A 241,604-nucleotide genomic window follows, 5' to 3' on the forward strand; every position below is an offset into this window, starting at 1 on the left:
CCCCCCCCGCCCCCCTCCCGAAGGAAAGTCCCTTTGAGAATCTAAATGCAAACCAGAGCTGGTTGGTGAATAAAGAGCTGGGGTGACTGGAGGTGAAGGGTCATAAAGGGTTGGTTGCATAAGTAAGCTGGGATGATCACGTGTGCATCTGCACCGCGTAGGGAATTGATTTCCTTGCCTATGAAATGGGGTATGGAGAGGCATCGAACTGGGTCAAGCGAAGTTGTCAGCAAACTCCACTATTTTTGAAGCCGGACCTAGGTGTTTTGCCAGCTACTATAGAGGGAAACATATGATCATTTCTAAGCGGGGAGGAAGGATGAAACCAACGAACAGACTTTTCTCACTTTCAAGGTTTTCTTGATTGTTTTGTTCTCAAACTGTTAACATTAGCAGATGACAACACGAGGGCTCAAAGGACAAACAAGTATTGACAGGGGGACCAGAGGTGGACTATCCTTGTCTTTGTGTTTCAGCGCATGTGTGAGGTTGGATCGTGGTTTCATGTTGCCGACATGTCAGACTGCCTCGCTCGGCAAGGATGCTGGCTCTTGCTGTGTGTCATGGCTTCTTCTACTGCTGAATCTAACAGCATACACTGAGTGCTCACCATGTGCTTGGCTTGTGTGATCCCATGTGACCTGTGAGGAGAGTGATGGTATCACATTACAGAAGAGCAAACCGGTGCTCAGAAGGAGGTTAAGAGTGTTTATAAGGTCACGTGGTGAGTGCAGCGACTGAGGTAACTCGCTTCCTTCTTTTGGTAAGAGGCGCTGGACGACAGGTCTGAGTGCACTGGGGAGGCCCGCTCCCAGGTTCCCGCAGGGTAGAGGTGGCGTGGGATTGAAGAAACACAAGAGACCGGGGTTAGGAGGACTGGCGCAAGGCCCCAGCAACTTTATTTTTTACACAGACTCTTTTATAGCTAAGCTGTGGCTGGTCATGCTTCAGAGATCACTGCTAGGGCTTGGCCTATCATGGGGAAGTAGCAGATCGTTACAGACTGGGTAAGCTTTGTCTACTAGTTCCATCGATGTTTGACAGTTGCTATGACAGAATGTCCGCTTGCCTAAATCACAAGAACTGGGGTGCAAGCCAAGTTCATGTCCTTTGCATGACCTGGAGTGGGGTCAGGCCATGCCTGCAGCCCCACGGCCTCTTACCTCTCCCCCTTCTTTGTGCTTTAGGCGCAGTTCGTGCACAGCGGTGTGCAAGGATTGGAGGCTTCCTCCAATGGCTCGGATGCAGACTGCAAGAAGACAAAGCAAAACAGTTATACATATTGAGAGCATAATGCCTGAGCCCAGCAGAGAAGTCCAACGAGTGGATGAGAACCAATTTTTAATTTCCTCAAATATTTTCCCCGCTGCCTCTGCAGGAGGCAGCACAGTTCCCTTTGCATTCATAATGGCCTGTATCTCCTCGTGCAGCGTTATAATGTCCAAGGAAGCATTTGAGGCTTTCCATATGCCCATAAGATGGGCCTTGACTCTATTCCATTTCCATGATGAGGCATTCTATGCCTGAGGGGTAACACATATGTTATCAAATTCCGCATGGCACCGGAGCCCAGCACGAAGCTTTAAGCTTTGTAGCTGGTCCCCCAAAAGCAGCACAGTTTGTTCCAGTACATCTATCTTCTGCTCTAACTTTCGATCTATCCTTTCCTGAGCTAAGGCTATGCTCATATTTCGTGCTAGATCCTCTACATAATGAGCAGTCTGTATCTCCTGAGTTAAAGCTATGGTTGCTGTGGTAGCAGTAGCCATTAAAGTTATTACAGCAACTAATCCTGCTATTAGCATGCCTATAAATCTTTTGGGCCTTACCAATAACTCATGCAATCGCTTTAAGACTTGAAGGCCTGAATGCTCATACCAAGTTCCATTAACTTGTACAGGTAGCATAACAAAAGAAGGCTGATGTAACACTATAACATCAAAACTACTGTCAATGACAGAAATGCAATTAGTAAGGTTGCATCCTTGACAACCAACAGAATACCCTTCTTTCTCTGGGTGAATGTGGATGATTCCCGTCAATAATGCGTAAGGTGGAGGAACACAGGTAAGTATGCTAAAATTCTTAGAATAATTTCCATGCCTCAAGATAATAGGGCCAGTGGCCGCCATAAGCCTCCAGAGCGTCTAGTCTAGCCGTAATCTGCTGATCAATGGCTACCTGTGTTTCCCAGTTAGAGGTGAGGTTGTGTAACCTACTATCCATCTGTTGGGCTGTAAGAATAGAGGTTTCTAAAGCAAACCCTGACACTACAGCAGAAGAGATAATTACCATAGTAGACACAATAAAAGCTATTAAGGTACATACAGAGAAACAGTGGGTACATTCCAGGTGAGGGTCTTATTAAACAATGCTTGAAAATGAGAGTCCCCTAAATGTCCATTATGCTTCACCCACGTGCCTTGAGTATAGTCTGAGTCGTTAGTAGTCAAAGGAGGATCAGGATCAGTCCAAGTCTGCAGAGTGAAGGTTGGTGGGTAGATCACATGAGCCCAGTGAACCTCAGCCGAAGTCACGGGCAAGAGTCCAGTCAAGGCGATCAAAGCCAAAATCAACCTCCAGGAAGAGTTCCGAGTGAATGCTTTGAGCTTCCGCATCTAGCCTCTTCAAAGAGCCCCAGGTGATAAGAGGAGCCATCTCGGTCTGCTGACGACCCCTCTGTTGGAGGTGTCCTGAAGGTTTATGGCTTCTATCTCTTCCTCAGAGATTCGATCGCAAACTTGGTCGTTGGGGGCTGCATCTGGAACTTAAACACAAGCATACCCTCTCCCCCAAGTTAGCAAGTCCCCCGGGCCTTTCCAAAAGGAGGACTCCTGATCCCGGTATATCACTTTAGGATTAGGCTTATGTTCTTGAGGAACAAAGTGTTTTTCAGCAGCCATTTCCCCATGCTGCTGATTTAAAAAATTTAAAGGATATAGTGCCCTATTTAGCCTATCTCTAGGGGTCATTCCTCTACTCCCCCCTTTTTGTTTTAACAACATAGCCTTTAGGGTAGAGTGGGTATGTTCTACAATACCCTGACTAGTGGGATTATAAGGGATGCCAGTAACATGAGTGAAGAATTGGGGAAATGTTGTAATGCTAAAATTAAAGCTGTTATCTCAGCTTGCTGGGTGCTGGAATATCCCTTAGCAGTAAATTTTTTCTAGCTTCTATGCTTATTTCAGCAAATCCTAGCTACTCCAATCTTACCGGAGCTATTAGTAAAATTAGTCATTGTATTCTCCAAAGGAATAAAACAAATAACTCTAAAAGGTTGGCATTGAACATGCTGAAAAAATTGTATTAACTTATTACTAGAATAGTAGTCTAAACTTGATTTCTCCCATAAAATCAGCTATAGCTACCTATGTATGCTATGAAGAAGATAAGTCTTAAAATCCTCCAGGCTGATGACTGAAACGTTGGCTCCAGTGTCTAATATGCCTTTAAATTTTTTCCCTTGAATGATTAAAACTTGTTCAGGTCTGGTTTGAGATATTTTCTTAACCCAATAGATAGGCAGCATCAGAGGAGCCAAGCCCTTCAGGAACAGATTGTGTGCGCCGCAGCTGTTCTGCGAGACGAGACGCTGGCTTTCTGGTGTAATGTCTAAACAATCCTTCACCAGCTGCCAAAGGGGAAATGCATCAACTGGTGTCTGAGTGGGAGTTGCAGAATGAAAATCATGTAACCTTTGTCCAACCTTCTGCCAAACTCCCATATTTGCCATCCCTTCCTCAGGGAACCACGGGCAGACTTCCTGCACAAAATTTAAAAAACGCTCTAGCTGTGAAGTTGTTACAGGAGCCCCTCTTGCCTGCAGCATGTTCTTTAACATCTGCGCACACAGAGAGCGCTCTTTGGTCTCTAATTGCCCCATTTTACTCCTAATTAACACAAATGCCCCAAAACTTACTATTACTTGATTGACTATGCCTGACTCCGGGGTCCTCACGAAGCCCACCTTCAGTACCTGTCCGGGCAGCGCCAAGCGTGGAGGCCCGCTCCCAAGTTCCTGCAGGGTAGAGGTGGCGTGGGATTGAAGAAACACAAGAGACCGGGGTTAGGAGGACTGGCACAAGGCCCCAGCAACTTTATTTTTATTTATTTATTTATTTTTTTTAATTAAATCTTTATTGTTCAGATTATTACATTAGTTACTCTTTTTTCCCACCATAACTCCCCTCCACCCAGTTCCCACCCCACCCTCTGCCCTCACTCCCCACCCACTGTACTCACCCATAGGTGCACGATTATTGTCCTATCTCTTCCCTCACCCCACTACCCTTCCCCCCGCCCCAAGAATAGTCAGTCCATTCCCTTTCTATGTCCCTGATTCTATTACAATCGCCAGTTCATACTGTTCATCAGATTATTTATTCACTTGATTTTTAGATTCACTTCTTGATAGATGTGTATTTGTTGTTCAGAATTTGTATCTTTACCTTTTTCTTCTTCTTCCTCTTCTTAAAGGATACCTTTCAGCATTTCATATAATACTGGTTTGTTGGTGATGAACTCCTTTAGCTTTTTCTTATCTGTGAAGCTCTTTATCTGGCCTTCACTTCTGAATGATAGCTTTGCTGGATAAAGTAGTCTAGGTTGTAGGTTCTTGGTATTCATCACTGAATATTTCTTGCCACTCCCTTCTGGCCTGCAAAGTTTCTGTTGAGAAATCAGCTGACAGTCGTATGGGTACTCCCTTGTAGGTAACTGATTTTCTTTCTTTTGTTGCTTTTAAGATTCTCTCTTTGTCTTTTGCTCTTGGCATTTTAATTATGATGTGTCTTGGTGTGGTCCTCTTTGGATTCCTTTTGTTTGGGGTTCTCTGCGCTTCCTGGACTTGGAAGTCTATTTCTTTCACCAGGTAGGGGAAGTTTTCTGTCATTATTTCTTCAAAGAGGTTTTCAATATCTTGCTCTCTCTCATCTTCTGGCACCCCTATAATTCTGATGTTGGTACGCTTGAAGCTATCCCAGAGGCTCCTTACACTATCTTCGTATTTTTGTATTCTTTTTTCATTTTGCTTTTCCGGTTGGGTGTTTTTTGCTTCTTCGTATTTCAAATCTTTGACTTGATTCTTGCGATCCACTGGTCTTCTGTTGGGAGTCTGTATAATGTTCTTTATTTCAGTCAGTGTATTCTTAATTTCTAGTTGGTCCTTTATCACAACATCGAGGGTCTCATTAGATTTCTTGAGGATCTCACTACATTTATCGGCGGTCTCACCAGTCTTCTTGAAGACCTCACTACATTTATCAGTGGTCTCACCAGTCTTTTCGAGGGCCTTATTAAGTTTATCGGCGGCTTCTAGACAGTTCTTTAAAGACCTTAAAAGTGTGGTTTTGAACTCTATATCCAGCAGTTTGCTTTCCTCCAATTCTGTCATTTGTGTCCTGTTTCTTTGTCTCGGCATTTTTTGTGCTTCGCTGTGTTGACAGAGTGCCTTTCTGTGCTAAGTGTCCCAATTACCTGAGGTGGACACTCTTGGTGCACCCCCTTGTGGGTTTTGTGCACAGTCTTGTTGTAATTAAGCCTTGATTGTTGTAGTTATCACTGTGAGGAATTGACCTCCAGGCCAATTGGCTGTGAGAATCAGCTGTGTCTGCAGTGGGAGAACTTCTGTGCTGGAGACACCCCTCTGGGGGTAGACTTCCTTCGATGGGGCTTTGGTGCTCACTGAGTCTGCCCCCTGAGTGTGTCTTTTATGGTTCCACAGAGCTGCAAACTGCATGCTAGGATAGTTTTAAAATATGAGAAATTATTGGCAATCATAGTGCTTCACACATCATTGTAATGTGTCCTGTACTTTTAAAACATCTGGAAACAAGTGTGCATTACCAGAAGCTAAAACTATACCCCACACAAGCCAGTGAAATTAATGCTTGTACAGAATGCAATACTGACAATGGGGAAAATATCTCACAATTAAACATTTGGGATAAGATAAAATTTTTTCTAACACTTTCCAAAGAACACTAGTTTTTCTGTGACTGATTAAATAATTTTACTGTGCATCTACTACAAAAGTTGTCATAAAGAGCAATTTAGAGAAAGGAGGCAAGCAATCTATAAAGGTTAGCAGGCAGAATGGTGGGACATATAAAATCTGAGAAAAAGAAAATAGTTTGGAAAGAACGGGAAAAAAACCCTGGTAAAATAGATTGTTACAAGGAATAAAAATGTTAATGTATGTTCATCACCTTTGTTGACATCTAAGATAAATTCTCATATTTTCAGTTAACAAAACTTTTCAAATGTATACCACAATATAAAACAAATTTAAAATCTCGATTTATTCATGTCCACTTTAAAAATGAGGCAAAGTAAATTGAAAAAGTACGAAACTATATTTTCAAAGGGGAATTCAGTGTAGTATGCCCACCTAAATTAGTTACTGAAGTAGCAAACTTAATGTATAATGAAGCCTTTTAATCTATCACTGTGGAACTTCCAGCACTGTCCACAGTATGAATGCAGTCTATACTAAGATACTAATAAAAAAAGTTACAATAAAAGATCTTACTATTTCCTTACTTTTTAATATAGAGACTGGCTTTAAGTACCTAATCATAAATTAAGCATAGGCTAAAAAAGATCCTCATCAGGTTAAAACCTTTCACTTATTCTTAAGAGGAAATACTAAACTTGCCAGAATAGGGAATCTTATATTTCAACAGTCCTTGTTTTGGTAGGTGAGAAACTCATTATGTCAATACCCGGCCGCCGCCCCCGTCTCCCTTAAAAGGAAATAACTTAGCTGGGATTGGAGCAGGAGCGGTGATTCTTCTCCAGTCCTTGCAGATGAGGGGCTCATCATGCCACAGCCCTCATTCCTCCTTAAGATAAGATGGCATGGCCATGCTGCACATCAGTAAGGTTAGCACAGCTGCCAGATTTTTTTATGGCCACCCTGCACAGGTTTTTGTTTTCACAATATCTGGAAATGGCCTCTAGGTTCAGTGCTCTTTCTTTTTGAAGAGGAGTAAATGCAATAGGCAACAATCCATGGTCACTTGCTAAGGACCGAAGGTCAAAATAGTATTGGGCATAGACACTGGTGGAAACATAAAAATGAAACCGCAGTAGACATATGTATTGCCTTTCCAACTCATTTCAATGTTGTTATGGCATATCCTCCTGTTGCCTTATAGGCAATGAAAAAAGGTCGAATAAATCTGTAAATTGATTCGGGATCAGGATTATGATGAAAGAATTCCTCAGGAACCTTTTCTTCTGTGACAGGATGGAGTCTCTCATCAAAAATGTCCTTGGATCTATTTGTATTTCTGTTCTTTATGTGGTAATATATTGCTAGTGCCAGGCACTGCAAGGTGACTTTCAAATCAGGCTGAGAAATAGTGCTGTCTACAAATAGTGTAGCACACGAGCTGTGCTTTTCCCTAAGGTGACCAGGAGACACCGGTCATTTGACATTTCTTCAGGAAAATTGTGCCAGCCCCAGGATGGTCAGAAGGGATTAAACCTGTGCTGAAGAGAGGGAGAGTGTGCGGAGGAGTGGAATCTGGGGAGAGACTGAGGAGAGAAGGGGGGCCGGGAGAGGTGGCAGCGAATTGAGTGCTGAGACACCCCTGAGCCCAGGACTGAGGCAGCCATTCTCTCCCAAGCAACTTTATTTTTTACACACATTCTTTTATAGCTAAGCTGTGGCTGGTCATGCTTCAGAGATCACCGCTAGGGCTTGGCCTATCATGGGGAAGTAGCAGATCATTACAGACTGGGCAAGCTTTGTCTACTAGTTCCATCGATGTTTGACAGTTGCTATGACAGAATGTCCGCTTGCCTAAATCACAAGAACTGGGGTGCAAGCCAAGTTCATGTCCTTTGCATGACCTGGAGTGGGGTCAGGCCATGCCTGCAGCCCCATGTCTTACAGTGCATGACCCACACGCTCAATCGTAGCACCCTGACTTCTTAGAATAAGGGACTGGTTCATGGCTGAGTGCACGAACCAAGCAGGGCCAGCCAAGGCTCCTCCCGGGACACATGCACACTGGGTTTATAAAGCTGGAGTAGCCTGTGACCCTGTTTCTCATTATATAGAGAGGTCCCGCCACAGTAGGAGGAAAGCCCACATGCAAAGGGAGACAGACAGTGATGAGAGAAGGATGGACAGATGGGAGGATGGAAGGATGGATGGTGTTGAGTTTCCTGTTCTAGCCACCCCAGGCTGTGGTTCACTGAACCTGCAAACCAGTGATGTAACAACGATACATCCCTTTTTTGCTACTTCAGTAGGCGTTCGTTGACCTTTTGTCTCTTATAGCTGAAAGGTCTTGATGAACATGGGAGAGTCAAGATTCAAACTCAGAACCCAACATCTTAACTTCTCTGCAGGAGCTATTTCCTAGCATCACTCATTGCTCTCTTCGAATGTCACCTTCAACCACTTCCTCAGGAGCAGCAGCCTATAATTCTTACAGTCACTGCTCACTCTCCCTTCCCCTTCCTTTCACGGAAGCTGGCCTGAGTCCTTTTCTGAGATTTGCACAATTCCCTGGGTTTGTCAGGACACATCAGAACATATTTCTCAAGGTGAGTGTTTCTGGGTGATGGTTAATCACGCTGATTTATGTTGATTCCTGTTAGCACTGGTTTCACCAAGTGACGCATTCCATCCTCGGCCCTCCATTTTAGCAAATGGCAGAGCCCAGCTTCCGACCCAAGTTTGCCTGACACCGAGGCCTGAGTGTTTGCTGGGACAGCAGCTGGCCTCCAGGCTGTGGGAGGCTGTGAGGAGTCTGCAGGCTGGGGTGGAAGTGTCCCGGGCTCCTGACTCAGGTGTCAGACCTCAGGAACCACCTACCTCTATACACGGAGTCTCTGTGAGGAGCTGTGGGTCGGGGAGACAAGTCCCCAAACTTGAGGTCCAGCGGTGCAGGGGATGGCCCAGAGTGGCCGTGCTCCCGTGAGCCTGCTCAGGTGAGACCACACAAATAGTGGTGAGGGTGGCCAGATGTTGGGGGCACAAGCAACGGCTTGTTCTTGACCAGATTCTCTGAGGGTGCTGATTGTTCACATCTCCTTCCCTTCTGAGTTCTGATAAAAATCTCCAAATCTCAGCCGTGGACCAGAGGATGTAATTTGGAGCTGAAGCCAAAAAGATCTTTATATTCTAATGTTGCTGCTTCCCGAACTGACCTACCCCCACCTCAACGCAGAAAGCAGCTGCCTTACTGTATCCTGCCCCGTGGGGGAGGCGGGTCACCTGGGAGGTAAGGAGGGGGAGCGGTAGGCTGGTTGAGAAAGTCTGCAGCCTAGAAGGGGCAGAGCCTCACCCCTCTCTTCCCTCAGAGGAGGGAGGGGGTGATGGAGAGAGGAGCCCTTCTGAGGAGGGAGGTGTTAAATTGCTCCCTCCCCCAAACACTGCCATTGGCGAGAAGGAAGTTTCTGGAGCCACTGGAGAGAGCTGGGTCCATAGGCTATAGCAAGTGAGCTTTTAGAAGGCTCAGGGGTGGGGGTAGAGAATTTAAGGCCATGCCTGGAAATGTGGTATTGAAGGGAGGAGAGAGGATGTTGGCCATCGGGACAGCACGGGTGCGCCCCCATCTGGTCATTCACCAAACATCTGCTCTGTGTCAGGCCAGTTTAGTGGGGGAGACACATACACTGTGTACAGCACAGTGGCCAGACATCCATGCAACGAAGCGATTCCCCCATGACTCCAGCACCCACCATATACCGTTAGTACAATACCATCGACTACATTTCCTAGCCGCCACTCCACACCCCCCGTGACCACACCGCAACTATCAATTTGTACCTCTCAATCCCCCCTGTCCACCCAGCGCCCTCCCCCCAAATCTGGCAACCTTCAGCCTGTTCTGCGTATCTATGAGTCTACAATTAACCGTAAAAGGTATTGTTATAGGGTGATGGGCAAGAGGCTGCAAAAGTACATAGGAGAAGCACTCAGCTGTGTGTGTGTGTGTGTGTGTGTGTGTGTGTGTATGCTTGTATGCACACTCATGTGTTCTGTGTTCTGGCATGTGGGAGGCTGGGAAGTAGATTCAGGGATGCTGTACAGAGGAGATGGTATATGAGCTGAGTTTAAAAGGTGGTTGGGAGATTGACAGGGGAGCAAACTGAGGAAGGGCTTTCTGAGAGAATGAATGGCGTAGGCAAGGCTTGCAGGCATGGAGGGCCTGGCATGTGCATTAGTGAAGCATCAGGCCTGGGAAGTGGTGCCATGTTCATCTTCTCCTGAAAGTTATGGGGATTCACTCAGTGTTTCCACGTGGAGAACAATGTGCTCAGGTTTGAATTTTGAGATCACCTTGGTGGCAGAGCTGAGAAGGGGTCAGAGTGGAGGCCAGGTCACCGGAGGGAGGAGAATCCAGATGTGCTTGCAGCTTCCAGGGGCAAGGGGGCGCTGCAGAGTCGCAGGCGGTGTGGAGGGAGCGGAGCCGTATGCAGCAGGCAGGCAGCCGGGTCTACTGACCAGATGTCTGGATGGCAATGAGGAGGAAGCAGGATGCTAGAGGACAGCCACATTTCTGGCTTAGGTCACTGGGTGGCTGGTGGTGTTAATTGTGGCACAGAGGAGGGCTAAGGGAGATGGGAGGTCTGAGGAAGGTTTCTTTTAAGCTTCTTTTTAATCCAGGCCAGAGTGCTTTTGGAAGCAAGAGGAAAGGGGACCCTTGAGGGTGACAGACCAGAGCAGGTGAGGAGATGGGCTCCTGGGCACCAGGGGAGGTTGAGAAATGAGGCTGAGTGGCTGGGTGGGGAGAGGATGGGCAGAGAGACCGAGGCTGGTCTGAGGAGGAATTGGAAAGTTAGGGATTCTCAATGATTAAGGCAATACAGGAGGTTTACCTGTGTTTAAGCCACAACTCATTCGTTGTGTGAACTTGGGCCAACTTCCCTGAGCCTCAGTTTCCTTCTCTGTAAAGTGGGTTGAAATTGTACCAACTTCCTGGGAGCGTTGTGTAAATTAAAGAGGAAAATATACGGAAACCACCCAGCATCCATAGGTGCTCCATAGAGTCACATGCACAAAGCCAGCACATACAGCAAGTCCAGAATGACCCAGATCCACTGTTCGAACACTCTCATGCTGATCATGCTATCAGGAGGTAGTTAGATAAATTATTTAAAAGAGGAAATGTTTCCAAGCATATTTCTGAGGGCAGAGGAATAATCAAAGAGATCCTTGTTTAAGCTCAGAGAGGTGTGGTGCAACTCATCTAAGGTAAGTCAGAGGGAACATCAGGACTTAAACCTGAGCCCCAACAGTAAGGGCACTTCCCTTTGCACCTAGCTGCCCCGGAGAAAGGGTGGGCGGGCAGTGTTTGGCCCCTGACTTCTTTCTTTTCTTTTTTTAAAATATATTTTTATTGACTTCAGAGAGGAAGGGTGAGGGAGAGAGAGGTAGAAACATCAATGATGATAGAGAATCCTTGATTGGCAGCTTCCTGTACGCCCCACACTGGGGATGGAACTGACAACCCGGGCATGTGCACCAACCAGGAATCGAACCGTGACCTCCTGGTTCATAGGTCCATTGAGCCACACCGGCCGGCCGGGCTGGCCCCTGACTTCTGCCACCTAGTTCCATCTGCCCCTATCCTAAGGCTTTTAAAATAGCTTCCAGGCATTTGGCTTACTCCCAGAAGCCCACCTGGGCTGCTCCGCGGGGGCTGTCCAGGGAACACCTTATATGTGAGGCAGATGTGAGGGCTGTGGGTGTGGGAAGGCTCCTTGGAGATGAATCAGCACTGCCTCCTCCAGTGTGAGTCAGGTGCCAGGCATGGCAAGGGCTGCTCTACAGGAATAAGAGGAAGGGAAAGAGAGCAGGGAGCAGCTTGTAATGACATATCTCAACCACCAGGGGGCATGAATCAGATGGGGAAAAAACCAGCAGCTGCTGGTGGAAAATCTCTGGGGTGTGTGTGTGTGTGTGTGTGTGTGTTGGACAGAATGTGAGGACCCGGCTTCTTAGGCTGGGCATGGGCAGACTCATTCCTGGGAATGTGCCCCCTGCCTGTCTGCCTTCATGGAGAAGTGAAAAATCAAAGGGGGATTGGATTTTAGGGTTGGTTCTATTCAACCTTCCTGTTCTGCTGAGCGGAGGGAGTGGCTCCAGATCACACAGCAAGTTAGTGGCAAATTAATGTGATCGTCACCAGTCTCAGCCACATGGCCACTTGATGGGCACCCTTTGGCTTCGGCTTCTAGGTTAGGGACAAGTCTCTAGATGGGGCCGTCGTAATCAGCGGCTCTGCTTCTGTCTGTCAGTGTGTCTGTCCATCTCTTTCATCTTATTTCCTTCTCCCTCACATTTTCTTTGTTTCTGTGACTATTTTTCTCCGGTCTTTTCTCGCAGTTCCCATCTGACTGCCTCCGTGTTTCTCCTTCCTGTCTCCCTCTCTCCCTGATGGGGAGTTTGCTCATTGGGTCCCTGGAGGGAAATGTTTCCTGCAGTCTCTCCTCAGGGATTTGGAGCTCTCTGAAGCTCTGGTTTCCACCCCAGTGTCTCAGTTCCACTCCTGGGAACCAGAAAAGAAGTTATGACGTGGTAGCATAACTTGGGGAGGTCAGAAGGCCTCCAGCCTCCTAAATACTATCGCTAGTGCCCCCTCCCCCACTGCCATTCAATAACCATAAACACTGGCTGCCACCTGGTGCGGGAGAAACCCTTTGCTCATGCAGAAATGAATAAGACCCAGTCCCCACCCAGTGAGCTCATCATGTGGGGGTGAAGGCAAGAGAAGACAAGTGATTCCATCTAGAGAAGAATGCTCTAAGTACACAAGGACAAAAGGAGTGCTTTGTATGAGGCAGGGCAGGTAGAGATGGAATCTGGTTGGGCCTGGGGAAGGCTCTATGAGGTAGTGGCATGTAACTGGCCTTTGAGAGATAGGTGGGATTCCAACAGGATCCCTCTGTACATTCTGAGCAGCGGGATCAGAAGAAGAAAAGGGTTGCAGCCACACCACGTGCAGCGCACATACGCTCAAGTCCCAGTGAGCCAGACAGATAGGGTATGTGCAGGGGGGGGCTGGAAAGCTGGTGAGGACGAGCACCTCACTGCTGGGCTTCATAGAAGAGCAAGGGGCACACAACTGCAATGTCTGAGCAGGAGAGGCATCTGCTAAAGCCCTCAGTTAAAATGGAAGAACTGCTGAGAAAAACAACGCATTGCACCTGTGGAGCACAAAAGGGTCAGGAGGCCTGGGGTAGAAATAAAGGACAAAGATTTATTCAAGGGTCTTAGGATTTGCAAGAAGAAAACACAACTAGGCAATCCCCCAAGTGTTCTGAAGAAGAAAGAAGCGCTGAGAGTTCCAGTGGGAGAACGTACATTCTTGAGAACAATCAGTCAGTCCTTCATTCTGAGCCTCGCGATTGGTCTGGGACAACAAGCTTCCAGATGTTCAGTGGTCTGGATGATGGCTGTCAGGTGGGCTGGATACATGGACATTCTTTCCTACGTTTTTTTTTTTTTTTTTTTTTTTTTTAAATATATTTTATTGATTTTTTACAGAGAGGAAGGGAGAGAGATAGAGAGTTAGAAACATCGATGAGAGAGGAACATCGATCAGCTGCCTCCTGCACATCTCCCACTGGGGATGTGCCCGCAACCCAGGTACATGCCCTTGACCGGAATCGAACCTGCAACCTTTCAGTCCGCAAGCCGACGCTCTATCCACTGAGCCAAACCGGTTTCGGCAGAAAGTACATTCTTGAGAACAATCAGTCCTTCATTCTGAGCCTCGGGATTGGTCTGGGACAACAAGCTTCCAGATGTTCAGTGGTCTGGATGATGGCTGTCAGGTGGGCTGGATACATGGACATTCTTTCCTACGTTTTTTATTCTTTCCTGAGTCCTCCAGAAGCCTATCTGTAGGAATGTATTTATCGCCAGGCATTGATGCACAGCTGGGAAGTTCAAAAGCTTAAGTCCTCAGGCCTTTTCATCTATCCCCCATGCTTCAGCCCATTTGGTCTGAGCCAGTTTTGTCAGCTTGACTATAAACAATCAATTTTAAGTCAGCTTCGCTGTACTGACTCCATGTTGTTTTCTTTTTTGGTTAATCCTCACCTGAGGGTATTTTCCATTGATTTTTAGAGAGCGGAAGAGAGAGGGAAAGACAGAGAAACATTGATGTGAGAGAGACACATCAATTGGTTGCCTCCTGCACACACCCTGACCAGGTCTGGGCCGAGGAGGAGCCTGCAACCACAGTACATGCCCTTGGCCAGAATCAAACCTGGGACCCTTCAGTCTGCAGGCCAACACTCTGTCCACTATGCCAAACTGGTTAGGGCTCCATGTTTTTTCTTCATTCCTCACCCCCATTACACTTAGGGTGAAGGATTTTTATTCCAAGCTCTATGTGAATAGGAAGGGCAGTAGCATGGGAGGTTCAAGTGTGTTGGGGAGGAGGGGACACTAGATGGTGTGCAGGGTGTAGAAGAGGACATTTGGCTCCAAGGCATGACGTTATCTGTGGTGCTCATATGGCCCCCAAGTACCAAGGTGACCCCAAGAAGAGACAAGTCTGGTTTCACATCTGATCCTAGTCAGTTTTCAGTCTGAACTTCTCCAAACTTCTCTGTGGTGTGGTAATCAGAGTTCCCCAGGGTTGGCCACTAAAGGGTCCCTGTACCACATTCTCCTTCCTGGTATGGAGTTTCCGCCTGCTGCCCTGGCCCTGGGGGAGGGGTGTGGTGAGGGTGCTGCTGAGTCACTGCCTGGGCATCTGGGCCTGCACCACAGGGTGAGTCACCTCGGACTGGGGGGAGTACTGGGAGGAGGTTGGGAGCTGGGGGGAGGGCAAGAAGCTGCTGGACATCTGTGGGGGGGGAGGGGAGCTGGGTCTGCAGGAAGGGCGGTGCCCAGACTGGCAGGAAGGGCGGTGCCCAGACTGGATTGGGGATAGACAAAGAGCAGCAGGTGAGGTGGGCCTGGGAGGGGGCAGCTTTCTAAGGGTGATCCTAGATTGCTTCAATCCCTCCCTCCCTCCCTCCCTCCCTCCCTCTCTCCCTCCCTCCCTCCCTCCCTCTCTCTCTCTCTCTCTTTCTCTCACACACACACACACACACACACACACACACACACACAGACACTTTCACACACACAAACACACACTTTCACATCTAGGCTTGTGAAGTCCCAGTGTGTGCCTGCAGCCGGTGACACGTGAGTGAGCTCTGACTCACAGGCCTGTCATGAGAACAAGGCCTGGTATGAGTCTCCACATCCCACAAACAGCGGCTCCCTCCCCTCGCCCTGGGCGTAGGCTGCCCCTTCCCAGTGACACTTCCCAACCCCCTTTGGCCTGGGTAGGCCCAGGGGTTGCCTTTGAGCCTAGAGCCCTCCTCCAGCTGATCTCACCTGGTCCCCTCCCCCTCTCTGAGAGGGAGGGGACCAGGTGAGAGGGGAAGGGGTTGGCTGGAGGCCAGGTTTGGCAGGATCAGGTTAGGGCAGGTTCGGTTTCCTGAAAACGCCACATCCCACGTTGAGGGCCAGTGAGGCCAGCGTATAAATCCCCACTCTGTGCACCTTGCTCTTTGCTTTCCTTCCGAGTCTCTCTCTGCAGTCTGGTCTGGTGAGTACCTCTGTGGTGCTGAGGGCTGGGTGGGGAGGACCCTTACAGGCCTCTGCCCCTGTCCCTTTGTCCTGATCTCTTTCCTATAGTTTTCTTTTTCTGGCTTCCTCAGTAGATCAGCCTGGGGCCTCTCTGAATCTCTCCCATTGTGGGGTGGTGGGGGGGTGGTTCTTCTGTGAAGTGTCAGTTTGATTTTTACTTCCCCAGTTCCTCTGTGAGGTCTGTTTAGGGGTGATTCTGAGGCCCTCTCTTGGATTTTAGTCTGGGGGTCCCCTGTGGGTCTCAGTCTAGATGTCTTAGTCTAGAGGCTGTTCTTGGAGGTCTAGGCCTAGGAGTATGAGGGGTGTGATATGTGGGTGTTTTAACAGGAATCCTGAATTTTGTTTGTCTTATTATTATTATTATTATTATTTGCAAAGTTCTGGATTCTAGCCGGAGTAAGGAGCAAGAGCCAGGAATCTCAAGTGTGTGGGCGCGCTGGGGTCTGCCCTGAATAGCAGCATAGCTCTGCCCACTACAGCTTCCTGTCTTTTCCTGCCCCGTTGCCTGCAGGCTGGCAGGATTGACCCCGGGGTTTTCTTGCCTCCCTTCCCAGCTCCCCTGGCCTCATCCTGGGATCTGCCTAAGCCTCGTGGGCTGGTCCGAGCATTTTCAGAGTCAGGGCCTTCGGAAAGGTGACCTCTGAGGTCTGTCCTGTGTCCCCAGATTCTACCCTTGTGTCTGCCCTGATCCCAGGGCAATGGACATTTAATTTCTTTAATTCCAAACCCAATAGTATCCTCCCTGATGGGGAGGGTGCTTATGCCCTGTCTGCAAAGAGCCAGCACCCCAATATGAAAGGAGACATATTCCCTGCCCTCTAAGAGCACCTAGTCTGAGGGAGACACCATTTCTGCCTAAGGGAGCTTCCACTTATTTATTTTTTTGCTTTCACTTATTTTAATTAAAAGAAAATTTAAAAATACGTTTTTTAAAAAAATTATTTCAGAGAGGAAGGGAGAGGGAGAGAGAGAGAAACATCCATGATGAGAGAGAGTCATTGATTGGCTGCCTCCTGCACACCCCCTACAGGGGATTGAGCCCACACCCTGGCATGTGCCCTTGACCGAGAGTTGAACCATCAACTCCTGGTTCATGGGAGCTGAGCCAGGCTAGATTTTTTAAAATTTTTTAAAGCATGTGTTTATTTAATTTATTTATCTTTTTATCTTTATTGTTGAGAGTATTACAGATATCCCTCTCTCCCCACTCCCATTACCCGCCTCCACCAGTTCCGCTCAGGCTCCAGGCCTTCCCCACCCTATCGTCTGTGTCCATGGGCAATGCATACATGCATGTAAATTCTTTGGTTAATCTCCTCCCGGCTGCTACCCCTCACCCCCTTCCCTCTGAGATTCATCAGTGTGTTCTATGTTTCCATGCCTCTGGTTCTATTTTATTCATCAGTTTATTTTGTTCATTAGATTCCAGGGAGAGCGACATCCTTCGGCCTTAGGAGCCCCATCTGGGGACAGAACCAACTCCTCAGGGAACCTTGTACCCCTAGGCTGTAGCCATGGTTACTGCCCTAGTCCAGTGAACCCCCATTAACTAGCTCACGGATACACCTGTCACCCCAGTGTTGGCACAGAGTCCGCTGGCCTGAGAAGGAGCCAAATGGAACTCTGGTCACTCTGTCATTTCCCTTTCCATAAACACTCAATGGGGGGACCCCTGCCCTCAGGGTATGTCCCAAGGGTGATCAGAGGAGACACGAGGCTCTGCCCTTGGTGACTTCCAAACACAGGGGAAGGTTTAGCATCTGCCCTCAGTGAGAGGTAGAGGTGTGGTCCCTGCCCAGGGAGCCACAGTCTGAGGGGGAGAGGCAGCCCCTGCCTTCCCATTCAGAGAGGGATTTGGAGAGGTAGTTTGGGGCACGAGGGCAGAAGTGGGTCCTGTAGGGTGGGCTGAGGCGTCTCCAACACCTGTCGCTCCTTTAGCCCCAGATCCAAGATGTCCAGTCCCCTGGAGCAGGCGTTGGCTGTGATGGTCGCTACCTTCCACAAGTACTCTGGCAAGGAGGGTGACAAGTTCAAGCTGAGTAAGGGGGAGATGAAGGAACTTCTGCACAAGGAGCTGCCCAGCTTTGTAGGGGTAAGTGGGGCTGGCCGAGGGCGGGAGGCTCCTGGTGTGTGAGGGTAGGGGCACCGGTTAAATCTATTCTCCCTTCCTCCGGGGTGCCTGCTGATGCAGACACCGGGGTGGGGCCAGGCCCTTCATGATCTCACTGAAGTGCAAGTGAGGCCAGGTGTGAGAGCCCTCTTATTGGCTGTTCCCTGCAGCTTTCCAGAGAATGGATGTGCTATCAGTGCCTTCAAAGTCCATCTGTTCAACCTCCTCATTGGCGAGTTGAACAAACCAGAGCCCAGAGAGGGAAAGTGCCTGGCCTAAGATCACACGGATCTTTCTCTCTCTCATTTATAATATTTATATGCCAAACTGAGGTGTGTTGAGGAGAAAGGTCCAGTTAAGACATGCACCCTGAGACATTTGCAGAGAAATGCAGTCAGCTTTCCATTTGCCCCTTGCCCTCCCCATACCAGCTACTAGATAGTCCCAAAGTCAGGCCTCAGGCTCTGAACCTATGAAGCAGGTCCTTCTTTCCTTTAAATATTTTTTGGGGTCAAACTTTTAAAATTTGATTTCATTTTGGCAGGCATTAAAAAGAGCTTGCCTTTTCTGAATTCACCTTGCTGGTGCTGGAGAGTGGTTCCTATAGCTCTAGTTTCTTCGTCAGCAAAACAGGGCTTATGATGCCCATCTCGCCTGGCTCCTGTGGGGAGTAGAGCTGATCCTGTACTTGGGGGGTGGGAGTGCCTGGCGTGCTCCCCGTTCCCAGCAGGGAGAGCTGAAGACTCCCACCAATGAGCATCCACCTGTTCTCCCTCATGGGCCTCTTAGTAGTTCCCAGGGACTCCATGCCCACCACTTACTGCTGCCCAGTTCGAAGGGACAAGCTGGGCTGTGAGTGTGTTTGGGGTGGAGGTGGGGTAGAGAGCGGCCTGGCGATGACTCCATTCTCTCTTGCTTTCAGGATAAGGTAGATGAGGAGGGCCTGAAGAAGCTGATGGGCTCCCTGGATGAGAACAGTGACCAGGAGGTGGACTTCCAGGAGTATGCTGTTTTTCTGGCCCTTGTCACTATCATGTGCAACGATTTCTTCCAGGACTTCGCAGCCAGGCCCTGAAGCAGAGCTCTCGGCTCCCAGCCATGGGTCTCCTGGGCCCAGGAGGACTTCCCATCCTTTGTAGTTTTGTACTCAATAAATCTGTGTTTGTTTGTTGATAATAGTTTAATTGCTCAGTGGTGCTCCGTAACCTGGCGGGCAATGTTGAAAACTGAGGGCCTCCTAGATCTCCTTTCTGGGCCCTGACTCTCCATCTAGAAGTGTCTCCAAGGTCAGAGCTGTGCCGTAGGTCCCACACTTTGGGGTTTCAAATACCAGTAAAAATTTGGAAATTGAGATAGTTTGCTAACATTAAAAAAAAATTGATTTTAGAGATAAAGAGGGGGGAGGCAGAGAGAGAGAGAAACATTAACATTGGTGTGAGAGAGAAACATTGATGGCTTGTTTCCGGTTTGGGAATCAAACCCACCACCTTTTGGTGCATGGAAGATGCTCCTACCAACTGAGCCATCTGGCTAGGGCCATTTGCTAATATATATATATATATATATATATATATATATATATATATATATATATATATATTTTCAAATAAAGATATTTAAAAAGGCAAATCCCATCCACCATCACTATCATTTCACAAAAAAATTCCAACAAAGAAAGATATAGCCCTAGCCGGTTTGGCTTAGTGGCTAGAGCATCAGTTCTCAACCTGTGGGTCGTGACCCCTTTGGCGGTCGAACGATCCTTTCACAGGGGTTGCCTAAGACCATTCTGCATATCAGATATTTACATTACAATTCATAACAGTAGCAACATTACAGTTATGAAGTAGCAACAAAAATAATTTTATGTTTGGGTCACAACATGAGGAACTGTATTTAAAGGGCCAGAAGGTTGAGAACCATTGGGCAGGGGTGGGCAAACTTTTTGATTCGAGGGCCACAATGGGTTCTTAAACTGGACCGGAGGGCCGGAACAAAAGCATGGATGGAGTGTTTGTGTGAACTAATATAAATTCAAAGTAAACATCATTACATAAAAGGGTATGGTCTTTTTTTATTTTAGTTTTATTCATTTCAAACGGGCCGAATCCGGCCCGCGGGCCGTAGTTTGCCCACGGCTGGGCTAGAGTGTCGGCCTGGGGACCAACGAGTCTCCGGTTTGATTTCAGTCAAGGGCATGCATGTACCTTGGTTGCAGGCTCCTCCCTGGCCTGGGCCCTGGTTTCTCTCACATTTAAGTTTCTGTCTGTCTTTCCTTCTCAATGAAAAATATCCTTGTGTGAGGATTAACAAAAAACCCAAACAAAAAACAAATAAACAAAAAAAGCTGTTCTGATGATCTATTTCTGCATAACAAACAACGTCAACTCTTGGTGAATTAAAAAGTAAATTCATTATCTCTCCAGGTTCTGTGAGTAGCCTGGGGTTAGTTGATGGGGTTTCTCCTTGGGGTCTCTCATGCAGTTGCAGATGAAAGTTGGGGCTGGAGTCATCTGAAAGTTCAAATGAGCCCAGCCAGAGTGGCAGTTGGTTGAGTGTCATCCTGTGCACTGAGAAGTTGCCAGTTTGAGTCCCTGTTAGGGCACATGCCTGGGTTGTAGGTCAATCCCTAAACAGGGTGCATACAGAAGGCAATTATTGTATCTCTCTCTCTCTCTCTCTCTCTCTCCTCTGTTGAAGCATGTCCTTGGGAGAGAATTGTAAAAAAAAAACATTAAAAAACAAAAGGAAGTTCAAATGAACTCAACTTCCAAGGTTGCTCACTCAGTATACCAGGCAATTGATGCTGGCTGTCAGCCAGGAGCTAAGCTAGGACTGTCATCTGGAATACCTTCCCATGACCCCTCTCCATGTGGCTTGGGCTTCTCAGAACTTGGCTCTGAGAGGGCGTGTCTCCAAAGTGAGCATCCCAAGAAGCCCAAATAGGAGCTGCCAGGCTTTTTAAGATTTAACGGAGAAATCCCAGAACATCACTTCTGCTGCATTCTATTGATCAAGGAAGTCATTAAGGTTGGCTCATATTCAAGGGAAGGAGAATTAGGCTCCATCTGTTAAGGTGAAATTGACAGCAACTCTCTTGGAGACTATATGTCATAGTCTGTCTTCTAGCAATCACAGTTCACAGTTCATTCCATATGCAAAATGAACTCAACAGCATCTCATCCCATTAAGGCAGCAACTTGAAGCCCAGGATCTTGTTATCTAAGTCAGGTTGAGATATGAATGAGGCTTCTCAGGGGCAGTTCCTCCAGTACAGCTTTTCAAGAATATTTCCCCTTGGCCCGAGAATCTGTGAACAGCACATTCAATGTACAAAGGAGAGACAGAGATAGGTAACTACAATAAACACTCCTATTCAAAAGGGGGTGGTGGTGGATTGGAGGCACAGAGTGTTTATTGGTCTATAGCAATTCTGAAGTTGAGTTAAACATATGTCACCAGATTCTTGATTATGGTTCAGCTCTTCTCCCTATAAATGGTTCTTGGGTCTACCTTAAGCTCTTGGTTTTATTTTCTGAGCTAACTCTTTTTCATCAGAAATGTCTGTTTGCTTCTTGCCCATAGAAAGTTTAAGACTCAAAGATTCTTTTTGTTTTGAGGGGTCTCTGTCTCTTTCAGTCCAAGATGGTACAATTCTTTTAAAAATGTTGTAGGCTTTCTATGTATTAACTTACTAAAGGCCTGGTGCATGAAATCCGTGCATGGGTGGGTTCCCTAGGCCTGGCCGGAGATCAGGACTGATCAGGTTCCTTGCCTCCCAGTCTCCCCGCCTCCCTGCCTCCTCCTTCCCTCACTGACCACCTGCGTTCGCCACCACCCATCCCCTGGTTCCCTGTTCCAACCCCCGGGGGGCCAGGGGGTAGGGAGGAGGAACAGGGAGGTTGGCTGGCAGGCCCCATCAGCAATCAGAGCCTGAGGGCTGGGGGTAGCTCCTGCATTGAGCGTCTGCCCCCTGGTGGTCAGTGTACATCATAGTGACCAGTTGTTCCATCATAATGGTTGCTTAGGCTTTTATATATGTATATGAATTGCAGAGAACCTGACTATTAATAGTGGCTTTACTTGTCCTACATCGTAAGAAGTCTGGGTAGGCAGTTCAGGATTGGTTCAGGGGCCCCAAGATCCCAGAGATCCTGTCTGACACCAAGTGTCTTTTTATTTTTTGCCCTAATCTATAGCATATATGCTTTCCCCCTCATGCTTGTTGCGTTATGATCACAATATGGCTGCTATACCTCCAGATCTCACCATCCATGTTCCAAGCTGGAAGACAGAGAAAAGGTTAGGTGCAAAAGGTTTTCTCCTTTGCCTTTTTATTATGCAAGAAGCACTCTCCCCAGGTATTTCCACCTACATCTCTTGGCCTCAACTATGTAATATGACTAGCCCTAGCTGCAACCAAGTATTTTTAGCTCAACATGTTCACACTTTGGAAAAATAAAAGAATTTTTAGAATAAGGAAAGAGGGGATGAAAAGTAGACAAGCATAGACAATATTTTCCCGAATTGTTTTCTTCCTTCCCTGGGAAACTCTGCTGCTTGGGAACCACTTACAAAGGAGCTCAGACTAGTGCTCCCCAGAGGTGGAGAGGAGCTGAGTGAGACAGTTCTGGGACAACTTGCTTGTCCTCGCTTACTGTTCTGCCTCAACTGCATGCCTGGGGCTGGTGAGGCAAGGCCAGGCAAGGCCAGGCAGACTCTAGCAATAAAAAGCGAGAAGCCCACTTTGCTAATATCCTGTAGGAAAGGGAGCCGGTGAATATAGGTCAGGGAATCATGATCATGGCCATTAACATTTTCACAGCCGTTCTCAAAGCTCTGTTGGAGCACATTGTCATTTCAGCTTCCTGGTAACCCCGGGAGGAGCTATCATTAGGCCCTTTCACAGATGCGGAAACCAAGAGGGAAGAGCACCTCCCACTCATGGAGCACTCCCTCTGGCCAGGTTTGTGCTGCGCCTGCTCCAACACCATCTCATTGACTCCTCAGCAATTGGCTGAGAGATGTGCCATGAGTTTCTGCACTTCAGAGAGGGGCTGGGAGAGGTTAAGTAAGGAGCAGGGCTGGAACTTGACCCGGGTCTCTAAGAAAAGGTCTCAAAAAACCCCACAAAAAGCCAACCCCCAAAACAGAAAAGGTCTCACTCCCATGTGACATGGGGGTGGCCATCTGGGCCTTTGTCCCCTCCCCACTGCCATCTTCAAAGCCTTGGCTTTGTGTCAGGTAAAGGGGACCCTGGGTGAGCCGAGTCCAGATGCTCTGGATCAATGGAGAACTAGGCCACTCGGTGGCATTATTACAGTCTAATCGTTTACCATGGGTCCCAGCCTCTGTTGGGGCTCAGATCCAGGTTCTGGGCTGTTTTGCTGGTGGAGACGGGCCTCAGCTGACTGCCTCTGGAGCTGCCCCCAGCTGCCTGGGGATGAATGGGGCTAATTTCTTTTCCTCCTGCACATGTGACAATCTAATACTTTCTTAGCTGATCTCAACAATCTCCCCTTGCCGTGTCCCTCCCTGCATATCTCTGTGCTGAGGCAGAAAGCACTCAGGGAGGGTCTGGAAAATGGCACTGCTCACAGGACCGTTGGCCAGGTTCTCTCTCACTTCCCACTGGGATTGTGATTGGGGGGAGAGCCTCAGGAATACATACCTCATCTCCCTTTGGGTCTGACTGTCACTTTGGCCTTTGGTCTTTTGGGTGAACCCCTGGTAGCCTATTGACCCTCCAAGAAAAGAGAGACAAGGCAAAGGTGGGTTCTGAGACAGGGGAATGACTGAAATAGGGCTTTCCATGCCTCTGTTTTCAGATCACTTATCTCCCCACCAAGTCACTGCTCCTATCTGGGAAATGGGCACAACTGGGCATTAACTGGCAGTCAAAATGGGTATTAGGTCTAAGCCCCACAGAACTAGACCTGACCTTCAGGGTGCAAGGCATTTTCCTGGGGGGCCTTTATAAGGCGATGGTGGTGATAATGGGGGACAGAGAGAGTGAGAAATGGGGAGAAGGTCAGTGCTTTAAGAAGCTCTGCTGGGCCAGATAGCATCTGCTCTCACCCCTCATACTCTCATGCTGCTTCTGTGGGGAGAGACCCTCCTCGGCCCCATGTGGTATATCTCTCAGCGGTCAGCTCCACATCTCACCCTGAGAGGTCTGGTGAGAAGCGAAGGGTAAGGCTCCCCCCAAGGGTAGAGAATCCAGTGGGCAGTGTGTACAGCAGGGGTGGGAAAGAAGGATTGGTCCCTGTCAGGTGCTCAGAGGGGCAGTTACTGGGATGTGCATTTGGAACCACTGCAGAAAGAGGGATTCAAGGTGGGCACTCGGCAGAACTTCCAGCAAGGCGAGAAGATTCCAATCTCTGCTGGACAAAATGACCTGGCGAAGAGGGCCTGGTTGTCTCCCTCCACCTCCCTTCTCCCTGTTGCCTCCATTGAGGGGACAGTGTGGGGCTGTTGAGTGAGACTCAGAGGCCTCTGCCTTGACATCGTCTGCGGTAACAGCAAGCAATACAAAGCACTTTCACACTGGAGTCCTGGCACAGGAGTCCTCCCAATGCATCTTGGAGAAAAGGAAAGGCCCAAACGAGGTAAAGGGTGTGCTGCTCCAAATCAGGTGACGAGAGGATGGTGGAGCTTGGAGTAAGTGTCTGACCAAGGGTTCTTTCCACGATGGTCCTCCAACCCCAACATGCCTCTGCTAAGAACCCCATCTTCATCCTCCACCTGCTCCTGCCTGCTCTGGAAGTCTCCGCCTCTCCCCGTGGGCAAACAGGTGGGACATCCAGGCTGAGAAACATGAAAGGCTGAGGGATAAGGATGTAGCTCAGGAGCCAGGGGACCCAGCTGTGCTCTGACCACACATATAAAGTTCCCTGCCCTACCCCCCGTCATTTTCTTTCCCTCAGCCCTTCTTATTGTTCTCCCTGACATTCAATCTGTTTACAGTCTAGCATTCATGTTTTTGTTATTGTCTGTTTTCTCCACTCAATTGTCATCACAGAGCGGGGACTTTTTCTGCTTTGTTTACAGCTATAGCCTCAATGCCTTGGACAGGTGTTTCTAAAGATTTAAATGAATAACAAATGGCTCTTAGTCCTACTACTGAGTAGCTATGTGACCTTGGGCAAGTTAACTACCTCTCAGCTCACATTTAGCCCTTACCATGTGCTAGGCTACTTATCTATGAACTTTGTGTATATTGACTCATTTAAGCCCCACGGCAATCCCATGAAATGGTTACCATTATTATCCTCCATCATTGACAGACGAGGAAAACGAGGCCGAGGGTAGGGTAAGGGGGTGACCTGCTTCTGGGAGGCGGCTGGTGGCAAAGCTAGGATATCATAGATGAGAATAAGTGCTTGACCCAGAACTGAGTTAATTGCTGGTGCACTCTGGCTTCCACGTCGATGCCCTAATCCCTATAATTTCTTGCCTATAAAACAGGGCTGCCCTGTCTGGTGTGGCTCAGTTGGTTGGAGGGTTGTTCTGTGTATCGAAGGGCTGAGGGTTTGATCCCCTGTCAGGATACATACCCAGGTTGTGGGTTCAATTCCCAGTCGGGGCATGTACTGGAGGCAACCTATTGATGTTTCTCACATCGAAGCTTCTCTCTCTCTAAAGTTAATAAAAACATATCCTTAGGTGAGGACTAAAAACACACACAGAAACAGGACCAGTCACAGCCCACCCTTTCCTTCCCATTGCTCACTCCCCTCACCCATAGGGGCTGAGTCTTCAAGGAGACGATAGCACAGGCAAGGTTTAGGTGCTGGGGGCCTAAGGTGAGCTCAGGATACGAGTGTTTCTCTGGCTACCACCAGGAGCACTAGGGCTTCTTCCGAGGCCTGGGAGATGACCACTCCCCGGCTCCCACACTCTTCTGGGCCTTGGGTTCTCTTTCTGTGAAATGGGAAGGGGTCTCTCAGGCTCAGGGATGAGGGAGGGAATGGGGAAGGGATATGAAGTGTGGGGAGGAAGAAACTTTACCTTCTAGGTTCTTCCAGCTGACATGGGACAGATGAGCACCAACAACAAAACTGGCCATGCACGGAAAAGTCATATACATGAGAAAGTCAGAGGCCCCACAGACACGAAAGGTTCAGAGACGGAAAGTTAAAACGAGGTGTGGATGACATTCTGAGCTAAGGATGAGGCCAGGAGCCTGGGGCTTCAGAAGGGAGGGCTATTGGCAGGATGATGAGCAGAGCAGGTGTTCAGTAATTAGATGTTTACCCTGCTATACAGGTAGGTCATACAAGTCATTTCTGGAGATAAAACTCTTATTATGGACAAAGCCCCTAATTTAAATTCTTTAAGGGAGAGGCAAACGTTTCTTGTGAACCCACAGGGTCTCGATTCAAAATATTTCGCATGCCCCAGTGGCACATGTTGGGGAGACCCGTTCTGACCCCCTTTGGGGGGGATTTCCATTTCTGGTGATATGGTAATCGGTGCCTGCTCCAGCTTAAAACAACAAAAAAGGGCTGCATAGAATAATAAAAAAAAAATCTTTTTCAAGTATTTAAGCGCTGACAAGGCAGTAAGGAATGAAGAAATAAAAATCTAAGTGAAAACAGACTCCAGGAAGCCGGCCGGGCACCAGGGCCTCTTGTTCCCTGAAGGCACTGGCCAAACTGCCAAAATAACCTTTGGTTTTGATGGTTTGTGGAGAGAAGGAGACAGAGATCAAGCACAGGCCTCCCTCTAGGAGGGGAGACAAGGGAGACATCTCTCCATCATGGTGGGACTCTAGCGAGCCAGGGGGCTACATGTTTCAGCTAAAAGCCAGAGGAGATCCACCCCACCCCATGGGTCTGGAGGAAAGGTGGTGCTGAATGGAGCTGGGGAAGACAGGAAATAGGCTTAAGGAGCTCTAGCCGCAGGCAGCCCACGCAGGAGTCTGCAGTCCACATTCACTCACAGCGCCCTGGCTCTGGACACGTGTGTGTGCGCGCGCACGCAGGCGCGAGAACTCAGCCTGCACTGCTGCAAGTGCCCCTGTGAGCAACACACCTTCCTCCTGTGCCTCATCTGTAGGGGTTCAGAATGAGTATCCCCACAATGGACCACCCTGGCATGTGGATTACTTGAGCTGAAGACAACCGAGGTTCAAAGTCTCAGGAAGAGCTTTCTCGTCCCTTTTAGCCTTAGCCGCCTAAAAGAACTTAGAGAAAGGGCCTGGCCAGGAAGAGCATTATCAGCAGAAGGATCTGCGAATACGGGCTAGATTGGGAGAGGAGACTCCGTGGGGCTGGGAGACAGAGTCCTCTCTGTGTCCCATTCTCTCTTTCTGACCCAGCAACTATTTGTTTTTCCATCTCCATGTGTATTGTCTTTCTCGCCTTTGAAGTCCGAGAGCCTAACCCCTTGTTCTTAGTTCATAATAGCACATGAGCCCCACTTGCCTGACCTCCTGTACAAAATTAAATTTTTTCTCCTGCTAATCTGTCTTATGTTAATTTGATTACCAGACCAGCCAAAGGGCCTAGAAGGGTAAAATAAGTAATTTTCCTCCCTGACACATCCTACAGATGTTCTTTCCAAACTCAAAACAATCTGGAGATCGGGGTTGGGGGGGGCGGGGGAGGAGAGACAGGGGGGGTGGGGGGGAGGGGTGTCCCATACCTTCATTTTCTCACCTATAAATGAAGGCGAGATGCTCCGAGATCTCCTCTGGCACAGGGGTCCCCTGGGGATACAAACTTACTCCAGGTTGGAGTGTCTTCCCACTTTGTATTCTGTGGTGCCCGTTCAGAGTGAAGAATAGGGGATGGATGTGCTGGACAAACCCAGCCTGTCTCCTCCAACAACAGGAGATGGGCTGGAGGCTGTCCCCAGTTCCCAGCTCTGGGGTAGGGCAGAGGGGGAATGAAGGTGGGTGGTGTCTGAGGCCCAGATGGGGCCTTTGATGTGTGCATGGATAGGTGGGTGGATGGGCTTGTAATAGGGGCTGCTAGGGAAGGAGGCAGGGGAGCCCCCAAGGGCACCCTCAGCTTGACCCAGTTGGGCTCCCCTATAATTGCTTCCTTCCTTGGCAGACTACAAATAGGGGTCTGCTGCCTATAGGCGCCTACAGTGGAAACACCAGCACCAGCGGTAAGTGCCAGCTGAGTCCTGCTCTGCATTGGGTGTGGGGTAGCTCAGGGTCTGTCTTCTGGCGCAGGGTCTTGGATTGGGGCTGGCAGGATAACCAGAGCAGGGTCTTATGAGGTGCGGGAAGTCAGGGTTAGTGGACTCGGGGTTTCCCTGTACAGGGAAGGGCTGTTGGGAAGTTTGGGTCAGGGGGTGTGCAGAGCTGAGGTCTGGCCTTGGGGTGGGGACATTCAGCTAAAAGCACGGTGCTACCCTCAGTGAGCTCCCTCCTCCTGCCTTCTTTCCTACCAATGGGTTGAGACAGGCCAGGCTGCGTGGGGAAGAGAGGATTCCCTCCAGTTTCCAGGCACCAAGCTTCTGGAAAAACAGGGTTGGCGCCAGGCAGGCTGGCTGAAGCCCAGAAGGGCAGCCCAGCACCCCTGAGGTTCCCTTTTCCCTGGGACCATAGCCTTTTCCTCTCCTGGGAACCCAGTCACTCCAATCCTGGGCTGTCTCAAAGAGTCGGACCTTTGGGGGTGCATAGCCCCATCACCCCCTTCCTCCCCCTCCCCCACAGCCACACATCATGTGCTGGCCATTGGCACCATAGGGCCCAGCAGAGGGGGAGTCATTAGGGGGAGAGGCTTGGCACTGGCTCTTTAGTGTTGCAAGACTCCTGTCCCCCAGGGGAACCAGGGGTGAGTCATTGGGCTCACATGAAAACAACACTTGCCTTCCTGGCTGCCTTATGGTTTCACCAGGCTGGAAGTGCACCCCAGAGGGCAGTGAAAGGGGCCAGTGGAATTGCGGGGCGGGGGGCGGGGGGGAGTGGGGGGGGAGGTGGCAGGCGGGGGGAATTCCAGGAAGGGCTTTCCTTTAAAAAAATTTATCTATCTATCTATCTATCTATCTATCTATCTATCTATCTATCATCTATCATCTATCTCAGAGAAAGGAAGGGAGAGGGAGGGAGAAACATTAATGATGAGAGATAATCATTGATTGGCTGCCTCCTGCATGCCCCACACTGGGGATTGAGCCCACCACCCAGGCATGTGCCCTTTACCCGGGCCCCTTCTGTCCATAGGTCGATGCTCTATCCACTGAGCCAAACCGGCTAGGGCTTCCCTTTTAACAGAACAAGGTACCCCTATGCAGAGCCTTCTGTCTCAAGACCCCTACGAGCCAGGGGGATGGCCTCAGATGGGGAAGATTAAAGATAGGTAAACACCTGAGCCGGCTTCCTGTTCAGGCCTGTGAGTAAGATTGACCCCACTTTACAGATTAGGCAACTGAGATCCAAACAGGTAAATGGCTCATCCAGGGTGAGAGGCAGAGAGAATCCCAGAAGCATTTCCTTTGGATGCAGCCTCCCTGAGTCAGGGGAGGAGGGATGGAGAGGGATGGTGAGGCGATGGGGGTCCCTCTCAGACTTGACTCTTCCTAAGAACGCCCAGCTTCTCCAAGGGCCAGAGGACAGGGAACATGGGCAAGGTCTCTTTGAGCAAGTTTCCACGGAAGCTCTGGGGTCTTGAAGGGGAGGAGGCTTCCAGGGCCAAGGGCTGTATGTCCTCGGGTGGAGCCAAGTGGGATGAGTCCTTCCTGGGTGTCCAGGAGGCGAATAGTTGAAGAGAATCAGGAAGTCCGTAGGGAGTTCCTGTGGGGTTTGATGAGATGTTGGAGAAATGAGACCTCTGTTGGGGGCACACAGTAGGTGGCACTGGTGTGGTCAGGAGGGCTGCTTAGAGAAGGAGGGCTTGTGGGGCGAGAAACCTGGCGGAGATGAAGACAGGTCTGGAAGCAGTCATGGAAGCCTGGAGGGCGAGTGCAGGGGGTGACGTAGGCCTCTGCTTCTTCTGTGACAGTGAGGATGGCTCGGCCTCTGGAGCAGGCGGTGGCTGCCATCGTGTGCACCTTCCAGGAATATGCGGGGCGCTGCGGGGACAAGCACAAGCTCTGCCAGGCAGAGCTCAAGGAGCTGCTGCAGAAGGAGCTGCCCACCTGGTTGCCGGTGAGCGCTTCGGGGAAGCACCGCCTGGACAAGCTCTGAGCATCGGACAGCAAGAGGGCGGGGAGGCTAGACCGGGGGAGGGGATGCTAGGGATGGGGTGCTGGGGAGGGAACTGACATGACAGGAATCTGTTTCCTCATCACACCTGCTGCTGGGAGGATGGGGTGAGCACTGTGAAGAATGCCTAACACACAGAGGCCCCCAGCAGCACTAGCGGGGGCTCAGTAAATGGCTGAGGAGGAGGATTTGGGAGGGGCATTGGGATGGTGAGTTATCAGGGCAGGTGGGCTGAGATCGGCTCTCAGAAGGGCTGTGGGTTGGAATGGGATCCTCCAAGAGTTGGGGGAGGGAAGCAGTGTGTGTGTGTAAGGTGTTTTGCCCTCTTGACCTGCCCCTATCAACCCCACCCATTGCCCCCACAGACGGAGTTGCGGGAGTGTGACTACAATAAGTTCATGAGTCTTCTGGACACCAACAAGGATTGCGAGGTGGACTTTGTGGAGTATGTGCGCTCCCTTGCCTGCCTCTGCACCTACTGCCATGACTACTTCAAGGATTGTCCCCCGGAGCCCCCCTGCTCCCAGTAGCCTCGGCTCCAGCGCTGCCCCCACAGGTCTGCTCTGATCTGCTCCATCTCTGCGCTGAGGTGGCCCTGGGCATGACCCCCACACACTCCTCCCCTCTCCTCTGCACCCTCTCCATCAGGAGACCCCTAGCGTTGCCCCTGATAGCTTAACCCATTTTGCTCACGGTGGGGGGCACATGAAGGGACCTGTTCCCAGGACCACAGCGGGTGGATGCAAGAGCAGCCATCCGCTGCCTCCCCACAGAGGCCCCAGATGGGTGGAGGTGGGGATCTGCTCTGAGGCTGCCCAGGCCCGGCAGAGTGTGCATGAATGAAACCACAACAGGAACAGGCCTGCTTAACTCCTAATAAAGAACTGGTGTCGCTTGGCTTGGTTTGGTTCTTTTAAGAGGACGGCGAGGGCCTTAGGGCAGAATCCATTGACGTCTTTGCTCCTCTCTGGCTTTTTCCATTGAACAGGAGGCCGAGGGCAGTTTCAGACCCTGCAGAAACAAAATGGTCTCCACCGTCCAGCAGGAGGGGGTGGGGATCTACACAAGGATGATGTTCAGGGAGGCTGGGGAGGGGGGGTCTCTCTCCCTCTTGGGCTATTGAAGAGGGCGAGAGGGCAGCTGAAGTCCCGATGGATCTCAGTCCTCGGGACAGGATGTTCTGAGAGAGGGTGGGGCTGGGGGGTGGGGCTGGTTTGTTCCCTGCCTGGGGCTGTGGGAGCCCAGAGAGCAGCACTAATAGGATTAGGGTGCCAGAGGTCCAATTAGGGTGTTGTCCAAGCCAGGGAGGGCTTCCTTGCATTGGAGGGGAAGGGGGACCTTGAGGCAGACCCCATCCCTGAAGCCACAGCCACCTGAGGGTCTTAACCCCCCACTAGTGACCCTCACTTAATCCCTGAATTCATACCTCACTCGGAGGGGCTAACCGTGATCCTTCACTCCATCCATTTGTGCCATTTCACCTCTTATTTTCCACCCCATTCTTCATTCCTGATGCCCACCCAACTCCAAACTCTCCTCCTGAGGCCCTCCCCGCCCCACCTGCTCTGGTGCCTTCAGTCCGTCCCTGAACTCCCAGGCCTGACGCCCACTCCCTAGTCCATCACTACCTCACCCAGGACACTTCTCCACGGAGAAGCTTGGGGGGTCCCAGCGCCTCCTTTGGGTGTTAGCCTGTCCCTTCTCCCAGACCTCTAGGTCCTGCCCGGGGTCTCACTCAGCTTGGCAGAGAGTCCTTTGGGGAGGGGAGAAAGACAGAGTGAGCTGTCCCAAGCTCTGAGCCTGGGGTCCCCTCCATGAGTTCCTGGGCAGTCACATATTCAGGGCAATTTCCCAGCCACCACCCACCACACCTGTATCCCCTTTCCTAGCTGCTGGATGGGACCACCTGCTCCCTGTCCCCCATGCCCCAGACATAGACTGCCCCTTCCTCCAGCTCCCTAACACTCAGGCCGTGTACACTGGGGGGTACCCACCTCACTGAGGTCCCTTGCCTGTGCTCACGAGGCTCTCGCATTGTCTATCTTTGGCTCTTCAGGGCAGGGAGTGGTGTTTCCAGGCTGGGCTATTGGAGGGGGCCCTGGCTCACACCACATTGGCCCAGGCAGGAGGGCTGACTCCCTCTCTCCCCTATCCTGCATGGGCAGGGCCTGGCCGGGGTATAAATAGGTCAGACCGCTGGGCTTTCCCCACTCTTCCTGTCTCCCCAAACTTCTCTCTTCAGTGCTTCCCCTCTCTTCAACTGGTGAGTTGTGGTTACCTGACTGGCATGCAAGGGATGTCAGGCTGAGGCTCGGGGCAGGAACCAGGGAGGCTGCTGGGGCCCAGATGTGCTAAATGGGTGCATAGATGAGATTCCAACGTGGAGGCTCCGGGGTGGGATGCGTGTGTGCGCGCCTGTGCATGTGCAAGAGAAGGAAAACAAAGGGAAAGGTGGCCGGGTTGGAGAGACAGTATGTTTTATTGCTGTGGTATGCTTGGTGTGCGTGTGACCTGTGGGTGTGCACATTGGCTTATGTTTGCTGGCTGGCACAAGCCTGTGTGTGCATGCTCTGGTGTGGGAAGCAAAGTGAAGGCAAAAGGCAACCGTGGGCTTTTGTCTGGCAGTGTCCCTGAGCCTCTGCCCAGCACCCAGCAGCCCAGCCCAAGGGAGCTTGGCCTCTCCTGCATCCCTGCCTCTGCCACTTCACTCGGCCCCTCCCTGTGCTAGACCGCTGGTGTTTTCCGCTACAGGCTCCTGGGCAGGCCGCCAGCAGCCTCGCCCAACACAGGGCGGGAGAAGAATGAGCTGGGCGGGCTGCTGTGGGCTGAGCTGTGGGACGGAATGGACGCAGTGAGGCCCTGGGAGCTTGCTGCCTAAAGTTCAGAGTCTGCGCAGTGGGCCCTGCAAGTGATTGCCGCCCAAGCTCACATTTCCCACTGTGCACACCCTCGGCACCAGGAGCTGAGCCCCACCTTTCTGGGCTTCCCTCGTGGAGGGCGTGGTGGGCGTGGTGGGCGCAGAATGTCACCCAGTGCTCCTTGAGTTGATGGGAGTGGGGTGGGGCATTCTAATCACATGGCTGGGGAAGGATGGGGAAAATAAGGGTGCCTCTGTGACCCCCGCCCCTAGATCTCGACCGCCACCATGACTTCCCCCCTGGAAAAGGCCCTGGATGCGATGGTGTCCACCTTCCACAAGTACTCCGGCAAGGAGGGTGACAAGTTCAAGCTCAACAAGTCTGAGCTAAAGGAGCTGCTGACCCGGGAGCTACCCAGCTTCTTGGGGGTGAGTGACTACTGCCTGGGAATGAGTCCCCCTCTGGGGCGTTCCCCACAGGGGAGGGATTAGGGCCCTGGGAGGCACCAGTCTTTCTGCAGAGCAGTGGCTCCGCACTGGCATCTGTTACCGGTTGGGGAAGCTCACTCTGGTTGCCTGTGTTGGAATTAGAGTGAGCACTCACCATTCACATCCGCGCCCAGCACAAAGGTGGCTGAGAATGAGCAGGTAGGTTACGGGCCAGGCAACTGGCCAGGGGCTTTACGCAACTTAATTGAAGTGAGGCAACTAAAACACTCAGAGAGGCTAAGGAACTCCCCAGGTAGTCAGTGTGCAAAGCTGAGATCGATGGACCAGGACGGCCCACCATCACTCCAGTAAAAAAACAATTTTTGGTTGCTTCTCGGCCTTTTGACTAAGATCAAGTGTAGTATCTGTTCTTATCAGTTTAATACCTGATACGTCCTCTATCCGAGGACAATATATTAAATGGATTTTTGGAGCAAGGAGTTGGAATAGGAGCTTGTTCCGTGCACTCCATGCGTTGACCCGGTATTGCAGTACTTCTAGTGCACCAAAAAACCCCCAAGAAAAACAAACAAACAAACAAACAAACAATTTCTGAGTTTCTATTAGGCTTTTAGATGTGAAGACACAGTTATGGAGACACTGACACACCTATTTCCCCTGATCAGTCACAGCTCCCATCCGTATCAAACTTGATGCAGTTTATCTATTGCGTTCATGACCATTGTCTACTTGGTTCTTAAAAAGTCCTTAGGGGAAGACATGGTCCTCTTTTCCAGTTGCATCCTGGCACTCAGCTTTCCTCACCTGCTGGTAACCCACCCCCCAGCCGAGCGTAGCCATGAGGGTTGGAGTTCCAAAGCTGGCCCCCAGGAGTGGTTGTGCCCTCCTAAGCCCCACCTGCAGGTGGAAACCTGGTCTAGTCATGGCTCTGTCCCCTGGACCGCTGGTGTCTACCTGTAGCCTCTTCCCCCTGCAGAAAAAGACAGATGAAGCAGCATTGCAGAAGCTGATGAGTAATTTGGACAACAACAAGGACAACGAGGTGGACTTCCAGGAGTACTCTGTCTTCCTCGCCTGCATCGCCATGATGTGCAACGACTTTTTCGAGGGCTTCCCCGACAAGCAACCACGGAAGAAATGAGGGCTCCTCAGATGCGGTGGGGGCCTGCCTGCTAGGGTCTTCCCTGTGGGCCGTGGGCACAAAGCCTCACCCTGGCTCCTCCAGACATGTGTAGGACGCTGAGCAAATTCAATAAAGATTATTGGAAACTATGAGGCTGATGTTCTGAAAGATGCTGGGGGCATGGGGTGGGGGCTGAGGAATATGGAGGGACATGGGGGGTGGGGAGCACTGGGAGTTGAGCTGCCATTTTATGGAGGGAAGACTAATGGAGGTGAGGGAGGTGAGGGAGGGATTTGGTGTGACTGTGTGTGTGTGTGTGTGTGTGTGTGTGTGTGTGAGACAGAATTGACTCTGATGGGACCAAAGGCAGATAAAGGGGCCCCCAGAGGCTTAGAATGTCTCAACTGTGGGATCTTAGCTAGGGCACTCACCCCTCCCGTCTCTCCAACAGTGTCTCTGTCAGGACCTCTAACTGAGGCTGGGTTGGGTTGAAGGTCACATCTGCTCCTGGTTGGTGTCTGGAATGGAATTTGTGTGCCGGGGATGGTGGGGGCGGGGGGGGGGGAGGGGGGGCAAGGGATGGTGGGGGAATGGGCTGAGTCATGGGGAGGCCAGTGGAGGAGGCTGGTGGGGGATGTGGAGAAGGGCTGAGTCCTGACAATACTTACAGCCCAGGCCCTGTCCTGCCACTTCCTTCTCGCACATGGCCCAAACCATTAGGGATGGATGAGTCCTTCCTGGACATGGTCAGATCAGAGAGGCAGTGTGGAGGGAAGCCAGGCCGTGGGCAACAGCCTGAAAATATTATTCTTTTCTAACCTCTGTCTCTGTCCCAAAGGCCCAGCAGCTTCTTCCTGCTTGCTCTGTACTCTGCACAGATTCACCTGTTGCCTCTTTCCTCTTGAAAGGGGAAGTGGTTTTCAAGTCTGAGTCACAGGAACTCCAGCTGCCCCTTTCCTTGGGTGGATGCCACTGTGCTGGTGGCCTAGAGGGCCCCATCCAATGCAACCTCTGGACCTAGCTCTCAGAATGATCCTGGATATTTTATTATTTATTTTTAAAAAATATTTTTATTGGTTTCAGGGACATGAGGAGCCCCAGGTCAGAGCCTCCTGGGACAGGCCTGGGAGAAATTCCCTCTGCCAATCTCACCTTTCTATTTCCAAACAAAGGGGACGCGACAGGCTCACCGAGCCCACGGTGGCATGCACATCTTCAGCCCCTAATAACATGAGATCCGTTATTAATAGGAATCATGTTCCTTCAGAGAAGGACAAAGGACTTCAGAAGGGATGTGTGGAGGACAGTGGCTGGAGTGGGAGCAAGGGAGACAGGGGGAAGTGACCATAATTTTGAAGACGAAATTCCAGACATATGATCTGATAAATAAAATTGAGGTTTACAATATCAGGCATGGTGTTGCTTTTCCTTAGGGTAAAGGCCCGTGGCTATAGCCTCCAGTGGGTGGGACTGAGTTTAGCTTTCCAGGTCACACCTGGGTGGGATGGGGACCTTTAAGAAACAGCTGAGTTAAAAAAAAAAGAAAAAGAAGAAAGAAACAGCTGAGTAGAGGGCAGGTCCAGAAGTAGGGAGGGTTTGGTCTCTTGATCTTTCAAGCTTTCCCCTTTTCTTCTCAGCACATTGTGTTTTTCTCTCAAGTTTCAGAAGAATGGGGTAGATGACTCAGACATTCCCTCAGAGGGTGACTATAGAGACTTTGGTAGAACTTTGGTCCACAAAAAAATTTGCCTCTTCCTCCTTCTCTCTCTGCCCTGCTCAAGTCCGCCCATCATCCTGCGGGGTGCCTGCCTCCCCAACCTCCTTCTGCTTCACTCTCCACTTCGGAAACTCCTGTTGCTAGGCAACCAGTCCCTACTGCCTCTCTAGCCTTGCCAGCTAGGGGTGGGGTGGGTGGGGTGGGTGGGGTGGAGTGGGGCCAGCAGGGAGGAGCCAGGCAAGTTAGGGTGGGGCTGCATCAACCATAGGTACTAAGCCCCTAACTTGGTTCTGTTCTCAGACTTGGACTGCTGATGGTAGAAAATCAAGGCCACTCTCCCTGACCCCCTACCCGATTCATTATTGCACCTGGAACCTGCTCCCCACCATTGAAACCTCTGCCTGATCACCAGGCCCTACCCTTCCCTGGGTCCCCTCCCCAATCCCTGATTCTCAGTCTATTCCAAGAGTCTCTGACAATTCTTTCCCTATGAAGTTGAGTGAGGGTTAGAAGAAAACATTCATTTGAAAGCCCTTCAAAAACCTCAGGCTCCATAGTAGCTAGGGACCTGGATCATGCTTTTGGCAAGAAACATCTTCCTCCACTAGTTCCCATATCCATATGCTCTTGGTGGGGGTGGGAGGGCCCAAGTGGACAGTGGCCTGGGCTTGGGAGATACCCTGCGTTTAGCCCACACCTCTTGGGTCTTCTTTCTAGGACAGCCTGGCTTCTCTTCTGCCCTGTTGACCCACTAGAATTCTGGGTTTTGGTTGGGAAAACCAAGTTTCTGGGGCTGAAGATGTGCATGCCTCCGTGGGCTCGGTGAGCCTGTCGCATCCCCTCTGTTTGGAAATAGGAAGGTGAGATTGGCAGAGGGAATTTCTCCCAGGCCTGTCCCAGGAGGCTCTGACCTGGGGCTCCTCATGTCCCTGGCCCCTTCTCATTGGCCCTGTCCCTCCCCTGATTTCCTGGGGACTGGAGAGAGGGAATAAAGGCAGAGAGCAGTGGGAGGGAGTCTGCTTCTGCCGTGTGGGTTTTCTGGATTGCTGCTTCCTCGGTGAGTCCTTCCTTCTGATCTCCCTGGTCATCTATGTGGTGAGGCAATGAGGCCAGAGAGTGACAAGCCGTGGTGACCTCCACCAAGGAAGGCCAGGCCCAATGAGGGGGCATGTGTTCAGGGCAGCTTTCAGCATTCCCTGAGAAGAGGCTCCGGGGGTGGAGGTGGGGATGGAACCAGGTAGGATGTTGCTGCCATTGTCCAGAGGCCCTTGTCTCCACTGCCATCCTGGCTGAGTCTCCTGGAGGTGGGGAGAAGCTGAGGATTTTGGGGAGGTGGGAGGTGACTGACAGGCCCAGTTCAAGAATCGCTGGGTGGTTTGGGGCTAAAGGTAAGAGCCAGCAGCTTTGTCCTGCTTGCTCTGTATCTGCACAGATTCACCTGCAGCCTCCGAGTTCCTTGGGTGTTGCCTCTTTCCTCTTGAAAGGGGAAGTGGTTTTCAAGTCTGAGTCACGGGAACCCCAGCTGCCCCTTTCCTTGGGTGGATGCCACTGTGCTGGTGGCCAGAGGGCCCCATCCAATGCCACCTCTGGACCTAGCTCTCAGAATGATCCTGGATATTTTATTATTTATTTTTTAAAAATATTTTTATTGGTTTCAGAGAGGAAGGGAGAGGGAGAGATAGAAACATCAACGATGAGAGAGAGTCATCCATAGGCTGCCTCCTGCACACCCCACACTGGGGACCCAGCCCGCAACTTGGGCATGTGCCGGACCAGAATTGAACCATGACCTCCTGGTTCATAGTTTGATGCTCAATAACTGAGCCACACCTGCTGGGCGATCCTGGAGATTTTAATAAGCCCATCCCCCTCACTGCCTTGTGGTCAGTCTGCATGTGCAGTCACTGGGCCAGAGGCTGGAGACCAGCTGGACAAGTCTAATCACCTCTGTTCCATTTCCTGTTGAGGCCTGTCGCCCAGTTCCAGCCCTAGCCCCCTCCAACCCCTGGACTCTCTCATTGTCTGGTTCCCCACTCCCATAATGGCACACTTCCCAATATCCAGAGATTCAGGCAGCCAGGCAAAGGAGGGGGACTGGGTGAGGATTATCTCTGAAAATGAATGCTCAGGCTGGATGGGGCAGGGAGAAAATCCTGACCCCTTATCTGCTCCATCATCTCTCACCACTTCTTCTGGGGAGGTCACCTTGTCATCCCTTTGCCTCTAGAACCCCTTTTCAACATCCCCCAAGCAGGTCAGTGTGCAGTCTCCTTTGGAGGCTGGTCAGTCTCCCCACTTTGGCTGTTCCAAGTGAGCTTTGGGTCTCACTAGAACCTGTCTTGACACATTTGGATCCATCTGTTGGTGGATTTTGGTCTCATCATGGAATCCAGTCTCTGGTTCTTGAGGGAGGTCTGGGAACTGGGCTACTGATAGGGGGCAGCAGAAGGTCTGACTTGCGATCTCGCTCCTCTCTTCTGTCTCCAGAGTTGCACACCATCATGGAGACCCCTCTTGAGAAGGCCCTGACCACTATGGTCACCACTTTCCACAAATATTCAGGGAGAGAGGGCAGCAAACTGACCCTGAGTCGGAGGGAACTGAAGGAGCTGATCAAGAAGGAGCTGTGTCTTGGTGAGGTAGGTGGCTGTTCCCTCCCCTCCTCCCCAAAGTTCAAGTGCTCCCAGTGGCTACTGTAGGAGGGGAGGGGGAAAAAGAGGAAGCACTGATACTACTATCAGGGTGTCCCAGTGGAGGTGGGAGACCCACCTGCCTCTACAGACCCAGAGTGAGGGGACACACACCTAGGCTCAGGGTACTCTAGCCTCAGCCAGGAGCAGGATGGCCAAAAGGGACAGAGACCAAAGGACATCTTGGGCCAACAGAACTCTAGACCTCTGTGCTGAGGATGAGTCAGGCTTCGCTGGTAAGAAGGAAGTTTGTGTGAGGGTTTAGAGAACAAAATCAAGGAGCCTTTGATGTTGAGGCCAGGCCCACACAGCTGTGGCAGAGCCTATGTGGGGCATCATTAGGGATGGGGGGGGGTCCAGGGGTCTAGGTGGGCTGTGCACAGCTCAAGGGCAGAGCCCCCACAGGCAGAGCTCTCAGCTGGTGCTGACATAGGAACCCAAAGGCTCATTCTCTTAGTTTGTGAACGAGACAGAACTGATTCTTACCAGACACAGATGGTGGAAGGGAGGTGACTGGTGGAGAGGAAGGCTTATGAGGTAGTTATAATATTATTTTACAGTAAAAGAAATAAAAATCGAGGCTTAGGTACATTATATGCCTTGTCTAGGAATACCCAGCTCATGAGAGGCTGAGCTGGAATCCCAGGCCTGGGTCTCACTCTCCCCTTTTCCTTTAAAATTCAGCCTGGGTGCATCTCCTGTCACACCCTGAACCCCGGCGGGCCTTCTCAGAGAGAAGCTCCCCTGAGTGTGCCCCTCTGGGCAGGGGACTGAAGCAGATGAGGGTGTCACAGGCCAGCTCTCTGGCCTTCCTGCCATTTTCTCTGCATCCTGGAGCTAATGAGGGTGGAGGGAGGGCCACCGGTCCAGCAGGGGCTCATTACAGGAGGACTCAGGCCCTGGGGAGGGCCTGGCTATAACAGGAGCCCAGACTGGGGACAAGAATTGCATCACAGAGAGGCTGTTTCCATCTGTGTATGTCCCAGTGTCCTGTCTCCCGCGGAAAAGTTGGAGCTGCGGGCAGAGGAGAGGAGAGGGCAGGATGTCTGTGTTCTTCCTATACCACTCGGAGGGTGTGGTTCCCCTTCTCTTGCTGGAGCGGGGCTGGGCGGGCAGGGGATCAGACAGAGATTATACTGGGCGCCGGGCACTCGTCTCCACACAGCTGTCCGCACGCTGTCCTAGCAGGGGAAGGACCCCGTGGCTTCTCAGCTCCAGCTCAGAGATGCGTAGTCTGGGCCAATCCTCAGCTCTCCCCCAGTCAGAGACTAGGGCCGTGCTCCACGCCACTCTGCCCCCAGTGTTACTACCGGGTGTTGTATAAAATCTAGGTTATTATTTGTTTGGACAGTGGAAAGTGGTGAGGGGAAGGGAGGCCGGCCTTGCCTTCCTATTGTATTAAGTTCAGGATTCAGGTCCCCACACCCCTGCTTGGTGCCAGGCCCCGTGCCAGGGGTGGGGGCGGGGGGGGGGGGGGAGACCGGGGGTTGAGATGCTCAGAGTGTGGCTGACGCAGCGGGGATCCTCCTGAGGCTGCCTTCCCAGGGGATGGGAGGCACCCTGCGGTGGGGTGGGGTGGGGGTGGGGCTCAGGGCGAGCGGGGTGCTGACCGGTCCCTCTCCCTGGGCCCCCCAAGAAGATGCAGGAGAGCAGCATTGATGACCTGATGAAGAGCCTGGACAAAAACAGCGACCAGGAGATCGACTTCAAGGAGTACTCGGTGTTCCTGACCACACTGTGCATGGCCTATAATGACTTCTTCCTGGAGGACCACAAATGACGGCTCAGCCCGCCCAGCCTCCGCAGCGCCTCTCACGGCGCCCTGTGCCCTCTCTCCCTCCCTCCCCGATGCACCCGGTCAGCTGTCCCGTTCAGCAGAGGAAATAAAGATTTTCCATGGCGGGTGCCCGCAGGCTGGTTTTGAGTGTTTTGTCCCCTGTGGCTGGGGGCGGGACAGGCAGAGCTCCTCCTTGAGTGGGTGGAGAGCCTCCGGGTGGTAGGGTCCCGGCTCCCACTGCGCTCCCTGGTCTTCTTCACCTTGGATATGACTTAGCTTGTATCAGGGCTTAGTGGTGCCCCGGTGGGAAGTGGGGAGGTGGGGCCAGGCTTCTGCTCGCCTTCCACTCGATGCTGCTCAGAGGCAGAGGAAGCTAAGGGGGGAAAGTGCTTTGGGAGTGAGGGCCGGGGTGGCTCCTGAGGGCAGTGCCGGACAAGCCAGTCTGACTGGTCACCAGCTCACAAGAAGCCACCCTGATAACACTGATACGAAGGGCAAACTGGGCAGCACCCTTCTCCCTCCTCCATTGCCCCCTGGGCGGCAGCCAGCCCCACCTCAGTCATCACCTTCCAGCGGAGGGTAAATCGCTAATGACGCTCACAGGCTGGGCTCATTCCCCGAAACTCCAGGTGGAATCCCAGGCAGGCGGGGAAGGGAGTTGGGTGGTGGTAGGAATTTATTTTTGCTGGCAGATAGGTGTTGTAGAAGTCCTTTAAATTGCATCCCATGGACCACTGGCTACTCCCCCACACCCCGCCCCCTTCATCTAGGTTTGAGTCTGAACACCCTCTGGGGGCACCCTTTTCCACCCTCTTTCCCCTACACGTGTACGCACACACTGCTCTGGCTACTCACCTCCTTCCCCCTGTGTTACACGGCTGGCAAACGGAGCAGGGGTCTCCCCTGGATCCCCCATCTTCCTGCTAGCCGCCCCACCCAGAACAGCCCCAGGAGAGGAGGCCTGAAAAGTTGAGTGAGCCGGGTGGGGTAAAGCCAAGTGAACCCAAGGTGGACTCATATCTTTGGTGACAAGTAAGCACCCCACCCCTCCCCGCCCCGTGAGCCACCATATGAGTGAGGGCTGACGAGGAGGGGGAAGGGAGAGAGCCCAGGTTCTCATAACCACAGTCTGGATTCCTCATTCTAACATGTTAGAAGTTGCAGAAGTCTGAAGCTGGAACGCTGATGGCCGACCTGGCCCAGAACAAGGACCAGATTGTGAGCTTCCAGGCATATGTCACTTTCCTGGGGGCCTTGGCTATGCTCTACCATGAGGGTCTCAGTGGTTAAAAATAAATCGGGCCCGGCTGGTATGGCCCATTGACCTATGAACCAGGAGGTCATGGTTGGATTCCCGGTGGGGCATAGGCCTGGGTTTTGGACTTGATCCCTAGTGTGGGGCATGCAGGAGGCAATCAATCAATCAATGATTCTCTCATCTTTGATGTTTCTATGTCTCTTTCTTCCCCCTTCCTCTCTGAAATCAATAAAAATATATTAAAAATAAACAAATCAGGCAAGTGTGTGTGTGTGTGTGTGTGTGTGTGTGTGTGTGTATGTGAAACCGACTCCTGTGTCCTGGCTTCCCAATGATTTCTCTTTCCTCCTCTGCTTGGTGCTGTAACAGCTGACTAAGGGTTTGTCCAGTCACTTCTGGGAGTGACTCAGTGACTCACCAGCCAGGGGACTTGGTGGGAAGGCCCATAGATGGACCCAGCTCTGCAAGGCTGCTGCTGGCTCCTCAGGTGCCTTTATGTGAATTAGAAAAGATGCCCCCTCTGGAGGAAGCCATCTCCCTGCCCCCCCCGCCCCCCCCAGAGTAAAGCAACATTTAATATTTTTTACAAGGTGGAATTTGTGACAAGTTCAAAAGGAAAAGTTGCTTTGTTTTTATGCAGCTGTGCTCCGAAGTCTCCCAGCTTCCCTCCTCTTAAGGAAGGGCTCAAGTGGTCTCCAGTAGAGAGAGTTCTGGCATGTGCTTGGGAATGGAAATGGTGCTTGAGCCAGGCTGTGATGGGTCCCGAGTGGGGTTCTTAAAGACGTGTTTTGTACTGGGTGTGGTGAGAGGGGAAGAGCCAGGAGGGCCCTGGGCTGGGGCAAGTCCAAGTCCACTTTCTCACCACAGTGAAGTGGGGGCCGAGGGGGTACATCTGGCCTGGCCCAGAGGTGTTCTGTCTGAGACCACTGAGGAGGGCTAAATTCACGGCAGCTGCCCATGCCCTGGTCTCAGGTGGGAGGCATGCGCTAGGAGTCTGTCCCTGCGTTCAGAGATAGGGTTCTGTGTGTTGGGGTGGTCTGAGGAGCTGGCAGCTGCATGAACACATGATTCATGGAGTACTCACCCCGCCCCCCCCCCCCCCCCCCCCGGGTCGGATTGGGGGTTCTTGGGGCTGGGCAAACTACAGCTTCAAGCCTTTCTGTCAATATTGAGCCTTGCCCATCCCTGCAGCCTCAGCAGAAGGAACCACCCCAGTTATTCCCTGGAGCCAAGACTCTGAGCCCCAGCAGGGAGGATGACTAATTGTCTGAGTCCATTGTTTGCATGAGTGTTTTCAGGCAGGGGGTGGAGGTGGGGAGCAGAAGGGTAAATTGTGTCTTGGGGCAGTGGAGCGTTTGTCCCAGTTCTGTCCCCTCCAGGTCCCTCTTACCCACCTCCCCACTTTCCTGGGGGCCCAACTTTGTGGAAGTGGATCTTTTTCCTCCATGGGGTGGCGGTGAGTGGACAGTCCTGACAAGGCTGGAAGCATCACCTTTTGTAGCCCCTTCCTCTCTAGTTGTCTCTGCCCCCAGGGAGGAGAAACTTGCAAGGTTGGACAACAGAAAGGGACCCTGGGCCTGAGCTCCTGGTCTGCCCAGCCATGGCCACGCCTTGGCTCCATTCAACTGCCTTTGGAAAAGTACCTCCTGGCCTGCAGTGGCCGGTTATTTGGGGTGTGAAGCGAGCGCCCTCCTGTGGGCAGAAAGCAGGACACTGTGGGGAGAGTTGGGGTTCGTTTTCTTGAACCCCTGAGGAGAGGCCAAAGCTGGTGGCACCACAACCCTGGCCATGAGGGAGACTTTCCTGTGAAGAGGAGGACAGGGCGTGGACGCCCAGGGAATGTCAGCAGGGGGATCTTTTGGCTTCTAGCAACCAACCCCCAAATAAAGCAACTCCCCTGCATGTAAGACACACCTCTGATGAACAAGTCCATGAAGGAAGGCGGTTTGCAAAGACAAATAAAGTCTGCATCCTGTCCCACCCCATCTTGCTTGCAGAGCCAAGAAGACCTTCGTACAAAGAGGGAGGAGGGGTTGTTTCTGTGGGCAAGGACCCGCGGCTGAGGGGAGGGCTCAGGGAAGGCCGCCACCTCTTCATTTTCACAGATCTGCTGGGTGAGCCAGCCAAGAGGTTGAAGAGATTCAACAAGTGTGCACAGCCCCCCTGCTGAACCAAGAACCAGGCACGTCCACAGCACTGAGGGGGGACAGGAGCATGAATTTAAACAATAAATCAACCCCCCGAACAAATAGCAAATCTTTTGTTGGCTTTGAGGTTATATTTAAGGGCATTTTGTAGGGGGTGTGGATGTGTGAGAGGAAGCACAGGTTAATAATGCAGATTTTTTCAATAGATGGAGTTACACATATGTTGATCTATATGCGATTTGATATGTATGCTATTTTGTTGTATTGCTCCTTCAGATGACCACTTGTTCCGATCGATGGCACACACACTTTCTGAGCAGCACTTCAAAACGTATGAAGAAGTGGAAAATTGGGTCTCTGAATGGTCTGCCTAAAACAAGAAAAGTTCTATTGGGACGGTATCCACAAATTACCTGACAGATGGGGGAAATGTGTGGCTAGCGATGGACATTACTTTGAATAAAGCACTTTTGATGTTTCCCTTGAAATTATCGTGTTTTCTTTGATTACAAAATCTGAATTATTAACCCTAATAATGCAGATTAATTATTAACTGGTTAATAGTGTGGATTAACTACTAACCGGTTAAAAATGAGGATTAACTGTTAATCGGTTAATAATTTGGATTTTGTAATCCAAAGAAAACACGATAATTTCAAGAGAAACATAAAAAATGCTTTATTCAAAGTAATGTCCATCGATAGCACTTTTCTTCAAAATAAAGTAATGAATTAAAACTTCCCGCAAATGCTCCTTTTTTGGCATGAAATTCGACATTTTTAAGCGTAAAAATATCTATGATATTAACACCTTCAGAAAATTTGACATCTGAAGTTTTGAAGCTGTTGTCAACACAACAAAATTGCATACATATCAAATCATATATATATATAATCAATCAACATATGTGTAACTCCATCTAGTGAAAAAAATCCGCATTATTAACCGATACACCTAGTATACACATTCTTAAGGACTGATGCTTTTATTTCATTAGTACAGAATCCCAGGAGTGAAACTGCTTGGTTGAAGGACATATACATATTTAATTTAAGTAGCTATTGCTATATTACTTTCCACCAAGGCATTAGCAATTCACACTTCCTATTAGCAGGAAGGGAGAGCAGCCTTTCCCGGCATGGACAGCCTTAGGCAGTGTCACTTGAAAAACTTTTAGCCAGTTTGATAGGATCTGAAGCATAGTAATCTCCATCTTGGGTAAAAACTGCTGTTTAAAATCTAACCCTGCTATTCTGGCTTCTGTAAATGTTTGTTTGCTTAAATAACAGGGAAAATATGATACTCCCCATTCCAGAGGGGCCATAAACACTGCCCCAGACAGAGCTGTCAGTGCTGGCGCCAGGCCAGGCCTTGAGATACGGTCTCACGGCCCTGTCCCAGCACGTAGGACTTTTTCTCAGAAGGCCTGGAAGTCTCGTTCCAAATTTGGAAAACAAAGAGCTGAAAAACATATAAATAGGAAAGACTTCCACCATATTGGGCCCCAGAATTTGAGAAGCAAGATTTCCTCTGGGCCCGCTAGCGCTAGCGCAATGAAAAGGACTCCGAATAAATTTGGCTTATTGATTAAGGCGTCTCCTGGTTTACAATATAACAGATCTACAAACTACAAAAGCTCTAGTGAAGCCCCACAGGTGGCTTAGAGCGTTTCCCATAGTGGGGGTGCCGGCTCAGTGGGGGAGTCTCCTGGCCCCGTACCCCATTTCAGCCAGAGCTTCACGTTTTTCATATATCAGCTCCCCCGTAAGGCTTCACTTTAAGAAATGGTTCTAAGCAATGTTTGAAAGCCCTGTCTCTGAGCTGTGAGTGTGGGGCGGGTATGAAGATTTTGATTAGGGTGGTGACTTGGTGAAAGCCTGGACTCCAGAGAGATCTGGAGCTTGGCCAGGGGGACTGGAGTGGGGCAGGCCGCCCACCCGGAAGCTGGTGGGGGTAGGGGGGTGGGAGGGTAGTGAAGAGATGACCTGGACTGCAGTGCGGCGTCAGGAAGAGGGCAGACACGTGTGCAAAGATGGACATACAGGATTCAATGGGTGTGAGGGAGATGGGGTAGAGGGGTAGAGAGTCTAGGATGCCCCAGGTTGGCAGTGGCTGGCCAGGAGGCTGTGATGGCATGCCTGGAGATAGCACCTCCGTCCTCCTGGCATCTTGAGGCTTACTTAGGAAGCTAGTCCTGGGGGTGAGCAGGGACACACACACAGAAGAGCCTAAGAGACGCTGGGGAAGGGGCGGAAGGGTAGGGAAGGCCCTTTGCCCTGCTCCTCGGGAAGACCATGGTCAGCATTACCAGGCCCTCCTCCTGCCTGCGGGCTCAGATTTGAGCCTCCTAACTTTAAAAAATAAATACATTTATTGATTGATTTTAGAGAGAGAGAAATGGGGTGGGAGGGGGGAGAAAGAAACATTGATGTGAGAGAGACCCATTCATTGGTTACTTCCTGCATACATCCTGGCTGGGGCCTGGGATCAAACCTACAACCCAGGAAAATGCCCTCGACCAGGGATCAAACCCATAACCCTTCAGTGCGCAGGCCGATGCTCTAACCATTAGTAACACTGGCCAGGGCCCACAACTGGACTCTTAATTTTAGCACCATCCAGCTCTGGTTGTGGTGTTCTTGTGGAAGAGGCCAGAATAAACAGAGCAGAAGTGATTATTTGCAACACAAAGAAAGGAAACACTCCTGAGCTGAAAAAGATACAAGAATGTGTAGAAAAGGGGCTTACTGCAATCCAGGCAAAATTCAGAAAAACAAAGGTATGCCTAGACATGCTCTTGCAAAAGTATTGAGGCATAAGGAGAAAAATGTTATCTATAAAGGAACAATTCACGCCTGGCCAGTGTGGCTCAGTGGTTGAGCATTGACCTACGAACCAGGAGGTCACGGTTCGATTCCTGGTCAGGGTACATGCCCAGGTTTTGCACTGGATCCCCAGTGTGGGGTGTGCAGGAGACTTGGACCCTTCCCTACTGGCCTCTCAGAACCTAACCACCCAAACTCTTTTGAAGTTTTTGGATCCTCTGAGCTGGATTTGGGGTGTTGGCTCAGGCTGAGGACCCTCAGAAATCCCTGGTATCTGTGCCTACCATGGCCTGTGTGGCTGGTCCATGATGTTGCCTGAGGAGCCCAGAGGATATATGAGGAGGTGATGAAATGGGGTTGGGATGAAGCACAGGTTATTGGAGTGACAAAGACACTGCATCCTGGGGAGAGGTGAGGTCAGTGCCTGCTCTCATGGGAGGATGGGCGGGGAAGCCACACGGCAATTAGAAGGAAGCGTACCTGCTCCGCACTTTAATCATGGGATTAATCTCTGGGGAAATTCAGCACACCTTGGGAGTGGATCCTCTTTGTCTCAGCAAAGTTCAGAGCAGATGTGACCCCAGACTGTCCCTGGGAGCAGCCTGTCCTCCCAGCTGGGAGCTGTCCTACTATGGACAGTTAACCTGCTCCACTAACCCCTTGCTGGCCTTAGGAACCCAGCCCTAACCACAGAGTCACCTGAGGGAAGCTCCCCGTTCAAGGGGGGAGGAGCCAGTCCTGCTCTGAGAGGGAGACAGCCCCTGCCCACTGCAGCTGTTGGTCGAATGGTTAGATAGGGCTTCTCTCTGGGTGGGCCAGAGTGAGCCCAACATGGATCCTCCCCCCCTTGCCCTTCCCCTGGAAAAGCAGGCAGGACCAAAGGAGCTGGCTGCAAAGCAGCCCAGGGCCATTGCCAAGATAGGCCAGGAGGGGGCAGCAGCATTCCTCTCCTAGGAGGGAGGGCCGGTGGAGGAGGGAGGGAATAAGGGGGGACGCTGGTTCAGATTTAGGAGGCTCTCAGAGGAGGGTGGAGAATGGTTTGGAGGGAGCTAGTGGACCTAAAGGTGAGGGGAGCTAGCAAGGTTCCCATCCATTCTGCTACACATCTGGGATTGGGAGGGGGGAGTTGTATCGTTTTCTGGGCTGCCCACCAGACATTTTTAGCTTCTGTTTGACTAGATTCTGAGTGGGGGAAGTTGACTTTTCCTCCATCCTCGCCCTCCTCCTAGTAACACCTGGTTTTGACGAAGAGCATACTCTTCTAGTGCGTTCTGTCTTTTCTCTGATCTCAGGAGAGTCCGCTGGCTTTCTTTCTTGACTGATGAGAGTCTTCCCTGAGACTCTCCCTTCCAAATATTTAGCAGCATCATGTACATTGCATGTTTTTCACTTGTGTTTTGTTTTGGATGAAATGGAGGGAAATACTGAATTCTGCATGTAACTCCTGGTATAGGACAGATATATTTCATGCACGAAAACAGCCTCCAGAGGCAGAGATGAGCAAGAGAATGTTAAGTCTCCCAAAATCTGTAGGCGTCTTGGGGAGGGCTTTGGACTTCCATGGATGGAATCTGCACAGGGTGGCAGTGGCAACAGACATGAAGACCCGTGTTGACCTGTAGTTAACAAATGCAATTTAGAAATTTTAATGTATAGATTCTGGTTGAGAAAAATACACAAAGACTTAAAATGTTTTGGAAGTAGGTGCTGGAAAAGTTTGAAATGGCTGGGGATGGTGTTTGTGGTATTATGGATGGATGATTCTCTAACACAGGATTTTCAACCTTTTTCATCTCATGGCACACATAAACTAATTGCTAAAAGTCTGCAGCACACCAAAAATGTATTATATTTTTTGCTGATCTGACCGAAAAAATAGGTATCATTTTGATTCATTCATACCAGATGGCTATTGTTATGTTAGCTGTTGTCATTTTTTTATTTGACAATCTAAGGGAAAAGAGGTCAGTGCCCCTGACTAAAGAGTCAGGTATTGCACATTTCAAAAATTCTTGCGGCACACCAGTTGAAAATCGCTGCTCTAATACCTGTGAACAGCACATACCAGAAGCTACCCCTGGTTTGTCAAACACATTAGTCATTATTTATGGGATGTGCTTCTTTGGATGGTGGCAGATTGGCTCTGCATTGGGAACGTTCTGGAGAACATGCCGTTCACAAATAAAATTGTTGTGAACCTGTCCTTTGAGTCAGAATTGAAACAGGCAGAGACTTGCTCCCACGTGCTTGAGAATCTGCAAGCAGGTGGTCTTTATGTCCTCTGTCCTTGGGGCCATGATTCAGGGAGTAGAGTCCTGGTTGTTATGACAGGCAATGAATATTCATGGCAGGTCAACGATGATGACTGTAATTACAGACTGAATAGTGTGGGAGGAAGTGAAATCTCAAGCTGTGGTGGAAGAGGTCAAGCGGGGGTTGCTGTGGTGAGGGAGGCCTTGCAGAACGAGTGGGGCTTGATCTGAGCTTTCGAAGGTGGAGGTCCTGGGTGGGCGAAAGGAGGAGGGAGGCATCTCCTAGGGGCACAGCCTGAAGGAGGGTGTGGGGTGGGACTGTGAGACCTGTCAGGCCAGAGCAGAGTGAGCTGGCGTGGACTGTGTGCGGAAGGCCTTGAGGGCAAGGGCAGGAGGGGTTTGGAATTGATAAGATCAGAAGCGGTGACCTATTGAGCAGGAAGTTACAGAAGGAAGAGGTCACATGTAGGAGATAGTAGACATATATTTATATTCTTTAGAAGATAGTAGGAACATGACGCCAAGCTGCATCAGTGGAAAAAGCCAAACTGGATAATCTGGGCCCCGTTTTTTCCGACCTTATCGCTCCAGACCTCCCTTTGGGGTCTGATGATCCGATTCAAGGCTCAGGTTTCCATGTGTTTGCTGTCTCTTCTTCCGTTAGTGATATAACAGGAGGCAGGAGTGCAGCCCAAGTGGGCTTCTGGACCGGAGAGCAGTTGGGATTTCTGGATGATGCCTGATGTCTGGGCTGCTACAAGGATGGCAGCTGGGAAGGAGCACTTTGTAGCAGTGAGGATACTTCTGGTTGCAAAAACACAGAATAACCAATTTAAAGTTATAAATAGAGGCTTATTATCTCACATAACAAAAGATCTGGATGTCAGAGGGTCTTGCTTTGGTTCATTCTGCTGCTCAGCTATGCAGTTACTCTGCAGTTCTTTTCGCTCCCCTCAAGAAAGGTGCTCGGCGGCAGTAAGCATGGCTCCTCCAGTGACAGTAGCTACAGTAAGAAGGAAGGGCAGGGGACGCAGTCTGCCAATGTCCGCTTCTTACCAAAGCAGGAAATCTTTCTCATAACCTCCCCAGAAGACTTTTCCTTAAGATCACTGGCCAGACCTGGTTCCACTGGCCCCTTCTACATGCAAAGGAAGCTTTGGGATGGTTTTGGCATTTCAGATTTGGGCATGGAAGTAGGGGAGGGGGCTGGTGGATGGTCGGCCACTGAGGATGACTGCTGCAACCCCAAGGATGAAGGAGTTGGCACAGAGGAGAGGAAGAAAAGTAAATTCTTGGGGCTTGCAGGAGGAAGGGGAGGAGAGCTCTTGGGGTTAAAAATGGCCTATAAATTGGGTCCCAAAGCATAACCGTGGTTGTGTACTGGGTGTGAGGAATGCCCTACCTGATTCCCTCACACGGCGCGGTGCTGGGGTTTACTTAAATCTGAGATCAAAGCCACCTCAGTCTCTCTTTTTTCTTGCCAGTTTCAACCTCAAGGACCCACCTTGAACCCACAGGGTGGAGACTGGTTTGTATCATTGTATCCTCCTCTGCGGGGAAACCCCCCTGCAGGCCAGACACTCCTGGACAAGGGTGGGAATGGGGAACTGGGACCAGAACCCCTCTCTCTTTCCTGAATTTTCAGATTCTAACATCTTGCCTTTAGCAGCCAGAGGAGAGCAGGGCAGGGGGGGCAAATAGCAGAGCCTGTCAGATGGGGGGACATGGGGACCCAATGCTCTGGTAAGGCCTATGCTGGGGAGCCTTTGGGCGGGGGGGGAGGGGGGGGGGAAGAGGATATAAACTGGATGGGGTGCTAGATGGAGGGAGGAGACCAGGTATACTCAGCAGGGAAAAGACCTAACAGGAGGATTCAAGGAATGGACCCAAAAGGTGAGCGTTTAGGAGCAAAATAACACGTCTCCTAAAGTCAGCCCATTTTGCCACCCCAGGAGGTCCCAGAGCCCCTGGGGGGCCAGTGCGCTGAGCGGGCCCTTACCCTCCTTTGTCACCTGGAACGCTGTCCTGGGCAGGGCTGTACCCCAGGGCCTGGGCTGAGCACAGAGTTGGATGGAGGTGAGGTAACTCATCTTGGGCTTGAGATGGGACCTTTTAAACATGCTTGGGGGTGAGGGTGTGTTTTCCTCTGGAACCCAACCTCCACACACTGGGATCTCCCATCCTAAAGCCTCACCTCAGAGACCCCCTAACCAATCTTGTGTGTCAGAAAATTCCCTGCTTGTCAACTAAGTAGTCAGCAAATTGCATAAGTATTGCCTCTCTCAGGAATAAATAGAGCCCCCACATTCCAAAAAAGGCATGGGTGTTTGGGTTAGGGTTCAGGACTCTGTTAAGACTTGGTTTTGGCCCTGGCCGGTGTTGCTCAGTGGGTAGAGCGTCGGCTGCGGACTGAAGGGTCCTGGCTTCGATTCCTGGTCAGGGCACATGCCTAGGTTGTGGGCTTGATCCCCCGTAGGGGGCGTGCAAGAGGCAGCCGACCGGTGATTCTCTCTCATCATTGATGTTTCTCTCTCTCTCTCTCAGTCTCCCCTCCTCTCTGAAAACAGTAAAAATATTTTTTAAAAAAAGACTTGGTTTTGCGCCTCACCAGCAGTGTAGCCTCAGGCGAGTCACTTGATTTCTCCCTGCCTGAGTCTCACCACCTGTAAACCAGCAGCATGTCCCGGGCTGTGAGGAGACTGACTCCAGTTGGAGCCACAACTCAGCCTCTGTGTGACTTCGGAGAGAGCCACCTCTTTCACTCTTTGGTTTCCTCGCCCAGAAACGGGCACTGGGTATTTAGAGAGTTAAAGCAGAGCCTGGCACCTCGTTGGCACTCTGGCACTGTTAACTCCCCCTTCTTGCTGAGTTTTGTCCTGAGTTTTGAGTCGTTGTCCACATCTGTTGCCCTAACTGCTGACAGGTGAGGGTGAAGAGCAGGAGCAGCAGTGAAAACCCAAAGCAAAGTGAGTCACGTCTCATTCCGTCACTCAGAGGGATTAACATTGGACTCTGGGGCTGGCTTAGAGCCAGAATCCAATCATCCTATTGTCCTGAGACTAAATGGGACTAAGAGGGTTTATAATCTGTGAAGAGCTGCCAGGACTGATGTAAGAATTAATCTCCAGGAAGGGAGCCCACCTGGTGGCGTCTCAGTGTCTGACCTGCTTCCCTGCCTGGTTGAGATGCGGGAGGGGAGGAAAGTCGAGTGGGTGAGAAATGGGGGAACAGCCTCGGTCCCTCTTTCAGCAGTTCGGCACCTCCTCACGTCTGGACCCAGAAGGAAAAGGACAGCTCAGCTTTTAGGATCAAGGGAGAACTTTAAAGAATTTCAAGTTGGATTTAGAGCCCCCGGGGTTTTGCAGCTTCACTCTAGTGGTTGAATGTCCCCATTCATGCCCTCGAACTCTGATTATGACTTACCCTCTTGCCACCTCCTCCAACTGCCACTACCACTGCCACTTCTGCTACTGTCGAGTCGTGACTCACAAAGAAGGTACATGAGACATAAAAATAAGCATATTTAAAATAGGTACTAAAGTTTAGCAATTAAGACCATTGACTCTAGCACTAGACTGTCTGAGTTCAAATCCAGGCTCTGCCTTTACTACTTATGTGATCTTGGGCAAATTACTTAACCCCAGTGTGCCTCAGTTCCCACATCTATAAAGTGGGGAGACAATAACAGTTCCTACCTCTTCCATGTAGTGTGAGGGTTAAAGGAGTTAAAATACAGAATGCCCTTAGAACAATACCTGACACCAAGTAAACCCTATCTAAGCATTAACTATTTGTATCCTTGGAAGCCCTTCAGGATGTTCCATTGAGATTGACTCGCCGTTTCTCAGTAAGTTTAACACAGACACGTGTTTCAGTTGTTGGGAAGGATGGCTGTTTCCTCAGATGAGGCACTTGGCTTGGGGTGAGATGCCGTGTTGTATGACAGGGATGTTTCTTTATCATTAATGATGTTCTCTGTTCAGTGAGATGATCACCCATGGAAGCTGAGATGGTCCAAGGAGCGGGGGTTTCCCACCTCCCACTCCCCACCCAGGCAGAGTCTCTAGCACTGTTTTAATTGGCCCTTTTCCTCTGCTGCTTAGATGTAGGTGGAAGTGACTGTAAGCCTGATGCCATCGCATGGTCCTGCTGCTATTGCTGCTATCACCTTCACCACACATCAAACTCTTTACTAACCACTTTACAAGTATTATCGTGTTTAACCCTTAACTCTGAGGAGTGAATACTGTTAGCCCCATTTTAAAGGAGCAGTGGCTTGTCGAGGTCACATAGCGGGGAGGGAAAGGAACTGGGATTCACATGGTGTTCGGCCCTCAGGCTAGTGCTGTTCACCGTGAGGTTACACACATCGGCTTCCTCCACTAGGTTGCTTCTTTAGCAGAGGAACAGTGTCTCCCACGTCTTTCCATCACACAAAACCCTTGCATCATGAGCCTGGCACTTGGCTCGTGTGATTTTAAGATAGTGAAAACATTGGCACATCTGAGCTCCCTTCCAGGGTGTGTCTTCCAGAATGTTCTAATTATAATTTCTATAGTATGTTCGAGCTCTTGCATCAGGAGGCCCAACTCTGGGTTTTTTCTTTCCTGGTGACTCCAGGGCAAGGATTGGTGCAGGAGACTCAGGGGAAGAGGTTGGTGGAAGGGAGTGTCATTCTACCAACACGGACGGATAGCTGGCCTCTCTCACTCCCAGTGATTTGTGCAGAGCTTTCAGCTCGGTGCTCGTGGTGTTTCGGGTGACGAGCACGTGGATGGGGTAAATACCCCATTCTTTAGATGAGATTTGCTTCCTCCTTGGTTTTACCTCAGAGACAGAGAAGAAGGCAATATCTGTTGTAGGATATACACGTGTGGATTTCTAGGTAGCAGCCCCAGAGACACTGACAAGGAGAGCTTGACCAGACCTCATCTCAGATGGTCTTAGAAAAGCAGGAGGAGCAAAGGAAGACGTATGCACACACCCACCACTCCATATAACAGATAACACAAGGATGCCCGGATTACCCACCAGCTTAAGATACAAACAATTACCAAAGACCTAAATGCAAGTGCTGAAACGATAAAACTCGTAAGAAAACATGGGAGGAAATCTTCCTGACATTGGATTTGGCAATGATTGTTTGGATACAACACCAAAAGCTCATGCAGCAAAAGAAATAGATAAATTGAACTACATTAAAATAAAATGTTGCCATGGCTGGTGTTGCGAAGTGGTTAGAGCATCAGCCCACACCAAGAGCCTCGGGTGAGGATACACACACACACACACACAACAATAAAACTGTGCATCAAAGGACACAATCAAGAGAGTGAAAAGGCAACCTATGAAACAGGAGACAATATTTACAAATTATATATCTGATAAGGGGTTAATATATGCACGATATATAAAGAACTATCAGTTAACAACAACAAGATAAACAAGCCAATTTAAAAAATGGGCAAAGGACTTGAATAGACAAGTCTTTAAAGAAGATACACAAAGGGTCAATATGCACATGAAAAGATGGTCTACATCACTAGTATTTAGGGAAACGCAAGTGTAAATCAAAACCACAAGGAGATATCACCTCACACTATTAGGATGGCTAATGTTAAAAAAACAACAACAAGTGTTGATAAGGATAGGGAGAAACTGGGACTTTTGTGCTCTGTTGGTAAGAATGTAAAATGGTGTAGCTGCTGTGGAAAACAATATGGCAGTTCCTCAAAATATTAAACATATAAAAACCATATGATTCTATAATAGAAAATAATAAGTGTTGGGGAGGACGTGAAGAATTGGAACCTTTGTGCACTGCTAGTGGGAATGTAAAATGGAAACAGTATGGAGTTTCCTCAAAAAAATTAAAAACAGAATTGCCATATTATCAGCAATTCCTATTTTCAAAAATAATTGAAAGCATGGTTTCAAAAAGTTATTTGTACACCCATGTTCATAGCAGCATTCTCCACAATAGTCAAAAGGTAGAAGCAACCCAAGTGTCTATCAATGGAGAGATAAACAAAGCAGAGTACATACATGCAATAAAATATCATTCAGCCTTAAAAAGGAAGGAAATTCTGACACATGCTACAACATGGACTTTGAGGTCATTATGCCATTAGTGACCAGGAACGTGGTGGAGGACGAGGGGCTGGGGAGAGTGAGGCAGTGAGGGAGCTGGATGAGAGAGCTGGAGAGATTTTTGTGCCGAGAACGTGAAATTTCCGGGAGAGGAAATGGCTTCTGGTAAAACTTTCTGGAGATTTCTTTATGATATTTTTATTAAATCCCTAGATTGAGCCCTTTAAGAAAAGCTTAGCTGCCACTGGAGTCAGATTTGTGCCTCTTTTGACTGTAGCTACGTGCGAATCCAGCTACATTGCTGAGGTGAGGTTGTGGGAAGAGTCCGTATTAGTTGGATTAGACCTGGCTCTGAGTAGCTTACCAGTAATTGCCAATTGAGGGATCACACCATGCCAGCTCTTGGCAACACTTGAAAGCTGACCTGCTCATCTCCTTTCTTTGCTGGCTTGTTGGGATCCTCCCCAATCTTCGATCCCTGAGGAGCTGGGATGAGGGCACATGTCTCCCTTCCTCTGCATTCTGGGCCTAGAGGTCTGAAGCAGGGTCTAGAGATAGACTGAGGCAGGAGAGGCCCCCAGGGAGCCCCCACTCTGACTGAGCCCTGCCCTGAATCAGTGCCAGCGGTGGAAGTGCACAACCTCCTCCCAAGGACCACCCAGGGAGAAAGGAGAGCTCTCACCCTCAAAGGTGGTACAGTCTGAAGGAGGAGGACACTCACGGCCTCTGCTGAGAAGGCAGGAGACACTCTGGGTAGCAGATCGGGGGTGAAGTTCTGGGTGGCAGGGCTCTGAGATGGGGGTGGTGTGGAGGGACATCAGGGATAGAGCTGTGGGGGGAAGGGGACAGAATTTGGGATGGGGAAAGGCTTGAGCAAGGCCTAAGTGGAGGGAGGAAGGGCCTGAGGCCGGGCTCCACAGCGGCAGGTTGTGCCCCGGCATATCTAGGCAGTAAGATCATCGGACTCACCTGCATTGGTTGGTGCCAACATCCAAGTGCTAACCGTTCGCAGGAACCCTTCCCCAGCGGGGCAGTGCCTATGGTATGGCAGGTGTAGCCAAGATCCTGGGCTGAGAGCAGGGGTGTGGAGGGTGAGGTTCCTGGTTCCCAGGGTGAGGAGGGGCTTTAAGACATGCCTAAGGCTGGTAGTGGTTTCTCTGGAGTCCTCCCTACAGGGGAGCTGAGGAGGAGGCAGAGTATCACCTAGGACCTCTGCCATCCCTCCTTCCATCCAACTCCTCTTCAAATCTCACCTGTCTTTCCCAGGGCCTTGCTCTCAGCTGGATGCTAATTAGTCACCCCCAAGTGTCAGCAGGTAATTAAGGAGTATTTACATTGTGATGACTTCCTAAAATTGAATACAGTTCCTCATGTAGTGGTGACCCCCAATTTAATTGTTACAAATTGAACATAATTAAAGTATAGTGATTAATCACAAAATCAATATGTAATTATATATGTGTTTTCCGATGGTCTTAGGCGACCCCTGTGAAAGGGTCGTTTGACCCCAAAAGGGGTCGCGACCCACAGATTGAGAACCGCTGCTCTAGGGCATCTGAAAGGAACATGGCCCTGCTGACACCGTGATTTTAGCTCAGTGGGACTTATGACGTCCTGAACTGTTATATATTTGCATTGTTTTAAGCCATCAAGTTTGTGCCAATTTGTTAAAGAATAGGAAAGAAATACAGGGATTTATGCTGTCTCTGGTCCCGAACTCTCATTCTCTGTCTAGTGTTACATTCCGTCCAGCCTTCCGTCACTCTCCTGACTCCCTCTTTCTACCCCGCTCAGCAGGAGCCCATTCTTGCCCTGAAGCAGTGAGACTTGAAGTTCTTTTCTGCTTATGGCATATCCCCTCTCATAAAACCACTGTCCCAGCAACTCCTCTTGTGGTTGGCCTCCTGCTCAGCTCTGAGGTTCAAGAGAGAAATGACACTCCCATACCAAGGCTGAGTAAGGTATTTTGTCCCTTCAGACTGATGGGACAAAAAACAAAACAAAACAAAACAAAAAACAGAAACTTCCATGAAGCAAATAAAGACACATCTGATGAATGCTATTATTGATGGCGAGGAATTAGAGGAGGCTCACGTGATAGGTGGGGCTTGATAGTGACATTACGGGAAGGAACATTTCTCTGACGACTGCCTGTGTCCCGGGCCAGCAACCCAGGCATGGGCTGGGACATGGCAGGGCCAGCTCTCCCTGTTCCCTCCTGTCAGAAAAGCAGGGTCCCAGAAGCCTGGCCCAGCATCACTCAGTTTCAAAGGGCAGAAATGGTGGGACACATGTTCACTCTTGGTTGCAAGGGGCACAGGGGAAGGCAAGGACAGGACTCGCAGAATGGCTTAGAGGAGACCAGACACACATGGGAGTACTGGGCACCCTAAACCCCAAGCAAACTGGGCTCTGTTAGCTCAGAAGAGGGGATTGGGTATTGGGTGGGTCATAGTTGGTGCCTGTCCCAAACCTCTCACTTTCACACTCTTGGCTCTAGACGTGTTTCTGTCCTCCTGATGTCATGTCTGTTCTGTGCTGTAGTTTTACTCACATGTCATGGTCTGGAATCTCTTTCCCTGGTTTGCTTGCTTGAACACTAGGTGTTGACATTCATTCAAATGCCTCATCTAAGGTATCTCTGTCCACTTCTCCTCCTCAGAAAGTTACCCTTCCCTCCTGGGGTTATACTGTGTGTCGCTGTACATCTCCAGCATCCACAGTTTCTATTTTATTCTTTTTGTCTTCACTTCTAAAGTGTGAGCATTGAGAAGAGATACATACGTAATAAAATTTTCTTGCCATATGTTCATCCTAAAGCACAGTGAGTGCTTAAATTTTGTACCGTAAACAAATGGTCCAGGTCTCAGCTCCAAACAGCCAAGGACAGCTGGGGTCCAGAGTCCATTGGGATGAATGAAAGAGAGGCTCAGGATAAACAGTGAATGCTTGCGAGATGGCTCCAAGTGATGGACCTGGATGTGTAGCCCATGTTGCCAAAGGACTTTTGGCTCAGGGAATGGAAGATACCTACAGCCTTTCTGGTGGTGGTGACTGATAAGGGAGATGCTAGGGTGTGACTTGGCTGTTAGTCACAAGAGTTGGAAACACTAATGTCTCTCACAGCAAATAGAGTTGTTTTGAAGTTAGTCCCTGGGACCTGGGCTCATCCTCCTCTCATTCATTGAACACCCAGGACGTACAGAACCAGGGCCTTCCCTGGGCCCTTTCCACATACCTCACCAAACAGGATGGCTGATCCCCAGGGGAACATGAGGTCAGAGGTCAAAATCCCTGGTCACCTGAGCTGGAAACCATCCAAAAGAAGACAAGAAAATGAAGAGCATGTGGTATCTGAAGCAGAATTATAGAAAATTATGTCACATCCACACAAAGGAATACTACACAATTAAGCCAGTGACCAGAGAGATCTGGTGCTGGTGCAGATGTGGACATAACTGGGGACAGAAAAGAGCTGCCTGGAGGCCCAGTGCATTGGGAGGGCCTGACCTGGGAGCTCAGCGGTGGGCCTGGTCCCAGGGTGCCCGATGCCTGAGCAGTCTCCTCACTCATGGGAGGATGTTCCAAGGGGAGCAGAGAGCAGGAACAAGGAGTCCTCAGTGAGTCAGCAGGGCCGTTCCCAGAGGTTCCCAGGCTTCATCCTGAACTCCAGGCTCCTGTCTCCTGCACCTGAACTAGAGTTTCCACAGCAGGTTGGGACACAACAGACCCCAGGGCATGGCCACTAACTCCTAAGCAGACTGTTTTGCATAAGGGAAAGAGGAACATCACTGAAGAATTTATAGGAAGGCATCATCATGGGTGGGTAGGCAACTTTGCCTAATTTCCTCCTGGCTCATTTCATGGTGGTCACCATCCCTGAGTCTAGACAGTGGCTTCCTTGGTAGGCCCCGGTGGGCCCTGGAGCTGCGAAGCGAAGTTCAAGAGTGTGGGGCTAACGCCAGAGCTCAGAGCTCTGACCTCGTGTCTTCCCTCACCTGCAGGTGATGTGCTGTTCTCTCTGTGTTCCCTGGTGTGTCACTGTGGGCCATGCCACCTCTTTCCCTCCTAGCGCTCCAGTGAGGACCCCACACGAAGACAACCCTGCCTCCCTCTCTGGACTTGGAGTTCACAGGCCCTGCAGTGACCCTAGAGGTCTAGTAGTGGGGTTAGGAGGGAGGTTTTGAATCAGGCTTTTCTGGGATCATATCTTGACCTTGCTGTCTATTAGCCTCATGCACATAGGAACTTTGCGTAACTTTTAATCCCTCAATTCCACATCCTCGACATGAGGGTAACAGCACCATCTCATAAGGTTATGAAGGTTTAAGAGGCATATCAATACAGAAGGTAAGGTGATGCCTGGCACAGATAAGGACTTATTAACCACTGGAGAGAGTTTTGTTAGATGTCAGAATAAACTGTGGAAGGACTGGGTGATGAGTAAACACAGACCATGCTGCCTTTCAGAGTCCCATCCTTTTTATGTTCAGAAACCCAGTTTTCTCTACCAAATTTTCTGTCCTATTATGACACACCCCACTGTGTTCCCCACCCTAGCCCCAGGTTAAGTGAGGGACAGAAGAAAGTTCTAGGTGTTGTCCTTTGGGAGTTGCCTGGGATTTTACTGGGACATGCTGAACACACACTCCTAGGTGTGTCACACTCACCTGAGTAGGGCAATGGTCCAGGAAGGAGACAGAAAACATGACTCCAGGGCTCCCAGATCCTGGGATGAGCCAGACGGAGCCTTATAAAAGGACCAGTCTTTGCTCAAATTCATAGCACACTCATCCTTCTCCTCAGTGATACCTTGTCAGCTCTGGTAAGTATGCACCTGACTCGTTGCCGGGGGTAAGAGGGGGTGCTCAGGGCCCAGTGTGTTCTGCTGTCTGTAGGAGTAAGGAAAGCAGTGATGGGAGAGGATTCAGGAGCCTGGGTCCAGATGTAATGGGGCTCTGCCTGTTCTGGGGCCGTGTGACTTCATCCCACGGGGTCCTGAGGTCCTCATCTATACGATGACTGCACCGATGCTCCCATTGCTCTGTTGGCTCCTCTGTGACAACTCTTTGGAAACATCCCTGGTGGGAGCGGAGGACATGGCTCTCCCTCTCCCCCTTGTCTTCTTTTCTCTCTGGACTCACCTGACTGTCAGGCCCCAGTTTGGTGAGGACCCACTGTGCATCCCAACCTTGGGAGAGTGGGTGTCTCTACCAAAGTCTTGAAGTTTCTCCTCAACCCAGGCCAGTGATGCCCACTCACCTTGCCCTGGTGAGAAGACCTGCCACTACATGGATCAGAGACCCATAAACTAAGGTTTTGGACCTCCTCCCCAGCTGAGGGAATGACCAGTGACCTTCTGTGCACAAGGCTCAGCTCTGGCCCTGGCCAAGTTGACAGAAGGCCTCAGGTGGTTCCACTTAGGGACATAGCAGCAAGGATCTTTCTCCCAGATCAGGAGACAGTGGTAGTTTTTGTTAGATGCCCACATGTGTGATCCATGCACATTTCTTGGGTGCTTTGGAAAGTCTGGGGTGTGAGGGCTGCACTGTCCCATTTCTCTGCTTGGGGTCCAGACAATTGGTGGAGGTACGGGCTTTGGGAAGTCAGACCTCTTTACTTAAATGTGGTCTAGCCTTGGGGTTCCAGAGAGCAGGGAGGCACAAAGGTCATCTGAAGGAGCCTATCTCCCCACATTCCCCCCAAGAGTCTAAAACTGAAGCAGGTATTTCTGTTTATTTCAAATATGATGCCAATTCTGGTCAGCAGTCCCTTTTTCCCACTGGTGGGGATGGTCCAGGAAAACCTCTATGGGAGCTCAGGACAGGGCTGTGCTTCTCTGTTCACACTCACCATCCTACTCACACTCCCCGTTGGGAGCCTCCAGGGCCCATTTCATTTAGAACTTGCTTTATGTTCAGGATGGACTCCTCTGGGATCTTGTTCCAAGAGCAGCCCAGGGTGGGTCAGACCAGACTAGTCAGGAAGTTATTCTGTCTCGGTGACTCCAACCCTGATGTTGACCCTGGAGGAGATGGATTTGATGTTCTTTGAAGAGTGGAGTCATCCTTAGTTGGCTCAGGTCCCAACTAAGACTTCAGTCCTTTTCCGTGTGGTTGACCCCTACCCTCTCTGCTTCTGCCTCCTGTGGTTCCGTCCACAGTGGGCTTCTGTGTTCTCCCCCATCTCTTCTGGGCCCTGACCTGCATGGCCTTGGTCACACTCTCCTCCTTGTGAGCGTCTCATCCCACCTCCTAGGGTGATACAGTTCCTTCTGCTCCCACCTGAGCCTCACTTCACTGGATGCTCAGTTCCCATCCCGTTGTTCTGACTTAGGGTCCCTCACCTGGGGGGAAAGATAACAAAGGTCCTCATCTTTCTCTCTGGCAGCTTCCTCGAAAACCAAGATGAGCCAAACTCAAGTTGAGAAGTCCGTGATGGACTTGGTCGTCCTGTTCCACAAATACACCAAACCTGATGACAAGATTGACAAGCGGGGCCTGCTGAAGATGCTGAAGGAGAATTTCCCTATATTCCTCAAATCCTGTGTAAGTCTGGGTGACCTCTCCAGGTCCTGGCATGCCAGAGGACACTTTGCTGTGGGACCTTGGACAAGTCAATCCCATTCTCTGATCCTCAATATTCTCATCTGCAAAAAGGCCTAAGAGGACTTTCCTGACTTATTATCAGGATGAAAGAGATGATACATGTGGCCAAGTGTAAAGGCATCTGGAGATCAAGGGTAGTTATCAGGTGGTGAAATAGGAGAGTAAAGAACGGGTCCCCTCCCACTTGTCACTCTCCATCCAGGAGACTGAAGCCCAGAGGCTCAGGCTCTGCCTCTAGAAGCCTCCATTAGGTTCTCTGAGTTCCAAGGGAAGGTGATAGAAATCCCATGGCTGATAAAATTTAACACCTTTCATTACAATGAAAGAGCTCATTCAGAGACCTGATTTAGTCTGACAGTTAGAATGCACTGAACTGAAAACAAAAAGGGAGGCTACTAGGTGACACAGAGAGTAGGTGAGCAAAAGAGGGCACTGAGCATGGAAGATTCAGGAAGGCAAATAGGAGATAGGAGAGGAGGGTTAGGAATGAAGAGACAAGGATAGGGCCTATCTCTAGTTTCTGGATAAAACTTAGGTAGATGGGGTCCTGGAAGTAGATGGGGGGAGTGGGTCTGGGTCTAAAGACCACCCACCCACCAGCTCATTGATCAGAGCCTCACCACTACTAGGTCTCTCATTCATGTTGACACTTGGGCCAAAGAATCTCCCTCAGTGACCTGCAGGGTAATGATAATGTCCCCCCCCCCCGCCACCTCCCCCCCCCCCCCCCCCCCGGCATCCCCAGGACCCCCACTGACTCACACCATCTACACCTGTGCAGCCCCAGGTCTTCTCTCCCCCTCTCTGCCTCCTCTCCTCCTATTCTACCCATAACACTTTTGGGATTGAATTTGTCTTGTTTCGTGTCTTCCCCACAGGACAAAAAGGGCAATGATTTCTTGGACCATATCTTTGAGGAAAAGGACAAGAATAAGGATAAGAAGATCGAGTTTTCCGAGTTTCTGTCGGTGTTGGGAGTCATAGCCACCGACTACCACAATCAGAGCCACGGAGCCCCGCCCTGTTCCGTAACCCCGCCCTGTTCCGGTGGAGGACACTGAGCCCAGCCCAGCCTGAGGCCCCTAGAAACCACAAGAAACAATAAAGTGTGTCTTTTGCCCAGATACAGCCTGTTTCCTGCTTTTCTTTGGCTACTTATGCTGTCAGAACCGCCCCTTCTTGGTGAATGTAATTGTGGGTTCTCCATGGGGGGACTTTCTAGGAATGTGCCAGGTGGGTGCCCTCCCTTTGGCCCCCAGCATAACTGACCACCTCTCTCAGCAGGGCCTCTGTCCACCTCTGCCCCTGCTCCCTAGTGCAGCCAGCGTGCCAGGTCCCAGGGTCAGCAGTGCAGAGCATTCTGCTGGCCCAGCCATGCTTTTCCTTCTCAAGCCGTGATCAGCATTGGGTGATCCAGGAACTGAAGGGAGCAGGAGCCGAGGGAGGTGTGAACACGATGCCTCATGCCCACGCGCTCCTGCCCAGCATGACCCCAGGGGCATAGGGGAGATGGCACCATTGAAAAAGGCATTGGGTGGTAGCCTTTGGGGGCACATGGGCACTGGTCACTGAATGGGACACTCAGCAGTGCCCAGAGGACTGGATCCCTTGTCCTGTGTCCTGTAGCCTATCCCTGGGCATGTGTGTGTGTGTGTGTGTGTGTGTGTGTGTGTGTGTGTTAGCCTGTGTGGTGTCCCTGTGGGGGTGATCCAGCCACCCTGTCTGCTGAGCTGATCCTCGCAATGGTTTGCTAAATGCTGGGAGCTGGGTGTCTCAGGAAAGCACAGAGTGATGGCTGTTCCAGGCATGCGGAGTAAAGCTAGTGCTGGAGTCCAGAGAGTGTCTGGGCAGCAAGTGAGAAGACAGGACTGAAGAGGAGCGGGGAGGAGAGGGCACGAGGGAGGAGCGGAGAGCTCATGCTGAGTCATCAGCGACCGTCCACGCCACTAGCCGCGGAAAGAGACGTGCCGTTACCCACATGCTCTTTCAAGGTGGTAGAGGCCGAGCATTTAGAAAGAAGCAAGAACAGGGGCTGCCTGAGCAAGCGCTGGCTCTCCCACAGATGCGGCCTCTCCAGGTGCCAGGAGGCCAGTCAGCACTCACCTGTACATCCAGGGCCACCTCCAGGCATGTCCCTGCTGCTTCAGTAGCTCCCCTCCTTGAGGATCCCATCATCCAGCTGGGTCACTCCCTACCTCTACGCAGTCTCCCGCTAACCCCTCAATCAGGCCACATTCTTCAGGGAGAAATTAAGCAACTGCCTCCAAATCTCCTCTGTCCCACCTGCAGGAAACTCGGTGGGCGAGTCATTTGTCCATGTGGATGACTCCTTCCGCGGCTCCCTGATACTCAGGCATATTTCTCCTGACAGAAGGCACAACTGTGCAGACACTTGCAGGCAGAAGGTGCCTGGACAGAGAGGAGCTTAGAAAGGAGGTGGGCCGAAACCTGTTTGGCTCAGTGGATACAGCATCAGCCTGTGGACTGAAAGGCAGACTGAAAGGTCCCAGGTTCGATTCTGGTCAAGGGCATGTACCTGGGTTGCGGGCACATCCCCAGTAGGGGCTGTGCAGGAGGCAGCTGACCGATGTTTCTCTTTCATCGATGTTTCTAACTCTCTATCTCTCTCCCTTCCTCTCTGTAAAAAATCAATAAAATATATTAAAAAAAAAAAAAAAAAAAAAAGAAAGGAGGTGGGTGTGGCTGGAGGGAGCCTGGGAGGAGATGGGGGAGGGAGCGTGGGAGGGAGGAGGACTGGTCCAGGGCCTGGTGCAGGGGCAACCGTATTAGTGATCTATTGCCGTGTGACAACGTTACCCATCACTTAGCTACAATCAGGAAACACTTATTATCTCTCAGTTTCTTGGACGGGGAATCCCGCGAGGCTCAGCTGAGTATTTCTGCCAGTGACTCCCAGGAGGTTGGGGCTGCGGTCTCAACTGAGGCAGGACCTGTTTCACTCAGGATCTGAGCTCATTCGGGGGTCTTGGCAGGATTCAGCTTGGATTGAAGGCCTGACTTCCCCTCGGTGAGAGGCCATGTGGGTCTCTTCAGACAGCGACTCATAGCACAGAGGCCGAGTCCCCAGAATGAGGGACCTGAGAGAGATAGAGAGACACAGATCAGAGTGAGCAAGTGGTTAGGCACTGATATATATATATATATATATATATATATATATATATATATATATTTTTTTTTTTTTATTGATTTTTTACAGAGAGGAGGGAGAGAGATAGAGAGTTAGAAACATCGATGAGAGAGAAACATCGGTCAGCTGCCTCCTGCACATCTCCTACTGGGGATGTGCCCGCAACCCAGGTACATGCCCTTGACCGGAATCAAACCTGGGACCCCTCAGTCCGCAAGCCGACGCTCTATCCACTGAGCCAAACCGGTTTCGGCTGGCACTGAAATTTTATAAGCAAATCTTGGAAGTGACCTTGGATCACTTTGCTGTCTCCTAGGGAGTCACTAATGGAGGCCACACTTAAGGGAAGGGCACCATCCACATCACAGGAGGATGTGTCCTCCAGGAGGTGTGAGTCGTGGGGAGCCACTCGGGGGAGAAGTGGACGGTTCTGAAAGGCCCCTGCTCTGCCCAGAATCACAGAGACAACGGTGTCCTCACAGTTGGGGTCCTGGCTGCACCCAGGCTTTCTCGGGGGCTCTGGAAAAGACTGTGCTGATAGAACCATGTGCAGCCATGGAGATGGCACAGGGGAGAGGGTGAGCATTTGGCAGTCCAGACAAGCATTTAGCCAGTCCTTGTCTGAGGACAGGCCCGGTCAGGGAATATGGGGTGCCTTCCTCTCCACAGCCACCAGGGTGGAGGTAGCTGGGGGCTCCTTTATGCAGAGCTCATGCTTCTGCAGGTTTGAATCTCACTCTAAATTGGATGATTGCTGCCCATAGTGAGGTGAGACTGGCCAAGGTGCATGACAGGCAGAGTCCAGAGGTCAGGCGTGTTGTGACCTTCCAGGCAAAGGCTCCAACCTGTCCCATAGGGTTGGTTTGAAAATTAGAAATCCTAACATTTGGGAAACTCTTGCCTATTCCTGCCTATGTGAGGACTGTGTTTTTTGTTTTTTTTCCCTGGGATCCAGTAAGTGAGCACTGACATGTGTGCGAGTGTATACACACACACACCCACACACACACACACTCCTCTAGGTCAAGGGTGGGGAATGTCCGGCCCGTGGCCTGTATAAGGCCCACAAAATCATTTGGTCTGGCCCTGCCAAGGCATTAGGGGCGAGTTAATTAAATGTTTGACCAAATACAGCAGGCTGATTTTTAAAGTGACATTTTGCATGGCCCTTGGATGGTGTTGTAAGTATCCAGATGGCCCTTGGCTTTAGCTGTAATGACTATGGGAGGGATACTAAGAAGAGCAGACATAGAAGACGTGACAAGAGAAAGCAAAGACAGGTCGGAGGCACTTCTTCCACATGACAGCACTCCTCCAACTTTACAGCTGCTCTCCCACATGTGCCTGACATTATTTCCAAGACGTACATGCTGCATAATCCATTGTGCAGGCAGGAGACAGACAGGCCCTGACAGCCACCGTGGCTTGTCCAGGATCAAGAAGAAGAAAGAATGAGGGGTTGAGTCTGAACCCAAGTCTATCTCCTCAAATCTTGGACCCTGGCTGTACCCAGACCTCCTAGGGGGCTGTGGAGGAAGGCGTGTTGGTGTCAGTGGGGACCGGTATGTATTCCATGGAGAAGGGGTGTGAGCAGTCAGCAACCCTGAGGACTATTTGGATATCTGTTATTCGAGGAGGGGACTCAGGGAAGGGGGTCACAGGAACTGAGGTCACTTCCCTAAAGAACTTAGAACCCCCCGTAACCAGGCAGCCACAGTCTAGCAGCAGCCCAACAGCCACTTCACTTGGCAAGAGACACTTGAGAGTTGAAGATGTCCTCTTGCTGGATCTCTTGTTATCGGGGCTCTTGCTCCCGGAGACCCCACAGTGGGAGTTTTTCGAAATTCTGGAGACGTTGGTTCAACCCTCATCCCCGGTGTCTCTGGCCATTCTCCAGGAGATCCCCTCAGGTAATACAGGCAGCCTCAGGCAGCCCAGTTCAGGCCGGGCCACCTCTGGGAGCCATCCCTGGGCAGCCCCCATCCCCTCCTCTCCACGTGGGGGAAGGGGAACCTGAAGGGAGGACCCCTGGGCAGGTTGCAGGGCGGGGCATATCCTAGTGATGCTGTCATGACCACAGCCAGCACGGAGAGGGGCTTTCCAAGGGGCCTTTCTGTGCCAATGACAATCCTAGGCCCTCAGCCTGTCACGTCTTTTCTGTCCTTCGTGGGGGTCTGAGTAAAATGTGTATGTTTCTGAAGTGGAAAGAACCACAGGGTCTGAGAAGCACAGGCCGGGCTCTGAGGCTTTCCGCCTGGCGGCTGGGCACTGTCTCTACAGAGCTCCCCACAGGAGGTCAGACAGGAGGTCAGACAGGAGCCGACTGATGGGGTTCTCAATGCCATCCCCCAGCAGGAGGCACAGGAGCCCCTCGCTGCCAAAAGAGTGCCGCTCGGTCTCAAGGTGAGTGCAGAGGCCCAGGTGGCCCGACCTCCAGGACCCCAGGAGTCAAAGGGGCCCAGGTTCCAGAAGCCACTCTGCTACTCCCCGGAGCCCCTTCCTAGAGTCCTGCTCCCAAAGGGACCTGGGTTTCCATCTTCTCCCCCAACCCACCCTCACTGTCCAGCCCCTTCCTGCCAGGAGCAGAGTCACTGTCTGCATATTTGTAGGAATATCAGGAAGGAGGCTTTTGTATCATTTCACCTCACGTTCAGTCAAGAGTATTTCTGCATTTTTCTACAGATTTTCTTGTTTAACACCCATCCCCAAGTGTCCATGTTGGCCTGACAATCCTTGCATGCCTCTCTCAGCCTTACCCACCATCATGAATAGTAGGGATGCTTGTCCCCAAAAAGACACAGGGCTGATGGTACCATGTCTTGTTGCGTTGCCACTTTCTGCCCCGGAGGAATATATCCTGGTGGCCCCTCCAGGTCAGGAGCTGGGGTCTCCCAGGGCTGTATATCATACCCCGAGGGGGACCAGTTACCATGGCGATCCAGCCCTTCCCTGCTGTGGGACCTGGACTGAGCCCCTTCTGTTGCCATGTCAACAGTGCTGCCCTGAACATCTCACATGTTCTAATATCCTGACCCCTCCCACCCCATGAAAAGCCTCTGTGTTCTCATCTTAGCATGGGATGCTCTGTCAGAAATCCCAGGGATGACACTGTTAACACAGGGACGTGCTGTCCATCCTCAGCTAGCAAAATATGACCTAAGATACTAATGTGCTTCATTGTTCCACACCTCCAGTTCTACTTTGCTGCTGTTAATACTCACCTGAGGATATTTTTTTCATTGCTTTTCAGAGAGAGTGGAAGAGAGGAAGGGAGGGGGAGAGAGAGAGAGAGAAACAATGATGTGAGAGAGACACATCAACTGGTTGCCTTCCACACATGCCCTGACTGACAGGGGGCATGGGAAGCAAATGCGAAACCCAGTAGGTGCCCTTGACCAAAATTGAACTGAGAGATTTCTGAGAGGCCCGGGGGGGGGGGGGGGGGCTCTAACCACTGAGCATACCAGCCAGAGGCAATTCTACTTTTCATGCCAAGAACATTTTCCCTCCTGCAAGCATTGGTGTCCCCCCTTGCCACCAGTCACTGAGGGCTTGTGGGTTAGGTCTGAGCTGCAGCTGCCAACCCACCTGGTGGTCCATGATGCTGTTTTGACTGCGTGTCCCTCCTCTGTCCCACCCCAGGGGCAAACCGCATCCACCGGGAACACAAATAAGCTCTGTATGGTACCGACCGCCCGGGCACACCGGCTGGCCAAGCTGGTGGAGTACCTGGTGCCTGCCTTCCTGGGCAGGGACCCCACCTTCGTCCCCACCTTTCTCTGGAACTACAGAGCTTTCGCCACCACCCAACAGGTGTTGGACCTACTGTTGACAAGGTGAGCACCTGCCCCTCCACAGCTCGGTGGTCATCCGGGCACTTGCTAGCTGTGAGTCTTCAGAAGGTCACTGCATCTCCCTGAGTCTGTGTGCTCCTCTGAACAGCGGGGTAAGCCCAGGAGCAAACTCATAGGATTTTTATAGAAACCTGGTGAGGTCCTCCCTGTAATGTGCTCTCTGGGGGCCTGGCCATTGGAGAGGTCTGCAGGAGGGGTGGTGGTTGTGCTAATTGGTCATTTTCTCTTCCTCATGATGAAGCCTCTGCCTCATCCCTCACTTTCCTCGGGGCCTTGGGCTGAGCTGTTTTCTCATTTGAAAAGGAGATTGGAGATTTCATTAGGGTTCTCTGTCCTGGGTGAAGCAGAGCAGGAATCCCAGGGGTGAGCAGCGGGCTAACTGAGATACCTGTGATATATCGGCAGGTGCAGGCATGTTCTAGGCACTGACCATAACCCAGTGCACGGAGCAGACCCCAGCCCTGCTTTCCAGAGCTTCCTTGTAGTCGGGAGTGAGACAGTCACACTAGACTTCACAGGCAGGTGGTGTTCACAGGGCAGTCGATGTGACGTCCTCCTGGCCTCTTCTAGGTATGGCTGCATCTTCCCGTATGCTGAAGAGGATGGTGGGCCTGTGGACCAGCAGAAAAAGTGAGTGGGCTTTGGATCAGAGCCGGGAGGGGAGTATAGGGACTAAGAGTTGGAGGTGCTGGCAGAGCCCTGCATCCCACACATCGTGGGATTTCTGCAAGAGGGCCCAGGTCTGAGGACTTTACCTAGAAAAAAGGGAAGGAGTCATAGCGTTGGATGTGGATTGGGTGGTGGGAGAGCATTGGGAGGTTAGTGGACAGAGTCAGCCCCTCAGAAAATCCATCCCCATCCCCTCCCAACCCAGCCCTGCATATACTCCCCCACCCTGGGACCCAGAACAAGGGGTGTGGGGGGCACCCTGCTCACTAATCTGGTAGAACCTCCACAGTGGGTGCTTGGCTGGTGCTCCCCGCCTGTGGTAGTTGAGTGTCAGTGGGAGGAGAAGAAGCACACGGGGCACCTAGTGAATTAGCAGCATGTCGGTGCAGGAGCTAAAGTCTGAGGTGCCAAGACATCTCTAAGAGGCCAGGGCTGGAAACAGAGACCTTTTGTTCTCCTATTGATCAGATATTTATGGAGCCCCTACTGTGCGCCAGTGAGGGCAATGAGCAGAGCAGACACCACCCGTTCCTGCCCGCATGGAGTTGACATTCCGGTGGGAAGGGGCAGGGACACTGACTGTCAGGCCTCCCTGAAGAAGGGCCAGGCAGTCTCACTATTGATCAAGAGCTCTCGGTTATGAAGGCTTCAGCCAGCCCCTCCTTGGTGGCCAGGTGTACCTGTGCCGGATTGAAGGGGGGCAGGAGCAGGAGGCACAGGACCCCAGGCTCCCACAGGGATCCTGGGGAGGTTAGTGTGGAAGGAGAGGCCAGGCTCAGACTCTGCTGCCCACGTCTCTCCCCAGGGCCATCATCTCCATCCTGGGCATGTGGCTGGACCAGTTCCCTCAGGACTTTTTCCAGCCCCCAGACTTTCCGGGCCTGGTGACGCTGCTGGCCTACCTGGAGCTCAATTTCCCAGGCTCAGCCCTGGAGCGCCAGGCCCAGCTGCTCCTTTCAGAGCCGGAGCGCCGCGAGCCCACAGACGCGGAGGCGGAGGGTGAGGAGGACTCGGAGCCGGAGCGCCGCGAGCCCACAGACGCGGAGGGTGAGGAGGACTCGGAGCCGGAGAGCCGCGAGCCCACAGACGCGGAGGGTGAGGAGGACTCGGAGCCGGAGAGCCGCGAGCCCACAGACGCGGAGGGTGAGGAGGACTCGGAGCCGGAGCGCCGCGAGCCCACAGACGCGGAGGCAGAGGGTGAGGAGGACTCGGAGCCGGAGAGCCGCGAGCCCACAGACGCGGAGGGTGAGGAGGACTCGGAGCCGGAGAGCCGCGAGCCCACAGACGCGGAGTCAGAGGGTGAGGAGGACTCGGAGCCGGAGAGCCGCGAGCCCACAGACGCGGAGGGTGAGGAGGACTCGGAGCCGGAGAGCCGCGAGCCCACAGACGCGGAGGGTGAGGAGGACTCGGAGCCGGAGAGCCGCGAGCCCACAGACGCGGAGGGTGAGGAGGACTCGGAGCCGGAGCGCCGCGAGCCCACAGACGCGGAGGCAGAGGGTGAGGAGGACTCGGAGCCGGAGAGCCGCGAGCCCACAGACGCGGAGGGTGAGGAGGACTCGGAGCCGGAGAGCCGCGAGCCCACAGACGCGGAGGGTGAGGAGGACTCGGAGCCGGAGCGCCGCGAGCCCACAGACGCGGAGGGTGAGGAGGACTCGGAGCCGGAGCGCCGCGAGCCCACAGACGCGGAGGGTGAGGAGGACTCGGAGCCGGAGCGCCGCGAGCCCACAGACGCGGAGGGTGAGGAGGACTCGGAGCCGGAGCGCCGCGAGCCCACAGACGCGGAGGCGGAGGGTGAGGAGGACTCGGAGCCGGAGAGCCGCGAGCCCACAGACGCGGAGGGTGAGGAGGACTCGGAGCCGGAGCGCCGCGAGCCCACAGACGCGGAGGGTGAGGAGGACTCGGAGCCGGAGCGCCGCGAGCCCACAGACGCGGAGGCGGAGGGTGAGGAGGACTCGGAGCCGGAGAGCCGCGAGCCCACAGACGCGGAGGGTGAGGAGGACTCGGAGCCGGAGCGCCGCGAGCCCACAGACGCGGAGGCGGAGGGTGAGGAGGACTCGGAGCCGGAGCGCCGCGAGCCCACAGACGCGGAGGCGGAGGGTGAGGAGGACTCGGAGCCGGAGCGCCGCGAGCCCACAGACGCGGAGGCGGAGGGTGAGGAGGACTCGGAGCCGGAGCGCCGCGAGCCCACAGACGCGGAGGCGGAGGGTGAGGAGGACTCGGAGCCGGAGCGCCGCGAGCCCACAGACGCGGAGGCGGAGGGTGAGGAGGACTCGGAGCCGGAGAGCCGCGAGCCCACAGACGCGGAGGGTGAGGAGGACTCGGAGCCGGAGAGCCGCGAGCCCACAGACGCGGAGGCGGAGGGTGAGGAGGACTCGGGGAGGTGATGTGGGCGTGTGGGGAGGAGATGGACTCGGGGAGGTGATGTGGGCGTGTGGGAGGAGATGGGGCTCGGCCACACGGAGAAGAGCGTTTGGAGGCCAGGGGCAGGGCCGGCTCAGATCACTGTCCCCGCGGCCTGCAGTCTGGGAAGACTTCCTGGGGTGGCTCTGGCACTGGGACTCCGTGGATGGACAGGAGAGATGTTCCGTCTTTGGAAGGCACATGGAGGCAGTCATGGGGGTAACATGTTCTCTTCTGGGATCTACAGAACCAGCTCCAGAGCCAGGTAAAAAAAGACCTCAGGAGGCAACGCCGACACCCGTGGCCTCTCCGGAGCCAGAGTGGGCTCCGGGCACAGCTTTCACTGACCTTGACGAGGCAGAAGAACCACCTGCAGCATGTGGGCAACTCCCCTCAGCTCCTGCGACGCCCGTGGTCCCCGGTCCTGGGCCGCAGCCTGTGTAGCTGCCACGGCAGAGGGGGCTCCCCCTGCTGCTCACCCCTTTCATTGCAGCTTTTACATTTTTGTGTTTATATTAGATATACTTAAATTTTTACTGTAGTTTCTGTAATATTCAGTTAAAATAAAATGTATTTCAAATATAATATAATAAAATGTTAATAAAATTATATTTAATAAAATCTAATAAGAGATGTCAGTGTTAAGAAAGAATTAACCTTGAATCGTATGAACCTAATATAATTTAAATGGCTACTGGTAATGGATTAAAGAACAGATGTTGATATATGCAAGTAAATGATCACTATGCACTCGTTAAAAATCAGGCTACATTGACAGTGTGTGAGCAGATGTCCACAGCACAGTATTAATGGAAAGACTAGTTACAGCACAGCTGTGGAAGATCATCACCGTGTATTGGGACAGTGTGTGTGTGTGTGTGTGTGTGTGTGTGTGTGTGGCGGGGGTGTGTGGAACGCGGGGGTTGTTTTTGTCCCAGATTGAAAAAAAGGCAGGGTGAAGGGAGTACAATATGAAACCTCTACCCCCAACAAGCTCTCTGTTGAAAATGAATTATTTTTAAGTGATAAGTTATTATCATATTGGCACACCAAATTCCTTAATTAGGTGGTTCCTAGGTTGTTTTTAAAAAATATATTTTTATTGATTTCAGAGAGGAAGGGAGAGGAGAGGGAGAGAGAGAGAAATATCAGTGATGAGAGAGAATCATTCATTGGCTGCCTCCTGCATGCTCCCTATTGGGGTTCAAGCCTGCAACCCAGGCATGTGCCCTGACCGGAATCAAACCGTGACCCTCTAGTTCATAGGTAGGCACTCAAACACTGAGCCAACACGGTGTCTAGGTTTTTATCTTCCCTATATGGCTATAGACATTGCTGTGGTCAACACCCACTTATTGCTTTTTTACCAGATTTATTGCTGTTTAATTACTTTCTTGGGATAAATTCCCAGGGGAATGATGGCTGAATCTAAGGTAGTCCATAAATTCTCTGTGACTCTAGCTTGGCATTGCCAAATTGTTTTACCTCTTAGACACGTGAGCCATTTTTATTTTGGTGTATTGATGAACCACTTATTTGCCGAGGAAACCATTATGTTGGGTAGATGAAGGCTCACCCTGTAAACTGGAAGAAGTTTGGCTTCAGTATTTACCTGTTTCTCTCAAACCTTCAGGGATGTGGAGGCTTAATCTCTGGTTCAATAACCTGCCCTTTGGCGCCCCCTTCTGGGAGATTCACTCCCCCGCTGAGTGCCCCTCCCAGGGGTAGAAGGGCTGTCTGACGGACAGAAAGCTGGAGATGGGCGAAGGAGTTCACCTGCCACTCAAAGGCCCAGGTGGTAGCTGTCTGGAGGCCAAGCCTTTGCCCATGCGGTCCCTCCGTCTGGAGTGCTGGTCCTCCGTGCTTCTCCTCGCAACAGCCTCTTCAATCCCACCTAAATGTTGCCTCCTAAGGAAGCCTTCCTCAACTCTCCAGGCAGATGGTGTCCCTTCCTGGGTGCCCAGGGTGCCCTGTTTGTGCCACTAAATCAGCAGTGTTCACAGTGTGACTGTCCCCTCCACTCGTTCCCGCCCTGTGAGCTGGCCGCGTGTCCTACTCATATTGCCTGGAGAGTCCGCACGCTGTGGAGCCTCGAGAAATATTTGTCGGATGAGTGACTGTCCTTCATGACTGTGGAGTGGGGGTTCGCTGATTGAGGTAGGACATGCCAGGAGACGTATTGGAGCTGTGTGTGTAGCCCCACCCAAGCCCTGGAGCTGGGAGGATGAGCTGGAGGCAGGGAGATGGATAACCTTGTGACCTCGTGTGGGTCTGAGATGCGTCAGATCAGGCTCTGAGGGAAGGTGGGTCCCTGAAGCTGGCTGAGTGCATCTTAGGGAGCAAGCGAGTGTGATGTCATCCCAGGAATGCAGTGAAGGCTCAGCCGTGCTGCAAGGAACCTGTGAGGATCACAACACTGGCTGCCGTGATCTGAGGCACCGAGGATGGGCAGGGAGGGGCCTGAGACCAGGGGGGCAGGGAGGGAAGGGCAGAGGATGCTTGGGCCGGCCCAGAGGAGGTGCTGCTCTCTCCCCGGTTCTCCGCTGTCCGCAGCTGCTCCACCTCCACATCTCTGGAGCTGGCCCTTGTCCCGCTGCCATCAGAGGGCCCCGCTGCCATGACGGACACGCCAGTCGAGGAATCCCTCTTCCAAATCATCCGCAGCTACCACCAGTACGCGGCCCGGGAGGGGGACGTGGAGACCCTGTCCCTGGAGGAGCTAAAGGCCCTGCTCAGGGACACCGTGCCCCGCTTCATGGAGAGCCTGGTGCGGGGCCTAGGGGCAGGTGGGGGGAGTGGAGGGTGGGCTGTGGGGTTTGAAGTGAGGGTTTGGTGCGGGGAGCATCTCCCAGGAGCATTTGAACTTAGGGGAGGGGAGGCTGAGGCAGGATCGGCGGCCAGAGGGAGGACGGCCCAGCGGCTTTTCCTCCTGAGACTCCCTGCCCCGCCCCGCTCCAGCCCAAGCATCGCTAATCCCTGAGACGCCATCCGAACCCCAAAGCCGGTTGTTGCTCTGCTTGTTTTGCTTCCCCTGAGAACAGGTCCTAACCCTTCCCTCGGCCCCTCGGCCCTGCCCAGCCTGCCCCTCGAGCCCAACCCCTTCTCCTGGGGTCTAGCACAGCCTCCTCCTCCCCACCCCACGCTGGGGAGGATCGCTGGGTTAAAGGGGAGCCAGGATCGCTGGGTTAAAGGGGAGCCAGGAGGGATGAGGTGTGGGCAGGTAGGAAATGGAGCTTCCCCTCCCCCTCTTGTCCCAGGTTGTCTCAGACCAGCCTAGGGGCCCAGCCCCGAGTCTAGGCTGCTCAGCCACCCTGCTCAGGCCTGGAATCTCCTCTGCCATCAGGATGAGCCATGTGATTACCTGGCTCCTGGGGATGCAAGGCCAACCCGAGTGTCTGCCCTCGGTGCCATGCCCCTGGGTGAGTCAAGGCTGCTCATCCAGGACAAGCACCCCTCGTCCCTGCGGGTCTGCCTTGCCTCCCTTTGGGGAACATCAGAGAAGAGTCTGGTCCTGGGCTTATCGGAGCACAGCCACCAGGTCACAGAGGGGGGACAGGGTGACTGTGATTAGGCCCCTGTTTCTAGGGAAACCGTTCCACCTGGGTACGGGGCCCATGGGGCAGGCACCTGGGCACAGGGCGGAGATGGCGGCCTGGGCAGGTGGGCTGAGTGAGGGGAGCCTGGGAGAGCTGCCCCAGGCAGGAGGTCTGTGCACTGTGGGGTCAGCCAGCTTTGTGGAGGTGACAGATTAAAGGAAGTAGCTGGTGGAGGGATGGGAGGGGGGGGGGGACAGAGGGTGCCAGTCTGCCCCAGGGTGGGAGCTGCCCTCCAGGCCCCCAGCTGTTTCCTGAGGCAGTGACTTCCCTCCCCGGAGGCTTTCTGAGGGCTGCACCCTGGGTCCCCGCCTCTAGCCCAAACCAGCTGAAACCTGCTTCACTGCCCTTGCCCTGCCCGGGGCTCTTCTCATCGTTGCCTGTCCTGTCTCCTCCATGCACACTGACCATTGACCTCCTCCCTGCTGTCCCTTCCACCTCAAAGCTCCTTTGCTCTCCTACGCCACCCCCAGTCCGTAGCCCTCAGGGCCACTGCTCTGGGACATCGGACAGTCCCAGGGCCATGGCGGTGGCCTTCCCCCATTCTGCACTTCCCTGAGGACACAGGCCAGTTGCCATAAACAATCCTGGGCGGATGGCACGCCCTGCGGAAATCCGACCCACTGGGTGCCGACCTGCAATGGTGCTGGAGGTGCAGGCCTGAGGGACAGGTGGGCGGTGACTGGCAGCTCCCGGTGTGCAGCCCCAGGCTGGGCGGCCCTTGCAGGGTGTATGTGCAGCTGGGAAGACGGGCTTAAAAGCCCCCAGCAGAGGGCCAGGCGCTCAGCCCCGCTCAGCCACTAGCCGGCGAGCCAGCAAGCAGTGCCCAGTCTGTACCACCTGTCTGCCCATGCGGCCCAGGTCCAGGTGCCCGGCTCCCTGTGCCCCTTCTGCCTGATTCTGCTGTGCAGTGTCCTGGCCACTGAGCGAGCGAGGAGCTGTTTCCCCGCCAGCCCCCGGCAGACAGGGCCACACTCCGTTTCCCTGTGCTGGCTCCTCGCCAGCGGGACCATCTGCAGGGCCGAGTGCCTGGGGGCTGGCTGACCCTCCACCCCTCCTCAGGGCCGGGAGAAGCCATACTTTGTCACCGAGCTGTTCCGGGCAGCGGACAAGGACAAGGACAACCAGATCTGCTTTGACGAGTTCCTGTACGTCCTGGGCCAGCTGCTGAGGGACTACCACCTGCAGTACCACCGGCAGCTGTGCGCCCACTACTGCGCCCGGCACAGCCTCTACTAGACGGAGCGGGCAGCCACCAGGCCTGCCCCAGGAGCCACGTGACCCAGCCGGGCGGCCGAGTGGAGCTCTGCCACACGTGTCTGCGTGTGCCCGATGTGTGTGCGCAGGCATGTGCATGGGTGTGGAAGGACACCAGGGAGGGAAGAGAATAAAGCAACTTTGCAGCAGTTTCTGGTGTCTCTCTCTTCATGGTTAGGGCGTCAGCGATGGGTCCAGGAGGGGAGGTTTGGATCCCCAAATAGGAGGTCATCTATTTTGGGTGAGAGAGAGATCCCCTGCCCCCAGGAGCCCCTGTCTGAATGGGGAGGCAGCCCCTGCCCCCAGGAGCCCCTGTCTGAGGGGGGAGGCAGCCTCTGCCCCCAGGAGCCCCTGTCTGAGGGGGGAGGCAGCCCCTGCTCTCAGCCTCTGTCTGAGAGAGAGGGGTCTTCTCTTTGGGGAGTTGACCCTCTGACACGAGATGCTGATCACTCCTTCAGGCACCTACATGGCGGGACAGGACATGAGGGCAGAGGCACCCTCGACATGGACCCTGGCTTGAAGGTCTCTGTCTCTGGATGAGAGCCCCAAGGATCAGTGTGCAAAGGGAGCACCTGGGAAGGGGCCAGGACGGGTGGGAAGATGATGCTGGCAATAGCCTGGGGTGGCGGGGTCAGGGCCAGTCTGGGAGACAGACAGTGAGGTGTGTTTTGTGCCGCTGAGTCGGACGGGGACGAGGGCAGAGCCAACAATCCAGCCTGTTAGGGGAAGAGTGATGAGTGGCACTTGGGTGACTGTCAATCAGGGAAGTCTTCCTGGAGGAAAGAGGGCTGGGTCTGGTTTTACTAATAAAAAATGATGATAGACGTGGTGTCACTCCAGCTCAGGGCTGCTGGTGACTCACGGATCCAAATCCTCCCTGGCCCCTGACCCCTCCCAGCTGAGCCCCGCCCGCCCTGTCTGTGTTGTCTGTGTTTCTCTCTCTGAGAGCACAGGAATCGGACACAGGATCTCTCTGGGAGGGTCTCCTCTCCCTCGGGCCCTGCGAGGCTCATCTTGGTGGGTTTCTTCTCTGAGGATTGTCTGGGAACCCACGCCCTAAAGTTACTGTGGTAGAAACAATGAGTTTTAAGGGAACGATGGGCCATCATCCTCATTGCTCCCCCCGTGCAGATGATTGGGGGGGGGGGGTATGTGTCATTTAAGGGCCTTGGCTGGCTCTCTCCCCGCTGGGTCTGTGTACCACAGAGGAGCAGAAGCGCCCTGCAGGTTGAGCGGGGACCTTTGTGTCTGGTCAGCCAAGCTCTGAAGGGGGGTTTTGCCCTGCTGCTCCCTGGTGGGGCCCCGTCGCCATCCCTTCCACACTTGCCCGTCTGCCAACACTTGCCTTTTGGGACTCAACTGGGCCCCTACCCATTCCCCGCGGTGTCTGTCCTCCACCAAGCCAGGGGCCATCCTTCCCACCGGCCAGTGTCAGCACACAGTGGGTGGTCTGTGTCGGAGGGAGGAATACAGGAACCTGCTTGGAATCCCCGTGGGCCTCGCCCTCACGTCCAGAGACCCAGGCCGTCCTTCCCCGGGCCCAGGGGGGATGCTTCCTGCCCGTTTCATCTGAACCGAGTTGGGTTTCACAGGCCATTGAGTACTAAGGGGGCATCTCAGCCCCGTCCTCCTCGCCTTCCTCCAGCCCTGCCTGCCGGGCCTGATTTCGTCAGCCTGGGCGGGGCCTGCTCGGATCTGTTCGGACACACGCACAGGACGGAGCTCTTTCCTGTAAATGGGGCCCCGTCACCATCTCTTCCACAATTGGCCGTCTGCCAACACTTGCCTTTTGGGACTCAGCTGGGCCCCCACCCATTTCCCTCTGGACCTTCCTGCCCTCCCTGGGGCCTGAACTCCCCGTGGAGATGTATGTCCTGCTGCACCGCGGTGGGGCTGCTGTCTGTCCTCCACCAAGCCAGGGGCCATGTCCTGTCACCTCCATGTCCTCCCAACAGACCCAGTTGGGAGGCACTGTTGTAAGCACTTTAAATAGTTCGACTCATTTAATAGTAACAAAAAAACAACATGTGGTCACTCTTATTATCTCAATTTGGAGAAGCGGAGACACGGATATATTAAATAACAAAATGTTTTATCGATTATTTCTTAAATCTATTTACATGGACACGTTTTCCTTTCTTTTTTTATCCATCTGACCTTCTTCAGGTCCTTGATTTTTTATTCCTAAGAAAATATTTTCCTCCTTAAAAAAAAATCTCAAAAAATAAAAAAAGCTTCATTCACATCAGTTGATTCTGAAAGTAGCTTTGGGAGCTTATTTTGGAAGTCAAAAGCTGAGCACGGCTCTTTCTGCATCTCAGCACCCCTGGCAATGGATGGTGATTCTGGCTGTACAGGGGAAAAGTCACAAATAAGTGAGAAAAGTTCGCGACCATATTTCAAAATATTTCAGAATAGAATCTGGTTAATGAGATAAAAAACAACACACTAAGCAAAGTGCAGAAAGGACACGAGTACAGTTGGGAACAGGAACTGAAGTGCCACCAGGATTCTGTCTTTCCAGCTGTAAACGGTGAGCTCCCCCTCGCACTGTGGTCTGGGTTCCTTCCCACCGGGCGCCCCGGGGCGCTGGCATCTGAAGCAGAAGCGGAGCAAGGCCGGGCACCACCTGTCACGCCTTCGGAGGTTTTAGAGTCTGCACGGCATCGGTCCCGTAGCGGAGTCTGAGAGTCTGCCTGCTCTATGTTGCCCTGAGGCCAGCTATTCCCGCGGGTCTCTGTGGCGCAATCGGTTAGCGCGTTCGGCTGTTAACCGAAAGGTTGGTGGTTCGAGCCCACCCAGGGACGCCTTTGTTATTCTTAAATTAGGCCTTGCTGGCTGCTCTCCACATCTTCTTGTTCATTCATTACCCCCTAGAAGCCATTTGTCTTCTGTGTCTCTTGCACAACAGGACATCCGCAGCCAAGGTTTTTTTAAATTAAATTGTGTCCGTCATTGTGGGGTTACAAATAATGCGTCTGAGTCCCAGGCATCCCTGCCTCCCTCCCCACCGGACCCCCCTCCCCCAGCAGTGTGGACGCCGCCCCTCCCAGGCTTCGGACCTCACCACGAGGGCCGTTGGTGCTCTCGGGTCTGGACCCACGACCCAGAAACCGCTCTCCACGCCCTGCCTCCCCTCTGCGCCGATGTGCCCGACCTGTGCGCACAGGTCAAGCTCTTTTGTCTCCGAGCTTCTTTGGTGTCCTCCGGTTCCTGCTGTCGTTGCTTATTTTGTTCGATTCCATTCAAGTTTAACACTTTAATCACACTCTCACGCTTCAGCAGGTACCTTAGCAAAGGCTGACGTCTCCAGGCATTTTTCTGTTTGAAAATATTGAACGTTCAACACAGGCCCCAACCATGCTTTCTGAAATGAACTGTTGAGTTCACGTGAAGATCACCCAATATAAACCACCAGGATTTCAGGACCACCACCTGGTGGAGGACCTAGACCAGTGGTTCTCAACCTTGGCTGCACATTAGAATCATCTGGGAATCTTTTTAAAATCCTGATTTCTGGGCCTCATCCTCCGGAAATTCTGTTTCGTTGTTACTCATGTTGTGGCCCCACCCCATAACAAAGAAACAGAATTTCCGGAGGATGAGGCCCAGAAATCAGGATTTTAGAAAGATTCCCAGGTGATTCTAATGTGCAGCCAAGGTTGAGAACCACAGCCTTATAAGTACCCCGCGCTAACCGATTGCGCCACTGGAGCTCCGAGAACCACAGCCTTAGAGATAGATTTTAAAGCATTGCAGCTGCGGCCCTCAGATAATTAAGCTCCACTTATTAGGAAGGTCTGCAAGGCAAATTCTCATGGCGTCACAGCAGCCAAACCCAGAATAGATGTAAGGCCGCACAAAAGTACTAGCAGTCAGCAGGTATGGGGAGTAGAGAAAAGAGCAATGAAGGAGCTGCCGCTTCTCCTTTCAGTTCTGTGAAAGCTCAGGTCACGCTACCGCTTTTCCCCTGTTTTCAGTTTGCGTTATAAGTGGCAATAAGGAATGAAGTGGACTCAAGAGCCACAGGTGTGAGTACCTCTGTGCCGGGGGCTTGTGAAAATGAGCGTCCTGCAAATGCTATTGGAAATGGCCTTTCCCCATCTGAGTTTTTTCTTCTTCTTTTTAAAAAAGTATACTTTTATTTATTTCAGAGAGGAAGGGAGAAGGAGAAAGATAGAAACATCAATGATGAGAGAGAATCATTGATTGGCTGCCTCCTGCACGCCCCACACTGGGTATTGAGCCTGCAACCTGGGCAGGTGCCCTGACTGGGAATCCAACCTTGACCTCCTGGTTCATAGGTTGACGCTCAATTACTGAGCCACCTTGGCTGGGCCCCATCTTAACTTTCTAAACTGAGCCAAATGTCCTCTGTTGGAGCTAGGATAACCATATTCCTAAATAAAGCCAGTAGAATGTGCACGAAAGGGGCCACATGCTATCCTGACAACCTCAGAGGAGGCCTGCATGGCAGTCTTGCAAACTCAGAGACCTAAATTAACCACAAAAGATGGTCTGGAAATTAAATATTTAACTACAAACTGGTTATAGTGGGTAGTCATGTCCTAGGCCAGTATTTTCCCTGACATCAACTTAGACCTTCACTGAGCCCATTTATCTTTTTGCCTCTAAGATAACATATCTGTCAAATGTCTGGGTAACTTGTAACTTTCCTTCCCCGCCCTGGACCTCTCAGGGCACAACAAATGGCACCAGGACATTCCCTCATTGTTATCAAGTTAATCATCAGCAACTTTTAGTTATGTTAAACTAGCCTGTATCCATCTGTGTAAAAGAAGCATCTGTCCATCATTTCACTTTTTATTCCATCCCAGAGGTCTCTCCCCCTCTCCTTTGCTTTATCCCACCTCCTTAATCTGTTACCAATGAATTTCACGTAACCCACCTACGTATTTTCCTTTTGATGGTAAATTTATAAAAGCAAGGTATGAACGCCCCATTCTCCAGAGCATTATCTCAATTCGTTGATGTTCTGCTTCCTGGCGTATGTCGACAGTTTGGCTCAAATAAACTCACAAAAATTCGTTACAGGTTTCAATTTTTTTTTATGTTAACAAAAATAATGATATGATCTTAGGAAATTCTTGAACTCTTAGACTTCTAATCTCATTTGTTTCATTTAGTCTCATAGGCCATAGTTTTTGAAACTGTAGAGACCGGACTAAAGTGTGGGCCATGTTGGGGACTGCAATGTCTCTAAGATCAAAAATACCAACACTTGAATCTAGAAAGTGAAAAGTGGAATGGGAAAAGATATGGTTATGACTTAGGAACCACCTCAATGCTCCCTCCCTTCCTTCCTTCCAAGACAGTGTTCAACAGAAAACCTTGACATAAACCACGAATTACACCTGTGTTGTAGCTTCCTCATGGAGTCAGGTGCGAAGGAGGGAGGTCAGAGGATCCAGTCTGGAACGCTCTCTTGAACAGGGCCTTATGGAGTTCTACCCTGATGTCTTAAATTGTAAAGAAAATTTGCTCCTTTTGACTACACAAAGCCTGTGCTCACCCTCTGACAAGTCAGAAGATAATACAACACTTACTACCCCTACCAAGTGCTAAGCCACTGAATATAAATGCTTTATTTCTTGCCTCTCACTACACCTCTATTGCCAGGAACAAATTTTCCCCAGAAAGAACCTGGCTTTGACTAAATTTCAGCTGCTTCCACTTCCACACGATAAAGCTGCTAATTACCTGAGAAAAGACTCCTGAGTTGCAGAGCAGAGGGAAGCATACTCGGGCCAATTAGCAATAATTCTGTTTCTATTAAATCTTATAGTTATTATATCACTACTGCACAAAACCAGACTTGGTTCTAGTTTATGTCTCTGCACCATTAATTAACTTTTTGACAATAATCAAGTTACTTGATCCCTTTTAGCTTTATTTCTCAAAGATAAAATGGAGATAATAGTAAGATGTTCTCATCTAGGTAAAATGTTGGAGTATTCCAGCCCTGTTTAGATGGATGACTCTACTTAAATTTTTGTTATTCTGCCTTTAAAATAAGTTTTGTTTTCACTTCCTGCTAAGAATCAGCCTAGAGGCTGTTTCAGGAAGAGAAATTAAGCTGTGGTGGCAAGAAACAAGTTACACTATGAGTAAAAGCCAACCTTACCCATGTGGACTGGATGCAACCACAAAAAACAAAGTCACTGTGCAGAAATTTGCAAGGATTACGGCCACTTATGTGCTTCTTATGATTTTCACAAGTGTAAGATTTTCATTCAAATAACTTTTCCCATGACAAAATTTTGCTGAGCCCATCAATCCACACCCACCCACCCCTAGTATTTCTGTGAGTTGAGAGCTTTTGCAAGTTCAGAAAAACTGGTCTGACTTCCACAAACCTTGATCACAGAGTGAAGGTTACTTATTGTCTGGATGGTGCGGGAGGAACTGTAGTCACGAGAGTGGAAGCTTCCAGCTGAAAAATAGTATTGCATTGTAAAATGTTCTTCAAACTGTCCATTTTACTCACAGCAACATTTCCTTACCAGCACTCCAATATGCCACCTCTCATTGGTTATTACAAGGAAAATATCACCACTATTTTCATCATCAATTCCTCAGAATATTGAGGGACAGAGCTATATTACTCACAGTAAAGTTCTTAGGGAAATTCTGGGTTATGTTGTTATAAAGGAGGTTATTATTATTTTTGGGGGGCATATCTGTCCAATGTTGAAAGAATTGATAGTGCGCAGATAGTCAGCATATTCATAGGTAGATTTGCCATAAGTTAAAATAGTTTAGGGGAAAAGATGACAAAACAGAGGTACAGAAAACATTCTACACGTTAGGATTCCACAGCCGTGAACTTTTGGTAACATGCCGTTGCTACTGCCGAGAGCATGGAGTTGGTGAAAGGATTCTCCTCTATTTCATCTTGGTGATTATCTTTATAATTTCTTATATGAAAAACATATAAGATACACTTGTAGGAGAATCACTAAGAATAGAAATAGTGTGTAAAAATTACAAATGACGAGAAGAGGGAAATGAAAAAAAGAAAAAATCGCAAACAATATAAAAAACTTAATTTAAAAAGTCAAGGAAATTTAAAACACCTATCAGTAACCAATAATTGAGATATTATAAATCCAGATTTATGGGTTTGGCTAAAATAGTACTTAGGATAACAAAGAAACTCTTATATTAAAAGTGAATACAGGCTAAAATTGATCACCTAAGCATGAAACTTAAAATTAGAAAAAGGATAGAAAAAAATCCAAAGAAAGAAGAAGGAAGATAATAAAGATAAGAGCAAAATAATGAAAATATAAAACCCAAGATACAATATATGTAATCTGCAGTTTAAAGTTGGTTTTTTGAAAAGACTAATAGCATTGACAAACTTCTGGTGAAATTTATGATAAATATAAGTGCAGAAATATTAAGTACAAAACACTAACAAGTCAAATCCATCAGCCCTGAAAAATTTCTAATAAATCATGATAAAATTAGATTTACTCAGAAATGTAAGGTTTTTTTAAATAGCAGATACTCTATAAATATAATTAGCCACATTAATAGATTTAAGGAGAAAAAGTATCTTCTCAATTTTTAGAGAAAAAGCATTCAGTGAAATGATTTAGCAAACTGAGAAAGCATCATTTCCTAAAAAAATGTCTCTTCCAAAATCCTACAAAAAATAGTCATATATGTATTGAAAAGGAAGAAATAAAGCTTTATAACAATTAAAGATAATATGAATGTCTACCAAAAAGATATGAGAATCTGCAATTAAATAATCTGAAAAACATTTTAAGTATTCTATATAATAAAAGGCTAATATGCAAATCAACCTAACAGTGGAACAACCGGTCGCTATGATGCACACTGACCACCAGGGGACAGACACTCAATGCAGGAGCTGCCCCCGGTGGTCAGTGTGCTCCCACAGGGGGAGCACCGCTCAGCTAAAAGCCTGGCTCACGGGAGCACAGTGGAAGTGGCGGAGTCTCTCCTGCATCTGCAGCAGCACTAAGGATGTCGGATGGCAATAAGCCATCAGTCAGATATCCCTTGAGGGCTGCCAGACTGCAAGAGGGTGCAGGATTGAAGGGACCCCCCACCCCCCAGGGCACGAATTTCATGCACTGAGCCTCTAGTCTGGATATAAAATAATTGCTCCCTAAATCAACTGCATTTCCATTACACCATAAGCAGACATTTAGAAATTACAAATTTTAAATTACCATTTGAATTAGCAAAGATCACACACACACACACACACACACACACCTCTAAGAAGAAATCCCATAAGATCTGTCCAAGACATATATGGAGAAAACTATGCAACTTATGAATGCTATGAAAGGAACACCAAAAAATTGATTAGATTTACCAAATTTATGGTTTGAAAAACTCAATGACATAAAGATACAAATCCTCCCCAAATTAATTTACATATTAATGTTATTCTAATTCAAAGCCCAACAAATATTTTTAAATGAGCAGAAACACAAGAATAACTATGATACTCCTGAAGATGGGTAAGTTAGAGAGACAGGCACTACCAACCATAAGTTAAGATGTCCTGTAAAGCCTGTCAACAAAAGGTCACTGCCACCAGCCCAGTGCCTGTAGGGAGCAGCTATGGGGTTAAGCCTCGGACTGACCTGTTGGCAAAGCCACAAACAAGTCCCAGCTTAGAGGGCACAGCCCTTTTAGCATAATTAGGCTTGACCTTATGATGCTCCCTAGATCTTATCTGGGTAGCTAATGGGCTGTGGGGTGAGGGGGGTGGGGGGAGGGTGGTGAGGGGTGGGTGGGGTGGAAGGGAGGGATGCAGCAAATGCTGCCAAAACAAGTGAAACTCACAAGACCATTGTAACTATGGTGACCACTACCTTGTTTACCTCTGGCTATAAAATAAAGGCTCAGCTTGCTGTCTGGATCTCTCTCTGTGGCCTTAGCCAGGCACAGGAGATCCACCTAGACCCAGCTTGTTCTCTTTGTCTGTCTTTTCTACATCCTTCACTGCCTCCCCCCCTCCCCTCCCCTAGACTCACCGAACCCTTGGCTGTGCTGGCACGGCACAAGCCAAAAGGAGTCCCCAACTTAGGGCGCAGTAAAAGGAGAGACTTTGTTCAGGCAGGTAAACAGTTTGCAAACCCAGGAGGCAGCAGCCTCTGGTGTAAACTTTAAGTACCTCCCCTTAGAAAACAAGGAGGCCCACTTACATAAAGTGCCCACCCTGGTGGACTTTTGGAGGGCTCAGCCAGGCTTAGAACCAATTTTAAAAATGGGGATTTGCCGTATCCTAGCCCCAAGAAACATAATTAGTAGAAGGAGAATATAATCAGAATAGAATGTCAATAAAACATTAGACCTTCCCTTGGATTCTTAGAGATTCGCCCCAAGCCCAGACTTTCTAAGTAGGGAAGGTGGGCTAAGAAGTTGGAGAAAGGGGAGAGCGTGCTTCAAGAACTCTGGATGCATTTCCCAGAAAAGGAACATGATGAACATGGTCGGGAGGAGTAACTTCCTTCCTCTTTTCTAATCGTGGCTCAAGATCTCTCAGCAGAGTCTTTTCAGTGTCTTACATGTTACAGTTTTCACTGCTCCCACCACCTTGGGGATAACATGTGGCTCTTAACAGCTCTGCTCCTTTGGGGTAAGTTGGGCATAGAGAGGGTAACTAGAAGGGTATAGGCACTGGCTAAGGGAACTTGGGATTTATGTTAAAATAAACTTTTATTGATTTCAGAGAGGAAGGGAGAGGGAGAGAGATAGAAACATCAATGATGAGAGAGAATCATTGATCGGCTGCCCCCACAGGGGATTGAGTCCGCAACCCAGGCACGTGCCCTTGACCAGAATCGAACCTGCGACTCATCAGTCTGCAGGCCGACATTCTACCCACTGACCCAAACCAGCTAGGGCGGGACTCGGGATTTTTTTTTTTTTTTTTTTTTTTTTTTTACTTTCTTTAGTATCTCAGCTAGAACTCATGAATATGGAGACGGCTATGTCTGTGCTTCCATGGTTTATTGGTGTTCATTATATCCAAAGGATGGGAAGAGAGACCCTGGGGTAACATTAAGCCTGGCAGCATCGTTTCAGAATAAAGCCCCATCAATAACCACCTGTTGACTCTTCGGTACCATTGGTACCTGATTTTGGGAAAGGAAGTAGAGAGAAACTAAAGAAACCTAAGCTGGCCCCTTAGAGTCTATATTAATTCTGTCTCTCTAATTCTCCCTTCCTTGCCATCTCCCGCTGGTGAGCTGATGACATCTCTATTGTTTGGTCTCTTACAGTTCCAGCTTGTGGGCAAACAAGTGAGTAATGTCTAACTCAACTTCTCTTCCTCTGGCACATTTCTGCTTCCAAAAGATAGGTTTCATTATCCTAAAGAAGAGAGTAGGGAGAGAGGATAGAAAGGAGAAAGATTTATAAATTATATGAAGTCCCCAACATTCAGAGTATGATTTTGATAAAATCCTGGTTTGTAAGGTTTCTCACTAAGATTTTCTAAGTGAGCCCTGACCTCTGGACTAAGTGCCTAAATAGCAGGAAATGGCCAAAATTGCAAACATACAGAAGTAGTTCTGCTGGGTTTTGCAATTTCCCCCAAACTAGTCCCTTTTATGAGAAAGCGAAGGTGTTTTTTTTCTTCTCAGAGAGAATCAGGCAGGCACTAAGAGGCTTTGAAGTGGGGAGTGTGAAACTTATTTCCAATATAGATGCTAATCAAGGCTTGAAATGAACCCTCAGAGACAATATAGCAAATCGGCTCCAATTGAGTTGCACCAGTTTAAAACCCTGTTTTACTGTTTACCAACAGTGATAACTAAATTGGTCATTTAATTCTCAGGAACCCAAATCAGCAACCCCCAGGTTTAATAACGACAGATCCCTCTGCAGCTAGCTCTGGACATTCTTAATGGCTCGCTTTTGTAGGGTTTCACTTGCCCGTTTTACAATCTAATCTAAATATACATCGTTTTCCTTTCGCGAGCCAGAAAACCTCGCCTGGTGTTCAGAGCCTTTCCTTTTACTCCATTTGTTTGCGATTTTGTTCCCCCCACAGACACTGCAAAGTCCGTGATCACTTTGCAGCCTCCGTGGGTCAGTGTATTCCCGGAGGAAAGTGTCACCTTACGGTGTGAGGTATCCCACCTGCCCTGGGACAACGGTACACGGTGGTTTCTCAACGGCACGGCCATTGAGACCCTGACTGCCAGCTACGTCATCGCTGCTGCCGGCGTCAATGATAATGGTGAATACAGGTGCCAGAGAGGCCTCTCAGTGCCAAGTGACCCGGTCCACCTGGAAGTCCGCAGAGGTAAGTAGGGCATGGAGCAGGAGCGCTGGAAATTATGTCTTCCTTTGTGTGTTCTCCTTTTGGGATGTCAGGTGTGTGTGTGTGTGTGTGTGTGTGTGTGTGTATGTGTGTGCGTGCGTGCGCGTGCGTGTGTCTGTGTGCGTGCGTGTGTGTATGTGTGTGTGTGTGTGTGTGTGTGTGTGTGTGATTGGGTTGGTTTATCTGAATATGAGTCTCAGCTCTATGAGCCTATCAGGTGCAATAAAGTCAAGATAATGAAAAGATCACCTTAGAGTTCTTTACCTGTGTCCCCAAAGCACCCCGACTGGGGCAGGTGTGAGTAGGGTATCTAGAGTAAAATTCACCCTATGATTTTATCATTCAAAATTATCTAGTTTTCTTGAAAAAATGTTATACCTGCCCATAGCAAATGATACCAATTTGGAGAAATGTACAAGGACGAACAATAAAGTCTCCCTTCCACCCCAAACTCCTAGTCCAGCAGTCAACTTCCACAGAAACAAAATTGTTAATAATATAAACTTAAAAGAAAGTGGTTGGTAGAATGCTCTATAGACTATTCTACACCTTACTTTTATTGCTTAAAATACTGTGAAGGTCTGTTTGTATTAAGACATCTACCTCATACTTTTAAATGTCTGCCACAAGGCTGTGCTATAATTGATTGAACCATTTTCCCTAAACTTCTAGTGTGTTTCCATTCTTTGCTTTTACAAGCAATACTGCGGTAAACATCTTTATACAGATCATCTGGGGCATAATAAGATAATATCTTGGACATGGAATTACTGAGAGACTTTAATCATTATTTATTTATTTATTTTTACTGCTTGATGAATAGAAGCAGATAAAACCCTACCTTCCGCTTTAAATCTGTAAGAAGTTTCTACTTGTCAGGAGATGGAGACTGCAATACTCCAGAGGGCAAAATGTTTCATTACTCAGGATAAACCGTTCAGATGGGTTAGTTATTCAAAAGCATTAAGCTAAAACTTCTGTGTGATTGATAATTCAAAGCAAACCCATGCTGGTGGCAGAATTAGATTTCTGTGGACTGGTCTGCTTTTGGAGGAAATGTGGTTTAGCTAAGGAAATGTTGAGAATGTCAGAGGAAAAGCTCACTGTTTCTCAAGTCTCTTCGGACTCTAGGAATCGGTTCCTATACTGGAGAGGTGAGGGGAGCTGGCAGCTGCTTAAACAAGAGACTTCGAGTAGTTCCAGCAGAAGCAGAAGTGCTTCTTAGTTCAGGTGACAAAAAACGAACTAGGGCTGAGTAGAGGTCATTTTCTTTGCCTCTCCAATCCCCCCAGTGTTGGTGACTTACTGAGAATGGAATATCCATTCTCAGAGTGGATTCCAGGAACTGCTGTAGATGGGGCCTGCTTAGCCAGCAGGAACACAGCGCAGGAAGCTGGCACCCAGTCTGCGGCTTTCCCCTGAAAGGCAAAGTGTATGAGAGGCCCCCGTTCAGCAATGGCTGTTAGACCATGATTATGAATTGGAGCCCAGTTAACCCCAAAGAGTTTTCCGTGGCAGGTATTTTGCATTTTTATATGATATTTTAATGTGAATTCTAATATACAACAAACCTTAGTGAATACCTTAGTGTATACCTTAGTGAATACCTTAGTGTATACCTTAGTGTATACCTTAGTGAATACCTTAGTGTATACCTTAGTGTATACCTTAGTGAATACCTTAGTGTATACCTTAGTGTATACCTTAGTGAATACCTTAGTGTATACCTTAGTGAATACCTTAGTGTATACCTTAGTGTATACCTTAGTGTATACCTTAGTGAATACCTTAGTGTATACCTTAGTGTATACCTTAGTGTATACCTTAGTGAATACCTTAGTGTATACCTTAGTGAATACCTTAGTGTATACCTTAGTGTATACCTTAGTGAATTTTCACAAAGTAAACTGCACCCAGATAAGTGTTTTCAGAATCACAGAAACTCCCTCTAGTTCATTTCTAGCTTCTAACACCACAGGTTTTCACCTGTTTTTGTTTGTTTTTTAACTTCATAGAAATGGGTATAGTATGTATGCTTTGTGTGTGGCTTCTTCTCCTTCTACTTTTTTTGTGTGTGCATCGTTCCCAGAGGTACTGCAATACCGGGATGATGTGTGGAGTGGACGGTTCAAGCTCCTATACCATCTCCCTACCCCAAAAATACATTTCATATAATGTCCTCAGATAGAGGACGTAACAGGTATTAAACCGGTAAGAACAGATACTACACTCGATCTTAGCCCAAAGGCCGAGAAGTGATGTGTCTGGCTTCTTTTACTCACGTTGATTGTAAGATTCATGAATGTTGTAAAGTTGCAGTTTGTTCTCATTTTTGTATAATGGTCCACATTTACCCATTTTCATGGACTTGGGCTGTTTCTAGTGTGGACCTCTTACAAATACTGTTAATGTGGACATTTTTGGTCCATTCTTTTGGTGCCCATATATACACATATTTGTTGGGATGTGCCTAGGAGTGGAATTGCTGGGTCACAGAATATGCAGCCTTACTTTACCAAGATAGTTAGGCCACGTCACACTCCCAGGGTGAGAGTTGTGGTTGTTCCTCAAGAGTAGGTGTTTTCTGTATTTTTCACTGGAGCCGTTCTGGTACATGTGCAGTGGTATCACACTATGATTTCAGCGTGCATTTCCCTGATGATTAATGATATTGAGCATTTTCCACATGTTTATTATTTATTTGGATATCTTCTTTTATAAAGTATCTGTCTAGTTTTTTTTTTTCCAATTAAAAAAAATGATGGTTGCCTGCCTTTTCCTTATTGACTTGTGGGAGCTCTTTATATATTCTGGCTATGAGCCCTTTTTCAAGTGTAGCAAATAACTTCCACTCTGTGGCCTGCCTTTTTGCTATGTCATCATGTTGTTTCCTGTTGCAATGAGCAAAGGTTTTTAATTTTACTACAGTACAACGCATCAAGTTTTTTTGGTTGATGTTCTCTATACCTTATTTAAAAATGTTTGCCACAATCAGTCAGCAATGGGAGATTTAATTGCAGTTATATTAGCTCTCAGTCACTTCAATTAAATCTGTGTGTGCTGAGACCAAGAGAGTACAGCTGGTTTGTGGCCCCAAGTCCTAATTCTGTGGTTTAAAATGAGCATTCCCATCCTACTGCAAAGTGATAAAAATAGGAAGAAGGTGTTTTTTATTTTTTTAAATATATATTTTTTTTATTGAGTTCAGAGAGGAAGGAAGAGGGAGATAGAAACATCAATGATGAGAGAGAATCATTGATGGGCTGCTTCCTGCATGCTCCACACTGGGGGTCAAACCTACAACCAGGGCTTGTGCCATGACTGGGAATTTAACTGTGACCTACTGGTTCACAGGTCAGCCTCAACCACTGAGCCATGCCAGTCAGGTGAGAGAAGGGTTTTTGAATAGAAATGTCTGCTAAAAGCTGCATCCCCCAATTTTTAATATGTAATAGTCTTGTTATCTTTTAAAGCTAAATATTTTAAATTTCATTTATAACTTTCTTTCTTTGATTCATGATTTATTTAGAAGTGTGTTTGGAGGGTGTTTTTGTTACTGATTCTACTTTTATAGTATTTTGGTCAGAATTTGTGTTAAATATATCAGCTCCCTGGTATTTGTTGAAAATCGCTTTGTAGCCTGATATGTGCTCAACTTGTATAACTGATGCACGTGTATTTGGGAAGTATGTGCATTTTCTCTAAGGTACAGCATTCTGTGTAAATCTATGAAGTTAAGTCTACTGATTTCATTCAAATCTTTTATATCATCACTAGTATTTTGTATCTTGGACAGTTCCTGGTGGAGGTTAAAATTCCCCACTGTTTGTGAATGTATAAAGCAAAGGTGCCTGTGTTTGGGTAGGGCAGTCTTTGAGCACCTCTTGGTTGAGAACAGGAATAGGGAGAAAAGAGTATTCGTTACGTTTGGAAGCAACTTATGGCGGCATCCGAGACTGAAAATCATGCTACACGTAGCACTGAGTGCCTGTCTTCCGTTCTTGGGTGAGTTCTAGAGGAGGGACAGGCACTACCGTCTCTTCTCCACTTTTGTCCTTGAAGAACCTCATTCTCACTTAGCCAAACCCACTGCCCAGGGAAGGAAAAAGTAAAGGAGGCATTTCTGGTTATGTGTAGAGGTATCCATCAAAAGTGAGCCCCCCCCCCCCAGCCCCCGCCAACCCTCCCCGCCCCCCCAAAAAGAAAAAAAAAGTGAGGGCCCATTTGACTTGGAGCTTGTTTTTATCAGCTATATCACTGATCTGCACATATGAGAATATTTCTATCAATTTAGAAGCATAAATACATCTGGATGTGTTTGCCATTTTGTGAGTTTGGTCTTAGCATGTATGATCCCATTAACAAATCAGTCAGGAATTAGTGTGTATAAGTTTTCTGTTGCTACATAACAAAAAACTTAGCTTAAAACACCATACATTAATGATCTTTCCATTGGAGAGGAGTCTGTACATCCTAGCTAGGTGTTCTCCTGAGGCTACCATTTGGTGTTAACTGGGCTGTGGGCCTTCCTGCGGTTCTTCCAAGCTCATATGGTCATTGGCAGAATGTACAGTGGGGCCTCGACTTACGAGTTTAATTCTGAGTTTAATTCGTTCTGAGACCGAGCTCGTTAACTCAAATTACTCTGTCAACTCAATGCAAAAAATCGGTGGAGAGACAGCTGGTATCTCAAAAAACTCGTTAGTTGGGACACTCGTAAGTCAAGGCCCCACTGTAGTTCCTTGTGGTTTTAAGACTGAAGTCCCTGCTCCCGCCCCCATTTTTTTTTGAGGGAGGGAGATAGATGATAGATAGATAGATATCTGAAGGCCCGCCTTTTTGCTGGCTGTTAGCTGGAGCTGCCCTGCCATATACCTCTCATAGGCCTTCTCACAACATGCCAGCTTACTTCTTCAAGGCCAGCAGGAGACTCTCTTTGTCCAGACAGCCGAGATGGAGTCTTAGATAATGTAACATCATCATGGGAGTGACAACCCATAACCTTTGTCATATTCTGGTTCTGGAAACAAGTTATACGTTCCACCCACTGTCGAGGGGATTATATAAGGGTGTGACTTGTTGGGGCCATCTTAGAACACTGCCTACCACGTAGGATAAACTGTTTCTGTCCCAACCAACTTCTAAGATCTGAAAAGGGGAGATAGCAGGGGCTGTGTACAGGGCTGCAGGTAAAGATTACTTTTCTTCCCAGCAAAGCTAAAGATATTTGAGGAAGAGGAGGTAGGCTTCTGATTCAGCAGGGCTGTAGGTTGGAATGTTCAAGGAGAAAAAGCAAGCTCTGGCTTCCTTGTACCTCTGTCACTGTATATGTACATGTTGGGTTCACATTTTCCAGATTGGCTACTACTCCAGGTCTCTAGCAGAGTCGTCGTTGAAGGAAAACCTCTGGCCTTGAGGTGTCATGGATGGAATAATAAGAAGGTGTACAATGTGGTTTTCTACCACAATAGCAAGAGCTTTCAGTTTTCTTATCAGAATTCTGAATTCACCATTCCGAAAACCAACCTGAGTCACAGTGGCATCTATCACTGCACGGGAAACAGGCACTTCACATCAGCAGGAGTATCTGTCACTGTGAAAGGTATGGTATCTGAATAATCACAGGTCTATAGTTTTAAGGACCAGTGAAACCATCATCAATCATCCCTGTAATTTGCAGGTGAAAAAACTGAGCTCCAGGGAGGTAAACTGCCTTACCTAGAGGCCACAAGACGACCAGTGGCTGGGTGGGGACCAGAACTGAGGTTTCCTGGGTTCCGGGCCATTGCTCTTTCCAGCATACCACGGTGCCGCTTTAATAATCCCAGGAGCTAATGTCAAGGCCAGGGCATAGCGAGGAACCATTTCATCAATTTTATTTTAGTTGTAAGGAATAGAGACTCACTCAAGGTAGGTAGAGAGTTATTAGAAAATCACCCATGGAATCTCATAAAAGCTCCATAAGAAACAGAGGCCAGGAAGACATTGGGACTTAGTTATACGTTCCATCTCTCTCTCAGGGAAAACGGCCTCTCTGGTTCCACTTCTTTCTGAACCTCTGCTAACTAATTAGCTTCCTGTTCCAGTTACCTGTGGCCTTTGTTGTGACTCTTTAACGGCCTTTCATCTCAGTACTCATAACCACTGTCTGAGAAAAAAAAAAAAAAAAGGGCAAGAAATTATTGTCCTCCGTGGTCGGCAAACCGCGGCTCGCAAGCCACATGCGGCTCTTTGGCCCCTTCAGTGTGGCCACGAAGTTTCACTCGCACTGTACGTGCGCGCCTGCCCATGGAATTTTGTGGAAGAGCCACACTCAAGGGGCCGCAGTTTGCCGACCACTGGTCTACATGATCATTTGAGACACTGAACTGGCTAGTGTGTGGGTGTGTCCACAATAAGTAACAGTCAGGGAAGCATGAATCATGTGGAGGATTTTCCCCAGTAGGATGTGAGCAAGCTGGTCGCTATATCTATGAGGAAACCCCAAAAATGCCTCTCTGCTGGGAGTGGGAAAAATTATGTTTGATGGATGCACTCTCCAGGGACTGGTTCCCAAAGGAGGGGGTGTATCTTCTGCAAAAAGAACCTTGAGTCCGAGTCAGGTAACTGTCAACATTTTCTTTAGAGCTATTTCCAGCCCCCGTGCTGAGAGCATCGTCTTCATCCCCCCTCCTAGAGGGAGATTCAGTCAGCCTGAGCTGTGAAACAAGGGTGCTCCCACACAGCCCTCTGGTGCAGCTCTATTTCTCCTTCTACATGGCAAATAAGACCTTGGTGGACAAGACCACGTCTTCTGACTACCAGATACTAACTGCGAACAGAGAAGATGCCGGGTCCTACTGGTGTGAGGCTGCCACAGAAGATGGAAATGTCATCAAGCACAGCCCTGAGTTGGAACTTCAAGTGCTTGGTGAGTGAGAACGATAGGAACTGACGGGCACAAAAGACGCTTCCTTTTCTCCTACAGGACTGAGGTCTGTTTCAGGGGATTCATGGCCCGGACAGGACAAACCTATGAACAGGCCTTTCCACCCTTGATTCAAAACTTCACTATTCTCCTTATAGAACATCATTGTATCCCCTCCCCTCCCCTCTCCTTCCCTTCCTGTTTATTTCCTTCTTTCTTTTCTCTCCTGTATTTTCTCTTTCTTTCTCTCTCTGCCTCCCTTTTCTCTCCCTCTCTTTCCCAGACAATCGAATCAGCAATATATAGAGTTCCTCCTATCTACTGCCACAGGTTTTGGAATACAGTTCTTACTTGAAGGAACTCACATGGTAGGTTGGCGGCTGGGGATTTTGTGGATTGCACATAAATTCCCAAATGTCTATATCTTTTGAGGTGAAGGGATTGTGAGCTCCAGAAGAAAAACTCCTTGGGGGCGGGGGGGGGGGGAATGTTTATCTTCAATCCAAATTCATTTCAAGCATTATATAGAAATAGCAGTTGTCTCTGTCCACTGACAGGGCCCTGGCAGTTCAGGTCTTATGAGGAGCCTGCCCCTTGTCCGTACGCCATGTAGCCCAGCTGGAGCCACCTCCAGCTCCTTCCTGCCCCTGAAATGATCAGTGTCTCCACTGGGGACAGGCATAGCAGGTCTCAGCCAGCCTTGTCTTCCACATAACTCAGTCAGATCCCTCTGGCTTCTGAATGGCGTTTCTTCTTTGTCATTTTCTTTTACAGGCCTCCTCCAGTCACCAACTTCTGTCTGGTTTCATGGTCTGTTCTATCTGTTAATGGGAATAATATTTTTGGTGAACACTGTTTTGTGTGTGATAATACATAAGAACCTGCAAAGGAACAAAACGTGGATTTTAGAAATTCCTTTGGACTCCGGTTATGGGAAGAAGGTAACTTATCGTTGAGAAGATAGACATTTAGAAGAAGAGCTGAAACAGCGGGAACAAGAACAGCTGCAAGAAAGGGCATTCCAGAAGCTCCAGGAGCAGCAGCAGCAGCTCAGTGGGTGCCCATAAATCAAGGCAGTCCCTACCTCTTCCTCTTTGTGTGACCATTGGGGCACAACCTCCAAAAGTTAAAAGACACTAGAACTGTGAGTCCCATGGCACCTAACCCTTAAATAAAGCAAATAAATGAGCTGACTTCAATGATGATAAACTCAAAAATTTTATAATCGGATGATTTGATGTGAGACCTCCTCTAAAGCAATCTTTAAAAACTAGAAGTCAAGTCTAACCCAATTATCCTATTAAGTATTTTGAGCAATATTCCTGGGGACAGGGTGAAAAGGTAAGTCTTTTGCACATGTACAAAAGATTAAGCCAGAAAGAGACAGAATGAGAGAGAGAGAGAGAGAGAGAGAGAGAGAGAGAGAGAGAGAGAGAGAGAGAGGATATGAGGGATACAAGCAGGAATAGTAGACCAAAAAGGAAACAACTTGCAAATGACTTCTGAGAGACTGTGGAAATGAGAACTCACATCTCTGTGGGGCTCAGGATGGTTACTTGTTACCTTTTTTTCTTTAGCGCACCAGCAGGGAAGGTGTCCATACATCTTTCAGGGATATGAGGGAGTAACTCATGAGAAATGGGCGCATTATTTTTGCCTTTTCATTTGAGGCTTTCTCATAACCTCCATGTCCAGAGATAACCAGGGTTCTTGCTTGTCTGTCCTCATTCCCTGCGCTATGGAAAAGCAGAATGTAACGGCTGCTTTTCCTAATAAATTAAATGCAGAGCTCCAAGCTTGGCACTGCAAGGAGAAGCTTCAAGTAGGGAGGGCCAGTGACATCATCAAGTCCCAATTCTTACCCCCCCAGATTTACTTTATCTTCCTGATTTTCTGGATGAGTACGAACTAGCTTCAAGATACACTGCTCTGACCATGGCCAGTGTGGCTCAGTTGGTCGGAGTGTCATCCTGGGCACGGGACGGTTGCTAGTTTGATTCTCTGTCAGAGCCCACACCTAGCTGGCTGGTTCAATCTCCCGGCGCGAGGCAACCGATCTCACACTGATGTTTCTCTCAAGCCTCTGCCCTCTCCCTTCCTCTCTCTAAAATTAAGATATTCGGCTCTCTCACTTGGGCTCTAGTTTTGGATACAAGATGTTTCCCTGCTACTCCACAGCACAGCTGAGATAAAACTGAAATATGTGAATATGACTTAACTAAAGCTCAGAAAAACACACACACAAAAGGGTATAAACAAACCTAGCAACTTAATTCTAAATTATTTGGTTGAAAAAAATGTAGCCTATCAGCCAAACAAGGGCACATTCCTGCCTCGCCTCCGGTCTGGCTCCACGGGACAAGGCTCACCTCCAACACCCACCACCTGGCAGCACCTTCGAGCAGCTTGGGAAGCGAAGTGGATGGAAGAGCAGCTGGGTCCCCTGCTTCCCTCGCCTGTGGACAACGAGAATGTCCTCTCCCCTTCACTTTCAGAAAAAAAGTACGAGAATTATCATCTCCATAGAAGCCCAACGACTCCGACATTTTTATTAAAGGACATGGTCATATATGATAGCTGAGGTTTCATTGATTGCACGGAAGATTTTGTCTTGTGGACCAGAGAAACAGAAATGAGGACTGCAGGAAAGGCCTGCAGACACTCTGCAGGGACCGTGTGCAGAGGACCAGCCCGAGGAACTGGGAAGGGGCGCCGGAAGTGACAGTCACACGGAGGCAGCGCGCGGCACCCTCACGGGGAGGAGAATTCCAGGGAAAGGGCCCTAGACCTGCTGATGCCGCAGCTTCTAGGGCGTTGGCGGGGCATCAGCAGGGCGGGCAGAGGAAAGCAAAAAAGGAAAGTGCGTGTCCGAGGCCCCTGGTGAGCGGGCCCCACCTCTCGCCGTGGGCGCCGGTGTGAGACGCTGGCTCCGCAGCGGGAGGAAGGAAGCCTCGCGGGAAGCCAAAGGCAACGGCTGCAGCCTCCTGGCCGCGGAGCTGAAACACCCTCCCTAGGCCAGGGCCGGAGGTGGGTGGGAAGGACGGGGGCGGGCGGGGATAGAAAGGGGGGAGGGCCGCTCTGCCTCCTCACCGACCCGGCGGCAGCGCCACCCCGCGGCCGCCTGTAGAGGTTGCAGCCTCGGCCGCCGCCTCGCGCGCGGGGGCTGCTGGGAGGCAGGGAGCGCGCGGGATGAGCGCTCCGCCCGCCCGGACTCCGCGGAACCCCGGCCTGGTGATCGCAGGAAGGGAAGGGGCGCGGGCCCTCGGACCGGGCCCGGGGAGTGACCCGAGAAAGAGGCGGCTTGGAGAGAGCGAGATGGCGGTCAAGTACAGACCGCCTTCCTGCTGTTCTTCCGCCCTCGGAGCCGGGAAGGGACTCGGCTGCCGGAAGCAGCAGGCCCCCGTGCAGGGAGCCTCCAGGCTCTGCAAGGTCTGCTCCGAAATGCATCGGGGAACCCCGGGCCTGCACCCTCAGGGGCCCAAGGCCCATTTTATCCCGACGACAGGAGGTCCCAGGACTGAGAACAGGATCCTGGAGGGGACTGACTGATGCAACTAGGAGGGAGGAGGGTGGGTTTGGGTTTGGGGGAAGGAGGTGAGTTCTTCCTTAGCTGCCAGAATTAGCAGGGCTTGCCAGGGCTTACCAGGGTCTGTTGGACCTACCACGGCTTCATTGGAGGGGCTCTTGGGTCCCCTCCCCAGGGCGCCCAGGCCCAAGTACCACACCCCAGAGTAGACCGTTATGGAGAACAGGCAACTGGTTATGAGGGCGGGTCAGGGGAGGGTAAGGGGTGGGAGGAGGATTTGTTCCTCATGGTCCAGGCCCCCTAGGGAGAGCCCTAAAACTCATTCTATGACCACCGGTGCTTCTACAAGAGTCCATTGGGTTCTTAGCCCCAGGAGGAATCTCCAAAGTGGGATTCCTAAGAGAAGACCCTAAGAGAACTGTATATTAAGCTTTGGCAAGATGCTAAAAAAATAAAATAAAATGCTGGAAGTTGAAAATCTGGGCTGTCTTTTAGGTACAGACTTTGCTAATGCACATTAGCAATAAAGTGTTTACTGCGCTTCCTTTATTCCTCACTCCTTGCTTTGTTTCTAAATATGGGGTCAAAACCCCCAAAGGGTAAGTAAGCAGCTCATCTTCATGCCTTCCCCTTTCATCTCCATATCACACTAAGCACTTACTACTCTTTAACCCTTAGAGAGGATAGGAAATAAATTGTGGAGAGGGAGCATAGGCTAAAGGGAGAGATTCCCAAACATGTTATGTGAGTTAATGGAGGTATAAAGTCTCTAAGAACCACTAGAAAGAATTGGCTTACACATTCTGGAGAAATACATTTCCCAAATGTATTCTCCGATAAGATAATTTAGTTTTGAGGAAGCACTGACATGATCCCCAGGGAAACAGCAATCATCTGGAGTCTGGCTGTGACTTTGAGGCCCACTTCTTCTGGAAGGGCAGAATAAAGCCTTGAAAAGAAGAAATAGGCATTTACAACAGGTTTGCATATTGTGACCTATAACATCTTTTATCATCTTGACCAATTTATATAATATAAATATTGTCTCTCGCCTTAAGTTCTGGTGCTTTTTTAAAAAAGTATTATTTAATCCTCACGTGGGGACATGCTGAAAGAGAGAGAGAGAGAAGGAAACATCAAAGTGAGAGAGAAACATTGATTGGTTGCCTTTCGTAGGCGCCCCAACTGGGGATCAAGCCTGCAACCAGGTATGGGCCCTGACCAGGAATTGCTGGTTCAATTGGTGCATGGGAGGACACTCCAACCAGCTGAGCCACTCGGGCCAGGATTAAGGGTAGATATTTGCCTATCTTTTCAGTTTCTCCTATAGCTATATTTTATTCAGACAGTCTGTTTTCCTTAAGTCAAATTTGATCATTTGTATTTTAAATTAAATATTTTGTTTATATTTGCAAATATATCAAAATATACAGTTTCAGTATTTTCTATATCTAATGCTGCTGTAATGTTTCTCTTTCAGTACTCAATTAACCGAAGGATTAACCCTTTAATTTTCTTTTTAAAGAACCAGATTTTGGGTTAATTGCTTAATTCTATTTTAGGAGCATGGGAAAGTATGATCTATTTTAGAAATTTAGTTTCAAAATTATTTCCCCTAGATTTTAAAAAACATTGTTTCATTTTCTCCTTATATACAGTATCCCCAAATGAGAAGTCTGATATAAATTTGATTCCTATTTCTAAGAATTTTCTCTGGGTGTTTTCTCCTTAACTCTTGTGTTCTGAAAATTATCATTATATCTGTGGTGAAAGTTGTTTTAATCCATCTTTATATGCTCAGCATTTAATGGGACCTTGCAGTCTGAGGATACTGGTATATTGTCGTACTTGAACCTACCACCCTCAGATCAATTTGGTTTGGGCTATCAGTCAACAAACTTTCACTGAGAAGCTTGTTTATCTCTTCTCCCCCTCCCCCCTTTTTAATGTTTTTATTGATTTTTAGAGAGAGAGGAAAGTAGAGGGAGAGAGAGAAGAGAGAAACATCAAGGTGAGAGCAAAACATGGATCTGCTGCCTCCTGCAGGAGCCCCGACCAGGGATGGAACCCGAAACAGGCAACCTTTTAGTGCATGCTCTGAAGGTTGTTTGGTCTGTGGTTTCTCTCACTACGCAGGAAAGGCGACATTTTGGGCCAGGTGATTATTGGTTATGAGGCTGATCCCTGGCAACTAAATGCTAGCACCCACCAAATCAGTGGTTCTCCACCTTGGCTGCACATGAGAATCACCTGGGAATCTTTTTAAAATCCTGATTTCTGGGCCTCATCCTCTGGAAATTGTGTCTTTGTTAACTAATGTTGTGGCTTCACCCCATAACAAAGAAATTTCTGGAGGATGAGGCCCAGAAATGAGGATTCTAAAAAGATTCCCAGGTGACTCTAATGTGCAGCCAAGGTTGAGAACCACCTCAATAGATGCTAACAGTATCCCCCCCTCAAGTGCTGGTAAGCAATCTCTGGCTAATTGCCCAATGTCCCATGGAACGGGGGACAAAATGGCTGGTTGATGTTGGGGTCCAGCCCCAGCAGGTCCAGGGGTTACCCATAGGTGTGGATGGAGTCGGCGAAGAATGAATGACATGGAGGCAGCGTTCAGTTGATCAGCATAGTTGGTTCTCCAGCCAGGTTCTGTGTTTTATTGTCTTATTACATCTGTATTTATACCAGCTGGTTTTAATCCTGTCAATTTCTATTCCAAAGGTTAGGGCGTTTCTGATCTCCATTCCAGGGAGTAAAGATATGTAGCTTAAGCGTGAGTGTTCGTAGTTAAAGTGATTACCCGCCTGGCACTTAGTTAAGGGGTTTTATTCCCTCCCTAACTTCAGGGAAAAATCCCTACCTGGGGAAACCACCTTTCTCAGAGAGGTGACCTTGGTTAAAACACACAGCGCCAAGAAAGGGAGCAAACAACAGTATGCCATATAATACGCCAGGTCCCTGGAAACTTATGCTGTGCAGGTGTTTCTTCCCTGCAGCGACTGTGTCAAGCAGCAAGGATGGACCGGCTTCTGGCAGGTTGAGTTACTAGACAGGAAAGTGGGAGATAGCCAAGTGTGGACTTACTTTGTAGGCCAATAAACTAGAGAATATGGTTTTATTGGATAAAATGAGCTAAAGACAATTAGTAGTAGCTAGAATAAAAACCAGTAGAGTAAATCTTCCTGTCCATACACGCTCGAGAGAGTAAGACCCAGTAAGCTTATGTCAAAACACTTAGGGGAAAAAAAGGAAAAAATCCTACTCCGTGCCTTGTGTACTTAAGCGCCCATTGAGAACCATGGAAACAGGGTCGGTAGAAGGTAAACCTGTTACCACGTAGGGTCCCGCCAGTTACAGGAGAGCCTCAGGACGTTCGTGGTAATCTACGGCCCCAACCTAGCCCTAAGCTCCAATACACACGTGACCGTGGGAACCCCCCGACCACTCCAGGCAACCAGAAGCTTACCAGCCTCGCAACAAGTGCTTACAGCTGCTTCTCCAACAACTGAAGTGGCTCTGAAAAGAGCCTTTGGGGTAAAGTGGTTGTTCTATCGCGTCTCCTGTGCGTTCTTACTTGGAGCTGGTGTACTTGGTGACGGCCTTGGTGCCCTCGGACACGGCGTGCTTGGCCAGCTCGCCGGGCAGCAGCAGGCGCACCGCCGTCTGGATCTCCCGGGACGTGATGGTGGAGCGCTTGTTGTAATGCGCCAGGCGGGACGCCTCGCCGGCGATGCGCTCGAAGATGTCGTTGACGAAGGAGTTCATGATGCCCATCGCCTTGGATGAGATGCCGGTGTCCGGATGAACTTGCTTCAGCACCTTGTACACGTACACGGAGTAGCTCTCCTTACGGCTGCGCTTGCGCTTCTTGCCATCTTTCTTCTGCACTTTGGTCACAGCCTTCTTGGAGCCCTTTTTGGGAGCAGGAGCAGACTTCGCTGGGTCCGGCATCTTCGGAAGGAGGAACCTCTCACGAATTGAACCAACCGCGATTACCAGCGACTTGGTTGTGAGCTACTTATAGGGCCGATATGCAAATGAGACTCGAACAGTACTGCGTTTTCATTGGTTAATTTCCAACAGTGACGTCATAGAGGCAGAGCCCTTGTGAGTAAGACGCTGCTCACGCTCTCTCAGTGGTCATTAGAACTAAAGCCTTGTGAGCCAATCAAAATGTCCTACTTCACCTAACCAGGAAATTGTATCAAGCGGTAGTTTCCAGTTTGGGATCTGTTTTGCTGTTGCTTTTCCCTTTTCTTGTAGTCGTGTGTGGAAGAGATTTGCAGCGCCAGCTGAATACAAGTTAAACTTTCTCTTATTTTTCCATCGTTTCGTCCTGTGCTTTGTGGAAATCGGTTTTTATTTTTGGAATAATACCTTAGCTCACATTAGAACTGCCCCCCCCCCCCCCCCCCGTATTCCCCAGACATTCCCATTCCGGTTTACGCCACCTGTGTTATGCAGTGAAAATACTGAATTAGAAATGGGATTTATGTAGTTTTCAAATACAAAGCAAGGAAAAGGGTTCCTAATTTTTTAAAGAAAACTTGCCTCTACTCCCGCCAGTCCTCGGGATCTTTCACATCTCAGGACTCGGCACAATGTCTCTTAACCCCCCACCTTTTTTTTTTTTTTTTTGACGCGACAAAAGCGTGCATTTAATTCGACGCTTTGCAGATACATGACTACAGCTGTGTTCATGGCTTGTCTTTGGGATGGTCCCAGCTGTTTATTGTTAAAGAAGAAATTAAAATGGAGCCAACAAAATGCAATTAAGGAAAAACAACAACCTTGAGACACAGGGGCCCGACATGCTCTGACTAGGAAGCAGGCAGGCCCCACCTTCCTTTTTAAAAATGAGTTAAAATCCTGGCGAACTACCTGGGAATTGAGCATTTTGCCTAACGTCCGGCACGATTCCAGGAACCAGAACGAGTTGAAAGCTAGCATTGGGAATTACTTATGACCTTCAAAAGGCGCCGCCAATTTGTGTTCAGATTTGTAAAACCACCTCTGAATATATTGTGAACGGCTGGTAGCCGATTCTACCCTTTTTCAAGTTTTTAAGAAGAATGGTGTTGCAGGCTTGAAGTCAACCAGCAATCTCGCCTCTGCTGTTCCGTCTAGTCCTGGTCAGCAGGCCAAAGGATATTAACTGAAAAATACTAGTACACCCTCCGCCCACAACACCGATGTACGATGCGAGATGGCTCAGTGGGAAGATGATACGGTGCTTTTCTAAAGGTGGGCGGCTCTGAAAAGAGCCTTTGAGGCGTCTCCTTAAAGCCGTCCGCTTTAAGCCCGCTCCCCGCGGATGCGGCGGGCCAGCTGGATGTCCTTGGGCAAAATGCTCGATCCCCAGGTAGTTCGCCAGGATTTTAACTCAGAATAACCTTTCCTCTTCGCCTAAATTTAACTCCTCGGGGGAGCCCAGACGACTAGAAAACGACGAAAACAGCTGTGGAATCCGGAAGCCTGGCTTTGGAATCAGAATTCTCTCGGGACTGTGGCAGGTGGTGTCCGTTGAGGGGCGGCGTGGGGCGTGGAGAAGGGGGTGGGGCACGTAGGGAAGAGAAACGGGAGGGGCGGGGACAACCTCGGCTGCGTCCCGCCCGCGCGCTTGAGGTTTTCAATCTGGTCCGATGGTCTTGTATATTAAGGCCTGAGCTGGGCGCACCCGGACCAAGGCTTGTGCTTTTAGATCCCGGTAACCATGTCTGGGAGAGGCAAGGGCGGTAAAGGCTTAGGCAAGGGTGGTGCCAAGCGTCACCGCAAAGTCTTAAGAGACAACATCCAGGGCATCACTAAGCCCGCCATCCGCCGTCTCGCTCGGCGTGGGGGTGTCAAGCGGATCTCGGGCCTCATTTACGAGGAGACGCGAGGGGTGCTGAAGGTGTTCCTGGAGAACGTGATCCGGGACGCCGTCACCTACACGGAGCACGCCAAGCGCAAAACGGTCACCGCCATGGACGTGGTGTATGCCCTGAAGCGACAGGGTCGCACCCTGTATGGCTTCGGAGGTTAGACCTCTGCTGCGGCCTCACGTGCACCAATTCTAAAGGCCCTTTTTAGGGCCACCCATAGAGTCCTAGGAAGAGCTGGACACTCGTTTGGGCAGTTTGGATAACTGCCTTTGCCACTTGCGGTTAAGGGGGTGTGTGTGTGTGTGGGAGGGGGGTAGAGGGGAATGGGCGTTCTGCCTGAAGCACTATCCGCATTTTACTAAGACCTTACAATTTGGTTCTTTTTCTCAATTCTAAACATTGTTCTCCAGGTTATATCATTTATTTACTTTGCGTGTTATTTAGTCACTGGGTCCAGAACAGTATTTGCACGGCAATTCTCTCCTGGTGATTTTTGAGCCTCTTTAATTGGTGCTTCACTTCCCACCTCTGCAATGAAGGGAGTGAGCCCGGTGGCTTTAGGGACCTGAACATAAGCTGGTGTTTTGTGATGCTACACTGCTCTCTTGAAAAGGTGCAAGTGCAAGAGCTCTCGCAAAGTTAAATCCAGTCATCAATCATCCAAATACAGGGTGGGGTGAAAGTAGGGTTTAGTTGTTCGTATAGAAATCAATCCAGTAAGAAAAAATACAATAAGCTTGTGTGCTAAACTGTAAAGCTAATTTCACCGTACCCTGTATGTTACTAGTGCAGTAGTGAAATAATTGGCAGTTGTCTAGCCAGCGTATGAAAATTTTCTTGGTTTCCTGCGTTTTGTTTTTTTTTCAATAAAGAGGCCCCTCGTGGGGATTTGCTGTACCTTGCAAGTTTTAGCTTTTCATTTGTTTGGTACTACATTCAAGAAAACTTGTCAGGGACCTATGAGATACTGTTTTTCAGTGACAATATTGTAAAGATACAGATGCAGAGACAATATGCTGTAAAAGCAAACTAATAACCTTAATGTCTTGAAAGCAAGTCTTCAAGTAACAATTCAGGCATGTGACTTCTGTAGCTTAGAATGAGAGGCCTGTGGGCACATACCCACCATCAATAAAGCACAATTGAATCACTGAGAAGGCAAAAGCTATTTATTCTATGTTAGCACAGTAAAGAATACAGCGTCATTCTCTGTACTACTGCTTCTAAATTTTCTTGATTTGAATTGAAATGTACACCCATACCTCTAATTCTTAAGCCTAAGTTTTGCAGTTATTACATTTTCAAGTAAAGACTTTCTCTGCATTCTATGCTCATAAGTTTACAGCTAAACTTAGCATATATATAGTGAAGAGGAAAAAAACTCAGTTCTCAAAAGAAAAGCCAGCTATTGCTTTATTGGTCTCTACATTTGACTTGTCAAACACTTTGAAGGGGAACTAGGTTTAAAACATGGGGCTTGGCAATGGAGATGTCAGCAAGTCTACTGGCCCCTTAGGAGCTAATTAGAATGGGAAAGAAAAAGAATACATAAAATACATACATACCTACATGCATATATACTTCTATGTGTGGTTAAATACCACATGGCAGCATATTCAGTATTGCTAGAGCCACCTCTCACTGACACCAGAGAGATGTTATCAGTCTCCCCCCAATCCCTCAGTCAGATAGGGCTGTCCCCAACCTCAATCCTTGTCTTCTCATATAAATGACTTTTTCATACGAGAGAACTTGATTGAATTGTGATTAAGCCAGTTTATTAAATCAAGAAACATTATTAAAGAAGCAAATCTATACATCTGGCTTATGAAGCGCCTCCAGGCTCTCAGCTAATCTGAAGAGCAAGTTGGGTGGGAGTCCAAGGGGTTCTATATCCTCCTGTCTGTAGGTCTCAAAATTTCTCTGCTGGTATAGATTAAATTCTCAAGGTCTCATTCTACTTTCTGTGTCCTTCCCAGAATTCATGAGAAGCACCTGGCAATTTTACCTTGCCAATCCTTGAGACTGCTGGCTTCTCTGCTTAGGGCAGTGGTTCTCAACCTTCTGGCCCTTTAAATACAGTTCCTTATGTTGTGATCCAACCATAAAGTTATTTTCGTTGCTACTTCATAACTGTAATGTTGCTACTGTCGTGAATCGTAATGTAAATATCTGATATGCAGGATGTTCTTAGGCGACCCCTGTGAAAGGGTCATTCGACCGCCAAAGGGGTTGCCACCCACAGGTTGAGAACTGTTGGGGTCCAGCCCCAGCGGGCCCAGGGGTTCCCCAAAGGTGTGGACGGAGTCGGTGAAGAAGGAATGACACAAAGACAGCGTTCAGTTGATAAGCATAGCCAGGTTCTCTTTTTATTGCCCTGGTACATCTGTATTTATACCATTTGATCCTATAAGCATGCCTCTATAATCACATCATGGTATGTTTTGGGTAACCTTCTACAATCCCTTGTTTCATTTCCATAGCTTCTTATCTGACCTTTGCCAAAAATCCTGTCTCTATCTAGTTCTGTTGATTTTAATCTTGTCTAGGTTAATTGCTGTGTTCCATTCTAAGAGCTATTCCAAGGTCACTATTCTACTGCTCTACTGATAAGCTATGAGGAAGTGACTGAAGGAGATTTTCCTACCCAGTAAAGGTTATGTCCTCCCAGCCTCGCTGCTTGCCTTTTCTGGGACTGCCCTGTATCGGTGGGTCTCCAGGGGTATAGGCTTTAGTGCTTCCCTGGTGGGCAGACCCCTGGGGATGTGGGCCCAACAAGTCCCAAATTTATTGCCAAGTCTTAGTCCAAGTTCTTCATAAGTAGTACATGGTATTTCTGTAACACTAGGGGGTTTTACTGATTTATTTTCTTCCTTAGTCCTGTTAATCCCTAACTCCAGGGAAAAATCCCCACCTGGGGAAACAACCTTTCTCAGGGAGGTGGTTCTAGTTATAGAGCACATAGTGCTAAAAAAGAGGGAGCAAACATATTAAGAACAGTATGCCATATACGCCAGGTACCTTGAAACATATGCTTTGCAGATGTTTCTTCCCTGCAGCGACTGTGTCAAGCAACAAGGATGGACCGGCCTCCGGCAGAGAACCACTGGCTTAGGGAGTAAAACTGCCCCTTTTTTTCCTCTTTCCCCTTCCCCCTCTATTCCTGCATTCTCTTGTTAGGGAGGCTTTTAATAATTTGCTCTCAAGTGTCTTTGGCTGGGGAAGAGAATGGCTTATTATTTACAAACTGGCTGCAAATTTCCCATACTGTTTGGTCTTAACTTTCCTTTCTCAATTTCCCTATTCCTATTGCCCTGGAATCCTGTAACAGTATGATAAAAAATGTAGACAACAATAAAAATAAAATAGAGTGAAGAAATGTAGACAATAATTACAATAGGAATCTTAATGACACAAGCAACTGCCTGCTGGGAATCTGGGAAGGAGAACATGGCTGTTGAGGTGGGGCTTGTGTCAGGCTTTGAATACAGACATCTGAATATAGACAATGTCTGACATCCTATTGATACACAGTGATGGGGTGGGGGAGGACCACCAGGGGAAGTCAGCGGCAAGAATGACGTTTGTGAAGCTGTCCAGGTGAGAAATAAATCAGAGGACTCAGTGTTCCAGATATTTCATTTAAATTACAATCTCAGTTGCAAGTGATAGCATTTCTATTGCAAATATCACCATTGTCTGATGTGTGTTTTTAACATTAAAAGCAAGGTAGATTTAAAATATCTGATCCTCGCTGACTCTGGAGAACATTAAAGATTGAAAGCGAAATCAAATAGGAGGGGGGGGGGGACGACGACGTGCCCACCGACTAAACTAGTGGTTCTAAGTGTGAGCTTCAATCTAGGAGAACGTTTAAAAAGTATACTCCCCAATGCAGAGCGGGAAGGAGGGGTAGTGCTAGGCACTTATTTCATTTCTCAAAGAGCAAGAGATATCAAGAAGAAACACCAAAAATTGTCAGGAGGACGGGAAAAGGGCCCCTCCAAATTTAGGTTCCTCCTGAGGTCGCTGCTTGGCCTGCAGATGGCTACGTTCTCCCTGTCCCCCCACAGTTGCCCCGCTGTGTTGTCTGTGCCCGGATCCCCTCCACCCCCCCTTTTTTAAATAAATTTTATTGGTTTTTTACACAGAGGAAGGGAGAGGGATAGAGAGTAAGAAACATCGATCAGCTGCCTCCTGCACACCTCCTATTGGGGATGTGTCCGCAACCAAGGTACATGCCCTTGACCAGAATCGAACCTGGGACCCTTAGGTGCGCAGGCCGACGCTCTATCCACTGAACCAAACCGGTTAGGGCCGGATCCCCTCTTTTCATAAGGACACGACTCACGCTGGATCGGGGCCCACCCTAGTGACCCCACTTTCACCTCATCGCCTTTTTGAAGGCCCTGCCTCCAAATGCAGTCACATTCGGAGGAGCCAGGCGGTAGGTCTTGGACGGATGGGCATCCGCAGCAACAAAATGGAGAGTAAACCTGGGCGTTGGGACGACGTCCGCCTCCCCCTCCGGCCCAGGTGCCGCCGCCCTGGCGATGGGCTCGTCCGGCCGTGCGTCGGTCTACTGATGGGAAACAGCTTTTGTTGCCGTTTTCTTTGCTTACTGTTTGGAGCCCGGGATCCTCTTGTTGGGATGAAGCCCGGAGCTTGCGCCCTCTGGGCTCGTATTTGCTCCTCTCCTGGTCTTCCCCCCGCCCCCCGACCTTTTCTCTTCGCCAGTGTAATGCCTGGGCGGGGGGAGCCCACAGACGGCGAGGGGACGAAAACAGCTGTGGAATCCGGAAGCCTGGCCTTGGGATCCGAACTCTCCCGGGACCGTGGCGGATAGTGTCCGCTGGAGGGCGGCCTGAGGGCGGGGGTTGGGGGCGGGGAGAGAAACGGCGGAGGGGCGGGGACCATGGCGGCCGCTCGCGGTTTTCAATCCGGTCCGACGGCCTCGTATATCAGGGAGCCGAGCTCCCCTCCCGGCACGGCGCCCGGTGGGTTCGCCTCGTGGTAGGAGCAGCCATGTCCGGCAGAGGCAAGGGCGGGAAAGGCCTGGGCAAAGGCGGCGCCAAGCGTCACCGCAAAGTCCTGAGAGACAACATCCAGGGCATCACCAAGCCCGCCATCCGCCGCCTCGCTCGGCGCGGGGGTGTCAAGCGGATCTCGGGCCTCATCTACGAGGAGACGCGAGGGGTGCTGAAGGTGTTCCTGGAGAACGTGATCCGGGACGCCGTCACCTACACGGAGCACGCCAAGCGCAAGACGGTCACCGCTATGGACGTGGTGTACGCGCTGAAGCGGCAGGGCCGCACCCTGTACGGGTTCGGCGGCTAAGCCTGTTGCGGGCTCACGCGTGCGGCAACCCTAAAGGTCCTTTTTAGGGCCACCCAGAGAGTCCTTGGGGAGCTGGGCACCTTTAGGACATGGGCACGAGAGCGCCCCCGGAGCCTCCTTTAGGGCAAGGCGTTCTCCAAGCTGCCCCTCTGTTTTAGCAGTGACACGCTTAGACCGGCAATGCCGGGTCCTTTGGTTCCTGCTTGCCGAGCCGGCCCTTCTCCATGCCGGCCTTGCGTTTTGACAACCAGACCGCAGCCTTCCCCGTCCAAGGGGGTCCGCGCAGCTGTATCCGCATTTGGACAATTACTGACCAATCCGCAGGGTCCCGCAGCGGTCGGTGTGCGAGTCCAGCCAATCAGGACAGTGCTGGCATTGTATTATCTGAATGCCCATTTTTACAGGAACGGATAAGTTGGACAGGAATGAAGGGTGGGGGTGGGGTGGAGGCTGAACCTTCTCTGTATATAAGTTAACCATAAAGGACCTCCAGCCTTAACCAGGCTGTCTCCCCTCTCACCCCTTTATAGCAGGGAGGACACTAGAGCTCTGTCACCCATCCCCTTTTTCTTCTAGGTCATCCTTCCTCCTCTTCCTGCCTTTCTGCATGTGCCTCCCTCTCAGCCCCTGACCACACCCCAAGCCTCTACCCCATCCCCAGAAAATTGTCAGCACGGCCGGATGGGGCCTCTTTGGGGCTATAAAAGCAGTTGGTCCTCCCCAGATTATCTGAATTCAGGAACAGACTGGGGACTTCATTCCGAAGGGAATTGGGAAGGAGGTTGGAAATTTTTCAGAAAGAGAGTGACAGGCTCCTCGACTGTGACAGGAGCACGAGGACAGGGAGGCTTCCTGTGAGTCAGCGGGGAGGGGGGGAGGGGGTAGTAGAGGCTGGTAGACGAAAGCAGTGGCCTCTGGGGGTCAGGCAGAGGATATGGCGAGGACGGATACCTGACAGGTGCAACTCAGGGTTCAGGGCCTGCTCAGCTACTTGGCTCGGGGACCTGAGATCCTGGGCAAGTCACGCACCCGAGAGCCTCAGACTGTATCTCCGAAAGGCCCGTGTGGGTCTAGTCCCCGCAAGGTTTGCCTTGAGGTGCCCCCCTGAAGCCACACCTCTGAAGTCACCAGTACTTGCTAACCCCGGGGTCCAGACCCGAGCCAAGAGACGCAAGCCTGCACTGAGGCCTCCCCACGCAGGTACTAAGGGACTGGGCCGAGAGCGAGGGGCGCGCTCTGGAAATTGCGGTGATCCTGAAGCAGGGGGGCCCCGGTCCCTTCACTGCTCTCCCCTTTGCGGGCACGTCGAGAGAGGCACAGGGAGCTTTAGGGAAAAGTGGAGAAACCACGTGTGTGCAGAGCAGCCGGACACAGGTGGAAGCCTTCAGGGCCTCCTTGGCGGTGGGTGTGCGGGGAGCCTCGCTCTGCGGACCTGGTCCGTTGCGAACCCAGCTCCCAAGTGGCCCACAGGCCGTGTCCACACAGGCTTCGCCCCGCGCCCACCTAGGGCCGGGGATTTGCTAAAAGGAGCACAGCCCTGGGGACAGAGGGGGCGACGTTTCCGTCCCCAGGCCGAGAGCCGCATCGGGTGAGAAGGCCATTTCGGGAGGGGGCGCGCGTCACCGAGCTGCCCGGAGGCCTCCCGGGTGCGCTCTGGGTCGTGAGTGCTCCCGGCGAGACCGCCCACGAGAGCGCCAGGAGGCACGGCTGTCCGAGGAGCGGCCATGTTTCGGGTGCACACTTCGAGGCGGCCGAGTGCCATCGCCGATGGCGACCGGCAGAAGGGACTAACTAGGCCTGAACGCCAGGAGCTTACCACCCACCCTCCGTGCCGCCCCTCCCACGGGTACACGGAGGCCCAAGCGCTACAGCTTCTCAGTGCAGTTGTGGGTGGCTCTGAAAAGAGCCTTTGGGTGCGATGGAACCTGGGGCCGAGCGCGCACTTCTTCCTTAGGCCCGCTCCCCGCGGATGCGGCGGGCCAGCTGGATGTCCTTGGGCATGATGGTGACGCGCTTGGCGTGGATGGCGCACAGGTTGGTGTCCTCGAACAGCCCCACCAGGTAGGCCTCGCTCGCCTCCTGCAGCGCCATGACGGCCGAGCTCTGGAAGCGCAGGTCGGTCTTGAAGTCCTGCGCGATCTCGCGCACCAGGCGCTGGAAGGGCAGCTTGCGGATCAGCAGCTCGGTCGACTTCTGGTAGCGCCGGATCTCGCGCAGGGCCACGGTGCCCGGCCGGTAGCGGTGCGGCTTCTTCACGCCGCCCGTGGCCGGCGCGCTCTTGCGGGCCGCCTTGGTGGCCAGCTGCTTGCGCGGAGCCTTGCCACCGGTCGACTTCCGGGCGGTCTGCTTCGTACGGGCCATGGCGATGCGAGGCGCAACCTGCACGACACGAAGGCGGGAGCGGTAGCGAGCTCCCGGGCCGCCGCAGCCGCCTTTATAGCCACAGTCCTTTCCCGATTGGGCGGGACGGTCAAGTTGAAAGTCCCGCGCCGGCTGTTCATTGGCTGTGACGTCACCCGCCCCGGCGTGCCCGATTGGCTGGGGCAGAATCTGCCCTGCCCCCACCCCATCGCCTCACTTTCTACTCTCGGGGTTGCCAACAGCTTTTTCTACCTGGTTTTTCCTTTCTTTCAGGCCGAGTCCTTTTTCTTTTTAAAACCTCAACTGTCAGGACGCCCCTCCGTAGCCCTTCACTCCCTAAGACACGCTATCCGCAATGCCCTCTTCCTTTCCACGCCGGAGTCGAGCTTCCATCTTCCTTCTGCCCCCTCCGCGGCCCCGCGGCCCCCCGGCCCCCCCCTACCCCCCCGCCGCCGGAGGCCCCTTTGTCAATCTGAAGGACCGCTTTTCCCGCCCTTCGGACCGGAAAATTGTCCGCCCCCCCCCCAGGCACAAGACCCCACCCCCGAAAGCCCTAACCCCCGAAAGCCCTAACCCCCGCCGGGAAGGCGTCCTCTCGCTTGGAAAACAACAACAGGGAACCTTTAGATAGTCGGCTCAGTTAGGCCAAGCTCCAGGTTCGCCAGAGTCCCGAAAACGGGTCGATCCGCCCTCCTACCGACTGGGGTGGGGTGTGTCGTGTCAGCGAATGTCCCCTCCCTACTGGGCCTCCCTACAAGTGCTGAGCATAGGTCTCGGGGGTGAGGTAAATTGCGCGCCGGGGGTCGCCTCTCAGAGGCGTTGTTGTAACCGAGGCGCCCGAGAGGCTCGTTACCCTCACCTGCCGTGATCGTGTCCTTAGGGTTTACGGCCCGGCCCATCCCATCCCATCCCATGCCATGCCATCCCGCCCCGCCTAGTGTAGGTGGCGAAGTGCTCGAGGCGTGAGCAGGGAGGGGCGGTTGGGAGGCGAAGGCAAATGGCTGGCCCTGCCAGCCCTGCGCATGCGGGTAGGGTTAGCACTTTCTACTGCGGGCGTCGGGACGGAGGAGACTGGGTACGATAATAACAGCTCTTTTACTTGAAAGAGTGGGTGGCTCTGAAAAGAGCCTTTTGATTTCACAGGTGCCCCTTTCGTAACGGGGGGCTGGGTGGGCGCCGGACGCACGGCCTCACTTGCCCTTCGCCTTGTGGTGGCTCTCCGTCTTCTTGGGGAGCAACACGGCCTGGATGTTGGGCAAAACGCCGCCCTGGGCGATGGTGACCTTGCCCAGCAGCTTGTTGAGCTCCTCGTCGTTGCGGATGGCCAGCTGCAGGTGACGGGGGATGATGCGCGTCTTCTTGTTGTCTCGGGCCGCGTTGCCCGCCAGCTCCAGGATCTCGGCCGTCAGGTACTCCAGCACCGCCGCCATGTACACCGGCGCGCCGGCTCCCACCCGCTCGGCGTAGTTGCCCTTGCGCAGGAGACGGTGCACACGCCCCACCGGGAACTGGAGACCGGCGCGGGAAGAGCGGGACTTGGCCTTAGCGCGGGCCTTGCCTCCCTGTTTGCCACGACCAGACATGACGGCGACACAAGTACTGCGAGCAGCTCCCGACTGACGACCGAGAAAGTCGCCCTAAACGGCTCCCTTTCACCTTTTTATAGGCAGAACGGCGATTGTTCACCGAGCACTCTGATTGGCTAACGCACAGCTTTGTCCTGATGGCCAATAGGAGAGCGCAGGCAGAATACACTTATTTGCATACTCTCGCCCCCACCCCAAAACGAGCGCCACTGAAAGCCCGCCAATCACAACGCGGCGTACTCGGGACCTTAATTTGCATACAGCCTCTATAAGTACCGAGCCGCTTCCGGTAGCCCCGGTTCCGCTGTTGTCTTTGCGTGCCTGGTCTTTTTTCTGCCGCTGGTGCTTCCCGCTATGCCTGAGCCGGCCAAGTCCGCTCCCGCGCCCAAGAAGGGCTCGAAGAAAGCGGTCACCAAGGCCCAGAAGAAGGATGGCAAGAAGCGCAAGCGCAGCCGCAAGGAGAGCTACTCCATCTACGTGTACAAGGTGCTCAAGCAGGTCCACCCCGACACCGGCATCTCGTCCAAGGCCATGGGCATCATGAACTCCTTCGTCAACGACATCTTCGAGCGCATCGCCGGCGAGGCGTCGCGCCTGGCGCATTACAACAAGCGCTCCACCATCACGTCCCGGGAGATCCAGACGGCCGTGCGCCTGCTGCTGCCCGGCGAGCTGGCCAAGCACGCCGTGTCCGAGGGCACCAAGGCCGTCACCAAGTACACCAGCTCCAAGTGAGTCCCGCCCGGGACGCGGCGCTCGCAAGAGTCGTCGGACGCATGGGCCCTCCCACCCCCCCCAAAGGCTCTTTTCAGAGCCACCTACCTTCTCAGTGAAAGAGCTTGTCACGTCTCTCACCCCTAGCCTAGCCAGTCCCCGCCTGAAGCCCTCTTCTTTATTGCCAAGTACGTAAGCTAAGGCAGCATCTTAAGACCAAGACCTTCCTGAAGCAGGTTTCTCTGTCTGAAGCTCTTGGGCAAGAAAGGGAGGGCCAAAGTTTGGGTCCTTCGTTAATAAACAACTGAGTATCAGTGTCCCAAAAAGCAGCTACAGGGTGACAGACGTTTGGTCCCTCGAGTGTTGAGGCTCCTTGTAATTATCCAAACGAAATAGCGAGTTTCCCGGTAGGAATATTACATGACGAGTTTTGCAGTTAAGGGAGAGGGGTTAGATTTCTAAAGCCTGACCCTCGCTCTGCTGTTGGTGATGGCACCCTTTCTGGGACCGTTTGGAATCACTATGAACGTGTTGTTGTTTCCATAGGAGTAACTTCGCTTTAGTCCAGTACTTAAGTAAAATGCCCTACCCAATTTTAATTTCCACCTCAGGCTTCAAAAGGCAGAATAGTCTAAGTAAATGTTACTGGGTATCCCTAGACTAGGCTACTCACCCAAGTCACCGTTTCCTCTAATGACTTTAGCAGGCTCTTAATGTAAAGCGATGCCATTCAGACTTCTCGGTCTGTATGCTCACCCTCAAACAGGTAAGCTTTTTCAACACAAAAGAGTGACAGATAGCCCTAGCAGGTTGGGCTCGGTGGATAGAGCTTGGGCCTACAGATTGAAGGGTCCTGGGCTCAATTCCGGTCAAGGGCATGTACGTACCTCGGTTGCAGGCTGGGTCCCTGCCCTGGTCGGGGTGAGTAGGGAGGCAGGCAATGGATGTGTCTCTCTCATATGCATGTGTCTCTCTGTCTCTCCTCCTAGTGAATGGCATTGAGAGTATGGGCATATCTAGTCTCTGTCCTACAGGGTCAGACCGCTAAATTTATCTTCCTTATTATTCAAGCAAGCTAGAAAGCAAAGTTATTTATTAGAATACTAGGGGCCCCGTGCACGAAATTCGTGCACTGGTGTGTGTGTGTGGGGGGGGGGGCGTGTCCCTCAGCCCAGCCTGCCCCCTCTCACATACTGGGAGCCCTCAGGCGTTGACCCCCATCACCCTCCAATCACAGGATCGGCCCCTTGCCCAGGCCTGACGCCTCCGCCAGAGGTATCAGGCTTGGACAGGGGAACCCCATCTCCCCCCAATCACTGGCTCTGACCCCCGCCCAGGCCTGAGGCCTCTGGCCCAGGAATTATGCCTGGGCAGGGGACCCCCATCTCCCTCTGATCGCTTGCTCCACCCCCCCGCCCAAGCCTGACGCCTCTGACCCAGGCTTCAGGCCTGGGCAAGGGGACCATCATATCCCCCCAATCCCTGGCTCCGCCCCCCACCCAGGCCTGATGCCTGGGCCAGAGGAGTTGACCCTCATCACCCTCCGATCACCAATCACCGGATCGGCCCCTTGACCAGGCCTGAGGCCTCCCGCAGAGGTGTCAGGCCTGGGCAGGGGACCCCCAGCTCCTCGCGGTTGCAGGCTCCGCTCCTGCCCCTGCAGGACGCCTCTGGCTGAGGCATCCGGCCAGGGCAGCGGGGACCCGCAGCTGCAGCGGCCCGGCGATCGTGGGCTTCGCTTTAGGCCCAGGCAAGGGACCCCCTAGCTCCTGGGACTGCCAGCTTCGACCGTGCCCAGCTCCCATCGCTGGCTCCACCCCTACTTCCTGCTATCACTGGCCAGGGCGGAAAAGGCGCCTGATTCTGTGATCATGGCTGGGGGGCAGGGCAAAGCTGGCCCTGGGGCCCTGGGGCCCAGCTCTTAGCTCCCCCCTGGGTTTCCGATCACTGTCAGTGGCAGGGGGCTTCTTCCTGCTTTCCCTTTCGCCTCCCTGCATCTTGCCTACATATTTAAATTAACCGCCATCTTGTTGGCAATTAACTGCCAATCTTAGTTGGCAGTTAATTTGCATATAGCCCTGATTAGCCAATGAAAAGGGTAGGGTCGTACGCCAATTACCATTTTTCTCTTTTATTAGTGTAGATGAGGCCGTCTAAAAAATAGCAGAGAATTCCAAACAGTAGTTTTACAAGACAGGGGTTAGCCTTCTCACCAGCTGTTCCTCATCCTCGATGCCTAGAAACTTTTCTGCCGTGTCCCCATTCTTGATGGCCAGCATGAGAGGCACAGCCAATACTCTGGTGCGAGGTCTGTGTGGTCATCAATATCTACCTTTATCTTGGCCATCACCACCTGTACTTGCTGCATGGCCACCAGCTCTAATCTTAGACCCAGGATCTTCCATGGACAACACCACTGTGCATGGAAATTTACAACCACTGGTTTCTTACTGTTGACAACACTGTCTTGAAAGTCAGGTCCATCCTGGATGTTAAAACTTGTAGACTCTGGTGATATGAAATGACCTGGTCTGGCTGGATTGTACTGCCAAATCACCAGGACTGTGTGGTGGGGTTTGCAGAGCCTTGGAGATGAGGGGTACCCACTGATCTTGAGGGGTTTGGAACCTTCTGAACGGAGGGATGCACAGCTCAGACCTCCAGCATGTCAAGGCCACTTCTCAGGACGAAAGTTTGTAAGGCTAAGCAGTTTTTAAGGCTAAGCAGTTTTAACAGGTTAAATGCCAAGCCTGTTTTGTCTTCCTTTCCGTTTAGCCCACGATATCTGATTTCACCAATATGCTAGCTGCACCAGTGATCGGCCAGGTCCAGACCGAAAGTATACTGTCGGTCACTGGTTTATGACATGGCCCTTAACGTGTTAACGTTATACTAGGGTGTGCGGGTTAATAGTGTGGATAGCGGTTAATAATGCAGATTGACCCTTTACTGGTTAATAATGCGGATTGACCCTTTACTAGTGCAGAGATTGTAATCAAAGAAAACATGGTAATTTCAAGAGAAACATCAAAAGTGCTTTATTCAAAGTAATGTCCATCGCTAGCTACAGGTAATTTGTGGATTCCGTCCCAATAGAACGTTTCCTGTTTTGAGGCAGACCATTCAGTGACCCAATTTTCCATTTCTTTGTACGTTTTGAAGTGCTGCCCAGAAAGCGTGTGTGCCATTGATCGGAACAAGTGGTCATCCGAAGGAGCATTACAACAAAACAGCATAATATCAAATCGCATATATATCAACATATGTGTAACTCTATCTGTTGAAAAAATCCGCATTCTTAACTGTTGCACCTAGTTTCTGGGCATCAAGTATGAGGACCAGCTGGAGGCGTTCCTGAGGAAGCTGATTGGCTGACAAGCGGTAAAGAACCCTTACTGCTCTTGCCCACTGGGACCCTGATAGAACTTAGTCCTGCACAGGGCAAGCCCTTCCCTCCTCCTCCGTTCTGTGGGACCTCAGAAGGCCCCTGTTGGTGACCAGGCCTCCAAACACGGATCCTCCCGTGCTTCCAAACTGGCTGCCAAGGTGGCCTCCAGAGGAATGGTGCTGCTGCTGATCTGGGGAAAGCAAAGCTGTCTTCCCAACCACTCTTTGTGTCCGCTCCCTCAAGGGTTGCCACAGTTCTCACAAGATGCTTGGAGAGGGCCCTAGGCCAGCCGGCATTTTCTGTTGTGGAAGAAAGGGGCCACGTCCTAAACTGACAAGCTCAGGGAAGGCCTGCATGGCAGTCTTGCAAATTCAGAGACCTAAAGTAACCACAGAGGATGGTCTAAAATTAAACTTTAACTAAAAGCAGTTATAGTGGGTAGTTACATGCTAGGCCAGTATCTTCACTGACAAGGTCAACCTTTATCTTAACTGAGCCTGTCTCTTTGCATGTGCAATAACATATCCCTGAAATGTCTGGGTAACTTGTAACTTCCCTTTTCCCAGACCACTTGGGGCACAAGTTAACGTGCAAAACTCGTCATGTAATATTCCTACCGGGAAACTCGCTATTTCGTTTGGATAATTACAAGGAGCCTCAACACTCGAGGGACCAAACGTCTGTCACCCTGTAGCTGCTTTTTGGGACACTGATACTCAGTTGTTTATTAACGAAGGACCCAAACTTTGGCCCTCCCTTTCTTGCCCAAGAGCTTCAGACAGAGAAACCTGCTTCAGGAAGGTCTTGGTCTTAAGATGCTGCCTTAGCTTACGTACTTGGCAATAAAGAAGAGGGCTTCAGGCGGGGACTGGCTAGGCTAGGGGTGAGAGACGTGACAAGCTCTTTCACTGAGAAGGTAGGTGGCTCTGAAAAGAGCCTTTGGGGGGGGTGGGAGGGCCCATGCGTCCGACGACTCTTGCGAGCGCCGCGTCCCGGGCGGGACTCACTTGGAGCTGGTGTACTTGGTGACGGCCTTGGTGCCCTCGGACACGGCGTGCTTGGCCAGCTCGCCGGGCAGCAGCAGGCGCACGGCCGTCTGGATCTCCCGGGACGTGATGGTGGAGCGCTTGTTGTAATGCGCCAGGCGCGACGCCTCGCCGGCGATGCGCTCGAAGATGTCGTTGACGAAGGAGTTCATGATGCCCATGGCCTTGGACGAGATGCCGGTGTCGGGGTGGACCTGCTTGAGCACCTTGTACACGTAGATGGAGTAGCTCTCCTTGCGGCTGCGCTTGCGCTTCTTGCCATCCTTCTTCTGGGCCTTGGTGACCGCTTTCTTCGAGCCCTTCTTGGGCGCGGGAGCGGACTTGGCCGGCTCAGGCATAGCGGGAAGCACCAGCGGCAGAAAAAAGACCAGGCACGCAAAGACAACAGCGGAACCGGGGCTACCGGAAGCGGCTCGGTACTTATAGAGGCTGTATGCAAATTAAGGTCCCGAGTACGCCGCGTTGTGATTGGCGGGCTTTCAGTGGCGCTCGTTTTGGGGTGGGGGCGAGAGTATGCAAATAAGTGTATTCTGCCTGCGCTCTCCTATTGGCCATCAGGACAAAGCTGTGCGTTAGCCAATCAGAGTGCTCGGTGAACAATCGCCGTTCTGCCTATAAAAAGGTGAAAGGGAGCCGTTTAGGGCGACTTTCTCGGTCGTCAGTCGGGAGCTGCTCGCAGTACTTGTGTCGCCGTCATGTCTGGTCGTGGCAAACAGGGAGGCAAGGCCCGCGCTAAGGCCAAGTCCCGCTCTTCCCGCGCCGGTCTCCAGTTCCCGGTGGGGCGTGTGCACCGTCTCCTGCGCAAGGGCAACTACGCCGAGCGGGTGGGAGCCGGCGCGCCGGTGTACATGGCGGCGGTGCTGGAGTACCTGACGGCCGAGATCCTGGAGCTGGCGGGCAACGCGGCCCGAGACAACAAGAAGACGCGCATCATCCCCCGTCACCTGCAGCTGGCCATCCGCAACGACGAGGAGCTCAACAAGCTGCTGGGCAAGGTCACCATCGCCCAGGGCGGCGTTTTGCCCAACATCCAGGCCGTGTTGCTCCCCAAGAAGACGGAGAGCCACCACAAGGCGAAGGGCAAGTGAGGCCGTGCGTCCGGCGCCCACCCAGCCCCCCGTTACGAAAGGGGCACCTGTGAAATCAAAAGGCTCTTTTCAGAGCCACCCACTCTTTCAAGTAAAAGAGCTGTTATTATCGTACCCAGTCTCCTCCGTCCCGACGCCCGCAGTAGAAAGTGCTAACCCTACCCGCATGCGCAGGGCTGGCAGGGCCAGCCATTTGCCTTCGCCTCCCAACCGCCCCTCCCTGCTCACGCCTCGAGCACTTCGCCACCTACACTAGGCGGGGCGGGATGGCATGGCATGGCATGGGATGGGATGGGCCGGGCCGTAAACCCTAAGGACACGATCACGGCAGGTGAGGGTAACGAGCCTCTCGGGCGCCTCGGTTACAACAACGCCTCTGAGAGGCGACCCCCGGCGCGCAATTTACCTCACCCCCGAGACCTATGCTCAGCACTTGTAGGGAGGCCCAGTAGGGAGGGGACATTCGCTGACACGACACACCCCACCCCAGTCGGTAGGAGGGCGGATCGACCCGTTTTCGGGACTCTGGCGAACCTGGAGCTTGGCCTAACTGAGCCGACTATCTAAAGGTTCCCTGTTGTTGTTTTCCAAGCGAGAGGACGCCTTCCCGGCGGGGGTTAGGGCTTTCGGGGGTTAGGGCTTTCGGGGGTGGGGTCTTGTGCCTGGGGCGGGGGCGGACAATTTTCCGGTCCGAAGGGCGGGAAAAGCGGTCCTTCAGATTGACAAAGGGGCCTCCGGCGGCGGGGGGGTAGGGGGGGGCCGGGGGGCCGCGGGGGGGTAGGGGGGGGCCGGGGGGCCGCGGGGCCGCGGCGGGGGCAGAAGGAAGATGGAAGCTCGACTCCGGCGTGGAAAGGAAGAGGGCATTGCGGATAGCGTGTCTTAGGGAGTGAAGGGCTACGGAGGGGCGTCCTGACAGTTGAGGTTTTAAAAAGAAAAAGGACTCGGCCTGAAAGAAAGGAAAAACCAGGTAGAAAAAGCTGTTGGCAACCCCGAGAGTAGAAAGTGAGGCGATGGGGTGGGGGCAGGGCAGATTCTGCCCCAGCCAATCGGGCACGCCGGGGCGGGTGACGTCACAGCCAATGAACAGCCGGCGCGGGACTTTCAACTTGACCGTCCCGCCCAATCGGGAAAGGACTGTGGCTATAAAGGCGGCTGCGGCGGCCCGGGAGCTCGCTACCGCTCCCGCCTTCGTGTCGTGCAGGTTGCGCCTCGCATCGCCATGGCCCGTACGAAGCAGACCGCCCGGAAGTCGACCGGTGGCAAGGCTCCGCGCAAGCAGCTGGCCACCAAGGCGGCCCGCAAGAGCGCGCCGGCCACGGGCGGCGTGAAGAAGCCGCACCGCTACCGGCCGGGCACCGTGGCCCTGCGCGAGATCCGGCGCTACCAGAAGTCGACCGAGCTGCTGATCCGCAAGCTGCCCTTCCAGCGCCTGGTGCGCGAGATCGCGCAGGACTTCAAGACCGACCTGCGCTTCCAGAGCTCGGCCGTCATGGCGCTGCAGGAGGCGAGCGAGGCCTACCTGGTGGGGCTGTTCGAGGACACCAACCTGTGCGCCATCCACGCCAAGCGCGTCACCATCATGCCCAAGGACATCCAGCTGGCCCGCCGCATCCGCGGGGAGCGGGCCTAAGGAAGAAGTGCGCGCTCGGCCCCAGGTTCCATCGCACCCAAAGGCTCTTTTCAGAGCCACCCACAACTGCACTGAGAAGCTGTAGCGCTTGGGCCTCCGTGTACCCGTGGGAGGGGCGGCACGGAGGGTGGGTGGTAAGCTCCTGGCGTTCAGGCCTAGTTAGTCCCTTCTGCCGGTCGCCATCGGCGATGGCACTCGGCCGCCTCGAAGTGTGCACCCGAAACATGGCCGCTCCTCGGACAGCCGTGCCTCCTGGCGCTCTCGTGGGCGGTCTCGCCGGGAGCACTCACGACCCAGAGCGCACCCGGGAGGCCTCCGGGCAGCTCGGTGACGCGCGCCCCCTCCCGAAATGGCCTTCTCACCCGATGCGGCTCTCGGCCTGGGGACGGAAACGTCGCCCCCTCTGTCCCCAGGGCTGTGCTCCTTTTAGCAAATCCCCGGCCCTAGGTGGGCGCGGGGCGAAGCCTGTGTGGACACGGCCTGTGGGCCACTTGGGAGCTGGGTTCGCAACGGACCAGGTCCGCAGAGCGAGGCTCCCCGCACACCCACCGCCAAGGAGGCCCTGAAGGCTTCCACCTGTGTCCGGCTGCTCTGCACACACGTGGTTTCTCCACTTTTCCCTAAAGCTCCCTGTGCCTCTCTCGACGTGCCCGCAAAGGGGAGAGCAGTGAAGGGACCGGGGCCCCCCTGCTTCAGGATCACCGCAATTTCCAGAGCGCGCCCCTCGCTCTCGGCCCAGTCCCTTAGTACCTGCGTGGGGAGGCCTCAGTGCAGGCTTGCGTCTCTTGGCTCGGGTCTGGACCCCGGGGTTAGCAAGTACTGGTGACTTCAGAGGTGTGGCTTCAGGGGGGCACCTCAAGGCAAACCTTGCGGGGACTAGACCCACACGGGCCTTTCGGAGATACAGTCTGAGGCTCTCGGGTGCGTGACTTGCCCAGGATCTCAGGTCCCCGAGCCAAGTAGCTGAGCAGGCCCTGAACCCTGAGTTGCACCTGTCAGGTATCCGTCCTCGCCATATCCTCTGCCTGACCCCCAGAGGCCACTGCTTTCGTCTACCAGCCTCTACTACCCCCTCCCCCCCTCCCCGCTGACTCACAGGAAGCCTCCCCGTCCTCGCGCTCCTGTCACAGTCAAGGCCTATGCCACCCTCACAGCAGTCTTGCAGACCTTTCCGTTACTGGTCCCGGAGGCCGGCACAAACTTGACTTCATCCATACAAGAGGACGATAGAAGATGTAGGTTTTCACTTTTGATCCTTCCTGTACTTAAGTCACTTCCCTACCCTCAGTGGAGAGTTCAAGGACAATGAAGGACAAGGTAAGTATTGATGCTCTTCCTCTGACAGGTACCTGCGGCATGGCTAGCTTGGCTGCAGGAAAAATCTACCCTGCACCTGGGACTTGACGAACTGAAAACACGTCTTCCTTCAGACCGAACTCCGCCTAGGCGTGGCAGGGGCTGGCGCCCGAGCCAGCGTAGAAGCTATTGTGGCCCTGTTGACGCCTGCGCTTCCTTGGCAGGGGACTTGGCCTTTGGGTTCACACCCTCTCCTGGTCGTCCTCCTGACCCTTCTCCAGGTCCCCGTCCCAGCCTTCTCCTCTTTCTCCGCGGGGCCCATCCATATCCTGGCCTTTATCTTTCCCTGCTTTCCCTATCTCTGCCTCTGGCAAGTGCTCCCAAACCGGTATCTCCTGCTCAGACCCCTGTCCTGAACTTCACACCAATGTTTTCCTAACTGCCTTGTGCCTAGGTCCTTCTGGATGGATAATGGCTTATCTCCAAAACGGCACCATCTTGCTTCCTTCCCCAGGCTACTTTTCACACCTCTCGTGGTCATGTCATGAAAGACACCTTCGGCTCCCCACCCCCAGCCCCCAAGCTGTTTCAGGGCACAAGTTCCTTCCTCCTGGCCTTTGTCCAAGTCTCAGGAGTCAGCAAATGTTCAATCAAATCTACTTTCTGTCTCCCTCCCTGTTTCCCTCCATGGTCTCGGCCTTAACCGATGCCTTCACCAGCTCTGAGTATTCAGGCTAGTAGACTCTGCCCGGCCACGAAGCTTCCACTCTTTGAGCCTGTCACTCTCTTGCTGAAAAACTTCCCACCTCCTTCCCAATGCCCTTCGGAATGAAGTCGCCTTCGTTTGCACCGCCGTTCAGAGCACTGGTGGGTAAGGTCCACTAGGCGCTCTGCACCCAGACAAACGGGAATTTGAATCCCGGTCTTGTCCAGACAACAGAACAGGTAGGTGGCTGTCTCCCAGCAAATGAATCTCTGCAGGCCTCACCTTTCCCCACTTGTAAAGCGGGGGGAGGAGCACCTTGCTAATGGTGCTGGCGGACATATCCAGGGATGCTTCTTAACAAGTGCCTGGCATGCTCTCTGGTCCACGATAAGCATTCAATTCGTTTCAGCAATCCCATTAATAGCTGCCTTTTAATCCCATTAAAAGGCAACGAAAAAATTAACCTTAATATACATCTGCTTCCTGGGAGTTCTCAGAGCCTGCCCCGGATTCGGGTGTTCTGCCAGCTGAACCCAGTAGTTTCTAGCCCCACAGGACATCTGCGACCCCCAAGTGTAAGGTGTCTTCACACATTTCTGTTTCTTCCGTGTGGAAGGCCCACCCCCTTTTCTAGAGCCCTGGGGGCCCCTGCTCTTCAAGATCCGGCCCCTTCCCTTTCTCCCCCTCACCCTCATCCGGGAGGAACTTCCAGGGGCGGGGTCACAGTGCCCGTGGGCAGGGCGTCTGGAAAGCCCCGGGAATGGCCACAGTCCCAGGTTCAGCCTGCTCCTGATGAGGTTAACTGACAAGAGTTCCCTGAGCTGCACCCCCACCAGCGTCCCCAGTCTGTTCCTGAATTCAGATAATCTGGGGAGGACCATCTGCTTTTATAGCCCCAAAGAGGCCCCGTCCGGCCGTGCTGACAATTTCCTGGGGATGGGGTAGAGGCTTGGGGTGTGGTCAGGGGCTGAGAGGGAGGCACATACAGAAAGGCAGGAAGAGGCGGAAGGATGGCACGGAAGAAAAAGGGGATGGGTGACAGAGCTCTAGGGTCCTCCCTGCTATAAAGGGGTGAGGGGGGAGACAGCCTGGTTGAGGCTGGAGGTCCTTTATGGTTAACTTATATACAGAGAAGGTTCAGCCTCCACCCCACCCCCACCCTTCATTCCTGTCTCCAACGGGTCCGTTCCTGTAAAAATGGGCTTTCAGATAATGCAATGCCAGCACTGTCCTGATTGGCTGGACTCGCACACCGACCGCTGCGGGACCCTGCGGATGGGTCAGTAATTGTCCAAATGCGGACACAGCTGCGCGGCCCCCCCTGGACCGGGAAGGCTGCGGTCTGGTTGTCAAAACGCAAGGCCGGCATGGAGAAGGGCCGGCTCGGCAAGCAGGAACAAAAGCACTCGGCATTGCCGGTCTAAGCGTGTCACTGCTAAAACAGAGGGGCAGCTTGGGAACGCCTTGCCCTAAAGGAGGCTCGGGGGGCGCTCTCGTGCCCATGTCCTAAAGGTGCCAAGCTCCCCAAGGACTCTCTGGGTGGCCCTAAAAAGGACCTTTAGGGTTGCCGCACGCGTGAGCCCGCAACAGGCTTAGCCGCCGAACCCGTACAGGGTGCGGCCCTGCCGCTTCAGCGCGTACACCACGTCCATGGCGGTGACCGTCTTGCGCTTGGCGTGCTCCGTGTAGGTGACGGCGTCCCGGATCACGTTCTCCAGGAACACCTTCAGCACCCCCCGCGTCTCCTCGTAGATGAGGCCCGAGATCCGCTTGACACCCCCGCGCCGAGCGAGGCGGCGGATGGCGGGCTTGGTGATGCCCTGGATGTTGTCTCTCAGGACTTTGCGGTGACGCTTGGCGCCGCCTTTGCCCAGGCCTTTCCCGCCCTTGCCTCTGCCGGACATGGCTGCTCCTACCACGAGGCGAACCCACCGGGCGCCGTGCCGGGAGGGGAGCTCGGCTCCCTGATATACGAGGCCGTCGGACCGGATTGAAAACCGCGAGCGGCCGCCTTGGTCCCCGCCCCTCCGCCGTTTCTCTCCCCGCCCCCAACCCCCGCCCTCAGGCCGCCCTCCAGCGGACACTATCCGCCACGGTCCCGGGAGAGTTCGGATCCCAAGGCCAGGCTTCCGGATTCCACAGCTGTTTTCGTCCCCTCGCCATCTGTGGGCTCCCCCCGCCCAGGCATTACACTGGCGAAGAGAAAAGGTCGGGGGGGCGGGGGGAAGACCAGGAGAGGAGCAAATACGAGCCCAGAGGGCGCAAGCTCCGGGCTTCATCCCAACAAGAGGATACCGGGCTCCAAACAGTAAGCAAAGAAAACGGCAACAAAAGCTGTTTCCCATCAGTAGACCGACGCACGGCCGGACGAGCCCATCGCCAGGGCGGCGGCACCTGGGCCGGACGGGGGAGGCGGACGTCGTCCCAACGCCCAGGTTTATTCTCCATTTTGTTGGTGCGGATGCCCATCCGTCCAAGACCTACCGCCTGGCTCCTCCGAATGGGACGGCATTTGGAGGCAGGGCCTTCAAAAAGGCGATGAGGTGAAAGTGGGGTCACTAGGGTGGGCCCCGATCCAGCGTGAGTCGTGTCCTTATGAAAAGAGGGGATCCGGGCACAGACAACACAGTGGGGCAACTGTGGGGGACAGGGAGAAGGCAGCCGTCTGCAGGCCAAGCAGAGACCTCAGGAGGAAGGTAAACCTGCCCAAATCCTCATCTCTGACTTCTAGCCCCTGGAATGTGAGGATATTAATTCCTGTTTTTTATGCTTCCTCGCCTAGGGTGCAGGCAAATACAGGCCTCCGATCTCTGGCCGGAGCCTCATGCCCTAGCAGACCCACAACGCAGAATGGGATCCTGGGGTCTGCATTTGGTGAGTTAGAAGCAGAAACAACAGTGACTCTGGGCTGTGCAGGACCAGCACCTTGTCACCCAGCATCTCATCCACTGAAGTTTTGTTTTCAAACTTGCAGCCTGAAGTTCTCAGTGACTGACATTCCAGCCTGGCAGAGCCATCATTGGCTGGGCAAACCCCTGCCGGAGTTTGTAGATTTCCACCTCACGGCCCTTCCTCCCCAGGATCATACTCCCTGGACTGATACTAAATCGGGTTTTAAAGCCAAACTTATCACGCCAAAGATATCCAAGACCTCCCTGTGGCCCTGAGATTTAACAACTGCCTGTGCATCTGTCATGGCTAAGGAATCCAGAACCCCAAAATTAAATTTAAAAAAGTTTTCTAAATAATTAAAGTTTAAAAACATATGCTCAATAAGTAGAAACAATTATTATAAAAATTATTGCTATTGACCCCAACATCAGCCAATGTATACAGGTGTTTGAGCAGGAGAAAGAAGAGATCAAACATGTTCCTTAGGATTCAGCTCATCTCACCATTAATAATTGCCTTCTCAGAAGTTAAAATACCAGGCTCTCTCACCTCTACCCCCTTCCTCACTCTGTTAACTTCCTTCCTGATAAACATGCCCAGGAGGAGCCCATAACCAGCAACTAAGGTTCTCTCTGTTAGTGAAGGGATTCCAGCTGATGAGCCCTACTACTGTGAGGGCAAAGTAAACTGAATTGAGCCCTGTCCTCTGGGATGGAGAGCCAGAGCCCCCAATCCCATTGTCAAGGCCACCGCACCATAGATGTACATTCAGGGTACATCCTGGAGGGAATACAGTAGGTGATATTTCTTTTGATTTTTAATTTAAAGCATACATATTCCCCTCCCTTCCCCCCACTCCCCAATCCAGAGAGGCCCAGGTTTTCAGTTAGTTACCTTACTTCCTCAAGGCCCTTAAACACAACGAGGAGTTTATTCTCTGGAGAGTGTCCAGGGAGAGTAAATGTATAAAGGATTTTGAACATTGGCTGGAACATCTCTAGATGTTAGCTAAAATTTTGTAAGGACTTTATTTCTTCTCTCTTCTTATTTTATAATGCTTCTTATTTGTGGTCATGTGTTTTTCAATTACTAAGCATTAACAAAGTCCTCAGTGCACCTCTGAGCTAGAAGTGTGGCTAGTCCTATATAATAAAAGGGTAATATGCAAATTGACCCTAACAGCAGAATGACTGCTGGATGTCATTATGAGGCCCACTGACCACCTCTTGGTGCCTTTCCCCAGCCATCAGGCACTGATCACCCAATGACGAACCGGGAACTAGAGATGGGTGGCGGCAGGGGGTGGGACCAGCTTCGGACAGCTGGGGAAGATGGCCTTGATAGCAGGCCAGGCCTAGGGACCATATCCATGCATGAATTTCATGCACCAGACCTCTAGTCCTATATAATAAAAGCCTAATATGCAAATCGACCTAACAGCAGAACAACTGGTGGAACAACTAGTCACTATGCCATACACTGACCACCAGGGGGCAGACACTCAAGGCAGGAGCTGCCCCTAGCCCACAGGCCCCAGGCCAGCCCTGCCCCCCCATCTCATCGCCCCGTCGGTCACCCCACAGATGGGTCCTGATCCCTGGCCAGGCCTAGGGACCCTACTCATGCACAAATTTCATGCCCCAGGCCTCTTGTATCTTATAAATATTCATCCTTCAAGTCAGAGGTACCATCTTTTCCATAGACTCAGTAGTAGTTGTATATGCTACCTTCACTTAGAAAACATACCACAGATAAAAAAAAACACACCTTAAATTGACTGGTAGCTTTATTAACAACAATACCATCTGCACCCATTTGAAAACACACATGTAGGAAACATAAGATTTATTCAGTGTATAATAATGTCTAGTGTCCATTTGGATTCATAAAACCCCTGCAATCGACTCCAGGACTCCTTAGCCAAAAGCAGAGTTGAATAATTGATCAGACCATCAGTGTATTTATCAGCAAAATCAAGGCTTGGACAGAAATTTTCAACTAAATAAAACTAAAATGCAACTGTCCTCACATCTGAGGGTACAATGGTGGACAACGTCAGCTGCATGGCCAGTGGACCCATCACTTTGCTTCTCTCAATCGTGTTTATAAAAGGGTTATTAGCCTTGCATATCTTACAGGGTCTGTCTTACATTGTCTCCTAAAAAGCAAATGAGACTGTTAAGTGTAAATTAAAACTCATCTCAGTGTGGAACAAAGGGCTAAAGTATGGGAGGGGGAGGCAGAGGGCATGGAGGGACAAAAAGAATCATAATAGGGGCCTCCTCCCAGCTGTTGCCCTGAGGTGTGACCACCGACAGATTTGGGAAACTCCACAAACAGTTCCATTTTCATGTTTTCACATACAACTAATGGAAATGAACCACACCCATCCTTCCATGGAAATGATTAAGGGGTGTGATAAGAAAATTCAATAAATGTTAAGTATTTAAGTGTCCCTCCACTATGTGCCAGGCACTTAATAGTGCTGATGATATAACAGAAAGCCGGACCAACAAAGTGTGAAGGGCTTGAGAAAAACTATAACAAAATAAACAGATCCAATTTCTGATGGCTGCTAGGAGGAAGATAAAACCGGGAGGGACCAAGACAGGAAAGGAGGAAAAGTGCAAATTCTTGAGTGGGTGACTTGGAAAATGAGGGGTCTTTGAGCCTGGACCAAAATGACCAGTGCCTTGAAGTAACCTAAATTCAGATCTTTCTAAATGGGGGAGGGTGGAAGGATTGAGCAAGAAAGAACTCATGGACAACAGTGCAGTGATTTTAGGGGAGGGGAAGAGTAGGGAGGATAAATAATAAAAAAAAAAAAGATAAAGTTTGGAAACAATATTAAATGCAAAAATTATCCACAAAAATGAGAATGGGGATTTCAAAGCCAAGTGAGCAGAGGAAACCAAAACCTGTGAATTTCAGAACGGCGAGTAGTTTTGAATGTTAATGTAATCCAACCAGGAAGAGGAGACCCTGCGCCCGGACTCTGCTCCAAGTGCTCAGAATCGCTGGTGTCCCCAGGCCACATCGCAGGGCAGAACTAGTTGCCGGCACCACAGCAGCTATCAGATTCTCGGGAAAATCCTTCAGGGTTGTGACGCAGTGTTCGAGGAACCTGGGCTCGGTTGTGTGCTGGGGTCCTTTCTTATGAAGATGGCTGAAGTCACTTCGTTTTAAAAAGCCGATGAAACATACCCGAGGCACCAGGCCACCAGTCCAGGGCCGGAGGGTGGGAGGAGCCGACTCTAACCTCATTTAGAATCGACTCCGGAAAACAAAGAGCACAGGAAGAGGTTAAAGACGCGCCCTCGATTCAAAGAGCAAAGCCTGTCACGGATCAGGAACCCAAAGCCAAAGGTTTGAAAAGCTACGTGTGCCAACCCCGTAACCCTTGCCAGGAAAACTTACTTTGTGGAAATAAACCGAAGAAAAATTAACGTACAGCTACAGCTCTTTCTGGTGATTAGGTGGGTGGCTCTGAAAAGAGCCTTTGGAGTCAAGCAGCTGGCTACTCCGAGGAGCGCCGCGTCCCGGGCGGGACTCACTTGGAGCTGGTGTACTTGGTGACGGCCTTGGTGCCCTCGGACACGGCGTGCTTGGCCAGCTCGCCGGGCAGCAGCAGGCGCACGGCCGTCTGGATCTCCCGGGACGTGATGGTGGAGCGCTTGTTGTAATGCGCCAGGCGCGACGCCTCGCCGGCGATGCGCTCGAAGATGTCGTTGACGAAGGAGTTCATGATGCCCATGGCCTTGGACGAGATGCCGGTGTCCGGATGAACTTGCTTGAGCACCTTGTACACGTAGATGGAGTAGCTCTCCTTACGGCTGCGCTTGCGCTTCTTGCCATCCTTCTTCTGGGCTTTGGTAACAGCCTTCTTCGAACCCTTCTTGGGCGCGGGAGCGGATTTTGCGGGCTCCGGCATTGCAGCAAAGCACTACAAGGATTAGCTGGAAAACGAAGTGAGGCGCTGGGCGGGCCTGATCCTTTTATAACCACTGTATGCAAATTACGGCTTCAGAAGTCTCTCGTTTCCATTGGGCCACGTAGGAACCCAGTAATAAAATCGTGACAACACCAACTCTTGATCTTATTGGTCATTCCTGGAGCCCGTTTAGGACCAATGAAAAATGCGTTCCTGACCCCACCCCTAGGAAAGCTTATAAAGGCTTTCTACTTGTTTATCTTTCAATCCTGCTTCGCTGCGACGTTCTGAGCTTCGGGAGCTTTCGTCTCATTTGCAGTCATGTCTGGTCGCGGGAAACAAGGAGGCAAAGCTCGCGCTAAGGCCAAGTCCCGCTCTTCCCGCGCCGGTCTCCAGTTCCCGGTGGGGCGTGTGCACCGTCTCCTGCGCAAGGGCAACTACGCCGAGCGGGTGGGAGCCGGCGCGCCGGTGTACATGGCGGCGGTGCTGGAGTACCTGACGGCCGAGATCCTGGAGCTGGCGGGCAACGCGGCCCGAGACAACAAGAAGACGCGCATCATCCCCCGTCACCTGCAGCTGGCCATCCGCAACGACGAGGAGCTCAACAAGCTGCTGGGCAAGGTCACCATCGCCCAGGGCGGCGTCTTGCCCAACATCCAGGCTGTTCTGTTACCAAAGAAAACCGAAAGCCACAAGGCTAAAAGCAAATGAATGCTGGCAAAAGACTAAACCAAAGACCAAAGGCTCTTTTTAGAGCCACCCAAGCTTTCAAAAAAAAGAGCTAATGCGCCGTTTTGTGGTCAGCCCTTGATTTGACACTTTGATGGCTCTTAAAAGAGCCTTTGGGGGGGGAGTGGGACGGGTGGTGTCAAGCGTTTTAATTACTTGTTTTTGCCAGGCTTATGACTCTCCGTTTTCTTGGGCAACAAGACGGCCTGGATATTGGGTAAGACACCGCCCTGGGCAATGGTAACACCCCCAAGTAACTTGTTGAGCTCTTCGTCATTTCTCACGGCCAGTTGCAAATGGCGGGGGATGATGCGCGTCTTCTTGTTGTCTCGGGCCGCGTTGCCCGCCAGCTCCAGGATCTCGGCCGTCAGGTACTCCAGCACCGCCGCCATGTACACCGGCGCGCCGGCTCCCACCCGCTCGGCGTAGTTGCCCTTGCGCAGCAGCCGGTGCACGCGGCCCACCGGGAACTGCAGGCCCGCGCGGGACGAGCGCGACTTGGCCTTAGCGCGGGCCTTGCCTCCCTGTTTTCCGCGTCCGGACATCACGGCCAAAAAAGAAAAAAAAAAAGAAAACAGTTAGCAGACTGTTTTACCATGAAAAGGATGTGGAAAGAATTACCAATTTGATTTAATTTATAAGAGCTGTCGGGAGGGGGTGAAGGGAGGAAGTTTGATTGGCAAAGACAGGGGCCTATCAAACAGCCAGTAGGAAAGCAGAGAAGGCAGACCTTCCGGTCGCGTCCGGCACTAACAGGAAATGACGGGCTTCGCCACTACCTACCAATCGCTGTGAACGATATTAAAGTCCCTGGTTTGCATGCCAGGATTTTTAAAGAGACAAGGTTTTCAAATAAAGTGTCTTGTTTTTCCGAGTGGCACTTTCTCCAGTTTAGGTAAATAAATGGTGGCAAAAAAAAACAACAATGCTGGTAGTTTTCCGCAGGTTTGTTTGTTTAGAGCTGAAAGGGAAATCCCAAGAAGGACCCCAAAAGGACTGCGGGGGGGGCCTCAAGCATTTAGTCCCACTCAGGGGCACGGGATTATGAAGCCGATTATCTCCTTGAGCCCTAAATTACCCTCAAAGTCCTGCCGATTCTGTCTCCTCAGTGCCAAACTCCCCTAAAGAATATATACTAAAGAAAAGAAAAGAAAATGTACTAGGGCGGCTTCCTTTCTCCAATTGAGTCCCTGTTAGCAATGTGGCTTAACCACCCCCACCCTCCTCCGCTGCGCGGAATCCGCAGTGACTCAGGGCTACAATGGATTGATCTTCCTCCTCATGACCTCCAGGAGGCGTCCGATACCACCTTCAAACTTGCTCCCTGGGCTTTCAACATGTCCTCCGGCCTACTTTATACAGCTCCTGTTCCTCTGCCCAGCCCTGAATCGGGGTGTGCATCCAGGCTCTGCCTCCCTCCCCACCCTTTACGTAGTTCACTCGTCCCGAAGTCTTACCCATCTCCATGCTTTCGATGAACATCCAAATTTGTTGCAGGAACTCCGAGCCTTATACCAAACTGCTCACTGGATATTTCAACCTATTTGTTCCAAATACTGCCCCTGTATAAATGCCTACCCTCACCCTCTTCTCTGTTGTTTTCCTGAATTGCACCAACAATCTTGCAGGCACGTAAGCCAGAATCTTCTCCTCCCTGCATCTCAACAGCATATCCTGCTGCTTCCTTGACATCTCTTCAGCCTTTCCCTCCACACTACTCTTGAATGCTCATTATCCTGAGATCAGCAGCAGCCCCTACAGATTCATTTGTAGATTCCTAGTCCTCCATCTGTCTTTTATAAAAAAAATCTTTCCTGAAAGTTCTGTTTCTTCCTCCTCAGTTCCCCATCTCTGGGAGTTCTACATCCTGCACACCATTTTCACCTTTTCCTGAGTATCCCATCAGGACATAAGATAGAATGCTCTAGAGCAGTGGTTCTCAACCTTCCTAATGCCGCGACAGTTCCTCATGTTGTGGTGACCCCCAATCATAAAATTATTTTTGTTGCTACTTCATAACTGTAATTTTGCTACTGTTATGAATCGTAATGTAAATATCTGATATGCAGGATGTATGTTCATTGTTACAAATTGAACATAATTAAAGCATAGTGATTAATTATGCTTTAATTAACATAATTAAAGCATAGTGATTAATCACAAAAACAATATGTAATTATATATGTTTTCCGATGGTCTTAGGCGACCCCTGTGAAAGGGTCGTTTGACCCCCAAAGGGGTCACGACCCACAGGTTAAGAACCGCTGCTCTAGAAAAAAGAATCAACAAATTCTATTCCTTGAGCCCTTTTCTGATGTTCTATTTTATCTTCACCTTTATTCAACCAATATTTATAGAGTATATGCTACCTATCAGGCTATGGGTATACAGAATACAGACTAGTACAAAGAACTCTGTAATAAGATGCCTCTAGAAAATGGAAGAATTCTGAACTCTGGAAGTTAAATTAGCTAATATTGGCTATCTATAGAGATTCCCTCTGGTAAGAATGCTGGTATATATCTGTGAAACACCAAATTCAATTAAATGTGATGGGACTATTTCCTCAATAACAGAATATAACTGAAGATAATTCTAACCCAATCCATTACATCATTTCAGAAGATGCATGTGGTAATAGAAAGATCTGGCCCACCAAGAGTCAAAACAGGGCAATCACAGTAGAAATGGTTGTTTCTGAGTATATGTCTGCTAGACACAAAGGATTGGGCTGTTATAGAAGGGACCCTAGTTGTGAAAGGATGAAATATTTCTGAACTCTATCTAACTCTTAGCTCAGATTCCGTGCTCAATTAACAATTTTCTGATTAGTCTATTTGAAGATGAAAATAGGAGGCTGAGAATGGGAGAGCCAGTTATGGGAAAATACATCTATCTCTAGAAGTTACATTTGCATATTGAACAGTCATAAATTTCTTATGTATTTTGTTAGTGTGAGTCTCTCCCCAAAGAGCTAATCAACTCTAGAAGTTCTCATAGTTTCAAATTTTCAGATAGTGGGGACTCCCCCACACACAACTCCGGCACCCAGAAAGGCCCTGATTGGGAGACAAACTGACTTCCCCTCTCTGAGTTCTGATGTTTTTTGGGTTTTTTTTGTTTGTTTTTTACTTCTATCACAGTGACCCTGTGCTGATAGGGAAAAAGGAAAACAGATTATACTTAACTCTCATTTTGTGAAAAATCCTATGCTGGGACCTACCTAGGAAGTATATATAATTGTTTATTTCACAAATAAGGAGTTAAAGGACTTGCCATAAATCACACAGCCACTTACTAAGACATGATTAGAACCTAGGTCTGCCTGAGTCAAAGACTGTGCTCTTTACCACTTCATTCACACTGCTTCACTAACTAGATGTTAGGCTAAGGGACTACTTCACCTACCCAGCATTGCTTTCTTCCTCTGTTAGAGTGAGAGATAAACAATACTTCAGATTCCATCCAGCTATAAAACTGTATTAGATAAGTCTAGATAGGCCAATATCCTTCAAATTATCCCAGCCTCAATTATCATCTATTGCTCCCCAGAGGTCCTTTCCCAACATCCTTACAAGAGCTATTAAAAAATAAAACAGAGCGGGCCATTTATAAAAGTAGTACAGCATCACAGACAAACAGGCTGGATCTTGTTTCCTTAGCACCTCTGGGATTTCGAATCAACGGCAGCTGAGTTCCCTCCCAAGCAATCTAGTTAATCAAACATTTATTTTGCACTTTAGCTCCATCCCACCATTCAGCCATAGTCCTCTCCCTTCCCCTTTCCCTCCGCCTCACCCCACCACCACCCAGCCTCCTACGTACTGAGCTGGTCACATTCAGAGCAGCAAGACCTTTCCACTGCCATTGTCCATAGCTTCCTCTGGCTAGAATGCTTCATCCTCTTGACCTGCAAAATCCTCCTCATCCCCCAGTTTCAGCCCAGATATTATCACCTCTTCCTTCGTGAGGCCTTTCCTACTCCCACACACACAGCCTCAGTATACCCACACCTCTTTGTTCACATCCTGGTGACGGCACCACTCTGTTCTGTGCTTTGACACTGGTCTGATTTCCTTTCCATGACCACCTCAAGGGAGAGACCATGTCTTGATCTTTGAATCGGGGGTCCTTAATTCCCTCTACCTGACCCTTAATATGGTATTTAAATGTTTTTGGCACGATTAAATAAAACAATACTCAGAGAATTGGTGTCATCATTTCTAAAATAGTTCTCTTTAGTCAACAACCACTCTCCAAATGCCCACTATAAATAATAGAGTGTAGTGGCCAGAGTGATGGAAGATATAATAGGAGCTTGTCAATTAACTGGAAATAATATATACTAGTACCTACCATAACAGAGTTGTTAGGATAAATTACAATAAGTGTAAAGAACCTAGTGCAGAGGCTAGAGCCTGAGAGGCTCAGTGCTGGGTTAGGAGGAAGAATAGCTTACTGGTTAATAGCCCAAATTCTACAGCCTGACCCGGTTAGGAACAGACCTGGCACCAACAAAGCAGGGGCATCCTAAAAATTCTTCCAATGAATTTGGAATTTCAAAAATAAACACTGGAGCCTGGCCAGTGTGGCTCAGTGGTTGAGCATTGACCTATATGAACCAGGAAATCACAGTTCTATTCCCCATCACGGCACATATCCCGGTTGTGGGCTCAATCCCCGGTAGGGGGCATGGAGGAGGCAGCTGACCAATGAGTCTCACTCATCATTGATGTTTCTATCTCTCTCTCCCTCTCCCTTCCTCTATGTAAGCAATAAAAACATATATTTTAAAAATAAATAAACACTGGATTTATCCTATGACCCAACAATTCCACCCTGGATATATGCCAAACAGAAATGAATGTTTGCATCCAACAAAAAGCATGTACAAGAATGTACAAGCATGTACAAGTATATTCATATAACTGCAATACTACACAACAATAAAAATTAACAAATTAAATTACTGCCACACACATGGATGAATCTAACAACGTTGAGCAAAAAAACAACACAAATGAATTCATACTATGTGATTCTATTTATATGACTTTCAAAAACCGACAAAAATAATCTATGGCGAGAGAGGGGTTAAACTAACAACTACTATGACAGGATGATATTGACTTCCCAGAGCCTTCCAAGGTGCTGGAAATTTTCTGTACCTTGATATGTGTGTATTTACGTATAAATTTAAGCGGTACACTTAAGATTTATAAATTTCCCATGTGAAAATTATATGCCAATAAGCACAAATTAATTTTTTCCTAGTGAACAAATATTGAAGTAATCATGGTGGGGAAAGAATGAGTACTTTGTTGGGCATCCCAATCCCCATGTTACAGATTAGTGTTTACTGTTGTTTTGTTTTCATTACACATAAGGTGACCACCATAATCTCTAGGTGCTTAAAGCCTCTAAAAATCTTAATGTGGCCATGATAAACCTTCACTAAATGGTAGGTATTATTATGACTGTTTTTACTAGAAATAAAAACTCTAGGTGGCCCTATAGAGCTAGCCCCTTGCAAAGCTTTATCTTTGCAAGAGGAATAATAATGTCAGCCTTCTCTATTCATACATTATTTCACTCATCCATTCGGTAAATTTTATTGAACACCCAAGTATACCACAGCATCTAGAACAGTGATGGCGAACCTATGACACACCTGTCAGAGGTGACACGCGAACTCATTTTTTTGGTTGATTTTTCTTTGTTAAATGACATTTAAATATATAAAATAAATATCAAAAATGTAAGTCTTTGTTTGACTATGGTCGCAAATATCAAAAAATTTCTGTATGTGACACGGCACCAGAGTTAAGTTAGGGTTTTTCAAAATGCTGACACGCCGAGCTCAAAAGGTTCGCCATCACTGATGTAGAATGTAGTGAACACATTCCCTCTGCCTAGATTTCTCTTTCCACAGCGTCAATTCCCTCATCATTCAAAGTTTTCTCAGTGCCCTAAGTCTGGATGGCATGCCTCGTTGGCAGTATGACAGTTAGCAATTGTCCGCTCGCTTGTCCATCTTCTCCAGTGTTCTGTAAACTCCTTGAGAACAGGGTCTGCTTTGTTCCACAAGCTGCCTAACTGTTCTGGAGCACAATAATTATGTGTCCAATAAATGGGAGTTCTCTTTTCTTGTACGTAAAATCAAGGAGTTGGGCTACATGTTTGGCAATAAAATGTATTGAATAATTCCAATCCCAACTGAGCAGGGATTTCTTGGTTTTTATTGGATTGTTTGTTTGTTTGCTTTTGTTCTTGGTGGAAGGGGGTTGCATTCCTCTGCTGAAGAACCTCCGATGACCTCACGAGTCTGTGGAATCAGACTACAATTCCCGTGAGTCCTCGGGGCATCACGTAGCACCGACCTGGTCCACTATCGCGCAGTGAGGACTCCATATCCCAGCGTGCCTCACTCAGGACGAGAGGACGCCTAGAACGCCAGGAGTCGGGTCCCTGAACCGCAACTGCTGTAGCCAAGGCTGAGCGGAAGGTAGAAAGGGCCCAGCCTAGGGTGCAGAGGGGACGCTGGCCCAGCCGAAAGCCCGGCGTTGCACATACCGGCTTTGGCAACCTCCGTCCCAGTCCTGTTAACCCCCGAATGAACGAACGTACCTGGCGCGCGGGCCTCCTCTAATCCTCACGTGGCCGACCACCGCCAAACCCCCAGACGTCACACACAGGAAAGGGGCGGGGCCTCGGGGTCGGGCCTCCAGGCGGGTTTCCTGCAGCTGCGGGCGCTGGGCTCGGGCCGGTGGGGGTGGGGGTGCGGGTGGGAGGGTGGAGGGATGCGGCTCTCCTCGGGCGGGAGCCCTGACCCGCCCTGCTGTGGCCTTTGTTTCCAGGGTGACGGATGCTGAGTGGACAGCTGGTCAGGCGCCTGTTCTCCATGGCCGGCCGCGTCTGTCTGTCCCGCAGCAGCGCGGGACCCGGGGCCGTAGGTCCCGTCGAAGCTGTCATCCGCACGAAGTTGGAGCAGGCCCTGAACCCGGAAGTGCTGGAACTGCGTAACGAGAGCGGCGGCCACGCGGTCCCACCGGGCAGCGAGACACACTTCCGCGTGGCGGTGGTGAGCTCTCGCTTCGAGGGGCTGAGCCCCCTGCAGCGGCACCGGCTGGTCCACGCTGCTCTGGCCGAGGAGCTAGCTGGGCCCGTCCATGCGCTGGCCATACAGGCGCGGACCCCTGCCCAGTGGCGAGAGAACCCTCAGCTGGACGTGAGCCCCCCCTGCCTGGGTGGGAGCAAGAAAACTCGAGGAATTTCCTGAACCCCAGAAAGCGAGGGCCGGGATCTGAATGGGGTGGATGAGAGTAAGCTACGGGGGCCTTCTTCCCTTCAGTCCAGTCCAGTATTTGTAAGGGAAGAGGGTCGCCGGCCCCTCAGTCAGCCCGCCCGTACATTGCCTTCTGGAGGCAGCAGCTCCTTTCAGATCAAAGCTAACCCAAGGAGAGAGCAGAATCACTCATGACTGCTTTTGCCCTGGACTCTTCAGGAGAAGCTGCCCGGTCGCTTTCTGTTAAACTGTGACTAAGGAACTTCAGTTCTGATGAGCAGAAATAATCCTATACATTAAAAGAGAAAGTATCGTATGAGGTGTGTTGCTGTGTTTTAATTGCACATTGAATCGGTGCTACAGATGTTCTTGAGAGAAGAAAGATACCCGAAGCGCAGGGTAGTTCGGGAGGGCTTCATGGGGGAAGTGACGTAGTTGGATATTTAAAGAAAAGCACAGAAAGGAAAGGTGTTGCAGGCAAGGGGAAGAGCCCCCACGGAGGCATAGAAACTAGACCGGGCAGGGACCAATTGGCCAGCACAGGATGTATACCTCGCATTTTCTTTATCCACTTATCTGTTAGTGGGCATTTAGGTTGTTTCTACATCTTAGCTGTTGTAAATAGTGCTCCCAGATTCTGATTTCAGTTCTTTCAGTTAAGTACCCTGAAGTGGGATTGCTGCATTATATGGTAGTTCTATATTTAATTTTTTTAGGAACCTCCATATTTTCCATAGCAGCACCAGCTTGCATCACCACCAAAAATGTGCAAGGATTCCAATTTCTCTACATCTTTGCCAACACTTTGTGTCTTTTGGGGAGTTTTTGGTAATAGCCATCTGATAGGTATGAGGTGTTATCTGGTGGTTTTCATTTGCATTTCCCTGATAATTACTTACATTGAGCATTTTTTCATATACCTGTTGGCCATTCATATGTCTTCTTTGGAGAAATATTTGTTCAAGTCCTTAGCCCATTTTTTAAGTCAGGTTGTTAATTTTTTTTTTTGCTATTGAGTTGTAGGACATTACCCCAAGTCTTCAAATCTGGGAGACAGAGAGGGCCCTCCATCTGTAGAAATGGAAAAAGCAGAGTAGAGAGGCCAATTGAGGAAATGAGTGTGATACCTCATGTTCTGGCTTTCATTGTGGAGAGAGGAGTTTTCCCATCTCACCATCGTCCCTTCCAGCAGGCAGAACAGAGAGGCAAGGAAGCAGACATAGTCATTTTGGATTTTAAGGATTGGTTGTTTTCTTTTTATTTTTCATCAATATTTTTCATCTCATTTTTCACATCAATAGAGTTGGGTTTCGGGTTCCCCAGGAGAACAAGGGAGATGGATGGGTCCCTCCAGGGGGTGCAGGAGAGAGGGCTGCATCCAGCAAGTGAAGGGTGAAGGAAGGGCACACACTCGTACACTGGGCACTGGAGGAGAAGGCAGTCCTTTGAGCACAAAGAGTTCAACAGTCACCACCTCGTTCAGCGTTACAAAATGGGGGGGAGCGACCACAGAGGTGGGGGCACCAGATGCAGCATGAGAAGGATGAGTTTGGATTTTCTTTTTGTTGTTGTTTTACTTTTTTCCTTTTAACTTAACATTTTACAAACAGCTAAAAACTACAACACATCACAGCTACACTGGTGGGGAGGGGGGCACCAAAAAAGGCAGCCACACAAAGTGGGGTGGAGCAGGGGCAGCTTAACCTACAGGGGCTATTGTGTGGAAAGGCTGAGATGGGGAAACTGAGGCTCTGGTCCCTGCATTAGGGGGTCCCTGGCTTGCTACCCACCCTCTTTCCACTTTAGAGGAATTGCTGGGCAGGCCCCTGCTCCTTGTGCTTTTTGATCTGCTGGTTTGACCTTATGCCTGGTTTCTTCCCCTCCCCTGATCCCCGACTGAAGGGACCGGCTGGGGATGGGAGGGCAGCTGTGCTGTAACAATCTGTGCTATAGTGAGTAGAGCCTCTCACTCCAGAGGCCTGTGCTCCTTGAGAGGAAGGAAGGGACCCTCAGATCTCCCGGGACTGGTCTGGTACTCATCCCAGCCTGGCCTCGGGCCCCTCCCTCCCAGGCCTGGCACAGAAACGAGATTAGGGGAGGTGCTACGGAAGGCAGGGTTGTGTGTGTCTGCTGAAATTACCCTTGGCTTGTATTGTAGGACAGTATAGTTGACACCCCACCCCATGGCACATACACACACGCAGTGTACACACGCAGTCACACACACACACATAGTCCTTCTGAGCTGCTTTAGAACTTAATATATAAATAAGAATCAGAAAGCTAATTTCATAAAATTCAGGCTTCTTACAGCCTATGTTGAGGGGGAAGTAGAGGCTAGGGGTCTGAGGTTTATTGCTACTCCCCCAGCATCCAACAGGAGGCATGAGAGAGCACTCGAGGCCCTTCTGACTCTTAAGTTGAAGTTCTTTTGGTCCGTGGTCTATACACCAAGCCACAGCCCCCAGCATAACCACGCGTCCATGATTTCACCAGGGCATGGGCAGAGGAAATGAGGGGGAAGGCAGGAAGCCTGTTCTGGAGACCCTGGAGCTAGGAAGAGCAAAGACCCCCCCGGCCCCCCTCACTAACAACAGGGAGAAGAGTGGGGCCAAGCCTTCTCTTGTGCAAAGTCAAGGGTGGTAGGAGGTGGGGAGTAGAGCTGCATCCCAAAACTGGGATGAAGGAGCCTTCCCTATAGTGTTTGCCCACGGGGTCACACACATGCACACGCACACATACACAAGGCTAAGACACCAAACATGGGCAGGGGGAGGGAGGGCTCGGGACCAGGATGGCAGGGCCGGGGAAGGGAAGAAGTTGGTCTCACAGTGTGCCTGCCACCCCCAAAGTCCCAGAGAGCCCCTCACTGCAGCACCTGCCCCCGGGTCTCAGGCAGCTTCAGGGCCAGAGAGCTACCAAGGGCAAGGGCAGCAGAGGCAAAGAGGATGGGGGCAGCCTTGGTGATTCCCACAAAGGACGTGAAGATGCTGATCCCCAGCACGGCGGCCAGCTTACACAGGGCGTTCAGGAAGCCGAAGGCTGTGGTCCTGTTCGGGGGTCCCCCCGTGCAGCACGGAATGGGCCAGACCAGGAGGGAGACAAAGAAAGAGGCAGGGAGGGTTGGTGGGGGCAGAGCAGGTATGAGGAAGTAAAGGAGAGATGGCAGGCAATGTCCAAGAGGGAGAGGAAGGACAGAGGTCAGAGAGGTGAGGGACACACAGCAGGGAATATAGGTAAATTGGGAGGCAAGGGGTAAGGAGACGGAAAGTTAGGTTAATCGTTACGATTTCAAGGAGTGAATTCAAAGCTAACCAGCTCTTAGAGGAGAAACTCCATGGAAACGTATATCCTTTTACCCCCGAAAGATGCTTTTTCCATTCAGCCCCTCTTCCTCGCCCCACTTCTCCCCCACCTTCCATGCCCTCACACGGCTGTCCTGCCCCCACCACATTCCAACTACCTCTTGTCCGAGGGGTAGAGTTCAACAGTCAACACGTCCAGCGCGTTCCAGGATGCGATGCTGACCCCCCCAAAAAGGCAGAGCAGAGCGATCATAGCTGACTCACTGTTCCCAAAAGACAGGAAGAAGCAGGAGATGCAGGACATCACACTGGAGCCAGCTGGAACCGGAAAGGAGAGCAGCGTGAGCCTGGCCACAATGGCACCCATCCACTGCCCACCCCGTCCCGTCGACTGGTGTTGAGTGCAGCCCAAGATGAGACTTTTTCCAAGGTTCCCGAAAAGGAAGGCTTTTCACTCATTCCCAGCCTCCCTCATCATTTTCTCCTTAATCATGTCAGTACCAACCACTTCTCCATGCCAGCTGTGGGCCAAACGACCTGATGCCATACGTGCTCTGGTCTGATATGGCAACCCTATGAAGCAGGTTCTGGCATCACCCCCATTTCCCAGAGGATACAACTGGGCTCGCAGAGGTTAGGGAACTTGCCCAAGGTAAGTGGTGGAGCTGAGATTCAAAACCTATAACCTCAAAGCCTGTGCACTTGCTATCCCGTCCACTGCCTTTACTCAGCGGAGAAGCTTCCGGGCCAGGCCGGGCCCCACCCCACCCTGCAGCCACCCCCACAAGCAGAAGACATGAGAGAGAACCTTCTCTGGCTAAGGTGAGAAGCCTGTTGACACTCTCTCCGCCCCGCAGCACCCTAAGCAGTTCTGACACCACGGCCCAGCCTCTCCCCCGTACCAAGCATCCGGAGCCTCCCGATCTTGTCCATGAGCAGGGCAGACACGATATTCCCCGGAAGCACAGCCAGCGTTCCCAAGAAGCTGACAAAGTACACCATGTAGGCCCCTTCGCCCGTCCCCGTCACATCTAACGGGCAGCCCTCCTTGTTGTGCAGGAACGTGCTGTTCACCAGATGGCTGTTCACAAACTTGTACTCAAACAGGTCTGGGGGTGAGGGTCAAGACAGGCAGGCAGTCATGTCAAATGGGAGAAGGAGGCTGCTACTGCTATGGCTCAGGCTCGGCCTCTGCCTTTGTGGAGTTTGGCACTTATTGCAAAACATCAAATAACATCACCATAGGAACTATAAATCTTTTTTTTTTTTTTTTTTAGAGATCTTTATAGCAGAAAATATCCATAGTCTATTACATGAAACAGTGCAACTGTTTCCAAGTTTTTTAATCAATAATCGGCTTCCCCCGTCTACACCTTTTCCCTCCTCTCTCCCCTCCCTCCTCCCCCTTTCCCCCTCAGACACATCACCTTTACCTTCCTCACTTCTAAGCTCCCAGGGCCCTTCCTTTGCCTCTGTAACTTGTTTCCTAAGCCCATTTCTTCTAGTAATTACTTCTACCTCTGTGATTTTCCAAATAAATGTTCTCTTATAAAAAATGAAAAATAATCTGCTTCCTATTGATTCTTTTTGTCCGCCTTGCTATTAGCAGTGGCAAAAAAATACTGGGGGGGGGGGGGGGATGGGGGATGTAAGACCATTGAAAGTCCTATCCATTATCTTTTCCTGCAAAGTGGGAAAAGCTCACCCAGTACTCCATTTAGAGGTGGGAAACCGCAGTCTAACAATCCCAGCATTTCATGTGCATATAGTTTGAAAATCACTGTTAAAGAAACGGACTGATGCAATAATTTCCAACCTTTCCTCACCAAATATCTCTTTTGTTTTTATTTTCCCCAAGAGCCCTGTTTTGAATGATTTTTGTCCTCTTCAAAAGGGCATTATTACGGCTACATTGAATTGTTTTAATTCTAGGCAAAGGCAAATAAATTTGGTATTTTTGTCATATAGACTATCACAGGAAAATGTTCAATTTCCATTAGAGTTTTGGAATTATTGGTGGTAGTTAATGTGCCCCATCCTTCCTTCAAGGCTCCAGAGAGCTCAGCTTGAGAACCTGAGCTAGGGACCCCCTCCTCAAGTGCACCCAACCCTTTGGTCTGACAGCCACCAGCCACTCCACCTTACCAGTGTTATAGAACACGGTGTTGATGAATGTGCAGTTGCGGAAAAACGTGTTGCTGGATGTGACATCCTCGAAATAACACTCCTCAAACAGGGAATCCTCAAAGGTCACTGACTTCAGACGCAGCCCAATGAACCTGGAAGACAGGCTGGTGAGAGGCACTCCCCCTCCTCCTCATCCCCTCCTCCAAGGCCATTCCCTTAGGGAAGTAACGGGAAGCTGAGGCATTGAGGAGAAACCACAGATCTTTGCCCCAAAAATACATGTCTCCAAACGCCCAGATTCATAAAAGAGACAAGGGGAAGAGGGACAAGAGTGCAGTGTAAAGGTCCCCACATACTTGTCATTGAAGTACTGTCCCCCTCGGTGGATCTGATTCTCCAGGGTGAAGTTAAAAGTCACATGCTCTACGCGCTCCCCAGGGAACACTTTGGTGCGGGCTGCGTAGTCCACCGCCTGGAGATGGCGGATCATGTCGGGAAACCAGACAGTCAGGCCATAGTAACTGAAGAGTCAAGGGCGATGGAATCAGACAGGGCTCAGGGATTGGAACCAGGCATTCCAGAATGAGGGGGAGATCGAGGATCATCAGCCCATGTCAGGACCCTGCTCACCTCTCCAGTCTTACCTCTCACCACTCCTCCCTTCACCAATTGTAGTGGTTCTTCTAACCTTCCCACCATGTTCTTTATCTTCCAGGCATTTGCTCTTCCCTCTGCCTAAAACATCCTCCCGAACCCACCCTCAGCCTAACTCCCATTCATCCTTCAGAACTCACATCTGGACTGGGAAACCCCTCTCCTGTGCTCCCAGAACATCTTGTAGTCCCCCCCACCCCCATCCCCCCCTCCGCCCGCCCCATGTGGTACTCATCACACTGCCTTATGCTAGTTTTGTCTAGCTCCCTGCCCAAGATGTAAACTCCGTGAGGACTGGGACTACATTTATTTCAGCCCAGCACAGTACCTGACACAGAATAGAAACTTAATACCGTTCAGCCTATAGTACAAGTTTGTTGGATTAATGAATGGAGTAGAGGAACAAGGTGAAGGATCAGAAGGGATCTGAACAGCACCTTCCCTCATTATTTGCCTCCTTCATTTCCATTTTCTCCACCTCTCTCCCAACCCACACGCCATCACACCCACTACATACCATCGACCCCACCCACCTTCTCACCTGAAGGACATGGTGAACCACACACCCATCATCATCAGAGTGATGCGCCGATATTCTGGACCGAAACAGGAGAGGAAATTCCCCCAAACCTAAGCGAAATAGAACTAAGTCAGACAGTGGCCGCACTAACTCCTAACACCCCCATATCCCCATGTCTCTACCCTACCACCTCCCTTCAGTTTACCTATCACCCCACACACTGCCTTCCTCTCCACTCCTCCCACTTCCTTCCCTCTCTCTCCACCATACAATCCCTTATTACCTGCCCCCCCAGGTTCGATGCCCGGACCCCCCAGCGCTGGTACCAGGTCCCTGTGTCTGACTGGATTTCAATCAACTCATCCTCCTGATGAATCGTCTTAATGTGGGTCACCTGGGGTCGAGAGAAGGAGCGAGCAGTCACCTATCTGCATTTCCCAATTCCTTCCAGGTGTCTCAGTTTCTCCCACACTATCAAAATGGGAGGAAGGGGTGGATAGGATACCCTAAGAGATGTCATTGAGAGAGAGTGTTGTCAGAGATGCCTAGGAAGGTTGGGGTATCCAGAGAGGGGCCAGGTGGGGGTTGCAGTGCTGCAGCTTGGAGGACTGAAGGGTAGGACTGTGGCTTACTGAGAAGACTCGCTCAGGATGTCCCTTGGCTCGCATGTTGGTGTCATGAACTTGCTTCAGCACCATCCAGGCCTCATCGTGCTTCCCATTCTAGAGCCGACAGAATCCCCGTATCTAGGTTAGCCCCTCCCTGACCCTGGGTTGTAGACGCCCCTCCTCCCAACCTGGCTTCTGGAGTCATAGAACACAAAAAACGTCCCCACCCCCAACCCCTGACCTATGGGCGGGTCCATCACCCACTCTAAAAGGACCCCAAGCAAGACATAATCAGACTTGGGCAAGAGTTGGGGAGTCCAGGAGATAGATACAAGCATAGGTCCTAGGATCCCTTGGTAAAATGGTAAAAAAGGAAACAAAACAAGCAAATGGTGATGATGGGCAAACATGTAGTCAGACAGTCCTAAACCTGTTGGACCAAGATATAGTTGGAGGGGAGAACTGGGGAGGGGGAGGGGGAATAGAACTTTCTGGAGCTGTGAAGTGAGGGCCAGGGCCCCTGCCTGTAAAATGTTAAACCACCCATGGTTGAACAGGTCCCCTGGCTTCTCCACCCACAGAACCCTTCTAGAGATGCATTCCATACAAAGGAAGTAAGATAACACCCAACAGAGCAAGGACCCTGTGAGGAAGGCAGGCAGCTATATAGGATCAAACCAAACCCACAGTGGTGTTTGAACACAGGAGCCCCCGCTGCCCTACCCCCAGCCCAGCCCCAGCCCAGTCACCTCCAGGAAGAAGCGGGGACTCTCAGGCTGGGTGGTCAGAGCCCCGATGGCAAACACAGAAGGAAAGGCGCAGACGAGGACAAAGACCCTCCAGCTGTGGAACTGGTAAGCAGACCCCATCTGGAAACTCCACCCTGGCAGGGACAATCATAGATTCAGCAGAGAGGCCATTGGCTGGGGGTGCCCACCACAGGGAGCACAGGAGAGGAGGGAGACATCTGGGGTGCATTCCCTGCGGGCTGCTCACCATAGTGGGGGATGATGGCCCAGGCCATGGCCGCTGCGTATACTCCACCAATCATCCAGAACATGCAGAGCCAGCTCAAATGCTCCCCGCGTTTCTCCTGGGCCAGGAACTCCGAGAAATAGGAGAAGACGATGGGGATGGACCCTCCAATCCTGGAGGGCATTGCAAGAATTCAGCATTGGAAAGGGCCCTATTCCTTATCTCCTGCCCCAGTGCTCTGCATCACCCAGTCCTGTCCATCATCCAGACCCTTCTAAAGAGACTCCTTCTCACACCTAGAGCCCTTCAAACTCCCTCACCACCATCCATCAAGCACCCACCAATGGGACCCTGGGAACCAAGCAGCAGGAAAGGTGGGAGGCCAGCAGGTGGAAGGCCAGCAGGTCTCAGGGAAAGGGAAGGGACAAACATTGACTCTTGAAGATACTACAGAGTTGAAAGGAAGGGAAGATGATTACAGAAAAAGGGAAAGTCTCCCCTCCCCCCCCCAAAAAAAGTCAAAGAAGAGTCTGAGAGCAGGTATGAGGGAGCAGACCAGAAAATAGCTTGGAAACGAGGAGAAAGTACATGCAGGTAGAAGTGCAGGGATAGGCTGGGTCAAGGTTTCAGAGTTCAGGTTGTCAAATGCAGGAAATATGCAGGCTCTGGGAAGGGAATAACTCCAGGGTCCACAGATAACCAGGTGTGAGGATGAGACCACTAGGCCTCTTCATGGAGTCAGGCTCAGAATGGAACTAAAGGGCGGGGTGGAAGGCTCAGGAATGGGACAGGCATGGAATGGCATTCCGGACAGACGGTAGGCAGGTCCTGGACAGGGAGAAGCTGGCCTGAAGATGGTGGGAGGAGAAAGGAATCCATTCATTCAACTCATACATACTAGTACTTAAAGTGCTTCTGGTGTGCCTGGCACTGTGCTGGGCCCCAGAGATATAACAGTGACCACAGCATCGTCCTGCCCTCCAGAGGCTGAGGAGGTGGACACTCACCCAACCCCAGAAAGGAGGCGGCAGAAGAGGAAAGTGCCATAACCCTGAACAAAAGATGAGAAAAAGGCGAAGACGCTGTTGACTGAGAGAGAGATGAGCAGACACTGTCTCCGACCCAGCCGGTCAGCCAGACCGCCCCAGAGGAAGGCTCCCACCATCATGCCCAGGTAGACGATGAGGCCTGGAAGGAGGAAGAGGCAGGAAGGGTATGAGTCTATAGACCCACTCAGTTTTTCCATTCACTGAACATTAAGTGATCTGAAACTGCAGCTGAATAGATCAAGGACTCGAAGGTCTTCTAAAAGCTAATTCCACCCAGAGGTGAGAGCAGGTGAGAGAAGATGAATTGTGGAAGCAAAGATGGGAAGGCCATCTCTGCAGGCCAGTGGTTCAAAGGCAGGAAAACAGCTACAGGAAAAACCCAGAATTCTCTTTTCTCTCCCCTCACTCTCTCTCTTGCTCACTCTTACTTCTTTCTCTCTCTTGCTATCACACAGACACACAATACCCCCATCTCTGGCTTGCCTGGAATGAGGAATGAATTCCTCAACCCACCCAGGAACCCCTCCATCCTCTCTGCCTTGAGGCCCTCAAATTAGCAGGTCTCTCTCATGTTCCCCGGGAAAAGAGCTCCAGTCCTTTACTCCACCCACAAAATCCTTATAATGCCAACACTTCTGGCCCTAAAACGCTCCTGTTTCTTACTTCATTCATAAATTCAAAATTGGAACCGATCTTAAAAATCATCTACTCCAGACTCTACATTTTACCCAGGCCGAAACAGAGCCCCAGGGGAAAAGGAACCTGCCCAATAAATAGCTCATGGTAACTTGGTGGCGGAGCAAGACTGAGACCCTTTCTGAGTGAGTCTGGGAGCTCCCTTCCTCGGGGTCCCCATCAGGAAAGACCACCCACTGGCCCCTGACTTTCAAGGCTGACCAAGAGCTTCTCTGGCTGGAGGCAGGCCTAGGATTCTTCCCCTACTCCCACCACCCCAAACTGATCCTTCCCGTATCACCTAGGGAGTTTGAATACTGACTTTTTGTTGCCGCAATCAGGGAAAGGGGGCAGGATAGCAAGAGGAGAGGCTCTGAAGAGACATTAAATAGGGTTCCTCCCACTATGGCCACCTCCCAACCACCGGCCCAAGCCCCAGCCCAGCTGTCCTCCCCGAGGCCCTCCTTGCACAAACAACCTCACTGTGACCTGAGCCCACGGGAGGGTGGGTGTGAGGGGGAAGTGCAGAGGAGCCAGTTTACAGAGTTTGGAGCAGAATGGGGGCTGGAGCGGCCCCAGTGTGTCTTACCCAGCATGCCTTTGTTGGAGTCAGACAGGCACATGTCTTTCTCAGCGCTGGGCAGCACGAAGCCCACCACAAAGACCTCAACACCATCAGCCATCAGCGCCAGACCAAGCACGAAGTAGAGTGTCCACTGGAAGCGGCCGTGGCCACACTCCCGGAGGATGGTTTCATACTGCTGGGCCAGTTCTTCCCGATCTTTCCGCCGCTGTGCCTCCCCCCGGCCCCCAGGCGGGCCCTCCCCATCATCCAAGCCTCCCCTCACTCCAGCCAGGGGTGCTCCATCTGCCATCTGCTCGCCTTTGCCCCCAGACTCTGCCCGGGGGATGCCCTGATATTCCCCCTCATAGATCTCATCATCCTCATCGTGGCCCTCCGTGGCATCACTGGAGACGCCACCTTCCTCCTCCTCCTGGGCCCCTTCCCCACGGTAATAGCCATCATCTGGAGCAGGGTAGTCGTCGTCGTCATCCTCCTCCTCAAAGCGGGAGTAGGATCTGCGGGAATATTCGTCCTGGACTCTGTCCAGGCCCTTCCCCACCTTCTTGGCTGCATGCTTCTTGACTTCCTTGGCAATGTCTTTGGCCCCACGGATGAAAGCTGCCCGGTCTCTGAAGCCCTCTTCCATGACAGGTCTCCCCCACTCCCTGCTCCTTATTCAGCTTTTGCTCAAGAATGTGGAGTCAGAAAGACCCTTCTCCCCGTTACTTCGATGAAGTGTGTTCAAGTATCTTTGGGCACAGAATAGGGCCTGGCCAATGAATGTCTAGGAGAAGAAAAGAGGGAGGAGAGGGGTGGCCGACACCCAGTTCAGTTGGGTACATAGGGAAGGGAGAGGGGAAGTAGGGGAAAGAGAAGGAGAGGGGAAGCCAGCTTTGGGGGGGCAAAGCTGGGGAGCCAGGATAACTCAGGAAAAGCGCCTACTTCTCTTCCAGGCACCTCTGGATATCTAAAAATAAGAAGGAGAAGAAAGACGTTGTAAGGCTTAATATTGTAAAAAAAAAAAAAAGAAAGGCCAATACAGAACTCTTGTCGACCCAGAGCCCCACCGGCACCCTGTGGGACAGAGATGGCCTCCTTGCTTCAAGCTCGCGTTCGATAAGAAGGAATGACTGCTGGGACCAACTGCAGGTCACTCAGTATAAACTCCCTTACTCTGACCTTGGAGACTAGATCCATGGGATTTGCTCCCCAGTAACAGTCACCCACACAGAGCTCTTCTCCTGGCCCTCCACCCCACATCCAGATCAAACCCCTTCCTTTACCACCAACCTGCAAAGAATAAAACAGGAAATACAGGAAGCCAGAATTCCCTGCGCTCGCCGGCCCTAAGGTCAGAGCTTTGGGAGAATGTGTAGAAGGAGCACCAAATCCTCCGACCTGTTGCCTTCAGGGCACTGATGGCATCTGAAGGTGGAGCTTCCAAAGTCCTCCCCTCAGGTTCCATGTTTATACGCCGCCCAAGGAGAGGCCTCCCCGCAACATCGCCCGCCCCGTGAGTAAAAGCTCAGCTTCCAGACCGGGGTGTGACTTCCTGCTTCAGCACCTACTAGCTAAATGACCACGGGCAGGTCTCTGAACATCCATGCCTCAGTTTTTCTTCGGGAAAAATAAGCATTAAGTAACATAATGCACAAAAGTAAAAAAACAAACAAACAAACAAAAAAAACCCTAAGCTCCTTACCATAGTACCTGGCACATAAAAAGTGATGAATAAATATTAGTTCTTACTCTTTGTGGCAATAATGATATAGTGCAGCCGTGGGCAAACTACGGCCCGCGGGCCAGATCCAGCCCGTTTGAAATGAATAAAACTATTGAAAAAAAAGACCGTACCCTTTTATGTAATGATGTTTACTTTGAATTTATATTAGTTCACACAAACACTCCATCCATGCTTTTGTTCCGGCCCTCCGGTCCAGTTTAAGAACCCATTGTGGCCCTCGAGTCAAAAAGTTTGCCCACCCCTGATATAGTGAGATGCCCTCTGCTCCTAAGACCCCAGAAAATGCTCTTGAGGGTGAGCAGCAGACAGGGAAACTGGCAGGGAAAGCTGCTTCAGCACAAAGCACACACAGCTATGTGACAGAAGATGAAATCCCAAGTCTGCTATTTACTTAACTAGTCAATCTTGGGCAGGTTCCTTAACTTCCCTAAGCCTCAGTGTCCCTAGATTTAAACTGGGGATAATCATCTCTATTTCTCCGAGTCCGTGTGAGAACTTAATCTCACAGTAGATATCCTATAAATATTCATTTCCTTCCTATTCGATTGGACAATGGGATCGAATCAGGAACCGGCAAGAATAAAACGGGGGGGTCATACTTGGGTGCTGTTGTCCAATGTCCTCCCAAAACAATCCCAAGACCCGTCTGTGTTCAAACTAATTCCAGCAGCTTGGCCCACACTGTCCCCGCCCCACACTGTCCCCAGCTAGACAAACAAAGGGACACTTGAAAAAAGGGAGACCTAGAACCCGAGGCCGTGGAGAAGAGGGCAGATCAAAAGCTAAGAAAGAGGTAATGACTGGCTGCTGTCACCTTCCTTCAGGACATTAGCACTGGTGGGGTGGGAATGGAGGAGACTGATCAAGCATACACTTCCAACATGGGGGGTCTGAAGTTCAGAGTAGCCCTAGCTGGTTTGGTTCAGTGGATAGAGCATCAACCTTTGGACTGAAGGGTCCTGGGCTCGATTCCAGTCAAGGGCACATGTCTAGGTGGCAGGCTCGATCCCTATTAGGGGGCATGCAGGAGGCAGCCAATCAATGATTCTCTCTCATCATTGATGTTTCTATCTCTCTCTCCCTCTCCCTTCCTCTCTGAAGTCAATAAATATATATTTAATAAATAAATAAGTAAATAAAGTCTATAGTAGTAGCATCTCATTGCTCCAGGGCCTCCCCTCCTAATCCCCCTTAATTCTTTCTGTCCCTCCTCCAGTAGTCTAGGGAAAAGGAGTCCACAAATACCGCATTGCGTAGGAGGCGGGTATGGAAGGGGGCCTTCAGCCTCCCCCCAAAAAACATACATCCTCCAGAGGGAGACATGGGAGAACCCCTACTTCCTTCATAAAGCAGAGGAAGCAGGACTAGATTCTCACCAGAGATCATTCCCCTAAAATATCCTGCCTCCATCCAAGGCCTTCATTAAATGTCACACACACATACACGCGTGCACACACACACACACACACACACACACACACACGGAGAAGGGGTAAGTAGTGCTATGTGGTTCAGAGAGAAGCACTGGCAAGCAGAGCCTTACCCCCTCAAGGACAGATGTGAGCAGTGAACCACCATGACCAGAACCAGTGACCCCTATGCCACCTCTTTTTCTTTGTGGATCAGGGTCCAAACCACCCCCTATGAAAGAGAGGGAACTGTGGAATCCCCTCACTGCATGGCAACTTGCTTTCCTCTTCTTTCTTTCCCAGCTAGGATCTCCCCTCAAACCCTGAAGGAGGCAGATGGACCCACCAGGAGCCATACCCAATGTCTGTTAACACTATTTACCCCTGAGGGTGCATGGAGGGTAGAGAAGGCCCCTAAAGCCACAGCAGGATATGAGATGGCTCAACAGCCAGCTCCCCCAGGACCAACAAGCCCAGGAGGTCAGGAGAGAGAGAAAGAAGACAAATTCTTTGTGCTGGTGAGAAAGTGATGCTATTTTTAGCTCCAACAGCAGCACAGGGTGGCTAAGCCTGTGGGAGACAGACAAGACTTGGAGAGGTGGAGGCTAAAGAAGACAAGATTCAGGGTTACACAGCCCTTTAAGGTTGGCTGGCTTCACCTGCCCGGAAAAATGACATTCTTGGCAGAGGAGTGGGGGACTGGGACTCCTGAGCAAATGCTGCCTTTCAGGGTAGCTCACTCAACCCTGGATCAGAGGAGAGTCCAGAAGCCACCTCCCACCCCATTCGAGCACCTGACTTTCAAAGCCACCTTGACGCCCCAGGCCACCCTAGCCCAGGTGACAAGGTCATTAAGAAGCAGCCACGTATCAAAACATCCACGGGGGGGGGGGGGGGGTACCAGGAGGGAGGAGGTACTGGAGCACCCCTCCCTGTTACAGCTGGGGACTGAGCCTCCCCCCCACCCCAGGATAGCCAAGGCTGCACCTCCCCTCCCTCCATCCTACCCCAGGAAGATGGAGCAGCCACATTTCTGAGGGGGGCAGAGGGTGTCGGCTGAGAATGCACACGTTGGAATACTGAGGGCAGAGAGGCAGGGATGAAGGAAGAGACCTCTATACAAGCACAGGCACAGGCACAGAGACCTTCTCTACCAGCATTTGTGGCGAACCCCCCGCCCCCCCCCATCCCACCGCTGCTCTGCTGTAAGGGAGGAGCCCCTAGAATTGGCTGAACCGATTCTCAGAGCCTCCCCTCACCCTTGGACCTGCTGTTGGACCAGTGCCCACCACCACTCAGTACCCCTTCCCCCCGGCCCCCATCTGGGAGCAAATGCCTCCAGACCAGGCACGCACACCCCAACCCTGGCAGTTTACCATCTCTACCTACCCAGTATTTCCATTTTCACCCCCTTCCCTCCCTCCTTCACCTGCCCTTCCTCCACTGCCCCCCCCTCCCCAAGTCCAGGCGAGCAGACTGAGGCAGCATCCATCCTCTGGCCTCAGCCAAGGTCATTTATCAATCATTGGGGGGGGGGGGGGGTAGTCGCCAAGGGGAGGAGGGGATTGGAGTTTGAGGGGACCCTATTCCACCTAACAACCCCCCACCCCGTCAATATCTGAGGAGGGGAGGAGGGGAGTAAAGAAAACATCCTCTTCTCTCTCTCTCTCTCTCTCTCTCTCTCTCTCTCTCTCTCTCTCTCTCTCTCTCTCTCTCCTCTCTCTCCATATATATTATAATCAGCACAGCAACCGAAATAAATGTCCATTCAAGCCAGTACCAATCCCTTCCCCCTAAAGCGGGGACGGCCACCCTCCCCATCAGCAAAGCATAGGTGGGTAAAATGGCTGCAAGGCAAGGATGCTCCTGCCCTGGGCGGGTGGAGGTGAGAGGCTGAGAGGAGGGGTCTCACCTGGGCTAGGTCCCCCGGGAAAGGGAATCCCGGGTGAGGGCAGGGGTCCCGGCCGGGCGCGGGGCTGGCGGCAGCAGCAAGCGACTGCTCGGGTACCGGGGGAAGCGGCAATGCAGACCTGCCCCCCCACACTCTCCGGCCCCGCCTCCACCCCCACCCCACCCCACCCCCAGTGCCTCCGAGCAATGGGAGAGACCATTGCTGGGGGTGGGGGGGCAGAAGGAAAAAGGATGTGGAAGGACCCAGGGAACCAGGGAGGCATGGTGAAGGACAAGGGGGGTTGTCACGGGAACAGCTGGAGAGGACACAAAACCCTTCCCAAGCCCTTCCCAGTAAACGATGAAAGCAACTGAGGAGGGAGAGCTCAGGGAGACCGGTGGGAAGACGGAGCGAGCGGCAGGTGGGGACGGAGGCAGCGGCCCCCTTCTCGGTGCCCCAGCCCCAGAATGGCAGGACCCACAAGCTTCAGGGGCTCTCGCCGCCGTCCAAGCACCTCCCTTCCCCTTCTCCACTGCTCGCAGCCAGAACCTTTCCCACCCCCTCTCCCAAAGGCCGGGTGCTCAGACTCCCAGTTTACCTGGCCACTTAGAGAACGCGGGAATAACAAGGGGTGGTTTCCATCCCGAGCCGGCAGAGACGCCTGGGGCCCTGCCGTGTCTGTCCCGACACAGTCCAGGTGGTTAATGTACACGCAGACCTCCCCATCCTCCATTCGGGGACTGGCCGCAGAGGTGAGTGCTGGAGAAGCTGGGCTGCACAGGCCTGACCCACTGGACAGACCCCCTTCTATTCCTTGGCTCCAGTGACTCCGAGAGGTGCTCCCTCAGAACCCTTCCCCACTTTCTTTTCACACACACACACACACACACACACACACACACACACACACACACCTTCCAGGGCAGGAAACGGGGCATTGATTCCAGTTATTTGCTTTCATCTTTCCTTTGTCCCTGTACCAATAACCTGGGCTCAGAGACACAAGACATACCACTCGGTGACATCCAGCTCCAGGGGTGAGGGGCTGTGTGGTGGTTTGGGGATGTACATGCAGAAGGTGCCTACCTACTCCAGGAAAGGCCTGAGGATATGCTGGGCAGAACACTGACCAGGGGCTCTGACCTCGGTTATCATTTCTTTTCTTTTTTAAAAATATATTTTTATTGATTTCAGAAAAGAAGGGAGAGGGAGAGAAACATCAATGATGAGAGAGAATCATTGATCAGCTGCCTCCTGCACGCCCCCCACTGGGGATTGAGCCCACAACCCAGGCATGTGCCCTTGACCAGAATCGAACCCGAGACCCTTCAGTCGGCAGGCGGAGGCTCTATCCACTGAGCCAAACCAGGTAGGGTGAGGGTTATCATTTCTAACAAGCTCAGGGCTTTGGTCAGGTTCTCTGCCTCCCTGAAACTCAGTTTTCTCATCGGACAAATGGTGGGCTGGATGAGATGCTGCATCAGCTCCCTTTCGGATCTAACACGGTGTGGTTCTGCTTTGCTAAACATGGAGGTTTCCTAATGCTGGGGTATGTCTGAGGACGGGGCAGACTAGGTCCCAAGAGACCTCACAGGTGGCATTTGTGGTGTTGAATTTACCAGATAGGGATGTGGGCCTGGGTTTCGAAGACTCCAAGGTCACATCTAGGAAATACTCATTGTTAACAATTTAATGAAATATAAAGCCATAATACATACACATTCATTGGCCATGAGAAATTTAACTGTCACTCAGACTGAATGAAAACTCATGTCTGCACATCTGGCATTCTCCTCCTTTAAGCTAAATCAGAACCATGGTGTCTATGTGTAAATGCACAATGACATAACCGAACAGGAGCATTTGTATCTTTAATGGCATCTGGCCATCCCCAGTAAGGAGTCGCGCCAATGGGTTCAGAAAACTCTGCTTGGCTACAATCCTCCACCCCCATCTCTATGTTATGGGCAGCCTGGCTACTCCAACTGTTGGCAAACGCACTCTTTCCAGGATGGTACTTGCAACAGCTGTGCCCATGTGGTTCTCAAGGCCTCTCCCTTTACGAGGCTTCTATTGCTGACCTTTTTCCAAGGCAGACACATTCTTTAAGTATGCTAATATTTTCAATTAGGTTATAGCCAAGTACTGCTGGCAGGGAGCTGTTTCTTCTCTTTAAGGTGATTTTGCATACTCTCCACTGACCATTGCTTGTTAAAATAGAAATCTTATACTTCTAGAGAGAAAGCTTATAGTTTTCTTTTTAATGTCTGAGGAAAAACTTCATTGTTTTTTCCAGGCACCACGACCCCATGCACCTCACCAGCTATTTCTTCACAGTTCCCTTTGCTGGGTCCATTAACATTAGAGTTCTGAGGGGCTCAGTCCTGGGCCCTTCCACCTACTCTCTTCTCCTTGGTCACCTCAGGTAGTCCCATGACTTTACTGCTGTCTATATGCGGGTGATTCCCATATTTACACCTCCAGTCCAGATCTTTCCCTCAAGCCAAAACTCAAAATCTCCATCTGTCAATCTGACATCACCACATAGATATCTATTAAGCATCTCATACTTCACAGATCCATAAATAAACTTCTGATCCAGGTCTTCCTGGATTGCCTCTTCACTAAGGTGCTCAGGCCAAAAAAAAAAAAAAAGACATGAAGTTAGTTATCTTTTTTCTCTTTCTCTCACCTCTACGTCAGCAGGTCCTGTCAGCCCTACCTTCAAAGTATATTGAATCTACCACTTCTCACCAGCTCCATCACTTCCTCCCTAGTCTAAGCCATCACCATCTGTCTATAGCTACTGCAACAGCCTCTTTACTGGTTTCCCTGCTTCCAATCTTGCTTCCCTGAAACTTATTCTCAGCAGTCAAGTGATCCTCTACAAACAAATCAGATCTGACCCAGCAAAGAAATGAGTGCATATGTCCCACAAAAAGACAAGTATAAGTATTTTCACAGCAGCTTTACTTGTAATATTAAAAAACTTCAACTGTTAACCAGAAAATCATTAAACTTGGGTAAACTAATAGTGGTATATTCATTGAAGGGAATGTTATGTAACAAATTTTTAAAAGACTGAACTATTATATAAAACGGCATAAAAAGATCTCACAAATAATGAAGAAGCCAGACCATAAAGAGTACATACTAGAAGAAAAAAAAAAGAGTACATACTATATGATTCCATTTATATAAAGTTCAAGAAAAATGCAAACTAATCTACAGTAATAGAGAAAATAGTGGTTACTGTTTCCATCCTGGCCCCAAAATTCCTCCTGCTGCATACTCTCACCCTTGATCCCACTGTCCCCTTCATTCACTATATCCATTCTAACTATAAGTCCTACTATTTTGCTTTTAAATACCTCCCCAATGTATTTCTTTGTCTTTATCCCAGCTCCTGCTACAGCCCTTATTTACGACTTCATCTCTCACCTGAATTATTGCCTGATACATAACGTGGTACTTGCCCCGGTCTTCATCTCTCATATCTACTTCACACTGCTACCATGGTTCTAAAACACAAATCTGCCACTCCCTTGCTTAAATCCCCCCTGTGGCTTCCATCATGGACAACAGCTTCCCAACCAGTGTTTTGACAATATGTGCAGATATTAATTCCCTCAGCACTCTGGGCTTCTCGGCAGAGCCTGGGACAGCTAGAATTCCTGAGCTAACTGCCTCCAGGCTGAAGCAGCCATGTCCCTTGCCCTCAGTATGCCGCTTCAAATGGCTCTGTGCCACGATGTGAAAGAGCTGAGAAGCACTGATCTGTGGGAGCTCCTAAACTGGCTCTGACCTCATCCTGCCTTCAACACCAAACATTCAATATCACTTTTTTCCAGGACGTTTTTTAGATAGCCTTCCCTGTGCTCTCAAAATATGTATTTTTAAATCTTTATGGTTCAAAGTATTACATATATCCCCTTTTCTCTCCCCACCCCCCCGCCTCCCCCGCCAGTTGACCCCTTCTAGGCCGCCCCCAGCCCCCTCTCAAAATGTTTTATTTCATAATAAATGTCAGTCTATATCCCCTCGGTAATGATTAACAGCAGAATGGCCTTGCTCATCTTCGCATCCTCTGCTGCCCCAGCACAGTCCTTGTAGGTGCCATAAAAATGTCAGTCAGAGAATGAAACAAAAGAGCAAGAGGGCCAGGCTCACCTTTTCTTGCCTCAAGTTTAGGAAAGTTTATGGTTACGTAAGTCAAAACCGATAGCTGATAGCTTCAAGAAGGGGTGATACAACCAAATTAAATGGGGCAAAGAACAGAAAGAGAAAAAAAAAGCCATTGGATTTAGTCTAGTTACTAAAAGTCTTTGAGTAGATTCAAATGTGATGTAAATCAGAGTTCCTATGTCCCAATTCCAACTTTGTTTTGCAGTATATAGTTCCAAAGAAAACCACATTAACGTAGATGTTTGGCTAGCTTTCCTCCATCTCTCCTCCCGTCTGCTAGTTGTATCAACTTCCACTAGTTTTTGGTTTATCCTTACATTTTTTAAATATAAACAAATGTATTCATTATGTACAACCCGTAAGATAGGTAAAGTGGCACACTATACATTATTCTGTGTTACTATCTTTATATCCTGGAGATTTTTTCACAACAGTATGTAGCATCTTCCGCATACTTTCTACTCAGCTCAGTACTCTATTGTGTGAATTTACCAGTTTATTCAATCAGTCTCTTACTGATGGATATGAGTTGTTTCCAATCTAGTTACTACAAATAGTACTATGTTGAATCACTTTGTGCATGTTACTTCATAGTTTGCCGGCATATCTCCAGTAACTTTACTTCTGTTCTCACTTAACAACCCTCTGCCATTGATACTGAGTCTCCATCCTATAAACTAACTGTAGAAGCCTGACATAAGGAAACAATCGCCATAGTGCACAGTGGTCTAACAGTTACAGCAGCACATTAAAAACTAAGTCTTTAAATGTGGAATAAACACCCTCACTCCTACATTATCATTTTTCTCCCAATAAACAGACACCTCTTCTTACAAAAAAGTTACTTTGTCAAGGAAAACACCACAAAGAATAAACAAGGAATTTAGCTTTATTTTCTCTGTACATCTGCAAAACACTTGGGACCAACATAGAAAAAACAACTTCCTGTTTTAAAAAATTACACTTTAAAAAAAGGCCTATGGGCCCTGGCCGGTGTGGCTCAGTTGGTTGGGCATCGTCCCATGCACGGAAAGATTGCTGGCTATATTTTGGGTCAGGGCACATGCCCGAGTTGCCAGCTTATCCCCAGTAGGGGGCATGCAGGAGGCAGCCAATCAATGTTTTGCTCTCATATCAATGTTTCTCTCCCTCTATTACTCTCCCTTCCCTCTAAAAATCAGTAAAAAAAATCTTAAAAAAAAAAAAATGGGATCAAGGCCTTAACCCCAAGAAACTACAGCAACTCTGATTGGTCCAAGGAATTGAAAAGATATTGGGGAAATAAAACAAGAGGAAAGAGCATGAGAAATTACTGAGGGAGGGGGCCTCGAAGTGGGCCACGAGGGGGAACTGGAGGCCGGGGAGTGGGTCTGGGTGGAGGGAGGGGCCCCCTTTGGTAGCCATAGGGTGGGGGTCGTGGAGGGCCAGTGTATCCATGAGGGGGCATCAGTGGAGGAGGTCCACGCATACCATGGGGAGGCATAGGACCTGGGTGACCTGTAAGAAGAGAAAGAAAAGTTAGTAAAAGCAAGAAATAGGAGATAGCTGATGCTGGGAGAATGTAGGGAGAGAATAGACAGAGCAGGGGAAAAAGAGGTGTGACAAAGGAAGCCAAAAGAATATGATGTATGAGGAGGAGAAGGGAGGTGGCTAGAGCCTACTCACCCATGGGAGATCCAAACGGAGGCCCTCGGGGAGGCATGCCCATTGGAGGAGGTCCGGGATGAGGCATGCCAGGTGGTGGTCGTGGTGGGGGCTGCCCCCCAGATCCTGGGGGCCCAGCATGGGGGTGTCCTAAGCCATGAGGGCCATGGTGGGCCAGCTGCATCTGAGACATGCCTATGAGAACAGACACACAAGAGAAAGGGCAGATAAAATGGAGTGACATCAGGAAGAGAATGGAAAATAAGGCTGATTAAAAAGTGCACCTATCCTTGAACGCATTCCAACAGTACAAACCAACGAACTACCCAAGCAATTCCTCCCTCCTTCACTTGCTCTTCCCATGATTTAGGCACTGTAATGGTGCTGCAGAAGTACAGGACAAATGGAGCGAATTAGTCCGGCGGTCACCAACCTTTCGGTCCTCATGACCGCTGAATTATTCTATTGATAGAATTTGGAAAGGTCACAGAGATACTATCTGAGCAAAGATCTATTTCTAAAGGATGAATAAGAATTTTTCTGATGGACAGAGTAGGACTAGAACATCCAAGGCAGGAAAGATTAGAATCATAGGTGTTTTTTAGCAACAAAGTTCCAGGAGAACCAGTAATTTCGTTAACCAGGGGCCAGATCAAGAAAAGTCTAGAATGCTATGGCAATGAGTCTGGAATTTCTCTGTAGATAAAAGGAAACAACAGAATAATTTTTAGTAAGGATGTACAAACATGTGTTTTAGAAAAATAACTCTGTGAAACTATCAAAGGTAGAGAAAATTGGAGTCAAAGTGAGAGGAAGTTCCTACAATAAATTAGATGTGAAATAATGAGGATATGATGCCCTGACCAGTGTGGGCCAGTAATTAAATGTTCAGCACGTGCACCCAAAGGGCCGAGGTTTTGATTCCAGACAAGGGATGCATGTGGCCGGCAACCAACCAATGTTTGTCTCTCTCTCCTTCCTTCTCCCTCCTCTCTCCCTTCCACACTCTCTAAAAATCAATGGAAAAAATATCCTTGAGTGAGGATTAACAAAAGAAAAAAAGAAAGAATCCTATATAATAAACAGCTAATATGCTAATTAGACCAGACTGTAGAACGACCTTCCAGAACGAACAGTGGATGGGGCCAAGAGGCAGCCAGGGCTTCGAAGGCCTACTCTTGCACAAATTTTGTGCATCCAGCCTCTAGTAAAGGTATATGAGTCTGAAATTGGGCACTGGCAGTCATGGCAGATGCCAAAGACAGAATAGTCAAACAGCTCCAAGATTTCTGAATTAAGCACCTGAAAACAAAGAATACTAGAGGAAGAATAGGGTTGGAAGGGAAGGGTAGAAAAGTGGAGCTGTCCATTTAGCAGCAGGATTAGTGTCTAGAATGTTAATAATCATGAGTCAGAGATACAGATCAGGAGGCATCGGTGTGCAAGTACTGAAACTACACCGGTACAAACAGAGAAAAAAGAGTCTACTAATGTGGCTGAGATTGAGGAGACAGAAAGATAAACATCCAGAGAAACCAAGAGATAAGATTTTCAAACAAAAAGACATGGACAACTCATAGACACAGACAACAGTATGGTGATTACCAGAAGGAAAGGGGGGTGGAGGGAGGTAGAAATGGGTAAAGGGGAATAAATGGTGAGGGATGTATTACAGAATTGTACACTTGAAACCTATATAATTTTATTAACCAATGCTCCAATAAATTCAATAAAAATTTTTTTAAAAAGGCATGGCTAGTTTTGAGTAAGAACAAAGGTCCAACTAGATAAGGAGCAGAAGTGTCCCCTAGGTTTAGCAATTAGGTCACTGCTTTGGGGTAAAAGTCAGAGGAAGTATAAGTTAAGGAAACAGAAAACAGCAAGTATAGTTATACTCTTTAGAAAAACTTAAATGGAAACAGGGTGGTAGTTGTTAAAGTAAACAGAGTCAAGTATTTTGTGTTTCTTCTTATAAAATAATGTCTGAAAGTAAGTTCAGCTCTGGAACTATCTATTATTGTTAAAGGAAAAAGGGCAGAAATAAGTGGTGGTAGAGATCCTCTTTCAAGCTCATCCCTCCCTTTCCCAGCAAAGAACACCTACCTGGATGGGGCATCCCACCCGGTGGAAATGGGTGAGGATGTGAGTGTCCGTGTCCAGGATGTCCAGCCCCCGGGGTTCCTGCCGAAGGGGGCCCATGTCCTCCAGCCCCAGGGGGCATAGGTGGTGGGGGCATGGCTGGGGGAATCCCAGGTGGAAGGGCTCCAGGAGGCGGCACTGGGGGTGGGAAGGAGCCAGGAGGAGGCATGCCTATAGAGGAAATGGAAGAAGAATTAATGATAGTGAGGAGAGAATGTCTTTCGTGAGCCTGTTCCAGCGTGGCCTCTCCATATAGGATGAGCTCTTTTCTCCTCCTCCCAGCTTTCTCAAAAAAGCAGTGTTAGCCAATACAAACAACTTCAACTTCCTGGAGAAACAGCAACTTTTCTCCCCATCACAACCATCACACCTCAATCCTCCTCTCATCACCCAGTGACTCAATGTCCTCCTTTATTATTCTTTTTCCTTCTTCCTGCCCTACCCACCAAACCCAAAACAAACATATTTTGAATCAAAAACTTTACCTGGTGGAGGAAGCCCAGTTCCCAATGATGATACTACAGGATTGGGGGCAGAGGGTGGAGGTGGTGCATCTGCAAACAGCTGATGAGGGCGATCAGCCTGAGAGAGTGGGTTCTGGGCTGCCAGAAGTCGCTCGGCTGCTGAGCCATGACGTTCACCCTTGGAGTCCTTCTTGAAGGCATAGGACACAGTGATAGGGCGGTTGCAGAGGTACTGCCCATTCATAGCTTCAATCGCTGCGTCCGAAGCATCAAACGAAGCAAAATTAATAAAGGCATAACCTTTGGAGTTGCCTGTGTCAGGGTCCCGCATGATCTTGGGCGTTTGCAAAATGACCCCAAAGGCGCTGAAAGTGTCATAAAGCAACTTCTCATCAATCTCTGGGTCCAGGTTCCCAATGAAAATGTTGGCCCCCACATCCAGGTTTTTGTTGTGAGCTGATGCTTTGTTCACCCGGATTGGCTTCCCATAGAGTTTGATCATGTTCATGATCTTAATGGCATAGTCAGCATCTTCCTCGCTCAAGAATTCCACGAAGCCATAGCCTGGAGGAGTGCAAGGGAGGAGGTTAGCTTAAGCGAAGTGGTGCAAAACGGGGTACACCTCATCCACCTTCGAAAGCACCAAAAATAAGAAAGAATAACCTCACTTCCATGGTGAACGGTCCCAGAAACAAACTCTGCACAGACTTAAGAGACAGAAATGCTGAGGTTGCTTATTGCAAAGCTGCCGCGAATACTGCCGGGATTCTCAAAGAGCAGCGTGTCCCCTCAGTGCAGCAGCGCACGGACTCACCTTGGTGCTGACCAGTGACCCTGTCCTTGGGCATGTGGGTGTTAACGACCGGCCCGGCCTGGAGAAACAGCTCCCACAGCAGCGGTTCGCTAACCTTCTCGTCCAGGCCCCCCACGTACACGGTGGCATCTGGACGACGGGAGAAGGGGGTTAGGGCCGGGAGGAATGGACAGGAAAGGGGACGACAGGTACATGAAGGTGAAAACCAAGCGGGGTAAGTGGGGGGTGGAGACAGGATATAGGAGCAAAAAGAAAACAACAACAAAAAAAACCCGTTAGATGAAGCCCATACACCTCCCTAAGCTCATACACCTCCCTTTCTACAGGAACAACAGAATCTTCTTACGCCTGCAAATTCTCTTTACAACTTTCTTATCAGCGGGAAGGCAGAAGATTGAGCATAGAAAGCATCGCGCCTACAGGCCTTGGCCCGAACCCGGCCTCCCGCCGCCCCCAGTGGGCACCGGGCCGGTCTCGCGCCCCCGGGGAAGCCCAGACTCCCGCCCCGACGGAAACACTGGTGGCCACGGTCCAGCCTCCCGGCCCCCGAAGCCCATTCCTGGCTCGTTCCCCCGAGTCACCCTGGTTCCGCTCGGAGATCGGCCCGGCCGCCATGGCGAAAAAGCTCGCGCCGTCTCCAGGCAGCGACTCCGCCCCCCGACCTCAGTCACTACTTCCACTTCCGGGGCGAAGGCGGACGTAGGGGGGCGGGCGGGCCGCGGCGGTGGGCGGAGCCGGAAGCGGCCGCGGCCATCTCAGGGCCCGCCGTTCCCAGGTGCGGCGCGGGTGCCCGCGAGCGCTCCGGGCGAGGAAGGGAGGACGGGGACCCAGACCCTCCCAAGGCTGATGAGACGTTGCAGGACCACGCTGTTTCCCAAATGTAAACTTGAAAACGAAGGGAACGAAACTTTTCATAGATTTTGTTCCTCAGAGAAGGGTGTGCTGAGGAACCCCCTCACCCAAGGACAGCGCGGGGGCAGCCCTCTCCCCGCCCCGCAGCGCCAGCCTGGGCTCGGTTAGTTTTTTGTCTCCTTCAAGGGAGGGATTGCAGTGTCGCCGCTGAAGTGACGTCTCGGCTCACGTCGCGGTTATTACCGAGGGGTTCCGGGGAACCCGAGGCTTACAGATGAAGTGTGACCGAAGCTGAGGGGTGGTTGACATTAAAACCCAGAGGTTCAACCTCCAGAACATCCCTGGCCCCAGCAACCGCTTCTTGGTATGCTTTGCACCACCTGTTCCTCAGTGGGAGGCACGGAAAAGGACACTTCCCAAATTGCACGTGCAGTTTGCAGAGCCTCCCCGACCCATCCCTTATTTCCTTATCAATAATTTGCGTGGTGAGTGCCATTCTCTCTTGGGTCACACCCACCCTACACCTACCCCACTCACCTAGGATCCTTTATTCGGACACGAGAAACAGTGCCAGCAACAAGTATAAATACTGTGCTTTAATGAGCCCCTTACATAGAAATTCACTACAAAAATAGACAATTGGAAGAGACAGGGTGTCTCCCATATCCACTCCATATCCATAGGAAGCTCTAAGCTCCCCTTAGAGTCTAAGGGGAGAAGTAGGAATTGGAATTAAAGAAGCAGCAAAAGGAGGTGAAAATGAAGCCTGAACTCAAAATTAACAGTTGGATATCCAAAAGGGATGAAATTTCCCTGAAAAAAAAACAAACCAAAAACAGGTGATCATATTTTGGACTGTTTTTGTTTCTTAATTGTTCAAATCACAAGACACTGTATACACTCTTGAGGAACTAAACAGGACAGAGCAAGAGTTGTAGGTAGCACCACCCCTCTGCAATGGAAAATCAAGTCAGGGGTCTTGTTTGAGGGCTGGAATGAGAAAGCTGAGGCGGCAAGTCCCGATGAGGAAAACCGGAAGGGTTAGAACCCTCTCTCACCCCAGGCGCCCCTTTGCCCTGCCCACGAGAAAGCCAGCCATGTCAACAGGACTGGGAGAGAATGGGATTTGGATCTCTTTTCTGGGAGCGGTCCTCGGGAGATGTTCTTGGAGTCCATTTCTCTATTAGCTCCTGAAGACGGGATAGCTCATCCTGGAGGCCCGTGATGGTGGGAGCTGAGAGGCCCCTCTGGGAAGGGAGTGGGGAGAAGTAGAGGAACAGTATCAGTGCAGCTCTAGCTCTCTGTTTCTGAAATCTGTCCACTACTTCTGGCATCTTTAATTCTCTTCCCCCTCCAACTGTGCCCTAGGTTCCACTTAGTCTGAGCCACTAGCAGTTTTCCCCATCCACCCATACTCCCACACCACTCCACTTCCCAGTTTCCCCAGCCCCTTGCTGTTCCTGATCCTGGGAATATCTGGTTCCTCCTGAAACATCTTATTTCTCCTAGGGCATCTGGCTCAGCAGTCAAACCCTTCTCCTACTCCCCATCCCTGTCTTCTCACCTGGACCTCAGGCCTTCCCCTTAGGTAGCAGCGTCTCCAGAGCCTGATCTGGGGTCCCAAGTACCCAGGAAGCAGCAGCCCTGCGGGTAAAGGGCAAGCTCCCCAATGTGAGGGGAGCCCCCACTCTTGATCAGCTAGACTTTCCGAAGATATAGCAGGTCGAGGGAGCCAGCGTGAAGAGACTGTCAGCAGGCAAGGGCTGTCCCGCCAAGGACAGAGCTGATTCAGGGCAGTCAGAGCCCCTCTAGAGAAGAGCCACACAGAACTGGGAGGTCCACGAACCATGAAGCTTGGCTAAAGGAGAAAGGAAAATCAACTGGTGACCTAGAAACCAGATGAACCCAGTTTTCCCAAATTGGGTCAGGAAGGAATGTCCAGCTACTACTCACTGCACTGGTGGTGCAACTACAAGCCTCCACTGAGAACTCTCTTTTTTCTCTTCATTAGGTTTCAAAATAGGCCTCAGGACTGATTAAAGTTGATTTTAGGGAAACTTGTAAAATGTATGCGTGAGACAGAAGATGAGGACCAAAAGGATGCCCACTGCTATTCTAGGATCTCTGTCTTCCTGGGGACAGTCAGGAACAATAAGTGACAGTTGTTGTAGAAGAGGAGTAAGGTAGCTTTCCCTGGGGAGCTTAGACACTGTATCTTTCCACTTCTCCCCCCCCCACCCCCCCCATCTAGTAGGATGAGCCTGTGAGAAAGTCAAGGAAATTTAGGGAGTTCAGACACCTACCTGCTGTCTAGGGAGCCAGGAATCTTGGCAGTGTTCCGGGTCATAGCCAGGATTATGGAATTGTAGTATCTGTTCATTGCTGTAGCGTAAATCCCAGTCCCAGACAGATAGCTGTGAGTTAATAGAGTTACCAGCGGGGGGGTGGGAGTACCCTGGGGTATAGACTTGTGTATAGGAGTTGAACTGTACAGAGGAAAACAAGAAAAAAAGATGGTTAAACAAAGGAAAAAAATCTATAGATATAAAAGCCTAAGCAATTGTTCGACCATTCAACCAGTAGCTATGATGCACACTGACCACCAGGGGGCAGACGCTCGGCACACAGGCATGGAAACCTGGAACAGACTGCTGAATCTCAGAGGGAAGGGGAAATGGAGGGCGGGAAGAGATTAACCAAAGATCTTATATGCAAACTAGAGGCCTGGTGCATGGATTCATGCACCAGTGGGGTCCCTCAGCCTGGCCTATGCCCTCTTGCAATCCAGGACCCCTCGGGGGATGTCGGACTACAGGTTTTGGCCTGATCCCCACAGGCCAGGCCGAGAGACCCCGCTGGTGCACGAATCTGCACCGGGATGGATGGATAGATATATAGATAGATAGATATTCCTTCTCACAGGTCTAGAGAGAAATTGTGAAAAGCTGCTCATCTCTTACTCCAGGAATCATATGTAGGGTGAAAATCCAGTCTTGAGAGAGAGCACCAACCTCCCCCTTTCTCACCCATAGACCTCACTTTTCATAAACAAAACTAAACTTCAGAAAGTACTCCTCAATGAGGGTGGGGTAATGTAGAAGACAAGAGAAAAATGAAAGTCACTGACCTGTCCACTCTGCTTTCCACGCTCCCAGGGATTGTCTCTCAAGAATGTAAGTGTGTCAGGAACCCTGACACTGTCATGAAGAGCAAGAAGGAAAAACTCAGAGAATTCAAACTCAGCTGGAAACTGCTGGAGGAGCTGCCAGACGCAATCAAGGAAGAGGAGAAACACTGGGGCCTGAAAAAAGGTAAATTAAGAGGATGGAATGGACTATAGGAATCTAAAAGGGGAGGATGACAAATGAGAGGGACACAGGGAACAGGGGCCACTATGGAGATCAGGAAATGGAGATCTGAATTGAGCATGATAGGAAGTGTGGTCCCTCACTCATCTGGGTTCTCCCTTCAAACTCAGCCTAACCTCAGTACCCTTCAGACCTTATTCACCTCCAGTGGATTATACTATATAATTTTCTGATCCTCTTTTTAAGTAATACTGGCCCCCATCCCAATACCCTCCCAAAATGCTCTCACCTTTTCACTGACCCCAGTTACCCCAAGTCGGGTCAGGAAGGGATGTCCAGCTGCCACCCACTCTCGCTGCACTAGTGATTGGAAGCCAAGCAGCGTTCGGGCTTCAGGGGCTGAAAGCAGCTGGACGAGTGAAGAGAGGAGGCCATTGAAATCACGATCACCTCGCTCTGGTGATAAAGAGGGAGAAGGGACAAAGAAGAAGGGGCCAAGAAACTAGGGCAGAAGAGAATGAGAAAAGAAAACATGGCAAGAAGTGTGGTGAAGCACAGAGGGGAAAAGTTTTGGGTAGGTAGAATTGAGAGGGCACATAGAAGTAAAGAAAAAACAAAGACCTTGAATGATTCACTTCATAGACTCCATCTGGATAGAAATACCCAACCTCACATGTAGGGGGCAGCATTATAAATCTCAAATCAGCTTCCACATTGTCCTTCCCATCCCAACCCCAATCCCCATCTATATTGGAAGAATAGGAACTGAGGGCAGAGAATCCTCTTGTTAGGACCACAAGCTGTGGTGGGGAGGCGGAGGTAGCACTAAAGGATGAGTTAGAGCTCATAGGTAGTTCCTAGTAAAGGGAGAAGAGGATGCTAGCACTAGAAGGGGACAAGCTTTATAACAGGTGGGGAATGTCTGGCCTGTGGGCCGTATACTAGTAAGGTCCATGAAATCATTTGGTCTGGCCCTGCCAAGGCATTAGGGGTGGGTTAATTAAATGTTTGAACAAATATAGCAGGCTAATTTTTAGGTTGATAATTTTCTATGGCCTGCAAATAACGTTTGCACAATCCAGTTAGGTGGGTAAAGGAAAAACTCAAGTAATGGAGTGAGTTGACCCAAGAAACTCACCTTGAAGGACTACAGAGCGAACTCTAGATGTCACTAAGACTGAGATGTCACTGGCCTTTCGAAGGCAAGACCTGGAGGTGAGGAAGAGGAGGGAAGAATAAGCCTGGAAAAGAGGAGTGAGGGGTCATGGGACAGAATAGAGGCCAACTCCAAAATCCTGCCTTCTCCTTCTAAGGAGCATGAAATAACAGCCTTCTTGGGAAACCAAGGAGAAAAATTAATGGAAGGCCACTTAGGAATCTAAGTTAATGGAAGTTTGGGGAGGGTTGAATTATAAGTCATTTTTAGAAAAAGAGGGAGTACCTGACATAGTCCAACCATCGTGTTCCTTCCAGGGCTGAGAGCCATTTATCCTCAGATACAGATGAATCTGATGGATAGTAGAGGGATCAGAAGGGCAAAGAGATCAGAACTCGGGATTCAGGATTCAGGGTCTATAGCCTGAAGGGTTAAGAATAAGTTGGGTAGTGTTGCCTTGGGCTGGGGATAGGAATGAAAAGTAACTAATGGCCATGAGGTTTCAAAAGTTAAATTGTGGTAATGTTTGTACAGAGTTTATTGAACTGTATACTTATGGGTGAAGGATGATTTTTTTAAAATATATTTTTATTGATTTCATAGATGAAGGGAGAGGGAGAGAGAGATAAAAACATCAATGATGAGAGAGAATCATTGGCCGGCTGCCTCCTGCACGCCCCCTCCTGGGGATCCAGCCACAACCCAGGCATATGTTCTTGACCAGAATCGAACCTGGGACCTTTTAGTCTGCAGGCTGACGCTCTATCCACTGAGCCAAACCGGTTAGGGCAAGGATGATTTTTATACTATGTAGATTATATCCCAATAAAGCTGTTAACAAAAAGACTATGTTGGGGTCTGGAAGATAGGAAATTAGTATGTGGGAGATGGGAGAGTTGAGTAGAAAACTAAGGCTCATTGGGCTGAAAGGTTGGTTGCTCGTCTGTAGCAGGCAAATGGAAAGCCAGGTTAGGGTCAGCAGACCTACAAGTGCGGTAAGGGGTTAAAGGTTATTCTCACCAGGCAGACAGAGGGCCCTCAGCCTCAAATGGGCAAGCTGGACATCTGCAAGACTAGGCAGCTCATCCATAGTATCGACCAGGACAACGTCAGAATGCCCAGCCTGGAGCATAGACTCCACTGATCTGGAGGAGAGAGTCAGAAAGTAAGGGAAGGCATCTGCTCAGAACACCTAACCTTTAATTCTCATCAAACTTCCCTCACCTGATGTCCTCCTTGTTAGGGTCACTGGCTGTGTAGAACCCTCCACAGCGGAGAAGATCACTACCCCCAGGGTGATGCCAGGACAGGCGCTTCAAATGGGTGAGAGGAGAATCACTGTGGGAGGAACTCCTAGCCTCACCCTGCCCTTGCCCCCACACTGACCTCACAGGGACCCCCTCCCTTCACAATGACCCCTGACCTCCCATAACCCTCTAATCCCCACCCTCACACTGACCGGTCCACGGCCCTGATGAAAGTGGCCAAATGCTCTCCTGACCTCACTGTCCAGAGTTCGGTTAGGGACCCAGAAGTAACGGGGGAGGCTGTGAAATTGAGAGTAATGTCACATCTTGGCTCAGTGACCTCATAACGCAAACCTGTGATTACAAGGGAGGTGCTTAGGAGGTGATCATTCCAAGTGATCTCAGATTTAGAGACCCAGGAGGTAAGGGGGATAGCTTTGTGGTTGTCCTAGGAAGCTGGAGTGTGTGGGAAGCATAGCTTAAGAGTCAGAGAACTGTGGGACGATAAGGAAGGCTACAGCAGTTGGGGTGGACTGGGGGATCACCTGGTGGCTACGTCGAATCTCTCATTGACAAGACTAACCCGCCAGCCATTGGCCCCCTGCTTTTTCCTCTCAGTCTCCCAGTCTTCTGGAGTCTCCAAGAGGGGAATAGGTGATTTTCTGGAGCCAGAACTCTGGCCTAGGGCAGGAGTGAGGCACAGAAGAGAAAGAGGACAGCTGCTCAGCTCTTTTTGTCTTCAACCAGCCTCTGATTTTTCAGACTCTATCTTTTCCTTATCCCAAAGCACCCTCACTCACCAGCCTTGCTCAGGGTTATCCCTGAATACTGTTGGGTTTGACTGCTCTGAGCTCTGGCTTGGACAATGGCCATGGTCACCTGTGGAGGAAAGTACATCATCCTTTTGGCTCAGACTGAAGTGAAAAGGAAATGGGGTGTGTTGCTTCACTGTCTTTGCCACCAACAGAGAAGAACAGTGAACACAATCCCTAAGGAAGGGGGCTTCTACAGGTCTTGGGGCCTGGGGTCAAGAGAGTACATCTAGAACCACAGAATCACAGAATGTTAATTCTGGAAGATATTAGGAATCATCTCCTCCAACCCTCCCTATTTTTCAAAGGAAGACACTTGCCCACAGTCATTCATACTCCTGATAATTGGCAGAGGCAGGCTAGAATTCAGGCCCTGTATTTTCATTATACTATCATTTATCCCAGCCACTCCTTGAGGAAAGAGGCAGAGCGAATGATGAGAGGGATCCTGGGAAATAAGGGAGTACTGGGAATTGCCAGGGAAAGGATCCCAAGGTTCTCAAAGAAGGAAGGGGTCTTAGGTTGGGAGCCTCTTACCTGAAAGGCCTGAGGCTCTAGTCCTCCAGCCTCAAAACCAACTCTGAGCAGCCGGAAGTCTCGGCCGTGAATCAGGATCTCCTCAGGGATAAATTTAAGCAGGGACCCTGGACGGTGGAGTTGGACTCGAGACAGGCTACTCACTGAAGTAAAAAATTAGAGAGCAGTGTAGCCATGGATCAGGGTCCCTCTAGGACAGCGGTTCTCAACCTGTGGGTCGCGACCCCTTTGGCGGTCGAACGACCCTTTCACAGGAGTCGCCTAAGGCCATCCTGCATATCAGATATTTACATTACGATTCATAACAGTAGCAACATTACAGTTATGAAGTAGCAACGAAAATAAATTTATGGTTGGGTCACAACATGAGGAACTGTATTTAAAGGGCCAGAAGGTTGAGAACCACTGCTCTAGGAGGAACTCTTCCTGCCCATCCCACTGCATCTCTGGCTGTCCTCTAAGAATAGAGGAAGGATTGAGGAGGGTAGCCAACACCCCCAGTAAGCCCCTTTACCAGCCCCCCACACTTACCAGCCTCTAATTGCCCAATGTTGACCAGGGCAAAATCATAATCACTGCTTAGGGGAGTCTCCTAGAGGAAGCACATGACATGCTAAAGACATCTGAAATCTCACATACTATCTCGGTAGCCCCTCACCTTTCTAGATGAGATCCCATTGATTATCCCTGATACATTCCAAAGAGAGCCTTTAAGAGTAACTCTCTAGGTGGGATTGCTTAATAGTTAGGACACCAACCCATACACTAAAGGGTCTCAGGGTTCGATTCCCAGTCAAGGCACATTTACCTGGGTTGCAGGTTCAATCCCCACCCTGGTCAGGGCACATGTAGAAACAACCAATCGCTGTCTGACTGTGTCAGTCTCTGTCTGTTTTCTCTCTCTTGCTTTCTCTATCTCTATCCCTGCCCCCCTTTCTCTCAATCTCTCTCTCCTTCCCTCCCTTCCACTTTCTCTAAAAATCAATGCAAAAAATATCCTCAGATGAGGATTAACAACAACAAAATTTTCACAAAAAAAAGAATAACCCTCACACTTCCTGTAATGGTTGTCTAAATCCTTCTAGAGACTCTGCTACCTATTCCCTCTAGCTGTCATTTTCATTGGCCTAACCATCTCACCTGACGCCGCTGCCATCCACAGGGTTGGAAGGTGACCCTCAAGTTGGTGCAGATCAGGGTTCCAGGCAATTCAGGTTCCAGCCCCTTCCGCACCCCTGGGGCCCATGCTAGGATCTGCTCCCCTACAGGAGAAGCCAGGTTATGACCATTCCAGTGTTGCCCACATGTGTACACCCACTCCTCTGAGACAGGAGGATCTAAAGAGGAAAGATTAAGATCCTCCTCTAACTCCTAAGAATGAAAGGTTATGAGGAGAGAATTTGTAATCTTTTACTCTAGCCTGGCACATAGTACACTTAAATATTTATTGAATAAGTAAATGAGAAAAGGGGTAACAGGGTCAAGAAAACAGAGAGATCACCAAGGTCCAAGCTCCCAGACAGTTCTGTTCAGAGAAGAGAACAAGCCTCAAGCAGAAGCAGCACTTTGAGCCAGGAAAGGAATATGAAGGTATCTTTAGTGAAGGTAGGAAACAGGATTTAAGCAGGATGAAATTTGAAGTCGTTTCTGATGATCAGAAATACTGGAAGGACATTATTACCTGGGAGGCATCCAGAGGCCAGGCAACTGCCAAGTTGAGGACTCCTGGGCTCTGGCATCCCACTCCCCTGGATAGACTGTGGTCCAGAGAGCTGTGAAGGGTGTAGCGTTATTCCCCCGGCCTCTCCAACCCTGGGGTCTGGGGCTAACTCAGCAGCCACCTTTGGAGGCCTACACTCAGACTCGGGGAAACTGAGATCAGTGGCTGTGGGGAGCTCAGGGCCTGGGTTGGCAGACAGTGAAGGGAGGGGCTGGTTAATGGGTAATGAGACGATGAACTTGAGACTGAAAAAGACAGACCAAGCTCCATCAGCCAGAGAATATGAGACACACCCTCCTCCTGCTCTAGATCCTTTTCTTCTATTTCCACATCCTCCCTACTCACACCCTCTGACCGACCAACCCCTCCCCACAAGCCCAACTCTCCTTACCCCCATCTCTGGCTCCTCCTTCTGGGGGGCGATGTTGAAACTCTGGCCCCGGCCCCCCCACCACATTTCTCCCGCTCCATCCGGGGACGGAGCAGTTAAAGGTGGGAAACTTCAAGGATGCTCAAGCCCCTTGGGGAGAGGCTGGATCTTGTAGCTGAGAGGAAGGGAAGTCAGGGATGGGATCCAGGCAAGGGAACAGTCAGGGCAAAGGAACATTTGAGGTGCATGGAGCACGATTTGGGGTCTTTGAAAGCTGTGTCCAGCTAGAGGAGGCTCCTCGGAAACTTCAGTCGACTCGGGAGAGGGCGGGAGAGATGCCCAGCCCCTTAAAGGAGCATACACACAATTTTAGGAAAGTGGAGAGGAAGTGGAGGCTCCTGGGAAGGGTGAGGAATCAATGGGGAACTGGGGGGAAATACCCAGATTCCCTCCTTTACTCTTACTCCCAACTCCTATTCACTTCCTGTTCGTGAGAATTGGAGATTGTTTGAGGGGAGCAGTAATACCGAATATTAAACTAGAACAATTTGGGCCACTTCTCTAGACTCTGAGTGATGGCTTCCCTGGGAAGCTGTTTTTTTATATCTTAAAAGGGGCAAGGGTGGAGGAAGGGGAACATAAAAGTAGTTAAGTAAGGCCTTCTTACAGCCTCTCCTGACAGACCTACCAAAAGGAATTGAGAAATGGAAATTGGACCACAGGGTAGTTTTGCCTGGGGAGACCCAAGAATTGGGGAGGGGGATGAGTTAGTGTTTTTGTCCATCCTTCCCCAGAGAGCATGAAACATACCTGTATGCACGGTGCAGCGGAAAAGGGGAGAAACGGAAATCTCTCCACGATGCAGACACAAGTACAGGTATGTTTATGTGCACGTTCTGGGGTGGGGGTGGGAGGCCCAAGGAAAAGATCTCACCAACGTTATCCATCAAACACACACATGCACACATGCCCGCACACACACACCACCCCAACCAATTAGAAACTGGAGCCCACCCCAGGTACATGACCCCTCCCTCCAATCCAGACACCAGATCTCCAAATTAATAATTCATGTCCAGGATTCTGAAAGCTGAGGGCTGGAAACCTCTGTTCAGTTCAACAATCCCATTCCTCCTCCCTACCCACTTGCAACCCAAGAAGTAAAGGTGGGGGAAGGGCACTGGAAGAAAGTAAAGGAACTGCAGGACTGCAGATGAGGGGGACTAGGGTATGAATGCGACATCTATATTTAGATATGAAAAAGACAGGAAATAAAATACAAAGAGTTAATGAGCTGCTGTTTTATTGATTTTGAGTCTGTACAGAGGCAGCAATCCATAGGCGGGGGCCCAGTGTCACTTTATTCTCTCCAACCCCCAGCACACACACCCTTCCGGCCTCAGCTTTACAAGTTCCCTGTCTGGCTGCAACTATGGAAAGAGTGAAAATACATATTGTGAGACAGGGTGTCAATCTGGAACAAAGAGGAATACCTGATTCTCAAGGTCCTCAAAGCTACTGAGCATCCCCACCCCCACCTGCATTCCATGGGTTTCAATCTCAGGGGAAGAAAATACTTCCCAAGGTCTGTTGCAATAAGAGGTGTGTACCACAATTTTAAAATATTATCCACTTTCCTTCTCCCGCCACCTTTCATTCAAGAGCCTCATTCTATTCTTTAATACTTTGAGGTAAGGAACAGCAGAGGAATACAGAGAAAAATATCAGATTGGGGGAAAGTTGGGGGTGGGGGGAAGGTGACTTGGATTAGTCCCCAACCAGGAATGCAATGAGGGCAGCAGATGAGGGGTAATTAACCGCAGAACCACCTCTCACCACCCCACACACTCCCAGTGGAGGCTCAGTGGACGAAAGGAAGGGTGGAACTATCAGATTTTTCCATTTTCAGAATCCTGATCTGGTTGTAGGTTTGTGCTACGAATGAAGGCTGCCAGAAGGGGCAGCTGAAGGAGGAGCTGAGTGACTCATAAGATGAGTCACAGATCCAGTTATAAACACAGAAAGAGGCCTTAGTCCTTCCCACCCCCACTTCAGTCAGTTCTGCTACTCGCAGGCAGCTTCCCTCTCTTCTAAAGCCCCTTACTCACCAGGTGGAGGAAGGTGCCATGGAGTGTCTACACAGGAGACTTCATAATATTTTGTTAATTAACTTAAGTACATGGAGCAAAACACCCTGTGATTTGTAGACTGGGTATCTACAAAGTGAGACAGAGTGCTTGTATGACTCACTGAATCTACAGTTAAAGGGCCTGGAGGGAAAAAGAAACTAGAAAAATCTACGGTGCAGATGATTCCAGGCCAGGAAGGGGCTTCTAATTCTGTCTTCTCACCTGTGGCTATGTGTCTGGGGCACTGACTCTTGGAGAAATAAGAGGACAGAGTCCAAGGTGTCCAAGTAACTCAGGGACAATCATTTCTGAAGCTCCTTTATTGGTAAAGAAAAAAATGTGACCAGAACCTCGGACAAGTGGCTGTTTAGAAAGGAATAAGAATGGGAAAAGCTAGGTTCTCAAGTCATTCAGAACCAGCCCCACTCTTTTTGGCTCAGTATCCCCTCCCAAATATACAATACAAAGTCATTGCTAATTTTTGTTTTATTGGTCTGTGAGCTGTAGTTTTGCCTGAGAAGAAATTGCAAGAGGGAGGGTACTTCTCTCCAGGCCTGTACAGCACTGTTTAACACCATCCCCACTCCAGAATGAGATTGAATTTCTTAAAATTTATATATATTTTTATATATAATCTTTTCATTTTGATAGAATCCAGTATGTGGGGAAAACTTTTGGTTAAATCTTGTAACCCTCAGTAAAACCAGCATAGATTGAGAAGATTTTGGAGGCTTATCTTATAGTATACTTGTTCCATCAGGGCTGGAGTGTATTAGGGTGGAGGGGTAGCACTATCTTAAATCAAAAGGGGAAAATCTCCCCTTTCCAATAAAAAACTTCAATAGGTACCCCAACACCCTGAATTAAAGGAACTAAGTGCACTTATTTAAGAATGAGGGACAGCATCCCTCAGCTAGGGTTATAGGGGTCTGCTTACCCCCTTCACCCACAGACCTCTCCTTAACTAAGGAATTTTTGCTCAGTTTGAGTGCACATCATGTACCACTCTCTTCCCTTCTCCCAAAACAGTAATTGCATGGGCTTGCCTCTTCCACCCCCTCATCTTCCCAAAATACCATAAACCAACCCAAGTTCATTTCCTAGGCATTATTCCCTCACTCCCCCACCCCACACAATTCCCTCAAAGAATAAAGCAAAACAAACCCTACTCATCCCAATAGAAAAACATCCATTGACTCAGGGTCCCTCATCCTTACAACGGAGAGGTTTATTTAATGCTTCAATAAATAATTACCTACCCAAATTAAGAAAAATATTTCTTAATAAATAAAACTATAGGGCTGCGCTGGCCAGTGTTGCTCATTGGTTAGAGTGCTGGCCTGCTCTCGGAAGGGTCTCAGGTTCAATTCCTGATTCCCGGTCTAGGACATGTACCTGGGTTGCAGGTACGATCCTGTGGCAGGAGGCAACCAATTGATGTGTCTCTCAAAACATCGATATTTCCACTCTCTAAAAATCAACTAAAAAAATATACTCAGGTGAGGATTAACAACAAAAAAGCTATAAGGCCTACATAAAGCCCTCTTTTACCAAACTGACCCCTAGCCTCCCCTCCCCCCGAATTTCCATCATTTTTATTGAAAAGAAGTCAGAAGAAATTGGTATTGGTTAATTTATAAATCAAAAGAAAAACAAACGACATAAGGTTTCCATTTTTGTTCATTTGTCCTCTGTTTTTAAAAACAAAAAGTATTACCTAGAACTAGTAACAGAACAAATCCAAACACAGCAGTCCAGTGGAGAATCAAAACTTTCCTGGTTTTATTCTCTAGGGAAATCTCTGGTCTGTTTCCACTCCTATTGGTCTAGGCCAGAATCCTATGATATAGATCAGTGGTTCTCAACCTTCTGGCCCTTTAAATACAGTTCCTCATGTGACCCGACCATAAAATTATTTTCATTGCTACTTCATAACTGTAATGTTGCTACTGTTATGAATCGTAATGTAAATATCTGATATGCAGGATGGTCTTAGGCGACCCACAGGTTGAGAACCGCTGATATAGACGGACGCCTATGAGAAAGCTAAGTGAGTCGTGCAAATTCAAGGTGTGAGTTTGAGCCACCTGTTGTTCGGGTGCATGTTAGGGAATGGAAGCCCATGAGGTGGCAGTCTCACTAGTATTGTTCTAACTCCAGAAACAGGGTGAGGTGAGCAAGGCACTCATTTGGGGCACAAAATTTAAGTGGTGCCCCAAAACCCAGTAACCAAGATACTATTTTAATGCAGTATTTTTTGGAAATCAAAACTAATGTAAAAAAACACCACCACAATGAACAAATTATCAGTTTTAAATAAAGACAGGATTCAACCCTATACTTGCTCATTTCAGTCTTATTTCCCTCACTCTTGATCCCAGTCCTGTTGAATCCGGTCTTTAAGATTGACATTTTGTTCATTATGGATTTTTTCGCATTGATTTTTTAAAAATGCTGCATTAAAACATTATCTTGATTATTGAGTTTTTCAGTACCCTCTTCAGTTTTGTGCCTGAGAAGAGTGCTTGTCTCATACTATTCCCAGCCCTGCCCTGAATATACTGGTATACATACCCTCTTTGGAATCTAACTCCTTTGACTTCATTGCTTCCTTAAAACAGGTCTATTTTCAAATAAAAACTTGAGAATTCATAGCCATAGGAAATGGTGAAATCAACAGTATCAGATTTGGGAAATAAGTGACTTTCAAGTTTGAGGAAGAAATCTTTCTAAAATGTGAGCAGATCCAATAAAGAGGACAGTCTTGGTGTTTTTGTTACCAAGGGGGAAACAGCAAGACAACTTTCCTGATTGGGTAGAAACAACATATGGCATACACGAGGGGCCCCCGCCAACCCCCGCCGCCCGCCCCCCCTTACACCCAGGCGGCGTCTGCCTCAGAGCAAACGTGGGGATCACATTCCATGGGGTGGGTTATGAGTACATACTTCCAAAGAGAAATCCAAATACAGAAAAATAGCCCCAGTTAACACCTGGACACTTAAGTACACTTATTCCCCTTCTTTGTATGTACCCAGGAGTGTATACAATTGCATAGTTGAAGTTTTCCCAGAAAAAGAAAAGGAAAAGGAAAATTGGCCTAGGTTAGGTCCTCTGGTTTAAAGCTCTTAAAAATGGTGCTGGCCAGGGCGTAGGCTGTCCAGACTTGTGCTTTGTGCAAAATGCAAAGGAGCTCCTCACACTGTCCACGGGCCCACTCCCACCCCCTGGGGAAAGGGTAGGCTCAGGGAAAGGAGGACTCCAAAGACAGATCATCTCATCGGGAGTAATCTGTGATCTGTGGTTACAGTTCACTAAAATAGATTTCTCTAACTTTTTATAAATTGCTCCAGCCTATACCCCATGTTTCAACTTCAGTCCAATTATAAAAAATATCTCTTCTTACAAAGTATTTTATTTTAATAAACTAACCACAGATTAAGGTCAGCTATGGCTTAACAAAAGAAGCCGGGATGTTAAGTTCATTCTCCAAAAACAGAGAGGAAGGAGAAAGAATCACTTAAATAGGAAAAAATTTGTTTTTAAAAAATGTTTTTGCTTGCTGGGGTCTTTTGTTTCTTTTCCTTAAAAAAAAGAAAAATAAGTTGCTTTCTACAGAAATGCAGCAGCAGAGGATGGTAGTGCTCTATTTAGGTTTTTGGTTTTGTTTGAAACAGTCTGGCCAAAGGTCTATCCTTCTCCCACCCCTCCCAAGGCACACTCAAACCCCAATATATAGTTATTGCTAAGTAGTTAAAAAAAGATCACCTCTGTACCAGTTCACCTGGAGAAAATTCAACACACACAGCTGCTCTTCTCATCACTCTCTTCCCTTCCCCAGAGGGAACTTTTAAAAAAAATAAAATTAAAGTCTTTTTTAAAAAGATCACAACCTTAATTTAGCTGAGTTCAGCCCTCAAAAAGGATGAGGAAAAGATAGGGGGCAATCAACAATCTCCTCAAACTAGAACAGATGACAGATGGTGTTTAGAGGGAAATAAAACTTAAGAGGAAAAGGCTTCCCCTTTTAAGTTCGTTCCTTCTCCATCTCAACAAACCCATTTAAACTACCTCCCTCCTAATAGGCATCTATGAGCATACATTACTGCCCTGTCTTTCCAGATTCTTCAGGAGGAAGAATTTATCCAACCCTAATTTCCATCTTAATTCAAATCAATGGCCAATTTGTCTTAATTTCCCAATTTCTCTCCACACTCCCAACTCCACCACCATGCACTTTTTTTCAACCTAAAAGAACTTTGGTCTGTTTTTTTTCTTTTATTGACTGAGAACCACCTTTGCCTTCTTTCCCAGATGGCTAACCATCTCCCTATCCCCACATACCAAACCTGCCCCTACTGCTTTCATGGACCCAAGGGGTTATGAGACAGAATCTTTCTCCTTTGTACCACCTCAGTCCCATCAAGTTAAGATCTGCAAAGGACTAGTGCAGCTCTTGAGGCACCGTCCAGCCCTGACCTGCTCTTGCCAGCCTGGCAACTCTCCAGCACCCACACACTTAAAAGTTTCTAGCCAGGCTCCCACAAACATTACTGCATTTGCCCCATCAGTATGGGGCTGGGTCTTGATGAGCCAATTAGTTGAGCTTAACTTTCTTGGTTTACCCCCTTGCCCTCCAAGGTCCCTTCATTCAGAACCTGTGCACGAGCAGCTCCCCACCCGGTTCCCGTTCCTTCCTCCTCAGTTCTTCCCTGTAACAGCAGGAGCAGAAGTTGTTTGTCTCAGGGTGTCCATAGAAGCTGCAGTTCGGTTGTTTGCATTTGGTCTGGGTTGTGGGAAGCCCCCTGGGCCCTCCAGCCCATCCATCTGGCTCAGGGGGCTCTTGGTAGCCGTTGCTATAGGAATCAGCCACACGGAAGTGGGGTGGTAACAATGTACCCCTATGAACTCCATCCTGGGAGTGACTGCCTGGCTCCAGAGAAAGGCTGCTGTCCTGATGGGGGTAGGGTCGCCCAGGAGGGCACTGTCTAGGGAAGGTGGCATATGGTGGTAGGCCACCCCCACACGGACCCCCTGCCAACTGCCTCCGGGGTTCCTGGCAGTGAACTCCACCCCCAGAAGGCCGAGGGATTGTAAAGCCCCCAGGGTAGCCAGTAGAAAATGCCATGGCCTTGGACTCTGTTTGGGGGGCAGTCAGCAGCTCCTCCCCACCATCTGGCTCTGGCTTTTTGGCTGGAGGAGGCCCACTTCCTACCCCTCCATTCATGATCTTCCTCTCTGACTCCTTCTGCTTCTGCTCTGCCAGGAATCTCTCCTCAGCATCAGAAAGGTAGCGCTGGATCATCTCCTCCTGATACTGGTGACGGTGACCCATCTTCAGGGTTCCAACAAAAATAAACTTCCCCTCCCCTTGCATTGCAGTCCTCATGATGCTCAGGCTTTGCATCACCTCCTGGCTATACTTGCTCCCTCCATTACCCACAGACTCAGATGTAGGCTTCTCAGACACAGGCCCATCCCCAGCTGCCTCCTCTTTGCCACCCTTCCAGCTCTTCAGCGAGTTTTTCTTCTTCTTCTCCAGTGTCTCGGTGCCACTGCTCACTCCTGACCCTGTTCCCATCCCTCCAGGCTTAGAACCCTTGCTGTGCATCAAGCCTCCCATGTTCTTCTTGAGCTTGCTGCCCAAGGTTTTGCCAAAGCTGCCCAGTTTGTTAGCCACAGAATCTGCCCTCTTCTTGTCCTTCTCCCGATCTCGTTTTGATTTTTCTTTCCGCTTGCTGCCCTCGTTGCTGGTGGAACTGCTGCCAACTGACTCCTTGTCTGATTCGCCAGACTCAGGAGTGGACCGGGGCTCATCTCCTGCTGAGGCAGTGGGGGACTCAGGCTGGGCCAGGGGAGCCTGGAAGAGACAAAAACAGGATTGTCAGTTATCTCATTGGTCTGAGTTGGGGGAGGTCCCCAGGGATCCCTAGTTTATCCCTATGGCTCATGGGACTCCCAGTAGCCATTGCTATAAGAATTAGCCAAGTGAAAAAGGGTGGTAACACCCCTATGAACTGTCCTTAAGAGTGACTGCCTAGTTTTAGAGAAGAGCTGCTATCATGATGGGGAAGGGTCACCCAGGAAGGCATTGTCCTTCCCCAGCTCCAGTCACTCTCTCATAGACAAGGAATAGATGTATCTAATATCTAACTTTAATGTCACCACCTGCAATGACTTCCTTCTGTTATAATGAAGCCTGCAACTCTTTTAGAGCAATGAAGAACTACAGTACATGGCCTCTGGGTAAGGACAGAATATTCTATACACACTGGAGCATTCTTTATTTGATTCTAAATTTCTCTATGCTAAATTCTTCCCAAAATTAAACTCAAGAAATTCTTGTCTAACTGCAACCAACCGACCAACTACAACCATTCTGAAGCCCCTCAACTTTTACTCAACACTAGAGTCCATCAATTTGCCCTTGCTCCTGTGATCCTGTTCTATGGATACTGATGACATCCTCAGAACCTATTGGATCAGGAGCTCTTTAAGCTGTTCTGTCTCCTCTGGTGTCAACACAGAGGTCTATGTATAGACAGCTTAGGATAGAGCAATGGTCAGCAAACTGCGGCTCGAGAGCCACATGCAGCTCTTTGGTCCCTTGAGTGTGGCCACGAAGTTTCAATTGCACTGTACATGCATGTCCACACGTGTTATTTTGTGGAAGAGCCACACTCAAGGGGCCGCAGTTTGCCAACCACTGGGATAGAGTAGTGATAACCTCAAGTTCATCAAAAAGTCCAGAAAACTCTTCTTGAAGAATGTGTTTTAGTATCAAAAAGCAGAGCTTGGTTGGAGAGGAGATGTGGAAAATGGGAGGCACTAACAGGTAGAAAGACAGGAAAAAGTATCTTTGGGAACTTATTTGATATTTTCCAATTATTCCTAATTTGGAATCATAAGCCATCACTCAGAAGAGATTCAGAAAGAGAACATCACCAGATCTTGTTCTCCCTGTCACTGAAAATGAGGATCAACAAGGGTCGGGTGGAAATGTCCTCACCTGCGCATCAGAGGACACTGGGATCCACTTCACGTTCATGTAGCTATGCAGCAGATGCAATTTGACCTCCAGGGACAAGATGACACTGTGAAAAGGAGAAAAAGGAATTAGAAATGTCTGTAACCTATAAAATGCAAAGCAGTATGATAAGTTGGGAGGTAAAGTGGGTGAGGGACACATGGCTTGGGACTCAGGGTTGCGTTTGAATTATAGCTCCACCAATTACTAAGATTGATGACCTTGAACAAGTCACATCAACTTCTCTGAAACTCATATGGGGTCGATAATGGGTATAGATGATAATATATCCTGTAGGGTTGTTATGAAGGTTAAGATGACATTTAAAAGGACACACAGCACAGTGTCTAGAAAACAGGAAATTCTTACTAAACAGTAGCCATTGTTATCGTTGTTATAAATATTTAGAAGAAGATTTTGAAAGTTAGGTGAGAACTTGGTTAAAAAGCCACAAACGCTGGGTTTTTTAATCAAACCCTCTCGTTTGGGTCTCAGTTTTAGGAGCCCCAAGAAGGAAGGGCTGGGTAAGAGATAAGGGAGGAGCTTTTACATTCATACACTCTTCACAGGAAACTGTGGTGGGAAGCAGGAGGAAGGCTAACCAGCTTATGGGAGGCAGAGCAAGCAGTGGGGAAGAACATATTTTTCTTGCTGTTTAAATTCCAGAAAGGCCCTAACTGGTTTGGCTCAGCAGATAGAGCATCGGCCTGCGGACTCAAGGGTCCCAGGTTCAATTCCGGTCAAGGGCATGTACCTTGGTTGCGGGCACATCCCCAGTAGGGGGCGTGCAAGAGGCAGCTGATCGATGTTTCTCTCTCATTGATATTTCTAACTCTCTATCCCTCTCCCCTCTTCTCCGTAAAAAATCAATAAAAAAATATATTTAAATTCCAGAAAGGCAAAAATCCAGAGCAAATTATTTTAGTCACCGATTTAAAACCCCTCTCACTTGGTCTGGGAGAACTGTGAATTGTGTATCTTGATTTTCTGATCACTGCTTTGGGGATTCTGGGAGGTATTAGTGTAAAGAAAGAACAAGTCCAGGATTCCCATCTTTCACTGGGAGAAAAAGCAGTTCCACGTTGCAAAAGTCCTGGTGCTCAACCTGTCTTTCACCTGCCCATCCTCCCAAAAAATATGGGAACTAGGGTGTGACTTGCCTCTGAGCTGAGAAAAAGTCCCCAGGAGACAGATGCTATGTGGAAGAGCTCGCAGCTACAAAGCAGATGAAAATAATAGGCATGCCTCACCTGGCCAATCGGACATTGTCACTGTCATCTTTGCCCCACTCCCAGCTCTTTCCAGGGTCCACAGCAAAGTGCAAGGGCAGCAGCTTATGCTCTGAATCTGTAAGTGGGATCACAGCTGGAGGGGGAAAAACATGTCATCAAGGAGTCTCTCCAAGGAGAGAAGAAGGCAACTGAACACAGACTGACTGATACTACAGGAGATATGATAACTGTAGTCACTTCTCATTTCTTACATGTGAATTATCCTGGCATTTAAAACTAAAAGGCTGGCATTCCCTTAATACCCAGCACACAATTTAGGCCAATAATCCCCATGATTCCCCACCTGTCAGTCAACTAACATTCATGATGTTTTTGCTAGTTAATGTAGATTCATGAAATTGAGTCTCTCGGACAAATAAAACATCATTTGGAAGGTTTGATGGCCTTAATATATAAACCCTTTATTTCAGGGAGCAGGAAATAAAAAAACTGTGTTTTCCCCAAAACCTTTGTTGTTTAATTTTAAAACCTTGGTATATCTTACAGCTTGGTAGAATAGTCTCAACATGCACTCATTTCAGTTTTTCCAATGAAAATAAAGCAGATCAAAAGCACCAGAGACACAGACACTGCATTCAGCACCTTGTTCCTTGCCATTCTCCTTCTGCTCCATGGACACAAGTGCAGAAAAGTGGGCCTGATCGTAGGCGAGCACCAGAGGGGAGCGGTGACACTGGCTGGCGGGGACCTCCAAGGGCAGATAGATTCCCCCAAAGGGAATAGGGGCAAATGCTGTAGGAAACCACAAAGATTATTATTAAGGCTATGTTCTTGCCTAGTGGGAAATCCCTCTTCCTCACCCTGCCAATTGAGTCCCCCCTTTCATTCCAACCCCTGCTTAATAATTCTTTCCCAGGAAGCCTCATCAATTAATCCCAACTTGAATCTTTTGAGACCTTTGCATTGTTCTGATTTACACCTTGTTTCCCCCCCCAAAGGTCTATATATCCTCTTTCCCACACTCCTCCCAGTGCTTAGACCAGAGCTCTGCAAACAGTGGGTGCTCAGAGTGCAGTGAGGATTGACTGACTCACCTTCTCCCCCAGAGTCCCTCAGCATGGTGTCTGCCACGACGACTATGGGCCTCCTAAGCACATGGGCAAGGACAAAGACATGGAATTCTTCTAGACTCTCATATACAGGCTCCTCTGAACTCTCCACCCTAGAGTTGCAGAGGGGGAAAGAGTAGAAGGGGTTAAGTCAGCGGTTCTCAACCTGTGGGTCGCAACCCCTTTGGCGGTCGAACAACCCTTTCACAGGGGTCACCTAAGACCATTCTGCCTATCAGATATTTACATTACGATTCATAACAGTAGCAACATTACAGTTATGAAGTAGCAACAAAAATAATTTTATGGTTGGGTCACAACATGAGGAACTGTATTTAAAGGGCCAGAAGGTTGAGAACCACTGGGTTAAGTGGAAGGGAGAGGGAAGAAAACAAAAGAGACTCCTGAAGACCAGTTCTGCAAAAAGGAAAATGAGGAATGTCCTTTCCTGGTTTTCTAATCCTAAGACTGCCAGGGACACAGCTGATTATTTTATGCTACAATTGCTGTTTCTACTTCCATTTCACAGATGGGGAAATCCAAGAAAAGAGACTTGAAGGCTTTATGGTTGTATGGTTAAAGTAGTGTTAGGAATCTGAAGGCAATTCCTCTATTAATACTTGTCTTGTTCAACAACCTTCCTCAATTCTCTTTATAAAGCAGCTAAATACACAACTGAATAGCCTCATCCTGCTGACTCTACCCACCACAACCATCCACACATCACACTGTCCAACAAAAACAAAAACTCCTCCTAAATTCCCTTGCTTGGAGAATAGCCTCACTATATACCTAGTAGCCTAATCAGAAATCTGTAAAATATTTACTGTTCTTTATCTCTCACCTCCAATTAATCACCTGGCTTGGCCAATTCCATCTCTTAAGTATCTCTTGCATCTGTATCCTCTAGCTTATCTGCAACCTACTACTCTTTTTTTAAAAAATATGTTTTTATTGATTTTAAAGAAAGAGGTAGAAACATCCACGAGAAACATCAATCAGCTGCCTCCACAGGCATGTGCCCTGACCAGGAATCGAACCAGTGACCTTTTGGTGCATAGGATGACACTCAACCAACTGAGCCACACCAGCTGGGCTATAATCCACTACTCTTGTTCATACCCATGGCTCTCTTTCTTGGATTACTACAACTGCCTCTAGTCTCCCTCCCCTCTGCTTCATCATCCACTCTGCTGTCAGTGTGTTTAAATTCCAAATCTGCTCTTGTCACTCATTCACAACTCAATTCCTTTCCACCCCATAAAGCAATATTCAACACTGGGTGCTTGATACAAATGCAGATTTCTGGGCCTTACCTCAGTCCAACTCAAGGGTGGAGGTCCTGAAATCTGTATTTTATTTTTTTTAAATATATTTTTATTGATTTCAGAGAGGAAGGGAGAGGGAGAGAGATAGAAACATCAATGATGAGAGGGAATCATTGATTGGCTTCCTTCTGCACACCCCCCACTAGGGATGGAGCCTGAAATCCAGGCATGTGCCGTTGGCTAGAATCGAACCGAGACCCTTCAGTCCAAAGGCTGACGCTCTATCCACTGAGCCAAACCAGCTAGGGCTGAAATCTGCATTTTAAACAATCTTCTTAGATTATTTTTATGCACAATAAAGTTTGGATCAGTTATAATTTTTAACTTTTTATTATATAAAATTTCAAAATTTAAACATTCTAAACTAGAAAGAATACTATCCTCAACTCTCATATATCCATTGCCCAACCTCAACAACTATAAACACATCATCAATCTCACTACACCTACACCTTTATCTCTTTCCCTATTAGCCACCGCCCCCCACGCACCCCCGATTATTCTGAAGCAAATCCTAGACATACATTTCATCCGTTAAGCATTAGTTTCTATCTCTAAAAAATAACTTTTAAAAATACCCACAATACCATTAATATCACACTTTGAAAAGTTAATAATAAACATGTAGACATTGTTCACATTTTTTACTCAATTGTTTTATATATGTCCATACATTCCAATTGGTTGATATGTCTCTTCAGTGTCTTTAAACTTATGTTCCCTCTCTCTTATTTTCCTTGCAATTTATTTATTGAGGAAATTGGGTCATTTGTCCTGTAGTTTCTGAAAGTCTAGATAGGACACAATTTTAATTCCTTAGCATGGTATAAGAGAAACCTGAGCATGGCACACATACTATGGGGACCTAGCCTCACCTATCATTCTGCACCACATACTCTGTATTCTAGCAATACCGAACTACCAAAGTTCCTAGGACATACCACACTGTTGTACAATCCTGCCATGGCTCCTCTCTTTTCTCCTAATATCCTCTTAGCACAGAGCTCTTCGGACTCTGAGGACTCAGTTAGGATTACTTCCTGTGCCCCCATACTTACCCACTACAGTTGGCTCCATTTGTACCTAGATGCATCCGGGGTTCACTTGAGGCAAGCTTGATCAGCTCATTCCATTCCTTCTGCCATTCATCCTCTGTGTATACCAGCCCTGACTGTGAAAGACAGGCAGGGGATGTCAAGCAATTAGAGGCTAGGTTCAAGAGGCAATATTCTCCTAGCACTTGGCTTATAATTTGTACTATAAAGTCAAATCTATTCTCCCTTTTAAAACCAATATCCACGAAAGAATAGGCTATGATCTCTCTCACATTTCTTTTTCTTCCATTCTTCTCAACCCATTGCAATCTAGCTTCCGTTTCTGCCCTCCAGTTATGCCCTTCACCCCCACATACCACTTCACCTAACCAACACTGGGCAAAGGACAGTAACCTCCTAATTGCCAAATTCAGTGGACTCACTGGTTCTCATCTTTCTTAGCTTTTGTGTAGCATTTGATATCCTCTTTAAACTCCCTTCTCCTTTAGCTTCCACAACATTACTTTCTCCTACCTCTGTGAACTCTGCTACCCCAGAAATACTGTTGTATATATTAATGATTTTAGCCTTGGTTACTTCTAGGTGAAGTAACAGTCTATTGTATTTGGCTTACATTAGTATTAAAATGTTTAAGCTCAAACTGACAGTAAAAAGAATCACAATGGAGCCTGACTGGTGTGGCGCAGTGGTTGGGCTGGGTCAACCTATGAACCAGGAAGTCACAGTTCAATTCTTGGTCAGGGCACATGCCCGGGTTGTGGGCTTAGTCCCCAGTAGGGGTGTGCAGGAGGCAGCCAATCAGTGATTCCCATCATTGATGTTTCTATCTCTTTCCCTCTCCCTTCCTCTCTAAAATTAATAAAAATATATTTAAATAAAAAAAGAAACATAAGGGGCACCAGGAACAAATTTAACAGGAATTAAAGAGCCATTGTGAGCACATTCTACTTTAATTTTAAAAATGACAAAGCTATTTTCAGTTTATAAAGTGCTATAAGAAATGTTTCCAATAAAAATAAGAACAATACACAGGTTATATATGGGGCGCTGTGGTCACTCTGATATATGGTCAGGAGGATCTGTCTCCCTTCTTTCACCAATTTCTCCTTGCTGTTCTTATACACACGGCCTCTAGGTGGCGTACCCTTCTAGCCTGAAAATGTTCTTACTGGGTTTTACCACCAAATTCAACACAAAAGGAGGTCTGGGAAATCAAAACCATTTTAGTTCGTTTTGTGTTTGGTACTGGTTAATAGAAGCTCCCAGTCCACCACCACTCTCCCCCAATTCCCACTCCCAAAGGTCTGAGTGATCTGAGCTAAAACAATTACGTAGGCCGTATTTCTAATATGGAACTTTCAATGTGCCCAGCAAAAGGAGTAAAAAGATTGCTCCTTTGATGGCTACTATTCTCTATGCATGTATTTTCACTGGCGACTTTGAGAGGGAATGGGTATTGCTGCGTCTCCTCAGTAAATACCATCATAATCTAACCCCGCCTTTAAAATAATAACTATAGCCTGGCTGGGTAGCTGGATTGGTTAGAGCATCGCCTGGATATACCAAGGCTGTGGGTTTGATCCCTAGTCAAGGCACATACAAGAATCAATTAATGAATGCATAAATAAGTGGAACAACAAATCAATGTTTTCTCTCTCTAAAAAAAGTTATTTTTTTAAAAAAATCAATAAATAAAATAACAGTTATAGCTTAAAAGCTGGAATTGGACACACCTATTCTCTGACTATTGCTGTCACTTCTACTTAATAACCAGCATACTCTGGTTTGGCCTTATTTCTGGAGTGGTCAAATCTAAGGTTCAGGTTCAGGTATGGTGCAAAGGCGGCAAACTCTGGACTGGCTCTAGTTCAGGCAACAGAAGGTCTCCACAAGGTCCAGTTCAACTCACCAGGGAGCCATGGGGCTTGGTGGTATAAAGAACTTGTCATGTACTTTGCCTTGCCCTGTGCATTTATTTCCCTCAGGAATCTTCTGGGGCAGATTGTTGATCAAAGATAGGATTGTGATCTTAACATCATCCTAAGTTTAACAATGGGTTCTTTGTTTTTGAGAAGGAAACAGAACACATTCTACTTATGTATTTTAAATCTTCAGGACATAAAATTCTAATGACTAAAACAAAACAAAAAATCTCTTGGTTCTGTATATGGCCAGTTATGATTGAACAATAAAAGAAGAAAAGAAAAGAAGATGAAAAGTTTCTGAAGAGATATTCCTACATTAATTCCAGAAACACCCAGCCATATACATGGCAAAAATTAGATATACCCCAAAGAGCAGGAGATAAACATAGAAGGCAGAACCAGGGGAAAAGGAAATCTATTGTCTTTATATAAATGTTAATGTCAGTATTAAAGTTAAGGGGAAGGGTGGGTAAGCTTTTTCCATAAAGAGCCAGATAGTAAATCTTTTAGTCCTTGTGGTCCATACCCAACTACTCTATTCTGCTGCTATAGCAGGAAAGCACTTACATAAATATACACATGTAAATTAATGGGTGGGGCTGTATTCCAATAAAACTTTTTTTTTTTTAATCAGTTGGTGGTATTTAGCTCACAGGCCATAGTTTGCCCAACCTCTGTTATGGAGATGGAAAGCACAAAAAGTCCATTATTCCTTTCTTATATAAAAGCAGCACTTGCTAAACCCCTGAGAAGTACCACTCAAACTCAATTTAACAGGTATGCTTTAAAATTTTTTAAACACACTAAGTATTTGAAAAAATAAATGGTATACATGGCCAAAAATATTTTTAAGCATTTATATTTCTACACGGATTGAAAACACAAGTCCTTAAAAATTGGTCTGGTCACGTTATAAACAATACTAGTAAAATCGAAACAATACAAAAATCCTATGGACTTGTCATTTTGCAAAAGATTGCCACTGAAGACTTATAAGCACCTGTCAGGTGAAAAGCAGAGTTAGATACCTCCTCTGTAAAGTCTCAGCTTCCCCATACTAGTACTTATGACACCCTATGGTGTTATCTGCATTTTCTACAAATACAGGAGCACCTAAGCACCAGGAGACACTTCCTACTGGTAGGCACTGGGCATTTCCCCTATGTAACCTTGGGAAACAAGGTGTTCCCACCCCAGCTCTCTCACCTCTTTATTCTGCTGTGTTTGCTGCCACCTCCAGCGTCGTTTCAATGCTTCCTTCTCAGCTCCCTTTTCCATCAGTGCATACAAAGCTTTCCGCAGCATCAAGTCCCGATCGTGGAAACCCCACATCCCTGTTGCAAGAAAACATAACAGTAAGACACCTTACAGTGATTCAACTCCGCTTATTAATTATGATACACAGACACTGGCATGAAGGAAATGAGGCTGAAGTCCAAGTTCAATGAAACCCTTCTGGGATTTAGGGGAAAGGCACTTAATCAAGAAAGAAAAGATGTTCCTATTCTATATTTTTGAGGACGTGAAAGTGAGGTATATACCACACCCTACAAACTCTTGACAGAAAGAACTTACTCCTGATGCAAGCCTAATAAACAGGTGGCAACAGAGAAAACTGGCACATGACAATCAGCATCAAAGCTTGAGGGATGGTTGGAAAATGGGGACTTTTTTAAAAAAGCTAAGGCAGATAATATATTGGATTATAAATAGCCTGTATAATTTAAAGTTGATGAAAACATTTTTTATTTACCAAAGAATAAATATTAAGTAGAATTATATACACACACATAGAGCTATATATTGCTTGCTTCTGCTGCTCATTACTTCTGAGGGTCAACTTCTTGTGGGACACACCCACACCCACACACCCTTGCTCTGAACCATCACTTCTGTCTATGATCACCATTGGTTGAAGCAAGTCCTACACATAACATTTAACTCTACTGATTCCTTCTACGGGGGAACAGAGGGCCACTTTCAAGACTCACCAAGAGAGGCTGCATGTAGAAGGCAGTTTCCATCTCCAGTAGTTGCCAAAGGAAGCAGCCTCTGACAGGTGGGGTCTACACTCACCCACCAGTTCAAACGCCCTAAAGAAAAAGGAAGAAAAGAAGAGCAAATTACCCATAAAGCCCTCCCCACTTCCCAATTTTTAAGACTCCAAATTTGGTTCCTGTAGGAAACCTACCAGATAAAATCATCATGCTATTAAAGATATCTTCTTCACTTACATTTAGTTGATCAGAACCTAGTGAGCACAACTGGTTATATCAGTGGTTCTTTTTTTTTTTTTTTAAATCCTCACACAAGAATATATTTTTATTGATTTTGAGAGAGAGGAAGGGGGAGAGAGAGAGAAACATCGATGTGAAAGAGAAGCACTGATCAGTTGCCTCCTATGTGCGCTCTGACCAGGAATCAAACCTGCAAACTAGGAATATGCTCTGACTGGAAATTGAACTTTCAACTTTTTGGTATATGGGATGATGCTCCAACCATGGCAATCAATGATTCTTAAGTGGGGACAATTTTGTCCCTCAGGAGACATAGAAAATGCCTGGAAATATGTCTGTCTGTCACAAATAGTAGGAAAATCCTACTGGCATCTAGTGGGTAGAGGCCAGGGAGACTGCTAAACACAACATAATGTGCAAGGCAGCTCATACAAGAAAAATTTTATGGTCCTAAATGTCAACAGTGCTAAGATGGGTTAGATGATGAGGTCAAGGTCATACATTGAAATCTGTACTGGCTACTTGGTCTGATTCCTTCATTCCAGTCAGGAGATTAGTAAATATTATAGCAACAGAGCTCAGCACAAATCCACCATCAGTAAAAGAAAAACAACCCCCAAGCATGTGTTCAAAGTGTCATACAAGTATCATGTGCATATATGACAGCATGTATATGGTGTTACTCTAAAGACATGAACAGTAAGACAAAGTACATAAAACATCCAAGATGATGATTCTCAGTTCTATAGAGTCACCCCACAATTGCCAATCCATTTTTTATGAGTAAACTATTTTATGAATGATGCTTAAAAGTTCTTTTGAGCCCTGGCTGGTGTAGCTCAGTTAGTTGGAGCGTCACCCATACACCAAAAGGTCGAGGTTCAATTCCTGGTTAGGACACATACCCAGGTTTCGGGTTCGATCCCTGGTTGGGGCACATGTGGGGTGGGCAACCAACTGATGTTTCTCTTTCTCTCTCTCTCCTTCCTTCCTCTTTTTCTAAAATCAATAAAAGCATGTCCTCAGATAAGGAATTTTTTAAAAATATTTTTTAAGCTTTCTTGAATTAAAGAGTCTACAGAAAGAAAAACCGGCCTATAATCTTAACTTTAAAAATCTATAATAATAAAAGCATAATATGCTAATTAGACCGGACAGCCAGATGACCTTCCAGACAAAGCCGGATCTGCAAGGGCCAAGCCCCTTGCACGAATTTCATGCATCAGGCCTCTAGTATATATGTGTATATATAAATCAATTCACATGGTTAGTATAGAAGGGTACAAAATGAAAAAGAAAAACTTCTTTTCCATGCCCCTATCCCTCACCCCCCCAGTCCTTCCATGGGAGCTTTTTTAATACCTGAGTAGCTTTCCCAGAACTCCCAGATATGCAACCCCATCATATTAACTAATTTTAACAGTAATTTAAGACAAACACCATTGTAAAGGTAAACAAATCATTTGGGAAAAGTTTATATAAATAAATGTGGCTTTCAGATTTATCACCACTGTACACTGTCTACAGCACTGGTCCTTTCCGTTCACTAGGTGTTTCAGAGCCAATTATAATTCATTTGTATTTTTTTCATGGACTGATTTTTAGGTATTGATTCCTAGGCCTTTTAGAGAAAAGTGTCTAATTTGTGTCCTTACTTTAACCTGAAGAAACACCTAACTTAATACAAGTTTATCTGACTAACTGCTGACTTTGACTGTAATCAGATCATATACTTAGACTGGAAGGTACTGGTCAAGCCCTGCCCCACCCAGTGGCTGCCTATAGGTAGAGAGCAGAAGGAAGAGCATGGAAAAGGAAGCACTCACTGACCTGCCTGTTCCAAGGCAACCAGCATGGACTGTTCAATGAGGTCTCTCTCTATGAAGCTGCGGAAGTCTTCATTGTACACAGTGAGATCTGGAAGCTGGAAGGCACAGATGGGCATTTCCAGGGGGTGCTCACTGCTCCCCCCACCCCCACCATTGGAGACATGGGACCGGGCCAGGGAAACAATGCTGGAGCTGGCGTGGGAGATGCCCCTAGACAGGCGTTTTTCTGCAATGAGAAATGGAGTCACCTTAGAATATACACAGCTCACTCAGAGAACTTTCCACTCTGGGAAAAACTGTGAGTTTCAATGGTTACCAAATACCACAACTCTCTTCTCAAGCCAAATACAATTGGAGAAATACAGAAAGTGGTATTGTTGTGTACGCATATTAGCACCAAATATACATTCCTCTTGTACCCTTTTGGGAATTTGCCTGACCTTCCTCTCCCCATGACTGTCTTTTTCCACTTTCATTTCCCAACATTCATTTGTTCTGTGGGAGAAAGAGGGAAAAAGGAAAATGGGGTTGCATTTGGTTAGACTGACTCAAATAATCTCTCGGATCCTTTTTAGGGTCTTTGAGAATATAGAAAATTATGAAAAATCTTACATATTCAGGAAGTTCCTTACCTATCATTAATGACATTTATTTACATTTACTATAACTTTTCTTGATATTCAAACTTATCAGAAATGTATAGGTACAGTCGATTCTGACTTGACATGCTACAGAGGAAGACAGTGCCTCAAATTATTTCATTTATTTTGAATACACGGCACTTAAAATTCCCCAGCAGATATCCCATTGTGATCATAATTTGGTCAGTGTAGTATTACAATTTATTTGCATGGCTCAAGTTATATAAAGATTATCAAAAGAACTAAAAATGTGTTGGGTAGCAATTCTTAACCCATATTTGCCAGAGATAATGTACAAAGTAAGTCAAGACTTATCTAAAAATTACTTTATAGTGACTTATTTTTTAAACTCTTTTTTTTAGGTACTTAAAAAGTACAACAGCCCCATGATAAAAAATAAAAATACCATCAAAAGGTACAAAGTGTTACAAAGAAATCTTCCTCTCTTTAAAATTAGTGATCCCTTTCCCCAGAGGCAACCTTTCATACAGCCTTCTAGGATTTTGTATGCACACATGTATCTTCTAAAATCATTTAAAAAACCTACACAGGAGCATACTATATACTGCATCTTACCTTTCTCAATAGACATTAGAGATTTTTTCCAAAGCAGCACATCAAGTTCCACCTGATTCTTTCTAACAGCTGCACAATAGTCCATAATATGGATGATTACAATTTATTTAACCACCCCTCTATTAATGGATATTAAAAGTTGTTTTCAAGCTTTAACTTTCAAGCTTTACACTAAACTAGACATCCGGTGCACAAAATGCGTGCACTCGGGGCAGGGGGTGTGGGAGGGAAGGGAGTTCCTCAACCCAGATTGCGAGAGGGTGCAGGCCAGGCCGAGGGACCCCACCAGTGCCTGATTGGGGCCAGGGAGGAATGTGGAAGGTTGGCCAACTGAGGAGGGCTCCAGGGCGTGTCCGGCCCATCTCCCACAGTCCCGATTGGCCAGACCCCAGCAGCAGGCTAACCTACCAGTTGGAGCGTCTGCCCCCTGGTGGCACATCATAGCGACTGGTCCACCAGTCGACTGTCTGCCCCCTGGTGGTCAGTGCAAGTCATAGCGAGCAGTTGAGCAACCTTATCATATCATTAGCATATTATGCTTGATTGGTTGAATAGCCAACTGGATGACTGGACACTTAGCATATTAGGCTTTTATTATATAGGACTAGAGGCCCGGTGCACAAAAATTTGTGCACTCAGGGGAAGGGGGGGGTCCCTAAGCCCGGCCTGTGCCCTCTCGCAGTCTGGGACCCCTCAGGAGATAATGACCTGCTGGCTTAGGCCTGCTCCCAGGTGGCAGAGGGCAGGTCCAATCCCTAGGTGCAGCCCCTGGTCAGGCTCAGAGCAGGGCCGATTGGGGAGTTGGGGCGCCTTCCCCTGTCATGCACAGAGCAGGGCAGATTGGGAGGTTGCGATGCCACCCTCAGTCACGCTCAGGGTAGGGCCAATTGGGGGGTTGGGGCACCGCCGCCTGTCACACTCAAGGCAGGGTCGATGGGGAGGTTGCGGCGCCACCCCCTGTCATGCACAGAGCAGGGCCGATCAGGGGGTTGAGGAGCTCTCCCCTGTCACTCACTGAGTAGGGCCGATAGGGGAGTTGGGGCACCGCCCCCTGTCACACTCAGGGCAGGGCGGATCAGGGGGTTGGGGCACCGCCCTCTATCACCCACAGAGCAGGGCCGATCAGGGGGTTGGGGCGCCGCCACTGTCACACTCAGGGCAGGGCAGATGGGGAGGTTATGACTCTACCCCATCACACACAGAGCAGGGCCCGTGGAGGGGGGGGGTTTGGGGCGCCACCCTCTATCACCCACAGAGCAGGGCCGATCAGGTGGTTGGGGCGCCGCCACTCTCATACTCAGGGCAGGGCCAATGGGGAGGTTATGGCTCTACCCCATCACACACAGAGCTGGTCCCGTGGGGGGCGGGGGGGTTGGGGCCCCGCCCCCTGTCACACACAGAGCTGCAGGGCGATCAGGGGGTTTGGGCGCTGCTCCCTGTCACGCTGATCCTGGTGCCGGGAGGCCTTGTGGCTCCGCTGATCCCGGTGCTGGGAGGCATATTACCCTTTTACTATATAGAATAGAGGCCTGGTGCATGAGTGGGGCTGGCTGGTTTGCCCTGAAGGGTGTCCTGGATCAGGGTGGGGGTCCCCACTGGGGTGCCTGGCCAGTCTGGCTGAGGGGATGATGGCTGTTTGCAGCTGGTCACACACCCTTCAGGGTGGGGGTCCCCACTGGGGTGCCTGGCCAGTCTGGGTGAGAGGCTGAGGGCTGTTTTCAGGCTGGGACTGAAGCTCCCAACCACTCCTTTTTTTCTTTTTTTCTTTTTTTATTCTGGGCCAGCTTTAGCTCTGAGGCCTCTGCTTCTGAAAACAGGTTTCTGGCCTTTGTTTACCGTCTGTATTTGATACAATGTTGCGGTCCAGCTGGCTGAAGCCTGGCTGAGTAAAGCAGGTTTCTGGGGTTTTTTTAGCTTCTATATTCGCAACATAGTTGCTTAGAGTTGCAGCTGAGAGGCCAGCAAGTCAGGCGGGGAACGTTGGAGTTCTCCGTCACTGAAGCAAGCAAGCCTCCCTGTTCGCATCAGCTGCCTGGCTGCCGGCCGCCATCTTGGCTGCCAGTTAATTTGCATATCTCGGCCCTACTCTGTGAGTGACAGGGGGATTAGCCAATGGGAAGGGTAGCAGTCATACACCAATTACCATGTTTCTCTTTTATTAGTGTAGATATGTGTAGGTGTCTATTTGTGTATGTATTTATTTATTTAAAGAAGACACATATCTACATATATACACACAGAGACGTGTATATAAACATCTATATATATAAAAGCCTAAGCAACCATTAGGACCAAATGACAGGAACGACTAGACAACCGGCCAATAGCTATGACGCGCAATGACCCAGACCTTGCTGCTGGGGCCCTGACAGCCCCGAATCTGGTTCACCAGCACCCTAGACCCAGACAGGAGGGAGGAGGGAACCCGATTCCTTATGGAATCGGCCGTTGATTAGCTGCTGCTGGGGCCAACCTCCTGTGGCCCCTCCCTACAGAAGCTGGCCTCCCCCGATTGGCCCCGATGGCAGGCCAGGCCAAGGGACCCCACCCATGCACGAATTCATGCACCAGGCCTCTTGTCTATATAATAAAAATGACCATTACGGTGGAACGACCAGAACGACCGGTCGCTATGACACCCACTGACTAACGGGGCAGATGCTCAATGCAGGAGCTGCCCCCTGATGGTCAGTGCGCTCCCACAGCTGGGGCGCTGCTGAGCCAGAAGCTGGGCTCACAGCTGGTGAGTGCAGCAGCAATGGCAGGAGCCTCTCCTGCCTCTGCGGCAGCACTAAGAAGCGGCAAGCCAAGCGGTAAGGAGCAAGCAGGCAGGTGGTTAGGAGCAAGGGTCCTGGATTGTGAGAGGGCGCAGGCCGGGCTGAGGGACTTCCCCCACCCCCACACAAATTTTGTGCATTGGGGCTCTAGTATATGATAAATTCATAGAAATGAAATTGCTCAGTCAGCATGTATATGCATTTTTAAATTTTGGTAGATACTGACAATATTAACAGAATGGCCTCCAAAGAAGTATCTGGTAGTGACCCACTGAATTCTATTTTTATGTAAACCTTATCTCAACAATTAGATTGTATCCTCCTTCCTCTATTTTTTCACAGTATCTAAAGAAAACCTTTATACAGGATAACAGTCAAGATGCAGGGTGGCAGTAAGGAGCTCCAGCACCTGGACAGATTGAGGCCACCTCTGACCAGTTTGGCTGGGGACAAGGGGGAGGAATGGAAACATCCCCAAAGGATCACTGAACTCTGACTCCATTTGGCAGTCCCCCCCCTTCCTTTCCACTCAGTATGAAATATTCCTCAGTTACTCCATTACCTTGAACGATGTCATCCTGCCGCTGTAGAGTAGGTCGGGGAGGGCGAGTACACTCTCTATCAGAAAACCCTTTCTCAGGGTTCCTGGAGGCACCGCTCCCTTCACTAAAGGATTGGGGCAGGATCCCAGCATGGACCTGACGTAACTGTTCAAAATCACTGAGGGCGGCACTTACATCCCAATTCTTTCCTGTCAGGACAAAAAGCAAAAAATGAATTGGGCACGTAAAGTATAGGAAAATTGAGGAAAGACACTAAGTGATCACTCTTATCATCCTATCAAAACTAGCAAGCATATACTCATGCACACTTCAATCATTCTCCTTTCCTTACCCTGCTTTAATTTTCTTCATAACACTTCTATCTGAAATATCACAATTTATTTACTTATTGTCTATTTCCTAACTAAGCTCCATGAGCACAGAAATTCTCTCTCTGTACCGAAAGGGCCCTTAGAGACCCAGTAACCTCATTTTACATATAAAGGATATGACACCTAAAAAAATAGAGTGATTTAGCCAAAGTCACAGCTAGTTTGCACTTGGGCCTAGCAGGAAGCGAGTCCAGGTCTCCTAATTCTGTGATCCAGAGAGTTCTTAACCCAGATGTCCTTTAGGGTGTCCTAAGCTGTATGAAATTGTACACCAAGTTATAGGTATGTGCATTTTTCTAAAGAAAGAGCTACTGGCTGTTACCAGATTATCAAAGGGAATTAACCCACCCAAATTTAAGAATCACTGCTCTACTGAAGACCCTAGAAAACAGATTTGTCATCATGAATTTTTCTGTTGCTTTCTCCAGTTAAATTATTCAGTAAATAGCATACTGCATAATTGTTCACACTTCCTTCTGTTCTATTCCATCTGCTACCACCTTCATTCAGTTCCTATCACCTAGTGTCCCACCTCCAATCCACACTAAAGAATTTCATGAGATTATTCTTTCTAAAGTACAGTTCTAATCACTTCAATTTCATAATCAAAATCTTTTATCATTGTCTATGGAATAAGCCTAGGATCTTTTGTGTGACATTCAAGGCTTTCTATGACCTGGTCTATTTTTCTAGCCTTTTTTCTGTACTTCAATTTTCCTGGCTATGAAAGTGGAGATTATATCATATTGGGTTGTTATGAAGATTAAGTTAATCGAAAGCACTTAAAACAGTGCTTGATATACAGAAAGCATTATATATGCATTTAATGCTGTACTATTATATTTCTTGTTTTATTACAAGTATCCAGTTAAGCCATACTTATCATCTGCATCTGCTGAATTATTTCTGTACCATGATATTCACTATTTGGTCCAACTAGCTCTGCTCACTCTGCTTCAGTCTTACTGGCCTTTCCGCCATTCCTAGAACATGCTACAGACTGCTCCCACCTAGGGCCTTTCCACCATTTCCACTGCTCTTTCCCCAATATATTCTACACAGACATCTCCTCAGGTATTTGCCCAAATTTCACATTCTTTTTTTTTTTTTAATATATTTTATTGATTTTTTACAGAGAGGAAGGGAGAGAGATAGAGAGTTAGAAACATCGATGAGAGAGAAACATCGATCAGCTGCCTCCTGCACATCTCCTACTGGGGATATGCCCGCAACCCAGGTACATGCCCTTGACCGGAATCGAACCTGGGACCTTTCAGTTCACAGGCCGACGCTCTATCCACTGAGCCAAACCGGTTTCGGCCCAAATTTCACATTCTTAATAAGGCCTACCCTGACTATCCAATTAAAAATCACAACCTCATCATTCTTCTGTTTTCTATTAACACCTTATAAAAAACTTTAAAATTTACTTGGTTATGTTTATTGGTTATCTTTCCCACTGTTAAGGGCACACAGCAGGTACTCAATATTTTTTGGAAAATGAAGGACTTTTGTCCTAATGAATGACATCTGTCTTGAGCACCACACCCTAAATTTCCAACGGTCTGCTAAACTCCTTAAAATCAGGTCCTCCTAAACAATCAACATGTCCAAACTGAATGTTTATCATCTTCCCTCCCAAAAACCTCTATATTCCCTATATTAGTAATGGCATCACAATCCCTCCAGGCCAGAAACTTCAGTCACCTTCAGCTCGTCATTACTCCTCACATCCCATTCCTCCTCTTCCATCACTAGTCAATCCGCATGGTTTTTTGTACCCCCAAAACATCTCTCAATTCCATCCTTTCTTGCTCATTTTTATTGTCACTGTCCTAATTCAAGTCCTCATAACCTTCACCTGGTCTTTGCATGCACAGAGACGAATACATAGCTTTTAAAATCATTGTGGGAGGGGCTCTTTAGTCTCTACTCCTAATCTCTCCCCTCTCTAATTCATTCTTTATATTACAATCTGAGTTAACTTTTTAAAAAATATTTATCTTTTTCTTGATTTCAGAGAGGAAAGGAGAGGGAAAGAGAGATAGAAACATCAATGATAAAAGAGAATCACTGATCGGCTGCCTCCTGCACGCCCATCACTGGGGATCAAGCCCGCAAGCCAGGTATGTGCCCTTGACCAGAATTAAACCCAGGACCCTTCAGTCTGCAGGCCGACGCTCTATCCACTGAGCCAAACCAGCTAGGGCCTGAGTTAACTTTTAAAGAAAAAAGTACGAGACAGAAAGAAAGATAGAGACAGAGAGAAAATGACATCAGGTCCTTTGATTCCCCTTCTAAATTGTATCTTAAATCCATCCACTTCTCACTCTACTGCTACCACTCTAGTTCAAGTCATCATCATCTCTCACCTTAACTATGGAAATATTCTTAACTGATTTTACCACTTCTTCTCTGGCCACCTTCCAATCCGTTCTATATCCTTTAATCAGTACATTGTTAAAAACTCAAATCCAATCATGTCACTCCCGTTTTAAAATCCTTCACCAGCTTCCCACTGAAAAAAGAGTGAAATTTAAACTCTTTACCTACAAAGGCCCCCCACTTTCTATTTCCTGCCTATCTTGCTCCAGTCTTCCTACCTCACTCAATATTAGTTTTTCCAATGTGCCAAACTCTATTTCACCTTAGGATCCTTGTATAATCTATTTCTTCTGCATAAGACTCTCAGCTACATTTCTTTTGTCTTGCTACTCCTACACATCCTTCTGGGTTCAGCTCAAATGTCACTTCCTCAGGAAGGCCTTTCTGCATTCTTTAATTTTGGTTTCTTACACTTCCATAGCATTTCTTACATTTCATAGCATGAGTGTATGTGCACATGGGTATGGATGTGTGTATTTGTGTGTGTGTGTGTGTGTGTGTGTGTGTGTGTGTGTGTGTGTGAGAGAGAGAGAGAGAGAGAGAGAGAGAGAGAGAGAGAGAACATGCAAGCATTAATTTGTAATATAATTGTTAAGAACAAGACTCTGAAACCAGATTGCCTAGGTTTAAGTCCTACTTAACCTCTCTGAACCTCAGTTTTAAAATTATAATACTGGGAATTTAAATCCTGATCTTCTACTTCCAAACTAAGGCTCTACTCACAGGCAGCTAAGCAAATATCAAACTGTCACACCTTTCTAAGGGCTGACAATTTAAAAAATTACCCTTGTAAACTAAGAACTTGCCCGTTCCACCAAAGGCTTATCTATTTGCATCACCATATATTGTCATCATCAAAAAAGCATCTGTTAATAATGATTCCAAACAAAGAATCCCACAAGGCATGATTCCAAGCCTTAATGACCTTAATAAAATATATTCATACTTATATGTATATACAGATGAAGGAAATAAAAACAGCAAAATGAGAATATTAAATTAATTCACTCTACATAGAATTACCCATATAAAATTGGAAAGGACAGAAACAAAACCATGGATGATACCAAATATGCAAACCCATGTGATTTATATGTAAAGAAGTCTGAAAGATCTAGAGTTATTCTTTTAGTGAACTAATATAAAATTTTACTTGTATTACCTGAACATAAATTGGCAGTGGCGAAAGGTACCCTAAAAAAACTCAAGGTGAAAGGAGGAGCTTGCATTTTAAAATATGGTGGGTTATACACAGAGTAGATTATTAGAAGTAACTTAAATGTAAAGTCTACCATACATAAAATGTCCTCCCAATCACCTTAAATGTTTCAAATCATCCTGGTAAGTGTCACATTTTACTTTCTTCTCATTCTCCCCCAATGACCTCTTACCTTCCAGGAGATCTCGGGCCAGCCCTGGCTCGGCTCCTGTGGAACGAACAAAATCTGACAGGACAGCATCCATGTCCAGGGTCATGTGATCATTAAGTACTTTCAGGCAATGGATGTAGGGAGGTCATAGATCAAAATTCAAGCCTCCACCTGAGGAAGAAATAAACACTTAAGGCTCAAATTACACTGGAATGGGATGAGCATAACCCAATTTCAGCAGATTCCTAACCAAATGGGAAAATGAACTATCCTAGCTTATTTATTTCAATTGAATTTATTATGAAGAGTAACACTCAGTTTTCTAATTCCTTATTAATATTAATTTCTCAACTACTACATTAACCACAAAACCATAATACCACTCCAAATAATGCTTTCCCCCCACTTTCTAGAGCAGGGGTCCTCAAACTTTTTAAACAGGGGGCCAGTTCACTGTCCCTCAGACCGTTGGATGGCCGGACTATAGTTTAAAAAAAAAACTATGAAAATTCCTATGCACACTGCACATATCTTATTTTGAAGTAAAAAAACAAAACAGGAACAAATACAATATTTGTATTTGCATGTGGCCTGCGGGCCGTAGTTTGAGGACCCCTGCTCTAGAGTATTACATTTCTACCCATCAGTTTGCTTATCCAAGGGAGCAGCAGGCTACCACCCTAAAGAACTTCCCATCTGCATTATTCTCTAACATAGCACCTTGTTTATTTCCTTCCTGGCACTTGATATACTCTGAAATAATTTTAATTAGTTGCTATCTAGCCTTCTCCTCTACTATGTAAGTTTCTTAAAAGCAAGGAGCTTGTGTGTGCTGTTGACTGTGTCCCCAGCATGTATCACCTGGCACTTGGCACAGTGCTTGGCATACATGCCCTCAGTAAATATTTGCTGAATGAATGAATGAATGAATGAATGAATACTATACACTAAATAACTTTACAGTTGACCACTCTTCTAATGCCAGCCGAGGAAATGGGAGAAACAAACTGATAGCTAGAACAACTCAAAATAAAACCATATGTTATTACACAGAGTGGAGATCACAACGGTTCATAACGAAAGTCAATCCTTGTCTATTAACTCCACCCAGGACAAATGATTGCCAAATAAGTTCACCTGAAAAAGATCTCTTCTTTCAGACTTGACTTTGGCAGAAACTGTGTCCCTGACTGACAGCCTGGCACCAATCCACATTCCTCTGAAGTTAGTAGTCCCAGCTGAGGAAGCAATAATGGAGTGAAGGACAATCTCTAACTAAATTCTACCATATCAGACAGGTTGTTTACAATTCTCTGTAGAAGAAAACTTGTTCATAAAGTCATCAGGTACACACCTGCCCTACCACACTCACCAATCTGCCTTTTGGGGAAGGCAAAAGTAGAATTCTATAAGGTAACAGTGTCTGTCTCTTCAGAAACATGTAAGATACTTTTATCTTCATACCACCCTTGACCCCAGGTCATAGCTTGTTTAGTGTTGTGATCAGATCTTGATTTTCTGCATTCCTTAGAAATATTAAGGCAATCATTTGGGGGGTTATAAGCCCAGTAGAGATCACTAACTTGATAACAATGAATTTTTATATGAGAGAGACAGCAAAATAGAAATTATTCTCTCTTGTACTGTTCCAGTAGTACAAGAGATCTACAAGTGACGGGACATGTTTTATTCATATTTATAGCCCCAACATCTAACGTACATCTACAATATCATAAGCAGTAAATGCCTGATGAATAAATGATTAAGTGAACCTCCACATTAGCTACCACCGAACTAATCTATTTGAGTCTTAACTTAGCAGATCAGAAATTCTAGGGTTCTTCATATCACTCCTCTAAGGGTCTTTCCAGTCCAACTCTTGAAGTTTTAGACACTCCTTTCTAAAGAGATATCAGCTCTACTGTCACTACTTCCACCATCTTCATATCATACGGTTTTTGCCTACACCTGTATGTATTAGCTGGCTGACTTCTGTTAAATTATGTACAGGGTTTTAGTTGCCTCTTCTATATCCTAGACTTGGAGTCAATGACTTCTAAAATCCTTTCCAGATTTTTTTTTTAAAAAAAGAACTTAGTTCACTACAGCCTCATAAACTATGATACTTATATTCTCTTTTGATCTATGTATTATCAATGTCTAATTTACTTCCATTTCAATATCATAGTTGTCAGAAAAGGCTACAAATACATAAAAAAACTTTTGCCGCCGAAACCGGTTTGGCTCAGTGGATAGAGCGTCGGCCTGCAGACTGAAAGGTCCCAGGTTCGATTCCGGTCAAGGGCATGTACCTGGGTTGCAGGCACATCCCCAGTAGGAGATGTGCAGGAGGCAGCTGATCAATGTTTCTCTCTCATCGATGTTTCTAACTATCTCTCTCCCTTCCTCTCTGTAAAAAAATCAATAAAATATATTTTAAAAAAAAAACTTTTGCCTAAGATATCTCAAATTCAGAATGTATAAAATATATTTGTTCCTTATACTCAATACTTGGATTAAATTCCTTCAGAATTCATAGATGAATGAGTGGCTTTCCCCTCCCCTAATACAGATAAGAATTCCTTCTCTGGGTTCATTTTAGTCACTGTCTTAGGTCACAGGAGATGATAGCAGCCCAGATAACTGAAATGCATCAATAATCCCAAACCAAGAGCATGCTTGAAAATGAATTTCAATCTTCTAAAACAAACAAACAAACATGCAAAGAAACTTAGTAAAGCCACTTTAATAACCTCCTGAAAGAATGTGGGAAATACACAATAAACACACAAGTAGGAATCAGCAAAAAAGTGCTCAGTAAGAGTTGATTAAGCCACAGGCAGATGGGCAATTTCCCAGCCAGACACAGGCTTCTGAGTGAGAGAAGCCAATGAAAACTATCAATGTCAAAACATCATAGATCTTGACTTGCTAAAAATCTCAAAGCACGAAACCATACTTCTTGGCAGCACATTCTTATATTTGGTATCTCCAGGTGCATGCCACGAACTCCACCCTAACCCCACCCAACAGGTGAGGACAGCAGCTTTTGTTACATCACGACCAACACCTGGCTTGAGCTTCTCAAATTCCAAATGGGAATATCCAAGGCAATGCCTGAGACTCAATCTTTGGCACTGTCTCAGAACACAGGAAGGAAACAAAGGAAACGAGCCGGGCTTTCAAACCTTCAAAAGAAGCAGAAGCAGCACTCAAGTAGTTGTTGACTGAATGGTATTTAGACAAATCTCAAATGGAGTCAAAATCCTCCAATCTTCCAATTGGAAGGGACTTCAGCAATTATTTAATCCACAGTCAGCCCCCATGCAAGAAGCCTTCTCTTATATCTGACAGATCAATCATCCAGTCTCTCCACCTGAATACAAGCTTTGATAGAGAACTCATCCTTTGCCAGGATGTCCATTTTATTGTTAGGCAGCCCTAATAGATAGGAAATACTTTTCTAAACTTAAATCACCAGCCCTCTCCCACCTATACCTTTCACATAATGGTCCTGTTCTCTTCTCCAGAACAACAACAACAACAAAATCCCCCAGGAATGATGACATTTTCATTGAAAATGATTAGATTAAGCATTTCTTTACATGAAAATTTACTGTGGATCAACACTGCAATGTTATGAGCCAGCAAGTGACCTTTATTTTACAAATCCTCTCTTGTGTAATAGTACTTGCTTTTACCTGTATTCATTTGTGAATATTTGTGCTGACCCTATAGTATGAATTCAACATGTGGAATAAATTAAATCGGGTACCTTATTCCAAATTCATTTATGCTGCTATCTTTGCCTCTCATCCCTACTTTTACTTCGGTGCCTTCTTGAACTAATGCCAACAATCAAGAATAAAAAACAAGTTAAGCCTTAGCCAGTTTGGCTCAGTGGATGGAGTGTCAGCCTGTGGATCGAAGGGTTCGATTCCGATCAAGGGCACATGCCCAGGTTGGGTTGTGGGCTCAGTCCCTGGTAGGGGGGTGTGCAGGAGGCAGCCAATCAATAATTCTCTATCATTGATGATTCTATCTCTCTTCCTCTCCCTTCCTCTCTGAAATCAATAAAAAAACATATTTTTTTTAAAAAACACAATACTAAGCACTTTCAAAAACACAACCTTAATCATTAATGACAAATCTCCTGCAGCAGGCTTATTCTTCCCAGTTTACAAATAAGAAAAAATAAGGCTGTAAAAGTCAGATGGGTTGCTCAAAATCTGAACCCAGATATTTTGAACACATGTTCTCTCTACCACACTGCTTACCAAGGGACTAGGGTTTTATTTATTCCCAGAACTGCAAGGAGTCTTACCCATTTAATTCATTCACTAACGTATCTCTCATATTTACTCAAGACTTAGATACCAGGTTATATTGTCCTCATTTCAAATTCTACCAGTTTCCTCAGCAATTTCAACACCCACCTAAACAATCCACCTACATTTCTGCCTTAGAGTTTCATAATCTCATCAAATTTGAAGACCTCCATCTCTATCCCAACAGTTCAATCCTGGATTCTACTATCTCCTGAAACCATCTACCTCTAAATCTTCAACTCCCAACAGCTTACCCTGGCCACAACCTCATCTCCTTCCAGCTTTTCCTCTCTACTATTAAACCGCCTCTCTCACCTCAAAACATCCTCATCTCCTCATCTCAGACTAAGACATCCAAATATTTAATCACCTTACTGGTTAATTCAACAAAAATTCATAGAGTGCCTAATATGTGTTAGGCATTATGATCAGGGTTAGAAACACAACAGTGAACTACAAACAATCTCTACCCTCACAAAGCTTCCAGTATGGAAAAAGAAAACCAGAAAATGTCACGATTATAATTTATTAAAGAAATGTTGAGGGCAAGGGTGTTATCTCCCATATGGAGTCAGAATAAGCTTTCCCAAGGAAGTGATAGTACATCAAAGAATCAAAGAGTAAGTAGAGAAACTGGAGAGACAAATTGGGAAAGAGTGTTCTGAGCAGAGGAAAAATATATCGACATTCTGTGGCAGGAAGGAACAGAGAGATGAATGCAAAATGAGGATGAAAAGAGGGCCTAGTGGACCCTGTTAAAGACTCAGGTTTTATCCTAAAAGTAATGAGAAGCCATTAAAGGGTTGTAAGAAGAAGCAGGACATAATTGAACTTGAATTATTAAAAAAAAATAACCCTACTTGCAATGAGAAAAATAGTTTGGAGGAAACAAAAGTGGATTTAGGGAGAATTGATTTAGAATATTATTACAAAAGCGATGATGGTGAGCTGGACTAGAAATGATAGCAGTGAAGACTGAGAAAAATGAATAGATTCTATTTTGTCCCTTCTTGCCTACCTGACATGAACCCAGTGACTGATAACTTATTTTCCTGTAAAAACCTAGATCCTTATCCTTCTATTTCTTCTGCCCAATATGGACAGATCCCACATTCAACTTCTTTGCTCCTAAATGGGGCTATTGAGCAGGACAAGATCACATAACCTTGCAGAGCAATACAACTACAAATAAATGGCATTCAGTCTCATTTCCTTCAATGAAACATTGCTTGTCTTTTTATTGACTTGGTACCTCAACCAAACTTCTCAGTACTATCCCATATTTTCACCATTCTCCTTTAGCCTCCTACTTATAACCTCTTCCTCCTGGCAGATGACCTTGCCTCCAATTTCACAGAAAAGAATTACAAAACAAAGCAAGACAGTTTCTTCAGGTTTCCTCCCCTGCCCCTACCTGCTGGCTGCTAGTCTCCTCCTCCCTACAGAACTTCCTAAAATAGACATTCACTGATGCTACTTTCTCACCTTATATTCAGGCCTCAACCTACCCAAATGGCCTTCTAGTGAAAGAGAATGGAGGTTCCTCAAAAAATTAAATATCGAACTACCACATGATCTAGCAATTCCACTCCCGGATATTTATCTGAAAAATCCAAAACACTAATTCAAAAAGATATATGCACCCGTTTATTTATTGCAGCATTATTTACAATAGCTGAAATATGGAAACAACTTAACTGTCCATCAACAGATGAATGGATAAAGATGTGGTACATATATACAATGGAATATTACTTGACCATAAAAAAGAATGAAATCTTGCCATTTGACACAACATGGATGGGCCTATAGGATATTATGCTAAGTGAACTAAGGCAGACAGAGAGAAAAAATACCATATGAATGCACTTATATGTGGAATCTTAAAAAAAAAATACACAAACAGACAAAGCAGAAACAAAGTCACAGTTAGAACAAATTGACGGTCGCCAGATGGGAAAGGGGTGATGGGTAATAAAGGGTGAAAGGGATTAAGTACAAATTGCCTGTTATAAAAATAGTCACAGGGATGTAAAATACAGCATAGGGAATATAGTCAATAATATTGTATGGTGCCAGATGTATACTAGACTTATTGGGATAATCAATCCATAAGGTATATAAATGTCTAGTCACTGTGTTGTGCACTTAATATAATATTATGTCAACTATAACTGAAAAATAAATTTCAAAGAATTTTTAAAAAGAAAGAGAATGGCACTGACATAGATAAGATCAACACAATCTTCCTTACTGCTTATCTAAAATGATCTCTTTGTAGCATTTGATACTTACTGACCACTCTTCCTGCCTCTCTGGCTCTGCATCTTGGTCACCTTTGTGGGTTCCTCTTCCTGTGCAATCACTAAAGGTAGTGCACCACAATTCTAACCTCAGGCCTTCCATCTTCTTATTTTATATCACTTCTATGATAAACTTCATACATGCCCCTGAGCACCCAAATGCTGATGACTTCAAATGTATTTGCAGCCCCAAACTCTTTGCAACTCACCTGGGAATCCCACATGCACGTCACACTCAGCACATTAAAACCTGAGCTAATTCTTTATGTCTGTCCCCCACCCTTTCAAACTATTTTTCTTCTAGTATTGCCTATTCTAGCAAATGGTACCATCACTCCCCACCCCCTAATCACCCAAATCCCAAGCCTGGGAATCACCCTGAACTTCTCTCTTGCCTCATCCTCACTCACAAGTAGTCTTTTACTAAGTTTTACTAACTTTACCTTTAAAATTTTTCAAATCCATCCTCTACCTTCCACTTGTTACATCTCTTTTATTCTCTCTCAGATTTTCATAACCTGGACCCCAGGAAATAGTTTCCATTAGCTATTTCTCCCTCTTCCTCTATCCAGCCATTCTTCACAGTGGTTGCTTATGGAGGCTGATCAATCTAAAATGCAAATATGATAGTATTATATCTTACTGCTCCAAATTCTTCAATGGATCCCCCATGACTAAAGTGTAAGATCCAAATTCCTATACATGATAAATAAGGCCCTTCATGATCAGCTCTATCCTACTCTCCAGCCTTATTTACTTCTCATCATTCCCCTTCTTATACTGGCAGTTCCCCAAGTGCACTATGTGCTTCAAATTTCAGTTCCTTTGCACACGCTGTTCCCTCTGCCTGGAATGACTCCTGGTCTAGCATGTGAATTCTTATCTCTTCTTTAGGACTAACTTGAGTATTACTTCATTTGCAAAATCTTCTCTGACCTCCCAAGTTAAATTGCCCACTTCCTCCTTTGTGCTACCCCTTATACTCTATCTCTATCATATTATGTATCACACTGCACAGTGTTAGTGTATATTTACTAGTTTATCTCCCCCATTAGACCATGAGCAATTTAAGGGCAGGAATCTTGTATTGTTCATCCTGTATCCCTGACATCCAGGTACCTCGTAGGTACTCAATTTTTGTTTGAACAGAACTGAATTTGTACTAGTATCTCACTACAAACACACACACACACACACACACACACACACACAGTATTTGCTGATAATCAAATAATCAATGTTGTAAACAGGCTAATCTAAAACAATGGCTCATCTCAAAGACATTTGCTTCTGATTATTATATGATCTCATTTACAATAGATTTCTCTTCCTAAACATCGTTTAACTCAGACTAATATTAAAATCAGTATGCATGCTCTAAGTACCCAACTATTTAGTAACAGAGAAAAATGTCCCAGAATTAAATACCGACTGTAGATAATAAAGCTATGTTAAAATGGCTGAGAAACTACTAACCCTACATTCTCTTGTCTACAATACTCCCCCAAAGTGTCCTCATTCTCCCAGGATACCCACACTCCTGGTTCCACTGATGCATTACAGCTGTATCTGAGTCCTCTCCAATTCCTCCCAAAACTCATTGGAAAACCACAACATTCAAGACTGTGAAGAATTTTCAAAGGTCAGAGACTCCTCCATGATCCAGAGGAATCCAGACAGGGAGAAAAAGGAGGGGCAAAAACCTTTAGAAATTTCACACAATTCTTGATTAGGTGGGAAGGAGAGATGAAAGACTATCTTAGCAGATTGTTTTTAGTTAATATGAGTCCTTCCAAGTGAAAGAAACAAAATACAACCTTCTTAGAAAAAAAAGAAAATATGACCAAATTCCACATTTAAAGAGACCTATGTTATCATTAATTGTACAACCAAGGGATAATAACATGGGCCTAAAAGAAAGCAAAGAAGTGAAAAGAAGCCCTAACCGGTTTGGCTCAGTGGATAGAGCATCAGCCTTCAGACTCAAGGGTCCTAGGTTCGATTCCGGTCAAGGGCATGTACCTTGGTTGCGGGCACATCCCTAGTAGGGAGTGTGCAGGAGGCAGCTGATTGATGTTTCTCTCTCATCAATGTTTCTAACTCTCTATTCCCTCTCCCTTCCTCTCTGTAAAAAAAATCAATAAAAAATATTTAAAAAAAAAAGAAGTGAAAAGAAGTAATATGTGTTAAAGTTTTAGACATTATTTCATTTAAATTTCCAAACAACTCTAAGAAGTTTGTTTGTACTATTAACCCTACATTATAGATGAAGACACTAAAACTCACAAAAGTTAGGTAATCTACCCAAGGTTACAGAGGTAAAAAGTGGTAGGACCAGGACTTTCATGAACCCAACCTACCTGACTCCTGAGACCAGACTCTCGCACTGTACTACACTTAGTCCAGGGAGTTGGACTGAGAAAGCATTGGAAGTCCATTCATGTGGAAGTCCACTCTCACTGCTTCAACTCCTTTCAACTCACATTGACAGAATTGGCTCTGGGTTTAGACAGATCTAGGTTCAAATCTCCAATCTACTACTAAGGGCTGTGCATTCATGGGTAAGAAATAGTCATTTTGTGCCTTTGTGTCTTTGTGTATAAAATGGGGGAAATAGCCCTAGCCAGTTTGGCTCAGTGGATAGTGTCAGTCTGCGGACTGAAGGGTCCTGGGTTTGATTCTAGTCAAGGGCATATGCCCTGGTTGTGGGTTCGGTCCCCAGTAGGGGGCGTGCAGGAGGCAGCTGATCAATGATTCTGTCTCATCATTGATGTTTCTATCTCTCCCTCTCCCTTCCTCTCTGAAATCAATAAAAATATATTTTTTAAAAAGAAAAAATAAATAAATAAAATGGGGAAAATATCTGCATTTCAGACTTCTTGTTAGGATTAAGTGACTTAATATATGTAAAGCCTTTGGGGCAGTGCCTAGCACACACTTAAGTCCTCAAACAATATCAGTTGCCTTCTTTTATCTAATTCTCTCCCACATACTCTGCTTCATTCCACTGGTGTCCAACACAGACCCTATATCTTTCCTTCAAACACTCCCTCTATTCCTCCCAAACAAATCTTCCAGTCCTCTAATCCTGCACCCAGTCTCTATCATCCCCATTCCAGTGTCTTTCAACTCTCTGAGCCTTCAAGAAAAATGTCATAAAGGGGGTCCCTTAGTTGTACCTTCTACCAGAAAGTCCCTCAAAAATAAAAGCAAGAGAAAAAGGTTTGTCCTCTCCTAGATGTACAGACAGTTACATTCATTCCCAAATCTCCAGGAACATCAATTTCACTATATATTTACTGAAATTCTAATGTCTTAATCTACCAGTCCTACTTCCCCACCTTTACTCCTTATTTCTCTACTCATTCCAGATTCAAAGATTTTATCTTTGTAAAGACCTTTACTCTCATACATGTTATCTATCTTTTGAATTGTTGGAAAGAAATGTTTACATCTCCTACTCACCATATATAATACTGGAATGTTTCCTACCTCCACTACAGTATATACTCAGGGAATGTCTACTTTCTCCCCTAAATCAAACTTAAGAGAAAAATACTCAATGCAATCATATAATTTACCACTCCCCAAACAATCTGTTAGTTTACCATATGCCATTGTGGATACATACCATCACTATTACTGGTATGTGTCTGTGTCAGAACAAGATTTAACTTTTTTTCCCCCCAAGAGTTTCTAGTTTTTTTAATCAGGCCCACAAATAGCAAAACAAATCTCTTGGAGACAAGTCTCATTAATAGTCAAAGGCTAATATAAAGATCACGAAGAAGTTCACAGAGAACTTCTGATGAACTGGCATTTGTCTTTTCAGTGCTACTGATAAAAGGCTCCTTGGATTACAGTTATTTGGGAAATTTAATAATTTGGAAAGCTTGGACAATGGAAGTTGACCTTTGGAAAAATAAAGGCAGAGGGAGTCATAGAGAAAGCCTGTTATTATAACATTGGCACAACAACAGTAACTTGAATAGAAACAGCAATCATGTTAATGTTTATTTTTTTAGGTCCAGACCAGTATGTCTATTTGCCACACACAATGAATTTTTTGTTTTTCCTTACAGGTAGGGCCAAGGATACTCCAAGGTTTGGTTCTTGATAAATTCAACTTTAAAAAAAACAACCTGTAAAAACAAAAATTCTACTTGAGCCCTTAAAGATTCTGATTACTGAATTTTTGAGAAAAAATAATACTACAAATCACCAGAGGCTAGTCCAGTAGCAAAATACACTGTTTCTCTAGAATCAATCCTTAAACATTCAATAACAACCCTCTCTCCCTTTTTAAAAAATATATTTTTATTGATTTCAGAGAAGAAGGAAGAGAGAGAGAGAGAGAGAGAGAGAGAGAGAGAGAGAGAAACATCAATGATGAGACAGAAACATCAATTGGCTGCCTCCTGCATGCCCCATACTGGGGATCGAGCCTGCAACCCGGGCATGTGCTCTCAACCAGAATCAAACCCGGAACCCTTCAGTCTGCAGACTGACGCTCTATCCACTGAGCCAAACCAGCTAGGACTTCTCTCCCTTTTTTATTCCTAATTAGAGGGCATTTCACTGTCAGTTATAGAAGTTCCATTCAAGGGGAGAAGTGACAGAAAGAAAAAAATTTCAATTAGCTCTTTCTCTTCCATGAGGCAGAGGAGGCAGAGATGCAATTTTTGTGAAGACCCAGACTGGCAAAACCGTCACCCTCAAGAGAAGGTCACAGCTAAAATCTAAGACAAGGAGGGTATCCTGCCTGACCAGCAGCGTTGATTTTTGCTGGCAAACAGCTGGAGAATGGCTATACTCTCTGAGACTGCAATATTCAGAACGAGTCCATCCTGCACTTGCTGTTTCATCTGCGGGGTGGTATCATCGAGCTCTCCCTCTGTCAGCTCGCCCAGAACACTGCAACAAGATGGTCTGCCACAAAGACACTGAAGCACAAAATGACTATATTGTTACCCTGACTGTACCCCTGCCAAATGCCACAAGAAGAGCGGCCACACCAACAACCTGTGCTCCAAGAAGGTTAAATAAGGCCCTTCTACCACCTCTTCAGCCCACAGGGCAGCCTCCTGCCTGAATCCCGTAGTCTTAGGGCCTCAATAAAGTTTCTCTTTCATTGTCTGGGGGAAAAAAATTAAAAACTGCCAATTACTGTACTATCTGCCATTAGTTACACATAGGAAATACATTCACTTGGAAATTTCTTCTAGTAAGTTAACTTCCTTCGGCATATAACTACTAACTTTTTAAAGCTTCAAACAATTTTTAAAAACTTGCCTTGCCCTGGCCAATGTGGCTCAGTTGGTTGGAGCATCGTCCCATACACCAAAAGGTCACAGGTTCCATTCCTGGTCAGGGTACATACCTAGGTTGTGGGTTCAGTCCCTAGTTGGGGCGAGTATGGGAAGCAACCAATCAATGTTTCTCTCTCACATGGATGTTTCTATCTTTCTCTTTCTCTCCCACTTTCCCTCCTGAAGATCAATGAACATATCCTCAGATGAGGATTAAAAAACAAAACAAAGAATTTGCCTTTTATAAATTTATATAATTCAGTTCAATTCTCCTTCTGCAAGTTCCATAATTCCATCTTTCCTGGCCATATATAAACCTCGCTGGAACACCTATAGGTCAGTATGTAAAACATTTACTGGCACTTGCTGTTATCATAAAGTGCCTTGTAATATTAGTTGGCCTTCCTGATATTCACATCTTATCTCCAATTTGACTATCATTCACTCATTCAAAATTTACCAAACTGAATCCACCACGTACCAGGTGCTGCTCTAGGGCCTGGGGATACAAATGAAGAAGAAAAGCCACAATCCTACCTTCAAGGCACTCCAGTCTGAAGAAAGAAATCTAAACATGTTATTAGTACCCAATGGTGCAGGAATAGGTATAGGAAGCAACCAGTTTAGCTGGATGGGTTAGGGAAGTTTCTCAAACTGAGTCTTTAGGATATGTAAGAGCTTACCAGGCTGGAGAACAAGATACATTCTAAATAGAATTCAGATCTGTAGGTTGGCACCTTTCTTTTACACTTTTAAAATTTTTAAGTGTGCCTAACAAACTGCTTGGCACATAGTTGATGCCTAATAAATATTTGTGGACCTAAATTATTCATGTTAGCCCTTATGTGTGGATAACTGAGATTTAATCTATATCTAAAATAGGCATGGGAGCCCTAGCCGGTTTGACTCAGTGGATAGAGCGTTGGCCTGTGGACTGAAGGGTCCTAGGTTCGATTCTGGTCAAGGATGCATGCCCAGGTTGCGGGCTTGTTCCCCGGTGGGAGTGTGTGCAGGAGGCAGCTGATCAATGATTCTCTCTCTTTCTATCACTCTCTCCCTCTCCCTTCCTCTCTGAAATCAATAAAAACGTATTTTTAAAAAATTAAAAATAGACATGTAAATTACTTACTGGTTTTAAATGTCATCATTCACCCCATAGACATGTAATGAAGGTCTATATGAACAAATAAATATATTTGTACAGCTTGTCCACAGAGAGAATAGTTTCTCATCTGCTGTAAATTTTTGTTTTTAAAGCACGTTAGCAACTATGCCATTTATTTTATTTTTTTAAATATGTTTTTATTGATTTTTTTTTGATTTTTTTTTTAGAGAGAGGAAGAGAGAGGGATAGAGAAATAGAATCATTGATGAGAGAGAGAGAAAGCGATCGGCTGCTTCCTGCACACCCCTACTGGAGATCGAGCCAGCAACCCAGGCATGTGCCCCTACTGGGAATCAACTGATGAACTCTTGGTTCATGGGTCAATGCTCAACCACTGAGCCATATGCTACTAACCATTTGTATGCAATACACATCTATAGACACAAGCGGTGGACCATTTTTAATTAAATTCAAAATATTGTGGCAGTTAACTGGTAAGAAATCAAAGTAATAACTAAATTCTGAACAGGATAAAACATTTAAAAAAGCAAACAACAAAAAAACAAGAAATAAATAAAACACCAACTTTTAACAAATTACTTCTGTCTAAAGGGGTAAAATGCCTGGACGCATCAAAGCAATCACTTTCTTCACGGTCACATTTATTCATATTTATTTGTAGGAAAGTTACATTTCTTCCTTTTAAGGAAGGGCCACCATCAACACAGCTGCATGCAGGTCACTGCAATTTTCCCCTAATGAAAACCATAACCTCCCGACTCACTCATTCAGTAAGCATTTATTAAGGACCTACTCTGGGCCAGGCAGTCTGCTAAGTGAAGGGGACACAGCAACCAGTAAGTCATTATCCCTGCTTTCTATAAGTTCATCTAATGGGCTGGTTCCAGAGTCAACCCCAAGATAGGTATCAACTAATTTCCTTTATTCAACGAAGACTTACTGAGTGCCAGGCACCAGAAACGGGGGTAGAAAATGAGGAAATTCTAAAAAGAGATCCTTTCAAAATTTACTAAACAACTTGCACTTTTGAATTATTAAAACCACATGTTCTTCTCCAAGAATGCCAACCATCAAAAGTTGGCTGTAAAGATTTTTGATGATAACAACTAACCAAATATTTGAGTCAAAGATACTGTTTCCCTAATCCTACTACTTAGTGAGACCCGACAGATACTGTCCTGGACTGATACATTTTTATTATTTAAGATCCATTTTGTGGTTGATCTTACCAACAATTTGAGATAAGTTGTTTCCTCTGTAGAAAGATGCTTCCAGTAGAATGCACTGTAAGCCTCGCAGGTCAAACATGTGACAAATCCTGTTACACTTTCTTGCCACCATACAGTTGGTCAAAGCAATATAGGCAATTCTTCACGATGACATAGCACCAGGCCAAGTTTTCAGGGTGACAGGTCTCTGCTTTTCCTTCTCCCTTCCACAAAAAGTACATAAAGTATCAATTAGTAAACAAGTCATCTGGCAAATATCCCATTTTCCTCTGACTACTTCTTGAAATTAATCCAGAAAACCAACCCTTATGAGTCCTACCCAATTAATATTTGTAATATTATTATTGATAGTGGTGATGAGAGCAACTGCTAGCTTGCAGTTCACGAAAGACTTTAAAATACATTACACCGTTCAATGAAAAAGATGGAGAGAGGATAAGAGGAAACATCATAGGCAACTATCTCAAATATCAAAAATTAAACCCAGTTTAACTGGAATTGGAAAGCAAGTATTTTCAATTCTACCAAAGGGTCAAGTTATTTCTATAAAAAAAGCAGACGATTGACTCTAGCAATGCCAAAATCATAAATTTCCTCTTAAATGTGTCCTTAAATGCTAGGCCTAATTGATTCAAGTTGTAAATGTTAAGACCACAGTCTCAGCAAGAATCTGATACTATAAATCTTTGTTACCCCAACCCCTTTCCCAAATGTTTTACCCATAATTTAAGGCTCAATAAATATTCTTTGGAAGAAATACTTAACAATGAGGAAGCTGCCCAAGAAAGACAAACTGACAACACACTTAGCATTCAAGTACCTTTTTTTAAGATTTAACAAACACTTATTGTGCACCAATAAAAGCACTAGGTTAGACACAGCCACATAAATCATCTCATTTACCTCATGAGCATGCCTAGATACACTTGAATCCCCAAAACTAAACTGACTGGATCCACAATACTAAATTGTTTTAATACTTGCAATCTTGATCCTACCTAAGTAATCCCTAGAACTCAACTGGACCTCAATTCCTACTGGAACTCAGCTCTTCACTCTCACAGACTGAAAGCATTTTTAATGCTTTCTAATAGGTAATACTCACCAAAAAATTCCTTGTGTCTATTTTTAAGCTCCTAACTCCAGAATAAACACCATTCTTCCCAGTATGGCACACTGTGATAATGGCCACAATCTAAAACAAATACTCTTCTTGAATCACACTAGTCAGAGAATAAACCTAGAATGCTAACTAACAAATGAATTTCATCTGGGCAGAAGACATTGGATTTTAAATAGTCTTCCCAACCTCGGGACTATTTCCTAGTCATCTGAATACAAAAAGCCTTCTCTATTTGAGTGAATCACAGAAGGCAAATTTGACCCGAGGTTCATCAGAGAGAAGGGGGCGGGGGGGGGGGGGGGGGAATATTCCAACTGGCATGACTACATTACAATGTTAACAACACATTACTCACCATTGTACAACAAGAAAGAACTTGCAAGTGGGCAAGGAACATTCAGGAAGCCAAGAAAACAAACAAAACTCTCCCAGTCCTCAAAGCACAAATACATTCAAGTGCCAAAGCAGGTCACACTGTCCAGTTTATCCCCAGGTATGAGTGGGTAAAGAGGGAGTGGAAACGGGAGGGGAAGAGAGGAAAAGCATTATTGGGCAGGTGTGCTTGTCAGCACCAAGGCAGATTTCTTTCTTGAATTCATCAAGAACCTTTTTAACAAAGAAATATTGGGAGTTCCACCTATTTTTATCACTTGATTTATTTATATAATCACAGAGAACCAGCAATATATGCAAATGGCAGTATAATCTGATAATGGTTGCAGACATTCCCTTGGGAATCCATCAGATGTATTTCTAAATCCTAGCTCTGTCACTTTCTTTTTTTAAAATATATTTTTATTGATTTCAGAGAGGAAGGGAGAGGGACAAATAGATAGAAACATCAATGATGAGAGAATCCTTGACTGGTTGCCTCCTGCACGCCCCCCACAGGGAATCAAGCCAGCAACTCAGGTATGTGCCCTGACAGGGAATCGAACCCTGACCTCCTGGTTCATAGGGTGATGCTCAACCACTGAGCCACTTCTTGCTGTGTGATCTTGAGCAAGTTATTGCACTTCTCTGTGCCTTAGCAGGAACCTCATCTCATATTCACTGTGTTATCCTCAGCACCTTAAACAGTGCTTAACTATTTTGGATGAACTAATAAGTATTCCCTTAACACAATAATAAATATTTTGAATGAATTAACCTTTAAATAGGTTTAAAAATATCTATCAGCCGAAACCGGTTTGGCTCAGTGGATAGAGCGTCGGCCTGCGGACTGAAGGGTCCCAGGTTCGAATCCGGTCAAGGGCATGTACCTTGGTTTCGGGCACATCCCCAGTAGGAGATGTGCAGGAGGCAGCTGATCGATGTTTCTCTCTCATCGATGTTTCTAACTCTCTCTCTCCCTTCCTCTCTGTAAAAAATCAATAAAATCTATTTTAAAAAAATCTATCATATGTAATTATTATGAGTATTAAATGAGGTAATATATAAAGTGCTTAGTATAACTCAGGGTAGGATCTCACTATTAAGTTTTCTTCCCTTTAATACCCAGCCAGATCAGAAGTTATAACAGATGAGTCATGGCAATAATTAAGATGGGATAAGAATTACAGAAGCCAAGCACTAGATGTTTACTACTAGGGACCCAGTCATAAAATCCAGGAATATTTAATCTTGGCAGATGAAATTAAATAATGATGCCCTTATAGTACCTACATAATAAGTATTAGTTGATCCAGAAAATACTATTTTGAGTCTTCAGGTATCTGATATCAGACAGATTAAAAGCCTGGTTGAAAAGAAAAATAGAGGAGCTCTAGCCGGTGTGCTCAGTGGTTAGAGTGTTGGCCCATGCACCAAAGGGTCATGGGTTCAATTCCCAGTCAAGGGCATGTACCTAGATTTCAGGTTTGATCCTCAGCCCTGTTCAGGGTGCATGTGGGAGGCAACCAATCAATGTCTCTCTCTCACATCAATGTTTCTCTTTCTCCTCCTCCCCCCCCTCCCTCCTTCCCATTCTTTCTAAAATCAATGGAAAAAATATCCTTGGGTGAGGATTAACAAAAAGAAAAAGAGAAGAGTGAGAATGAGTTGCATCTTAAATATACCTGTATACATATTTAAAAAACAAATATAGCCAGTTCAATTCCCAGTCAGGGTATATGCCCAGGTTATGGCTTGATCACCAGTAGGGTGTGTAGGAGGCAGCTGATCAATGTTACTCTCACACATCAATGTTTCTCTCTCTCTCCCTCTCCCTTCCCCTCTCTCTCAAATCAATAAACACATTAAAAAAATATATATATATACATATATATATATATATATATATATACACACATAATTTCTTAGAAGGCTGTTCAATTCCCTAAAAACTTCCCATTAGCAAATTAATTAAAAAAATTTTGATCCACAGTATTTACTGGCTTTTTTAAAAAATATATATTTTATTGATTTTTTACAGAAAAGAAGGGAGAGGGATAGAGAGTTAGAAACATTGATGAGAGAGATTGATCAGCTGCCTCCTGCACGCCCCCCACTGGGGATGTGCCCGCAACCAGGGTACATGCCCTTGACCGGAATTGAACCCGGGACCCTTGAGTCTGCAGGCTGACGCTCTATCCACTGAGCCAAACCGGTTCGGCAACTGGCTTTTTTTAGGTAATAAGATCAGTGCAAGTAAATTTTTCTTAACTGCTGATAGGGTAAACAAACATGAAAGATTTGGGTCCAAAACTCTTCTCCTCCTTTTACTCCAGAAAGACTAATGGGGCCTTTGAGGCTACTTCACTGACAGCTTGTAATCAAAGCAACCTATCTACACACAGGGGGAAGAACTCTTTCATCTTCAAAACTAAAATTCGGAGAGTAAATGCAATTAAATCCAAAATTTGGAGGATTATTTTTCCTTGACTATGAAGAACTGAATCTCAGAGGAAGACAGCTTGAAGAAACCGGAGCCACGGTTGCATTATGAGCCTGATAGAGAGATGTGTACATACGTAGTGTCTAAATATGAGGAAAACCTATGCAGAACTGAAACAGCTTGTGGTTAAACCTCATCATAATGTGGTCTTGGACTTCCCATTTCACTTCCCAGGCATCTGCTCTTTTAACCATTAAACCCATCTCCTAAGCAATATAATACAGTAGAAAGAGCACTGAATGACAGTCAAAAGAATGGGCTCTACACCAAGTTTTACTACTTAAACCAGTTGTTTAAATTCTCTGTATTCAGTATTAACTGTGAATGTGGGGCTAGACTCAGTGCTCTTCAAAAATTTCCACCCAGGTATCCCTTTGGAGAGATATATCAGAAACTAACCAAACCCAGCTCTCCTCCTGCTATAATCCAGATTAAAAACATATACATTGTTCTTATCTACCCCTTTCCCACAAAAAACAGTTACCAAATTCTATTTATGTTTCTTCAGATCACTCCCATCTTCCAGTTTCTGCACTGCCACCACTTCTCAGAGGCTCCTTCCCAGGATTATGATAGTCCTCCAACTGCTTTCTCTCTTCCTGACTGTACACCACCCAGCTGAATCAATTTTCCTAAAGTACTAATTTACACATAAAATCTCCTGCTTGTGGCCTGGACAGTATGGCTCGGTGGTTGAGCTTCAACCTATGAACCAGGAGGTTGGGTTCAATTCCTGGTCAGGGCACATGCTTGGGTTCAGGGGCATGCAGAGGGCAGCGATTGATGATTCTCTCTCATCACTGACATTTTTCTCTCTCCCCCCCTCTCCCTTCCTCTCTGAAATCAATAAAAAATAATTTTTTTAAAAAAGAAACCCTAGGATGCTCATCAGTCAAAACAATAAAGGTAAACTAGGCCATTAAAAAAAAAATTATCTGCTTGTGGATTTTTCACTCTGAGGATAAATCAAACTTCTCTGCCTGAGATTTAAGGCCCTCTCCAACTTGACTAGTCTCATTGCTCTCCTCGGTGAAATACCATGCAACAAACTGTCTACTTAGTCTGCCCCCAAACCAAGTTGGGCTCAGCTCACTGCTCTCCTGCCTTGAATGTTACCTCTATACTTACTCAGTCTTCTCCCCTGAGGCCTAGATTATCCTAAAGGTAAAAATTTGCCTACCTACTACCTCTAACGCCATATAACTCTATATAACTGTACTCCTCACCTGACACTTAATACCCAAGAGTTAGTATTACTATATCTTTTTATGCATTCAGTCTTCACAACTAATTATTAAGTTCTTGATAACTTTTACTCTGCTATAGCTGAAGCCTAACTTTTCAGAAGGCAGGTAGCCAATAAAATGTTAATGATAACTACTACCTCTATTTGATGGTATATATGCTACTAATAGCCTGTATTTCTCACATCTTGTTTTCTATACATGTATTTATGTATATATGTAACTATGTTCCATTTAACCCAGAATATAAATTCCCAAGGGGCCAATTCTCCTACTACCTATTTAATTACTGGTTAACACTTCCTTGACATCTCCTTACAGCAACTTGTCCAAATTTCAGTACACAGTAGGTGTTCAATAGAAAGGAATTTATAGTCTCAACTAGGCAGCAAACGTCAAGGGAAATTTATGGATGATTTTAAATCTTCATTTCTAGAATGAACTAGTACAAAAAATTACAAGGATAACTTAGAGAAGTAATTTAATGTTAAAATGAGAGGTCACCATGTGCCAAATAGCTAGGAACTTATTTTAGGCATTCAAAGAAGCTAGGATGCAGTATCTTTTTTTTGTTGTTAATCCTCACTCGAAGATATTTTTTCCATTGATTTTTAGAGAGAATGGAAGAGAAGGAAGGTGAGGAGAGAGACAGACAGACAGACATCAGTTGGTTGCCTCCCACATTCGCCCCATCTGCGGCCAGGTATTGAACCCGAGACCCGTCAGTGCGCAGGCCGACACTCTAACCACTGAACACACAGGCCAGGGCTGAGTACAGCATATCTTAAGTCTAAATCTCAAATTGCATTTTCAGAATTCTGAGAGGTGTGGGAAGTCTCTATCCCTGGTCAGTAAACAACAGGGACCAAGTATCTTTCATGTCAGGTAATCCTGTCCTTAGTACTAATGGAAAATTTCAGAAAACAAATAGTCTAACACTCAGCCAGATCAGCTTCCAGTTCAAAGAAGACAAAAGCAAATGCTCACAAGGTTACTAATAAAAGCAGGTAAATTTGAAAACATTTGAGAACCTGCTGTCTAAAATATTTTTGTTAGCAAGGCATTATATTTTCCCACTGTCTTGCCTCGATTCCTCACACAGGATTGATTATCTTCAAGTAAATATCAAAATTTATTTTTCAAAAACCTCAAAAAAATGTTCTCCTTTTCCTTTCATGTCAGTTATTAATGATTCAAAAGGCACTAGTAGACCAACTCATTTTAAATGTCCCTGACTTTTCAAAGAACTATTTTAGGACACAAAACTGTACTTTCCAAGTTGAATTCTATATATGATGTTATCCAAGTAGCATGTAGCCTGAATACAACTTTAATACAGTCAAGGTAAAAGGTTTATATAGAATTCTAAGCCAGGTTTTGAAAGATGGGAGGAAACAACCTCTTTAAATGTTTATACCTATTCCCTTTTTCCTTTCCTGTTCTTCAGTCCTATACTATATCAGCTAACTCCTGCTATCTGCTTCTTTGCTTCTTTCCCTGATTTCTGCATCTCCCTACCCCTTATCCTAAGAACTGTGTGGGAAACTACAAGATAAGAGTCTGGTGTCAGGAGCTGGGGCTCGTGCCCTCTTCCCTGTTAAGTCTCCAAATAAAATCAAGGGCCACAGGCAGTTTTCTCTTCTATGGTTTGTGCTACCACATCTCCCTTATCAAGACAAGACAGGAGACATGGGGGTAGCAGGAAAAGATGTGGGAGAGTCATTCACTCAAAGGAATCATAAGCTTATTAAAGCTTACCCGATCAATTTTATGTTGCTACTGACTGCAAGTTTTCATTCTAGGCTTATTCCCAGAGCCTATCTTGTCAATAACCCTCACACATCCCCCCAAACCTTCCCAAATATACTAAGAATATGTGCTAAGAAATAAAAACATTTTATCAAAAATTTGAGCTAAACATAACTACAAGAGAAAGTCGGTTGCAAATTAAATTTTAGAAATGCATTTTAGAATCACAAACAGACTTGGGATTATCCACTTCAAAAAGGTTCATGATATTCTTCAGAACCCCAGGAGGAAATCAAGGCCTGAAGTATTAAGGTTAGCCACACAAAACTGCCCATATTTGATTGCTTTTACTTACAGAATTGCAATTTCATATATTCAACTTAATATTTAATTTCTTCTTGGTGGGGGAGGGAAGAGTTTCTGGAAAGCCAAAATGATGTTTTTTGGGGACTATACATTCCACAATTAATAACTTCAAAATATTCTGCTGATACACAATCTGGTCTTATTAATAAAAAGGTGACTAAAAATATATGTACATAGTATACATGTATGTATGTGTATATTGGGTTTTCCTCTTTAGGGGCCAAAGAATTCCTGGCTCCCAGCAGTATTCATTAAGTGAACAGATAGGCTGCTTTTCCTCAACACCAATATCCCATCGCCAGTGAAGGTGTCAAGACCTTGATGATAATAGCAGAATTTGATAGCTAGTGAAAGTCTGGCCATAGGAGCACACTGCCTCAAAGGCCATCAGGGGTAATTCCCAGGAGTTTCCTCATTGGAATGAGATCAGCGATCAATTCACATTTCATTTCTCAAGGAATGTTTGCTCTCATCTAATACAGGAAGTTAGTCTTCACTGCTCTCACCATTTATGTACATTTTTATATAATTTTCAGGCTGAGAGTTTCTTTTGAAGCTTTATTTTTCATGGGGGCCACTATAATGCTCATAATTAAATTGATGGTTCACCATCACAAAGGACGGTTTTTATTTTCTTATTTATTAATTAACCATTTAGTTGCTAATGGATACTAAATGCCTACTACACATAAGTTATTGTGGCAAGCCCCATGAGATACAAAGATAAAAAAGACCTTTTATCTGCTTTCCAGAGCTTACAGTATAGAAGAGGCATGCAAATAAACAATAAATAAACTCAAATACAAGAACATATAACCACTATCAGACAAGAACCAATAAAATGTAAGGAGAATTCAGAAGTGGGAAAGATCATATCCTGTTAGAGAAGAAAAAAAAATCAGGGTATGATTTAAACTGGGACTTTGATGGTTAGGATTTGTTAACAGGGCAAGTGCAGAGAGCAATGAAGGAAGCCTGCTTTACGACTGGGTGATTAAATGGACTAGATTTACATGTAGACATATCTAAAAAACAATATAGGGAAAAAAGGGTGCAAAAGGATACATACACTTTGATTTTATTTATGTAAGATTTCAAAACAAAGCTGTGTGTTGTTTGTGAATATATAATATTAAAATAAAAAGAAAGGTATGTAACATGAAATGGAATGATATATACCAAATCAGGTCAGTAGTCATTTCCCGAAAAAGAGGAAGGGAGAAAGGATGCAGAGTGGGGCTTTAGCTATATCTACCATTTTATATCTTTTTTTAAAAATATATTTTATTGATTTTTTACAGAGAGGAAGGGAGAGGAATAGAGAGTTAGAAACATCGATGAGAGAGAAACATCGATCAGCTGCCTCCTGCACACCCCGTACTGGGGATGTGCCCGCAACCAAGGTACATGCCCTTGACGGGAATCGAACCTGGGACCCTTCAGTCCGCAGGCTGAAGCTCTATCCACTGAGCAAAACTGGTTAGGGTTACCATTTTATATCTTAAAGTGAGCAAGACATTAAAACAAATATGACAAAATGTTAATACCCATTAAATTTAGGTTGTTGGCTCAAAATTGTGTTACGGTTTCTCCCCTGAACTTTTCTAAATAGTATTTAAAATATCTCATTATCCAAAATTTTTAAATTAAGGGCCAGGTGCTGGAATAGTGAAGTCATTAACATAAAAATAATAGTCAGGCCCAGCCAGCATGGCTCAGTGGTTGAGCATCAAGCTATGCACCAGGAGGTCACGGTTCAATTCCTGGTCAGGGCACATGCCCGGCTCGTGGGCTCAATCCCCATTGTGGGACGCACAGGAGGCAGCCCACCAATGACTCTCTCATCACTGATGTTTCTCTCTCTCTCCGCCCCCTCCCTTCCTCTCTGAAATCAATAAAAATATATTTAAAAAATAAAATAACAACAGTCAGGAGCAGAATGGGTTCCTTAAACTCGAAGGTAACAATTGATTCACCTATTGAGACTTGTGACTCTTCCTCTCCCTCACACAGTGTGCACAAAAGGCACCTAGAACAGATGGAATGGGGCTGACAAATATGAACAAGAAAGAAGTTGTTGTTGCCATCCTAAATCAGATATCTGAGGGAAGTAAGACCCACCTTCCCACATAACATAAATGCCGGTGTAACCAAGTCATCTCCCCAAAATGAAGCCAAGGAAACTTCCAGTTACATAGGAATTCAGATAAAGACTCACTGTGAGTAGCTATTCTGCGCCTATCTCTCCTCCCCTCCTCCAAACACTCACAAACAAAAACAAAATGTACCCTTGCCCACTTGAGAAAGAATTAAGAACTGGCAGCTCTGCTAAAGTGGACAGTTTCCAAGCCAAGGCCCTTCTCTGAAGATGTTGACAGAGCCAGAGAAAAGAGTAAAGAAATCACAACTCAGTTAAGTTTTAAGAAAAACTTATCAATGGAAGGTATCCATCTTTCACATCCCCTTGTGTCCCAACTTTCACCAGGGATTGAAATCTAAGGCCCTCTAAGATGTCCTTTATCCTGTTCTTAGACTATTCTCCAGCAAAAATGACTAAAACACAAAATCCAAACTTCTTTAGCATGTTAAACCCAATTTTCCTCACAAAAAATCCAATGAAATAAAAAATACTGAGAAGATTTAGAGCCCAACTATAATGACATATCTTGTATGTATTTTTTTAGATATATTTTTTTGTCAATGCCCAATTTCTTTCTTTTACCAAAGTTTCTGGTACAACTTAAAACTAAGTTTGAAAGAAAACAATTTGCAGGGAACTTAGCAGGAGAGATAAATACATCTGCACACTCAATAAAAATAAATACCTTGACATTCTTCTACAACTGAATCATTACAGCTGAATAATAACATCCTCTTCACTCCACTCCAGGGCATCCAACTGTCCAAGGTCAAACGTCCCTATTCCCCAAGGTAATCTCAGGGCAGATCTTCCACAGTCAGACCTGGGAAAAGTCGTTGGACTGGTAAACAGACAATGGGATGGATGACAGAAATCCCTCTGTCTTCTGGCACAATACAGTGTGTGAGAATGTAAGGAACACTAGAGTGGGACTTGCGAAGGACTTAAGAGGTGACCTAACGTTTACTAATGACCTGCCACCTTACAGGCACTGAAGACTGAATTCCAGACCAACCTATCACTAAAACTACTTCTGTGATCCTGAGTAAAGCTCAGGCATTCCATTTGAAAATGAACAAGGGAGACTAACAAAGTATAACAATCCCTGTAGTTATTCCACGATTCTATAAACATGATCACTCAACCACAAATGTGTTACTGTTAAGTATAATAAGGTTATTTTAAAGCCTTCATTTTGCTCCTCTCCAATCCACTATCTACACCCCATTGACAAAAGATCTTTCTAGAACATGAAATTTACTTTATCACCCAATGTGATTCATCATTTATTTCAGCACAAGATAAAGCTGTCTGTGATCAGCCTTACCTACCTCCCCAGTCTCACCCCTGCCCTCCAACCCTGGCCTCCAGCCAAAATAATTATTAAAAGTTACCTGAAGAAGCCTGGCTATTTCGTTTCTTTAAGCTTTTGTTCATGCTGTTTTCTCAGCCTGCAGTGTACTTCTTTCTCCCTGTCTTCTGTACGGTATATCCTTAACTCATCTTGCAAGACAGCTCAAATGTCTTTTCCTCTGAGAGGCACTTTCAAAAGTATGTGTGCCCAAGGCAGAACTGACCTCAGGCCTCCACTTTCTCCCCTACGCACTTCTGGTGCAGCATCTCTAATCCTTCATTCCATCTAGATATTTGCACATCTGTCTCCTCCCACTAGACCTTGTCTGACTCAAGGTCTCTAGTTTCCTGTTCCTAAAACGATGCTTACAAGATGATACTCATTCCAGGAATTTGATGGAGTAGGGAGTAGAGCAGTGGTTCTCAACCTTCCTAATGCCGCGACCCTTTAATACAGTTCCTCATGTTGTGGTGACCCCAACAATAAAATTATTTTCATTGCTACTTCATAACTGTAATGTTGCTACTGTTATGAATCGTAATGTAAATATCTGATATGCAGGATGTATTTAGGCGACCCCTGTGAAAGGGTCATTCGACCCTCAAAGGGGTCGCGACCCACAGGTTGAGAACCACTGGAGTAGAGGCATAGAAAATAGAAAGGAGAGCCCTAGTCGGCTTGGCTCAGTGGATAGAGAGTCAGCCTGCGGACTGAAGGGTCCCGGGTTCGATTCAGGCCAAGGGCACATGCCTGGGTTGCGGGCTCGATCCCCAGTAGGGAGCGTGCAGGAGGCAGCCGATCAATGACTCTCTCTCATCATTGATGTTTCTATCTCTCTCCTCTCTTCCTCTCTGAAATCAATAAAGAAATGTATTTTTTTTAAATATATTTTATTGATTTTTTACAGAGAGGAAGGGAGAGAGAGATAGAGAGTTAGAAACATCGATGAGAGAAACATCGATCAGCTGCCTCCTGCACATCTCCCACTGGGGATGTGCCCACAACCCAGGTACATGCCCTTGACCGGAATCGAACTTGGGACCTTTCAGCCCGCAAGCCGACGCTCTATCCACTGAGCCAAACCGGTTTCGGCAAGAAATGTATTTTAAAAAAAGAAAATAGGAAGGAGAAGGAAGAATCAATTGGGATGGCCTGAAGAATGGAGAATCAGTGTTTATCGGTACCATCAGATTTGGCCTTCTGTTCTTTCCCGAAATTCTAGTCTTCAGACACCTTATTCATTCTCTTGGCCACAGCTACATCTGTGCTAAAGAACTGCAAAACCACACTTGCAAGCTAGTAACCCCCACCTCTCCGCCAGCTTTAGGCTCATCTCTAACAACAGGAACAGCTTTCGCTTGGATGTTTCATTGTCGCTTTAGATCCAACACATCTCAAATTGAACTCATCGTATTCCCCTAAAAAAGAAAAGACAAAACCTTCCTATCTTCTCTATTTCAGTCAATATCTTAGAAACCCAAGCTTAAACTGTCATTAGACATACCTGATCACACCCCTTCATCTTCACTGTCCGGTCCAGATGATTTCAATTTTTCCTTCACAATCTCTTTTTCTTTCTTCTCCTTATTCCACTCTCCACACAACTCTAGTGAATCACCTCACACACCACAGGTGCCAAATTTCCCTTCCCTACAAGCCAACCTTGTTCCCTACTATCATCATATTACTATCCCAATCAAAATTTCTCAGTGGTTCACAATTTTCTATCATTCAAAATCTAAACTTATAAGCCTAGCTTTTAAGACCCCTTATAAACATAGCTCCAAACTGTCCTAACCACCTTTGTTTCACTATTTACTGCTACTCAGTCTTATCACTGACCCAAGAACATCCTGAGTATATCCCTATTCCAGGCTTTTGCTTGATCCCTTCTCAGCTTCAAAATGAAATAATTTTTGTTATTTTCTTCATTCCTTGTACCTAATACCATTTTATTTTTTAAGATCTGGAATCAGTTCCAATTCCTCTGTGACATCATTCATAAGTACCTGAGTATTCTTCTCTCAAAATACCTACAGTATAAAGTGTGTACTATGCAATAGAAAATATACTTTCACATTTTTAAAAATTTTATTTGTGTGGCATAACAGAAGCTCAATAGTCATTTCTTCCCATTCTCCTTACTCCTAACTGGACTGTAAACTCTTCAAGGGCACAAAATTGTCATTTTATCTAATCCTCCACATCATCTAGCATAGAGCTAAACTCGGAGCAGGTCATTAAAAATAATAGTTTAGTGATTTCTCCCATCCAAAACTATTTCTTCCAAGAAATAAAGGGATAAAACATAATCCTAAAAATCACAGTTGAAAATAATCCTGAACTGCACTAAGATTCCTGAATTTCCACCTCTGATTTCCAGCTGAGATACTACAATATTCTGACTCAAGAGTAAGTAATAATCCTGTGCTCATGACATCACAAGCACATAGTTTGGTAATGATGATGAGAAGGTGGGGGTGGGGAGGCAGGTAGGCGTGAAGGAAAGCAAGTAGACTGAAAGAACAAGGTTGAAAGAACAGCTGTGTGATTTTATTCATTTTTAAATGTGGACACTTCTTATTCTTTTTTTTTTTTTTAATTGGCCATATTTTCAAACAAGTTTACTTTAGGAGGGAAGATCTGACAGATTTTCAGTGGAGCTAACATCTGGAAGAGCCTCTACAAAGCACAGGTCTTTTGAAAAAGCCACCTTAATCTTTAACAATGCAACATATGACAGTAAGATTCCTCCAAATACTGTGAGTGAAGACTCATTCTGGCTGCAACATCTACCACTCACCCTTAAGGATAAGGTGTCTAGACAGCCTGAGAGGCCATATTGGACCCACACAGATTTTGAAAAGAAATTGTTCATTAACATATGCAGTCTAGTCTTAATTGTCCTCAAATGGGTTATTCATTTTATGGATTTCTGAGCCAAAGGCTTTAAGATTGACTGTTCTCATCACTATCAGGTAATACAAGCTTAGAACTGCAGATTCATTTCAACAGTAGTATGATCGATTCCAAAACACGAAAATAAATCTGGTTAAAAAATAATGTATTTCAAGCCAAGAAATTTATTAAGTTCTGAATTACCAATGCTAGTGCCCTCTATATAGCAGAGAAAGTTAACTGTATGAAAACATGATGCTGTCCTTACCATAAGCTCTTGAGGAGAATCCTGCCATAGTCTTGAGACTTCCCCACAGATCGGTACAATGGGAGACAAACACGAGCAGAGCTCAGCATAGTGAGTAAGGTGCACGAATGCAAAAACTTCTACAGGAATCTTATGTCTCCTGGCTGATCCTTTTAAGCCAGGATGGTCCAGAAGAGAAGCAGGAGTCACAGTGTACCGGTGCCTGCCTGCTTCCTTGTCCCCGAGTTCCTGAACCAGAAGGCTCGATACTCCTTATTAAATCCATCCTTTGTTCAAGGACCTACAATGACTCCATTGACCCTTCTATCAACACACAACAGAGTCTGGCCACTGAGTCTCCTCCACCCTCTTGCTTGCTCTACCCAGGACTTGACCAACCCACATTCTCTGCAGTCACCCTCTTTTATTCCGACAAACACAACTTCGTCATTCATACTGTACATTCTATACTTTCTGCCTGGAAGATCTTTTCTTTACTCCTAACATTTACTTGACTACTCACACATATTTTATAGATAAGGATGAAGTACATTGTCCAAGGTCACAGAGTATAAACCTCAACCAAGATATGAACCAAGTTTCATCTAACTCTGTAGTCCCTGCCTCTTTGTCACTCTAATCCATTGCCTCCGAAGTCCATTTCAAATTTTACTGATTCAGAAACAGTCCCTAATTCATCTCATTCTTCTTTTGTTACTTCAAGTTTTCTAGACTTTACATACTGCATTTATGGCAATCATATTTGGTTTTGTTTCTATGTTGTTTCCTAAATGTTAAAGTTTATAATAGTCTGCCTTTCCATTTACTGTATACCGCCTTCCCTAACCCCACCCCATCCCAAGGGCAAAAACACCTGTCTTTACACCTCTTACATCTTCCCAAAACCTGTCACTGGAGTCTAGAGACTGCTTTATCCACCTCAGTATTCAATCATTATTTGGCAAGGACTTCTTACTTAAAAAAAAAAAAAAAAAAAAAAAAAAATCAACTCCCTCTTTCTATCATATTAAAAAATCAACTGAGTCCGGGCATTCATGATAAAACTGCCCTGCAACTACATTCCAGTTTCACAGATTTTAATTGTCTAAATTTATCAGGGGCTGTTGAGAAGATTCCAGTCTGCCATTGCACAGCTCCCACAGGAAACCTACTGCTGAAGTCACATTTTAAAGCGATGTTTAGGGAGTCTTCCCTTGACGGGATGAATGTTTAGAGTGAGAAGGGGTGCTTCCTTACAATGTCCTCTGCCAGCATCCTTAGCATGCCTGAGACATTTAGGACCGCTAAAGCTTTTGACAAATGTTACTCAGTGCCCCCCATAACAAACTGAGAACTTATTTTTAGTACTGAGTTATTCCATCATAATTCACTTGGTTAATCATATTGAATCTCAAAATTCCAAACAAAGCCTTCTGAAAACTGGAAATAGTGGTGGGCTATTAGGCTGCCCTACACTTAACCTTGGTTTATTTAACCCCTCAATTCTCACTCCTATCCACGCGGAATTATATATATAGTTCAACTAGGGAGAGTTGCTAAATACAGACATAATAGAATTTACCAAATATGATCACTAATATTGACACAAACCAACTCGCATATTGAAAGAATTATTGATCAGCAGACTCTGAGAGGATGTGTGATTTTTAAAAATTAGATTTTACCCTCCAAATTAAATTTTCAATAGATGCCCAAAAGAAAGAGATTAAGTAAAGGTTCAGGAAAATTTCCAAGTTGCTGGTGACATAACTCCACCAAGTCCAACTAACAATTAGCATTCATTACTGGTCAGCCTGCCTTAATACAAGTCAGCAGACAGCCCTTCCTTTGGCAAAGGTTTAGGTGGTGGTTTTATTCACAAGGAAGTTTTTGGCATTAAATGAAAGGGGTAAGTCAAATCGGGCAACAACAAAAAAATTATAGTTTGGGAAATATCTTCCTTCCATTTTCCCTTCCTGCTGGAATGCATAAAGTCCAAAGTGGATAGCTGTTCAATTCTAAATTATTCATGTTAATGGATAATTATCGGCAGGAAGGTGCTGATAATCCAAAATGGGAAAATTTTTTAAATAACCGATTTCAGTTCTGGAATATCTTTTCAGCATATTTACCTTCTCAATTACTCCTAGCATGAGCTAATATTTGTATTCATTTGCAATCCCAAAGTACATAGTAACTGGCCACTTATTCAGGGAGGTGCTCTGAGGCACACAGGGTAGCTAGTGGAAATTATAACAGACCCGTATTCAGACTCCAGATGAGCAACATCAACTTCATTTATTTTACAGTTCTGTTCAGCCTTCAAAATATCAACAGACTAGCACAGCAGGATGGTTAGTAAACTTTAAAAGGACTGCTCAAAAAACAATGAGGACAAAGAGTATAATTGTTTGCCTATAATGTATTCATTTGTAAATTATGCAGAGCAAATGTTTAATTACAAGTCTGATTCTCCCTAGCCACCTGGCTTAAGTCCCTGCAGTCTTCTCCACCCCATCAGGAACGCAATCTCATTTACTCTGAGGGACATTTTTAAAGTTATATAATACAGAAAAATGTTTTTACAAGATTTAGGATTAGCTACCCTTTTGGACTAGCCTTACCACCACTTCTACTTTGTCCTTTCCCACCTTAGAAATAGATTCTGAAAGACAAAGGGATCCACCTCCTCAAAGGTCTCCAAAATATACAGCATGAGAAGACAAAGACTGAAAATGTACCCATTTCGGATTCTCGAAAAAGCATTTTAAATAGGTCTTTATGAAAAGATAAGGAAAATAAGAGCCAACGTCCCGCTAATTCTTGCTTTTGCCTTTGTAACTTCTGAAGAGTCTGCAGAGAACCTTACATAAAATTCCATCCGTCCGTTTCTTTCCACTTAACATTTATATCTGCGCTGTGCCCAGAGGAGCCGCCTCGGGTAGACCGGCTACCTAGACGGCGGGCGCGGGAGGAGGGAGGCTCAGCCCCGCGCTGCGCGCCGACGGCTAAAAATACGCCGGCCCAGTAAACAAATCCCATTCCGTCCCGACCCAGCCGCACCGTTAACCCAGTAATTACGAGCAGAGGAGTGAGATCAGCAGCCCCCGGCTTACTCATCACCAGCGTCTAAAGTTTCCATCGGCTCACGGCAACTTTGCCTTTTTCTGAAGTTCACCCGCCGGCCCTAGAATGGCTCGCACACACTTTTCCGCTCCCTTCCTCCATTACCCGGCGCGCCTCAGTTGGGCTATCGACAGGGGAGAGCACGCCTGTCTTTCCATTTTACTTTCATGCGGAGACTTGACGATGAACTTTATCCGACTGCGGGGTAGTCGCCTGCACTCTAACCACCTACGACTCCACCATCCCTCCCCGAAAGTCTCGCTGACACCGTCCGAACTGCCCCGCGCACTTGGGGGACCAGGATCGGGGGAGGGAGAAGGGAGAGGACGCGGGCACAGGTGAAAGGGAGGAGTAACAGGGAGGAGGGGACGAAGCCAGGGGCAGTCAGGGCGAGGAGGGGTGCCCAGAGCCGCCGGCCCGGGGCGAAATGTAATCAGAAAGGAGAAGGGGGCCCGTGGAGATCGGAGGGTCAGAGCTGGGGAAACTGGAGGGGCGAAGGGGCGGGGGCAGAGCGGGGGAGGGTGACAAGGCGGGGGGCTCCGTTACCCTCGCGGCTCCCGGGGCGAGGCCCTAGGCCGGGGCGGAGCGCGGGGCCCGGCCGCCTCTCCTCATTCCTCTGCTGTGACCCCGGGGTCCGGCCGGCCCCTCCCCTGACGACGATGGAGGCGGAGGCGGTGGCGGAGACGGCGACCGCGGCTGTCGCTGCGCCCGGGAGCCGGAGCCGGAGCCAGACGGGACTGACCGGACCGGCCTCCTCCAGCGGCTTTTTCCCACTCCACACACGGTCGCCGCTCCGACTCCGGCGGCTGGTTCAGGATCGGTGGTTTTCGGCCGTCCGGCCGGAAACAAGCGCCAGTTTCCGGCCGGAGCGGGTTGGTGGTAACACCCAAGCCGCCCCCGGGCCTCCTCCCGCCCCGCCCCGCCCCGCCCCGCCCCGCCCCGCCCCGCCCCTCCCGTAGCAGCCCCGCCTTCAGCGCCGCTCCCCGCGCCGCGGCCGGTTTGGCGCCTGCCCCGCGAGTGACCCGGGTTTCCCTGGCCGGGCCCCTGCGGCCGCCGGTCCGGAGGGGTGCTGAGCCCGAGAGGAGCGGGCAGGGGGGCTTTTGAGACTTGGCGGTCGACTCCGTGGCTGCAGCGCTTTGGAAAGAAGCGGGAAGAAGCGGGTGTCCTAGAAAGGTGAGAGGGATGAGAATGCAATGAGACATCTGAAATTCCAGTGAGAGTCTAGAATGAAGAGACTCCATCATTCTAGACTGACCAGAGGAAAATGATCGCCTCTTCCAGAACAGGCTCCGTCCAGTTATGCACTCCCCTTTCTCCACTCCTGAGGTAAACATACCCTTCCCTATACACACCCAATACTTATTAATTTGCATAATGATGATACGTTATGGACACATCTGCCTTAGACCGTTAGCACAATCAAAAAAAGTTATGTAGTCGAAACCAGTTTGGCTCAGTGGATAGAGCGTCGGCCTGCGGACTGAAGGGTCCCAGGTTCCATTCCGGTCAAGGGCATGTACCTGGGTTGCGGGCACATCCCCAGTGGGAGAAGGGCAGGAGGCAGCTGATGGATGTTTCTGGCTCTCTGTCTCTCTCCCTTCCTCTCTGTGGAAAATCAGTGGAATATATTTAAAAAAAAAAAAAAAGTTATGTAGAACCTTTTTTATGGTAATGGCTTTTAACAACGTAATTCAAATATTTATTGAGTCTCCACTATGTGCAAGGCACTGTGCTCATTTACATTGGGGACACAAAAATGAGCAAGACATCAAGGATCTTACACTTTAGTAGAATACATGAAACTATATCCTATAAGGCAGAACTCACATGTGCAACGTGTTACAATAAGATATGGCTACGAGAACATAAGCTTGCCTGGCACATAGCACACCTTCCATATTTGTTGGATGAATAAGGAAATATTAGGAGAATGTGGACTGTTTCAAGAAAGAAGTGCTGTTTAATAAATACCTCTTATGATAAACACAAAATGGGGGCAGTCCCTGCTATAATCTGACCAAGAAAATCCTCCATTCAAATTCCTAACATTGTGGCACCTGGTCTACATATTCAAAACGTCTATTGTCTAAATTGTGTCTGTTAGGTCTATTTATAAATAAACTAGAGGACCAGTGCACAAATTCATGCATCGGTGGTATCCCTCGGCCTGGCCTGCAGAGATGGGGCCGAAACCGGCTCTCCGACATCCCCCGAGGGGTCCCGGATTGCGAGAGGGTGCAGGCCAGGCCGAGGGCCCCCACCAGTGCACTGGGGCAGGGAGGGACCGCAGGAGGGCTCCAGGGCATGTCTGTCCCATCTCACCCAGTCTGGATCGGCTGAACCCCAGCAGCAAGCTAACCTACCGGTTGGAATGTCATAGTGACTGGTTGGACGGTTGGACACTTAGCATATTAGGCTTTTATTATATAGGATATTACAGTCAACTTCTCTGTCTCCTCACTAATTTCTGAAGTCCTCAGTTTCTAAACAGGTGGAGAAGAGACATATTAGAATTATCCATCTCAAGACTAGAAAATCGACTCCTGAAACGGGACACGTCCTAACTAGCTATATCTCTTGGGGATATCCTGGGTTTACAGTTGAAGATCTAGGCCTGGGCCTAGGGCCATACCACGGCCAAGCAGGTCTGAATGCCTTGCACCCAGGACCAACAATACAGGTTAGCAAATTGAGCCATTTGGCTGGAGCTTCAAGCATGTGAGGACCACAGATTTGGGCTACATCTCAGTGGCAAATTTGAGGAGGAGAATACGATGAGACTTGGTCATTTAAGTTGACTCTAATTGAACTCCATTGATCACACACCCCCGCCCCTTGCTAGGTAAGTCTGAGGTAGGAGGATAGATCTACAGATGAGAAGATTCAAAAATCTAAAGCTGTCTTGTTTTACCAAGGCCCGCCCAGGACCGGGTTATGCCCATCTGTGTCCTTTTAGTCTTATGGTGTTCAAAGGCATTCTCCACCCACAGTACAAGGCAGCCTTTTACTTCTGACAGTAACCACGAGAAGTTTCCAAATTTAAAAGCTGGTCCAAGTTGCTGGTCAAACTCATTTGTGACCACACTTTACAGACTTGCCTGAAAATTTAGGGGCCAGGAAGTGATGGGGTTGCAGTTGCTTTGTGCCTGTTTCTTACTCTGACCATCCACCATTCATTGTTGTTTGTGCAATTGCTCAATGGACTGCTTGTTTGGGGTCAGCCGGGGCTGTGTGGGTAGCAGTGTGGTCAGCCAGGCTGAAAGCCAGGCCACCTGGGTTTTGGTCCCAGCTCAGCCAGCCCCTAATCCATGAAGTGAATCCCTTCCTTTTCCTCTGTGTCAGTTTCTCTGCCTAGAAACTGGGGACCTCTTCTGTAGTGATGTACAGCCATTCAGGTTGTCACTGTGCTAAATGCTCAGTAGTTGTGATGTCATTGTCGGCAGCCAGAACACAGCCGATTATTATTATTATTATTATTATTATATTTTCATTTTTATTTTTTTGCTGGCAGAAGAATAGTGAGTGGGGAAAGTAAAAGCAGCAGAGAAAATCCTACCAATGTACTTAGGACCACACACCCTCATCCGCCATTCGGTAGAAAGTTCTTTTCCACCCTGAAGGCCTGTTTTCGTTTACTCATTTTAGCAATTCTAAGGGGTGTAGCAAGGAGCTCCTTGAGCTTTCATTTCACTTTAAGCAAGAGCACAAAAAATAGCCTTTCATTTCACAAGAGAACCTTAAAGGAGAGATTATTTCAACACTGGGGCTAATGCAGAGAGCAGGGGGAGACGTTCAGAGAAAGCTATTTTTGCAGATAACCCAGGAAAACACACACACAGCAATTGTTTGCATTTATATGCTTTTGTGGTGGAAAAGAAAACCCAAACCAAAATAATTTCCTTTCCACTACCACCGCTATAATTTAGACCAGTGGTTCTGTGGAGTTTCAGAAATTACATACTGTCTCTGCCTAGGACTCCGACTCACTAACTCAAAATTCTTGGGACTGAGGACCATGAATCTCTGTTTATAAATACCTGACTTTCAAAAAATAAAAATAAATAAATAAATACCTGACTTTCGCCTTTCAGCCTCCAGAAGCTACAGCAACAGCAACCCCTGTGCCCGGGGTGGGCGGGGGGGGGGGGGGGGGAGAGGGGGGGTCTTCGGGTTCCAGCCAGGTTCACCTGTCCAGTGGGCCATGGAGCTCCAAGCAGTGGATGGAGAGTAGCTTGCACATCCCAACCTGCCCACCCAGTGCCTGGCTCCCACTCCTTCCCAGCCCTGGAGATACTCCTGCTGCTGACAGCAGTGACAGCACGAAGGCTCAGGGTCGGCTCCTGCTCTTCATCCTGTGCTCCGTTGGCTTCTCTGCTGCCTGTATCCTGCTATGCTGCTGGGCCTGCCTGGCCTCCTGCCTGAGCCCCAACCTCTCCAACTCCAGGCCCCTGGCACCAGGGCCCCTGCACTTCAGTGGATATAGCAGAGTGCCAGATGGGAAGCCACTGGTCCGAGGGCCATACTGCAGTTGTGCCATGGTGTCCAGCTCTGGCCAGATGCTAGGCTCTTACCTGGGCACCCAGATCAACAGGGCTGAGTGCATGCTGTGCATGAACCAGGTGCCCACCGTGGACTGACTCACTATGATCCTTGCCCTGGAGCTATGCGAGGAGATCATGGTCTGTGGAATGGTCAGCGACAGTGACTGCAGGGAGAAGAGCCACCTCTCAGTGCCTTACCACTACTTCGAGAAGGGCTGGCTGGACAAATGTCAGATGTACCTGGCACACGAGCAGACACCCTGCAGTGCCCACCGCTTCACCACTGAGAAGGCCGTGTTCTCCCGTGGGCCAGGAGGAGGCCCATTGTTTTGCCTACTTGTCCTGGAGAACCCAGTAGCCCCACTGCCCAGCCAGCTGCATTGCCTTCCCCAGGCCTGCTTTCCATTCACACTCAACCAACATCATTTAATTTGTGGATCCTGCCCCTGCCATATGCCAGGTGGACCTAGGGTTCTTTCCTGCCCTACCCTGGGGACACTTAGAGCCGTCTCAGGCCTTCAGACTTGAAGGGGAGAAGAGGGGGCCATGATGACTTTTGTATACCCCTCCCCATCCCCGCTCCCTGACTAATCTGAATCTTAACTTCGGGGTTCATCCCGCCTCAGGTTCTATCCAGTGGCCTTTGCCTCCAGGGCTGAGGTCCCCCACTCACCAGCTTTGTGACCTTTGACCTTGTACCAGCCCTGGTCCTTCCTCTCTACACCCCGCTTCCACCCAGCTTTGGTGCCACACTTCCCAGGCTGATTGCCCTGGTCAAGGCAATCCCGAGCTTGGGGTTTGGTTCACTGGGTGAAGGGGCCTTTGAACTATGACATGCCAGGGCCACCTCGAGTGTACAGGTAAACGTGTTTTCTGGAAAATAAATAAATAAATAAAATATCCACGGTTCTTTTTTTTTTTTTTTTATCATTGAGGCATAGACACATAACATTATATTTGTTTCGGGTGTACAACAGTGATTCCGTATTTGTATACACTGTGAAATGATCATCACAATAAGTCCAGTTACCGTCCATCACCATAGTTATAACATTTTTATTCCTGTGATGAGAACTTGCAAGATTTACTCTCTTAGCAACTTTCAAACACACAATACAGTATTATTAACTAAAATCCACATGACTTCTTTTTTTAAAAAATATATTGGGGGTTTTTTGTTTGTTTTTTGTTTTTTGTTTTTTGTTTACAGAGAGGAAGGGAGAGGGATAGAGAGCCAGAAACATCTATGAGAGAGAAACACTGATCAGCTGCCTCCCACACACCCCCTACTGGGGATGTGCCCACAACCGAGGTACATGCCCTTGACCAGAATCGAACCTGGGATCCTTCAATCCACAGGCTGACGCTCTATCCACTGAGCCAAACCGGCCAGGGCACCATGATTTCTTTATAAGTGTAAGTTTGTACCTTTTGCCAAGACTGATGTCAGGGAGTTGACTGCCTATGTTTTCTTCTAGGAGTTTTTTTGTTTGTTTTGTTTTGTTTTGTTTTCTGACTTCTAGGAGTTTTATGGGTTTTTTAAAAATATTTTTTTATTGCCCTGGCCGGTTTGGCTCAGCGGATAGAGCATCAGCCTGCGGACTGAAGGATCCCAGGATCGATTCCGGTCAAGGGCATGTACCTTGGTTGCGGCCACATCCCCAGTGGGGAGCGTGCAGGAGGCAGCTGATCGATGTTTCTCTCTCATTGATGTTTCTAACTCTCTATCCCTCTCCCTTCCTCTCTGTAAAAAATCAATAAAATATATTTAAGAAAATATATATTTTTTTTATTGATTTTAGAGAGAAAGTGAGATGGAGAGAGAGAGATAGAAACATCAATGATGAGAGAGATCATTGATGGGCTGCCTCCTGCATGCCCCCTATGGGGATCGAGCCCACAACCTGGGCATGTACCCTTGACTGAAATCAAACCTAGGACCCTTCAGTCCACAGGCTGACGCTCTATCCCCTGAGCCACACCAGCTAAAGCAGGAGTTTTATGTTTTTATGTTTCAAGTCTTTAATCCATTTTGAGTTAATTTTTGTGTCTGGTGTAATACAGTAGTCTAGGTTTACTCTTTTGCGTGTGGCTATCCAGTTTTCCCAATACCATTTATATGCTTTCACCATTGTATATTCTTGCTTTCTTTGTCATAGATTAACTGGCCCTATATACATGGATTTATTTTTGGTCTCTATTCCATTGATCTATGTGTCTGTTTTTGTGCCAATATCATGCTGTTTTGATTACTATAGCTTTGTAATATAGTTTGAAATCAGGAAGCATGATGCCTCCAGCTTTGTTCTTCTTTCTCAAGATTTTTGGGGTTATTTGGCATCTTTTGTGATTCCATACACATTTTAGGGTTGTTCTATTTTTGTGAACAATGTCATTGGAATTTCTATAGGGATTGTACTGAATCTGTAGATTGCTTTGGGTAGTATATACATTTTAACAATATTAATTCTTCCAATTCGTAAGTACAGAATATCTTTTTCATTTATTTGTGTCTTCTTCAATTTTATGTATTAATGTCATAATTTTCTACCTAGAGTTCAAAGCCCAACCTATATTATCTCCTTTTAAGGACTTCCTATAAAATCCTAAACTATAAATATCTTTATCAATCAATTGGAACCTAAAAATTGCCTCGAAATTATTTTTCACAAGTATTTGTTATTAAGCGAACTATTTAATCAATTAACGAAAAAATCTAGGAATAATAAAACAGCAAGGAAGAACAGTTCAGTGACACCATTTATGTTCCTGTACCTTGTAAAGGGTTCCTAGGATTAAGCATTAGGGGAACTCCTAAATAGAAAATCCCGACCTCCAGGTCTGTAAACACTAAAAATCACTGGAGGTACTTTGTTGTAAATAGGACTTATCAGCTCTCAATTATTGCAAGTGCTAGTCCCCAGGAGAGCTGTTAGGACATTAACTAAAGGACTCTTGGCAAGATTGCGCGTTTCTGCTCCAGCCCTGACAAATCCCCCGAGGATGTAAGAATGGGCTTCTAAGGCCCTCAGACACCTAGCAACATGTAGGTAAGGAAGAGAAGCTGGGTCCTGCGGCTTTGCAGAGAGCAAGTGCTACCTTACCTAACTGGAATGCCAGCCAGGCAGGTCAATTTCATCTCCACCTCACAGGTGACACACCCTCAGGTTTGAAGGAAAAGCAAACAATTAGACTGCCAACACATTGGCTGGGACAATGAGGAAAGGCCAGGGGAATGGAGTGACTAAGTCACTATGTCCCCTGACCAGGTCAGCACTGGGAAGCGGGCCAAATTCAGGCTATTGGAAACCGACAGAGCATTCAGGGGACAGAAGAGGTGAGACTGCACTAAACTCCCCCTTTTCACGTGACTAATGGTCCATGTTGAACTCTATAGGTACTGCACACCAAGAATGTTTTCGAAATTATAAATATAGTTTCTTTTCCTACTGCAGGGAGCTCGGAGTTGAGTGACTCTATCTAATTGGCGTCTATTAGAGCCTCTCTCAGTGATGTGCCCTCTGACTAGTGCCTTCCCGGTTACTGACCTGATCAGCATTAAGGTTATCCCATGTGGCTTATGGTCTGTGAACAAGCCTGCAGATCACAGCGACACAGAGAAGTAAATGGAAGACAACTTTTTCAGCTGGGGAAAAAAAAAAAAAAGCTAGAATTGAAAAGTGTTACCATTACTTGGGTCACCTTAGATTACACTTACCTAATGTGTTAGGTAACCTTCCTAGTTCAAGAAGAGATGGATTGCTGAGGGATCCACGGATGAATAAAGTACTCTAGGGCACCCAAGAGAAAAGTATAAGACCTGGGGGACATTTAAAAAGAAAGCTTTGCCCGGCCGGCGTGGCTCACTGGTTGAGCATTCACCTATGAACCAAGAGGTCACAGTTTGATTCCCAGTCAGGGTACATGCCCAAGTTGCAGGCTCCATCCCCAATAAGGGGGCATGCAGGAGGCAGCCGATCAATGATTCTCATCGTTGATGTATCTATCTCTTTCTCCCTCTCTTTTCCTCTCTGAAATCAATAAAAATAAAAAAGTAAAGCATTGATATGGAAACAGAGGAA

General features: G+C 48.1%; 23 protein-coding genes, 2 long non-coding RNA genes and 3 other non-coding genes across 51 annotated transcripts; 17 read left to right on the forward strand and 11 right to left on the reverse strand.

Annotated features, from left to right (window-relative positions):
• The first annotated feature begins 14,825 nt into the window (after nt 1–14,825).
• S100A2 (S100 calcium binding protein A2) lies at nt 14,826–18,908 on the forward strand. Of its 2 annotated transcripts, none has more exons than XM_036344084.1 (3): nt 14,826–14,926; nt 17,561–17,714; nt 18,655–18,908. In XM_036344084.1, the coding sequence occupies exons 2-3, from the start codon at nt 17,574–17,576 to the stop codon at nt 18,805–18,807; spliced, it is 294 nt and encodes a 97-aa protein (XP_036199977.1). In that variant the 5' UTR covers nt 14,826–14,926; nt 17,561–17,573; the 3' UTR covers nt 18,808–18,908. The 2 variants fall into 2 exon arrangements, with proteins under 2 accessions (XP_036199977.1, XP_036199975.1); XM_036344082.1 differs by lacking the exon at nt 14,826–14,926 and adding an exon at nt 15,423–15,581.
• Nucleotides 18,909–27,713: 8,805 nt separating this feature from the next.
• Nucleotides 27,714–30,792, forward strand: S100A3 (S100 calcium binding protein A3). 3 transcript variants are annotated; one of them, XM_036343700.1, is made up of 3 exons: nt 27,714–27,851; nt 29,693–29,838; nt 30,261–30,792. In XM_036343700.1, exons 2-3 carry the CDS (start codon nt 29,698–29,700, stop codon nt 30,423–30,425), a joined length of 306 nt encoding a protein of 101 aa, XP_036199593.1. In that variant the 5' UTR covers nt 27,714–27,851; nt 29,693–29,697; the 3' UTR covers nt 30,426–30,792. The 3 variants fall into 3 exon arrangements, with proteins under 3 accessions (XP_036199593.1, XP_036199590.1, XP_036199592.1); XM_036343697.1 differs by lacking the exon at nt 27,714–27,851 and adding an exon at nt 28,562–28,609; XM_036343699.1 differs by lacking the exon at nt 27,714–27,851 and adding an exon at nt 29,363–29,537.
• Nucleotides 30,793–31,999: 1,207 nt separating this feature from the next.
• S100A4 (S100 calcium binding protein A4) lies at nt 32,000–34,477 on the forward strand. Its single transcript, XM_036343701.1, has 3 exons — nt 32,000–32,158; nt 33,026–33,181; nt 34,179–34,477. Exons 2-3 carry the CDS (start codon nt 33,041–33,043, stop codon nt 34,341–34,343), a joined length of 306 nt encoding a protein of 101 aa, XP_036199594.1. The 5' UTR covers nt 32,000–32,158; nt 33,026–33,040; the 3' UTR covers nt 34,344–34,477.
• On the forward strand, nt 33,568–33,752 carry LOC118673846. Its single transcript, XR_004973512.1, has one exon. It is a non-coding gene; the product is annotated as a U2 spliceosomal RNA (small nuclear RNA).
• Nucleotides 34,478–36,980: 2,503 nt separating the features above from the next.
• S100A5 (S100 calcium binding protein A5) lies at nt 36,981–40,644 on the forward strand. Its single transcript, XM_036344964.1, has 3 exons — nt 36,981–37,099; nt 38,530–38,681; nt 40,369–40,644. The coding sequence occupies exons 2-3, from the start codon at nt 38,544–38,546 to the stop codon at nt 40,510–40,512; spliced, it is 282 nt and encodes a 93-aa protein (XP_036200857.1). The 5' UTR covers nt 36,981–37,099; nt 38,530–38,543; the 3' UTR covers nt 40,513–40,644.
• An 8,096-nt stretch (nt 40,645–48,740) lies between these two features.
• Nucleotides 48,741–56,316, reverse strand: LOC118672668. Of its 2 annotated transcripts, XR_004973171.1 has the most exons (4): nt 56,051–56,316; nt 55,803–55,910; nt 55,446–55,617; nt 48,741–49,795 (listed from the first exon to the last, which is right to left on the reverse strand). It is a non-coding gene; the product is annotated as an uncharacterized LOC118672668 (long non-coding RNA). The 2 variants fall into 2 exon arrangements; XR_004973170.1 differs by lacking the exon at nt 48,741–49,795 and having other exon boundaries at nt 55,003–55,617.
• Nucleotides 56,317–59,748: 3,432 nt separating this feature from the next.
• LOC118673226 (protein S100-A7-like) lies at nt 59,749–62,815 on the forward strand. Of its 2 annotated transcripts, none has more exons than XM_036343816.1 (3): nt 59,749–59,906; nt 61,472–61,629; nt 62,568–62,815. In XM_036343816.1, exons 2-3 carry the CDS (start codon nt 61,489–61,491, stop codon nt 62,748–62,750), a joined length of 324 nt encoding a protein of 107 aa, XP_036199709.1. In that variant the 5' UTR covers nt 59,749–59,906; nt 61,472–61,488; the 3' UTR covers nt 62,751–62,815. The 2 variants fall into 2 exon arrangements, with proteins under 2 accessions (XP_036199709.1, XP_036199710.1); XM_036343817.1 differs by lacking the exon at nt 59,749–59,906 and adding an exon at nt 60,231–60,352.
• Nucleotides 62,816–68,521: 5,706 nt separating this feature from the next.
• On the forward strand, nt 68,522–72,380 carry LOC118673301 (serine-aspartate repeat-containing protein I-like). Its single transcript, XM_036343912.1, has 4 exons — nt 68,522–68,676; nt 69,265–69,324; nt 70,169–71,724; nt 72,011–72,380. The coding sequence occupies exons 1-4, from the start codon at nt 68,522–68,524 to the stop codon at nt 72,205–72,207; spliced, it is 1,968 nt and encodes a 655-aa protein (XP_036199805.1). The 3' UTR covers nt 72,208–72,380.
• Nucleotides 72,381–73,835: 1,455 nt separating this feature from the next.
• LOC118673679 (protein S100-A15A-like) lies at nt 73,836–76,762 on the forward strand. 4 transcript variants are annotated; one of them, XM_036344828.1, is made up of 3 exons: nt 73,859–74,436; nt 75,021–75,182; nt 76,419–76,762. In XM_036344828.1, the coding sequence occupies exons 1-3, from the start codon at nt 74,116–74,118 to the stop codon at nt 76,593–76,595; spliced, it is 660 nt and encodes a 219-aa protein (XP_036200721.1). In that variant the 5' UTR covers nt 73,859–74,115; the 3' UTR covers nt 76,596–76,762. The 4 variants fall into 4 exon arrangements, with proteins under 4 accessions (XP_036200722.1, XP_036200723.1, XP_036200721.1 ...); XM_036344829.1 differs by lacking the exon at nt 76,419–76,762 and having other exon boundaries at nt 73,836–74,530; nt 75,021–75,528; XM_036344830.1 differs by lacking the exon at nt 75,021–75,182 and having other exon boundaries at nt 73,849–74,436.
• Nucleotides 76,763–79,346: 2,584 nt separating this feature from the next.
• TRNAN-GUU lies at nt 79,347–79,420 on the forward strand. The gene has a single exon. It is a non-coding gene; the product is annotated as a tRNA-Asn (tRNA).
• Nucleotides 79,421–86,130: 6,710 nt separating this feature from the next.
• FCGR1A (Fc fragment of IgG receptor Ia) lies at nt 86,131–96,066 on the forward strand. The gene is made up of 6 exons (XM_036343362.1): nt 86,131–86,262; nt 86,909–86,929; nt 87,682–87,936; nt 93,311–93,556; nt 94,580–94,864; nt 95,636–96,066. Exons 1-6 carry the CDS (start codon nt 86,232–86,234, stop codon nt 95,815–95,817), a joined length of 1,020 nt encoding a protein of 339 aa, XP_036199255.1. The 5' UTR covers nt 86,131–86,231; the 3' UTR covers nt 95,818–96,066.
• On the reverse strand, nt 90,024–90,214 carry LOC118673847. Its single transcript, XR_004973513.1, has one exon. It is a non-coding gene; the product is annotated as a U2 spliceosomal RNA (small nuclear RNA).
• LOC118673017 (histone H2B type 2-F-like) lies at nt 93,816–102,520 on the reverse strand. The gene is made up of 3 exons (XM_036343364.1): nt 101,962–102,520; nt 97,757–99,336; nt 93,816–95,682 (listed from the first exon to the last, which is right to left on the reverse strand). Exons 1-2 carry the CDS (start codon nt 102,336–102,338, stop codon nt 99,234–99,236), a joined length of 480 nt encoding a protein of 159 aa, XP_036199257.1. The 5' UTR covers nt 102,339–102,520; the 3' UTR covers nt 93,816–95,682; nt 97,757–99,233.
• A 1,546-nt stretch (nt 102,521–104,066) lies between these two features.
• Nucleotides 104,067–104,431, forward strand: LOC118673016 (histone H4). The gene has a single exon (XM_036343363.1). It carries the CDS (start codon nt 104,101–104,103, stop codon nt 104,410–104,412), a length of 312 nt encoding a protein of 103 aa, XP_036199256.1. The 5' UTR covers nt 104,067–104,100; the 3' UTR covers nt 104,413–104,431.
• A 4,730-nt stretch (nt 104,432–109,161) lies between these two features.
• On the forward strand, nt 109,162–110,447 carry LOC118673411 (histone H4). Its single transcript, XM_036344149.1, has one exon. The coding sequence runs from the start codon at nt 109,277–109,279 to the stop codon at nt 109,586–109,588; it is 312 nt and encodes a 103-aa protein (XP_036200042.1). The 5' UTR covers nt 109,162–109,276; the 3' UTR covers nt 109,589–110,447.
• Nucleotides 110,448–113,025: 2,578 nt separating this feature from the next.
• On the reverse strand, nt 113,026–113,599 carry LOC118673405 (histone H2A type 2-A). Its single transcript, XM_036344142.1, has one exon. The coding sequence runs from the start codon at nt 113,530–113,532 to the stop codon at nt 113,140–113,142; it is 393 nt and encodes a 130-aa protein (XP_036200035.1). The 5' UTR covers nt 113,533–113,599; the 3' UTR covers nt 113,026–113,139.
• Nucleotides 113,600–113,821: 222 nt separating this feature from the next.
• Nucleotides 113,822–114,342, forward strand: LOC118673410 (histone H2B type 2-E). The gene has a single exon (XM_036344148.1). It carries the CDS (start codon nt 113,890–113,892, stop codon nt 114,268–114,270), a length of 381 nt encoding a protein of 126 aa, XP_036200041.1. The 5' UTR covers nt 113,822–113,889; the 3' UTR covers nt 114,271–114,342.
• Nucleotides 114,343–118,567: 4,225 nt separating this feature from the next.
• Nucleotides 118,568–119,088, reverse strand: LOC118673409 (histone H2B type 2-E). The gene has a single exon (XM_036344147.1). The coding sequence runs from the start codon at nt 119,019–119,021 to the stop codon at nt 118,641–118,643; it is 381 nt and encodes a 126-aa protein (XP_036200040.1). The 5' UTR covers nt 119,022–119,088; the 3' UTR covers nt 118,568–118,640.
• Nucleotides 119,089–119,310: 222 nt separating this feature from the next.
• LOC118673404 (histone H2A type 2-A) lies at nt 119,311–119,885 on the forward strand. Its single transcript, XM_036344141.1, has one exon. The coding sequence runs from the start codon at nt 119,379–119,381 to the stop codon at nt 119,769–119,771; it is 393 nt and encodes a 130-aa protein (XP_036200034.1). The 5' UTR covers nt 119,311–119,378; the 3' UTR covers nt 119,772–119,885.
• Nucleotides 119,886–128,063: 8,178 nt separating this feature from the next.
• LOC118673408 (histone H2B type 2-E) lies at nt 128,064–130,286 on the reverse strand. The gene has a single exon (XM_036344146.1). The coding sequence runs from the start codon at nt 130,224–130,226 to the stop codon at nt 129,846–129,848; it is 381 nt and encodes a 126-aa protein (XP_036200039.1). The 5' UTR covers nt 130,227–130,286; the 3' UTR covers nt 128,064–129,845.
• A 230-nt stretch (nt 130,287–130,516) lies between these two features.
• Nucleotides 130,517–131,533, forward strand: LOC118673407 (histone H2A type 2-C). The gene has a single exon (XM_036344145.1). The coding sequence runs from the start codon at nt 130,548–130,550 to the stop codon at nt 130,935–130,937; it is 390 nt and encodes a 129-aa protein (XP_036200038.1). The 5' UTR covers nt 130,517–130,547; the 3' UTR covers nt 130,938–131,533.
• On the reverse strand, nt 131,078–131,500 carry LOC118673406 (histone H2A type 2-B). The gene has a single exon (XM_036344143.1). It carries the CDS (start codon nt 131,498–131,500, stop codon nt 131,108–131,110), a length of 393 nt encoding a protein of 130 aa, XP_036200036.1. The 3' UTR covers nt 131,078–131,107.
• Nucleotides 131,534–137,311: 5,778 nt separating the features above from the next.
• BOLA1 (bolA family member 1) lies at nt 137,312–138,556 on the forward strand. Of its 2 annotated transcripts, none has more exons than XM_036343845.1 (2): nt 137,312–137,460; nt 137,813–138,556. In XM_036343845.1, exon 2 carries the CDS (start codon nt 137,821–137,823, stop codon nt 138,232–138,234), a length of 414 nt encoding a protein of 137 aa, XP_036199738.1. In that variant the 5' UTR covers nt 137,312–137,460; nt 137,813–137,820; the 3' UTR covers nt 138,235–138,556. The 2 variants fall into 2 exon arrangements, with proteins under 2 accessions (XP_036199738.1, XP_036199739.1); XM_036343846.1 differs by lacking the exon at nt 137,312–137,460 and adding an exon at nt 137,467–137,683.
• A 907-nt stretch (nt 138,557–139,463) lies between these two features.
• On the reverse strand, nt 139,464–154,503 carry SV2A (synaptic vesicle glycoprotein 2A). Of its 2 annotated transcripts, none has more exons than XM_036343844.1 (13): nt 154,361–154,503; nt 148,743–149,685; nt 147,437–147,617; nt 146,451–146,602; nt 146,204–146,337; nt 145,479–145,568; nt 145,130–145,240; nt 144,868–144,956; nt 144,029–144,193; nt 143,691–143,824; nt 142,448–142,654; nt 141,704–141,863; nt 139,464–141,290 (listed from the first exon to the last, which is right to left on the reverse strand). In XM_036343844.1, the coding sequence occupies exons 2-13, from the start codon at nt 149,362–149,364 to the stop codon at nt 141,107–141,109; spliced, it is 2,229 nt and encodes a 742-aa protein (XP_036199737.1). In that variant the 5' UTR covers nt 149,365–149,685; nt 154,361–154,503; the 3' UTR covers nt 139,464–141,106. The 2 variants fall into 2 exon arrangements, with proteins under 2 accessions (XP_036199737.1, XP_036199736.1); XM_036343843.1 differs by lacking the exon at nt 154,361–154,503 and adding an exon at nt 153,784–153,914.
• A 4,315-nt stretch (nt 154,504–158,818) lies between these two features.
• On the reverse strand, nt 158,819–163,730 carry SF3B4 (splicing factor 3b subunit 4). Of its 4 annotated transcripts, none has more exons than XM_036344743.1 (6): nt 163,590–163,730; nt 163,009–163,137; nt 162,216–162,758; nt 161,695–161,901; nt 159,613–159,786; nt 158,819–159,444 (listed from the first exon to the last, which is right to left on the reverse strand). In XM_036344743.1, exons 1-6 carry the CDS (start codon nt 163,621–163,623, stop codon nt 159,257–159,259), a joined length of 1,275 nt encoding a protein of 424 aa, XP_036200636.1. In that variant the 5' UTR covers nt 163,624–163,730; the 3' UTR covers nt 158,819–159,256. The 4 variants fall into 4 exon arrangements, with proteins under 4 accessions (XP_036200636.1, XP_036200637.1, XP_036200640.1 ...); XM_036344744.1 differs by lacking the exon at nt 163,590–163,730 and adding an exon at nt 163,355–163,566; XM_036344747.1 differs by lacking the exons at nt 163,009–163,137; nt 163,590–163,730 and adding an exon at nt 162,863–162,999.
• Nucleotides 163,731–163,757: 27 nt separating this feature from the next.
• Nucleotides 163,758–173,944, forward strand: LOC118673653. 2 transcript variants are annotated; one of them, XR_004973434.1, is made up of 3 exons: nt 163,758–164,345; nt 167,016–167,171; nt 173,805–173,944. It is a non-coding gene; the product is annotated as an uncharacterized LOC118673653 (long non-coding RNA). The 2 variants fall into 2 exon arrangements; XR_004973433.1 differs by lacking the exon at nt 173,805–173,944 and adding an exon at nt 169,568–169,647.
• Nucleotides 164,704–176,525, reverse strand: MTMR11 (myotubularin related protein 11). Its single transcript, XM_036344742.1, has 17 exons — nt 173,032–176,525; nt 172,602–172,692; nt 172,061–172,182; nt 171,452–171,512; nt 170,921–171,063; nt 170,372–170,450; nt 170,117–170,252; nt 169,784–169,871; nt 169,549–169,637; nt 169,345–169,469; nt 168,610–168,676; nt 168,307–168,377; nt 167,458–167,624; nt 166,988–167,161; nt 166,164–166,346; nt 165,425–165,718; nt 164,704–165,107 (listed from the first exon to the last, which is right to left on the reverse strand). The coding sequence occupies exons 1-17, from the start codon at nt 173,095–173,097 to the stop codon at nt 164,961–164,963; spliced, it is 2,103 nt and encodes a 700-aa protein (XP_036200635.1). The 5' UTR covers nt 173,098–176,525; the 3' UTR covers nt 164,704–164,960.
• A 276-nt stretch (nt 176,526–176,801) lies between these two features.
• OTUD7B (OTU deubiquitinase 7B) lies at nt 176,802–233,837 on the reverse strand. 10 transcript variants are annotated; one of them, XM_036344739.1, is made up of 14 exons: nt 233,528–233,837; nt 215,860–216,062; nt 202,702–202,802; nt 201,586–201,735; nt 197,438–197,626; nt 192,883–193,107; nt 190,807–190,908; nt 190,022–190,149; nt 186,894–187,006; nt 184,493–184,620; nt 184,041–184,190; nt 183,417–183,531; nt 182,149–182,233; nt 176,802–180,999 (listed from the first exon to the last, which is right to left on the reverse strand). In XM_036344739.1, the coding sequence occupies exons 4-14, from the start codon at nt 201,668–201,670 to the stop codon at nt 179,791–179,793; spliced, it is 2,529 nt and encodes an 842-aa protein (XP_036200632.1). In that variant the 5' UTR covers nt 201,671–201,735; nt 202,702–202,802; nt 215,860–216,062; nt 233,528–233,837; the 3' UTR covers nt 176,802–179,790. The 10 variants fall into 10 exon arrangements, with proteins under 10 accessions (XP_036200632.1, XP_036200633.1, XP_036200626.1 ...); XM_036344740.1 differs by lacking the exons at nt 201,586–201,735; nt 202,702–202,802 and adding an exon at nt 193,322–193,376; XM_036344733.1 differs by lacking the exons at nt 201,586–201,735; nt 202,702–202,802 and adding an exon at nt 226,042–226,179.
• Nucleotides 233,838–241,604: the final 7,767 nt, after the last annotated feature.

This window comes from Myotis myotis, unplaced genomic scaffold, assembly GCF_014108235.1.
Source record: "Myotis myotis isolate mMyoMyo1 unplaced genomic scaffold, mMyoMyo1.p scaffold_m19_p_18, whole genome shotgun sequence".
Taxonomy (NCBI): Eukaryota; Metazoa; Chordata; class Mammalia; order Chiroptera; family Vespertilionidae; genus Myotis; species Myotis myotis.

Bases quoted from the DNA above. Each gene is read 5' to 3' on its own strand.
- S100A2 (XM_036344084.1), top strand. From the start codon at position 17,574: ATGTCCAGTCCCCTGGAGCAGGCGTTGGCTGTGATGGTCGCTACCTTC. The intron at 17,715-18,654 runs GTAAGTGGGGCT...TCTTGCTTTCAG, and splicing joins AGCTGCCCAGCTTTGTAGGG to GATAAGGTAGATGAGGAGGG.
- S100A3 (XM_036343697.1), top strand. From the start codon at position 28,576: ATGGTTTCACCAGGCTGGAAGTGCACCCCAGAGG. The intron at 28,610-29,692 runs GCAGTGAAAGGG...CTTCTGTGACAG, and splicing joins CTGGAAGTGCACCCCAGAGG to TGAGGATGGCTCGGCCTCTG. The intron at 29,839-30,260 runs GTGAGCGCTTCG...TTGCCCCCACAG, and splicing joins AGCTGCCCACCTGGTTGCCG to ACGGAGTTGCGGGAGTGTGA.
- S100A4 (XM_036343701.1), top strand. From the start codon at position 33,041: ATGACTTCCCCCCTGGAAAAGGCCCTGGATGCGATGGTGTCCACCTTC. The intron at 33,182-34,178 runs GTGAGTGACTAC...TTCCCCCTGCAG, and splicing joins AGCTACCCAGCTTCTTGGGG to AAAAAGACAGATGAAGCAGC.
- S100A5 (XM_036344964.1), top strand. From the start codon at position 38,544: ATGGAGACCCCTCTTGAGAAGGCCCTGACCACTATGGTCACCACTTTC. The intron at 38,682-40,368 runs GTAGGTGGCTGT...GGGCCCCCCAAG, and splicing joins AGGAGCTGTGTCTTGGTGAG to AAGATGCAGGAGAGCAGCAT.
- LOC118673226 (XM_036343816.1), top strand. From the start codon at position 61,489: ATGAGCCAAACTCAAGTTGAGAAGTCCGTGATGGACTTGGTCGTCCTG. The intron at 61,630-62,567 runs GTAAGTCTGGGT...TCTTCCCCACAG, and splicing joins CTATATTCCTCAAATCCTGT to GACAAAAAGGGCAATGATTT.
- LOC118673301 (XM_036343912.1), top strand. From the start codon at position 68,522: ATGGTACCGACCGCCCGGGCACACCGGCTGGCCAAGCTGGTGGAGTAC. The intron at 69,325-70,168 runs GTGAGTGGGCTT...GTCTCTCCCCAG, and splicing joins CCTGTGGACCAGCAGAAAAA to GGCCATCATCTCCATCCTGG. The intron at 71,725-72,010 runs GTGAGGAGGACT...TGGGATCTACAG, and splicing joins CACAGACGCGGAGGCGGAGG to AACCAGCTCCAGAGCCAGGT.
- LOC118673679 (XM_036344828.1), top strand. From the start codon at position 74,116: ATGTCATCCCAGGAATGCAGTGAAGGCTCAGCCGTGCTGCAAGGAACC. The intron at 74,437-75,020 runs GTACGCGGCCCG...CTCTTGTCCCAG, and splicing joins ATCATCCGCAGCTACCACCA to GTTGTCTCAGACCAGCCTAG. The intron at 75,183-76,418 runs GTGAGTCAAGGC...ACCCCTCCTCAG, and splicing joins CCTCGGTGCCATGCCCCTGG to GGCCGGGAGAAGCCATACTT.
- FCGR1A (XM_036343362.1), top strand. From the start codon at position 86,232: ATGTGGCTCTTAACAGCTCTGCTCCTTTGGG. The intron at 87,937-93,310 runs GTAAGTAGGGCA...CACATTTTCCAG, and splicing joins CCACCTGGAAGTCCGCAGAG to ATTGGCTACTACTCCAGGTC. The intron at 94,865-95,635 runs GTGAGTGAGAAC...TTTCTTTTACAG, and splicing joins GTTGGAACTTCAAGTGCTTG to GCCTCCTCCAGTCACCAACT.
- LOC118673017 (XM_036343364.1), bottom strand. From the start codon at position 102,338: ATGCCGGACCCAGCGAAGTCTGCTCCTGCTCCCAAAAAGGGCTCCAAG. The intron at 99,337-101,961 runs GTAAGAACGCAC...CTTCTTTTCAAG, and splicing joins ACCAAGTACACCAGCTCCAA to GCTTTATTCTGCCCTTCCAG.
- LOC118673016 (XM_036343363.1), top strand. From the start codon at position 104,101: ATGTCTGGGAGAGGCAAGGGCGGTAAAGGCTTAGGCAAGGGTGGTGCC.
- LOC118673411 (XM_036344149.1), top strand. From the start codon at position 109,277: ATGTCCGGCAGAGGCAAGGGCGGGAAAGGCCTGGGCAAAGGCGGCGCC.
- LOC118673405 (XM_036344142.1), bottom strand. From the start codon at position 113,532: ATGTCTGGTCGTGGCAAACAGGGAGGCAAGGCCCGCGCTAAGGCCAAG.
- LOC118673410 (XM_036344148.1), top strand. From the start codon at position 113,890: ATGCCTGAGCCGGCCAAGTCCGCTCCCGCGCCCAAGAAGGGCTCGAAG.
- LOC118673409 (XM_036344147.1), bottom strand. From the start codon at position 119,021: ATGCCTGAGCCGGCCAAGTCCGCTCCCGCGCCCAAGAAGGGCTCGAAG.
- LOC118673404 (XM_036344141.1), top strand. From the start codon at position 119,379: ATGTCTGGTCGTGGCAAACAGGGAGGCAAGGCCCGCGCTAAGGCCAAG.
- LOC118673408 (XM_036344146.1), bottom strand. From the start codon at position 130,226: ATGCCGGAGCCCGCAAAATCCGCTCCCGCGCCCAAGAAGGGTTCGAAG.
- LOC118673407 (XM_036344145.1), top strand. From the start codon at position 130,548: ATGTCTGGTCGCGGGAAACAAGGAGGCAAAGCTCGCGCTAAGGCCAAG.
- LOC118673406 (XM_036344143.1), bottom strand. From the start codon at position 131,500: ATGTCCGGACGCGGAAAACAGGGAGGCAAGGCCCGCGCTAAGGCCAAG.
- BOLA1 (XM_036343845.1), top strand. From the start codon at position 137,821: ATGCTGAGTGGACAGCTGGTCAGGCGCCTGTTCTCCATGGCCGGCCGC.
- SV2A (XM_036343844.1), bottom strand. From the start codon at position 149,364: ATGGAAGAGGGCTTCAGAGACCGGGCAGCTTTCATCCGTGGGGCCAAA. The intron at 145,241-145,478 runs GTAAGCCACAGT...TCTCGACCCCAG, and splicing joins ATCCTGAGCGAGTCTTCTCA to GTGACCCACATTAAGACGAT. The intron at 142,655-143,690 runs GTAAGGTGGAGT...CCTCACCCCCAG, and splicing joins CACCGTGTTCTATAACACTG to ACCTGTTTGAGTACAAGTTT.
- SF3B4 (XM_036344743.1), bottom strand. From the start codon at position 163,623: ATGGCGGCCGGGCCGATCTCCGAGCGGAACCAGG. The intron at 163,138-163,589 runs GTGACTCGGGGG...CCCGTCGTCCAG, and splicing joins GATCTCCGAGCGGAACCAGG to ATGCCACCGTGTACGTGGGG. The intron at 159,445-159,612 runs GTGAGTAGGCTC...CTCTTCTTACAG, and splicing joins TCCGTTTGGATCTCCCATGG to GTCACCCAGGTCCTATGCCT.
- MTMR11 (XM_036344742.1), bottom strand. From the start codon at position 173,097: ATGTGGTGGGGGGGCCGGGGCCAGAGTTTCAACATCGCCCCCCAGAAG. The intron at 171,064-171,451 runs GTAAGTGTGGGG...TTTTTACTTCAG, and splicing joins CATTGGGCAATTAGAGGCTG to TGAGTAGCCTGTCTCGAGTC. The intron at 165,719-166,163 runs GTAGGTGTCTGA...TTTCTCCTTTAG, and splicing joins CCTGGCTCCCTAGACAGCAG to CCAAGCTTCATGGTTCGTGG.
- OTUD7B (XM_036344731.1), bottom strand. From the start codon at position 215,971: ATGGTGGCAAGAAAGTGTAACAGGATTTGTCACATGTTTGACCTGCGA. The intron at 197,627-215,859 runs GTAAGATCAACC...TTGTCCTGACAG, and splicing joins CAACTTATCTCAAATTGTTG to GAAAGAATTGGGATGTAAGT. The intron at 190,150-190,806 runs GTGAGTCTTGAA...TTCTTGCAACAG, and splicing joins TCTACATGCAGCCTCTCTTG to GGATGTGGGGTTTCCACGAT.